At 44.2% G+C, this 252,590-nt stretch overlaps 3 protein-coding genes and 1 long non-coding RNA gene across 14 annotated transcripts; 1 reads left to right on the top strand and 3 right to left on the bottom strand.

Annotated features, from left to right (window-relative positions):
* Positions 1 to 13,514: 13,514 nt before the first annotated feature.
* LOC120913214 lies at positions 13,515 to 15,926 on the bottom strand. Its single transcript, XR_005743485.1, has 2 exons — positions 15,282 to 15,926; positions 13,515 to 15,195 (listed from the first exon to the last, which is right to left on the bottom strand). It is a non-coding gene; the product is annotated as an uncharacterized LOC120913214 (long non-coding RNA).
* Positions 15,927 to 22,824: 6,898 nt separating this feature from the next.
* Positions 22,825 to 143,724, bottom strand: GAPVD1 (GTPase activating protein and VPS9 domains 1). Of its 11 annotated transcripts, none has more exons than XM_040322996.1 (27): positions 143,599 to 143,724; positions 108,218 to 108,432; positions 100,289 to 101,132; positions 96,609 to 96,695; positions 88,580 to 88,714; positions 86,535 to 86,718; positions 81,745 to 81,825; positions 75,034 to 75,185; positions 71,124 to 71,253; positions 69,471 to 69,629; positions 69,210 to 69,383; positions 64,428 to 64,568; positions 64,175 to 64,309; positions 63,958 to 64,077; positions 56,124 to 56,273; positions 53,115 to 53,476; positions 52,365 to 52,452; positions 48,224 to 48,301; positions 48,017 to 48,133; positions 44,871 to 44,997; positions 43,787 to 43,896; positions 39,574 to 39,733; positions 37,856 to 38,043; positions 32,618 to 32,831; positions 26,074 to 26,146; positions 25,789 to 25,986; positions 22,825 to 23,216 (listed from the first exon to the last, which is right to left on the bottom strand). In XM_040322996.1, the coding sequence occupies exons 1-27, from the start codon at positions 143,710 to 143,712 to the stop codon at positions 23,076 to 23,078; spliced, it is 4,677 nt and encodes a 1,558-aa protein (XP_040178930.1). In that variant the 5' UTR covers positions 143,713 to 143,724; the 3' UTR covers positions 22,825 to 23,075. The 11 variants fall into 11 exon arrangements, with proteins under 11 accessions (XP_040178930.1, XP_040178935.1, XP_040178933.1 ...); XM_040323001.1 differs by having other exon boundaries at positions 56,124 to 56,204; XM_040322999.1 differs by having other exon boundaries at positions 64,175 to 64,306.
* On the top strand, positions 126,348 to 128,030 carry LOC120913213. Its single transcript, XM_040323009.1, has 3 exons — positions 126,348 to 126,566; positions 127,237 to 127,387; positions 127,470 to 128,030. Exons 1-3 carry the CDS (start codon positions 126,475 to 126,477, stop codon positions 127,968 to 127,970), a joined length of 744 nt encoding a protein of 247 aa, XP_040178943.1. The 5' UTR covers positions 126,348 to 126,474; the 3' UTR covers positions 127,971 to 128,030.
* Positions 128,130 to 129,850, bottom strand: LOC120913212 (putative nuclease HARBI1). The gene is made up of 2 exons (XM_040323008.1): positions 129,318 to 129,850; positions 128,130 to 129,226 (listed from the first exon to the last, which is right to left on the bottom strand). Exons 1-2 carry the CDS (start codon positions 129,641 to 129,643, stop codon positions 128,347 to 128,349), a joined length of 1,206 nt encoding a protein of 401 aa, XP_040178942.1. The 5' UTR covers positions 129,644 to 129,850; the 3' UTR covers positions 128,130 to 128,346.
* Positions 143,725 to 252,590: the final 108,866 nt, after the last annotated feature.

The following is a 252,590-nucleotide window of genomic DNA, read 5'->3' as shown; positions in this document are numbered from 1 at the left end:
ATTGCAACATTCTCATTTTCCCACATTGTGTGTATTATCCACTTGCTTACTGGGCACATAAACCCCCTTCGTTCCCAGGCGAAATCTCAGCGTCCGGCACTGCGTCGCTTTAACTGACAATTGCGCGGTCGTGCGACGTGGCTCCCAAACAAAATTGGCGTCCTTTTTTCCCCACAAATAGAGCTTTCTTTTGGTGGTATTTGATCACCTCTGCGGTTTTTATTTTTTGCGCTATAAACAAAAAAAGAGCAACAATTTAAAAAAAATATATTTTTTTTTACTTGTTGCAATAATAAATATCCCAATTTTTTTTTAAAAAAACTATTTTTTTTCTCAGTTAAGGCCGATACGTATTTTTCGACGTATTTTTGTAAAAAAAAAAAAAAAAAAATCGCAATAAGCGACTGGTTTGCGCAAAAGTTATAGCGCCTACAAAATGGGGAACAGAATTATGATTTTTTTTATTATTTTTTTTTTTACTAGTAATGGCGGCGATCTGCGATTTTTATTGGGACTGGGATATTGCGGCGGACGTATCGGACACTTTTGACACAAATTTGGCGCCATTCACATTTATACAGCGATCAGTGCTATAAAAATGCACGAATTACTGTATAAATGTGACTGGCAGTGAAGGGGTTAACACTAGGGGGTGAGGAAGGGGTTAACTGTGTAGCCTGGGTGTGTTATAACTGTGTGGGGGGAGGGGGGTGACTGGGGGAGGGGACCGATGCTGTGTCTCTATGTACAAGAGACACAGATCGGTCTCCTCTCTCCCTGACAGGACGTGGAGCTCTGTGTTTACACACAGAGCTCCACGTCCCTGCTGTCACCTGCCGTGTCACCGACGATCGCGTGTACCCGGCGGACATCGCGGCCGCCAGGTACACGCATCGGGTCTTCGGCGATGCGTCGGGACAGTTTTTACCCGCTGCGCGCCACCCAGTGGCGCGCGCGGGTAATGCACATAAAAGGCCGTGTTTTAACGGCCACTTGGCACTTGAGAGCCGCGCTGCGGACGTATTTCGTCTATAGCGCGGATCTCAAGTGGTTATACAGCACAGCCATGGCCAAAAGTTTTGAGAATGACACAAATACAACATTTTCACAAAGTCTGCTGCCTCAGTTTTTGAGATGGGAAATTGCATATACTCCAGAATGTTATGAAGAGTGATCAGACAAATTGCAATTAATTGCAAAGTTCCTCTTTGCCATGAAAATTAACTTAATCCCATAAACAAAAGTTCCACTGCATTTGTGAAGAAGGCTTCAGGGTGCCCAAGAAAGTCCAGCAAGCGCCAGGACCGTCTCCTAAAGAGGATTCAGCTGCGGGATCGGAGTTCCACCAGGGCAGAGCTTGCTCAGGAATGGCAGCAGGCAAGTGTAAGCGCATCGGCACGCACAGTGAGGCGAAGACTTTTGGAAGATGGCCTGGTGTCAAGAAGGGCAGCAAAGAAGCCACTTCTCTCCAAAAAAAACATCAGGGACAGATTGATCTTCTGCAGAAAATATGGTGAATGGACTGCTGAGGACTGGGGCAAAGTCATATTCTCCGATGAAGCCTCTTTCCGATTGTTTGGGGCATCAGGAAAAAAGTCTTGTCCGGAGAAGAAAAGGTGAGCGCTACCATCAGTCCTGTGTCATGTCAACAGTAAAGCATCCTGAGACCATTCATGTGTGGGGTTGCTTCTCATCCAAGGGAGTGGGCTCACTCACAATTTTGCCCAAAAACACAGCCATGAATAAAGAATGGTACCAAAACACCCTCCAACAGCAACTTCTTCCAACAATCCAACAACAGTTTGGTGAAGAACAATGCATTTTCCAGCACGATGGAGCACCGTGCCATAAGGCAAAAGTGATAACCAAGTGGCTCGGGGACCAAAACTTTCACATTTTGGGTCCATGGCCTGGAAACTCCCCAGATCTTAATCCCATTGAGAAACTGTGGTCAATCCTCAAAAGGCGGGTGGACTAACAAAAACCCACTAATTCTGACAAACTCCAAGAAGTGATTATGAAAGAATGGGTTTCCATCAGTCAGGAATTGGCCCAGAAGTTGATTGAGAGCATGCCCAGGTCCTGAAAAAGAAGGGCCAACACTGCAAATACTGACTCTTTGCATAAATGTCATGTAATTGTCGATAAAAGCCTTTGAAACGTATGAAGTGCGTGTAATTATATTTCACTACATCACAGAAACAACTGAAACAAAGATCTAAAAGCAGTTTAGCAGCAAACTTTGTGAAAACTAATAATTGTGTCATTCTCAAAACTTTTGGCCACAACTTTAGGTAAAATAAGTATTGAACATGTCACCATTTTCTAGGCAAGTATATTTCTAAAGGTGCTATTGACATGAAATGTTCACCACATGCAATCCATACATACAAAGAAACCAAAACAAATAAGTTCAGAAAGTAAAGTTATGTGCAATAAAATGGAACGACACAGGGAAAAAGTATTGTACACATGAAGAAAAGGGAGGTGCAAAAGTCATGGAAATGCAGGACACCAGCTAAAATCGATCAGTATTTAGAAAGCAATCCTGCCTCTTGTCAGTGCAAATTAATATCAGCTGGTTCAGTCTCAACTGATGGCATTATAACCACTTCAGCCCCGGAGGATTTGGCTGCCCAACGACTGGGGCATTTTTTGCGATTCGGCATTGCGTCGCTTTAACTGACAATTGCGCGGTCATGCGTTGTTGCACCCGAACAAAATTTATGTTCTTTTTTTTTCCACAAATAGAGCTTTCTTTTGAAGGTATTGGATCACCTCTGCAGCTTTTATTTTTTGCGCTATAAACAAAAAAAAGAGTGACAATTTTTAAAAAAAGCAATATTTTTAACTTTTTGCTATAATAAATATCCCCCAAAAATATATATATAAAAAAATATATACTATTTCGCAGTTTAGGCCGATATGTATTCTTCAATAAACGTACATTGATTGGTTTGCACAAAAGTTATAGCGTCTACAAAATAGGGGGTAGTTTTGTAGACGCTGCGATTTTTATCAAGATTGGGATATTATGGCGGACACATAGGACACTTGACGCTATTTTGGGACCATTGTCATTTATACAGTAATCAGTGCTATAAAAATGCATTGATTACTGTATAAATGACACTGGCAGGGACGAGGTAAACTAGGGAGCAAAGAAGGGGTTAGGTGTGTCCTAGGGAGTGATTCTAACTGTTGGGGGCTGGGCTACTAGTGACATGACGCTGATCACTGCTCCCGATGACACTAGGCAGAACAGGGAGATGCCTTGTTTACATAGGCACCCCCTCGCTCTGCCTCTCCATGACACAAACGCTGAACATCGGGTTCGCGGGGCCCACGGTCACGAAGGGGGCGTGCGCGCGCCGCACGGCTTCTTAAAAAGGGGATGTACCTGTCATTCTGCCGACGTATATCGGCGTGCAGCGGTCAAGTGGTTAAAAGGTGCCTCATTACCAAGGTGTCACATAAGAAACATCTCATGATGGGTAAAAGAATTGAGCTCTCTCAAGACCTTTGCAACCTTATTGTTGAAACAATATTGGCCAATATTTCTTTACTGTGTTTTTAAGTGCATTCATCGTGGAAAATAATCCTGTTGTCTGCTTTTGTCTGTCATTAGAGGGATCCAATGCAGCCTTGTTACTAGAGATCGTGTGCACTTTAGCACTTTTAAAAATCCAGGAAAAAAAAACCTGCCGCTTCTATATTCAGCTTCCTCTATAAATTCCTCCGGATTCATCATATAAATAAAACAATTAAATGCATGTATTTTTTGTTTCACATGAAACGATAATAAAATAAAAGGGTGTACTCACTGTTGTGAGATACTGTAGGTCTCTCCACTTTTCTCTGTGCTCTCCTTTCTGGGTGGGAACAGCCCAATGTCCAATCTGCTGAAGGTAGCAGAATACATTCCATGGTACCAGTGAGAATGAATTTTTGATTTTGTGCATAGTGGTCTTCAACTACAAGGTGACTTTCAAATAATCGGGACACTCGTGACTATTGGGTTAAGCAAAACATCTTTTAGAGAACTACTTTTTGCCATGTCAGCAGTGGTATTTCCCATAATTACATGAGTGAATATTTTTATCATTTGATTGGACCATTCACCATTTAATGTATAACTTTACTAAGTAGCCATCGTTGATCACCATGTTGATTTTCTACTCTCGATTTCCTTCCCTTACTTGACATGTCTCCCTGTGTCCATCATGACTATGAGAAAGGTCTGCTCCACCAAGACATTCTCCTATGCTACTTTGGTGACAAACATGGGTTTCTTTGGCTACCACTCAAAGATGAAAAATAGAGCATACTGTTGCAATAAAAATATGAATACCTGTATCGTCTTTGTATCAGAGCATCTTGGCACCTACGCCGTTGTCCCGTTTGCCAATAGTATTGTACTGCAAGGTGAACTGGCTCTTATAAATCAGAGATCTCCAAACAATCTAGCTTATAGTACCCTTTATGAAGTTTGATTGTTCATAAACACAATGAGAAAATGAATAAATACTATTTTGTGAATAATGGTGACATTTCCTATTGGCTCCTGCAGCTGCCATTTTGGTCAATCTTGCCATGTACCATGCTTTCATCGGGCATTAAACTGCATATTCTTTTTTTTTTTTTTTAATCTGTACACGGATTACAGAGCATGTGCAGTACAGTGTACAGTCCTGGCATCTTTCAGAATAGAATAAAGCCATGTGATGAGAAAAAAGGGATTTTTAATACAGCTTACCTGTAAAATCCTTTTCTTGGACTACATCACGGGACACAGAGCGGCATATTCATTACTATGTGGGTTATATGGAGTACCTTCAGGTGATGGACACTGGCAATCTCAAACAGGAAGTGCCCCTCCCTATATAACCCCCTCCCATAGGAGGAGTACCTCAGTTTTGTAGCAAGCAGTATGCCTCCCAAAAATGGTCCCCAAAAGAGGGGTGGGAGCTCTGTGTCCCGTGATGTACTCCAAGAAAAGGATTTTACAGGTAAGCTGTATTAAAAATCCCTTTTTCTTTCTCGTACATCACGGGACACAGAGCGGCATATTCATTACTATGTGGGATGTCCCAAAGCAATGCTTACAATGAGGGGAGGGAGAACATCTTCCCAAGACAAAAGGATTTAATTTAGAGATATACTCAAATCATAATAAATCCAACTTAGTTGAGAAAAAATATTTTTTAAATTTAACTCAAAAGGGAGCCCCCCGGAATCCGAGGGTCTCAAACTGCAGCCTGCAGCACTGCCTGCCCAAAGGCTGTATCAGTATTCCTTCTTACGTCCAACTGGTAGAATTTTGTAAACGTGTGGACAGAAGACCAGGTTGCCGCCTTGCAAACTTGAGCCATAGAGATCTGGTGGTGTGCTGCCCAGGAGGCGCCCATGGCCCTAGTAGAATGAGCCTTTAATGATAACGGAGGAGGCAACCCTTTCAAGCCGTAGGCCTGAGTGATTAACTGTTTAATCCATCTCGAGATGGTGGATTTTGCAGCTGCCTGCCCCTTCTTGGGCCCATCCGGTAAAATGAACAACACATCTGTTTTCCGGATCTTCTCTGTAGATTTAAGATAGGCCTTCATGGCCCTGACAATATCCAAGGTATGCAGCAACCCCTCCTTTCTGGAAGTAGGTTTAGGGAAGAAGGATGGTAATACCAAATCCTGGTTTAGATGAAAACTGGATATAACCTTTGGTAGGAAGGAAGGATGAGGGCGGAGAACGACCTTGTCCTTATGTAAAATAAGATATGGTTCCTTACAGGATAAGGCTGCCAGTTCCGATACTCTTCTGGCGGAAACCATGGCGACCAAAAATACTAACTTCCTTGTCAGTAAAACCAAAGGAATTTCAGCCAACGGCTCAAAAGGTTGTTTCTGTAAACTTGACAGAACAAGATTTAAATCCCACGGACAAAGCGGGGATTTAACTGGAGGATTAATACGTAAGACCCCCTGCATGAAGGTCTTAACCAGCGAGTGGGTGGCCAGCGGCCGCTGAAACCATACTGACAAAGCTGAAATCTGTCCTTTGATTGTGCTTAATGCCAGTCCTCTATCCACTCCTAGCTGGAGAAAACTTAATACTCTATCGATGGTAAACTTCCGAGAAAGCCATAGTTTGGACTCACACCAGCCTACATAGGCCTTCCAGACCCTGTAATAAATCACCCTAGAGACCGGTTTCCTGGCTCTGATTAGGGTAGAGATTACTCTCTGAGACAGACCTCTACCCCTGAGAATCAGGGATTCAGCTTCCAGGCCGTCAAATTTAGATGCCGTAAGGCAGGGTGGAGGATCGGACCTTGCGATAGCAGGTCTGGCCGTAGAGGAAGAGTCCAAGGGTCTCCCACTACCATCTTTAGGATTAGTGAATACCATGCCCTTCTGGGCCATGCTGGAGCTACCAGGATAACTGGTATGTGCTCCACCCTGATCCTGCGCAGCAGGCGGGGTAGTAACTGGAGCGGGGGAAACGCATAAAGAAGTTTGAACTGATGCCAAGGGCAAACTAACGCATCGGTTCCGCAGGCCCTGGGATCCCTTGTGCGGGACATGAACCTGTCTAGCTTCTTGTTCAGTCTCGATGCCATGATATCCACGTCCGGCACTCCCCATTTCTGGCAGAGTGTCTGAAAGACCTGTGGATGCAGAGACCACTCCCCCGGCAACAGAGTCTGGCGACTTAAGAAGTCCGCCTGTAGGTTGTCCACTCCGGGAATGAATATAGCCGATATGCAGGGTACATGGGCTTCTGCCCACAAGAAAATCAAGCTCACTTCTCTCTGAGCGGCTTGACTCTTGGTTCCCCCTTGGTGATTTATGTATGCCACCGCCGTGGCATTGTCCGATTGTATTCTCACCGGGAACCCCTGCAGCTTGGACGTCCAAGCCCTGAGGGCAAGTCGAGCAGCTCTGAGCTCCAAGATATTGATGGGCAACTGCTTCTCTGCCGCTGCCCAAGTGCCCTGGTGAGTGCAACCCTCCAATATTGCTCCCCAGCCAATCAGGCTGGCGTCTGTGGTTACTATTTTCCAGTTCACAGGACTGAAAGTCTTTCCCTTCAGGAGATTCTGAGGGTTTAACCACCAAGATAGACTTTGCCGCACTCTTGGCGAGAGTGGCAAAGGAATTTCTAAGGCCTGAGGCCTCTTGCTCCATGCTGACAGGATGGCTGCCTGCAGGATGCGAGTGTGGCTCTGAGCGTACGGAACCGCCTCGAATGTGGCCACCATCTTGCCTAGTAGTCGCATACATAGACGAATAGTTGGCCTTTTCTTTCTTAGAACTATTTGTATTAGCTCTTTGATGGCCTTGACCTTTAATAGGGGTAGGAACACCTTTTGTTGTTCTGTATCCAATCTCATGCCGAGATATTCCAGCTGCCTTGTGGGCAGGAATGCTGACTTGTCTCGATTTAGGACCCAGCCGAACCTTTCGAGGTACTGAACTGTGAGGGCCACTGCTCGCTCCAGGCCAGGAGACGAGTGGTCTACAACCAAGAGGTCGTCCAGGTAAGCCAAGACCGTGACCCCTTGGGTCCTTAGATTGGCTAGGATTGGGGCTAGGACCTTCGTGAATACCCGGGGGGCCGTAGCCAACCCGAAAGGGAGCGCCATAAATTGGAAATGACGTTGAGCCACCGAGAAGCGTAGAAATACTTGATGTGGCTGAAAAATTGGCACATGAAGGTAAGCATCCTTTATGTCTATGGACGCCATAAAGTCGTCCTTCTGGAGCACAGCGACAGCTGACCGAATAGTTTCCATCCGGAATGGGCGGACCTTTAGGTACGCATTTACTCCCTTTAAGTCCAAAATTGGCCTGACATCGCCGTTGGGCTTTGGGATGATAAACAGGTTGGAGTAGAACCCCAATCCCTGTTCCCGGACTGGTACTTCTACTATCACCTTTTGGCATAGCAGATGATTCAATGCCGCTATCAATGCGGCTTTTTTCACAGGGTCGCCTGGTACTCTTGACTCCTGGTAATGAGGAGGAGGGATTTTTAGAAACTCTAATCTGTAACCTGCGGCCACAGTAGACCGGACCCATTCGTCGGGGATGTTGGCTTCCCAAACCTCTGCAAAGAGGTGAAGCCTTCCCCCCACCCTCATGGGTGGGGGCGCCTCTTCATAAGGCAGACTTAGGGGCTGGCTTAACTGGTTTGCGATACCAAGGTTTCTTGCCGCCAGAGGCCTGTCCCTGCGCTTTGCTGTTAAAGTTTGATCGTACAGGAGGCCGTCGGTACTGCCTGGAATTTGAGGGCCCCGAAGCCGGAGAAAGCTGCCTTTTACGTGTAGGCCCCCGAAACTTCTTTTTGACTGGTAAAAGCGTACTCTTACCACTCGAAATAGTCTGAATGTATTTATCCAGATCTTCTCCGAAGAGTCGCCCTCCATGGAAGGGAAAACCTGCCAGAAGCTTTTTGCACGGGGGCTCGGCCGCCCAGTTTTTTAACCATAAGAGTCTTCTCATATGCACTAAAAATAGTGATAAACGAGACGCCTGCTGAATAGAGTCCTTTATAGCATCCACCGCAAAGCATAGAGCTCTGGGTATATCAGATAGCTCCTCTGCCTGCTGGGCAGGGATGTCCTTAAGCATCTGTTTAGTCTGGTCCTTTAAAGCTTGACAGATTCCGATAGCAGCAACTGCTGGCTGTACCACTGCCCCTGCCGTAGCAAAGGAAGCCTTTAAAAGAGTCTCCAAACGTTTATCAACCGGGTCTTTAAACATTTGAATGTTTTCTACCGGGCAAGTTAGTGATTTATTCACACACGAGATGGCAGCATCCACAGCTGGGAGCGCCCATCTTCTGGCAAACTTCTCTTCCAACGGGTAGATAACAGAAAAATTTTTAGGCGGCAGAAAAATTCTGTCTGGTCGTACCCAATCCTGGAAAATTAATTCCTCCAAAAGAGGATGGACCGGAAAAACTGCGTTGTTCAAGGGCGCCCTTAAGGAGCCCAAAGAGGAAACTACCGGACCCCGGCGCTCCGGTAAAGGCAACTTAAATGCCGAGTGAACCATGTCTGTCAAAGACTGGACCCACAGACTCTCCGCTTGGGAGGCTGAGAATGGTTCTTCAACAGTAGATTCCTCAATTTCTGAACCCTCTGGATTCTCGTCCAGTAGGTCTTCCTGAAACTCTAATTCCTCCGGCGAGAGAATTTCAGCATCTGAGGATACAAATTTAGGCGAAGGGGATCTAGTCCGTTTCTTGCCTGGTAAAGACTTAGCGAACATAGCCGCCAATCTTTCCTCTAGCCCACCCAAAGAGGCAGCTAGCATTTCCTCTGTGACAAACACAGGGTTGGGTGGATCTGGGCCAGCCGCCGCACCAGACCCCCCTATTGGCTCAACCAAGGCGGCCACAACTTGGCTACTAGGTGGGGAGAGTACCGGCATAGCCTGACTCATGTCCTCAGAATCCGAGGGGGAGCCCTTTTGTTTTTTGGCATTTTTTGCCCCTCTTGATCCTGAGCCTTTGGGAGCCATAGTACAATACCGAGGTACCCCTGCATGCAACAACTGACTGTTTGCAGCTAGGAATAGTTAAGAGGTTTAGGGAACAGCAGGATTACTAGTGTCCAAAAACCCCTGGTGAGGCCGAGTATGTTTATTCAAAAAACAAAGGAAAAAAAATCTTTTTTTTTTTTACTATGATATTATGTTCCTTTAAATAGAATGTATATATATATTCTTCTTTTTTTTTTTTTTAAAACATACGGCCCCACCAGATATCCTTTGCGGCCTCCAACCTGCTGCAAAGGGGAATTTTTGGCTGTAGAAAGAAAATAGGCCAAGCCTAGGATGTACTACCCCTTTCCTGCCACCGGGGGTCACCGGAGTGCCGCTCTGCGTCCCCTCTCCTCCAGCATCAGCTCACACTGAGCCATGAATGCAGCCTGTCTGTTCTTAACAGACGCGAAGGCACGCCTCTTCCTGCGCTCTCTCCGCCCCCTCCTCCCGAACGGCGCGAAACCGTCTATTTTGGCGTGCCCGCGCACGCGCGCGCCTGTCAGGAAGGAGAGAGAGACATGGAGACGCGCGCCAGGCGCTACAGAGGCAGGGAGAGAGGATCGAGCCGACGGCTGCAGGGCGGCAAATTTGAACCCCCGGACAGGTAGGCACCTAACAGAGACTCTTAAGGACTCAGTTTTTTGCCCAGAAAGAATTCAAAGATGACCCTATCTGACCAGCAGGGCAGCAGGTAGCCAGCAAAGACTTGCTTGGACAGGGGAACCAGAGATGGGGGGGGAAAATCAGACCATCCTGTCTACACACAGACATAGTGACCAAGGTGCCTATGCAGAGCATACTTAGGCTACTCCCCCTTTTGATCACCCCTGGGGAGCCCGCTGTCGAACCAAGTTCCGCAAGCTCCCCACTTACCTGCTCCATGCCGCAGGACGTTTGCAAGCAAACATAGTCCAATCTTCTCCCATCTCCGTGGGTAGTGTAGTAGACCATCAGGCACTGGGGTCCTAGAAGGAACCGCTGTCCTGGACCTATATAGCACCCCGGCAAGCAGGATACTTTTGGCTTTGGAAAAAAGCTCCAAGTCCTGGGCCCGGGGTCCAGCCCTCCAGAGAGGGCATTATAGGCAAAACCCCATGGATTTTGGGGCCCGGGTACTGTCCACTTCGGCACTGAGGCACTCTGGACAGATCCGGTTAGCCTGCCAAAATCCTAAGGATATGGAGGCAAGCTATTCCGTGACCAACACCTAAGACACTGGCGAAAAAACTGAGGTACTCCTCCTATGGGAGGGGGTTATATAGGGAGGGGCACTTCCTGTTTGAGATTGCCAGTGTCCATCACCTGAAGGTACTCCATATAACCCACATAGTAATGAATATGCCGCTCTGTGTCCCGTGATGTACGAGAAAGAAATATAACTCCATTGCGCAGGATTTAAATGAGCACTGCCTGCCAATTGAGCAAGAATATGACAGACCCAGAAGAAGCGCAAGATGATATGGCACCGGCAGTGACAAAAGTGGAACTTGGAGCTCACATTGGTGGAGAAGAGCAGTACACAAGAGTTAAAGTGGAGTTCCACCCAAAAGTGGAACTTTGGCTCATCTAATTCCTCCCCCCTCTGGTGCCACAATTGGCACCTTTGGGGGGGGGGGGGACAGAATGCCCGTCTATGACAGGTATCATGTCCCACTTCCGAGAGTCCCTGCCGCGGGGCTCCCTCCTTCTCCCCTGGCCAATAGCAGAGAGGAGCGGAGCTTGCGCATGCAAAGTAGGGTTCCCGGCGTGAAGCCAAAAGGCTACACTGCCGTGTTCCCCTACCCGCAATGGCGGCGGAGCACCCGACAGCTGATGTAAACATCAGCTGCGGGTGCCAACATCGCTGGACTCCAGGACAGGTAAGTGTCCATTTATTAAAATGCAGCAGCTGCAGTATGTGTAGCTGCTGGCTTTTAATTTTTTTTTTTTTCAAGGCCGGACCACCACTTTAAGTGCATCATAATGTTTTACACACACACACACACGTTTTACTTCTACTATTCAGACCTGGTCAGATATGGTAAGTGGAGGAGGAATTCACCATCTTGGTCACTAAAAGATAGATCTTTATTTAAAAGAGGAATTCCAGGTGTAACTATGCATATACCTTAGGAAGAATTATGAGCTTCGAGTGTATCCTCACAGGGTGAGACTATGGATACACAAATAGTAGTGTGCCAACGTCCCGATAATATATGTATAGAAAACTAGAAGCTAGAGAAGTGGACTTTAAAAAGGCACACGGGTAGACCATATAAAATAGTTCAGGTTTTTAATTAGAAAGTATTAAAAAAAATATACATAAACATATATAAAATTCATAATATTGAATGACCCCACATCTTCTGATAACACATCCAAAGTAAACAACTATATTGAAAACCCCAATGGTGCAGTGGTTGGATGTCTAATGGTGGCAATCAGATCAGGATGTATACGTGGAGCAGTTTGATCAGAATGAGGCCGTACAAAAAAAACAAACAAAAAAACAAAACTTTATATGGTCTACCCGTGTGCCTTTAAAGTCTACTTCTCTAGCTTTCTATACATATACCTTACCTGGCCGAAGCCCCTGGAAGCTAGAAATCACTGAAGTCTACATTGCTACCCTAGTGGTCTCCACTTGCTTCTGGATCTGTGCCAAGTGGCTGCTCTGCTGCATCCTCAACACAGGAGGATGGCCACTCTCACAGGTGAAATTTAGAGAATGCTTTGCATTTTCTGAATAAATGCAAAGTATTCTCTGATTGGACGAGGTAGGGTGGTGGCATCTCTGAATGGCACCCATGCCAAGTGGTTGACCACCTGGCTTCAGAATACAGCAAAGCAGCCACTCAACATGGGCCCCAAAAGCCAATGGAGATCACTGGAGTCGCAGTATCTGCTTCAGGGATTTTCATCTTTAAGGGGCATCGGCCAGGTATGGTATATGCATGGTTACATTGGTTCAAGCTGTGTGTGGTGGAGACATGTAGGCTGAGGGCGCTCCTTATCGTTTGTTCACCTGGGCTGGTCGGGAGTAGCGGTGATCCTTTCCTCTTTACATTTACTAGCTCTCTGGATTGGTTTCAGAATAAGCCCACGCCCCATGATCTGGGACATAAGGATGTACTTTTACCTCTACTTTGCGTGGCACCAAAAGGAATATAACATGGTATATGCACGGTTACATATGTCCAACCTGGACCAATGTGAGTGAGAAACTTATATAGCGCAACACATGCGAACTGAATCGCCTCTGGGCGCTTAGTATCCTTTCCCTACTGTACTTTTGCTCTCAGAAAAGACGAGTTTTGAGTTTTTTTCTGAAGGCCAGGTGATTCACCTCCAACCGGATGCTGGTTGGAGGAGCGTTCCATAGTCTAGGTCCTTGGATTCCAAATCTTCGTTCTCCTTTGGACTTGTATCTGGCTTTGGGTATCTGGAGTAGATTTTGGTTGGTGGATCGCAGAACGCGATTGGGGTTGTGGCATTTTAATTTTTCGCATAGATATTGGGGGGCATTTCATTGAACACACTTATGTGTCAGACAGTGCCTTAAAAGTGATCCTGTCTTTTACTGGCAACCAATGAAGGGATCTCAGTGAAGGTGAGATTGATTCCCATGTTTTTTTCCCAGTCCCGAGTCGAGCGGCAGTATTTTGAACGACTTGCAGACGAGCGATTTGGTATTTTGGGAGTCCGAGGTAGGGGGCATTTGCATAGTCGAGTCTGGAGTTGATAATTGTACCCACCACGACTGCTATGTCTTCTTTCGGGATAAAGGGAATGAGTCTACGTAGCAAGCACAGCAGATGGTGGGATCCGCTGACTACTGACCCTATTTGTGCATCCATTGATTTAACTACCGTATGTATACGTTTCTGGAATTCCAGGTGAAATGTACTTTCACTACAAGCACACTAAACCCCTCTCTACTGACAGCAAGTAAAAATATAAATAACACATTTTAAATAACGACACATGCAATCCTGTCAGTTTTTTTTTTTATTTCATATGAAGAATTAAAAATGTTTACTTTCTTTACAGCAAAGCACAGCTAGGTCATAGATTTCATGTCAGTATTTAGCGACTCTAGAAATGTTGAAGATTTGTCCTCTCTGAAAAAAGGTTGCCTTGCGAAGGATTCTGGGAGAAAATATAGGTTGAACAGCAGGCATTATTCTGCTATGCCATCTGTAAATGTGTTTCCAAGATAAATACAATAAAATGCTATGAAATATATTTCATCTGGTATGAATATCTAAAATGTAAAGTTGTAAATCCCTGCTGTTTTGTTGGCTTTGGTAAAAGAATGAAATTACAGATAAAGTGCGCCCACTGACTAGACACAGCGGGGGCAGTCATTTTGTGGGACAATATAAGAAAGAGTATTATGTATGAACGGAACTTTCCTTTTGGAGCAGGTTACAGAACAAAAAGGGTGAAGGTTACTGGTGTGGACGAAGGACAGTTGTCCGTTCCAATACATTACCATTACCTCGGTGTAATCACCATGAATATTAGTGCTATGTAACAGCTGCCTCTTGTTGTAGGACAGATGTATCTGAGGCTCTGTCACGTGTGTTGGACATTATCTAGCATGGATTTTACTGGGCCTCCGGCCTCTCTGAAGAAGCATGACAGCAAACATTCATGAAAAGTTATCCAATAGTGAACAATAAATATTAATGAAAGGTTCCCAATAGTTAGCAATAAATAATATTCCAGTTTCCAGTTTCATAGCCCTGAAATAATTATGCATACCACACATACAATATATAAATCACTTTCCTGTGGCAAAATTCAATTAAAATTCTTTATTATTACAGCTACATGTAATTTAAGTAGCCCGTTAATTTTTTTTCTAAATGATACAGTTTAAATATAATTTTGTTGTAGCAAAAGGTTAGCTTCTAAAGTATAGATTACATTATATTACCTATGCACTTTCCATATAACAAGCAACGAAAAATCAGGTCGTCTTTTTTAATAAGATGATTTAGAAGACCAAAGTCTCAACCTAGTTAAGATATTTACAGCAAACCAGTTCAATTCATACTTAAAGAGCTTCAGATAAAAAGCACCAGCAAGAACGGTTGTACACTCAAGAAACCTTTTTTTATTTTATTTTTAAAATTAATAGTTCTACATACAGAACTCTATGTAGTCAAGGGCTGCAGTTAGGAAAGGCAGAGAGACAGGGCGGTGCTATGTCACATGAGTGATCCAGGGGTTCACGTCAGGATCGCCAAGAGGCCACATGAGTGATCCAGGCGCTCACGTCAGGATCGCCAAGAGACCACATGAGTGATCCAGGCGCTCACGTCAGGATCGCCAAGAGACCACATGAGTGATCCAGGCGCTCACGTCAGGATCGCCAAGAGACCACATGAGTGATCCAGGCGCTCACGTCAGGATCGCTAAGAGACCACATGAGTGATCCAGGCGCTCACGTCAGGATCGCCAAGAGACCACATGAGTGATCCAGGCGCTCACGTCAGGATCGCCAAGAGACCACATGAGTGATACAGGCGCTCACTTCAGGATCGCCAAGAGACCACATGAGTGATCCAGGCGCTCACGTCAGGATCGCTAAGAGACCACATGAGTGATCCAGGCGCTCACGTCAGGATCGCTAAGAGATCACATGAGTGATCCAGGCGCTCACCTCAGGATCGCTAAGAGACCACATGAGTGATCCAGGCGCTCACGTCAGGATCGCTAAGAGATCACATGAGTGATCCAGGCGCTCACATCAGGATCGCTAAGAGACCACTTCCTGTTTCTCTGGAGTCGCTTCCTCATCAGCCAGGAGAGCTAAAGGTTGCTCCCTCGCTAGCAAAGGAGATTCAGTAGCATCTGGATTGAGTAGTGATTTCATAGATGTAAGCGGAAGGCTCTCCTTGGGCGACAGAGTGATGTGCACTTAAGTGGCACACTACTACAAGGTTCTTTCACACCGACGCGCTTTTGTAAAATTTATGGGCCCTTTCACTTTGATATGCTTTTGATGCGTTCCCATTGACTTACAATGAAAGGTGGCCTTTCTTGCGCTTTTGAAAAACTGCACCAAAGATGCAGCATGCAGGGCTTTTTTCAAAGTGAAGTGCACCTACAGTTTGAACAGATACATAGGATTTAATGGATAAGTTCACCTTTTACAAAAAAGAATGCAGGAGGTAGGAAAAATGTAATTTTTCTCATTGGAAAGCATTGCACCCACGATCAGTAGATCACAGGTGCAATGCATGGCTCTGGCAGACACTCAGTGTAAGCTGTCTGCCCATACCACATACGGGAAAGCAGTTACACAACGACAGAAACCATTAGGCTGTCACACTGGGGCGGGAGGGGCAGTGGCGGTAAAGCACTGCTATTTTTAGCGGCACTAAAGTGTCGGAATTGCGGCGGTATTCGGCCGAAAGCGGTGCGGTTTTACCCCCCACTAGCGGCCGAAAAAGGGGTTAATACTGCCCGCAATGCGCCACTGCAGCCGCGGTTTCCCATTGCTTTCAACACACTGCTCCTTCACCGCTCCAAAGATGCGGCTAGCAGGTCTATTGGAGCGGTCCTGCTAGTGCACCGCTCCAGTGTGAAATTACACTGGAGAAACAGCAGCCGCTGTTTCAGGTCGGTTCGCAGGCGTTATTTTTAGCGCAATAGCGCCTGCAAACCGCCCCAGTGTTAAAGGGGTCTTAATGAATTACCTATAGTGCACAGTAGTCCACTGCATACTACAAGCCGACAGCCTCAATGGATGCTGGTACCTGTAGTTCACTCATTCACATAACTTTGAATGAATGACGTGGCCAGGGTGGTGGAGCCTTGCATGGACACTTTAATTAAATTGTGACAGAGTTCAGGGAGAAGATACCCGGCTCGCTGTCACTATAGGAGGCGAGTCGGGGGGAGAGGCTGTAGCAGTGGGAACATGTTACACGTTTCACCCCAATATCGGGAAGAACATGTAACATGTTCCCAAAGGTGAACTTATCTTATAATTCGGGAATAGTTTTCATGCCCTGAAAAAGACCAACAAGTGTGAAAGGGGTCTACTGCTGTAATGCTGCAGTTCTTTCTTTGTTTTTCTTATAAGGGCATTACAGTCCTTTATAAAGTGATTTTATGTGCAATTATACAGTAAATATATCAGTGTTCCCCCTAGATATATATATTTTTTTTTAAGAGGAGTGGGAATAAAAATGCAGCCAGGTAGTTTAATAAAATAAAATGAATACATGGCTGGGTGAAATCATTGAAAGTGTTCATGTAATCAGTTTTCAGAAAAAAAAAAAGCTTTTTTAATGCACACAAACACAAATGAATAAATATACTTCTCATTAAATATGAAAGATGAGACTGTCGAGTTAATAAATACCAAATAAATCTAGCCTCAAAGTTGCATCTGCTTGCATAATGAACAAAAACGTATACCTAAAGTTGTAAGTAGGTAACCCAAAAAAAAACAAAAAAAAGGTAAACCAGATAGTCCTAAAATTAATCTTACAAATGCATACCAAGTTTGTGTGTGGGTTCTTTACTTTTATATTATGTGATAGTATTATTCTGTAAGTGACAGGTACTCTTAAAGGGGTTATAACGTTTTTTGTTTATTTTTCAAAATAGGTTCCTTTAACCACTTGCTTACTGGGCACATATACCCCCCTCCTGCCCAGGTGAAATTTCAGCTTCCGGCACTGCGTCGCTTTAACTGATAATTTTGCGGTCGTGCGACGTGGCTCCCAAACAAAATTGACGTTCTTTTTTCCCCACAAGTAGAGCTTTCTTTTGGTGGTATTTGATCACCTCTGCGGTTTTTATTTTTTGCGCTATAAACAAAAAAGCGGCAATTTTGAAAAAAAAATTACAATATTTTTTACTTGTTGCAATAATAAATAGCCCAATTAAAAAAATATATATTTTCTCAGTCTAGGCCGATACGTATTCTTCTACATATTTTTGGCAAAGAAAAACAAAAAAATCGCAATAAGCGACTGGCTTGCGCAAAAGTTATAGCGCCTACAAAATAGGGGACAGAATTATTTTTAATTTTTTTTTACTAGTAATGGCGGCGATCTGCGGTTTTTATTGGGACTGCGACATTATGGCGGACACATCGGACACTTTTGACACCATTCAAATTTATACTGCGATCAGTGCTATAAATATGCACTAATTACTGTATAAATGTGACTGGTATTGAAGGGGTTAACACTAGGGGGGTGAGGAAGGGGTTAACACTAGGGGGTGAGGAAGGGGTTAAATGTGTACCCTGAATAGTGTTCTAACTGTGGGGGGAGGGGACTGACTGGGGGAGGTGACCGATCTGTGTCCCTATGTACAAGGGACACAGATCGGTCTCCTCTCTCCCTGACAGGACGCTGTCTCGGTGTGAGCTGGCAATGAGAGATGATCTCATATGTTTACATTTGAGATCATCTCTCATTGGCCGCACAGATCGCATACCAAACGGCCACTCAGATTGGCCGTTCACGGCGATCTGTGATTGGCTGTGTCCAAGGGACACGGCCAGCACAGAATTTCCCTGCTGCGCGCTCGGGAGCGAGCAAAGGGGCGGACGTCAAATGACGTCCTCCTGGATTTTTAGGTCCGCGTTGAAGCCGTCATTCGGCTATAGCGCGGGCCTCAAGTAGTTAAGCTAGTGTATTGTTGGTTCACTTACCTTCTCCCTCCATTTCCCTTCTAAATGTTTTTTTCTCTTTGTCTGAATTTCTCACTTCCTGTTCCTCCTCAGTAAGCTTGCCCCCATCATCCGAGCTGTTCTGGCTGGGGGTTAGTCAGCGTGCTCACCCCCTCCCTTGGGACTACATCAGGGGGACACTGTGAACGTTCACAGGCATGGAGGCAGGGATGTAGTCCCAAGATGGGGGCGAGCACGCCGGCTAACCCCCAGTCAGAACGGCTCGGATGATGGGGGCAAGCTTACTGAGGAGGAACAGGAAGTGAGAAATTCAGACAAAGAAAAAAAACATTTAGAAGGGAAATGGAAGGAAAAGGTAAGTGAACCAACAATGCACTAGCTTAAAGAAACCTATTTAGAAAATAAACAAACCTTTACAACCCCTTTAATGGAGCCATGAGGGGGCATCATTTTATTTTTTTCCCCTCAGCTCAGGTAGATTTGGGACACAGGCCCAGATTTGCTGCTTTCGTCTCACAGCTCTGAACTTGGAAGTGCTAAGAGAGCTGAACACTTCAGGGTTCGTTAAGCCTAGATGAGATTAGTGAAGAGGCATTTAACACTCTCCATCCTGAGGCCCCCTTTAGCAATCCTGGAATCACAGAGGAGTTGGGCTGGGGACACACAAAGGGCGATCTTTTGGGGAGAAGGTTTCGCAGATGTCGAGCATCATTCCTGGAAAAAGACCCCTCTAGGGAGAACACCGTTTAAAATTTCGTATCCAAAACCTGCAGGCCAAGGTTTCCTGTGATGCCCATAGAGCTGCTGCATAGATAAACATCTGTATATTACATAAACTGCTATGCTGAGAAATATACAGTACATAGAAGGCTGCAGACAGAAAAAAGTCAGAAAGATAATCACCCAAAGGGAACCTGTCAGAATAGAAATATGGGATAGTCCACATTTATAGACGGTAGAGAAGGTACAGACATTCACCCACAAAACCTTTGCATAAAGAAAAATCGAGAGACTCCCATTTCTGAGCTCTCCTCCAAAATACTAATCTGACCATCATGCCGACACTCTTGCTTCAAGCATGTAGATGAGGACCTCTGACTTTACACCGACTTTCTTCATCTGCATTTTTTTTTCTCGATTCAATGACTCAAAGTACCCAGATCAATAGTTAGTTCAGCATAACAGCCAGGCAACTACCATTTTCAAATGGGTGGTCAGCAGCGGCAGTCTTGTACTTCTCTCTCATGTCAGGTTTACTCTACTTAAAACTCCATTTAGCCCAGTAAGCAAATAAAACTCAACCACCTTCCACTCAAAATTGATGACTTAATCCTAAAGTGCAAGTGTGAAGAAGAATTGAAGACATGGCAACCATTCAGAAATTATCTTTCGTTTACCTCAGTGGTTCTCAACCTGGGGGTCGGGACCCCCTTGGGGGTCAAATGATGATTGGCCAGGGGTCACCAAATCCTGGGCTGTTCCTGAAGCCCGCATCACTCTCCCAGCCTTTTTGGAGCCACCCAGCAGGGCTATCCCTGGAGCCCGCAGCCGCCCACTCAGCCTTTTCGCTGGTGCCTATTCAGTTCATGGCATGGCTGGGGGGCAAAGACTAGAGGTCAGCTGACTGGTGAGGAATGTGAAATGGGAGGGGCTGGAGGAGACCCTATCTCCTGATTTCGGCATAGGTGTCACTTCTGCGAGACACCACAAAGTTGGAAACACAGTGAAGCTGGAGACTTAGTGAGTGACACTACCTGCGATTATAGTTGCCATTAAAAGGACTCAGGGAGCGCTAAATGTCCATGGGTTAGTGGCGCAAATGACTTTTCTTGCCTTGGGTGCCGACAACCCACGCTACGAAAATAATTTTACTGTTAGGGGTCCCCACAACTTGGGAAATTTTATCAACGGGTCACGGCACTAGAGGGTTGAGAACCACTGAGTTTACCTGATTATACAAAACGATTAGTTATAACAGATTACTCCTTTGTTGTTTAAATAAAGCCTATGAAGTCATGTAGATCTTTGTGCCATCTAATCAAATGACAAAATAGAACTCTTTCCTACTCTCCCCCCCCCCCCCCCCCAAAAAAAAAAAATTAATTTAAAAGGTGCTTTTGAAAGGGTGTTTTTCTGGACTGCAAGCAAACTTTTGATTGGACAAAACAAAACAGAAATCTCTTGTGAGGATCAAAGCAGGCTGCATATCGAGGCAAAACATACCACTATGAATGATGTGCCCATACTTCCACAGCACAGACAAGTTTACTGAGCTGGCAGCCTGGTTTTGGGCATGACCCCCAAGTACCGTTCACTGCGTGGACCGTTGGCAAGCCATTGCCAGGCACAAATATCAGAACGGGACATGACAGACGTCTGTCAGATGTAATAAAGGAGATGATCAGAGATTGCCACTATAACTAATGCTTCAATTATTGACTACTGGGGTCTGCAAAAGGCCACACAGCAAGCACCAAAGGGCTGCATATGGGCCATAGGTTGGACACCTGGGGTCTAGTGCCTGCTTTGATTCACACATCCTTTGTTATTTGTATTTCTGTTGTCTAGCCACAGGATTACTTTAACCCCTAAACCAGTGGTCATCAACCCTGTCCTCAGGGCCCACTAACAGGCCAGGTTTTCAAGATGATTGAAATACATCACAGGTGATACCATTTGCTGCTCAGTGATTGCAGTATTCTAGTCTGCATCTCCCCAAGGCAATACATAAAACCTGGCCTGTGAGTGGGTCCCGAGGACAGGGTTGGTGACCACTGCCCTAAACAACCACCTGATATAGCGCCATGTGGCAAATGGGGGGGGGGGGGGGTTTAACGCTCATACACTGCACATTTGCATCACTGGGCAGCTAATTTGTAGGTGCTGAGAGCGTGCTCATTGCGTGTCTCCAGCACAAAGACCGAGTGGTCTGGATTACAGATCAGTAGCTGGCAGGACCGGCTTCTGATCATACTGTGACAGTAGTCACGTGTTCACCAATCCTTCCCACCTTCAGGGCATTCAGAACGGCTTAGAGAAATGCCAAGGCAGGTGGCAAAGGGTTAAATATTCTCAAAAATCTAAATTATACTGCATATTATAAGTCCTCGGATATGGTGGCTGCGTAATCTTGCTAGTAACAAACTTTCTATCCTAGAGTGACAATACTTCCCCACTGCACTGTCTGTGGAGAAGCAGCATTGTCACCCCGAAGGGGCAAATTCACACTAAAACGTGGTGCAGGAATCCTGCGTCCGGGGGAACATATCCTGCACTGCAGCAGGTGTCAATACGTTAACGACACCCCAAGCGCAGTACATTTGATCGCACCATATTGTATGGTACAAAAAGTACCATGCAATCCGGTTGCAGCGCCTTTCCAAAAGTGGCGCATGCACTCCTTTTGGCGCAGTGCGATTTCAGCCCATTTGAAATAGTTGGGCTAAAATTGCACAGCACAGGAATGCACGTCGTGTTTCTGTGCAAATCCCAAGGTGATCTGGCCCAAGACAGGAAGCTATAGAAGACTTCTCCCTATCCCCATTATATATGGAGGAGGTGATTGAAGTTCACAGAAAATAGCTGGAAAAGAGAACATTACGTGCAGAAAGTTACAAGGACATGGGATTTCAAGTTTTTCTAAAGCCTAAAAGAACAAAAAAAAGAAGAAAAAAGAAAAGAAAAAAAAAATGAATGCAGCCAGCCACCAGATCTTAGGACTGTTAAAGGGGTTGTAAAGGTTTGTTTTTTATTTTCTAAATAGGTTCCTTTAAGCTAGTGCATTGTTGGTTCACCTTTTCCTTCCATTTCCCTTCTAAATGTTTTTTTTCTGTCTGAATTTCTCACTTCCTGTTTCTCCTCAGTAAGCTTGCCCCCATCATCTGAGCCGTTCTGGCTGGGGGTTAGTCAGCCAGAATAGCTTACTGAGAAGGAACAGGAGGTGAGAAATTCAGACAAAGAAAACAAAACATTTAGAAGGGAAATGGAAGGAAAAGGTAAGTGAACCAACAATGCACTAGCTTAAAAGAACCTACATAGAAAATAAAAAACAAACCTTTACAACCCCTTTAAGCTGCAATGACATTTTTGTCATTGCAGGGTATACTTAGGTATACTTTAAACTGTGCTCTTGCGTAGATGAGGAACATAAATAAATGTAAAGAATACGCCACCTCTCAGGAAGTAGAAACATACGTTTAGATACAAGTTTAAGACTATGGAAAAAATTGATTAGAACGAGGGGGAAAAATATATATATAGTGAAAGGCTTCCCAGCATCCTCTTTTCAACATAAATTCTGAAGTGGGTGGTCTCCACCATTGAGCAGCGAGGCACTTCAACTCCTCTCTAGGCAGCAAAGTGGAATTTTCTACTCCTATAAGTTATTGCCACTAAGCCCCAGAGCTAATTCTAATATGCTATAGTTAAAATCCTGTAACGATATGCGTTTGCTTTCCCCTAAAAAATATTTGCGCATGTGGTCCCTTTTTGTATTGCTAAACCTAAAGACAAAAGAAAAAAAAAATGTAAAAAAAAAAAAAAAAAAAGAAGAAAACTGCAAAATAAACTTTTTTCTTCTGTTTAGTAAATAGTTCATTAAAATGATGCAGCATTAGAAAGGGAAAAGTTAAAGAAAAAAAAAAAAAGAAGAAAATAAGCACATATTTGATTTCTTTTTCCCTCCCAAAAAGGGAACATATCTGGACACCTTTAAATCTTCCCAACCACCAGAGGTTCTGCAAGCTGGGACATAACGATGCACTGCATGCCTCTCCTTCACCAGAAAGACCAGGCCAACTCCACCTTCTGTACAAGTATGATACAAGGAGCAGGGCTCTGCCGCCCTCTGCTGGCAACCAGCAGTCACTGTTTTTTCCATCTGCCTTTTACTTGCGGTCGTCGATGGTTTTAATAAACTCCACTGCAGCTGTGAACTGCATCCACCAGTAGGATTCCTCTCCAGTTAATCGGTTTGAATAGAAATTATTGATGTATTGCACAGTAGATAACAAGCAGGGTGGGTTAGCCTGGAAAAAAGGAAACAGGATATATAGTACTTTTTTTTAGCAACAGAGTATTAAAGGGAAAAGCAACTTAAAGCAGAGGTCCCACAAAAAATAAAACTAAAAGCCAGCAGCTACAACTTCTGCAGCTGCCGACTTAATAAAATGGACACTTACCTGTCCAGCTTGCGCGCGATGTCGGCAGCAGAAGATGAGCAATCGCTCGTCTATGCTTCCCCTGCCACCATCCTCGGTGAGGGAATCAGGAAGTGAAGCCTTGTGGCTTCACTGCCCAGTTTCCTACTGCGCATGTGCGAGTAGCGCAGCGCCTTCCCAGTGGTCCCTGCTGTCTCATGGGACCATTGTGTTTCCCAGAAGGCAGTGGTGGGGGGGAGTGGAGTGACTCACGTGGCAGTCTCTCCTTTGATATGGGTGCAAATACCTGTATTATACAGGTATCTGCACCCCCCACCTCCTCTCCCCCTGAAAGGTGCCAAATGTGACACCGAAGGGGGGAGGGGGGGTGGGGGGAGGGTTCCAAAAAAAGTATTTTTGGGTGGAACTCCGCTTTAAATTTTTTTTTTTTTTTTACGACAGAAGAAATCCTATTGGTCTCTTTTATCATACATGCTTCCCCTGCAGCATGGCTTTATGTCAGGACAATGTGACTCTTCCGTACATGCATGGGACTGAAATCCTGGGCCCACTAAGCTGAAGAGCCAGAAACTGGAATGACCATTGGGATAAAATGGAAGCAACCGTGTCCAATAAAAGTGCAGACGGGGATCGCTTGCAAGGTAAACCTGACATAATTGTGTTAATATGTCGCGTATATTAGCACATTATGGCTAAAAGCTCCTGGGGCCCCCTTTTTTTTCCCCCCAGAGGTTTAATTTCACTTTAGGTGATAATTAGAGAAACGACTCTGCATTTCGTCTTTTAGATAAATCCAATTTATTTTACTTGTCATAAAAAAGAAAAAAAAGACAGTATCCCTCTCCTGTATCTGCTGCGTCTTTCTTAAAAATTTCATTTACAATTTTTATTTTTTTAACCACTTCAGCTCCAGAAGGTTTACCCCCCTTCATGACCAGGCCATTTTTGTGATACGTCAGTTAAAGTAACACAGTGCGACACTGTACCCAAACAAAATGTGTCTCCCCCCCCCCCCCACAGAGCTTATTGGTGGCATTTGATCACCTCTGCAGGTTTTATTTTTTGCGCTATATACAAAAAAAGAAATTTTGAAAAATATTCCCAATAAAAAAAATTAAGAAATTGATTTATTTTCATTCATTTAGGCCAATATGTGTTCTGCTACATTTTTGGTAAAAAAAAATCCCAATATGTGTATATTCATTGGTTTGCGCAAAAGTTATCACATCTACAAACTATGGGATATTTGTATTATCTTTTTTGTTTCCTACTAGTAATGGCGGCAATCAGACTTCCAGAGGGATTGCGATATTGCGGCAGACAAAAAAAAAAAAAAACGGACAATTGATACTTTTTGGGAACCAGTGACACAAATATAGAGATCAGTGCTAAAAATATACACTGTCACTGTATGAATGACACTAGCAGGGAAGGGGTTAACATCAGGGGCAAGCAAAGGGTTTAACCTAGGTTCAGACTAGTGCGATCCACACCCACACCGCAGGTGCCGATCACACACGATGTCTGAGCAATGTGAATTCAGCCATACAGTCAGGGCCGGATTCCAGACAAGGCCAACAAGGCCAGGCCTCGGGGCGGCACTGCGGCTGAGAGGAGAGGACACTTTTACTTTCATATCGGGAGTTCCCCCCTGTCATGCGGATGGTGAGAGGAGAAAAAACAGAGGGAAGAGGAGGTGAGATAGTTCTTGGCAGCAGCAGCCCCCCTCCCGGTTCTCAATGTCATTTTCGGCAGCAGCACCCCCCAATGCTCAATGTCATTTTTTTGGCAGCAACACCCCCCCCCCCGCTTCTCAGTGTCCTGCTGAAAAAGTCCCCCGGCGGATAATGTCCCCCCTGTACTGCGCAGGCGGGGGCGGCATTGAAGGACCTGGCCTTGGGGCGGCAAAGGGAGTAAATCCGGGCCTGCATACAGTTGTATGGCTGAACACGCATTGGATTTGCACAGAAAAAAGTGAATTTTTCCCCCGCACTGGAATCGCATTGCATGGGTGTTCTCATCCATGCGATCCGATTCTTGTACAAATCCACAGTTCGCACTGAGATCTGTGAACAGTTCTGAGGGTGTCATTAACATTATATTGGCACCCGCAGCGTTTCGCACAGCGTCGTGTGAACTGCCTGTAAGAGTGAAGTGATGTGGAGACCGGTGTTGCTGCTTAGCAGGAACACAGGATCAGCACATTCCCCCTTTTACAGAACGGCAGGCCTGCCTTGTTTACATAAGCAAACCGCCTTTCTCCTGAACGATCGGTGGACACTGCGCTCGCTGCTGTGTCCAATCACATGCTAGGTACATGATCTGGCGCAGAGCGGCCGCCCTGCCGCAGTAAATCTACGGTGGGCGGTCCGCAACTGGTTAAACATATTACCTTTCTATGATTTGCGACAGCATGTAAAAAAAAATTGTGGTTGCTTACCTTTATGAGAACAAACACCAGGACGGGGACAAAATCGTCAGCTCCTGGGACGGAGTATTCATTGGCAAGGCTGAGAAGATTCATAATTGTAGAACACATGCGTAGGATGCACTGCACTTTGTCCCTAGGGGTCTTATAAGCACTAATAGTTCGTATCTCAGCTTGAGCAGAAGGCCAGGGAGCTTCCCTCAGGTAAACCTGAAACATACAGGATGTAAAGCATTAGTTTATAAAAAGGTCACTAAATATTTAATACCTCCTAGAAGTCCACTTTGCTATACTGACCTCAGGGATCTGAAGAGCTCTGTGATTGGCAGACACTACCTTAGACAGTCTTTGGATGTGTTCATGTAAAACCCTGTTGAAGGAGAGACAATGTTAGGTATTTGAGACCATAAATAACTAGGTATGCCTGAAAGACAGGCCTAGCTACAGGACATTCCATAATCACTAATCTGGGGGCAGTGTGCGTTCAGAGATTCGCACCAGCGGCTTCGTCCTTATAGACATTGCATTCCAATGGACATGAATAGGATGCAGATGCATGGAATACCTGTGCATTCAGCACAGATGAATGAATTGGCACACCCGTGTGAGCCTCAGTTCACATATAGGTGGTGCAGGAAACGCAGAAAATCCTGTGCGTTTCCCGCACCATGTTCATGCGATCTGCTGCAGATGTCCCTTTTAAATGGACACCCCAAAAACGTTCACAAAACGCAGTGCGATTTCCAGAATTGAATCGCATGGGTGTAAACATTTTGATTCTTTTTTGTGCAGTGATGTTTGGGCACATACAAAATGAATGGGCTCAAATCGCACAGAAAAAAAATCCCATGTGATTTGAACAGGACTGCAGTGCGGTTTCCATTCGAATCCCATGCGGGTCCCTGCACCCCTCCTGTGTGAACCCAGGCTGAATGTGGCCTTAAAAGCAGAGCCAAACCCTCCTTTATCCCTTACAGCCAATTAGTGGACGGCCATCTGATGGCTTGACAGTTTGGCTGAGAGCACAAGTAACTGACAGTTATCGTTCATGGCAAAGCTTGCATGTAGTAAGCCATCCCATAAATTAGAGGAGCAGGTGGACTTCCCTTTATTGGATGACGGCAAAATATTCTGGACTTTTGGAAGTAGAGCAGCTCTATCCTCTCTTTGCTATTAATTGAATGTAACCGTTTTGGGTAGCAGATAAAATCGGTTGCGATTAGTTATGCTTTAAACATGCATTTTATCATTGAGGCTCACATATATGCGAATTGGATGCATTCTAAAACACATCCAATTCACCTTGACATGTGAACTGGCAGCTCTATGGAGCCAGTTCACATATCTGTGGGCCTGTCGTAGTGTGTTTTTTAATGAGTCCTGTGTGTTTTGTTGTCTGGTTCAAGTGTGATTTCAAGTAAAATGGGATTTTTACAGCTTGGTAACATTAGTAACAGCTTACCTGTAAAATGCTTTTCTTTGAGTACATCATGAGACACAGAGCTGGATAGTAATAACTATGTGGGTTATAGGCCACCTTCAGGTGATGGACACTGGCACACCCAAGACAGGAAGTCCCCTCCCCTATATAACCCCTCCCATACTGGGAATACCTCAATTTTTGTAGCAAAGCAATAAGTATCCCAAGAAGAGGGGCGGGAGCTCTGTGTCCCGTGATGTTAAAGGATTTTACAGGTAAGCGGTTATAAAAATCCTATTTTCTTTTTCGCACATCACGGGACACAGAGCTGGATAGTAATAACTATATGGGATATCCCAAAGCAATGCCCCTTGAGGGGAGGGAGACAAAATAAAGCAGGGTGCCAGACGTGAGGACCTATACCGCTGCCTGCAGCACACTGCGCCCAAAGGCGATATCCTCATGCCTTTTAATATCCACTTGATAAAATCTAGTGAATGTATGTCCCAAAGACCAAGTTGCAGCCTTGCAGATCTTAGTCATAGAAGGCTTGATGATGCACCGCCCATGAAGCACTAACTGCTCTGGTAGAATGCGCTCTAAACCAGAAAAATAACTTGTCGAATCCAGATGGAAATAGTAGATTTCGACGCTGCCTGCCCCTTCCTGGGGCCTTTTGGCAGTACAAACAATATATCCGTTTTTTTAATCTGAGCAGTCGCCTTCAGATAGGCTTTAATTGGAAATAATCCAAGGAATGTAATGATTTCTCTTCTGCAGTACGAGGTTCTGGAAATAATGAAGGGAGAACATCTTGGTTCAAATCAAAACTTGACACCACTTTAGGTAGAAAAGTTGGATGAGGACGCAACACTATCTTGTCCTTATGAATAACCAAATATGGCTCTTTACAAGAAAGAGCAGCCAATTCTGATACCCTTCTAGCAGAGGATATAGCCACCGGTCTTTGAAACAATACCGACAAGGCCGAGACCTGACCCTTGATAGTACTCAAGGCCAGCTTAATTTGTATGCCCAACTGTAGAAAGGCAAGAATCCTACTTATGACATACTTTCGAGGATGCCAACCCTTGGATTCGCAACAAGCCACATATGCCTTCCAGACTCTATAATATATGACTCTGGAGGCCAGCTTCCTAGCATTAATCAGGGTAGACAGCACTGAACCTGAAAGCCCCCGTTTCCTTAGAATGCGGGATTCAATAGCCAGACCGTTAAATTTTGCTTTTGTAAGGAAGTGTGGAATATTGGTCCCTGCGAGAGCAGGTCTGGACATAGTGGAAGGGTCCATGGGTCCCCCATAGCCATCCTTACAATCTCCACGTATCAAGAACTTCTGGGCCAGGCTGGAGCTACAAGAACCACCAGCCTTTCTTCCCCCTTGATCCTGCGAAGAAGCCGTGGTAGCAGCTAAACTGGGGGGAACACATAAATCAGTGAGAACTGATCCCAAGGGGTTACCAATGCATCCATCCCGTAAGCGAGTGGATCCCTTGTTTTTGACATGAAGTTGTCCACCTTCTTGTTAAACCTGGATGCAAACAGATCTACGACCGGGGTCCCCCAGGAAACTCTTGCAACTTTCGTTTGTAATTTAAAAAGAATAAATCCGCGCCAATCATCTAAAAGTGATTCATTCAATTAAATTATTAAGCTGCTCCTCTAATAGTAAAAAATAGAATTCTTACTACGAAGTGATAAGTGAAAAAGGAGGGCGCTAGAAAGTGATTATAAAAAACACTCAATTAAATATACTAAAGTGAGAAAAATACAAATCATAAAATTCTCCCAAGTGGATAAACCAGTGATATACAATTAGTGGTAATAAATCTTTAAAATAAATCGCCAAAAAGTATTGCACACATAATATAAGTCCATAAAGAAAGTATACAAAAAATATACAAAGCAAAAAAGATAAAAAAATTGTCCCAATTAAATAAAAATAAATAAAAAAATAATGTGATCAATTTCCAAAATCCATCCACCAACAAAAAAACAAAATCTTGCTGTAAAAGGTTTGTTGTCCAGACAGTGCAAACTTGTTCTTTCACCATACACAAGGATAACACACCCAAAGTGCACAGAAGGGGAATGTGCTTACCAGACTCGGTGGATCTTTTTGATTAGAAAAAGATCTCATGCGCTTATCAGGAGCGTGCCTGCACATTTGGCCATAAACGGGAGATGTGGGTATTAAAATCAATCATTATACTCACAATGTGGAGTTTAAAATCAGGCTTTCAAAGACAGTGCAGCAGAAATCCAGCAACATCAGTGGAACGCGATAGTAGCTTGAATCAACAATCGATGTTAAAGCTGACACGTTTCGGGGGCGTACCTCTTTCTTCAGAGCTTGGTGGTCTGCAGTGCTCCCTCGAGGGACGAGGAATAAAATGCTTACCTGGATGACCCCAATCCTCATAAAAGCTGTTCCAACAAAGGATGGACAGGAAAGGCATGCAGGGCTTTTAAAGAACCCAAGGACGAAACAGGTCTTCCAGCTGGCTCTGTTAAAGGCAACTTAAATGCTAAAACATACAATTTCTGTAAGGGATTGTACTAGCAATTTTTCAGATTGTGAGATTGAAAAGGGCTCCTCTATAATAGAATCTTCAGAAGAAGAATCATCAAAGTGTCCCCCTTCCTTATCCCCTGAGGGCGCTTCAGCCTCTACCGGTCACTGCTGCTCTGTAGGCTGAGAGTCTGGGGTGGGGAAGGGAGACCTACCATGCTTTGTTCCACCCTGGGAAGAAAATGCGATTAGAGACGCAAATCGTTCAACCCCATGAGAGCTGAAGAAAGTACTTCCTCAGTAATATATGCAGGGGCCTGAAGGTTGGAGGTGGCTGCAGCACCTGACAGTCCCAATGATTCACCTTGGTCACTTCCAGAGAGGATGGCACTGCAGAGACATGACCAGGAGAATCTCAGAGCCTGATGGTGATGCCTTTGGAGTCTTTAAGGAATTTGTCCCAGTTTTAGCAGCCTTAGTCCCTGAATTCCTGGAATACATAATCCTAAGCACAAAAGCAGAGGTACTATAAAAAATGAATCAACTGCTGAAGTATTAGTATAGCAAGAAATGCTTCTATCCACTGTTCAGCTTGATGCAAAATAAATGTGTCTCTTGGGAGTGCCTGTATCAATCATTCACGTGCCCCCACCACTGCTGTGTCCTTCCTTCAGCTCCTACCTCCCAAAACAGTGAGCCCCAATCTTTAGCCCATCACGGCGGGCTATGTCATAAAAAACTTTAGGGACCGGGTTCCTCTTAATAAGGTTTCCACTCCCCTGGACCTGTATCGCACTTGGCCAGAAAAACTTTGGTATCTGGTACATAACCAAAGCACTTGTTTCCCAGTTCCAGCTCTCCTAAGAGAAACATTACAGGCAAAACTTTATTTTCCAAGGCCCGGGTACCATTCACTTTGGCCTCAACGGCACTTTGGATGGATCCGGTTGCATAGTTTGCTTGATCCCAGAGGATCCTCCAGCAGAGCTCTTCAAAGCACTTCTTAAACCGTGACCAACACCTTAGACACTAGTGAAAAAACTGAGGTACTCCCTGTATGGGAGGGGACTTCCTGACTTGGGTGTGCCAGTGTATCACCTGAAGGTGGCCTATAACCCATATAGTTATTACTATCCAGCTCTGTGTCCTGTAATGTACGAAGAAAAATTTGCACCTGAACCAGTTAACAAAACCGCACTGGACTCCTTTAAAAAAAAAATAATAATAATCTAGCTGAAAGCGTGGCCAGACACGTTTGAACCCAGACTAAACATGTCGGTCAATGACCATTTCTTGTACGTCCATAATTTCTTAAGATGTTGAAATGATTGAGAAAATGCAATCTTGCATGAGAAGCAGTCATTTTAAAAGACAAGTATGGGAATTGAAATAAGCAAACAATCATACTAACCTAGAAATCAACCCAGCTGCAGCTGTCCCCTGTTGTCTCCAAGACTGAGAACTGAGCGATTAAACGCTGATCACTCATCTCTTGGTCTTCAACCTGAAGAGATGGTAACTGTTCTGCCCCTTTAGCACTTACTGGGGAGCTGGGCTGTGGAGGGGTCGGGAGCCGTGTGCCAATACTTCTATAGCCACGATGCGGGGTCACTCATCTGGAGGCCCCGCCTCCTTGTGTTGTCACCGCCCCATTATACTCATTCACATAGTGTGCGGACCGGGATTTGGGGGCATGTTAAATGAGGCTTCCAGATTCCGATATGCTCCCCACTTACAGACCCGACAACCAATGGCCAGGGTCGTCAGGTAGAGGCACTTGTTCCCATCAAGTTGGGGACAAGGTACCTGGGGGCCCCCCTTCCCCAAAGCACCGATCCCCCACCATGTTGCAGGCACGTGGCTGGTATGGTCCAGGAGGGGGGCACTCTACGTAGTTTTTTTTCCATTTTGGCGAGGGGTTCCTCTTCAAGATCCTTAGCGCACGCACTGCAAGTCGGCTCATCATGACCCGACTCCTGGTGCAACTTCTATTCAAATCAACGGGCTCTCACAGGGAACTATTGAATTTAAATAAAAGCAGAGAAACGCTGCTAAAAGCTAGCGCTGCTAAACATGCATTAACGCCAGTACAAAAAGCTACTAAAAGCAAGTATTTACAGCTGCTTTTTCCTGCCGTTTGTAGTGGATTTGCAGCAATTTTTTTCTAATGCCCTGTGTACACGAGCCCTAACATTTTTCAGCCTTGGAGTGCAGTTAAGAGTTTTAGATGCCATGCTTGCCCCCTGACCTAGTTTGGACGAGTGAACACAGAGACCTAAGTTTGCTTTGAGGACAGAAAGCGGGATCTCCTGTGGCAACTTTTGGATTGCATGAGCAGATGTCTGCTAACCTCCCTCAACCAACTGGGAGTGCCACATATTGTGCATCCAATCAACCACAGGATATATTTGATCATCTTCCGTTTGAACCCAGGCATTGAGTGTTCATTGACAGATATACACTCAAGATAGTGGGCCCATCAGCAGCTTTGACTCCCTTGCCTTTACCCTCCACCCCTCTCCCTGTTTTTTTTTAAATAAAAAATATATTATATATATATATATATATATATATATATATATATATATATATATATATATATATATATATATATATATATTTTTTTTTTTTTGTTGAACCCCCCTCCCGGTTTCTGTTCTGCTGGTGGGAGTGAAGAGTTTAGCCTTGTGTAAACTAGGCACTAAAGCAGCCAGTCATCAAGCACCAGAGCGGTCACATTGCTCTCAGTGGCCAAGCAGAAGAGTTTTGGAAGGCCTGGCTGCTGTTAAAGTAAATCTCTTGTTTTGGCCCTTATAGGCAAAGTGCAGATTTGCATTCAAGCCTTGTTGCCCTCATGGCTATCACTTTCTTCAAATAAACCAACTCACTGATCACGAAGAACATCTGCATCCTGATTGGGACTGAAGGCCAGCTTGAAGATGCGATTCATCACAGTCCTCTCTATCGCAATCTGGGCATCCTGAAGCTGTTCCTCACTGGCATTTTGCCAGATGACATCCTGGGCCATGGTACCATACAGGGACTGCAGGAACTCTTCAACCTGTGCAGTTTTGTCATCAGCAGCTGTCAATTTCTGAAATTCTGAGAAAGAAAAACAAACAACCAGTCAAGCAGCTCAATTTATAGTAATTCCATGTACCACAGGTGCTATACAACCTGGCAGCAAAAACAGCACAGGGAATTTTGAAATATTTAGGACAACCATTACAAAACGTAACTCCAGCAAAAAAGTTAGAGCATACAGAAAGCATCACCCTACATCGATTAATGTAATCATGTTCCTGAACGATCACAAAGAAGCAGCATGCTAGCCTAACCGGTCACTTTTCCTTTTACGGTTTGGTTTTGGGCTGGTTTAAGGATTCTAGCACAAGGATGCATTTCATAGCTTTTGCAGCATCTGCCAAGCAGTGGTCTGCTGCTAAAGCACATCTGCCCATCTACTACCCCGACTGAGTGGCAGCTCTCCCTTACATTTCAGCATGTGGCTATAATAGACAGTAGGGTTGTCTTGATAACACTTTAAGACTGAGTACAAGTACTGAAACTTTTTTCAAGTACTCATCGATACTGATACTTTTTTTTTTAGGTCATGTGACAGTGGCACTAAAATGCAGCACTGATATATATTACATATTACACACACATATATACACATATACACACACACCTTGAGGAGACGTGAAGTACATTGGATACATTTCCTTAATACTATCACACCTAATGGACTAAACACTGATTTGGATTTATATATATGATTTATAATTTTTTGATTGATTAATATCTGGATTTATATTAATTTTTTCCTTTGGGTTTTTATTATTATTTTTTTAATATATATATTTTTTCAATATATATATTTTTTGATTTTTTTCATGTATATTTAATATCTAAAAAATGTTTTTGTATGATATATGTCACTTTTTTTTTAGACTGACACTGGGATTGCTCCTGCAGAATTTTGAGGCTGTGGCCAGCTGGATTAACCCCTTTTTTGTATCTATGGTGTGAAATACTTTAAATTACCTTGTGTGAATTTGATCTGATTAGTAAGCAATTAACCATGTAATCGATTCCATATGTGATGTAATGTGTGAAGTGTTTAAAATCACATGACTTTGATGAAATTGTTAGATATGTTCTGACTTGATCTGAAGAAGGGCGGTAGCATGTAAGCCCGAAACGCACATCCATGTCTGAATACTCTGGTATGTAACCTTTACGAGAAGATTTGAAAAATAAAACAATTTTAAGTGCAGCAAATCTTGAACTTTTTCTCTTATATATATGGTCGGTGGGAAGACCTGTTTGCTGGCACTGGTTATATACCGTGTGCAGTTCTCCCTAGGGGGGCTTTGGTGAGATGTCAGGGGTCTAAACAGGCCCCTGACATCTCCCCTTTGAGACATGGAAAGGAACTGAGAACATAGATTCCCCAGTCCCTTTCTCAGCAGCCTCAGCTGCACTGAACATGAGGAGACAACAGCTCCTCTCCATTCATAAACTGAACATTGTTTACGATGCTCAGTCATAAATGGACAGTCAGGTAAAACCAGAGGAGCCCATGGTTGAACTGGATGGACTTGTGTCTTTTTTCAACCTGGCTAACCAACTATGAAAGAGCACAGAGGAGGACACAGAGGTGAGCCAGAGGAGGATACAGAAGACACTCAGCAATGATCAGTGTGGTGGTGGGGGAAGTTATAATCCCTGATCTCCCTGTGTGGCTTTCAATAAAGCAGTTTAAAGCCACGAAGGGTAGAGGAGGAGAAGTGGCTGAAAGCTGGTGATTACAACTTTCCCTGCACCGATCATCCCAGAGTGTCCATGTATCGGACTAGGCATCAGGAGCATTTGCACGAGTACAAGTACCCCTTCAAATATTAGTATGGGCATCGGGACAACCCTAGTAGACAGTGAGCCAAGATGAGGTTAATAGTTTCTCTTAGGGAACACCAAGCCTTTTCATAGTTCTGGTAGGGCACAGGTACTACAGATTAACAGATTGCAGAAAAAAAAATCCTTGTGATGAAGGATCAGCCATTACTTAATACATCCCCTAGCCAAAGTCTTATCGCACAGCTTCCATTCTGACTCGGGTTAAAATCAAATTGCAACTTTCTTCCTTTCATGCTGCAGGGGAGCCAGCCAGGACAAAGATGACTTAAAGTGGTTAAGCCACTCAATGACATTCCTACAATGTCCCCAGTGTATGTGTTATTTAAAAAAAAAAAAAAAAAAAAGGATCGTCACTCACTTGACTGACCGCCTCTCTCCTCTCTCGATCTGACAGCTACAGCGGGCGGGGCTGAGAAACACCCACTGACATCAGCCAGGAGGAGGAGAGAGGCGGCCCGAAATGTGAGCGCCGCTATGAAATAAGGGACACAGCTTTTGTGCTGTAGGATCTCCCCCCCGCCCCTCCCCCCCAAATACCCAAGCCCATTCCCAATCCAGTGCTTTGCATGAGGTCAATGACTCTCTTCCTCCTCACTGGGCAGACTGATAGCATAGCAGCAGGAGCCATTGGCTTTTTTTGCTGCCAAATTCTGTGATGAGGGAGCAGGGCGGCTTGGGAGCTAGCCCACATGAGTGCCCCCATTAGAAAGAATGCTTTTGATGGTGGCACATGCTGAAGAGAAAGATCCAGCAGTGCAAGCGAGAGACCTGAGAAGAGGAGGATTGGGGCTGCTCTGTACAAAACCATTGCACAGAGCAGGAAAGTATGCAATGTTTATTTCTCATATATTTTATAAAATAACTAATATTTTAAACATTTACTCAGCGGAAAAAAAAACGCGTCTTAAAATGTGCTTTGCGCACAACTTGCTTCAAGCAAAGCATATGCGTTATTGTTCTGAATGAAAAAAAATGAGTGGAACACTGTCTCATAACAAGTTTAAGGTCATATTAGAGAGGACTGCTGGAGTAGAGATTTCGAATTAGATCAATGCACATTATTCAACCTATTTAATAGAATATAACTTGGACTATGCAGAGTGCCAGATCTTCTTGAGGGTTATGATGAACACTCATTGCTATGGAAGAAAATCATAATCTAGGATGTGGTCTTTGCAGGTGGGGAAAAGTAATAATCCCAAATCTCAATATTTACTTTGAAAATTTGTCAATGTGACATCAGTAGTCAGTCATACGTACTGAATGTCATGTTTTGGGGTTCAGCAGAATGCTGCAGAGAGCCAGATAAATACTCAAAAGGCCACATAGAAGGAACATAAGCACAGAATGGTCAGAAACAGAAAAAAAATGTTCTCAAAGAGAAAACCCTAAAACATCTTGGCTCTAAGGACATTAAGATAAAACTGAGCCCTCTTTTCCTGCATAGGGGCGATAGCCATACACATACCCTGCTGCTTAAAGCGGGGGTTCACCTGAATTTTATTTATTTTTTAAAGCCACCAGCTACAAATACAGCAGCTGCTGACTTTAAAAAAATTAACACTTACCTGTCCAAGTCGCCCGCGACGTCGGCTTTCGGCTTCCCCCGCCGCCATCCTCGGTAAGGGAATCGGGAAGTGAAGCGCTGCGGCTTCACTGCCCAGTTCCCTACTGCGCATGCGCAAGTCGCGCTGTGCAATTTCCACTGGTCCCTGTTGTGTTCTGGGAGCCGAGTGTTTCCCAGAACACAACCGGGGGGCGACGCGGAGGGGCCGGACTCCGGCGAGAGTCTATACCCGGAAGTGGTGCAAATACCTGTTTTATACAGGTATCTGCACCCCCTCCCCCCTGAAAGGTGTCAAATGTAACACCGGAGGGGGAGGGTTCCGAAAAGCGGAGGTTCACTTTTGGGTGAACCTCCATGTCATGGACCTTGGAGTAATGGAGTGGTTACTGAGCTATATTGAGACATTTCCATTATGTGATAAGCCTGTTTAAAGTCTTTGTGATTATCAGGTGTGGGGGTCTTCTGTCGGAGACAGCCCGTCTGAAGATGTATGTGTTTATGCTAAGGGACTTTGTATTGTTCTAAAGGTCAGAAGCCTGTCAGCTGTATTGAATTAGCATTCTATTGTCTAAAGCAATGTAACCTCTCAGAGGTAGTAATTAAGTAGACCGGGTTATTGTGTACATTGATTACCCCCTGGGGCTTCTGTCTCAATACACAAGTCTTTCTATCCAAGCTATTGGACCAATCCCTGTTGACTATTTCAAGTCCTCATTTGCATGGTCAAGGAAGACCTGAGTGAAGACTGCATACTTTACAATTGACCAATGGGAAAGCGGTTGTTGGGAGTGGGATGTACCAAATTCTGTATAAAAGTGTGCTGTGTACTTGAAAATAGAGAGTCCTGTTGGAACTTACATACAGCCTGCCTGGTGTTTGTTCTTAATGGGTCCGAATGGCACATAGCTGCAATTCAGATCGCGGAACCTTGGATGACTGGACCATCAGACGTTGCAATCTGCAAGCTGACTCAATGGTAGCAGAGGAGTGTCGGGAGAGCAGGACCTGGGCGAGAAAGGATCTCGTCACACTCCACTTTAAAGTGATTCTAAAGCTTGAGGCTGGGTTCACAATGATACTACACCAGTCATACGACTTTCATCCTACTTTGCATTGCGACATCAGTCCTACATTGGTCCTACATCCATCCGACTTGAACAGGATACTACCTAGCTCCGACTTTGTGATAGTCCGACTTGTCCTTTGACCAATCATAACAATCCCAGTGTGAGATAAATTCCTTTTACTGCTGCTATATTCGCCATGTCGGATGTCAAATGTTGGATGGTAAGGACAAGGATCCTGCTTTGATCCGACTTCAATGATATTCAATGGACTGAAGTAGGATCAAAGTCAGACCAAAGTAGTACAGGGAACATTTTCAAAGTCGGACCGACTTGTCGGACCAGTTAAGACGGCTCCCATAGGGAACCACTAATTTTCACGTCATGCGACATGAGCTCCCAATGTCGGAGCGTGGGTTCACACTGGTGCGACATGACACAAGTACTACTTCGGATCAGACTTTGCCCTGCGACTTGAAGTCAGAGCCGCGTCCAACGTCAATGACCGTTTTTTCTCCTGCCGTGCCCCACAATGAATATTCAATAAAAATGCTGATAATTGTGGTCATCTCTACCTTGAATGAATTCCTGAATCCTCTTCTCTTTGCTTTCCAGTAACAGTCGAACACAAACAGTTGTGAAGTATCGAGTGGAAAGTTCTTTGTCACGCAAAACTCTTTGCAGAAGTCGCTCGAGATGAGCCTGTGTGCTTTGTAATCCTTGGCGACATCTCGTTAAATATGCAATATAAGAGGCTCTTTTCCTGTAACAATCAGCAAAAAGGAAAGAAACTAAGAACAATGTTTTTCAGGTGCATAGGTGTGTCTTGTCTAGAAATACAACGTTATGTTCAGCTGCATACGATCTCATAAGGCCAATCAGCAGAAATCCAGACCAGATATCACAACCCCTGCAGGGGTAGAAATTCTACTACGCTTTCTACCCCTGCAGGGGTTGTGATATCTGGTCTGGATTCCTGCTGATTTTATATCACCAATAACAGTCACTGCCATTGGGAGCCTTTGATTGAGTGAACTAAGGAGGATCGCATAGAGAGACAACACACAGGAGATTTCAGGAAATCATTATTGGGCTGTTTAGCCACATACACTTACGATCTCATTTAGAGATCCATTGCAGCTGGTAAGCAGATGTGAAATTAGAGGTGGAGGTTTCAGCTATTTCCCCCCTTGGCGCGGTCTTCTCTTGGATCTTTCTGTCACTGCCGTTTAAGATTTATCTGGATTTTCACAGAACTGGACTTTATGGACTAATTTTATCAGTTTATGATTACCCACAGTCACGGTGTTCTTTTTGTTGCATGGTGCACTATATGCACAAATTATATGTGTACAAATATTAAGTATTAAGCAGCTTAATTTTTTATTTCTATGCTATTGTTTTATCTGACATTTTTTTGTTGCAGCAGCTTGTTTTACACGATTTATTTATATCATTTTATTCATTACCAGAGACCTGCGCAGTATTCTTTTTTTTATATATGTAAAAGTTTATAACCACTTTAACACCAATTTACATCCATATTTAGGGTGCAGCATGTAACATGGTGCCAATCAGACCACCTCCACCCCCAAAACACCCAACAAGGAAGAAGCTTCCGTGGTGATCCCATGGAGTCATCAGTCATAGTGGGAGGCTGAGTGACATTTTGTCAGTATCCATTTTACCTGAAAGCAACAGTATAACCCAATTGTCTCTAAATATCTGATGCTTTGTCCATAGACAATTAAAACCAGATTTCATAAATAAAAAATTACTAAAAGCTCCCATTTCCAGTAAAAAAGGACAGCCAAGACCATTTTGTTCCTAAGGGAAGGGTCCTGAAATTAAATTTTACCAGTCAATTCAATTGGATTGTCTGGCCAAGACCCCTTTAACACTGAGGGCATATTGCAGGCGCTATAGCATTAAAAATAGCGCCTGGAATCCGCCCTCAAACAGCCGCTCCATTGTCCCCAGTGTGAAAGCCAGAGGGCTTTCACACTGGAGCGTTGCGCTAGCAGGACGGTAAAAAAAAGTCCTGCTAGTGACATCTTTGGAGCGGTGAAGGAGCGGTGTGTTTACCGCTCCTGCCCATTGAAAGCAATATGCCACCGCGGCTATACCGCCCGCAATGCGCTGCCTTTAGCAGGCGGGAAAAATAGCGGCGTTTTACCGCCGACGCTATGGGCAGCTCAGTGTGAAATGGGTTTTAAAATCCAGGTCTATAAGTTTCCTGGGTGGAATGCAACAGACAAAAATCCTTTACAGAATAATTACTAGCCTTCCATACCTATAATCTTCTGCAATGGATGTGAGGATCTTGCTGCATGTTCGGTTGTCAAAGCGGCTTACGCAGCGCATGGTCTCCTGAATCTGAGCCATGAGGTTCTTGTCCTGTAGGTTTATGGCCTCAGCCAGCTGGATTTTCAGGAAGCAAACAATCTCATTGTCTGTGACAAAGACAGGATCATAAAAACCGTTTGTTACATATGCAAGGAAAAAAAACCTGTAGGTTTAAGAGTAAATTAAGAGCCAATGTAAACTCAGCAGTAAAACGCTGTATACATAAGTGAAAGTGCTGGGTCTCTCTCTAAAAATATATATATATATATATATATATATATATATATATATATATATATATATATATATATATATATATATATATATATATATATATATATATATATATATATATATATATATATATATATATATATATATATATATATGGTGATGGGGTACCTCTTGAAGCTCATCAAGAGAATGCCAAGAGTGTGCAAAGCAGTAATCAAAGCAAGAGGTGGCTACTTTGAAGAACCTAGAATATGAAATATATTTTCAGTTGTTTCACACTTTTTTGTTATGTATAATTCCACATGTGTAAATTCATAGTTTTGATGCCTTCAGTGTGAATCTACAATTTTCATAGTCATGAAAATAAAGAAAACCCTTTGAATGAGAAGGTGTGTCCAAACTTTTGGTCTGTACTGTGTGTGTGTATATATATATATATATATATATATATATATATATATATATATATATATATATATATATATATATATACATATATACATATACACACACACACACACATATATATACACACACACACACACACACACACACACACACACACACACACACATACATACATACATACACACATATATATATATATATATATATATATATATATATATATATATATATATATACACATATATACACACACACATACACACACACAGTTCCTGCAACAAAGGACTGCAAATACAATATGCAGTTCTGTCTGTTGGACTACACCATGGTCCCCTGCAAATCAGTTTGTTTAATGATTTGCCTGGAGTTCAACTTTAAATCTGTAGCTTTCATTAAGAAGAGAAGTCTGGTGATGAGGCCATAAAAGATCATTGTGCAGACACTTCCTTTTAGAGGGTGACAATGCTCTGCCCCATCTCCCAACTGTACCCCTGCATGGTCACCCTGTCAGACTCTGCCATCGGAGACAAACAGATGGATAGTGGTGCAACCAGAATAATATCTAAATAAAACAAAAGATCATCAACATAGTCTTTAAGCTTCCAGCTCTGTATGAAAGGAAACGGTCCACTATGTCAGGGCCAGCCTTGTGAGGCAAGTAGAAGCAAATCTCAAAACATGCGGGGAAACAAACAAACAAAAAAAAAAAAAAAAAACAGGTGCCTCTGAGTGTAGACTGTAAGCATTCAATATAGATAGAAGAAGAATAAAACTTAACATTTAGTTAATGGCGAACAGACACCTGCAAGACCATTGTTGAATGCTACATCGGTCGGGGCTGTATACTGATTCTGCAGCTTGTGCAACCTCTTATGAGGGCTGTCCTGGCCAGCAGGATGCGGCTACGGTGGAGTGGAGCCAAACCGAGGGTTGGAGCGCAGCTGTAGCTCGATGGTTAGGAGTTCAGACGCAGTGCTAGCATCACTGGCATGCTCGCGACGCATTTCGGAGAGATGTACACAGTGCGCGCTACTCCGTGTACTACGCAGGCTGATGCGGCATTCAACACTGAACATGTGCCTGTTCACCATTACCTTAAAGTGGTTGTAAACCCTTTACAACCACTTTAACCTACAGGTAAGCCTAGATTAAGGCGTACCTGTAGGTACTTGAAATATCTCCCAGACCTGCACGGTCTAGGAGATATTTGCAAATCGGCGTACAGAGTTAGAAAGGGCACATTCCGAACAGAGAAATTATTATTACGTCCTTTACATCTACCCAGTTGTGGGCGAGCCCGCGACCCGGTCCGAAGCTCCGGGACCGCGAGACCCGCGGACCTGATCGCCGCTGGGGTCCCGCGATCGGTCCCCGGAACTGAACGGGGAGAGCGAAGTGTCCGCCATAATGTCACAGTCACGAAAAAAAATTGCTGATCGCCGCCATTAGTAGTAAAAAATTTTTTTTATAAAAATGCAATAAAACTATCCCCTATTTTATAAACGCTATAAATTTTGCGCAAACCAACCAATAAACGCTTATTGCGATTTTTTTTACCAAAAATATGTAGAAGAATACGTATCCTAAACTGAGGGAAAAAAAATGTTTATATATTTTTGGGGGATATTTATTATAGCAAAAAGTAAAAAATATTGCATGTTTTTCAAAATTGTCGCTCTATTTTTGTTTATAGCGCAAAAAATAAAAACCGCAGAGGTGATCAAATACCACCAAAAGAAAGCTCTATTTGTTAGAAAAAAAGGACGCCAATTTTGTTTGCGAGCCACGTCGCACAACCGCACAATTGTCAGTTAAAACGACGCAGTACCGAATCGCAAAAAGGGGCCTGGTCCTTTACCTGCATTTTGGTCCGGGGCTTAAGTGGTTAATACAAATTTTTACCTGGGGTGCCCAAACTTTCGATCCCCACTGTATATACATTTTCTCTATTTGTGACGTTTATACCGTCTATTTGGAAATTACAGTTTGTCTCCCCGTTTTTGCTTTGTCCAGCATTGCACCTTCTTTGCGTGGCTCGTTTTTCCTCCTCTATTGGGTGTCTGGTTTGGCCACATGCTAACCAAGAAACGTTTTTGTAAGAGCGAGATACCTTTCTTGTCTCTACAATTACTGTTTTCCTGAATTTGCGTCCTGAAGAAGCCCTCAAGGCGAAATGCGTTGATGCATTCGGGTTCTCATCATGTATATGTACACATATGTATGATTTTTAATTATTGTACTGTCCTTGTATCCTATGTTATATATGTGGTTTTCTATTAAACATTTATATATTTTTTACACATCTCTTATGTTTACTGTGCTGCTGAGAGTCCGATTAGGTACCATTCCCCTATTTTTTGCTTTTTCTTACGGATTATTTACGGATGTTGGCAGTGCAAGTGCTATTCTTCTATTTGAATAAGTTGGACATGTATTCTGTTTTGCAACAGCAGAGGAGCAGATCTACGAAAAATCTAAAAAAAAAAAAGAAGAAGAGATTCTACACCAGGGATAAGCAATTAGCAGACCTCCAGATGTTGCCAAACTACAAGTCCCATGAGGCATAGCGAGACTCTGAAAGCATCAAGCATGACACCCAGAGGCAGAGGCATGATGGGACTTGTAGTTTGGCAACAGCTGGAGGTCCGCTAATTGCTTATCCCTGTTCTACACAAACATGAGAACATGCCCACAGTGCCCAATTAGGTTCCCTGTTCCAAGCAACTGTAAACGGCTTTGTCTCTTCTGCATTTATGTTACCCATTTGCTCGTCTAGTAAGCCGCGCACACACAGCTCACTGTACAAATTTGGCAATGCCAAATATGACCAAACTCCTGTGCATGCCACACCCCCCATCAGGCTAATGAAAGCAGCTGGTGATCAAGAGCCGGAAGTCAGCGGGCCGAAGAGGTCAGCGACCAGGCAGGAAGATCAGGGACGTCACATGCAGGAGCCAAGGTGAGTATAGTTCTGGTTTAAAAAGGGAAACCCCAAGGGTGGAGGGTGTTCACACACGCTGTATGTTCAATCACAAATGGCAAGACAGAAGCATGGGTGTTCATGAATTAGAGAGGAAAAAAAAAAAAAACCTTCTGAATTGTGCCCACATGCCTGGTTGCCATCATCGTTCTACAATTCGTACAGCTTGTGAATGAATGAATGACTTGTATAGCGCTACTCATGCGAACTGAATCGCCTCTGGGCGCTTTTTCCAGCCAGTGTCTGCTTGGCTGGTGTGGTCATTTTACCCCGTAGGATCGTGACACGCTTGGGACACACAGTCATACACACAGATATACATATATATCTGTGTGTATGAATGATATACAAATGCTTGTAGCATTTGTCCACATTCAGATGGACTTGTTCTGTAATGCAGAAAGCATTTCTCTGCTTATCCAAACAGCTTCTTCCATACTGTGACGCTGTAAAACAAGCTGACTAATACTAGCTATACCAGGACCTGGATAAATGAGAACCTTCACAGACATACAGTATTGTAAACCTACTCACTTACCTTCTGGGTCAGTATGATCTGGCAGGCCATTACGCGTGGAGTGGGACAGCATTGGAAAAGCAACTGAATCTGCAGAACACAATGCTAATCGCAACTTCTTCTTTGCATCCCTATAACAAGGTAATGATTAGTGAATATCTGGGTCTGTACTGTATAATCCATAGTAAGGACGTTTCATACATATCACACCAACATCAAACTTCCTACTACACAGAGCAACTCCTCTTCAGCTTTGTGGCACATAGAAGAAACACCAAGGCAAGCCAGAGGATTTGATTTTATTTCCTACAAATCCCCCATCAACACAATGTTAATGGGGGGATCCTCCCACAGCTCTTGTGTTCTGCCAGCAGAGAGCCTTCCCAGCCGCCACAGCACAATGACTACTGCTGGTGGCTACAGCCACCTGTAGTAAACGCATGTAAAAAAAACAAAAAAACAACAGGCTGGTTGTATTGACTTGGGTACAACCAGCCTGCCCATAGGTGGATCTAATTTCAGCTGGTCCCTGCTGAAACGGCTAAAATCCAATCCATCTACGGTGGGTTTAACAATGAGCAGCTACTTATCAAAAACAACAACACATGATGATCATTACAAAAAGAAGAGAGCATTTGTCTCTGGTACTACTTCCCAATTTAGTATTTCTTATTTATATAGCAAGGATATGATATCCAGGGCTTTGCGGAGGAGGAAACATATCCAAAAATAAAATAATTAAAAATAGAATTTCTTCATCAATTTAGCCCAATTTGTATTCTGCTACATGTTTTGGGTAAACAAAAATCCCAATAAGGGTATATTAATTAGTTAAGACCAAAAGTTTTAGCATCTACAAATTATGGGATAGATTTATGGATTTTTTTTTTATTGTTTTTACTAGTAATGGCAGTGATTAATGATTTTTAGCGAGACTGCGACTTCTTTCATGTTGTCATTATGGGGTCTAGAATTGAGGAAAATAATGAATTTAGCCCATTTTTGAATAAGGCTGTAACATAACAAAAAAGTGGAAAAAGTGAAGTGCTGTGAATTCTTTCCGGATTGCACTTTATCTGAAGAGACATCAAGGGCTCGTACATACCTATAAGAGAAGGCAGAATCAGGAGGAGGAGCTGTCTGACTGGCAGAATCTGGGAGGTCATCAGATGTCATGTTCGGTAATGCTTCTTCCCTTGAAGGATCATGAAATCTTTCATAACCCGTTACATCTGCAACAAAGCATACACTAATCAAACTGCAGCTAAAATAAATCAAATGTCCATTAATTTCCACAGAGAACAAAAATAAACTACCCATACACAATACACTATTTGATACAACATTGTGATGATTTCAGTAACAAATCTGGAAATTAGGGAGTGCAAGAATGCTGAATTGCGTATGAGTACCAGAGTGCAAGAAAAATCTAGAGCATTCATTACAGATATCTTTCAGTAATTTATAGGCATCGTATATACTCGACTATAAGCTGAACCGAATACAAGCCGAGGCACCTAATTTTACCACAAAAAAATGGGAAAAGTTGACTTGAGTATAAGCCTAGGGTGAGAAATGCAGCAGCTACTGTTAGTGGGAAAAAGAGGGTCAACAATGCCCATCTGCATGCCTCATGTACCTGATCTCCCGGCGCTGTGACATGCAGTCTAGTCGGCGGCCTGCCAGTGTAACAAAGACCTGCCGCCTCCTCGTCCATGACAGAACACCGATCCAGTTTCCCAGCAGTGAGTCAGTGTTCAGCCTATCACGGACGAGGAGAAAGCGGGGCTTTGTTACACTGAATGGCCGCCAACTAGGCTTCATGTCACAGCGCCGGGAGATCAGGTACATGAGGCTGCAGATGGGCACAGTGAGGCAGGGAGACTCGAGTATATGCAGAGGGGGGATTTTTCAGCACAAAAAAAAAATGTGCCGAAAAACCTTGGCTTACACTCAAGTATATATGGTATATAGGTATATTTCTTTTGATGGTAGAACGTTCATTAAAAAATCAACCCAAAAAAAAATAATTAAAAACCTGTGCAGTAATACATCTGGCGTACAAAGAAAGCCATGTAAAGAAAACAAATCTGATCCAATGTGCGCTGCTGTTCATTTTTACACATATTAACATTTGACTTCACTAAATTGTAATACACCCTCCAACATGTATATTGTATAATCCAGATGTGTGCCTCCATCCCAAAATGCAGTGAAACCATTCCAGGTTAGAGTGTTAAGCCTAGTACACACTATAAGTAAATTGGACAAACTATTGTCTGATTTTCCACTAAGGTGTACATCATTAGGTAACCTAAATGTCCAGTATGATTACTGTACACATAACAAAATTGGACGTTGTAGTCACGTACGATAAATATTTTCTAGCTTGCACCATTTTTTTTTGCCTTAACAGTTGGAAATTGGCCATCGAAGGCACTATACAAACAGATAATAGACAGACTGTTCCTCGTTCGGAAATTATCGCACAATGTTCTTATCGTGTGTACGGACCTTTAGAAGACGAGCCGTTACTTAAAGTGGTTCTAAAAGGCAAAAGGTTAATCGTATTGCATTCTATGCATTAAGATAAAAAACCTTCTGTGTGCAGCAGCCTCCCTAATACTTACCTGAGCCCCATCTTGATCCAGCGATGTTGCACAAGACACTCGGCTGTCTGGGGCTCTCCCTCCCGATTGGCCATTGGCTCCCGCTGCTATCAAAGTCAGTGAGCTAGTGAGGAGAGAGAGAGGGCGGGGCAGAGATGTGGCCGTGTCTGAATGTACACAGAGCAGCGGCTTGGCTGCCCACATAGAAAGCCACTTGCGGCGGGGGCAGGAGCGCCGGCAAGTGACCCGAGAAGAGGAGGATCTGGGCTGCTCTGTGCAAAACCAACTGCAGGTAAGTGTAACATGTTTGTTATTTTTAAATAAAAAAACAAGGCTTTAACATCACTTTAAGAACCTGTTTCACATTGAGGCAGTTTTCAGGCATTTTAGCACTAGAAATAGCGCCTGTAAACTGCCTCCCATTCTCTGCAGTGGGTGCTTTCACATCCGGGCGGTGCACTTGCGGGACATTCAGAAAAGTCCTGCAAGCAGCATCTTTGGGGCAGGATGGGAACGTTGTATACAGTGCTCCCAAAACGCCCCTGACTATTTCAATAAATGGTCAGCTCTTCTGAAGCGATTGAAAAGCGGTTCGGAAGCGCAACACAGGAGTTTGTAACCCCTGTCTTTGGGGTTCAAACAACCCCGCTGGCTCGCGAAAAGCGGAGGTTCACCCTAAAAACAAGTATATACCATTCAATCCAGCATACTGCCGACAAGTACAGTATGCTGTTTTTTTTTTTTCGGTTTACATACCGTAGAATAGGTATCCCACCCCCGGGTAGTGAATCCCGAGGGAGCGGGCGTTCCTATTCAGAGACTAAGTGATTGACGTATGACAAAAGCTTCCCCCTCGGCGCATAATGTGCGTCACCAGTTTCCGAAAGAAGCCGAACTACGAGTCGGCTCTATACGGCGCCTGCGCACCGATGTTCGGCTTTTTTCGAAAACTGGTGACGCGCCTTTTGCGCCGGGGGGGAAGCTTTTGTCATACGTCACTTAGTCTCTGAATAGGAACGCCCTCTCCCGCGGGATTCACTACCCGGAAGCCGGGGTATAGGTATTTGCCCTGCATGAGTAGAAATACCTATACTCAGGTATGTAAACCGAAAAAAAAAAAAAAAAAACTAGAACTAGCAGCGCTTTATCGCAAATGCAGCGCCAGTGTGAAAGGGGTCTAAGTGTAAACCTGCAAATAGGCAGATATTTCATTAAGAATGATGGGATAAGATAAAGATGCTATACGTTCTCATTCACACCTGTCTGCTATGTTGTATATAAAATACAAGTTACATTCTGGCAGCCCATTGCTTTAATTCATTTAGAATAGGATGCCAATGCACCGGTGCAAACCAAAAAAAGAAAAATATGAAAACACATACCTGCACTTTTTTGCTTTAGTGTACTACAATGCATGCATAGTAGTGTGTTTGTGTGTTGTGGTGCCATTAAAAACAGATAGTCCCACAAGCACAAACATGCATAGCGTGCATTACCGAAACTCATTTTTGTGAATCTGCATTCAGTTTGACTAAAAGAGCGCAGCCGATACCCGTTTTACTGTCCCCAGTGCGCGGTTATGAATAATTCTGTTTATCCTTACAATAAGCAGGAAGAAAGCCTATGTATGCATGAATTTTACCTGTTCCCTCGTAAGATACAGCATTTCCGTCATTTGTTCTTTTGATAGCATTCCTGTACTTATCGAGAATGTCCTCTGCAGCTTGAGAATGTGGACCCAGCCTGGACCCTGCATCTTCTGAAAAGTAAAAATTATTATTTGTCAACTATTAACAGGACTTAAATACTGACAGTAAAATCTGAGCAGATGAAGATACTAAATCTGTACCTGGCATGGAGAATCTGTCTGGCCCCAGATCATCCTTCTCCTTTTCTTGTTTTTCCTTTTTCCTGAATGGGATAGGAGCTGAAAAAACATGAAAACAGCAACATTATTATTTTCTATTCTTGGCCTTAATAGAGATAGTGGTGACAGTTCAATAATGTACCAATCCAGATTTCTTTTTGTCAAGCCACAAGCTGAGACACTGTCACCTTGCATTTCTAGAGGCCTCTGCATGGGCAATCACTTTGCCCTGCATGAGTACAGAGACCGTGTATCCAAAATATTTATTGGGAGAGTCCAAGTAATTTCTAGGTCAACCATACGCTGTAAAAAAGATACACAGGTGAAACTCGAAAAATTTGAATATCGTGCAAAAGTTAATTTATTTCACTAATGCAACTTAAAAAGTGAAACTAATATATGAGATAGTTCAAGCCGTGATTTGTCATAATTGTGATGATTATGACTTGCAGCTCATGAAAACCCCAAATCCACAATCTCAGAAAATTAGAATATTATATGCAATCAATAAAACAAGGATTGTACATAGAACACTATCGTACACTATTTTTGGTTTGCGCCCCTTTTGCAGCAATTACTGCCTCAATGCGGCGTGGCATGGAAGCGATCAGGCCGTGGCACTGCTGAGGTGTTATGGAAGACCCAGGATGCTTCAATAGCGGCCTTCAGCTCTTCTGCATGGTTCGGTCTCATGTCTTTCTCTTGGCAATGCCCCACAGATTCTCTATGGGGTTCAGGTCAGGCGAGTTTGCTGGCACAGTAATCCCACAGTCATTGAACCAGGTTTTGGTGCTTTTGGCAGTGTGGTCAGGTGCCAAGTCCTGCTGGAAAGTGAAGTCAGCATCCCCATAGAGCTCGCCTGCACAAGGAAGCATGAAGTGCTCCAATATCTCCTGGTAGACGGCTGCGGTGACCCGGGACTTAGGTGACATCCTGCCCGCAGACTGTGGCCGGAAGTGGGTGCAAATACCTGTCTTTAGACAGGTATCCGCACCCCCCTCCCCCTGAAAGGTGTCAAATGTGACACTGGAGGGGGGAGGGATCCAATTAGCGGGAGTTCCACTTTAGGGTGGAGCTCCGCTTTAAGTTGCATTAGTGAAATAAATTAAAGTGGTTGTAAACCCGCTTTTTTTACTTTTGCCTACAGGTAAGCCTATAATAAGGCTTACCTGTAGGTATAAAGAATATCTCCTAAACCTGTACGGTTTAGGAGATATTCCCCTTGCAATGCGCAGGGGGGATCCACGGCTGAAGGGCCGGCCCAGCCCACCCATGCCGGAAAGGAAATCTCCCGCGCGCATGCGCGGGAGTGACGTCATCGCCGCCAATCACAGCGGCGATACCCGGAAGACACTCTTGGCTCGGCGTGGACCAGGTAAGTTCCCTACCTCGTTCCGAGGTAAGTATTTCATAATGAGCTAATATGCGGTGCATACTAGCTCATTATGGCTTTTTTCTTGCAGGTGTAAAAAAAATAAAAATAATTATATGCGGGTTTACAACCGCTTTAAATTTTGCATGATAGTCACATTTTTAGAGTTTCACCTGTACATTGAATACATATAGCAAGTGCTGATTTTTCAGAAATAAAACCTTTATTTTTCAGGTGGAAAATTCCCCAAAAATTGGGATGCTGTGTAAAGTTTACACAATTTGTACACAGATTGCAAATCTTTATTATATTATATCAAGGGCCCTTTCACACGGACATTCCTTTTTTTCTTTTGGTTCCATTCCTTTTTTTTGGATGAAAAACAGACGCAGATTTCAATTTTGACATCTGTTTTCATGTCCGCGAACATCAGTTTTACATTCAGTTTCTCATCCGTTTTTCATCCTTTTTTTTATCTAATCTTCCATGAGACTTTGCTCTTCCCCAGCATGCATTGTGTTTCACATGCTGCTTTGTGGTATATTTGGGTAAAAAACTGATGTCAGCGGATCGGATGTAAATCGGTCATCCGCTGACATCCGTCGACATCTGTTTTACGTCTCTAAAGCCCGGTACACATATGCCAAAAAGTTGGCTGGTTCAGCAGGAACTGGGCGACTTTTGATACATGTATACCACTGTCTTAGCAACAGATGCCGAATTCTGTTTAAAGGTTTGAACAGTAATTTCATCCAATGGCTGCAAGCGCTGACCAGTGTATAAAGCTGGTGGGGGGGGGGGGGGGGGTATAACACCTATTGCCTTAGCCTTTTTAGCCACTAGAACCTCCTCTACACCAGGGGTGTCCAATCTTTTGCCCGTTCTGTGCCACATTGGAAGAGGAATTGTCTTGAGCCACACATAATACACACCAACAATAAGGATAGCTTTCGAAGCAGAAAAAGTGGGGCAGATCACAAGTATACGATCCTTATATAGATAACGTACCCATTTGAGTAATACATTTTTTCTTTTGCAATTTTTCTTTTTTTATTATAAAAATAAAAGAGAGCAACATAAAACTAGTGTAATATTTCTGGTTCGATGGATGTAGTAGCAATTCTCAAGGTGCTCATCAGATGTTTTGGCTCTAACTTTGCTCTTCGTGTGCTTCATCATTGAAAATAGTTGCCAACAAATAGAGGTGCTGCTGAAAACTAATGACATGAATAAGGCACGACTGTGAAGAGTGGGATATTTTACCTTGCCAAGATAAAACTTAAAACCCCAGTTAAGAGACGCTGTAAATTTTTCAAAAATTCTAAATTTTTAAAGGCCAAACTTGGATAGAGTAAGGGAGGGTAAACCTTTGAAATCCCATTGGGGAGATTTAACTTCACTTCCTGTTTTAAAGCCAAACAGGACGCCCCAGCCGATCTTCGATGCCTAATATGAACCGGAGGGAGGAGACGGATAAGCCGAAGTTCCACTTCTCAGTGAAACTCGGCTTTAAAGCAGAGGTTTCCGCGGGTTTTGCATTTTTTTTTTTTTAATCTCCAATGCATGGTAATATAGCTAGCAGGCTACTACTCAACTGCTAGCCGCTCGTACGTCCGTCCGCTTCGTTTTTGCAAAAAAGAATACCTTATAAAAAATAGTCCTGGCCTTTTCCATCTTGCTTGTGGGCATTTTGAATCCCACCAGCAAACACTTCCTGGATTCCTAGTCACATGATGCGCTTTGCAAGTCATGTGACCAGCTTCCCGCGTCACGTGACACTCGAGCTAGCGCCAAAATATGAGCCTAGCTATTTTGGATGGTCTTCTGTGAGTGTTGAAACGTCACTCCCAGGAGACCTTGCGCACAGCTTCCAATTACGCCTCGGCGGGGAAAAGGAGCGACACGCCCACTCCCCGCAGGGAAGAAGACCGGAAGTGAGGCTGAAGACAGGTAAGGGTTCAGATAGGAAAAAAAAAAGACAACGCTAGAGGCATGTTATAAGGATGCAGACATGATTGCTATAAAGTTAAGTTTGAGGGTGAACCTCCGCTTTAAGTAAGCTTATGATTTGTGTTGGGCTGCATTCATAGCCATCTTGTATGTAGAGCACCACAGAAGTGATGGAGATATTAAGCAAAAAATCTAAGAGCATAATATAAAGCGCAACTCCAGAAAAAAATAAAATACTTTCCCTCTGGCTGATCTATGTACAAGGATTATAACAACCTTTGTTGCGGATTCCTACCTTTTGTTATTCTGAAGAAATCCCTGTTTGTTCCTCTGTGCCTCTGTTCTGAGTAGGTCTAATGGGAATGGTTTCATAATCAGCTATGAGACCTGCAGAGCACTAATGAGGAAACCTGCTGGGCCTGCATCCCTTTAGACGTGTTCCTATTGTGAGTATCTCACCAAAAATTACATTTTTGTTGCAAGGGATGCCTGAAATCCGACTTGTATCTTGGGCAGACGTCTGGGAAAATTGGTGAGCCAATCACCCAAGCTGTAAATGATGTTTCTGGGGGGTAAATCCGTACACATTGTGTACAGAAGTACTCCAGGTCGCCATAAAGCAATGCACTTACAGAAAATTACAGCGGCTGCAGATTTGAAAAGGAACGATCATTTTTTAGAACATTCAATTACAATACGACTTGTGTCACAATTGTACACGCTATATTATTTGTTCTTCTTCGTTTGATTTTTTTTTTCCCCACGAAAGTGGAGTTGCCCTTTAAATAACTTCTTCGGTACCTTTTGGCATTGCAGACACAAAGCGCTTCCTCCACCATGGTCTGTTGCGGTCTGAGCGTTCATCATCACTGTCCTTTCTTTCTTCTGGCTGAAAATATTAAAATTAGAGATTTTAAAAGGTACATTTTACAATACTGGTTAGGAACATGATTTGCCTTCCACATATTGAATACCATCCACCTTCAGATAAACACATTTTCATTTAAAGCGGAGGTTCACCCAAAAATCAACTTTCTGCCATTAGATCCAGCATACTGCTGACATCTGCAGTATGCCGTTTTTTTTCTTTTTGTACTTCGTTTTATCAGCCGTTGTTATCCGGCTCCGAGCGGGGATTTCTGCGGGGAATAGGCGTTCCTAAGCCAAGCGGATTTGATTGACGGGCTGCTAAAGCGTGTCACGCCTTCCGAAAATACCCGAAGTGACACTCAGGTGTTTACGGCGCTATACAGCGCCTGCCGTGTAGAGCTGACTGCACAGGCGCCGTAAACACCCGAGTGTCACTCGGGTATTTTCGGAAGGCGTGACGCACTTTAGCAGCCCGTCAATGCCTATACCCGGAAGGAATCCCCGCTCGGAGCCGGATAACAACGGCTGATAAAACGATAAGTACAAAAAAAAAAAAAACAGCATACTGCAGATGTCAGCAGTATGCTGAATCTAATGGCAGAAAGTTGATTTTTGGGTGAGCCTCCGCTTTAAGACATCTGTATAGGAAAAAAAAAACGTTTATCGATGCGGGTGACAAACCTCTCCTCTTGAGGAGTCCTTGCTTGGTGAGGACGATGATGACTGTGAGACATTCATGGCTGCTGTTGCTCCTAAACCTGCAACACCAGGTGGCAGCTCCCTTTCTTCATTTCCTATTCGGCGTGCCCACCCAGGATCACTCATTGGCCGTCGGATAGACGTTGCAATGTCTGAGCTGCGGCTCCGCACCAATCTGTCTGGGCAAGAGTGTCTCTGTCTATAAGCATCAGAGTCCATGGGAACAAAAACGTGGGAACCAAATGTAGGCAACCGGGCCTCATTTCCTCCTGTTGTTCCTTCCTGAATGGGGGGATCTGGAGGTGGATGTGAAGGGCGAGCATAGTGGACTTTTGGCCGCACCACTGAAAAGGGGAAAAATAAACATTAATGAGAGCCAGACTTGCTTTTCTGTATGTAAACTCTAATCAACTTCTCTTATTCCCCCCCCCCCCCCCCCTCAGTCACACACACTAATGAAAGTGTTATATCTGTTCTATAAGTGCAAAGAAATGCCTATTGATCATGCCAGAAATTCAGAAACGCTGCAGCATTAATTCAAGCCATGTTTTCAGCCCTGCTCTGTTCAACTCTGGACTACAGACCACCTTCTCGCAATATGAAAATAATAGAGGGAGGCGTTTTCCAATGCCATAGTGACAATGCAGCTCCTCTACAGAAACACTACAGCGAGTGAGTGCCATCACCTGAGAACAGTGTTACTGGAAGGATTACCAGACTATATTAGAGAAGAAATAAAAAACACAAATTCGGCCACCATATCGAAGGACCAATAAGCTGCAACATGAGATATGGTTTTATCTTGGGTTCAGATACACTACAAGGCTTCATGTACACGAGACGTTTTTACAACCTCTCCTGAATTATTTAAGATGATAGTAACCGCGTTTAAAACTTCTGTTTTGCTGCATTTGCATTAAGAAGTATATATATATATATATATATATATATATATATATATATATATATATATATATATATATATATATATATATATATATATATATATATATATATATATATATATATTATTTCAAATGGAATAAAAATGAAAAAGGCCTGTAAACGAAACACGGCTAAACGTGAGTTACCACATTTACAAGCCGTTACAGGCATTTGGCTTTTTCAAATGCCTCGGAACATCCAACCTAAACGCATTTTTTTTGCGTTCCAAAAAAAAAAAAAGCTTCTAAACTCAACTGTCTATAAAACGACCCTGTGTACTCCGATAAGAGGAGAGTTCAGGGGCAGCTGGAAAAAAAAAACAGCCAACTGCTCCTAAACATCCATTTACCAGCAGCAGTGTACAATGAGGCCTTAGACCCCTTTCACACTGAGTTTTTCAGGTGTTTTAGCGGTAAAAATAGCACCCAAATACCGCCTGAAAAACTCCTGCCCTGCCCTAGGGCTTTCACACTAAAGCGGTGCGCCAGCAGGACCGCTCCAAAAGTCCTTGCGAGTGCTATATAGTGCCCTCTAGTGGCCATCAACCTCTCTTGTTTTTTGGTATATTAGTGATTTATATATACTATCATATACCACATAGTTTATGATTTATATCAATATATATCACATAGTATTGTGATTCAAACATTTGTTTCACACGGTTTAGAGGCGTGATTTATATTTTTCTCACGGTTTGTTTTTTGTATCTATTGTTTACATGGTAATCGCAGCTCTCGGATTAAATAGACTGATTTCATTGCAGTTTTTCTTTCTTGTTTAGTATTTAGCGCAGTTTCTTTCCAATTTTCCATATGGGGTAGAGTGGTAAGACGGAAGCCTTTTTTTTTTTTACTAAGAAAAACCTCCAAGCCCTACTTAAATTTGCAAAAACACATCTGAAGTCTCCCAAAAGCATGTGGGAATATGTGTTATGGTCTTATGAAACGAAGGTTGAACTTTTTAGCCATAAATTCCAAAAGATATGTTTGGCGCAGAAACTCTGCACCTCACCAAAAAAACACCATACCCACTGTGAAGCATGGTGGTGGCAGCATCATGCTGTGGGGCTGTTATTCTTTTAGCTGGAACACGGGCCTCAGTCAAGGTAGAGAGAATAATGAAGTTCCAAATACCAGTCAATATTGGCACAAAACCTTCAGACTTCTGCTAGAAAGCTGAACATGAAGAGGAACTTCATCTTTCAGCATGAAAATGACCCAAAGCATACATCCAAATCAACAACGGAATGACTTCACCAGAAGAAGATTACAGTTTTGGAATGGCCCAGGCAGAGCCCAGACCTGAATGTGATTGAAAATCTTTGGGGTGATCTGAAGAGGGCTGTGCACAGGAGATGTGCTCACAATCCGACAGATTTGTAGTTTTTTTTGTAAAGAAGAGTGGGCAAATATTGCCAAGTCAAGATGGGCCATGCTGATAGACTCAAACCCAAAAAGACGGAGTGCTGTAATAAAATCAAAAGGCGCTTCAACAAAGTATTATTGTAAGGGTGTGCACACTTATGAAACCAGATTTTAGTTATTTTTTACTTCCCTCCACCTAAAAGATTTCGGTTTGTTGTTGAACTGAGTTGTACAGTTTATAAGTCACATTTAAAAAAGGTGGGAAAAGTTTCTGAAAAGATTGATCTTTGTCTAATTTTTTACATCACAGAAACCTGACATTGTAACAGACTTTTTATATCCACTGTACAGATTTACATTGGTCCAGTTTGGACCAACATAGCCACGTATAAAATATCTATACCTGCAATTCAGCTTTAAATTTGAATTATTCTTAAACATTAGTGTTTCGGCTTTTGTGTGAATCCTATTACGTCTCCTTTGCGCCCAGGGGTGCGTTTAGGATCCAGCCTGTGCACATGGTGCCTACAGCCCTGTCGCCACTCCCCACTCATCTATCATATCAACAGATATTGTTTGAGGGCTCTCCTATAAATTGGAGGGTCACATTAGCTTATCTACCCTTTAAGAACAATTGTTTTTCTTTCTAATTTTTACACAAGAACAAAATACAAAGAATTACCTTCATTAGATGCTGGAGCCAATGGGTCAAACATGGCCAACAAAGACTCGGTTTGGGATTGTGCTAAACCATGATGTACGCCTGGAAATAAACAAGGCATATTACTTGTCTTTTTTTGGCTGTGGCCTTCTGGTGCACTTGGTTGAGGAACTAAAATGCAAAAAAAAAAAGAAGGAAAATAATAGTAGTTTAGTACAGGGGCATTCAAGTACAGAAGTTAGCAGAGGGTTACCACTGCCGCCAAAGATGTTTTTTGTGTTTGTTTTTTAGCAGCATTCATCTAAAAAGGAAACCAACAGTTTTAACATTCAATTTTACCAAGTTTTAAGCCCTATATTTTTTACAGAAAAACCTTCATTTAAAAAAAAAAAAAAAAAAAAAAAAATACATGGGCGTATCCCCAAGAAAGCATTTGCAAAGCATTCTAAAACCAAGAACATTTCTAGTCCTGAATACGAACCCCAAATCACTATAACCCCCTTACACTTTGCGATTATTGCTTACATGGCCTTCCATTACTGTCAATCCTGGAGCATAGATCCTATATGCTCTTATAACTGGCAAAACCACAAGGAAAGGAGAGTGTCCTTGTTCCATGGACTACACAGTGGTGTGTATATATGTATGTATGTATGTATGTATGTATGTATGTATGTATGTATGTATGTATGTATGTATGTATGTATGTATATATATATATATATATATATATATATATATATATATATATATATATATATATATATATATACACATACACACACACACATATATACACACATATACAGTACAGACCAAAGTTTGGACACACCTTCTCATTCAAAGAATTTTCTTTATTTTCATGACTATGAAAATTGTAGATTCACACTGAAGGCATCAAAACTATGAATTAACACATGTGGAATTATAGATAACAAAAAAGTGTGAAACAACTGAAAATACATTTCATATTCTAGGTCAGGGATCCTCAAACTACGGCCCTCCAGCTGTTGCAGAACTACAATTCCCATCATGCCTAGTCATGGCTGTAAATGTCAGAGTTTTACAATGCCTCATGGGATGTGTAGTTCCGCAACAACTGGAGGGCTGTAGTTTGAGGATCCCTGTTCTAGGTTCTTCAATGTAGCCACCTTTTGCAGCAGACACATCTCTAGAACTGGTAAGAGGAGACTGTGTAAATCAGGCCTTCATGGTAGAATATCTGCTAGGAAACCACTGCTAAAGAAAGGCAACAAGCAGAAGAGACTTGTTTGGGCTAAAGAACACAAGGGATGGACATTAGACCAGTGGAAATCTGTGCTTTGGTCTGATGAGTCCAAACTTGAGATCTTTGGTTCCAACCCCCGTGTCTTTGTGCGACGCAGAAAAGGTGAACGGATGGACTCTACATGCCTGGTTCTCACCGTGAAGCATGGAGGAGGAGGTGTGATGGTGTGGGGGTGCTTTGCTGGTGACACTGTTGGGGATTTAATCAACATTGAAGGCATACTGAACCAGCATGGCTACCACAGCGTCTTGCAGCGGCATGCTATTCCATCCGGTTTGCGTTTAATTGGACCCAACATTTCTTTTTCAACAGGACAATAACCCCAAACACACCTCCAGGCTATTTGACCAAGAAGGAGAGTGATGGGGTGCTGCGCCAGGTGACTACCTCTTGAAGCTCATCAAGAGAATGCCAAGAGTGTGCCAAGCAGTAATCAAAGCAAAAGGTGGCTACTTTGAAGAACCTAGAATATGAAATATATTTTCAGTTGTTTCACACTTTTTTGTTATGTATAATTCCACATGTGTTAATTCATAGTTTTGATGCCTTCAGTGTGAATCTACAATTTTCATAGTCATGAAAATAAAGAAAACTCTTTGAATGAGAAGGTGTGTCCAAACTTTTGGTCTATACTATATATATATATATATATATATATATATATATATATATATATATATATATATATATATATATATATATATATATATATATATATATATATATATATATATATATATATATATATATATATATATATATATTAGGGCTGTTACTGATTAAAATTTTTGTGTTCGATTAATCGTTTTTTTTTAATCGATTAATCGACTAATTTCGATTAATTAACGCACATACAGATACAACTACTTTTAGCTGATCTCCTTGCATTGCAACTCTGCATTAGCCACTGGTAAATGTGGTATACACAATATACAATCACTCGTCACTAGTTGGTTTCCACAATCCATGACTTCCCCCCCCATACCGCAATATCCACATCTCCCGCCCCCATACTGTAATATCCACATCTTCCCCCCCCCATACTGCAAGAATATACACATCTGCCCCCCATACTGTAATATACACATCTGCCCCCATGCTGCAAGAATATACACATCTGCCCCCATGCTGCAAGAATATACACATCTGCCCCCATGCTGCAAGAATATACACATCTGCCCCCCATACTGTAATATACACATCTGCCCCCATGCTGCAATATACACATCTGCCCCCATGTGTACATTACAGCATGGGGGCAGATGTGTATATTCTTGCAGTATGGGGGCAGATGTGTATATTCTTGCAGTATGGGGGCAGATGTGTATATTAAAGCATGGGGGAAGATGTGTATATTACAGCATCTGCCCCCATGCTGTAATATCCACATCTGCCCCCATGTTTTAATATCCACATCTGCCCCCATGTTTTAATATCCACATCTCCCCCCATGCATTAATATCCACATCTGTCCCCATACTGCAAGAATACACATACACCGGCTCATAAGTATAAATTAAGCATCTGCCCCCATACTCCAGGAATATATACATCTGCCCCCATAATGTTACCACACACAGTATGGTTGTCCACTCTTACCTGACTATACATCAGGCAGGCAGACCCTCCGCAGAGTAGCTGATGGACACGTGCGGTGCGCAAGGGAAGATGATATAAGCAGGCAGGCGAGTGATGATGACGTCAGCGCGCCGCTACTCAGCTGCCGCCGGGTGGACCAAGATGGCCGCGGCTCCGGAGCTAGGCCGAAGCCGCGGCCTTTCCTATGGGCGAGACCGCGGAGCTCACTCCGCGGATCTTCCTCGATCAAATTTTTTTTAATCGATCAAAGAAATTAACGATTAATCGACCGATTAATCGTTTATTTCCGCAGCCCTAATCTCATATATATTATATATATATATTATATATATATATATTATATATATATATATATATATATATATATATATATATATATATATATATATATATATATAATCTATCAAATCAGTACTATAATGGCAGTAAAACTATTTCTGTTTCCCAAAAGAATCCTTTTATACTTTTTATTCAGTGCTGACCTTTATACTTTCAAACAGTGTCTAGCAATAGTACCAAGTTATTTTTATTTTTTTTACATCCTACAATTTGTTTACTTTCTAAGGTCCAAGTAAACAGGCTTTAAAAGGGAACCCTGGGTGGTTAGAGGGGCTTCCTATACTTTCTAGGGGGTAGGAAGTTTTCAGATACAATGACCCCCCCTTTTAATTCCCAGTAGGTGTGAAGACTTTTCAGTAAATTTGATTTAACCACTTCCTTACTGGGCACTTAAACCCCTTCCTGACCAGAGGACTTTTTGCGATTCGGCACTGCGTCGCTTTAACCGACAATTGCGCGGTCGTGCGACGTGGCTCCCAAACAAAATTAACGTCCTTTTCCCCCCACAAATAGAGCTTTCTTTTGTTGGTATTTGATCACCTCTGCGGTTTTTATTTTTTGCGCTATAAACAAAAATAGAGCGACAATTTTGAAAAAAAAAACAAACATTTTTTTACTTGTTGCTTTAATAAATATCTCAATTTTTTTTTTACGTTTTTTTTTTTCCTCAGTCTAGGCCGATACGTATTCTACATATTTTTAGTAAAAAAAAAAATCGCAATAAGCGACTGGTTTGCGCAAAAGTTATAGCGCCTACAAAATAAGGGACAGAATTATTATTATTTTTTTTTTTTTACTAGTAATGGCGGCGAGCTGCGATTTTTATTGGGACTGCGACGTTATGGCGGACACATCGGACACTTTTGACACATTTTTGGCGCCATTCACATTTATACTGCACCAGTGCTATAAATATGCACTAATTACTGTATAAATGTGACTGGCAGGGAAGGGGTTAACACTAGGGGGTGAGGAAGGGGTTAAATGTGTACCCTAATTAGTGTTCCAACTGTGGGGGAAGGGGGGTGACCGATCTGTGTCTCTATGTACAAGAGACACAGATCCGTCTCCTCTCTCCCCTGACAGCACCGCTGTCTGCGAGAGCCGGGAATGAGAGATGATCTCATATGTAAACATATGAGATCATCTCTCATTGGCCGCACAGATCGCCTAGGAAACGGCGGCTCCGATTGGCCGTTCACGGCGATCTGTGACTGGCTGTGTCCAAGGGACACGGCCAGCACAGCAGTTCCCCGCTGCGCGCTCGGGAGCGCGCGCAGGGAACGTGCAAAGGGGCGGCCGTAAAAAGACGGCCTGTTAGAGATTGGGAGCCGCGCTGAGGCCGTACAAAGTCGTACGGCCGTCAGCAAGTGGTTAAAGAGTGTACCAAGATCAACAGCTCAATTGAAACCATCTACAACAGGCATTCTCATCCAGGGTTCCTTGATCTGTGGCTGATGGACCTCTTATTTGATGGTACCTACGTATTTCTGGGGTCAATGTCACTAGGCATTAGCTCAGGCGTGTTCGCAACCGCATGTGCAGAGCCCGCCAGGAAGTTGGCACTGCACAGCGCTAATCACAAGCAGTGAGGCATTTCCCGATCTCTGCAGCTGTGGATCAGGGGAAATGTCTAAGCGATCCGCAGTGCCAACTTCCTGGCGGGCGAACACGCCTGAGCTCATACTTACTAGGCATAGCCAGTAGCACAAAGTCGATTATTATTTTTTAGCCATCTGTAGGGATTGCATTCTGACCACCACTGTAATGCCTGGTATACACCATGAGATTATCGGACGAATGATGGTACTTGCTAGGCTCATATGGAAAATAAAGAGTTTACTAAAGTGATGAAAATTCTCATACAACAGAATAAAAATGCAGAAGTGATGTATTGTGTTGTAGTGTATTTGTATCATATTTTCGAGCGACAACTGTACTGATTAAATTTAAACCGTAAAATCTGGTATGGCATGAGAAAAATGTTCGTGTTTGTCCCATCAGATATCAGATGAACTGCTGTGATCGGCTTTCGAAAGCCATCTACGAACGATCAGATTATCATATGACCGCTTTGAAAGCGGTATTATGCCTACGATTTTATGATCGTGTGTACGGGCCATGAGGGTTGCATTCTTCTCACTGACCACCAGTGTAAGGGGCATTTTTCTTACTGACCACCAATTAGCAGGGGTTCAAGACTTTACAATTAGTTTTAAGGTTCTTCTGAAGTAAAAAGGCTGAAGTATAAAGGTTTGTTTCATCTAACACTCCTGCATAATGAAGAAGGCCTTCTGCATCTGACTTTGATGCACTGGCATTCATTCATTTTGCTTGCTGTCACCAACAAGCCATCACCCAAGAACAGTATATGTGCCAGTCAGTCCAAATATTGCTATAGCTATACACTGTATGTGCTTCTAATTTGGAGGTCATGAATTTAAATGCCACTTTTCAGAAAGGATGACTGCATCCAAATGCCATCATTCCCCAAAACATGGAGATTTTACTAAAGTGGTTCTAAAGCCAAAATGTTTTTTTCCTCGATACATTTCTTGCATTAAAGTGGTTCTAAGGGCTGAATGTATTTTAACCTTCAAGCATTCTATGCATGTAGACAAAAGACCTTCAGTGTTCAGCTCCCTCTTCGGCCCTCCCTTATAGTTAGTTACCTGAGCCCGATCCAGCAATGTGCATGAAAGCGGCTGCTCTCCCGTGTTTCTGCCTCCTCATTGGCTGAGAGGAAGCAGGGGAATCGATTGGCTCCCGATGCGGTCTACCCCAGCCAGTGAGAAGCAGGGGGACAGGGGCTGTGCCACGCTGTGTCTTATGGACAGAGAGAGACACATTTGGAGTGAGCATGCACAAGTTCTCCCATAGCAAGTCACTTGCTATGGGGGCACTCGATAAGGGGGAGGAGCCCAGAACGCCAGAAGGGGACACGAGAAAAGGGGGATCAGGGCTGCTCTGTGCAAAACCACTGCACACAGCAGGTATGTATGACATGTTTGTAAAGGATTTATTTTTAAAAGAAACGTTTTATTTTTTTGCCCTTCCCTTTCCCGGTGTAAACTGATCAGGTGCTGTGCATGGCTTCATCTCTTCTCACTCCCTCCCTTTTCACACAGGGACTCTAGCAGCAAAAGCCATTGGCTTCTGCTGCGGTCAATCAAATGCAGTGAGGAGGTGGTGGGGACGGGGCTAAGCCCCGCAATATTTGTCAATAAAGTGCTGCTCCATAAACACACACAGCTCAGGAGCGGGCATGCACTGTGTGCCCTCATAGAAAGCGGTTTACTATGGGGGCTCATTTGGAGGAACCCGCCATGGCAGAAGCAGGTGCGCAGATCCTGTCAAATTTTGACATGCGGCTACATTCAGCCCTGTCCGTGCAGCCTTTGAATCTACCTCTATTGACTGCCTGCATGCATCAATAAGAAAGGAGGCTTTTTTTATATCACCTAATCCCTTTTATTTCATTTTATGGCACGTTTCTTTATAAGATTGCATTGGGAGTTAGTATTGAGGATCATGCTAATGTAGGTGTAAGTGCCGTACATTTTGACAAAGAAAGCCTGTCTGCATCCACTTCTTTAGCCTGCCCACACGCAGCCTGGGGCAGAGGCAGGCACAATAACAAAAGGGAGCCTGCTGCCAGAACAAGTGTCAGCGACGGTCTGAACGGAGCCTAAAATCGTATGAAAAATACTGCTTTCAAAGCGATGGTATGGTAATCTGATCGTTAGTACACAGCTTTTGAAATCTGATCATGATAATTCATGCCACACCCATGTCCGCACTGCAAAGATAGGCAACAGTGTTTCTTCATAATGCAACTTGTCTTCCAATATAAACACTGAATTAGCCCCCCGTGTTTTACGAGTTGACCTAGGAGGATATAAAACTGACCAAGAAGCAGCAGAGAGATCTTACTAACTAAAATAAGTGGGCCGGATTCAGATACCTGAGCATATCTGTCCGGCCGGCGTAACGTGTGCATTGCCCTAAATGACGTCGCAAGGACGTCATTGGTTTCGACGTGAACGTAAATTACGTCCAGCCGTATTCGAACGACCTACGCAAACAACGTAAAATTTTCCAAATTCGTCGCGGAAACGACAGCCATACTTAACATAGGATACGCCGCACATACCCCTCATATAGCAGGGGTAACTTTACGACGGAAAAAGCCTGAACGCAAACGACCTAAAAAAAAAGCGACGGGCGGTCGTTCGTTTCTGAATCAGCGTAAATCTTAATTTGCATATTCCTTGCGTAAAACATACGGAAGCGCCACCTAGCGGCTAGCGTAAATATGCAGCCTAAGATCCGACGGTGTAAGACACTTACCCCTGGCGGATCTTAGGGATATTTATGCGCAATTGATTCTATGAATCAGTCGCATAGATACGACGGAGCGCAATCAGATACGACGGCGTATCAGGAGATACGCCGTCGTATCTCTTTCGGAATCCGGGCTACTGTGTGTATCACAAGTACGGCTCTCCAAAACGGCAAATACTTAAAATAAATAAAATGTATTTCAATTACGCATTTAGAGGTTTGCCTGGAGCTCTACTTTGAAAAAACTGCCACTATATTCAGAGACATCTCCATCCCACTACTTACTATGAACACAGTCCTCTACTTCAGGACTTGTTACCGAATCCTTTCCTCCGAAGTCAGAACTACATTCCGAACGAACGTCTTCAATCTTGTTGGGTATGTCCTCTGACGTGGCACTGATACCTGAAATAAGGAAAGGTAATTTTGGTTTCTGAAGTCACATGAAAAGTCTGAAGTTGAAAAGATAAGTCAAAGAAAATAAACTAGAACTGATCAGTACCTGACACAACGCTCAGTCCTGGGGTGCTGGGCCTTGAGCTGACCTCTCTCACCTCCGTGTCATCTGATGTACTGCCCAGGCCAGAACAGCTTTCCAGCTCTTGCAGCCTCTCTTCCTGCTTCAAGTCAGGTGCTTCTAAGGAAAAACCACTTATGTCATCAAGGTGTTGCTGCTCTTTATGAACAGTTGTAGCTTAACATACAAGGAACACATGAACGATTCATTAAAATAATAGCTTGGCATTGCATCTCACCAGAATCACTGGGAAGCACCTCTACACTCCATGCTTCACTGGTGGTTTCTGAAATCGTGGAGCCTGTGCATGGGTCAAGCAGTAAAGAGCCAGAGCCTGGGAGACAAAGCAGACTGCCAAGCATGTTCTCTGCAGCTGCACCTAAAAACACAACAATGAAAACACAGGGTCAGTGCAACCTAGGAGCAGCATTTCCATTTTTAATGATCCTGCCAGTAACACACTTACTGTCCTGGGGTGACAACCCTTAAAGTGTTTGTTACACAAAAAAAAGGGGGGTGGGGGTCCTGTTCCTTTAACCATTTCACCCTCGGAAGGATTTACCCCCTTCCTTACTAGAGCACTTTTTGCGATTCAGCACTGCGTCGCTTTAACCGACAATCGCGCTGTCAGGCGACGATGTACCAAAATAAAATTGATGTCCTTTTTTCCCAGAAATAGAGCTTTCTTTTGGTGGCATTTGATCGCCTCTGTGGTTTTTATTTTTTGCGCTATAAACAGAAAAATAGCGACAATTTTGAAAAAAAAAAAAAAAAAATACATATTTCTGTTTAAATTTTGCAATAAGCGTATATGGATTGGTTTGAGTAAACTTTATAGCGCCTACAAAATAGGGGATAGATTTAGGTATTATTATTTTTGTACTAGTAATGGCAGTGATCTACAATTTTTATCAGGACTGCAACATTATGGCCGGCACATCGGACACATTTTTGGGACCATTGAAAATTTTACAGCGCTCTGCGCTATAAAAATGCACTGATTACTGTATAAATGCCACTGGCAGGGTAGGGGTTAAACACTAGAGGGCGGTCAATGGGTTAAGTGTGTCCTAGGGAATGATTCTAACTGAGGGGGGGTGGGCTACCAGTAACATGACAGCGATCACTGCACCCGATCACAGGGAGCAGTAGATCCCTGTCATGTCACTAGGCATAACAGGGAAATGCCTTGTTTACATAATAGGCATCTCCCCGTGTCACGTTCAGGAAGAGAAAATCTAACACTACGTGAACTTTCTAAAAACGTTTGTAAAATTTATGTAGGGAGATTTGATAAGAGGAGCAGTAAAGGAAAATGACTGTTTACAGGGTATAGAGACATAATAGTTAACTGATTCCTTTAAAAAATGATTAAAAATAGATAAAAATCAATCATATAATGTACCTGCAGTTTCGTTTAGTTTTTAAACTAGTTTCATGTTTCTGTGAAGTACAGAGACACACAGAACAAAAACAAACACAGGGCAGTGTTTGTTTTTAAAATGGATCCGATTCTGAGGAGTTTTAGACACACAGTAATCACACCTTCTTGATCATGGACCGCAGTGAGAAGCTCGCATGAGTTTTTTCATAATGAGTCAGACAAGCAGGAAGTGTGAAGATCAGAGAAGGATTACAGCAACTTCAAAGCAAAAACGAACAATGAGTACATGAAACCAGGACTGCAGTAAAGGCAAAAAAAGCAGCTGTAAAAATGTCCAGTGTGGATGAGTCCTTAAAGAAAAAAAAAAAAAATGTTCTACTATGTCATCCAGCATACTAGTGCGAGCTACAGTATGCCTTCATTTTATTAATCTAGTTATTATTAATCACGTAGTTACGTTTCAGACTCCCCGCGAGGAGTAGGCGTTCCTAGGCAGAGGGGAACATGATTGACCGCCGGCTATGGCGCGTCACGCTTCCCGAAAATAGCCGAAATAGGACTTGGCTCTTCACTGCGCCTGCGCAGTCAGCTTCTAGTCTGTGCGCAGGCGCTGTATAGCGCCGCGAAGAGCCGAGTCCTACTCCAGCTATTTTCGGGAAGCGTGACGCGCCATAGCCGGCCGATCATGTTCCCCTCTGCATAGGAACGCCCATTTAAGTCTGAAACTTAACTACGCGATTAAACTGAGTACGGCGCAAAAAATAAAAATAAAGGACTACTGTAGCTCACACTAGTATGCTGGATTTAATGGTAGAAACTGTTTTTTTAGGGTGAATTACCGCTTTAAAGTAGAACTATAGGAAAAACTTTGCTTTTCCACTTTGGATAGAGCAAGGGAGGGTTATAACCCTAGTAAGCTTTATTTTCGTGATCTGTGTCCCATTGGGGAGATCTCCCTTTACTTCCCGTCTCACAGCCAAAACGTGAAAAAAGAAAAATCCATCTAAACCGAGGAAATCCCTAATTGTCCTTAGAAGTAGTGTCCCCCTATCCAGGATATTCCAACATCAAGCACAAGGCTTATCCACACATTTCTCACCTCCATTCATTGGGCCATAGCCTTTAATTGGCGCTCCACTTCTGTACCCTGGCCACAGATTCGCAACCGTATGACAAACATTAAACTCTCAGAGAGAATTCACCATACACTATATGATTCTATGCCCCAATATAAAAAAAATGGTCTCTCTGGGACGTCACGCTTCTGGTTCAGATTTAAATGTTACTAACCATAACCCTTTCTCCCTATACATTGTTTATTGTCAATGATACTTGTATACATTCCTGTACCATCACTGTTATACTTTTTTGTACCTTGACTTTTTCTACAATAAAATCGCTTGTAAACAAAAAAAAGAAGTAGTGTCCCCCATTGGAAGATTTCCCCACTATTCCTGGCCTGTGATTTTCTAGTACTTTCACCGATAACGGTAAACAGGGCTAACAGAGGAGGGCAAATCTCAATAACTGTGGCAGCAATAAAAACCTGACAGGTCTTGTACTCCCTCTGTCCAAAAAAAAAAGGTTTGACTTTACTTATACTTTAAAACAAAATGTTCACTGCAGTGAGTCAGAAGGTCACCACACAAGATGGAAAAGCAACAATCAGCACACATTCCCTACAGGATACAAGCAGTACTTCCTCCAAGAGACGTCTAATCTGTTCACAGTACCAGTAACCTCAGATAATCCTGGCCAAGAACTCTAGCTGTGACGTCATCATGCAGTCTCCAGGTCAAATGCCAAGGACTTCACACTTCCTCATTTAAGCAGCATTTAAAATAACTCAACTAAGGTCATCTTAAAATTTATGAATAAAGATTCCAAATACGAACATTAAAAATCTAGAATAAGGCAAACAAATGATACAATTACACTTTCAATTTGAGGGTTTTGGTTGCCAATGTAAACAAATGATGTAAGCACATACTGAACAAATGTTTGTACATCAGAATAAATATGTTAGCAGCCACTGAATTCGGTATTGCCTGCAGATTACTTGAAAATAACACAACACACCTCCATACATAGCCTCATAGAGCCCGCCCTTCACCTTCTCCCAAAAAAGCAAATCCTCCTCTCTGTGCTCGATCCCTGCTGCTGAACAGATGGGGCCTGGGGAACCGATTTAATTGGGGTCCGTTTCATTAGCATGCATCTAAAAGTATTTAAAAAGTCTTTCTGTCCCCACTGAATAGTAGGGGCTCATGCCTGGTACAGGAGACCGCCTCTAACCCCCAAAAGCAGCCCTGCATGTAGACATGGGGAGGTGGTTCAGTTGTTCCATGAAAAACCATCAGAGTGGCCATGAAGTACTGCGGGCACAAGATGTAAAAAATGTAGCATTTCAAACTGCTGACCTCTTGTGATTTTCAGGTACTACCATCTTTATAGCTTACATAAAATGGCATAAAACAAAAATCCAGAGGGCTGCAGATCTGTGGTGTACAAAACTTGCCAACAAGAGAGTGTTCAGGCGTCAGTGGGGAGGAATGGTGCCCCCCCCCCCCCGTCAACGGTGTCAGTGGGAGGAATGGTGCCCCCCGTCAACGGTGTCAGTGGGAGGAATGGTGCCCCCCCCCCGTCAACAGTGTCAGTGGGAGGAATGGTGCCCCCCCCCCCCGTCAACGGTGTCAGTGGGAGGAATGGTGCCCCCCCCCCGTCAACGGTGTCAGTGGGAGGAATGGTGCCCCCCCTGTCAACGGGGTCAGTGGGAGGAATGGTGCCCCCCCTGTCAACGGGGTCAGTGGGAGGAATGGTGCCCCCCCCGTCAACGGGGTCAGTGGGAGGAATGGTGCCCCCCCCGTCAACGGGGTCAGTGGGAGGAATGGTGCCCCCCCGTCAACGGGGTCAGTGGGAGGAATGGTGCCCCCCCCGTCAACGGGGTCAGTGGGAGGAATGGTGCCCCCCCCGTCAACGGGGTCAGTGGGAGGAATGGTGCCCCCCCCGTCAACGGTGTCAGTGGGAGGAATGGTGCCCCCCCGTCAACGGTGTCAGTGGGAGGAATGGTGCCCCCCCCCCGGTCAACGGTGTCAGTGGGAGGAATGGTGCCCCCCCCTGGTCAACGGTGTCAGTGGGAGGAATGGTGCCCCCCCCCCCATCAACGGTGTCAGTGGGAGGAATGGTGCCCCCCCCCCCCGTCAACGGTGTCAGTGGGAGGAATGGTGTCCCGTCGTTGGCTAAAGGCATAAAAAGGAACTAGCAAAAAGGTGTCAATTGGAGAGATTTTTATGCCATAGAAAATATTTTGGAAAATAAAAACATCCTAGGCCATTGAGGGACACAGGAAGTGTTTAACCTTTGGGTTATATTGCTGCACATGGTATCAGACACTGGCAAACAAACCTTAGGCCAACCAAGAATAACTCCCCCTGTAGTGTGAGGAGTCATTCTTCGCTGGCCTAAGGTTTGTTTGCCAGTGTCCAATCCTCCTGTTGGCGGCAGTATTACCCAAAAGGTTAAACACTTCCTGTGTCCCTATATGGACTAGAAAGAAAATAAAATCTGATTGGTAAAACGGCCTAGAATAAACACTCTCTATGCTTTTAATCATTTTTTTTTTTCCAGTTCACTCACCTGCAATCTCTTGCAGTCGATCTTCGTCAATGTTAGGGTCAAAGTCACTGCCTAAAACATCTGTACTCCACGTCTCACTGACCGTCTCAGAAATATCTCTGTCATCTGTTAACCCCATCATATCTCGAATTTCAAATTTGCGTAGCTTATCATCAAGGTTGTCCTGTGTGGTAGCTGAACACACAAAAAGATGTTTTAATCAACTGTGGCCAGTAGTATTATTGTCGGCACAATTATGAATGAAGATGATCATTTTCTCACCTTGTTCATGCTCCAGCATCTGTAATGCTTCTACTCCATTGCTGCCTGATGGTCCAGCTCCCAGCTCTGACACCGACTCCCCAGTCTCTTCCAGATCCAGAGAAGACACAGAGTTGGATCTGTTCGAGGGACCTGTTGAACACGGATTTTCCTCTTCTGCTTTAGTGACATTTTCAACCAAATCACAAAACATTTGAAAAAGTTCTCTCAAGAGACACTACAGACATGAACAAAAGTATATAAATTGTGAAGTCTGGTAACATATGATTTTGTTTTTAGAGCCATGGAAGTAAAAAAAAAAAAAATCTGAACTCCTAAAAGTATTTAATGAAAGCAATTGAAAGGAAAATGATGACGCTGGCAAAGACAGCCAGCCGATTAAGTGATCGAAGCTAGAATATTTATTACAATACTAATCTGTTTTCAGCACTCCAATTTATAGAGCAACACTTAGGTTCCCACATGTGCGGTGAGAATTTCAGGTCAGTTTTCACAGCGAATTCCCAAAGCAGCTGTTGAGCTGCGAATTCAGATACGGTTCAGATGCAAACTTTAGGAGCGGGCGGCCATCGGCATCTTTAAAAATAGCTGGTCGTCACCTTAATGTATAGGATGCATTAGGGATGAAAAAACCTGAAGGCTCCACTACCGGTTTACATTAGTTGGAATACAGCGCCTGCACCTGATCCGATGGTTGAATCGGCCTCTGCGGGGGGGCCAACATTGTGGGCTCCCTGGAAAGGCAAGAGTCTTTATTAAAAGTCAGCAGCTGCAGTGTTTGTAGCTGCTGGCTTTTATAAAAAAAAATTGTTTACAGCTGGAACTCCGTTATAAGTTGCAATTTTTATTGAAAACCTGTATTGTCTGCAAAGACTTAAAGCGGGGGTTCACCCAAAAATAAATTTTTAACATTACATTCAGCCGAGTTGTCCTAATGACAATCGGCTGTTTTTTTTCCCCGTACATATTTTATTTCACCGCCGCTTCCGGTTATGTCTTCTGCGGGACTGGGCGTTCCTATCTGATTGACAGGCTTCCGACCGTTGCATACAACGCGTCACGAGTTGCCAAAAGAAGCCGAATGTCGGTGCGGCTCTATATGGCGCCTGCGCACCGACGTTCGGCTTCTTTCGGCAACTCGTGACGCGCAGTATGCGACGGTCGGAAGCCTGTCAATCAGATAGGAACGCCCAGTCCCGCAGAAGACATACCCGGAAGCGGCGGTGAAAATACGGTATGTACAGGGAAAAAAAAAAAGAAAACAGCCGATTGTCATTAGGACAACTCGGCTGAATGTAATGTTAAAAATGTATTTTTTGGGTGAACCTCCACTTTAATAAAAAGATTAAAACATAAACACGGGTGGAACATGTAACATGTTGTTCCAAAAAAGGTGAACTTATTTAAAGATCTTGCATATGAAGAGGAATGCCCTACGTGGAATTTAGATGTCATTACAATCAAAGCAATGGGTGCTTAGTCAATTATGATCTAGGAATCCTTGGAGCAATTCTACGGCTATACTGGAGAGACCCATCAACATTTCTTTCCTTGACCTCAAACAATTTAGTTTTCAAACAAGTGCTGAATGTATACAGAGAATAAATGTTAATCTGTACCAATACTTAAGACAGAGTTCATTTAGTCATTCACCTTCTGAAATGCCTTCAAGGTTGTCACTGCAGAGAGAGAAGCGTAGGGTCTTATCTGGCTTTCCATGAAGTTTATTGTCATCCGCAGGAACATCTGCTTGTCCACCATCCACAAGCTGCATAGTTAGAACCTGCATATGAACATATAAATTGTGCTCAGTACAGAATCACCAAAAGATCAAAAATGAATGAATGAAAGTTGGAAGGATTATAAATCTAAAAACTTCTGACAAGAAGATGCTGCAAAACTTGGTTCAGCTTAAAGCGGTTCTCCACCCTAAAGTGAAGTTGCGCTGATCGGCACCCTCCCCCCCTCCAGTGTCACATTTGACACCTTTCAGGGGGGAGGGGGGTGCAGATACCTGTCTAAAGGTATTTACACCCACTTCCGGCCCGGCATTCACGGGCAAAAGACGGGCATTGCGTCACATCCCGTCGCCCGCCCCCCCCCCCCCCCCCGTTGTGTGCTGGGAACACTCGGCTCCCAGCACACAGCGGGAGCCAATCGGCGGGCGCATGCGCCGTAGGGAACCGGGCAGTGAAGCCGGAGCGCTTCACTTCCTGGTTCCCTCAGCGTGGATGGAGGGGGGAGCAGCAAGGTGACGAGCGATCGCTCGTCCTCTGCTGCGGACGCCGCTGGACTCCAGGACAGGTAAGTGTCCTAATATTAAAAGTCAGCAGCTGCAGTATTTGTAGCTGCTGGCTTTTAATATTTTTTTTTTGGCAGAACATGCGCTTTAAAGTCTGCATTATATAATACACACACACACACACAAACAAACTTATATATATATATACACACACACACACACACACACACACACACACACACAGTTGTGCTCATAGGTTTACATACCCTGGAAGAATGGCAGATGATTTCTTGGCCATTTTTCAGAGAATATGAATAACACAAAAACATTTCTTCCACAGATGGTTAGTGTTTGGCTGAAGCCATTTATTATCAATCAACTGTTTACACTTTTTAAAATCATAATAACAACAAAAACTACCCAAATGACCCTGATCAAAAGTTTACATACCCTGGTGATTTTGGCTTGATAACATGCACACAAGTTGACACAAAGGGGTTTGAATGGCTATTAAAGGTAACCATCCTCACCTGTGATCTGTTTGCTTGTAATTAGTGTGTGTATAAAAGGTCAATGAGTTTCTGGACTCCTGACAGACCCTTCCATCTTTCATCCAGTGCTGCACTGATGTTTCTGGATTCTGAGTCATGGGAAAGCAAAAGAATTGTCAAAGGATCTGCTGGAAAAGGTAGTTGAACTGAATAAAAGAGGAAAGGGATATAAAAAGATATCCAAGGAATTGAGAATGCCAATCAGCAGTGTTCAAACTCTAATCAAGAAGTGGAAAATGAGGGGTTCTGTTGAAACCAAACCACGGTCAGGTAGACCAACTAATATTTCAGCCACAACTGCCAGGAAAATTGTTCGGGATACAAAGAAAACCCACAAATAACTTCAGGTGAAATACAGGACTCTGTGAAAACACGTGGTGTGGCTGTTTCAAGATGCACAATAAGGAAGCATTTGAGGAAAGATGGGCTGCATGGTCGGGTCCGCCAGAAAAAGCCATTACTACGCAAATGCCATAAAGTATCCCACTTACAATACACCAAACAGCACAGAGACAAGCCTCAAACCTTCTGGCACAAAGTCATTTAGAGTGATGAGGCCCAAATTGAGCTTTTTGGCCACAACCATAAATGCTACATTTGGTTAAGGAGTCAACAAGGCCTATGATGAAAGGTCCACCATTCCTACTGTGAAACACGGAGGTGGATCGCTGATGTTTCGGGGATGTGTGAGCTACGCAGGCACAGGAAGTTTGGTCAAAATTGATGGCAAGATGAATGTAGTATGTTATCAAAAAATATTGGAGGAACATTTGCATTCATCAGCCAGGAAGCTGCTCATGGGACGTACTTTGACTTTCCAACATGACAATGATCCAAAACACAAGGCCAAGTCGACCTGTCATTAGCTACAGCAGAATAAAGTGAAGGTTCTGGAGTGGCCATCTCAGTCTCCTGACCTCAATATCATTGAGCCACTCTGGGGAGATCACAAACTTGCAGTTCATGCAAGACAGCCCAGGAACTGGAGGCTTTTAGCCAAGAGGAATGGGCAGCTTTACCACCTGAGAAGATAAAGAGCCTCATCCACAAATACCACAAAAGACTTTAAGTTGTGATTGATGTTAAAAGGGGGCAATACATGTTACACGGCTTATTAAGAATTCCTTGGATATCTTTTTATATCCCCTTCCTGTTTTATACAGTTCAACTACCTTTTCCCGCAGATCCTTTGACAATTATTTTTCTTTCCCCATAACTCAGAATCCAGGAACGTCAGTGCAGCACTGGATGAAAGATGCAAAGGTCTGTCAGGAGTCCAGAAACGGTCACAGGTGAGGATGGTTACCTTTAATAGCCATTCAAACTCCTTTGTGTCAACTTGTGTGCATGTTATCAGGCCAAAATCATGTAAACTTTTGATCAGGGTCATTTGGGTAGTTTCCATTGTCATTATGATTTAAAGAGAGTAAACACAGTTGATTGACAATGAATGGCTTCAGCCAAACAACCATGAGTGAAAGAAAAGTTTGTAATACTCATATTCTCAGAAATATTATATTCTGCCAGGGTATGTAAACTTATGAGCGCAACTGTATCCATCTTTGTCAAAGCCAATATTCCATCAGATATGAAACAATGGCACTATAAGAAAGATGAATTTTAACCACTTGAGACCCGTAGGACGTCAAATGACGTCCTGGACTTTGTGCGGTGATATCTGAATGATGGGTGCAGCTGCAGGCATCATTCAGATATCGCCGTCTTCAGCCGGCGATTCTGTGCACCAGAAGAACGATCAAAGCGTCGGTTCCGCTGCTCGATCGTTCTTCTAGGCAGCGGGAGGGGACGTCCCCCCCCCCCCTCCCGCCGCCATCCAGTGCTTCTCCGGGCTCTCCCGTGCCATCGGGGGCCCGGAGAGCGAATCGGCCGGCGCTCGTTGGTGTACCATAGAGATGACTGGTGACCAGACGGTCACAGTCATCTCTATGACCGTCGGAGGACCGGGCGCGACGTTATGACGTCACGCCCGGGACCCGGAAGTAAACAAAGCCGCAATCGCGGCTGTCGGCATGTAATCGGTGATTTTTTTTCCACCGATTTCATGCTTGTAAGCCTGTAGGAGAGATGTGGGGTCTTATTGACCCCACATCTCTCCATAAAGAGGACCTGTCACAGTGATTCCTATTACAAGGGATGTGTACATTCCTTCTAATAGGAATAAAAGTGATACAAAAAAAAATGTCAAAAAAAGTGTAAAAAAAAAAAATTAAGTAAAAAAAAAATAATAATAATAAAAAAAAAAAAAAAAATGTAAAACGCCCCTGTCCCGGTCGCTCGCGTGCAGAAGCGAACGCGCATGCAAGTCCCGCCCACATATGTAAACACTGTTCAAACCCCACATGTGAGGTATCATCGCGTGCGTTAGAGCGTGTGCAACAATTCTAGCACTAGAACCTCCTCTGTAACTCAAAAATAGTAACCTGTAAAAAAATTTAAAGCGTCGCCTATGGAGATTTTTAAGTACCGAAGTTTGGCGCCATTCCATGAGTGTGCGCAATTTTAAAGCGTGACATGTTAGGTATCTATTTACTCGGCGCAACATCATCTTTCACATTATACAAAAAAATTGGGCTAACTTTACCGTTTTGTTATTTTTTTTCCCTAAAAAAAGTCGTTTGAAAAATTATTGCGCAAATACCGTGCGAGAAAAAAAGTTGCAATGACCGCCATTTTATTCCCTAGGGTGTCTGCTTTTTACATGAAGGAGAGAAGTGCCAAAATAGGCCTGGAAACGAAGTGGTTAAAGTACCTCATTCTCAGACATCATTCCAGGTGTAAGTTGGGGACCTGTCCCCAGGGATATTACAAGAACCTCCTCTGGTTGTATTGAAGGTGTGACATCCTGTGAGGAACTGTCGTGTTCAGGCTCCAACAGGCTGGTTTTGCTCCTACTGCGGGTAACTATTAAGGAAAGGAAAGCAAAAATAAATAAAAAATAAAAAACACAAGATCAGCTCTTCCGCTAAACCGATACCCAGCTAAACAGGAAGCACATTTTTTTGCACACACAGGTATAACTATGACTCTAGTAACAGTATTCTTTCCCTGTTCAATATTCTACACCAAGAAAGGGTTACAGGAAATTGACCAAAAAGAGAACCTGTACTCAAGTGTTAACTTCAAATCAACAGCCCGGCTGTAATGGATAGAATTAAAGGATTGAAGTGCAAAAATGATGTTCCAAGCTCCCCCCTATGATTAAAGGGGTTGTAGAGGTTTGTCTTTTATTTTCTAAATAGGTTCCTTTAAGCTAGTGCATTGTTGGTTCACTTACCTTTTCTTTCCATTTCCCTTCTAAATGCTTTTTTTCTTTGTTTGAATTTCTCACTTCCTGTTTGTCCTCAGTAAGCTTTCCACCATCATCCGAGCGGTGGAAAAAGTCATTTAGAACAGCTTACTAAACACCTTACTGAGGAGAAACAGGAAGTGAGAAATTCAGACAAAGAAAACAAAGAAAAAAAAAAACATTTAGGGCTAGATTCAGGTATGTCGGCCTAATTTTGAGGCGGCGTAGCGTATCGCATATACGCTACACCGCCGTAAGTCAGAGAGGCAAGTGCTGTATTCACAAAGCACTTGCCTCCTAAGTTACGGCGGCGTAGCGTAAATGGGCCGGCCTAAGCGCTCCTAATTCAAATGTGGAACAGGGGGGGCGCGTTTTATGTAAATGACTCGTGACCCGACGTGATTGACGTTTTTTACGAATGGCGCATGCGCCGTCCGTGTACATATCCCAGTGTGCATTGCTCCAAAGTACGCCATAAGGACGTATTGGTTTCGACGTGAACGTAAATTACGTCCAGCCCCATTCACGGACGACTTACGCAAAATTTTCAAATTTCGACGCGGGAACGACGGCCATACTTCACATTGGCTAGGCCAGCTATTTGTTCGACTAACTTTACGCCGGAAAAAGCCTTACGTAAACGACGTAAAAAAAATGCGCCGGGCGCACGTACGTTTCTGAATCGGCGTATCTAGCTCATTTGCATATTCTACGCCAAACTCAACAGAAGCGCCACCTAGCGGCCAGCGTAAATATGCATCCTAAGATACAACGGCGTAGGAGACTTACGCCGCTCGTATCTTAGCCTAATTTAAGCGTATCTGGTTTCGAGAATATGCTTAAATTTACGACGGCGTATCTACTGATACGCCGGCGTAACTGTACCTGAATCTAGCCCTTGGAAGGGAAATGGAAGGAAAAGGTAAGTGAACCAACAATGCACTAGCTTAAAGCAACCTATTTAGAAAATAAAAAACGAACCTTAACAACCCCTTTAAGGAATGTCATTCCTGAAAGCCTAGGATTTTGATCACAGAAATTCTCTACAGCAGCACTTTTAATGAAAGGTAAGCATTCAACCCTTCAATCATTCCGTGTTTGTTTTAAAAAGTTGGTGGAATTAGGGAGGTCTTAGACACAAAGAGTCACCTTTCTCTACACCACATCCATTAAAGTACAGTGATACCTCGGTTCACGAACGCTTCTGTTCACGAACAACTCGGTTCACGAACAGGAAAGTTCATAAAAATATGCTCCGGTTCACGAACTCCGCCTCGGTTCACGAACAGGAGCCGCAGCCATTTTAATGCTATTTCCCGGCTGTCACATGGTCGTGACTTTCTGTAGGAAGACCGTGGAGAGAAGAAGACACACAGAAAGAAGTACTGTGAGTACTCTGCAAACATTTTGAGTGATTTTTTGATTTTTGGTGTGCTTTTTAGCACATACAGTACTGTCCTTGCTGTATTGTACAGTTCACTGAAGGAGATCCCCCTGATGTCCTTATGGAGGGGGACTCTCCCTCCAAACAATAACTGCCTCCCACCTGCCTTCCTCCATGCCAGAAGTCATCTCAAGCAAGGTTAGTGTCCTCTCTTTATACATTACTATACTGTACTAATGTGTATTGTAATTTGTTTCATATTTTTGTGCTTCAAAAACCCCCAAAAAAAGGTCAGCACGGATTAACTGGATTTACATTGAACCCTATGGGAAAATGTGCCTCGGTTCACAACCAATTCGGTTCGCGACCAGAGTCAGTTCACGAATTAAGTTCGTGAACCGAGGTATCACTGTACATGGTTTTATTCCAGTCATAGTATATTGGGATTTTTATGGTGCCTTAACACAATTTTGTTTGTCTACACTAGTATTTGAGTGCTTTTACATTAAAACACAGCCACTGCACACAATGGTAATTTGCTGTATGGTCACATAGGAACTTTATATGCAACTACTGTATGTCTACAGATTGCCAAAGCCTCCCTGTGAATATATAGAACACATTCCACTAACACAGCAAAAAAAATACTATTCCGGGGGGGAAAATGGGTAATTTACTGGAAAAACTGGGGTAGCACAGTGGCTAAGTGGTTAGCTACTAGTACTTCTGCCTGACAATTTGGTTTGAATGACAACTACGGCAATACCTGCATGTAGTTTGTATGTTCTCCTTGTGCGGGTTTCCTCACAAATTGAAAATATATGCTGTTAGGTTATTTGGTTTCTGTATAAGTGAGAGAGTGTGTGTGTGTGTGTGTGCGTGTGTGTGTGTGTGTGTGTGCGTGCGTGTGTGTGTGTGTGCGTGCGTGCGTGTGCGTGGTGTGTGTTATCCTAAAGCGGAGTTAACCCAATTTTTTTTTTTTTATTATTCAAAATCAGCAGCTACAAAAAGTGTAGCCGACTTAAAGAAGTAAACGGGGGGAAAAAAAACCTGCAAGAGAAAGGCATAATGAGCTAGTATGCATAGTATACCAGCTCATTGTGTGGCGCTTACCAAAGTCCTCCTTGTTCCCCGGCGCCGCTATGTCCCCTCGCAGATACTTCCTGTTTTCGCCGCTCCGGCGCTATGATTGGCCAGAGCGGCGATGACGTCACTCCCACTCAGATAATGCCATTCAGAAAAACTGCACTTTAAGCGCGCCTGAGCCGTTGTCTACATCGCGCATGCACCGTAGACATCGGCACCTGTAATTACTGTAAATATCTCCTAAACCATGCAGGTTTGGGAGATATTTCTTGCACCTACAGGTAAGCCTTAATCGTAAACCACTTTAATAATCAGACACTCATCTGTCCCAGAATGCGGGCATATGAAGCCTGGCTCCTCTCCCACTCCTCGCACCGGCATGTTTACTGTGGGTGTCCAGCTGTGACTTCACAGCCGGGCACACACTGTGCATGCACGAGCTACGTGCTGTAAATGGCAGAGCAATCTTCTGGGACCTGTGACCTGTCCCAGAAAATTCCAGGGAGGGGTGAAGAGGTGATCTTCCTTCCGGTGCCGCGGAGCCCCCGGAGGAAGCGGGAGCTGAATGCCTCTAAAAAAAAATTAGGGGGTCACCATCACTTAAAGCGGACGTTGTTTTTTGGTGGAGCTTAAATTGTAAGTTCCTTGAAAGCACTTGTCACCGCTATACAAGCACCTGTAATAAATACAATACTGGACAGTGACTAGAAGCCAGATCGCTTTCAAGCACTCCTGCGTAAATTTGCACTCTGAGTTGCATTAACTTTAATGGAAGGAAGGCGAGACCCTTAGCGCCAGTTCACACCACATGTAGTGCATTAAAAAGAAAGAAGGAAAGTAGATTATATGGGCTCCTATGGAACATTTCACACCAGTGCAGTGCATTCCACTGATTTTCAGTTCCAGAGTTGCTGTTTTTTTCCTGCACAGAACAGCACTGGAACACAATAAAAATAAATAAAAAGTAAAAAAAAAGTGCATGCGGAGTGGACCTGGAGGACTTTTGTGGTGTGAAGTGGCCCTGGTCTCATTAAAAGGGAACCTGTCAAAAACAAAACAAAAAGTGCCCTATGTAATAAATATAAATAACGTTTGTTTGGGGAAAAAACAAAATGTTTAACCCAAGCACTTAGGCTCTGTTCACACCTAGGCGTATATACGCCTGAAGCGCGACCCCGCAGCAGCCCCTAAGACGCTGGAGGGATGATTTTACATTGCCCTCTATGGAGATGGTTCACATCTCCACGCCGAACGCTGTACACCTGCCGCCTGAAAGTCCCGGACCTTTTTTTCAGGCAGCTTTCGGCATGTGGACCTGGGGGTAAGCTGCATTCACAATCGCGGCGTTTTGTCACCGCAAAACGCAGCGTTTTGTCGCCGCAATTAGGTACGCCAAGGTGTGAATGCAGCCTTAAAAAAGGCTCAAAATGTTTTTATTCTCTCAACTTACGCAAGAATAACACAGTAATGGAGGAAACCCACGGAGGCACAGGGAGAACATGCAGGTACTGCTGTGGTTGGGATTTAAACCAACAAACCCTAGTGCTGCCAGGCAGAAGTGCTAACCACTTAGCCACTGTGCTGCCCATTTTGGGGGTTTTATGAAGTATTCAGACCTAAAATTACTTTTTAAAAATGGTGTGCACAAATGGCAAAAAAAAAAAAAAGGGTAAGGCAACAGGATAGGCAAAAATATTAAATCTGTTTCAGATTGCCCTGGATGCTCTATAAATAAATGGAATTGGCACTAGCTCATTAATTTTAGGAATGTGCATTTTAGGCCCCTTTAAGACAGAGCCAAGTGGATCTTCCTGCTCAGTGGGGGGTCTGATCCTACTTCAGCCCATTGAATATCATTGAAGTCGGACGAAAGTCGGATCCTTGTCCTTACCATCCGACTTTTGACATCCGACATGTGTTTACAGCAGCAGTAAAAGGAATTTATCTCACACTGGGATTGTTCTGATTGGTGAAAGAACAAGTCAGACTATCAAAAAGTCGGATAAAAGTAGTATGCTGTTCATGAAAGTCGGATAGATGTCAGACCAATGTAGGACTGATGTCGCAAAGTAGGATGAAAGTTGTATGACTGCCGTGTCGTACCAGTGTGAACCCGGCCTGAAAGGGGCCTTACTATGGTCCTCAGGTTAGACTATCCACCCATATATATATATTTTTTTAAATCAATGCAGGTTAAAGTGGAGTTCCACACATTTTTGTATGTTTGTCTGTGCTGCATGCCCTAATCTCATAGTGTTCAGAATGGACAATTTTTATTTATTTTGTTGCTTGTAAATACCTTTATTTTGTAGTCCTTCATTACTTCCTCCTCCTTATTAGCCTAGGCTATTAAGTCACAAGGCTAATCGCAAGGGTTTCTGGGATAGGCATCATGTTTCCCAGTAGTCCTTGCAAATAAACCTGACTGAAACCTATTACATCGCTTGTGCAGCATTGAGCATGTGCGAGATCTGCAAGGCTGAAATCCAGGAAGTCATACAGTCTGGCTTCATGATGCCCACACTTAAGATGGCCACGGTCTATTTCTAGATTATAAGCTAACTAAATGCTCTAACAACCTAACAAAACGGACCTTAGTTTACAGACTAGCTTTACTAGACTACATTGAGCTTGTGTATTACAGGGGTATTTATATTTAAAAAGTGAAATTGTGGGTGGAACTCCCCTTTAAGATTACACTTACCAGCACTACCCCGATATTGTCACTTGTTACAAAGGTAAGAAATCGCCTTGAGTTACTCATTCATAAGAAAATATAGAGATATATGTACAGACATAAAAAGACAATTTAGCAATGCAAAAAATGTAAAGAAAGTTCAGTCCTTGAAACGAAGGGTGATCACCTAACACAAGCCATACTCTGGATCACCATTTGGTAAACAAGCCCAAGATCCGAACATCAAAAGATTCACAGAAAGCAAAGCAGAACGTGCAAACACCATAACAACGTATGGAAGGCAAAAGTAGTACATGCTGTTGGCTTTTATTCAGCCTTTACTGCAAATCTTACACTCTATGAACCCAGCATATAATACTACATGAAAGCTGATTGGTGAATGACCCCCACTGCAAAAAAGCAACTCAAGTGAGAACATTCAAACAATTTCCAGCACTGTGTACATATATGAAGAACACACGGAAAGAACATGCAAGCGATGAGTAGATGGCTTCTGTGACTGCTGCAATGATGGTTGCTAGAGAAGAGAGAAACTGGATGTGAACCAAGCTTGTCCATTATAAAATATAAAAGATTTCCTGCTTGTCTGATTTTACTGACCACCGTGAAGGGAGGGAGGCTTTACTGCGGTGGTCAGTGACGTGCTCGCCTCCTCCTGGGAACTACATCTGTGCGGCAGGACGCTCTCTACGTGTTAGAGACTTCAAGGAGGTGTGAATTACTAGGTGTGCCGCAATTCATACTGGGAAATGTAGTTCTTACATGAACGAGCGTCGCAAACCAGGAAGTGAATGAGAGAACCGAAACTAGAACACCGGAGGTGATATAGATGAAGGAATTTAATAGGTATTTACTCGTTTTTTAACAGAATCATTACACTATTCTGTCCGTCTACCTTGCAGACATTAATTTTAGAATTTTAGAATCCTTTAAAAGTGTATTTAAGGCAAGCTTAGTCACATCACAGAAGTGTCCCTGCATGAGAAAAGAACATTTAGTTACACACCAAAGGGGGTCACCAGGTTTATATGAGCAGAGAGATTTGACGCAGACGTGTCCCACACGGTCATGGCTGCAAGCTGCTGCCCTGGGGAGTTAGTGAGTCAATGATTACAGAGACAGAATGCAGTTAAATAATTCATACAAGTCATACTTTTTAAAAATCGGGATCATAAAGTAAATTTAACAGAAAACTATTTAATGCATAGTAAAACGATGCTTGCTTGTAGAGCTGCACGATTCTGGCCAAAATGAGAAGACGTTTTTTTTGCTTAAAATAAAGATCACGATTCTCACGCCGTAAAAACTATCACATTATACAAAAAAACTTGGGCTAACTTTACTGGTTAGTTTGATTTTTTTTATTCATTAAAGTAATTCCAAAATATGTATTTGAAAGACCGCTGTGCAAATACAGTATGACATAGAAATATTGCAACAACCACCATTGTATTCTCTAGGGTCTCTACTAAAATTATAATATATATATATATATATATATATATATATATATATATATATATATATATATATATATATATATATATATATATATATATATATATATATATACACATACATACATACATACAGGGAGTGCAGAATTATTAGGCAAGTTGTATTTTTGAGGATTAATTTTATTATTGAACAACAACCATGTTCTCAATGAACCCAAAAAACTCATTAATATCAAAGCTGAATATTTTTGGAAGTAGTTTTTAGTTTGTTTTTAGTTTTAGCTATTTTAGGGGGATATCTGTGTGTGCAGGTGACTATTACTGTGCATAATTATTAGGCAACTTAACAAAAAAAAATATATACCCATTTCAATTATTTATTTTTACCAGTGAAACCAATATAACATCTCAACATTCACAAATATACATTTCTGACATTCAAAAACAAATCCGTGACCAATATAGCCACCTTTCTTTGCAAGGACACTCACAAGCCTGCCATCCATGGATTCTGTCAGTGTTTTGATCTGTTCACCATCAACATTGCAATGTGCAGCAGCAACCACAGCCTCCCAGACACTGTTCAGAGAGGTGTACTGTTTTCCCTCCTTGTAAATCTCACATTTGATGATGGACCACAGGTTCTCAATGGGGTTCAGATCAGGTGAACAAGGAGGCCATGTCATTAGTTTTTCTTCTTTTATACCCTTTCTTGCCAGCCACGCTGTGGAGTACTTGGACGCGTGTGATGGAGCATTGTCCTGCATGAAAATCATGTTTTTCTTGAAGGATGCAGACTTCTTCCTGTACCACTGCTTGAAGAAGGTGTCTTCCAGAAACTGGCAGTAGGACTGGGAGTTGAGCTTGACTCCATCCTCAACCCGAAAAGGCCCCACAAGCTCATCTTTGATGATACCAGCCCAAACCAGTACTCCACCTCCACCTTGCTGGCGTCTGAGTCGGACTGGAGCTCTCTGCCCTTTACCAATCCAGCCACGGGCCCATCCATCTGGCCCATCAAGACTCACTCTCATTTCAGCAATCCATAAAACCTTAGAAAAATCAGTCTTGAGATATTTCTTGGCCCAGTCTTGACGTTTCAGCTTGTGTGTCTTGTTCAGTGGTGGTCATCTTTCAGCCTTTCTTACCTTGGCCATGTCTCTGGGTATTGCACACCTTGTGCTTTTGGGCACTCCAGTGATGTTGCAGCTCTGAAATATGGCCAATCTGGTGGCAAGTGGCATCTTGGCAGCTGCACGCTTGACTTTTCTCAGTTCATGGGCAGTTATTTTGCGCCTTGGTTTTTCCACACGCTTCTTGCGACCCTGTTGACTATTTTGAATGAAACGCTTGATTGTTCGATGATCACGCTTCAGAAGCTTTGCAATTTTAAGAGTGCTGCATCCCTCTGCAAGATATCTCACTATTTTTGACTTTTCAGAGCCTGTCAAGTCCTTCTTTTGACCCATTTTGCCAAAGGAAAGGAAGTTAACTAATAATTATGCACACCTGATATAGGGTGTCGATGTCATTAGACCACACACCTTCTCATTACAGAGATGTACATTACCTAATATGCCTAATTGGTAGTAGGCTTTCGAGCCTATACAGCTTGGAGTAAGACAACATGCATAAAGAGGATGATGTGGTCAAAATACTCATTTGCCTAATAATTCTGCACTCCCTGTGTGTGTGTATGTATATATATATATATATATATATATATATATATATATATATATATATATTTTTGGGGGGGGGGGTCTTAGATAATTTTCTAGCAAAAAACAATAAAACAAAAAGTCAGAAAAAGGTTTAGTGTTTAAGTGGTTAAACTTTCCTCATTTACACACCAAGGGGTAGATTCAGATACATTGGTGTATCTATCGGCAGGCGTAACGTATCTCAGATACGTTACGCCGCTGTAAATTAGGGCGCAAGTTCCGTATTCAGAAAGAACTTGCGCCCTAAGTTAAGGCGGCGTAGCGAATGTGGTCCGGCGTAAGCCCACCTAATTCCACTGCTAAAGAATGTTGTGATATTTGGCAGATTGCCTGGATTTTTTCCCTTCTTTTGATGGCTGTCGGCTTCAGCAGAGCAGAGAGAATTCTCTGCATAGAAAGATCAGAAATACTTTGCCAAGATAGCAACGAAAAAAAAAAAAAAATGCGATAACGATTCTTGACGATTAATCGTGCAGCTCTACTTGCTTGGAAATTTTATTTCACTTCACGTTTGTCATAGAAGCATCCATGATGTTATCCATTTCCTCTTTTTAAATATATAGCAGCTGCGGTGCCGACATCACTGGACTTTAGGACAGGTAAATCTGGCCAATAGAATGAACATTCAAACACTTGACACTCCCAAACAAGTTTGCCAAATGTGGCTTTGGGCGTGGTTTTTAAAGTAGAACTTTATGCAAAAAATAAATAAAAAACACAAACATTGCAGCCTAAAGAAGAAAAATCAGAATACAGTAGAACCTCGGATTGCGAGTAACGCGGTTAACAAATGTTTCGCAATACGAGCACTGTATTTAAAAAAATCCTGACTCTGTTTTGCGAGTGTTGTCTGGCAAAACTAGCAGGAGTCAGACCAAAGCGATGTGCAGTACCGCATTTGGCCTGAGGTGGGGGGTGTTGGAGCTGAGCCGAAATGCCATTGAAATCAATGTGGAACAAATTATTTTTGTTTTCATTGACATGAATGGGGAAACTCGCTTTGATATGCAAGTACTTTGGATTACGCTTGAAATCCGAGGTTCCACTGTATGTGGGAGTGTTGCTCTGTATTGCCATGTCCTCCAATAAGGCCTGGTTCACTTGTGTGGGTGGCTCCCACATCTATTCACAGAAAACACAGCAGATTCACGCACTGGAAATCGCAGCAGCTGCTTCCTGCACTGGGAACAGCACTGTACCTCCGGTTTCTGTGCAGGCTGCGATTTCTAAAACAGAGCGGGGACCTTTTTCCTGCGTTTTCAGGAGGCCCATGGCAGCCATTCAAATGAATAGGTCTCCGTACCCACAAACGTGGCTTGAAGAGCTGAAGTGTGAAACCCCTAAAGGGATTGTACATCAAGTACAAAAACTCAACAGCACATAGGGTGATACAGAGATAGACATGTCTAGAGGTTTAGGCAGTTGGATATAAACACCATGTGTATGGCCCTTTAGGGTTGGAAAATAAAAGAAATGAAAATAAAAAAACAAAAATTTAATTTTTTACAGTTCTGTGCTTGCTTTGACATGCAGTGCCATCCAGAAAGGTGCAATATATGTATAATATCGCACAGCTCTGGAACAAAGTGAAAACATGGTGTTCTGGTGTGAACAAGACACACCAAAAAACGTTTTCTGCGCGTCATTGCAGTTACATATTATATATATATATATATATATATATATATATATATATATATATATATATATATATATATATATATATATATATATATTAGACCTGGGTCGATTTTCTGCGATAAAAAAAAAGAAAAAAAAAAAAGAAACTTGATTCACGATTCTAATTTGAGTTTTTTTGTTTGGACACCGCGCTGGTCCTGAGGAGCTGCGGGCAGAAGTTTTTAGGCGAGGCGAAGCCTCACAGACTAGGCCGAAACCGTGGCCTCGCCTAAAAACTGCTGCCCGCAGCTCCTCAGCACCGATCCTGGTGAAAAAAAAAAAATCTATGTGCCGAAAATCTGAATCGATTTGACCTTGCAACTCGATTCAAATAGATTTTTTCCCCAGCCCTAGCATATATCCAGAAAAAATAAATAAAACAAACACACAGGTAAGGCCCCTTTCACACAGGGCAGACCCGCTTTGCTCAGCGGATCTTTCCATTAATCCGGGTGGATGACAGGTACGTGTCCGCTCAGTTTATGCAGAGCGGACATGGCCTAAACCCGCTCTGCTCTATGAGCCGTTGGGTGTAAACAGACCAGCTGTCCATTTACACCTGACTACCTACCAATCTGATTACACAGAAGAGGATGGATCCTCTTCCTCTTTCATTTGCTTTTAATGGACCGGATCGGAGGCAGGTGGGTGTACAATGGACACAAGTCAGTTTTCACCCACCGGTCCATAGAGAAGAATGAACTCTCAGATCAGGTCCACCTGTAAAATGGACAGCTGATCAGAACAGTCGCGTGAAAGGGTCCTGACTGCACATCGTGTGAATGGGCCCTTTGTGTTATTTCACCAAGAACTGAAGAATACATTTCACAATTTCCTTTTTTACACCAAAAACAGCCGACTCTTGTGTGCAGCAACAGGTACACGTTAATTGGGCATTTCCACAATAATTCAGCCTGTGTGCACTTTCCACTCACCTATAGGCAGTCTATTCTTCCTGCAGGCTGGTGTGGTAGCAGGAGACAACTGAGGGGTGCTATAAGGCGTACTATCATTCTTCCCTGGCTTGGTTTGAGGCACTGTAGCCAAAATGTTTTCCAGGGCCATCCGATCCTCTTCACGTAAATGATCACTAGAGATGACACTGCGCAAGAATCCCAGCTGCAGAAAAAGCAGGATCAGCATTATTACTATCATCTAAATACTGAAAATGCTCACAAATGGAAAAAAAAAAAAAATTAAAAAAAATGTCCCCGATTTGCCAAATCCACAACACATGCTAGATGACTCACTCAGATTTATTGAAAGTGTGCCAGAATACACTAGAAATACGTGACATTCATTTCATAAAAGTAAATTGGTAAGGACAGACTGCTATAACTATCCACCTAATCAACAGAAACCGTTTCGATTTTAGAGCCATTTGCAAATATCTGAAAGTTTTTTTTAAAAGTTAAAAACCATTCATTTGTAAAATCACCAAACTCCCCAGATTAATGTAGGGCAGGCATGTCCAAAGTCCGGCCCGCGGGCCAAATGTATATATATGGGACAGGGAAGGGGAGCGCCTTCAGATTACATACAGGAGAATCTCCTGTTTACTCGACGGCATCTCTCATAGGAAGTCCCGACTCCTGGGCTGCCAACTGTTCTGTCTATCAAAGGAGGCGAGACTTCGTATTAAAGAGGCCGCCGAGTAAACAGGAGATTCTCCTGTATGCAATCTGTTGGCGCTCATCCTGCCCACCTCCCGGTCCCCTCCAAAGCTGCAGATGGGTATCGATCAGGCTGCATTCAGGGCAATGGTGAGGCTGCATTCAGGGCAATGGTGAGGCTGCATTCAGGGCAATGGTGAGGCTGCATTCAGGGCAATGGTGAGGCTGCAGATGGGCACTGATTAGGTTGCATTTATGGGCAACTGGAGACATGGTACAGGAGACGGTCAGAGACTGGGGACATGGTACAGGAGACGGTCAGAGACTGGGGACATGGTACAGGAGACGGTCAGAGACTGGGGACATGGTACAGGACACGGTCAGAGACTGGGGACATGGTACAGGACACGGTCAGAGACTGGGGACATGGTACAGGACACGGTCAGAGACTGGGGACATGGTACAGGACACGGTCAGAGACTGGGGACATGGTACAGGACACGGTCAGAGACTGGAGACATGGTACAGGACACGGTCAGAGACTGGAGACATGGTACAGGACACGGTCAGAGACTGGAGACATGGTACAGGACACGGTCAGAGACTGGGGACATGGTACAGGAGACGGTCAGAGACTGGGGACATGGTACGGGAGACGGTCAGAGACTGAGGACATGGTACAGGAGACGGTCAGAGACTGGGCACATGGTACAGGAGACGGTCAGACTGGGGACATGGTACAGGAGATCAATGCAGCCTAACCCGTGCCCATCATATGCAGCCTGCTAGTACCCAGCAACCTACCAGTGTCCATCATTTGCAGCCTGCCTGTGCCTCACCAGTGCCCAGCAACCTACCAATGCCTGTCATGCAGCCTGACTGTGCCTCACCAGTGCCCAGCAGCCTACCAGTGCCCATGATATTCAGCCTGCCTGACATAAGCAGCCTGTCTGTGCCCAGCAGCCTCACCAGTGTCCCTCATACGCAGCATCCCTGTGCCTGGATCAGAGTGGCAATCTCAGTGTGTCATGGAGCAGGGTTTGATTTTCCTGGGGCCGCAGTAACAATGTCCCGGCATTGAATCAGTGTGCCGTCAATCACAGGAGGTGGGACATTATTACGACCAGACAATTCATCTCTCCCTGACACAGGGAGATCGCCGCTCTGAGAGGAGGGAGGGAGGGGAGGACAGGACATTGAGCTAGGATGACACGCCGCAATGAGCGGCGCCCAACGGCGCGGCCACCTCTACTGCGCATGCGCAATATTTCAGCTGCAATTTTCTGCAATATTTTCCTTTGGGCAATGTGGCGAAAACCCAATTTTCTCGTTTCATTCAACAATCAGAAAAATATTCGGATACTTACCAGAGTGACCAGTTGGCTGTAAGTCATGTAGACAACGGTGCGGCTTAGGCCCTCCAGCAGATCCACTGAGGACAGTGGTGGCGTTTCTACTGCTCGGCCTCCAATCACAACATCCAGAAATGCAGCAACACAGCTCTATGGAGAAAGGAAAGATGAAACATGAAATACACCTGCTTAATGTGAACATCTTAAAACCTTTGAGATTACATTTTGAATTACAATATAATGCTCTATTCTTCCGAGGTAAGAGCAAAAGACAGGATTTCTATGCTCATGCCAACAAGGATAGGAAAGAAACAAATAGGATGGACGGGACTCTGGGGAGAGGTCCACAGCTGAAGAAATAGCACCGGCATCCTATAACCATAAGCTATAGTTCTCCATGGCTCTACAGGTGCTCCCCCCTCATCTTAGCATGTCAAACCTGAGCAAATCTGATCCGGTGAATAAAAGATCTCTGCATGTCTAACAGATTTTTTCATGCTTTAGGGGTCCATAATGATATTGTGATGAAATGCCACTTGACCTGAAAGCAATATTTAAACCCAAAAGCAAACATATTGCAGCTTACCAATCCTTAGATGTGATGGATCTATTGGTTTACTTTTTTAGAATTTCGCCAAATAACAGTCTCGCTACTTTCGGTCAAGTTTTTACCAATACCGGGTACCGATACCTTTGAGCCCATACAAAAATCAATGGGGTCAAATCGTAATGTAAAGAATTGCATGTGATTTGAACAGGAATTCCTACCCTACAACTACCACTGACCCCTGTACACTGCCCTACCCTACTACCACCACCACTGACTCCTGTGAACTGCTCTACCCCTACTACGGACCCCTACTGCTACCACCACCGACACCTGTATGCTGCCCAACCCTACTAACACCTGTGCGCTGCCCTACCTTACCTACCGACAACTGTACGCTGCCCAACCCAACTACTACCGACATCTGTACGCTGCCCTACTACTGACACCTTTCCCATGGAGGAAGCGATTGGCTGTTAGGGCCATGAATTCCTGTTTGTCGTTCCCTTTGTTGTGGTTGAAAAAAAAAAAAAAACACAAGTGCTGTGCTCAGTAGAGGGCGGAGGACGATGGTACCAAGGACGTAAGCTGTGGTCATGTCTGTTTACTTGGGGATATGCGGGAAATAGACTAAGATGCATTATACTGAAATGTGTTGAATGGGTGCTTATTAGCACAGGAGATATGGATTACGCGTAGCGTATAGCCATATTTCCTTAACCACTTGCTTACTGGGCACATATACCCCTCTCCTGCCCAGGTGAAATTTCAGCTTCCGGCACTGCGTCGCTTTAACTAACAATTGCGCAGTCGTGCGACGTGGCTCCCAAACAAAATTGACGTTCTTTTTTCCCCACAAATAGAGCTTTCTTTTGGTGGTATTTGATTGCCTGTGCGGTTTTTATTTTTTTGCGTTATAAACAAAAAAGTGCGTTAATTTTGAAAAAAATACAATATTTTTTACTTTGTTGCTACAATAAATATCCCAATTTAAAAAATAAAATAAAAAACACACATTTTTGTTCTCAGTTTAGGCCGATACGTATTCTTCTACATATTTTTTGTAAAAATAAATAAATAAATAAATCGCAATTAACGACTGGTTTGCCCAAAAGTTATAGCGCCTACAAAATAGGGGACAGAATTATTATTTTTTTTACTAGAAATGGCGGCAATCTGCGATTTTTATTGGGACTGCGACGTTATGGCGGACACATCGGACACTTTTGACACATTTTTGGAGCCATTCACATTTATACTGCGATCAGTGCTATAAATATGCACTAATTACAGTATAAATGTGACTGGCATTGAAGGGGTTAACACTAGGGGGTGAGGAAGGGGTTAAATGTATCCCTGCATTGTGTTCTAACTGTAGGTGGAGGGGGGGTGACCTATCTATGTCCCTATGTACAAGGGACACAGATCGGTCTCCTCTCCAGAGACAGCACCGCTGTCTCTGTGTAAAACGGCAATGAGAGATGATCTCATATGTTTACATATGAGATCATCTCTCATTGGCCGCACAGATCGCATCGCAAACGGCCACTCTGATTGGCCGTTCGCGGCGATCTGTGATTGGCTGTGTCCAAGGGACACGGCCAGCACAGCAGTTCCCCGCTGCGCGCTCTGGAGCACGCGCGGGGAACGCCCAAAGGGGCGGACGTCAATTGACGTCCTGTTGGATTTTGGGATCCGCGCTGTAGCCGTCATTTGACTATAGCGTGGGTCCCAGGAGGTTAACAGTGTACGCTGCCCTAACCCACCAATGGCCCCTATATGCTGCCCTATCCCCTATTAACCCCTGTACATTGCCTTACCCTACTACTGACCTCTACGAGTAAGGCCATTTGTGGCTGAAACATGGCAGCACTGTTGCATTTGTGACTTTTACCCGCGTGTCTAAATAAAACGAAATTTTAGTTTAATCAACCCCACCCATACACTTTAGGGACAAATCACATTTCTTTTAGTCTTGCGTCCCTTTTTTGCATAATAAACATTTGGAATTCCAACACCAGCTTTTTGCTATACACAGTAATCCAGAAGATATAAAATAACCATATACAAGTTGGTTTATGATCCAACGCATGCATGTATAGTATTTCCAATATCCGGCATTCCCTCCCCATCTTTTTTCTTCTTTGGCTTAATAAAGATCTCTTATAGTATCAATTCCTCTATATAGAGGACATTATACTATTTGGCCACAAGATGGCAACCTATGAGAGGCATATAAAAATGTGCTGTAGTGACCCCTACAGCCAGCTTGACAAAGGTGCGCGCTGTGTGTACGTTCCCCTATCGAACCACAGCACATGCACGGAAACGCGTCGCACATTGCTGTCTCCGGTCGATGACGTCATCATTCCCCCCGCAACCATAGCGTCCACAAGCGTGCGCTTCAACGTGCGCTCCGGCGGCTCCTCTGGCACATCTGTGCGTTCACATCCTCACAACCAAGCGCATGGACCCAGCTAGACAACACCAGCAACACAGCCAAATACCAGCGCTGTGACAGAGACCCAAGGACACTCAAATCTATCGGTTGGGCCCTGACGGAATCACAGGACAACAAACCACATGCCTGAAACTTTACAAATACAGTGAGTACTTTTATTTCTATCTCCAATACAAATAAATAGCTGTACAGTCTAACCAATGGCGCCTGCTCCTCTTTGATTGTTTCTTTCATCATATGTACCTGAGTGTCGCTTCAGCTCCTTCTGCATGGCTGCCTGGTTTTAACCACTTGACAACTGGGCACTTAAACACCCTTAATAACCAGACCAATTTTCAGCTTTCGGTGCTCTCACATTTTGAATGACAATAACTCAGTCATACAACACTGTAACCAAATGAAATTTTTGTCCTTTTTTTCCCACAAATAGAGCTTTCTTTTGGTGGTATTTGATCACCTCTGCGGTTTTTATTTTTTCCGCTAATAATGAAAAAAGAACGAAAATTTTTTAAAAAAATGATTTTTTTTTCATTTCTATTATAAAATTTTGCAAAAAATGAATTTTTCTTCATAAATTTGGCCTAAAATGTATACTGCTACATATCTTTGGTAAAAAAAAAAAAAAAAATTTGGATATTATTTAGTCTGGGTGAAAGTTATAGGGTCTACAAGCTATGGTACCAATTACTGAAAATTGATCAATTTGATCACACCCGATGTACTGACAGCCTCTCTCATTTCTTGAGACCCTAACATGCCAGAAAAGTACAAATACCCCCCAAATGACCCCTTTTTGGAAAGAAGACATTCCAAGGTATTTAGAAAGAGGCATGGTGAGTTTTTAGAAGTTGTAATTTTTTCCCACAATTCTTTGCAAAATCAAGATTTTTTTTTTTTTTTTTTTTTTCACAAAATGTTCATATTCGCCGGTTATTTCTCACACACAGCATATGCATAACACTAATTACACCCCAAAACACATTCTGCTATTCCTCCCGAGTATGCCGATACCAAATGTGTGAGACTTTTACACAGCGTGGCCACATACAGAGGCCCAACATGCAGGGAGCACCATCAGGCGTTCTGGAGCACCCAGACCAATTCTGACATTTCTCTCCTACATGGAAAAATCATCATTTATTTGCTAGAAAATTGCATAGAACCCCAAAACATTATATATGCTTTTTTAGCAAAAACCCTAGAGAATACAATGGCGGTCGTTGCAACTTTTTATCGCGCACGTTATTTTCGCAGCAATTGTTCGAATGCGTTTTTTTGGAAATAAAACGGTTTTGTGCTTTTAAAAAAAAAAAAAACATTAAAGTTAGCCCAATGTTTTTGCATAATATGAAAGATGAAGTTACGCCGAGTCAATAGATACCCAACATGTCACCCTTCAATATTGCACACGCTTGTGGAATGGCGCCAAACTTCGCTACTTAAAAATCCCCATAGGCGACGCTTTAAATATTTTTACTGGTTACATCTTTTTAGTTGGAGAAGAGCTCTAGGGCCAAAAGTATTGCTCTTGCTCCAACGTTCGCAGCGATACCTCACATGTGTGGTTTGAACACCGTTTTCATATGTGGGCGGGACTTACGTGTGCGGTCGCTTCTGTATACGAGCACGCAGGAACAGGGGCGCTTTAAAAAAAAAAAATATTTTTATTGTTCATTTCACTTTATTTATTTTAGTTTGATACGTTTTTTCCCCAAAAATAAATGTTTTGATCACTTTTATTCCTATTACAAGGAATGTAAACATCCCTTGTAATAGGAATATAGCATGACAGGTCCTCTTTACAGTGAGATGTGGGGTCAATAAGACCCCACATCTCACCTCTAGGCTGGGAAGCCTGAAAAAAAATAAAAAAAAATAAAACGATCCTGGTTTCGATCGTAGCGGTGAGTCAGAAGAGGCACCAGAGGGAGAAGGGAGGGGAGACGTCCCCTTTCGCCTCCCGTAAGAACGATCAAGAGGCGGAACAGCCGACATGATTGTTCTTACGGTGTAGGGAATCGCCGGCTGAAAAAAATGATATCTGAATGATGTCTGTAGCTGCAGGCATCATTTAGATATCCCTGCACAAAGTCAAGGACGTCATGACGGCCGGCGGGCGGGAAGTGGTTAAAACGCATTTTTTTCCCAGAGTATTTTCTGGGTACTGCAGAGTATTAGCCGGGGTATTGCAGAGTATTGGTGCGGGGGTATTGCAGAGTATTGGTGCGGGGGTATTGCAGAGTATTGGTGCGGGGGTATTGCAGAGTATTGGTGCGGGGGTATTGCAGAGTATTGGTGCGGGGGTATTGCAGAGTATTGGTGCGGGGGTATTGCAGAGTATTGGTGCGGGGGTATTGCAGAGTATTGGTGCGGGGGTATTGCAGAGTATTGGTGCGGGGGTATTGCAGAGTATTGGTGCGGGGGTATTGCAGAGTAATTGCGCAGAGTAATTGTGCAGGGGTATTGCAGAGTATTGCCGGGGAGCAATGCAGAGTATTGCCGGGGAGCAATGCAGAGTATTGCCGGGGAGCAATGCAGAGTATTGCCGGGGAGCAATGCAGAGTATTGCCGGGGAGCAATGCAGAGTATTGCCGGGGAGCAATGCAGAGTATTGCGCAGGGGGTATGCAGAGTATTGCGCAGGGGGGTATGCAGAGTATTGCGCAGGGGGGTATGCAGAGTATTGCGCAGGGGGGTATGCAGAGTATTGCGCAGGGGGTGGTATGCAGAGTATTGCGCAGGGGGGTATGCAGAGTATTTCGCAGGGGGGTATGCAGAGTATTTCGCAGGGGGGTATGCAGAGTATTTCGCAGGGGGGTATGCAGAGTATTGCGAAGGGGGGTATGCAGAGTATTGCGCAGGGGAGGTATGCAGAGTATTGCGCAGGGGGGGTATGCAGAGTATTTCGCAGGGGGGGTATGCAGAGTATTTCGCAGGTGGGGGGTATGCAGAGTATTTCGCAGGTGGGGGGTATGCAGAGTATTTCGTAGGGGGGGTATGCAGAGTATTGCGCAGGGGGATATGCAGAGTATTGCGCAGGGGGGGTATGCAGAGTATTGCGCAGGGGGGGTATGCAGAGTATTGCGCAGGGGGGTATGCAGAGTATTGCGCAGGGGGGTATGCAGAGTATTGCGCAGGGGGGTATGCAGAGTATTGCCGGGGGTATGCAGAGTATTGTAGGGGGGGTATTGCAGAGTGTATTGCACAGTATTGCAGAGTATTGTAGGGGGTATGCAGAGTATTGCAGAGTATTGTAGGGGGTATGCAGAGTATTGTAGGGGGTATGCAGAGTATTGCAGAGTATTGTAGGGGGTATGCAGAGTATTGCAGAGTATTGTAGGGGGTATGCAGAGTATTGTAGGGGGTATGCAGAGTATTGTAGGGGGTATGCAGAGTATTGTAGGGGGTATGCAGAGTATTGCAGAGTATTGTAAGGGGGGGTATTGCAGGGGGTTTCAGGGATGGCTGAGCAGGGATGGATGGATCTGTGACTGCAATAGTCACAGATCCATCCACAGCGCTGCTGACACCCGCGCTCCCCCCTCTCACACTGTACCGCTCGGTACAGAGAGAGGAGGGAGGAACCGGCGTCATCAAAAGACGCCGGTTTGTTTACATGTGATCGCTCCGTCATTGGACGGAGCGATCACATGGTAAACGGCCGCTATCAGCGGCCGTTTACCGCGATTCGTGATCGGCCGGGTCCTCTGGACCCGGCGGTCACGGATGTTCCCGTGTGCGCGTCCCAGGGGACGCGCGGGAGACGGACTCTGGGAGGACGTACATTGACGCCCTCCTAGAGTTAACCACCCGCCCTGTAGACGTATATTGTCTATAGGGCGGTTACCAAGTGGTTAACAGACTGTAAACTCATGTTACAAGCTCACCTAGCTTACAGGACTTTGCACCAAGGACTCTTTTTCTTTACATGTTATACCACATGCGCTTTATTGTACTTAATTGTTTATGATCCAACGCGCCTATGAAGTTTGCACCAAGAAATCCAAGAAAAAAAATAAAAATTATTAATATATATATATATATATATATATATATATATATATATATATATATATATATATATATATGAATCAATGACTTGTATAGCGCTACTCATGCGAACTGAATCGCCTCTGGGCGCTTTTTCCAGCCAGTGTCTGCTTGGCTGGTGCGGTCATTTTACCCCGTAGGATCGTGACACGCTTGGGACACACAGTCATACACACAGATATACATATATATATATATTATATATATATATATATATATATATATATATATATATATATATATATATATATATATATATATATATATATATATATATATATATATATTATACACTGGGCCAATTTGTACAAGATCCAATTTACCTACCAGCATGTCTTTGGAGTGTGGGAGGAAACCCACTATTTATATATTTATATTATTTTTATTTATTTTTATTGGATTTTTTTATATATATATAAAAAATCTCACCACACACATACATGCTATAAATCCACTTTGAAAACTTCCATTAATGTTTGTTTAATAGGACCATTAGTAGGTTGGAAATTAACAGCCAGTTTATAAATTGGTGTTATTTTAGTATGTGCATATTAAAAAAAAAAAAAAAAAAAAAAAAAAAAAAAAGTAACATTGAAAACAAACTGCATCCATGAAAAAATAAAATAAAAAAAAAAAGAGCAAAGCAGAAACAGTTTGCCTTGAAACTCTGAATTTTCATACTGATAATTTTGAATATAGAAGGCAGTAGGGGGTGAATTATTTGCCCGACTCATTCATTGGTGTGCAAATTCGAGCCATTGAGGTCTTTGAACATTTTTTATTTTTATCAGAGAAGCCAACAAAGAGCAAGGAAAAGGTACTACGACCTCCAACTGCTGGCTGCAAAGTATAAAAATGATGTGCAATACTTCATATTTAAAAACAAAACAAACTCGTTACAACAGGTACTCCATTCCTGATAAAACAAACCATAGTAAATACAGATCATCCTTCAGGCTCATTACTCGCTGCCTGTATAAGACTTACTTTATCAAACTTGCTGAGATTGTTCCTGCTGCGCGAATCCACTTCCTCAAATCCGGTCATTGCCAACTGCTGCAAGAGGCGGCCAACCTAGAGCACAGAAGCGGAAGACGACCTGAATGACTGGCTTGTTACAAGAGATCAAAATTCAAACAAGATGCATTCATTCTATTCCCTGCCTCTTGCCAAAAATACATCAATATCCTCTTCTAAATAATCTTCTCTTTGATAGTATAATGAAGACTACGGCTTATACAATTAGGCCTGGATGCTAATGTGGTCAGCCCAATAAAAAGGGTTTTACACTTTCCTCCTTAAAGTGGTAAATCCCTTAATCTGTGATGGGTTTTTCTCTCCCTTGGTCATAAAAAAAATATTCAATACCTCTTAAAATTATCGATCGTTAAAAGATAGAGAAAGCCATTTAAGCAGGACTCAAATATTTTCACACAACCACCATTGTTTGATAGTTGTGTCTAAAAAGGAGGAGTTCACCTTTAACCACTTGCCGACCGCCGCATGTATATGTACGTCCACAGAATGGCACGTACAGGCATATGGGCGTACAGGTACGTCCCCGCCTTTCCTCGGGTCCGATCGGGACCCCCCCCGCTACATGCGGCGGTCGGATTCCCGCGGGGAGCGATCCGGGACGACGGCGCGGCAATTCGTTAATAGCCGCCCCGGAGCTGAAGAACGGGGAGAGCCGTATGTAAACACGGCTTGCCTGTGCTTCACCGTGGTGGCTGCATCGATCGTGTCATCCCTTTTATAGGGAGACACAATCGATGACATCAGACCTACAGCCACACCCCCCTACACTTGTAAACACACACTAGGTGAACCCTAACTCCTACAGCGCCCCCTGTGGTTAACTCCCAAACGGCAACTGTCATTTTCACAATAAACAATGCAATTTAAATGCATTTTTTGCTGTGAAAATGACAATGGTCCCAAAAATGTGTCAAAATTGTCCGAAGTGTCCGCCATAATGTCGCAGTCACGAAAAAAATCGCTGATCGCCGCCATTAGTAGTAAAAAAAAAAAAAAAAAAACCTATCCCCTATTTTGTAAACGCTATAAATTTTGCGCAAACCAATCGATAAACGCTTATTGCGATTTTTTTTACCAAAAATAGGTAGAAGAATACGTATCGGCTTAGACCGAGGAAAAAAAATATATATATATATATATATATATATGTTTTTGGGGGAAATTTATTACAGCAAAAAGTAAAAAATATTGCATTTTTTTCAAAATTGTCGCATTATTTTTGTTTATAGTGCAAAAAATAAAAACCGCAGAGGTGATCAAATACCACCAAAAGAAAGATCTATTTGTGGGGAAAAAAGGACGCCAATTTTGTTAGGGAGCCATGTTGCACGACCACGCAATTGTCTGTTAAAGCGACGCAGTGCTGAATTGTAAAAACGCCTTTGGGCATTTAGCAGCATATTGGTCCGGGGCTTAAGTGGTTAACCGACCGTTCTATAGCCGATTGATGGCTACAGTGCGGCCTGCCAGTTCAGGGAGACCTTCATATGAAGTCGCCCTGTGATTAGGTCCGCCGCCCTGCGCACTGTAAACGCAGCGTCTTCCGGACATGGCTGATAACAGATTGAGGTTAAGAACCAAACAGCTCTTTACCACGTTATCAGCTGTGTCCAATCACAGCTGATCACATTGTAAACAGAAGCCGGTTAAGGGCATTCCTTTCCTCACGCTGAAGGGAGAAGAGACACGCTACCTGGTTACTGTAAAAGGGACGTGTACACTAATAATCAGGGCACTAAACTAATCTGTCCTGATTAGCCAGTGCCGTCTCATCAGTGCCTGCCATGAAAAGGTTATTTTCAGTGCAGCTAAAAGGACCAGGCCCCTTTTTGCAAAACGGCACTGCGTCGCTTTAACTGACAATAGCGTGGTCATGCGACGTGACTCTCAAACAAAATTGGCGTCCTTTTTCCCCCACAAATAGCGCTTTCTTTTGGTGGAATTTGATCACCTCTGCGGTTTTTATTTTTTGCGCTATAAACAAAAATAGAGCGACAATTTTGAAAAAAATTCAATGTTTTTTACTTTTTGCCATAATAAATATCCCCAAAAATATATATATATAAAAAAAAAAAATTCCCTCAGTTTAGGCCGATACGTATTCTTCTACCTATTTTTGGTAAATCGTTAATCGATTGGTTTGCGCAAAATGTATAGCGTTTACAAAATAGGGGATAGTTTTATTGCATTTTTATTTTTTTATTTTTTTTTACTACTAATGGCGGCGATCAGCGATTTTTTTCGTGACTGCGACATTATGGCGAACACTTTGGACACATTTTTGGAACCATTGTCATTTTCACAGCAAAAAATGCATTTAAAATGCATTGTTTACTGTGGAAATTACATTTGCAGTTTGGGAGTTAACCACAGGGAGCGCTGAAGGGGTTATGTGTGACCTAATATGTGTTTACAACTGTAGGGGGGTGTGGCTGTAGGTGTGACATCAATTGTGTCCCCCTATAAAAGGGATGACTCGATCGATGACGCGGCCACAGTGAAGAACGGGGAAGCTGTGTTTACATACAGCTCTCCCCGTTTTTCAGCTCCGGGGAGCGATCGCGGGACTCCAGCGGCGATCGGGTCAGCGGGTCCCGCGGTCACGAAGCTTTGGACCGGGTCGCGGGCGCGCCCCCACGACTTGGCTTAAAGTGGAGGTTCACCCGATTTTATCACTTTGGTTTAAATAATAGTCCCCCCGATGTACACGAGTTTGCAGTTAAAATTTTTTTTTTTTAAATTCGATACCTTATTTATCTCTCCTCGACCAGGCACTTCCTGGTTCTAGCAGTGCGGGACTGGGCGTGTCGCGATCAACGCAATGGATTATGGGATCGTTCACGTGTCTCTTCACAATGACAAGACAATATTCCTTTCAGTAGTCAGACGAATTCGAGAGATTTGGAACGTCACATGACTCTGCACCCGGTCATGTGACAAGGGCAGATCCAATTCGCCGCAGCATTCACTGCTTCCCGAAGGAATATACAGGAGGGCTTCAGAGTGCCCGCAATTAAGATGGCAATGTCCATCATAATTTTTTATAAAATATCCTTTTTGGTGAAATCATCCTCCTAGCGACTGCGACTATGGGACTGGTGAGTACAAGTTTATTTGTACTATCAGCGTTACAAAAACGTATTTAAAAGCGGAACTCCCGCTTTAAAGAGCAACGTACATATCCGTTGATGTGCCCAGCCGTGCCATTCTGCCGACGTATATCGTCGTGCAGCAGTCCTTAAGTGGTTAAAAGTACAAGCTGGGGTTAGAAGCTCATTGGTTTCTATGCAGAAGTGAGCTTCATTTTGCACTTCCCAGCTTTAGTAAATAACTGTGTACTTAAAAAGTGGAGTATGTCTGTATATGCGTTATTCTTGAACAGGTAAGAATAGATGTTAGGCGGGGGGAGTGGAAAATTTTAGATGCGGGCTGGAATTCTATTTTAAGTCCCACATTTGTCCTAAATTACTTTACAGCAAAAATGTAACCCAACCCTTTAAAACCCGGACAATGGTTGTACATGTCAGTTTACAATGTGATCTGGGAGATTTGGATTTCACCGACACAAGGGTTTTAAGCGTTATTTGATACAAAAATGGTATATTTATAGCGCTCCCAATGTCCCATACCTGCATGAGGTTGAATCTTGCCACTTCGTTGATGGGTGCGTCGGAGATGATCCCATACTGCTCAGGGTTGACAATTGAGGGACAGATGAAACAAGTCAGCAGTAGATCGGTGCACATAGATCTCACCTCACCAACATCCAATCCTTCCACGCAAGAAAGGGTTTTATACATTTGGGAGACAATCCACCTCAAGCTGTGTGGGAAGCAATAAGTGTTGTGCTTTAAATAACCAATAAACTTATTAACCAGAGTAACCAGCTTAGCTTCATTGGATTCAACCATCTCCTGGACCTTCTGCCTAAAACGGTCACTTCCTTTCTCCCCAAACAGCTTCTCTTGTTGGGCTGGAGAGAACCTCTCAGTCAGCTTGCTTGGATCAGTCTCCAGATGATCCTCATCCTCAACCAACAGCTGCATAATAGGTTCATGTAAAGTTGCCGTTAAGAAGAGTTTAGCTGAGAAAAGTCCTTCGGAAAAAAGTTTGAAGATGATGCTGAAGGCACAAGTCCCTTTCCGAAGCAAACGACGAGGGTTATCGCTTTCCTTTAGTTCAAACTCTATTAAATAGCGTAAAACCTGTAACAGATAGCTCTCATCCTCCTGCATAATGCAGTTGCCATAAAGAGAGGTGAACACGGTGTGTATGACGCTCTGAGCATTTTCTTGGTTGAGTTTCTCTCCAGCCACCAGACATGAAGCAATAAGCCTTGGATTTTCTCGTAGTCGATTGAGAAATTCACCGTATGTGGTCTCCTGATAACCTAGATGTTTGTATCCATCCACAAACTGGGTGTCCTCCAGGAGCTTGGCATGTTGACAGCACTCAGCTGGAGAGGCTTCAGCACTAGAAGAAACAACAAAAAAAAGCATTAAAGCCAACCCAAAAAATGGAAGAACTTACAATATCATGGGTGTTAAGAGTTACCAAAAAAGCAAATGCAAGCAAAATGTTGGCTTAATAAGATTTAAAATTGCAAAAAATCAGACGATATTTTATATGAAGATATCAAATCCATTTCTGCTAGAGCTGCATGATTCCGGCTGAAATGAGAATCACAATTTTTTTGCTTCGAATATGTAATATCGTCTTTCACATTATACAAAAAAAAAAAATTGGGCTAACTTTACTGGGTTTTTTTTTTTTTTTTTTAATTCATTAACCACTTGACCACTTGGCACTTAAACCCCCTTCCTAACCAGATCAAATTTCAGCTTTCGGTGCGCTCACAATTTGAATGACAATTACTCAGTCATACAACATTGTGCACATCTGAAATTTTTGTCCTTTTTTCCCCACAAATAGAGCTTTATTTTGGTGGTATTTGATCACCTCTGGGTTTTTTATTTTTTGCGCTATAAAAGAAAAAACACTGAAAATTCTGTTAAAAAAATCTAGTTTCTGTCATATTAGGGGGTATTGCAGAGTATGGGGGGGTATTGCAGAGTATGGGGGGGGGGGGGGGGTTATTGCAGAGTATGGGGGGGGGGGTTATTGCAGAGTATGGGGGGGGGGGTTATTGCAGAGTATGGGGGGGGGGGGTTATTGCAGAGTATTGCACAGGGAGGGATGGATGGCTGGATCTGTGACTGCATTTGTCACAGATCCAGCCACAGCAGCTGCTGCTGCCACCCGCTCTCCCCCTCTCCTCACACACTGTACCGATCGGTACAGAGGAGATGGAGGAACCGGCGTCATCACATGACGCGGTTTGTTTACACGTGATTGCTCCGTCATTTGACGAAGCGATCACGTGGTAAACGGCCGCTATCAGCGTCAATTTACCGCGATCTGTGATGCGCAGAGTCTTCTAGACCCGGTGCTCACAGATGATTCTGATTCCGGGAGCGCGCCCCAGGGGGATTCTGGGAGGACATCCCAGGGACGTCCTCCCAGAACAACTCCACTGCGCTGTAGACGTGTTTTGTCTATAGCGCGGTGGTAAAGAGGTTAAAGTGTATTTAAAAAAAATAATGATAATGCATTCACACACGATTTTTACTTGTAAGCAACAAATGTCCGAAAAGGTTTGGTCTCTAAATGGTTAAACTTCTTTCATCTACACATTCTTTTCCTTGATAAAAGAATGAAGAGATACTTTGTTTCACTTATTAGTATGTTATAAAACTTGTCAGGCTGCCTGGATTTTTTTTTTACCAGCTGTGAGAACTCTGCACTTGTTAGAGAGAATCGCGACATCCCGTTTTGAAGATCAAGAAGGGAAAAAGATCGCAATTTCGATTCTTAACGATTAATCGTGCAGCTCTAATTTCTGCATTTGTACCTTGATCTTTACATTTCTGCGGCGTTTCCCCTAAAAGGGTGACGCGTGTACCATTTGCCTGGTAGTACGCAGTCACAGAGGAAATCTTTCAAAACCATGAATTTACTCCCTATGGGGAAGATGCTCCATTGACGGTAACCTGTCACCAAACTGAAGTGGTTGTAAATTCTCACTACTGATTCACTGGACCAGAAAGAGCAATGAAGGCAATAGCCTGAAGCCTTATCTGCCGACAGAGAAGCCAGCAAAGCATTTTTTGGGTTTGTGCATGATAAAACATCAGCTGAACCTCCAAGTCAACCCCACGTTCTTCCTTTTACTGAATGCTTTACTTAGATTACAGCAAAGCAGTGACTCACTGCCATATGCCAAGACATTCTGGGAAAAATGGCTCACAGTCACCATCTACTTATAAATTAAAGTGGAAGGTGCACAATTTGCCTGTAATGATGTATGTCCCACGCAGGGCCACTGATAGAAATCATGGGGCCCCGTACAGCCTACCTAATGGGGCCCCCTTTAGCTCCACCCCTGGTCCCTTCTTCAGCCACACCCCTGGCCACGCCCCCGGTCCCTCCCCAGACCCCGCCTTGAAACAAATTGCAGGTTTGTCTACAAGTGATATATATTTTTCTCCAGACAGTTATAAGTTTGAGTATCCAAAAGAAATACTGTTTTCGGATGAGGCTCCAAATAAGAATGCTGCTGAATGCACATGGCAAGTAAAACAATTTTTTTTTTAAGGGAACCTGATCTGTCTTTTCTTTCTGTTATTTATCCGCTGCTCAGAATGACTCCGCAGCGCGCCAGGAGGTGACAGCACTACACAGGACGCGCTGGCAAGCCGGGACTTGAGCCAGCTTGGTATCAGGAGCGGAAGAGGTATTCTTCCGCGCCCGAAATACAAGAAATAGTCCCTCCCCTGCCGCGGCAGCCAAATAAGAATGCTGCTGAATGCACATGGCAAGTAAAAAAAAAAAAAAATGTAAACGTGCCAGTGGTTGTTGGGGCACCCTGTTAAGGGACCCTGATCGGTCTTTTGTTTTTGTTTTCTTTTTCTTACACTTAACTGCTTATCTGTTCAGGTTGCCGGGCCCCCCTGCTGGCCGGGCCCAGTACAACTGGGCCAGTTGTACTGGCCTATCAGCGGCCCTGGTCCCACGGCCTGCAGACTAATGGTTTTTGTAGAAATCTTCTCTCCAGTGATGCCGGTAGTGGGCTGAACTTCCAGGGTTAAGAACTTCAGGTCCAACATTAAAGCGGTTGTAGACTGCTGCACTTTTTTTTTTCTTTTTTTTGCCTTACCTACAAGGCAAAGGCATAATGTGCTAGTGTGCATCACATACTATTACATCATGTCTAACTTACCTCAAAGTGAAGCCTTCCAGCGATGCAATGTCATGCTGGAGACAGCGTCCATTTATACTCAGTCTCCCTTCCGGGTTTGCGGCTCCAGGCAGTCACAGAGCATATGAGCCAGTGACGTAACTAGCTGCTAGTAAATAAATATCTCCTAAACAGTGAATGTTTAGGAGATATTTACACTACATATAGGTAAGCCTTAAAGTGGATGTAAACCCAAGTTGTGAAATTTGAGCTGGGCAGATATCTGCAGTGTTTTCTTATCACTCTTCAAAAGCAATGTCCCATAGCTGTCTCCTGCTCGGTTCTTTGGTTATCAGTAGGGCTGGGCGTTCCCCCCCCAAAAAAAAATCAGCGATTTTTTAATAAAAAAAACTAGATTTACTAATCAAATCAAGTTTTGTTTTTTTTATGGACACCGCGCCGGTCCTGGGGAGCTGCGGGCAGGAGTTTTTAAGCAAGGCCGCGGCTTCAGCCTAGTCCGCGACATCCGGCCTTGCGGACTAAGCCAAAGCCGCGGCCTCGCCTAAAAACTCCTGCCCGCTGGTCCTGGTGGGGAAGCCCTAGTTATCCGCATGAGAACTTCTGACAAGCTCTCCGACACAGGGGATAAAAGCAGCCAGAGTTTTGTATTGGGGAGGATGCTATAAAATAGATTAGCACTGAGCTGAACAATTCAACGAACAGAGCCGAAAGTCTCTACCTATGAGGAGAGGGGGTGTGCTCCTTTCCTCCAATCAGCGGTCCTGCCTGTATTTGCAGACTTCACTGCAGTGCTGACCAGGAAGAGAAAATCCAACAGGAACTTAACTTTCTAAAGAATATATAAAAAGCTGAAGAGAGCAGATCTACATGTAAAACCTATGTAGGGAGATTTGTTTCATCCCTGTGCATAATCTGAGGTTGTTCACTTCACTGGGTATATGGAAGGGTTTACATCCATTTTAAAGAGAAAAGTAAACTTACATCTTTAATATAGGCTTACCTATTGGAAAAACTTAAAGTGGATGTAAATTCTCATATACCCAGTGAAGTGAACAGCCTCAGGTGACACACAGAGATGAAACAAATCTCCCTACATAAGTTGTACCTGTCTGATTGCAAGTTATTTTTACAACATCCTTGTAAAACTCAGATGAAAAGGATATTTCCAGAGTAACAAAAAGCATGGGCAGGGAGCAGCAGGTACACAAGGTTTACAACCACTTTAATCTACTGACTAGTTAGCCGCCTTCTTTTGCTCTGATGAGTACATGTAACCAATCTTTTGCAGGTATGTTTTTCATGCTGAATATGAGTACATCGTCTTTATTGTTTTGTCCTTTGGTTATTTTTTCTTTTCGTATTTTTGTGGTACTTATTTACCTGTCTGACTTGGGATCATCCACTCTTTCCCAGCCCTTTGCACCTGACGGGGTGATTGGGGACACCATCAATTAGTTTGGATTCATATGTATATCTAGCTTAATGATTGCCGCTTCCGTCCCTTTTCTCCTGTTTGTTGGACGGCCAATCGGGCCTGTTGTATTGTATAATACCTGGATGTACAGTTGGACAGTATTGTATGTTTTCTGTCCTATTTGTTGTTATACAACGAAAATGTCTAACAAAATAAATAAAGATTATATATAAAAAAAAAAATAAAAAAAAATGACTAGTGTGTTCTGTGAGCTCCCATGACCGTTTTAAACTGGCAATACATGGATCAAAATTCAGCAAGTTCAACAGGGAACGGCCGAATTTCAAATTAAAGTGGAGGTTCCATCAAAAAAACAATGTTGCTTTAAACTCTAGCTTACGACTAATAAAAAAAACAAAAAAGACTTTTTTTTACTCATCTGGAAATGCCTGTTGCTATGCGGTCCCACGAAATCTGCCTTTGAATCCACCTAGGATTCTGACATCATCTCCCTCTAATGCTCCTGGGAAATGTGTGTCATCATTTCCCAGGATGCAGTGCGCTATCCAATTATCACTCCCCATCCAAGACTTCCAGGAAGTAAGTGCCTGTAGGCTTCACATTGCCCACAAGCAAAATGACAACGGTGTAGATATAGTTTTATAAACTATCTTTTTTGAATATCTATGCGGATCGGCAGCAGATTGTAAAATAAGTGACTGGATTTATATTATAAAAACGCAGGATGAAAGAACATACATTAAAAAAAAATGCTAATTGTGGTTGGAACTCCGCTTTAAGTATGGGCACTGTGGTAGTACAGAAGTCGATATACCGACAGACTTCTGTACAATTGACTCGTTGCATTTTCCCTGCTCAATCAGCACTGCATACTAGTACCACCCTAATCTGTGTATTCTGATGGCAGAAGTCTCCCCACTCTCAGAATTCAATAGCTCAGTGAAAATGAATTCCCCAACCACATATAGTGTGTGGATGGGGGAATAGAGTAAACTTTAACTGGCTCATCTATGAGCTGCCTTAGAGAGCAGTGCCTTGGTAGCATACTGTAAGAGTTAGCGGTGTATGGACAGACAAGAGGGGTGAAATCCATGACAGTGAAACCAGAGCAGACACTAGAGCCGGCCATAGTTGGAATTTGCTGCACAGGCCGAGTTTTAATTCATATTTGGGCAGGCTTGGTTGTACTGAAGTTGATCAATCGATCAACTTCAGTACAACCAGCCTGTTGAGTTTTTTCGTTCAATCACTGCCAGTGGCTATAGCTGGAAGCAGTGGTTATTGTATTCTAAAGGCTGGGAAACCTCCCGCGGTCAAAAAAAAACAATAGCTCTGTGTTGATGGGGGAATCAAGCAATTTTCTATGCTTCACCCCGTGGTTGAAGGAAAGAAAATTGGTTCATCTATATGGCATGCTTAAAATGGTTGTAAAGTATCGTGTTTTTTCACCTTAATGCAGTGTTTCTCAACTCCAGTCCTCAAGGCGCACCAACAGGTCACGTTTTCAGGTTTTCCATTATTTTGCACAGTTGATATGATCAGTTTCACTGACTTAGTAATTACCACAGCCGTTTCATCTGAGGGAAATCCTGAAAACATGACCTGTTGGGGTACCTTGAGGACTGGAGTTGAGAAACACTGCCTTAATGCATCCTTCAGAAACAGACAACCAGGAAGTGTTCAGAACAAAGAAGGATTAAAGCAAAAACTAACAATGAGGACATAAAACCAGGACTGCAGTAAGTTAACCACTTGCTTACTGGGCACATATACCCCCCTCCTGCCCAGGTGAAATTTCAGCTTTCGGCACTGCATCGCTTTAACTAACAATTGCACGGTCGTGCGACGTGGCTCCCAAACAAAATTGACGTCCTTTTTTCCCCACAAGTAGAGCTTTCTTTTGGTGGTATTTGATCGCCTGTGCGGTTTTTATTTTTTGCGCTATAAACAAAAAAGTGAGACAATTTTGAAAAAAATACAATATTTTTTACTTCTTGCTATAATAAATATCCCAATTTAAAAAAAAAAAAAAAAAAAAAAAAATTTTCTCAGTTTAGGCCGATACGTATTCTTCTACATATTTTTGGTAAAAAAAAAAAAAAAATCGCAATAAGCGACTGGTTTGCGCAAAAGTTATAGCGCTTACAAAATAGGGGACAGAATTATTTTTTTTTTAATTATTTTTTTTTACTAGAAATGGCGGCGATCTGCGATTTTTAATGGGACTGCGACGTTATGGCGGACACATCGGACACATTTTTGGCGCCATTCACATTTATACTGCGATCAGTGCTATAAATATGCACTAATTACAGTATAAATGTGACTGGCATTGAAGGGGTTAACACTAGGGGGTGAGGAAGGGGTTAAATGTATCCCTGCTTAGTGTTCTAACTGTAGGTGGAGGGGGTGACTGGGGGGGTGACCGATCTGTGTCTCTATGTACAAGAGACACAGATCGGTCTCCTCTCCAGAGACAGCACCGCTGTCTCTGTGTAAAACGGCAATGAGAGATGATCTCATATGTTTACATATGAGATCCTCTCTCATTGGCCGCACAGATCGCCTCGCGAACGGCCACTCTGATTGGCCGTTCGCGGCGATCTGTAATTGGCTGTGTCCGAGGGACACGGCCAACACAGATTTTCCCCGCAGCGCGCTCTGGAGCGCGCGCGAGGACCGCCCTAAGGGGCGGACGTCAATTGACGGCAGTTTGGAGATTGGGATCCGCACTGTAGCCGTCAATTGACGGCAGGCGGCTCCCAAGTGGTTAAAGGAAGCCATTTAGCTAAAAAAAAAAAAAAAAAAAAAAAATTCCTTTAGTGACCCTTTTTTAAAGTTACTGAAATTTACTTGGCGCGTTACCTCGTTATAATGAGTCTATCCAAGTTAATCCTTTGCTGTTTTGAAATCCAAGACGTTCTGTAGAGCCTCTCTGCAGTTTTTAAAACATCAGCATTCAGCCGCTGGATCAGCTGTTTTTCTGAGTTCACATACAGCTTCTCCTGCTTAAGGTGGCGGGCGAGGGTGTGGATTTCCGGCTTCACCATTTTGGGGCGTTCTAAGGACCAGCGGACCTGCTAAACAAAAAAGGAATAAGTGAGCTAAATATTTGATACTAGCAGATGAAATCTTTACACACCCAACCACAAACAAGAATCTCCGTAGCACGCCGGCCTGACTGTAATCCATCCCTTCCCTTTCGAACGTCTGCCGGCATTGCCAAAATGCTGTGGGCGCGCTCCTACACAATTGGGAGTGTGCACTGATCCAAACATTCTGGTCAGAAGTTGACGGCACGATATCATAGGTCACGATTAGGGATGAGCTCCGGCGTGTTCGCACAGTCCACGTGCAGAGCCTAACCACAGGCAGGGAGACATTTCCCGATCTCTGCAGCCGAGCATCGGGGCAATGTCTCCCGGCCTGTGATTAGCGCAGCGCCGCGCAGACTTCCTGGCAGGCTCTGCATGTGGACTGTGCGAACACGCTGGAGTTCATCGCTAGTCATGATCGACACCTACTTTACCCCAGCACAAGTTCCTTAAGACCACACCTCTATCCCCACAAATCTTACTTCAAATCCCTAGCGATGCACAAGATAAATGGCATTAAGCTATGGAACCCAGTTCACTGGGGCTCAACCCACGCTCCCTCTTAATTTGATGGTTCACCGGCATATACAAAAAAACGGAAATGGAAGAACCCATCTGCATTGCAAATGACCTCTCTTTCAAATTCTCCTCCACATGGCATGCTAGATACAGTTTCAAACCACTGAGGCCTTCCATCGTCTATTCGATCCCTTCACGTCACAGCCCAGTTTCTCATGCCCCCTGACTTTCTTAACCACTTGACATCCGAGCTATAGACGAAAGACGTCCACAGCGCGGCTCTCAAGTGGCGAGTGGATGTCTTTGGACGTCCTCTTGTTTACATTCTCGCGCAGCGGGGAAACACTGTGCCCGGCGCATCGCTAAGAAGGTGATGCGTCTGCCTGGCGGCCTCGATGTCCGCCAGGTACCCGCGATCGGCGGTGACAGAGCAGGGACGTGGAGCTCTGTGTGTAAACACAGAGCTCCCTGTCCTGTCAGGGAGAGAGGAGACCGATCTATGTCCCTTGTACATAGGGACACAGCATCGGTCACCTCCCCCAGTCACCCCACACAGTAAGAACACACCCAGGGAATACATTTAACCCCTTCCTCACCCCCTAGTGTTAATCCCTTCACTGCCAGTCACATTTATACAGTAATCAGTGCATTTTTATAGCGGGGATATACGGAGCGATCCCCGCTGAGCCGACAGAGGCGGCATGGCGACTAGAAATAGGGTCCTGGCGACTTGGCTTGGAAAGGGGGCAAAAGCCGTTGGTATTACAAGTTATTACCACCAGATGTGTAAGCTGGCGCCATCTGGCGGTGGCCGTTGGTATTACAAGTTAAACAGCAATTCTAATGTCATTTTTCACTATTTTCACTGCCATCTTCTTCCCTCTAATTAGAACCCCCAAACATTATATATATTTTTAATCCTAACACCCTAGAGAATAAAATGGCGATCATTGCAATACTTTGTCACGCCGTATTTGCGCAAGCGGTCTTACAAGCGCACTTTTTTGGGAAAAAATTACACTTTTTTTATTAAAAAAATACAACAGTAAAGTTATCCCCATTTTTTTTAATATTATGAAAGATAATGTTACGCAAGTAAATTCATACCCAACATGTCACGCTTCAAAATTGCGTCCGCTCGTGGAATGCCAACAAACTTTTACCCTTTAAAATCTTCATAGGCGACGTTTAAAAAAACTCTACAGGTTGCATGTTTTGAGTTACAGAGGAGGTCTAGGGCTAGAATTATTGCTCTCGCTCTACCAATCGCGGCGATACCTCACATGTGTGGTTTGAACACTGTTTACATATGCGGGCGCTGCTCACGTATGTGTTCGCTTTTGCGCGCAAGCTCCGCGGGACGGGGGCGCGTTTTCTGGCTCCTAACTTTTTTAGCTGGCTCCTAGATTCCAAGCAAATTTGTCAAACCCTGGGATATGCTTTGTTCACATTTCATGTCCGAGATTTACAACCACTTTGAATATACTAACAAATTGAATCCAAAACTACAGCCAGAACTTACTTAGTTACAACAAACCGTTTTTTCCCCTTTTGGGATAAAGGTTTTACAAATAAAAGCTGATCATTGTAAACACCCTGCCAGTGTTGAATGGCTTGTCTCTTCCCTGTAGGGGTGCAACGGATCAAAAAACTCACGGATCGGATCGATCCTCGGATCAGGAGTCACGGATCGGATCATTTTCGGATAAGAAAAAAAAAAAAAAAAGGGTCCGTTTTTTCATTGGTCCAAAAAAAAAAAATTTATATATATATATATATTTTTTTTTTTTGGACCAATTAAAAAAAGGAACCTTTTTTTTTTTTTTTTTTTTTGCTGATCCGAAAAAAGAGCACAATAGCAATTCACAGGGGTGGATTAAAGAGGAAGCAGGTGAGGCTGTTTGGGACTTAAAGTACAATCTTGATGTTTTTACAGCAATATATATATTTTTTTTTTTTTTTTTTTTGCTGTAAAAACATCAAGATTGTACTTTAAGTCCCAAACAGCCTCACCTGCTTCCTCTTTAATCCACCCCTGTGAATTGCTATTGTGCTCTTTTTCCCCCTTTCCCCCCCCTCCTCTCACACCAGTGCTTCACTGCTAACATTCCCATTCAGCTTGCTAGAGCCCAGTGCACAGCGTGACACGCCTCCCCGAGGAGGCGGGGAGGCGTGTCACGCTGGGCTCTGGCAAGCAGACTGGCCGCCGCTCCGGAGCTAGGCCGAAGCCGGGGACTTTCCTAGGCCTAGGCTCCGGAGCGCTCCGCGGATCGCGGGGTGTGCCGATCCGAACGGGGTGGCCCGTTCGGATCACGGATCGGTGACGATCCGTTGCACCCCTACTTCCCTGTAACTGATACATCTGTCAGAGAGATTGTCCTTTTAAAAACCAATAAACCTACTGACCAAATGACAAAAAAGATGGAAAGCCTATAAAAGAAAATTAATGCAGCCATCAACATCGAAGAATTGGTAAGCTGCAATATAATAAAATGTTTGCTTTTGGGTTTCATACTGCTTTACTTTTTTTTTTCTTTTTTTTTTTGAGCTGGAGCTCAAAAACGCTGCGGTAGCGTTTTTGCGCGTTTTTTGAGCGTTCAGCTCTAACACTGGAGCTTCAGAACGCACTGGTCCTGGTTTCGTTTTGCAGCTTAAAAACGGCTCAGCCATCTACAGCTCAAAAATGTCATGGTGGGCATGAGGCCATAGACTAACATGGAGAGGCGTTTTTAAGCTGCAAAAAACGCTCAGAAAAGTGTCTGTAAAAACGTCCAAAAACGTCCATGGAAATGAAGCCCAAGTCATACGGCTTTTAGCACTGACCCTATAACAACCATTCCAGTCAACAGTATTCCGACGGCCTGTTATACAAGCTTACATAAGAGTCAAGGATAACATTAAAACCAAACTGAAAGTCACTGGATTTTTTTTTTTTTTAAACCAATTCATGCTTGTTCAATAATCTGTCTACAATCCTATAAAAAGAAACTCAATTGTACACACACACACACACACACACACACAAGTGCACACTACAATAAAGACGTGTTTTTACTGTAGAACAAAAGTTGTAATGTGTGTCTTTCCCCTACCAGAAGAAGAAATCTTCCTACGAGATCCTGTCTGCGGAGCTGGCAATGCCTTCTTGTAGGAACTCACAAAGAATACTTTGTACGCGGCTCAAAAACTATTTGTGCTCATTTTCTGCAAATTCCAAAAAAAAAGGGGCGGGCCGAGATTAAATGGCCACTAAACCTATAAAGACATACAAATCACTTCCACAAGGAACCGGCATCTTGTGAGGTTCTCAGATGTACAAGATATAAAAACGGAGCACATGTCTGTGGTTTACATATTAAACCAGACGTGTCTATGAAGTAGTAAATCTGACCAAAGCAGTTACTAAACACCGAGCTGTTCCTTCACAAACTTTTACTTCCCTAAGGCGGCTTTCGCACTGAGGCGCTTTTGCGCTAAAAATAGCGCCTGCAAAGTGCCCTGAAAAAGTTTTATCTCCAGTGTGAAAGCCCCGAGGGCATTGCGCTGGAAGGACGCTAAAAAAAGTCAAGTCCTGCCAGCAGCATCTTTGAGGCGCTGTAGGCGCGGTGAATATATCGTTCCTAAAGCTCCCCCGAGGGTCTTGGACTCTGTTGTGCAGGAACTGTCAATTCAGTTTGAAGGACTCAAGCATTCTCCAATTTATTTGGGATTTTGCATGCTTTCAGACACAACGTGGTTTAAGGTTGCACTCTAGTACCAAGCCTATTAGGATATATTCACGGTTTTTGCCCAACCCCTTAAATACATATCCGAGTCCAATCTTGATCCAGCAATGTGCATGAGAGCAGAGGCTGTCTCTGTTCTGTCTCCTGATTGGATCAGAGACAGCAACATGAGCCATTGGTTCCCGCTGCTGTAAAGTGACAAACACATTACACTTACCCAGATCCTCCTCTTCTCGAGTCACTCATCAGTGCTCCTAGCGCCGCCCTCCTGTTGCGTGCCCCCATTATGGCTGCTCTGTGTCCTGTGATGTACGATGAAGAAAATGTAGCTGCTGACTTTTAATACACACCCACCGTCCAGCGATGTGGCCGTCTGAACCCTTGCCTCTCTGCGGCATCGGCGTTGCCAGTGTGGGCCCCCGGCTGTGACAGCTTGTGGCGTCACAGCCGGGTGCGCACTGCCTCCCCATTGGTCGGGCAATCTTCTCGGCCCCCCCCCCAAATGACATGCAAAATGTGGCACCCACCTTGATGAGATACACGCCACAACTTTTTCTCTACAACCTTATGTAGACATAAATTTGGTTTATGTAATGCACACTTATTTTTCAAGGTGAATGTCCCAGAGCTGCCATTCCAATCCTCAATTTCACAAATGAGTTCCCAATTATAATTAAAGCGGAGCTCCACCCTAAAGTGGAACTTGCGCTGATTGGAACCCTCCGGTGTCACATTTGACACCTTTCAGGGGGGAGTGGGGTGCTAGATACTTGTATAAAGACAGGTATTTGCACCCACTTCCGGCCCAGCATTCACAGGCAAAAGACGGGCATTGCATCACATCCCGTCGCCCCCCCCCCGTTGTGTGCAGAGTGACGAGCGATCGCTCGTCCTCTGCTGCGGACGGCGCTGGACTCCAGGACAGGTAAGTGTCCTAATATTAAAAGTCGGCAGCTGCAGTATTTGTAGCTGCTGGCTTTTAATATTTTTTTGTGGCCGGACATCCTCTTTAAGAAGGAAAAAAAAAAAAAGAGAAGACAGAAATGTCAGGAATCTTCTTTCCTACTAAATGATAAACGAGGATAGAGATAACTGCTTTTGAACTTCCACCAAAAAGAAAACAAAATCTCTGCAAGGACAGCTGCCACACTTCTATCTCGAAATGTTTTTTCACCTTCTTACTTTAAAAGTGGTACGAGTCAACTCAGTGTCAAGATTTCAGGGCATTACACAGCAGAATTAAAGCGGAGTTCCAACTACAATTATCATTTTTTTAAATGTATGTCCTTTCATCCTGCGTTTTTATAATATAAATCCGGTCACTTACTATTTTACAATCCGCCGCCGATCCGCATAGATATTCAAAAAAGATAGTTTATAAAACTATGTCTACACCGTTGTCATTTTGCTTGTGGGCATTGTGAAGACTACAAGCACTTACTTCCTGGAAGTCTTGGATGGGGAGTGATAATTGGACAGCGCACTGCATCCTGGGAAATGATGACACACATTTCCCAGGAGCATTAGAGGGAGATGATGTCAGAATCCTAGGTGCTTTCAAAGGCAGATTTCGTGGGACCGCATAGCAACAGGCATTTCCAGATGAGTAAAAAAATATATATATTTTTTTTTTTACTATTTTAGGTCTAATGAGCACAATAATGAAAAAACTTTTTTTGGGATGGAAACTCCACTTTAAAAAAAAAATATTTGTAGACCTTAAAGATAACAACTCATTTTTTATTTAATTTTTTTTAACTACTTTCCATTTATTTTTTTAATCACTTAAACTGCTGAGCAGACTATTTCTGCAACATTCCAGCTTACATCCAGAGTGACTCATCAACAGACAGCAGAATGATGAGGCGGACCATATAAAAAAAAAAAAAAAAAAAATGAAAAAAAAAAAAAAAAAAAAAAAAAAAAAAAGGACAGACCGATGAAATGTGCCATGTCATCATACGTGTCTTCCCTCTTACAATATATAGATCAGAGCGCCGCACTGTCAGCAGCTTCCACATACTTCAAAACGGACTTACAATATGAAATTCACACAGAGGGATACGTCACCCACTAGAGTGGTTTATGTGGAATAGGTTTTAGTAACAGGGGTTGTAAAGACAAAAATATTTTCCTCTTAAATTAAAGTCTGATAGTAGCTGATAAAGTAAAAAGTAATGTTTTGCATTATAACTAGTTTGATACCTGTTGAAATCGAGGTGTTTTATTCACCTCCGTCACTCCTGAATTATTCTCACTGACTTCCTGGTTTGCGGTGCGCATTCATTCTTGCTACATCACGGCCTAATGGGAACTACAGTTCCCATTAGGCTTAGCCTCCATGCCTGTGAGGGATAAGAGAGCATCTTCATGCAGGGCTGTAGTCATAGGGAGGGGGTGAGCACATTCTGCTTTCCACCATGCAAAACGGCTCAGATGCTGGTGGAAAGCAAGAAGAGGAGAGACAGGAAATGGCATTTTCAAACCTGGATTACTGTTTTTTGGAGGTCAAAAGGAAAAAACGAGATAAGTGATATTTAAATGATCTAGCTTACAGCAATCAATCTAATAAAAAACGAACCTTTAGTGTTCCTTTAAGATGATACTTAAACTTGTTCTAAAAACACAAAAGGTTTTTTTTTGGTGTTTTTTTTATCTTAATACTTTATATGCATTAACCACTTCAGTCCCGGGCCTGTTTTTCAGACTCTGTGTTTACAAGTTAAAAACAAGATTTATGCTAGAAAATTACTTTACTTACTAGAACCCCCAAACATACATTTTTTTTTTTAACACCGTAGAGAATAAAATTAGTGGTCGTTGCAATACTTTAACACACCGTATTTGCGCAGCGGTCTTACAAGCGCACTTTTTTTGGGGAAAAAATCCCTTTTTTCAATTAAAAAAATAAGACAACAGTAAAGTAAGCCCAATTTTTTTTTATATTGTGAAAGATAATGTTATGCCGAGTAAATTGATACCCAACATGTCACGCTTCAAAATTGCTCCCGCTCGTGGAATGGTGTCAAACGTTTGCCCTTAAAAAATCTCCATAGGCGACGTTTAAAGAATTCTACAGGTTACATCAGGGCTCAACAAACCCGGGCACGAGGTTGCAATTGTGACTAGAATTCGCGACCTGGCGGGGCACAGCTGGGGTAACCTGTCTCTGTGCGCACCACCCCCTGCGTCGGCCGCTCTGGCCAGTAATTGAGGACGCAGCTTTGCGGCCTTCTGCAGCCCTATGCTTTTTTTCTGGAATCTGGCACCCTCTTGCTGAGTAAACAGGAGATTCTCTTCAAGATAAAATGCAAGGTGCTCTGTGAACAGTGTCGAGTAAGAAACCTTCTGTGTTCAGTAAGCAGCAGTGCAGGCGCTCAGTGCGGGACATGAAAGCTAGTGGAGAGCGCTGGAAATATCTGTAGTAGTCGCTGGTAACAGAGGGTTCCCACACATACATGCTTACACTGGATCTAAGCTGGACCAATGTAACCAAGAAAAAAAGCCATACCTTGAAAATCGCCTTTAGAAATTAGCGCTGCAGGGAAGAATGATGACTTCCCACCCAATTTCCAGGGCAAAAATATTAACTTTTGTTATTAAAAATAAAGCAATTGGCTGCACTGAAATGCTGTACTAAGAGCCGGTTCACACTGGGGCGTAGGGGTGAAACGGATCAAAAAAATCACGGATCGGATCGATCCTCGGATCAGGAGTCACGGATCGGATCATTTTCGGATCAGGTAAAAAAAAAAAAAAAAAACACACACACACACACACACACACACAAAAGTTTTGTCTTTTTACATTTTTATTAATATTTTTTTTTTTTTTTTACTACTAATGGCGGCGATCAGCGATTTTTTTCGTGACCGCGACATTATGGCGGACACAGCGGACAATTTTGGGACCATTACAGTGGGAAAAATGGCAATTACAGTGTTACTGTTTTACTAGTGTGGGGGCAATGTTGGCTATGGCTATTATTAATAGCCAACATTGCCCCCACACTAGTAAAACAGTAACACTGTGTGTATAGCCATTTTTCCCACTGATTACAGTGGGAAAAATGGCTATACACACAGTGTTACTGTTTACTATGGTGGAGGCAATGTTGGCTATGACTATTATTACAGTGGCAAAAATGGTAATTACAGTGTTACTGTTTTACTAGACCGAGTACATCAGTACAGTGAGTTGGCTAATGGCTATTAAGCCATTAGCCAACTCACTGTACTGATGTACTCGGTCCGTCTCCAGGTTACATGCAGAGTCAGCGGCGCAGCGCGCTCTTGCAAAATAGAAAAAATCCACGAGCAGAGGGAGGGGTGATGACGTCAGCGCGCACCGCCGCCGAGTGTACCAAGATGGCCGACCACTCCGGAGCTAGGCCGAAGCCGCAGTCTTTCCTAAGGCCGGGCCGGCGGTGCGTTCCGCGGATCGCATACTGTTCCGATCCGAACAGGTCGACCCGTGCGGATCGGGCACGATCCGTTGCACCCCAGTGAGGCAGCACGACTTCGGGGGCGACTCGGCAAGTTGTCCTGAAGACGACTTCAGAGGCGATTAGCAAAATGACTTCTGTATAGGAGTCAATGCAAATCGCCCCGAGTCTCCCCCGAAGTCGTACATGAACCTTTTTCGGAGTGACTTGTGTCGCTTCTATTAGAACGATTTTGCTGAATAGAATGGGACGCGACTTGTCAGGCGGCTGAGTCGCCTGACGAGTCGCCCCAGTGTGAACCGGCTCTTTAAGCCCATTTTTTCTGCTTTCAACATCAATTTTATTTTCTGCCCAATATATCCCACTCCCTTTCAGATGCCATTGTAACATGAAAACCAATGTTATTCACTTTACCTGTCAGTCATAAAGTTATGGCTGATTGGTGTATACAGAAGGAAATCAAGGCTATCAAATTGGAAAGAATTAAAATAAAAATACGTAGATTAAGTAAAAAGCTGTCCTAGTCACATTGGTTTTTGTATGAACTGCTCACTGTTTGCTCCCTGCAGATGGAACAGCCAAGAACAGAACTTCCTCTATCGGTTTCTAAGCTACCAAATGAATGTACAATATACACCACAACACCGAACATACAGTACAAAGCAGAATATTCCCAACAACAACACAAATGGAAGATTGCAGGAGTCCCAGCAAGGCTAGCAGAGACGCAGACGCCTCCACAACATGTTTAAACTGGTTCACTAATTGACATTAGACGTCGTACTATGGAGAAATATATAATGTAAGCAAAGGAAGAAGACACTGAAGGTTTTATACTTCCCACTCTATTTCAGGTCACACAATGGTGTTTCTTACGTTCCCACACATGCCGATCCCCAAGAAGTCAGAGAGAGGAGGAGGAGGACACGATAATAAGGGCTTTACTGCAACTGAACACAGAAGAAATGTACCATTTCCAGAAGTGAAAACCTCAGTGTGATCTCATCCTTGTACATGCCTACCTAGAATAGTTTGGTGTCTGAAACACAGAAACAAGATCAGGTTCTTCCTCAAGCCTCAAAGTACGGGAAGAAACGCCTTTTGAACATGAATGTCAGGGGAGGGTCCGATCAAGCATCTCCTCTCTACTACCTACAAATGGATTCTCGCAGGGGCCTCTGTCACCCCGTACCCTACTTAGGCCAATGGGAACACAATCTGGGGGACCACACCAAGCCTGGAAGCATGCACAAAACTACTATGGCCCGGATTCACGTAGGAGATACGATGACATATCTCCAGATACACCGTCATATCTCTGAGTCTGAGGCGTCGTATCTTGGCGCCTGATTCAAAGAATCAGATACGCCAACATTTCTCTAAGATACGACCAGCGTAAGTCTCCTACGCCGTCGTATCTTAACTGCATATTTACGCTGGCCGCTAGGGGCGTGTACGCCGATTTACGCCTAGAAATATGCAAATCAGCTAGATACGCCTATTCACGAACGTACGCCCGGCCGACGCAGTACAGATACGCCGTTTACGTAAGGCTTTTTCCGGCATAAAGTTACCCCTGCTCTATGAGGCGTACCAATGTTAGGTATGGAGGTCGGAACAGCGTCGAATTTCTCAAGTTTTACGTTGTTTGCGCAAGTCGTTCGCGAATAGGGCTGGGCGTCATTTACGTTCACGTCGAAAAGCATTGGCGTATTGCGGGTTAATTTGGAGCATGCACACTGGGATACTTTCACAGACGGCGCATGCGCCGTTCGGAGAAAGCGTAATTTACGTGGGGTTACAATACATTTACATAATACACGCCCACATCTTCCACATTTGAATTAGGCGGGCTTACGCCGGCCTATTTACGCTAGACCGCCGCAACTTTGCTTTGAGAATACTGCACTTGCCTGTCAAAGTTGCGTAACGTAAATAGAATAAGTTACGCCCGCACAAAGATGCGCTCTCCTACGTGAATCCGGGCCTATGTCTTTTAGATTCTCAATATTTAATTATTATAATCTATATATAATATTATAATATTTAATAATTTAAGCACCAAGAATCGGGGTATAAGATTATAACCTGTTGGTATCACATCCCGGCCCTCTTGCACGCTATTTACCCTTCAAAGTCAGAGCTATGCTGGAGATGCAAACACAGCTAGGGCGACTTATCACACATTCCGGTCATGTCCCTCTTTGGATAATTTCTGGACAGGGATCCAAGAAATAACTCAGAACTTCACCAATTGCACACTCACTAAAAAGCCTTAGGGCCCTTTCACACGTGCGGACCGTATGTCCGCATTTTCATCCGTCCGTTGCGGATGAAAACGGGACATACATGGGTCCCTATGTGATTACGGGTGTCAGCGGACCCGTAATTTGTCCGCCTCCGCAAAATCGGACGGAAGAAAATACTATTTTTCTTCCGTCTGCCGGATCGGATGAACACGGACATACGATCCGTGTTCATCCGATCCCCCATAGAGGAGAGCGGAGGAAAGACAGGGCGGTCCCTCACTGCCAGCTCAGTGGGGATTTTACGGAGGATCAGTGATCTCTAGGCAATTGCCTTAAAATAGAAATCTAAAAAAAAGGGAGATAAACATGGAGTCTGCCATTGGGGACTTCCTTTTTTAAATGATAGCGGCCTGGTTGTCACCGACTCCAGAACAGCATACAGATACTCAGAGAGGCGTTGGAATCTTTAGACTTGCAAGAGTAGTCAGATGAAGGTAAACTTCAAACAAACTCATAAGTTCTGGCAAGGTGACTCCCACACAGCAAGGCTTCCCTCCATAGACACCCAACAGCAGCATAACTCATAATTGTGACAGTGCCAGGCCCTGTCACTATGGAAATGGATATAGGAATGACACAAGGTTTGTACTAATGCAAAGTGCGGGGCTCCAGTATGTTTATTGGGAGCATTTTTCGTTTTCTCTGGGCTTGTTATCCCAGATCAAAGCCTGGAGCTTGAAGGCTACAAGGTGTCTTGGGTGGAACGAAGCCTTTAATCCTGTGTCCAGGTCTTGCTAGAGACTCGTAGGGCGGGAGTGCAAACTGCATTATAAGCCAGGCCTGACCATAACTCAAGGCTCCCATTCGGGGAGAAAGCCCTGTCAGAAGAAAACTGTGCGCTCCAGACAGGAGAAACCTATGTTCCTGCCAAGAACCAGTACCCCTATCTTGGGGGGGATTCTTTGCCCACAGGACTGTGAGGGTCAGAACAGCTGCATAAGTTGGGGGAGACTGACAAAGCCGAGATGGCTAGCGAGTCCAAGGCCCCTTTCACACGGGGAAGTGGCGGTATAGCGGCGGGCATTTTAGCGCCGTTATACCGTCGTATTTACCGCGATATTTGGCCGTTAGCGGAGTGGTTTTAACCCCTGCAAGCAGCTGAAAAAGGCGGAGGCGCATTGCCGGCGGTATTACCGTGGTTTCGCATTGATTTTAATTAGGGATGTCCCGATACCGATACTAGTATCGGTACCGATACCGAGCATTTCCTGAGTACTTGTACTCGGCTGAAATGCTCCGATGCTTCACCCGATACCTGGGCAGCCAGGTATCGGGTGGTGGGGGGAGTTACAAGTCCTCTCCGTGCTGTCTTCTCCCCCCGTGCCGTCTTCTCCCCCCTCAATTTGTCAAGATGGAGAGCGGAGGTAGGAGCCGCTTAACCCGGCTCCTACCTTTTCCCAATGGACAGAGTCAGTGATCACTGACTCTGTCCATTCACATAACTGGGCCTCGTAACTTGTGTTTACGATGCTTCAGTTTATGAATGGAGAGAAGCTTCTCTCCATTCATTTCAGCTGAGGCTGCAGAAAAAGGGACTGGGGAATCTGTGTCCTTGGTCCCTTTCTCTGTCTTAAAATTGGAGAGGTCAGAGGTCTGTTAAGACCCCTGATATCTCTCCAAAGCCCCCCCAACAGGGCTGATTAAAAAAACGTGTCCCATAGGAAAACATGTAAATGAACTGTAGTGCGTTTCTGCAAAAAGCATAAAAAAATAAACAGGAGGTGTGAACTAGGGTTGTCCCGATACCACTTTTTTGAGACCGAGTACAAGTACCGATACTTTTTTTCAAGTACTCGCCAATACCGATACTTTTTTTTAATGTCATGTGACAGCATTTGTTTTTTTTTTTTACTATTTTTAACTGTTTTTGTTTTGTTTTTAGAGGGGGGGGTAGTGTCAGTGTGTTTTTTTTTTATTATTATTTACATTTTTTTTTAATTATTTATTGCAATTTTTGTTTCTTTTATTCAGCCCTGTTGGAGGGGCTTTGGTGAGATATCAGGGGTCTTAACAGACCTCTGACATCTCGACTTTAAGACAGAGAAAGGGACCAAGGACACAGATTCCCCAGTCCCTTTCTCTGCAGCCTCAGCTGAAATGAATGGAGAGAAGCTTCTCTCCATTCATAAACTGAAGCATCGTAAACACAGATTATGATGCTTCAGTTATGAATGGACAGAGTCAGTGATCACCGACTCCGTCCATTCGAAAAAGGTAGGAGCCGGGTTAAGCGGCTCCTACCTCCGCTCTCCATCCTGACACATTGAGGGGGGACAAGACATCAGCACGGGGGGGGGGGGGGGGGGGGTGGGATATGGGGGACGACAAGACATCAGCGCGGGGGGGGGACAAGACATCAGCGCGGGGGGGGGGGGGCTGGGGGGACTCGACGACAAGAAATCAGCACGGGGGGAGAAGAAAGCACAGAGAAGACTTGTAACTCCCCCCACCACTTGATACCTGACTGCCCAGGTATCGGGTGAAGCATCGGAGCATTTCCCTCGAGTACAAGTACTCGAGGGAAATGCTCGGTATCGGGACATTCCTAGTGTGAACCCAGGCCTGAGATGTTTAGTAACATGATGGGGTTAAAAAAGACAAAAATAAGTACAAAAAGATCAAACAAAAAATCGCTACTGTAAGGGGTTCATTTTTTTACTGTGGGACAGTGAAATATTTACAGTAGAGATTTGCTTTTTTGTACTATAAAAGGCTCATTTTAGTTTTTTTAACCCCATTATGTTACTGGCTGATAAATAGATTACAATAATCAATTAGTTGTTTCGGCCCTATATGAGTCTACCCCTTTTTTACAATTATTACTGATGCAGCAAAACGTTAAGACAAATCTATTTTTATTTAACCACTTGCCGCCCGCCAATGACAGATTGACGGCGGCAAAGTGGTTGTAGAATCCTGACTGGACGTCATATGACGTCCTCAGGATATTGAGCCGCTGCGCGCCCCCGGGGGGCGCGCATCGCGGCGATCGTTGTTGCAGGGTGTCAGTCTGACACCCCGCAACACCGATCTAAGTAAAGTGTCTCTCACGGAGACACTTTACCACGTGATCAGCCGTGTCCAATCATGGCTGATCACGATGTAAACAGCAAAAGGCGGTAATCGGCTTTTCCTCACTCGCGTCTGTTAGACGCTAGTAGAGGAGAGCCGATCGGCTGCTCCTCTGACAGGGGGGGGTTTGTGCTGATCGATTATCAGCACAGCCCCCCCTGAGGATGCCCACTGGACCACCGGGGATGCCCACTGGACCACCAGGGATTCCACTAGATCACCAGGGATTTAAATCAAAGGTATGCCACCCTAGTCCACCAGGGATGACACATAATGGATGCCAATCAGTGCCACAATGGATGCCAATCAGTGCCCACAATGGGCATCACTGATTAGCAGGCATTGTTTGGCATCCATTAGTACAACACATTAGTTAGTGCCCATCTATGCCCATCCATGCAGCCCATCAGTGCCCATCCGTGCCGCCTATCCCTGCCCATCCGTGCCGCCTATCCCTGCCCATCCGTGCCGCCTATCCCTGCCCATCATCAATGCCACCACATCAGTGCCACCTTATCAGTGCCAGTCAGTGCAGTACCATCAGTGCCCATTAGTGAAGGAGAAAACTTACTTATTTACAATGTTATATAACGGAAACAAAATTTTTTTTTTCGAAATTTTTGGTCATTTTTTTTTTTTTTTGCAGAAAATAAAAATCCCAGGAGGTGATCAAATACCACCAAAAGAAATCTCTATTTGTGGGTACAAAATGATAAAAATTTAGTTTGGGTACAGTGTAGCATGACCGCGCAATTGTAATTTAAAGTGCAACAGCACTGAAAGCTAAAAATTGGTCTGGGCGGGAAGGTGTATAAGTGCCCGGTATGGAAGTGGTTAAACACAAGGCAATCAAATTCAGAAAGTTAGCCAGATGAGGACTAGCGAGGAAAGCGTCAGAGGTGAATTGCCAATAAAAAGGGATCACATTTAATCCAACAGAATAGCAGACAACTTTTTAAAACAGTCAGCATTTATTTGTCCCAACACCATTTTAAAATAGCACTGTCTCAGCAGCGCCTGGTGGGGGTTCAATGATAAAATTGCAGGATATCAGTGACAGATTCACTTCAGCACTACGCCAAGAAATGAACGGACCATATCCAGAGCTTGTGATCAGCTATAGAGCCCTCAGGAAGAGCATTCTTCTATAACACGGTACAACACAATGGTATTATGTTGCGTTACCAAAGGAATTTCCCTGACGTCACCCAAAGCCTAATGACAATTCCTGTCACCTCACTGGCCATCTTTAAAGTATAATTAAAGGTGAAACTTTTTTTTCTTTTAAGCTTTGGGTGGAGGGGAGGGAGAAATAGAACACGTGTCTATCTATTGCTGTCTGTGCCCCTGGTAGGAAGATTCACCCTTACCACTTGTTCTGTTAAACGTTATTACCAATCGTGAAACTAAAATTCCCAAACTTTAGGTTGTCACCAGAACAGGGGAATAAAGGGAAAATCTGACAATGGGGACACTAGTTCTGGTGACAATCAGGGATTCCCTCACACGTTGTTTGGGCTAAGGGACAGGAAGTGAAGAGAAATTTCCCCAATGAGAAACAGATGTTAAAAAAAAAGACAAAAAAAAAAAACACACAGGGGTTTTACGCTCCCTTAGGCCCCTTTCACACGGGGCGGATCAGTAATGATCCGCCCCGTGAACCTCCGCTTGCTCAGCGGGGATCGCTCCGTTGATCCCCGATAAGCCGGCGGATGACAGGGCGGTCCCCACACACTGTGCAGGGACCGCCCTGTCTTTTCTCCGCTCTCCCCTATGGGGGGGGATCGGATGAACGCGGACCGTCTGTCCGTGTTCACCCGATCCGATCTGCAGACGGATGGAAAAGTAGGTCTTTCCTCCGTCACACTTTGGCGGATCGGATGTCAACGGGCATGTCACCGCTGACATCCACGGCTCCATAGAGGAGCACAGAGCGCCCGTTCAGGTTGCCCGTGTGAAAGAGCCCTTACTCTTTAGTACCACTTTAAAGCGGGGGTTCACCCAAAAATACATTTTTAACATTACATTCAGCCGAGTTGTCCTAATGACAATCAGCTGTTTTTTTTCCCCCCGTACATACTGTATTTTCACCGCCGCTTCCGGGTATGTCTTCTGCTGGACTGGGCGTTCCTATTCGATTGGCAGGCTTCCGACCGTCGCATACTGCGCGTCACGAGTTGCCGAAAGTCGGTGCAGCTCTATACGGCGCCTGCGCACCGACGTTCGGCTTCCTTCGGCAACTCGTGACGCGCAGTATGCGACGGTCGGAAGCCTGTCAATCAGATAGGAACGCCCAGTCCCGCAGAACACATACCCGGAAGCGGCGGTGAAAATACGGTATGTACGGGGAAAAAAAACAGCCGATTGTCATTAGGACAACTCGGCTGAATGTAATGTTAAAAATTTATTTTTGGGTGAACCCCCGCTTTAACTAGTTCCAGGCTTTGGGCATACTACACAAAACACAAACACCTCATCATTGTAGAAGGGAGGTGTGTAGCATCTCTAGTCCCTCTGCTATGCAAAAGGTATTGCAGCCGTCAAGAAATCCGTCCGAATCATTGTTTATAAACAGCATTTGTTCAGTGTGGATATTGAATGATACAAATTAAACACACTGATACTTTTGTATCATTCCATTCAGTGAACTTAGCTCTGCAAATGATGTCAGTTAAGAAGTAGTATGAGTTTAGGGCTCTTTCACACGTCCGTTCCGTTCGTCCGTTTTTTGGACGTCCGTTAACGGACCTCAATGCTTCCCTATGGGCTAGCGTCCGTTAGCGGATGAGCATCCGCTAACGTCCGTTAGCATCCGTCTGCGTTAAGGTCCGTTTTTTTGGACGGAAGAAAACCCTATTTTTCTTCCGTCCAAAAAACTGACCGGACGAAAAACGGACGTTAACGGATGATCCGTTTATCATCCGTTCCGCTAACGTCCGTTTTTCACCAAAATATGTAAAAAATACAAATTCACCAAACTTTAATATGTATGCAATATGCATACATAACAATAACCTTTCACCCAGGTAGTGTTTTTATTCCCAAGTCACATGTTCCCAGCACATGCTGCCCAGTTCCTGGACATTAGAGCAATTCCCTGTGTGTGATTGTCCTCCTTAATTAATAAAATGGCAAAGGATGTTAGCCAAGAAGAGCTAATACACCTGGTACATGATCGCCCTGCAATATGGGATAAGAGATGTGGAGACTATAGCAACCGATATGTCTCTAACAACAAATGGGAGGAAGTCTTTCAGGCGGTGACACCTAACTGGCAAACACTAAAACAAAATGAAAAATTAGAACGTGGTAAGTAGTTTGTGGGTTATGGGGGGGTGGGTTGTTATCTTGTAGTCCATCCATATGTCAACATCCATATCCACCGGCCACGTCACCTGCCACAAGTTGTGAATTGGCCACTGGCCACGCCACCTGCCACGCCACCTGTCACAAGTTGAGAATTGGCCACTGGCCACGCCACCTGCCACAAGTTGAGAATTGGCCACTGGCTACGCCACCTGCCACGTCACCTGCCACAAATTGAGAATTGGCCACTGGCCAACTGCCACGCCACCTGCCACAAGTTGTGAATTGGCCACTGGCCACGCCACCTGCCACAAGTTGAGAATTGGCCACTGGCCACGCCACCTGCCACGTCACCTGCCACGCCACCTGCCACAAGTTGAGAATTGGCCACTGGCCACGCCACCTGCCACGTCACCTGCCACGCCACCTGCCACAAGTTGAGAATTGGCCACTGGCCACGCCACCTGCCACGTCACCTGCCACGTCACCTGCCACAAGTTGTGAATTGGCCACTGGCCACCAGTTGTGAATTGGCCACCTGCCACGCCACCTATGGGTGTATTTTATTTTCTGTTTCTTCATAGGAGAGAGTATCGTCACCCGCTGGCGCTCATTGAGAGACCGTTATAGGAGAGATTTGAAGGAGGAGACAATGTCCCGCAGTGGAGCTGGAGCCTCCAAGTACAAAAAGGGTGCATTTTTTGAAATGCTGGATTTCCTGCGTAACGTGATGAGCCTAAGAAGGTACCTAGCCACTTTATAACATTATTTGACCAAGTAAACTACAAATAATAAAGTTGATCCACACATATAAATATCTGAATTAAGAGAAATGCATAATGACCTAGTATGCATATCATAGTAGCTCATTATAAATGAATTGATTCCCTGAGATGAAAGTCCCTGTATAGGTCTTCTTTCCCCTCTTACTTTGCTGCCATCACTCCTTGAGTGTCTGGTAGGTATTGGGGGTCATTTACTAATGGCAAATTAACTTTGCACTGCAAGAGCACTTGTAAGTACCGTCACTGTAGATCTCAGGGGTAGATCTGAAATGAGGGGAAGCACTGTTGATTTTATCATCCAATCACGTGGACGTTAAAATACTCTTTTTTACTTTCCTTGCATGTCCCTCTCAGATCTACAGCGACTGGACTTCCAAATGCTCTGATAGTGCACTGGTAGTGCAAAGTGGATTTCCCTTTAGTAAATAACCCCGACTGTGTTTCAGGGGGTGTTGATAGGTAACAGTCAGACAACTTTGTCTATTTTTTATATGCAAATATGTTCAAACTAAGTATTCCAAAAGTGGTATGTAGGGTTGACCACAGCAGTATACACACACATGGATCTATGTATTGTTGAAACAAGTCTGAATTGACCTTTAACCCATCTACCAACCAATATTTTACAGTACAGCCACTAACATCAGTGAAACGGAGGAGGAAACAGATACTGAATTTTCGCAGCCAGATCCCATGGGAGAAACAGGAGTCACAGAAAGTGAGGCAGCTGAAGATGCCACTAGAGCTGCAAGACCGATTCCACCAACCACAAGTGTGCCTGTAAGTATCAAACATAAAATGCCTACTTTTTTAAATATTGTCAAAAGATAATGTGCTAATAGATATTTGTTCCACCCCTCAGATTCGTTCAGTTGGTTCAACTGTGAGAAAGCGTCCACAAAAAAACAAATTAGATAGCGCCATGCTGAGCTTCATGGAGGAGATGAAAGCAAGAAGACCTGACTCCAACGATCCTTTTTTGGACCCTAACAACGAAGACGCTTTATTCCTAAGAAGCCAGTACCACCTGCTACAAAAAATGAATCCGGATCGAAAACTTGATATGCGCCTGGCAATTGGCCAGTATATCGGTACTTGTCTGAAGGCTTCTATGTCAGGAGACCCTGTGCCCCAAGTTATCTCCCCTTCCCAACGCCAATTCTACCCCGATCACCCACCACCAGCTCCCTACACTCACCGATTCCAACCCAGCCCTATACCCCATCATTACCGTGCCCCTGCCTCCACTGCCCAAAATTTTCCAGTCCCACCCCAGGCACCCAACTATGATCCCTCTCCTTCCCAGGGGACTTCACGATCTGATTCCTCCCTTTTCCCCACCCCTTATTATCAAGATCTATAATTTTATTTTTTTTGGAAATTTTTGATACGATACTTTAATAAATTGATTTTTGCCCCTTTTTGTGATGTGTATTTCATTTTTTTTTTATCTTTTACTATAAGTTACAATCTACATGTTGCGTTCATAAAGTTCAAAGAAAAATAGTAGACTGCATGAAAATGATTTTTTTTGGTATTTTATGTGAAAAGAAACAAACTGATATATCATAGGGACATAGGGACATAATGACAATTGAAGCATGAAAGCATACACTTGTAGAAATCTTAAATGTAGAAATTAACTGGCGTTTTCACTATGACAAGTAAGACCATGCAAATTAAAGGGGCGAAACATGTTACTATAAAGGTGCAAATGATAAATTTCCTCGTGACTGTTTTTACACATATTGATACTGCCACGGAACCTCTCCTTCTGGGGACATAAAAAAATTAGTAAAATTGTCACGCATGGTAATAGCTGAATTGTTGGGTCGCAGTCCGGTAAAGCGCACAGATGGTAGGTCTACCTCGTCCTCTTCCTCAACAGAAATCCCTTCCTTCTCGCGGATGACATTGTGGAGGACACAGCAGGCTTGGATTGCCAGTTGGGCATTCTCCACGCTAAGTTGTATAGCGCTATGAAATATGCGCCATTTGCCGCTCAAAATGCCAAAGGTGCATTCAATAAGTCGCCTTGCACGACTCAAGCGGTAGTTGAAAATTTTCTTTGGGGTCGTTAAATTCTGCCTGGCATAAGGCCTTAAAACATGATGAGAAAGTCCAAATGCCTCATCAGCAACTAGAACATGTGGCAAATCTGGTCCTACAGTTGATGGTAGTGGTTGATCTGCTGGGAAATTAAAGTGTCCCTCCAGTATTCTTCTCCCCATTACTGATGATGAAAATATTCTTGCGTCGGCATTCGATCCATAGGCTCCTATATCAACGGCAATAAATTTGTAGTTACTGTCGCAAATTGCCATTAGCACTAGTGAAAAATATTTTTTATAATTGAAAAATTGCGAGCCAGATCCTGGTGGCATCTGGATTCTGACATGTTTCCCATCCAGAGCTCCAACACAATTGGGGAATTGAGTTTTTTTCCAAAAGCCTGTCGCAATTTCCTGCCACATGGTAGCATCAGGAACCGGCATTGCAGAAGAACGAAGCTCCTCCCATATTGCTTCGCAGGTCTCATGCACTATCACTGATATGGTCGATATTCCCAATAAAAAAAAATGGCTTAGTGACGTATAAGACACTCCAGATGCAAGAAACCTAGGAAGAGTAGAAGAGTAGAAGAAATTACGAAAGGAATCCAACATTACACTGGACATAATCAAGCTAAATGGCTGGCTGGCTGGCTTACCTGAGGGTAATGAGAAGTCGCTCCTCTGGAGGCACAGCAAGTCGCATGTCTGTGTTTGTACGGTATAGTCTGGGATGTAATTTTTCAAGTAAATAATCAAACGTTGTGATCGTCATTCTAGTGAAATTAAAAAATTTAGGAGGGTAACGTCGCAAATCTGCATATTGCAGCGCAAAGAAACCCTCACTTGGCCTTTTGAGGAGCATGGGATGTGCCCAGTACCTGCGTCCCCTAGCAGACATCTTCCTGGTCAAGCTTTTTTTTCTCCACACATAGTACATCATGACAAATGATGTCACATTCTGATCATAATTCCCCAAATCCATCGTAATCAGCAAGTACAGTGAAATACAGCAATGGATCAGGAACAAAACAGCCGGCTGTTAACATACAGGAAGAGGAAATCACACTGGGGGAAACAAAGAATCATGGGAAAATTCTTGAAAAGATGATTAATAAAGTTCTAAAACCAAAAAAATAAAAAAAACGGATCAAAAAACGGATCGAAAAAACGGATGAAAAACGGACCAAAAACGGACGTCAACGGACGGAAAACGGAACGGAAACGGATGTAAACGGATGGAAAACGGACGAAAAACTGATGAAAAAACGGATCAACTGAAGGGAAAAAAAATAATGTAAAAACTGAACGGACGTGTGAAAGAGCCCTTAGGGGTTTTTCCTCCATCATACTTACCTAGGTGGATGCAGAATCGGTCTGGTGGTATTAGAAATGGCGGCGATCAGCGATTTTTTTAGTGCAAGAGCAACACTGCGGCGGACAGATCTGACAAGGGAAAAGGGAATAGCCGCTCCAGGTGGAAACCCAGATGAATATCCTCCGTTGCAGGCAACTCAGGTGCAGGCAATGCACTTAGCAAAGCAGGAACAAAGATTGTCTCTGGACAGCCGCACTCTGAACAAGTTGTAGCCTTTATTAAAAAAAAAAAAAAAAAAAAAAAAGGACAGCACTACAAGTCACAGCAACATAAAATAAAACCCGACTACTGACGCGTTTCGCACTGAAACTAGTGCTTAGTCATAGCTAGACAGATCTGACACCTGACATTTTATTTTATTTTTTTTAGAAACCAGCGACACCAATACAGCGATCAGTGCTAAAAATCTTCACTGTTACTGTACTGACACTAGCAGCGAAGGGGTAAACACCAGGGGCAAGCAAAGGGTTAAATGTGTCCACAGGGGATGCTTTCCAACTGTGTGTGTGTTGGACTGAATAGATTAACCATTTGCTGACCAGACGGTCGGCTCGTTCCTGCGAATTGCCGTACTGGTACGTCGGCTTCTTTAAGGCCACCCACGATTGCAGGCATGAGAGCCAGACTGGGGATTTGAGTATGTAAAACACACAAATCCCCCATTCTCACAGGAGAGAGACAGACCGATTGTTAATACTAATCAGGAACAGCGATCTCTCTCCTCCAGTCAGTCCCCTGCCCCCACAGTTAGAAACACACATGCGGGAACACATCTAACCCCTTGATCGCCCCCTAGTGTTAACCCCTCGCCCGCCAGTGACATTTACACAGTAAATCAGAGAATTTTTTTCATAGCACCGATAGCTGTATAAATGTAAATGGTCCAAAAAATGTGTGAAAAGTGTCCTATATGTACACATCAATGTCGCAGTCCAGCAAAAAAAAAAAAAAAAAAAAAAAACACAATATTTTGTAGACACTAACTTGTGCGCAAACCAATCAATCATACGCTTATTACAATTTTTTTTACCAAAAATATGTAGAATAATACATATTGGCCTAAACCGATGAGCAGCATCTTTGGAGCGGTGTGTATGGGAATTGAAATGAATGGGCACCACAGCTATACCGCCTGCAAAGCGCCGCTTTGCATGTGGTTTTAACACTTTTCCGGGCTCTAGCGGCCGAAAAGCACCGCAAGATTGACAGTAAAGAGTAGGTAAAAATAGCGGCGCTATACCGCCAACGCACCCACCACCCCAGTGTATATAAATTGGTTTGTCTAACAGTTATAATGTCTACAAACTATGGGAGATAGAGAGAGAGAGAGATAGAGAGATAGATAGAGAGAGAGAGATAGAGAGAGAGAGAGAGAGATAGAGAGATAGCCAGGACAGTACAAACAACCCCCCAAATGACCAATGAGATTATTCCATCGGGTATGCAGCAGAGCATGGGACACCAGAGTATGTAGAGAGCTCTAGAGTAGCGGGTCTACTTCAGCAATCTCCAGCTTCCAGGGGCCTCTGCCAGGTATGGTATACACCAGGGATCCTCAAACTACGGCCCTCCAGCTGTTGCGGAACTACACATCCCATGGGGCATTGTAAAACTCACACATTCACAGACATGACTGGGCATGATGGGATATGTAGTTCCTGAACAACTGGAGGGCTGTAGTTTGAAGACCCATGGTATACACCAGGGATATGCAATTAGCGGACCTCCAGCTGTTGCAGAACTACAAGTCCCATGAGGCATAGCAAGACTCTGACAGCCACAAGAATGACAACCAAAGGCAGAGGCATGATGGGAGTTGTAGTTTTGCAACAGCTGGAGGTCCGCTAATTGCATATCCCTGGTATACACCATCCAGCAACAGCTTTAATGAAGCCACGCAGCAGCCGGTGGACATGGATAAGGTAAGGATAAGTGGATGGTTGGGGGACCAAGGATCATTTTAAAGCAGGCCTTGTACCTAAACAGAAAGGCACCTATAGTTTGACTTCAGTGGAAACCATGATAACGTTGGCAACCCTGTCATGTAACCATTGCTATAAAAAACAAATACAGTACAGCTCTACATGAACATAGCCAAGACTATGTTGGCAATGCCTTGGCACTGCACTTAAGTGGACACCAGTGCACAGTAGATGTATACTGGTTTCTGGACAAGTAGGGTTGTCCAGATACCGATACCAGTATCGGTACCGATACCGAGTATTTGCGGGAGTACTCGTACTCGCGCAAATACCCCCGATACCTAAATAGAATAACCCCCCCTTTCCCCCCCGCCGCTGCCGCCGCATCGCGCCGCCGCATCGAGGGACATGGCTAGAGGGACATTGCTGCATATGTGAGGGACATGGCTAGAGGGACATGGCTGCATATGTGAGGGACATGGCTAGAGGGACATGGCTGCATATGTGAGGGACATGGCTAGAGGGACATGGCTGCATATGTGAGGGACATGGCTGCATATGTGAGGGACATGGCTAGAGGGACATGGCTAGAGGGACATGGCTGCATATGTGAGGGACATGGCTAGAGGGACATGGCTGCATATGTGAGGGACATGGCTAGAGGAACATGGCTGCATATGTGAGGGACATGGCTAGAGGGACATGGCTGCATATGTGAGGGACATGGCTAGAGGGACATGGCTGCATATGTGAGGGACATGGCTAGAGGGACATGGCTGCATATGTGAGGGACATGGCTAGAGGGACATGGCTGCATATGTGAGGGACATGGCTAGAGGGACATGGCTGCATATGTGAGGGACATGGCTAGAGGGACATGGCTGCATATGTGAGGGACATGGCTAGAGGGACATGGCTGCATATGTGAGGGACATGGCTAGAGGGACATTGCTGCATATGTGAGGGACATGGCTAGAGGGACATTGCTGCATATGTGAGGGACATGGCTAGAGGGACATTGCTGCATATGTGAGGGACATGGCTAGAGGGACATTGCTGCATATGTGAGGGACATGGCTAGAGGGACATTGCTGCATATGTGAGGGACATGGCTAGAGGGACATTGCTGCATATGTGAGGGACATGGCTAGAGGGACATTGCTGCATATGTGAGGGACATGGCTAGAGGGACATTGCTGCATATGTGAGGGACATGGCTAGAGGGACATTGCTGCATATGTGAGGGACATGGCTAGAGGGACATTGCTGCATATGTGAGGGACATGGCTAGAGGGACATGGCTGCATATGTGAGGGACATGGCTAGAGGGACATGGCTGCATATGTGAGGGACATGGCTAGAGGGACATGGCTGCATATGTGAGGGACATGGCTAGAGGGACATGGCTGCATATGTGGGGGACATGGCTGCATTTGGGGACACATTTAAAAAAAGTATCGGTATTCGGTATCGGCGACTACTTGAAAAAAAGTAATCGGTACTTGTACTCGGTCCTAAAAAAGTGGTATCGGGACAACCCTATGGACAAGGGTACATTGTATTTTCACATTCAGCCCAGGTTCACACTGGGTACGATTTGAGATGCGATTTCACATGTCAAATCGCATCTCAAATCGGCGGCATTTGCCGGCAATGGCACTGTCCTAATTGGTGCGACGCTGCATCTGCGGTGCTGCACCGATTTCAAAAAGTAGTTCCTGTACTACTTTTTGCGATTTCGGGCCGCGATTTACATTGAACCCTGCACAGATGTCTCTTAAATCGCGGCCGAAATCGCGGTAAAATAGCGGCAAAATCGCAGCCGCGAAATCGCGGTAAAATCGCTATTTTACCGTGATTTTGGATTCGCAGCAGTGTGAACCTAGCCTCAGAAAACATCCCCTGATTGAAATAATAGACCTGAACAAACCTCATTAGACGAGTAGCCAAAACACTTGTTCACTTCTAGACCAAAAAGATGGGCACCTGGTTTGTATTTTAATTGCACAAAGGACCATTCACACCACATACTGCTGTACTGCTCAATACAGACACAACACAATGACCAGCTGAAATCTTTTGTTTTCGACCGGCCCAGTTCACTTGGCGTAAATGGAATGTTCTGCATTTAAATGCAGTGCCACACATCGGATTGCAGCGCAACACACACATTAACCACTTGACTTCCAGATCAATTCTGCCGTTTCTCACGTGCATGAAAAAAATATATTTTATTTTTTTGCTAGAATATTACTTGGAACCCTCAAACACTATATTCTTGTTTTAAAGCAGGGGGTTCTCCCTAAAACATTTTTTTTTCTTCTAGCATCTCATTCAGCATAGTAGCGTGAGCTACAGTATGCCTTAATAATTTTTTTTGGCGCCGTACTCACTCTGTAATCGCGTAGTAAAGTTTCAGGGGAATGGGCGTTCCTATTCAGAGGGCTCGTGATTGACAGCCGGCTATGGCGCGTCACGCTTCACGGAAATAGCCGATATAGGTGTTTGCTCTTCACGGCGCCTGCGCAGTCAGCTCCGATGTCTGTGCGCAGGCGCCGTATAGCGCCGGGAAGAGCCGAGACCTACTCTGGCTATTTTCGTGAAGCGTGACGCGCCATAGCCGGCCGTCAATCATGAGCCCTCTGCATAGGAACACCCATTCCCCGCGGGGAGTCTGAAATGTTACTACTCGATTAAACAGTGAGTACGGCGCGAAAAAAAATATAAAAGGCATAATGTAGCTCGCGCTACTATGCTGAATGAGATGCTATAAAGTTGTTTTTTAGGGTGAAAGACCACTTTAAGTGGTTGCAAAGGTACAAGGATTTCTACCTTCTTGCATTCCATGCAGGAAGGTAAAAAAAAAAAAAAAAAAACCTGTGTGCAGCAGCCACCCCAGCCCTCCTAATACTTACCTAAGCCCCCTGTTGATCCAATAATGTCCCTGAGCACCTTGGCTTTCCGGGGACTCGCACGCCGGAATGGCTTTAAGCAGCAGCGAGAGCCATTAGCTCTCGCTGCTGTCAATCACAGCCAGTGAGCCAATCCTGAGACAGAGGGGGTGTGCCTGCTTTGGGTACCCAGGAGGGAGGGGCCAGAAATGCCAGTGTGGGACCCGAAAAGAATCCACGCTGCTCTGTGCAAAAGCATTGCACAGAGCAGGCAAATAATAGAATAGGTTTGTTATTATAATACAAAAAAAGGGTTAAGTTACACTTTAAGAAGAGGTCCTGGAGAATAAAATGGTGGTTGTTGGAATCTTTTATGAATGATATTTGTGCAGCGTTTTATCAAACTCAGGACAAAATACACTTTAATGAATCTCGAACATCAAACCATCTTTTTAATAAAATAAAATAATTCGATGTTACGCAGAGTAAACAGACACCAAACATGTCACACTTTAAAATTGCGTACGCCCATGGAACCTAAAAATCTTCACAGGTCCTACTTGAGATCCACGCTATAGCTGAATGACGGCCACAGCGAGGACCTCAATTGCTGGGAGGCCATCAATAAACGTCCTCCCCTTCACGCGCTAAGTGCCCAGTAAGCAAGTGGTTAAAATCCGTTACAGATTACCAGTTTGAAGTTACACAGGAGGTACGGCGCTATAATTATTGCTGTGACCCAGAAAAAAAAAGGAAGGAGAGCAAAGTAGAACTAAAGACAACTTTTTTTTTAACATTTTTGGATAGCGCAAGAAAGGGTTTCTTTGTAGCAAGCTGTCACATTGTGGAGATTTCCATGTATTTTCTGTCCCATAGACAAAATAGGAAATGAAAGCAAATCCCTGGTTGTCACTGGAACTCCCTGCCGCTCGGCTACTACGATTCAGAGCTACCGGGAGAGGCGGAGATCTCCCTCTGACGTCAGCTGGGAGGTCACGTGACCGGCCTGAAGATACCGGAATAAAAAGGATATTAGAGGCATAGATCTAAACAAACACTTATACTGTGTGTTATCGCCGGAAAAGGGAGAGGGGCTGCCAATGGCATTTTGATGTACTACCAATAGTGACAGGAGGGGGGGACAGCTTACACCAAGGGTGCCCAACCTTTTGAAGAGCGAGGGCCACTTAAGCGACTTGGTAACCGGTCACGGGCCACAATGAGCAGAGCGGAGAATGGACGGAATGTCCGTGTCCACTCTGCATGTGCAGAAAGGACACGGACACAGCCCACTATACTGTTTTTTTTTTTTTATCGGATCGGAGGTAGGACACAAGTCGATTTAAGTCTGCCACTCCTTTGAGGTGCATGGAGGGTCGAAATGGGTCGGACTGACCGTGTGAAAGAGGCCCAAGGCTGCTTTCACACTGATGCGCTGCAGTTTTTCCTGCACTGTGGGTGCAAGGCAGTGTACCTTTTGGCTTTCCTGCACTTTGCAATAGATTTCTAATATATTCTGCAGGTTTGGTGCACTTTCAGAAAGCTCACCAAACTCACAGGTAATAACAGAAGTCTATCGCTCAATGCAGGTAACCCGCAGGTGATCTGCTCTGCACCTGCAGATCAGTTTGAAAGCAGCCCAGTAACCACTGCAGAAGAGATATGCCCATATATACACTGTGATTTTGGTAATAAAATGGCCTTCAATAACAGTATTTTATTCCATCCCAGAGCAGGAGGTTGCGGGCCACATCAGAGGGCTCCGTGGGCCACATGTGGCCCCCCGGGCCACTGGTTGGGCACCCCTGGCTTACACAGTCACAGGAGCTGACAGGCAGGGGGGGGGGGGAGATGACAGAGCAGGGCTGCAGATAACGGACGCATGTAAACTGACCATGGTGTCAGGGCTCAACAGCCATGATAAATCGTGGTTAGTTTACAGGGAAGAGGGCAGGAAGTGGCAGGATCAGACAGATGTTTTACAGTTTAGACCAGGGATCCTCAAACTACGGCCCTCCAGCTGTTGTAGAACTACACATCCCATGAGGCATTGTAACACACTGACATTCACAGACATGACTAGGCATGATGGGAATTGTAGTTCCTGAACAACTGGAGGGCCATAGTTTGAAGATGGCAGATGGACTGGAAGCTGGATATCCCTGTAGTATACACCGCTACTCCAGTGATCTCCACTTACTACCACATCCTGTGCAGCGCAGGTGCCCGGCTGCATTCTGAAGACAAGCGGTCAGCCACTTAGTACGGGTAACAGTCAGAGAACACTTTGCATTTTCTCAATGAAATCAATGCCTTTTCAGATTGGCGAGATGGAGCAGTGCCGTCATGCTCTCCACCCCGTCCAATCAATCTTAGAGGTCATTGATTGCATATCAACGCAAGCTTAATCGCAATGCACATGGTGTGAATCCAGCCAAATAGCAAATACCACAGCACATTACTAATATTTCTCAGAACAACACTTGAACATTTAAACAGCAGAGGTGGGCAAACTGTAGCTGCCCGCTGCTGTGGAACTACAAGCCCCATCGTGCCCTGTAACCTCTAGGAGTCATATTTGTGACCGTCAATCTTCCCGTGTCTCATGGGACATGTATTTCCACGATAGCTGGAGGGCCACTGACCAAGAGATTCCCAAAGAGAAAAGGGTTTCCTGAACAGCAGGAACGCATGCTATAAAAGACTTCCACCTAATTGCAGATAATACATTTTGCTCATGTAAAATGTCTGAGTCAACACAAGGTATCCATGTGCATGTTTACAACGTGCATTCACAGCAAAAAAGGCTGATTTCCTAGCCACTGCATGGTGGAAGAAGCACGGTACATCCAAACTTAGTAAATTAAAAATGAGCAGAGAAGATCAGTTCTAAGGCAGGACAGAGGACGCGGGTTTTCATTTGGAAAATTGCCGTGACATAACCAACATTCATTTTCTGTTCCCTACATATTGGGTTAATGGCATAGAGAGTAACGGAATATACACGAGGATTCTTGTATGCTACACCCTTCCTCTGTACTTGGTCTGCTGGTGTATCAGTAAATATGTGAAGATGTACTACAGCGCTACTACTATTAAAATTACTAGGGTTGTCCCGATACCACTTTTTTAAGACCGAGTACAAGTACCGATACTTTTTTTTCCAAGTACTCGCCGATACCGATACTTTTTTTAATCTCATGCGACAGCAGCACATGTGTCAGTAGTTATTTTATTTATCTTTAACAATTTGTTTTTAATTTTTTACAATTTTTTTTTATTTATAACGTGTCAGTGTGTTTTTTCTTTAATTTTTTTATTTTCTACAATAATTTTTTTTATTCTTTTTGTTTTTTGTATTCTTTATTCTTTTTATTTATTTTTTCAGCCCTGTTGGGGGGGGGGCTTTGGTGAGATATTAGGGGTCTTAACAGACCTCTGACATCTCCCCTTTGTGACAGAGAAAGGGACACATGTTCCCCAGTCCCTTTCTCAGCAGCATCAGCTGCGCTGAAAATGAAGGGAGAGAAGACAGCCGCTTCTCTTCATTCATAAACTGAAACATTGTAATACACAGTTTACAATGTTTCAGTTATGTGAATAGACAGAGTCAGTGATCACTGACTCTGTCCATTCGGAGCAGTAAGGAGCCGGATTTACCGGCTTCTACCCCGCTCTCCATCCTGACATTTCCAGGGGGTGGAGGAGGAGTGCTCCGTGCGGAAGGGTAGAGAAACACGGCGGGATACACGGCGGGATGCACGGAGGGAGGGAGACAGACTGCAGCAAAACGGAGGGGGGCTGAAGGAGGACACGGGAAAGTCAGTGGTGATCGTGTGTGGGGGACTTACAAGCACCGATCACCGCTGATTTTAAAGCAGCTGAAATCCGCGCGGGGGAGGGGTGTAGAGAGAAGTGGAGAAATTTAATTTTAAATCTATACAGCGGTGATCAGTGCTTGCAACTTCCCCACGCACTGATCACCGCTGACAGTACTAGTATCGGGTGAAGCATCGGGAGCATTTGCCCGAGTACAAGTACTCGGGTAAATGCTTGGTATCGGTCCCGATACTAGTATCGGTATCGGAACAACCCTAAAAATTATAAAGGAAAAAAAACACAACAAAAATATCCAAATGATATAGCTGCATACAAAAAAAAAAAAAAAAAAGGTGTAGAAAACCAAATATAGTGATATAAAAGAAAGTAATGATGCGCTGATATCAACTTTTGCTGCTGTCAGTGTACAACGTGCTCAAATGATACCAAATATACACACACAAAAAAGGGATCAATAAAGTAGCCAAGATTATGTGCAACGTGAAGCAAATAAAATGACATGAGACCAATATGTGAACAACCCTGAACCCCCCCCCCCCCCCTCATATACACACAAACCAGTTCACAGTAGTAGTTTGAAATGAGAAGGAAATCCTATGGTATGCTGAAGAAGTTCCACAACCGCTTCCTACCAAAGGCTGACACTTTAATGCTTCAGGGCGGCACAGCACAGGCAAACGCCTTAATGCTTCAGGGCGGCACAGCACAGGCAGACGCCTTAATGCTTCAGGGCGGCACAGCACAGGCAGACGCCTCAATGCTTCAGGACGGCACAGCACAGGCAAACGCGTTAATGCTTCAGGGCGGCACAACTCATGAAAAAAAGGAAAAGGGAATATGGTGCAATACTGTGGGTCACAGAGGAAACATGGATAATAGTGATGCAGATACACTCACGGATCCTCTCAAACACTAAGTCACGTGCCGAATGATGCAACGCGTGGGGGAGGAGCCTAGTGACGCAATCAACGGACACCTATCTGTATGAGATCGCCGCACTGAGCGGCATGAGAGGCTGCGTTTAGAGGCGGAGTTTGATGAGAGGATCCGTGAGTGTATCTGCATCACTATTATCCATGTTTCCTCTGTGACCCACAGTATTGCACCATATTCCTTTTTTCTTTTTTTCCATGAGCCGGCGGATGACAGGGTGGTCCCCGATCTATGATGTACCAATGGAAGAAGTCACCCCATTGGTACAGTCTGGTCTGTCTTCCCTCCCTGGTCCACTGTCTATTCCAGCTGTTGCAAAACTACAAGTCCCATCATGCTTTGCCTCTGGGTGTCATGCTTGTGGCTGTCAGAGTCTTGCTATGCCTCATGGGACTTGAAGTTCTGCAACAGCTGGAGGTCCGCTAATTGCCTACCACTGGTCTATTCATTCATCTGTCTTTCCTGGTCTGTATCGCTTGGTCTTCTGTCTTTTCTTGTCCGTTTTTCATGCTCTGTCTTTGGTGTCTGTCCTTCTGTCCTCCCTGGTCTGTCCTGCCTGGTGTGTATTGCCCAGCATGTCTATCTGTGCTATCTGGTCTCTACTACCTAGTCTTCTGTCTTCCCTGGTCTGGCCATCCTGCCTGGCGTTACATACATCTTGCTGGTCCTCTGTCCATCCTCCCTGGTCTGTATTGCCCGGTTTGACTGTCTTGCCTGGTCTTCAGTCCTTCCTGGCCTTATGTCCCTAATGGTCTGTATTCCCTGCCTGATCTTCTGTCTGTATGGCTTTCCTGCCTGGCCTTCTATCAGCCGTCCTCCAGTATGTATGGTAAAGATTGGGGGGGGGGGGGGGGGGGGGTCTCAGTGTATGTTGGACCCCAGAGACAGAAATTGTACAATGACTTCATATGTGACCCCCCCTCCCCCGCCATATATCCCCTCTGCATACAGAACAGGGACAATCCCGGGACACATGACTGGAACCCCCCCCTTCCTAGTGCAGACATGACCCTTAACTCAATGTAAACACAGGACCCTCCCCCCCCATACATTCTATACACACACACACACACACAGGACCCCCCCCCCTCATACATTCTACACAAACAGCCCCCCCCGAACATTCTACACACACAGGACCCCCCCTCATACATTCTACACACACACACACACACACACACACACACAGGACCCCCCCCCCATACATTCTATACACACACACACACACACACACACAGGACCCCCCCCCCCTCATACATTCTACACAAACAGCCCCCCCCGAACATTCTACACACACAGGACCCCCCCTCATACATTCTACACACACACACACACACACAGGACCCCCCCCCCCCATACATTCTATACACACACACACACACAGGACCCCCCTCATACATTCTACACACACACACACACAGGACCCCCCCCCCCCCCCGAACATTCTACACACACACACACACAGGACCCCCCCCCATACATTCTACACACACACACACACAGGACCCCCCCCCCCCCGAACATTCTACACACACACACACACACACAGGACCCCCCCCCCATACATTCTATACACACACACACACAGGACCCCCCTCATACATTCTACACACACACACACACAGGACCCCCCTCATACATTCTACACACACACACACACAGGACCCCCCCCCCCCGAACATTCTACACACACACACACACAGGACCCCCCCATACATTATACACAAACAGGACCCCATCCCCCCCCCCATACATTCCACACACACACAGGACTCCCCCTCATACATTCTACACACATAGGACCCCCCCCCCTCATACAATGTACACACACAGGACTCCCCCTCATACATTCTACACACATAGTACCCCCCTCATACAATGTACACACATAGTACCCCCCCCTCCCATACAATGTACACACATAGGACCCTCCCTCATACAATGTACACACATAGGAACCCCCCTCATACAATGTACACACACAGGACCCCCCCCCTCATACAATGTACACACACAGGACCCCCCCCTCATACAATGTACACACACAGGACCCCCCCCTCATACAATGTACACACACAGGACCCCCCCCTCATACAATGTACACACATAGGCCCCCCCCCCCCCCTCATACAATGTACACACATAGGACCCTCCCTCATACAATGTACACACATAGGACCCCCTCATACAATGTACACACATAGGACCCCCCCCTTCTCATACAATGTACACACACAGGACCCCCCCCCCCTCATACAATGTACACACACAGGACCCCCCCCCTCATACAATGTACACACACACACACACAGGACCCCCCCCCCTCATACAATGTACACACACAGGACCCCCCCCCCTCATACAATGTACACACACAGGACCCCCCCCCCTCATACAATGTACACACACAGGACCCCCCCCTCATACATTCTACACACATAGGCCCCCCCCCCCTCATACAATGTACACACAGGACCCCCCCCTCATACAATGTACACACAGGACCCCCCCCTCATACAATGTACACACATAGTACCCCCCCCCCTCATACAATGTACACACACAGGACCCCCCCCTCATACAATGTACACACACAGGACCCCCCCCTCATACAATGTACACACATAGGACCCCCCCCCCTCATACAATGTACACACATAGTACCCCCCCCTCATACAATGTACACACATAGTACCCCCCCCTCATACAATGTACACACATAGTACCCCCCCCTCATACAATGTACACACATAGTACCCCCCCCTCATACAATGTACACACATAGGACCCCCCCCCCCATACAATGTACACACATAGTCCCCCCCCCCTCATACAATGTACACACATAGTACCCCCCCCTCATACAATGTACACACATAGGAACCCCCCTCATACAATGTACACACATAGGACCCCCCCTCATACAATGTACACACATAGGACCCCCCCCCATACAATGTACACACATAGTACCCCCCCCCCCCCCTCATACAATGTACACACATAGTCCCCCCCCCCCCCATACAATGTACACACATAGTACCCCCCCCCCCCATACAATGTACACACATAGGACCCCCCCCCCCCCATACAATGTACACACATAGGACCCCCCCCCCATACAATGTACACACATAGGACCCCCCCCCCCATACAATGTACACACATAGGACCCCCCCCCCCCCTCATACAATGTACACACATAGGACCCCCCCCCCCCCATACAATGTACACACATAGGACCCCCCCCCCCCATACAATGTACACACATAGGACCCCCCCCCCCATACAATGTACACACATAGGACCCCCCCCCCCCATACAATGTACACACATAGGACCCCCCCCCCATACAATGTACACACATAGGCCCCCCCCCCCCCATACAATGTACACACATAGGACCCCCCCCCATACAATGTACACACATAGGACCCCCCCTCATACAATGTACACACATAGGACCCCCCCTCATACAATGTACACACATAGGACCCCCCCTCATACATTGTACACACATAGGCCCCCCCCCCCCCCATACAATGTACACACATAGGACCCCCCTCATACATTGTACACACATAGGACCCCCCCTCATACAATGTACACACAAACGACCCCCCCTCATACAATGTACACACATAGGACCCCCCCTCATACAATGTACACACATAGGACCCACCCCCCTCATACAATGTACACACATACGACCCCCCCTCATACAATGTACACACATAGTACCCCCCTCATACAATGTACACACATAGGACCCCCCCTCATACAATGTACACACATAGGACCCACCCCCCTCATACAATGTACACACATAGGACCCCCCCCCATACAATGTACACACATAGGACTCTCCTACAGTTCTCAATGACACGACAATCCCCCCTCCACACCCCAATGACCTCCCCCACAATGTGTGGCCCCCGCACAGAACACGGGGGCCCACCTTCCCCCTTTGACTCACACGGATCACTCGGGCCCGATCTCCGCCCTCTGGTTCCGCTGAACTCCTTGTCAGCCGCAACCTCCCAGACGTGACACAGCGCGCATGCGCGGGAGCAGCAGGCTGAGGGAACATGGCGCATGCGCGAGAGTCTGACCACCCAGAACACGTGAGAGCCAGCGAGCGCCCCTCCGAGCATGCGCGGTGCTAGGTGTTCGTCAGAGAAGCCAAATAGCGGATATCCGGACTGATATCGCCCCCCTCCCGGTGACCCGGAAGAGCTGCTGGGCAATGTTTTGGGGTTCACATAAAGGGAAAGCATCACATTTTTGCACCATGAAATGGCCATTGTATGTGCCTTTCGTTTTGTTCAATGCTTACTTTTCAATAAATATTGGCTTAAAGTGTAACCAAAGGCGACATTGTATTTCCCTGACTTTGGATACAGTAAGGAAGGGGTTATTACCCCTGTTAGGTTTATTTTTCCATCTGTGACTCATGGGGGAGATTTCTCATCACTTCCTATCCCATAGCCAAGCAGGAAGTGGGAGAAAATCTCTCCAAAGTGAGGGAATCCCATATTTCTGGTCACTCTTGGATTCCATCCTTGTTGCCCTCCTTGATGTGGGGCCCTGGATCCTCCGAAACAGATTAAGATTTTTAAAAATCTGAAAGGCTTCCATAAGTGCGGGACATGTCTCCCATGCAGGGAGAGCATAGTTGCCAACATTTGAAAAAAATTTCCAGGGACACTTTGTAGCACAGCTATTAATTACCACACTCACTTCCCCGAAGCTCCACCCACTCCGCATAATCTTCGCCTACTTATTAGATTATAGTGTCTACTCAATAAAGAGAGAATTACAGGAAATTGAAACGGGAATGGGTGTTATGAAGGTGACAGGGAGGATGGAGATGACAGGGGAGGGTGGTAGGGGGGTGACAGGGAGGATGGAGATGACAGGGGTGGGTGGTAGGGAGGTGACAGGGAGGATGGAGATGACAGGGGTGGGTGTTAGGGAGGTGACAGGGAGGATGGAGATGACAGGGAGGATGGAGATGACAGGGGAGGGTGGTAGGGGGGTGACAGGGAGGATGGAGATGACAGGGGTGGGTGGTAGGGAGGATGGAGATGACAGGGGAGGGTGGTAGGGGGGTGACAGGGAGGATGGAGATGACAGGGGTGGGTGGTAGGGAGGATGGAGATGACAGGGGTGGGTGGTAGGGAGGTGACAGGGAGGATGGAGATGACAGGGGAGGGTGGTAGGGAGGTGACAGGGAGGATGGAGATGACAGGGGTGGGTGGTAGGTGACAGGGAGGATGGAGATGACAGGGGTGGGTGTTAGGGAGGTGACAAGGAGGATGGAGATGACAGGGGTTGGTGGTAGGGAGGTGACAGGGAGGATGGAGATGACAGGGGTGGGTGGCAGGGAGGTGACAGGGAGGATGGAGATGACAGGGGTGGGTGTTAGGGAGGTGACAGGGAGGATGGAGATGACAGGGGTGGGTGGTAGGGAGGTGACAGGGAGGATGGAGATGACAGGGGAGGGTGGTAGGGAGGTGACAGGGAGGATGGAGATGACGGGGTGGGTGGTAGGGAGGTGACAGGGAGGATGGAGATGACAGGGGAGGGTGGTAGGGGGGTGACAGGGAGGATGGAGATGACAGGGGTAGGTGGTAGGGAGGTGACAGGGAGGATGGAGGTGGTAGGGGGGTGACAGGGAGGATGGAGATGACAGGGGTGGGTGGCAGGGAGGTGACAGGGAGGATGGAGATGACAGGGGTGGTGACAGGGAGGATGGAGATGACAGGGGAGGGTGGTAGGGAGGTGACAGGGAGGATGGAGATGACAAGGGAGGGTGGTAGGGAGGTGACAGGGAGGATGGAGATGACAGGGGTGGGTGGCAGGGAGGTGACAGGGAGGATGGAGATGACAGGGGTGGGTGTTAGGGAGGTGACAGGGAGGATGGAGATGACAGGGGTGGGTGGTAGGGAGGTGACAGGGAGGATGGAGATGACAGGGGAGGGTGGTAGGGAGGTGACAGGGAGGATGGAGATGACGGAGGTGGGTGGTAGGGAGGTGACAGGGAGGATGGAGATGACAGGGGAGGGTGGTAGGGGGGTGACAGGGAGGATGGAGATGACAGGGGTAGGTGGTAGGGAGGTGACAGGGAGGATGGAGGTGGTAGGGGGGTGACAGGGAGGATGGAGATGACAGGGGTGGGTGGCAGGGAGGTGACAGGGAGGATGGAGATGACAGGGGTGGTGGCAGGGAGGTGACAGGGAGGATGGAAATGACAGGGGAGGGTGGTAGGGAGGTGACAGGGAGGATGGAGATGACAGGGGTGGGTGGCAGGGAGGTGACAGGGAGGATGGAGATGACAGGGGAGGGTGGTAGGGAGGTGACAGGGAGGATGGAGATGACAGGGGAGGGTGGTAGGGAGGTGACAGGGAGGATGGAGATGACAGGGGAGGATGGCAGGGAGGTGACAGAGAGGATGGAGATGACAGGGGTGGGTGGCAGGGAGGTGACAGGGAGGATGGAGATGACAGGGGAGGGTGGCAGGGAGGTGACAGGGAGGATGGAGATGACAGGGGTGGGTGGTGGGGAGGAGACAAGGAGGATGGAGATGACAGGGGTGGGTGGCAGGGAGGTGACAGGGAGGATGGAGATGACAGGGGTGGGTGGCAGGGAGGTGACAGGGAGGATGGAGATGACAGGGGTGGGTGGTAGGGAGGTGACAGGGAGGATGGAGATGACAGGGGAGGGTGGTAGGGAGGTGACAGGGAGGATGGAGATGACAGGGGAGGGTGGCAGGGAGGTGACAGGGTGGATGGAGATGACAGGGGTGGTGGCAGGGAGGAGACAAGGAGGATGGAGATGACAGGGGAGGGTGGTAGGGAGGTGACAGGGAGGATGGAGATGGCAGGGGAGGGTGGCAGGGAGGTGACAGAGAGGTTTGGACTGATGAAACTGAACTTCAGTCCTTTTTCATCAGTTTGGACTGATCGTGTGTACAGGGCCTCAGAGTGCCCATGTCAGAAACAATATGTCAGAAGAACAACTAGAGAGCTGCATGTCAGGATCCGGGAACATATTTTAAACATTAAATAGGTATTCAATAAACATAATGGGCCAGATCCACATACAATTGCATCGGCGTAGCGTATCAGAGATACACTACGCCGCCTTACTTTACCTGGCGTATATTCGAATCCTCAGCGAGTTCGCGCCTTAAGTTACGGCGGCGTAGTGTATTTCTGTCGGCGGATTTGAAATTGGGCGGGTTGGGGGGCCGGTTTCATTTAAATGAAGCGCGTCCCCGCGCCGAATGAACTGCGCATGCGTCGTCCCAAAATTTCCCAACGTGCATTGCGCTAAATGACGTCGCTAGGACGTCATTTTTTAAACTTAGATGTGAGTTACGTCCATTGAACTTCGTGAACGTAAATTACGTCCAGCCCTATTCGCGAACGACTTACGCAAACGATGTAAAAAAATCAAATTTCGAAGCAGGAACGACGTCCATACCTTACATTGGCTGCGCCACCTAATAGCAGGAGAAACGTTACGCCGAAAACGACTTACGCAAACAACGTAAAAAACTACCGCCGGGCGCACGTACGTTTGTGAATCGGCGTAACTAGGTAATTTGCATAATCTACGCCGAAAACGACGGGAGCGCCACCTAGCGGCCAGAGTGAGAATGCACCCTAAGATACGACGGCGTAAGAGAATTACGCCAGTCGTATCTTAGGCTAATGTCGGCGTATCTTGCTTTCTGAATACAGAAAGAAGATACGCCAGCGCAGATTTGAATTACCCAGCGTATCTATAGATACGCCGGCGTAAATTCTCTCTGAATCTACCCCACTATTCTTAGCAATTAGTTGACCTGGTTTTCCTATGGTTCAGTAGGTACTTTGGCTCCTTCTAGTGGTCCAAAGCTAATAGTACAATTCTCAGGACATAAAGTATAAAGTATTCTTTTTATACTGTAGCTGACTTTCCTGCTCCTCTCTGATGATTTATTTTATACTTTGTATAATATTTGTTGGTTGTTCTTTTTATCAGTTTGTCCAGTGTAAGATATTTATTCAGTAAGTCTTCTTTCTTCCATGATATGCACTGAGTATAGTTTTTATGAATATTTAACCCCTTTGTGATGGAGGGCAACATAAATCTTAACCACTTGCTTACTGGGCACTTAAACCCCCCTCCTGCCCAAGCCAATTTTCAGGTTTCATCGCTGTCACAATTTGAATGACAATTGCGGGGTCATGCAACAAATGAAACCCAAATGAAATTCTTATATATTTTTTTTTTTACACAGATAGAGCTTTCTTTTGGTGGTATTTAATCATTGCCGGGTTTTTTATTTTTTGCAAAAAATTTTTTTTTCAAAAAACAAACAGTATTATAGTTTGTTATAACATTTTGCAAACAGGTGATTTTTCTCCCTCATTGATGTGCCCTGATGAGGCTCCACTGATGGGCACTGGTGGGCACTGAGAGACCGGGAGCTCAGTGGGCTGAAGAACCACAAAAAGAAGTTGTAGTGAAAGTGAAGGAACTGTGTAACGCTTTGTGTTAGGAACTGTTGCCATAGGAGACAGCATTCCTCCACATGCAGATGTGGCATCTTGCTAAGGCCTTTTCCTGCACGGCTGTTTTCCTATTGAAGTCTGAGGCCCTGTACACACGGTCGGACCGAACCGATGAGAATGGACCGAGGTTCAGTTTCATCGGACCAAACCGATCGTGTGTTTAGGCCATCGGTCTGTTGTCCTTCAGTCCAAAATTTTAAAACATGCTTCAAAATCGAACCGCTGCCCCATCGGACCAAACCGATGGTTAGTACAGAAAAGCATCGGTTCAAAACCCGCGCATGCTCAGAATCAAGTCGAAGCATGCTTGGAAGCATTGAACTTCGTTTTATTCAGCACGTCGTGTGTTTGACGTCACCGCGTTCTGACCCGATCGGATTTTGGACTGACGGTGTGTACACATATCAGGCCGTACAGGCAACTTGAGAGGTGAACCAATGAAAACGGTCCGACGGGCCATTCTCATCGGTTTTGTCCGCCGGTGTCCCGCGATCGGGTCACAGAGCTGAAAAGCGGGGAGAGGTAAGTGTAAACAAACCTCTCCCCGTGCTTCCTAGTGAGCCTGTCAGTGATCGTCTGTTCCCTGTCATAGGGAACAACAATCAGTGACGTCACACGCCCAGCCACGCCCCCCTACGGTAAAAAACAAACATTAGGGAACGCCTAACCCCTTCAGCACCCCTACAGGTTAACCCATTCACTGCCAGTGTCATTTTCACAGTAAGCAGTGCATTTTTATAGCACTGCTTGCTGTAAAAATGACAATGGTCCCAAAATAGTGTCAAAAGTGTCCGAAGTGTCCGCCATAATGTCGCAGTCATGATAAAAATCACTGATCGCCGCCATTACTAGTAAAAAAAACAATTATTAATAAAAATGCCATAAAACTATCCCCTATTTTGTAAACGCTATAACTTTCACGCAAACCGATCAATAAACGCTTATTGCGATTTTTTTTTTTACCAAAAATATGTAGAAGAATTCGTATCGGACTAAATCGAGAGGAAAAAAAAATGTTTTATACATTTTTTGGGGATATTTATTATAGCAAAAAGTAAAAAATATTGATTTTTTTTCAAAATTGTCGCTCTATTTTTGTTTATAGCGCAATAAATAAAAAGCGCAGAGGTGATCAAATACCACCAAAAGAAAGCTCTATTTGTGGGAAAAAAAGGACGTCAATTTTGTTTGGGAGCCACGTCGCACGACCGTGCAATTGTCGGTTAAAGCGACGCAGTGCCGCAAAAAGGGGTCTGGTCCTTTAGCTGCAAAATGGTCCGGGGCTTAAAGGGGTTGTTAAAACACAGTGGACCAACCACTGGCGGCTGGGGAAGTTTTAGGATGGGGGCGCAAGACCCCGCCCTTCCACATTTGGTCCCTCCCACTTCTCAGAAGCCACACCCCGTATATAATCCACCCACTCCGCGCTGCACTAATCACAGGCAGGAAGACATTTCCCGATCTCTGCAGCCGAGCATCGGGATAATGTCTCCCTGCCTGTGATTAGCGCAGCGCGGTGCCGACTTCCTGGTGGGCTCTGCACATGGAGTGTGCGAACACGCCGGAGCTCATCCTTACCAGAGACTGCGGACATACTGCACAAGATTACCAGATACTGCGGACATACTGCACAAGATTACCAGAGACTGCGGACATACTGCACAAGATTACCAGATACTGCGGACATCCTCCACAAGATTACCAGATACTGCGGACATACTGCACTAGATTACCAGATACTGCGGACATACTGCATTAGAATACCAGAGACTGCAGAGTTTTAGGATGGGGGGGCGCAAGACCCCGTCCTTCCACATTTGGCCCCTCCCACTTCTCATAAGCCACACCCCTTATATAATCCACCCATTCCGTCCTCTGTATTCCATTTGCTTCCACTTATAGTGTCAGGAGTATACAGCTCAGCATCACAGCACAGAGTATATAGCCCCAGCATCACAAATCATAAAAAATTACACTGTTAGTAATGAAGGACTCTAAATGGGCACGAGATTACCAGATACTGCGGACATCCTGTACAAGATTACCAGATACTGCAGACATACTGCACAAGATTACCAGATACTGTGGACATACTGCATTAGATTACCAGAGACTGCGGACATACTGCACTAGATTACCAGAGACTGCGGACATACTGCACAAGATTACCAGAGACTGTGGACATACTGCACAAGATTACCAGAGACTGTGGACATACTGCACAAGATTACCAGAGACTGCGGACATACTGCATTAGATTACCAGAGACTGCGGACATACTGCACAAGATTACCAGAGACTGTGGACATACTGCACAAGATTACCAGATACTGCGGACATACTGCATTAGATTACCAGAGACTGCGGACATACTGCACAAGATTACCAGATACTGCGGACATACTTCATTAGATTACCAGAGACTGCGGACATACTGCACAAGATTACCAGAGACTGCGGACATACTGCACAAGATTACCAGAGACTGTGGACATACTGCACAATATTACCAGAGACTGCGGACATACTGCACAAGATTACCAGAGACTGCGGACATACTGCACAAGATTACCAGAGACTGCGGACATACTGCACAAGATTACCCGAGACTGCGGACATACTGCACAAGATTACCCGAGACTGCAGACATACTGCACAAGATTACCCGAGACTGCGGACATACTGCACAAGATTACCAGATACTGCGGACATACTGCACAAGATTACCAGAGACTGCGGACATACTGCACAAGATTACCAGAGACTGTGGTCATACTGCACAAGATTACCAGAGACTGTGGACATACTGCACAAGATTACCAGATACTGCGGACATACTGCATTAGATTACCAGAGACTGCGGACATACTGCATTAGATTACCAGAGACTGCGGACATACTGCACAAGATTACCCGAGACTGCGGACATACTGCACAAGATTACCCGAGACTGCGGACATACTGCACAAGATTACCAGATACTGCGGACATACTGCACAAGATTACCAGATACTGCGGACATACTGCATTAGATTACCAGAGACTGCGGACATACTGCATTAGATTACCAGAGACTGCGGACATACTGCACAAGATTACCCGAGACTGCGGACATACTGCACAAGATTACCCGAGACTGCGGACATACTGCACAAGATTACCAGATACTGCGGACATACTGCACAAGATTACCAGAGACTGCGGACATACTGCACAAGATTACCAGAGACTGCGGACATACTGGGGGAGGGGGGCGTCGCCCGGGCCGCCACTGGACCCACACCAGCAGATGACGTGGGTCCACAAATCAAGTCCAAAGTCGGCGCAGCTCTACCAGAAAATTCTAGAGCGCTTCATGCTTCCTTCTGCTGACCAGCTTCATGGAGATGCTGATATCATTTTCCAGCAGGACTTGGCACCTGCCCACACTGCCAACAGTACCAATACCTGGTTTCATGATCAAGATATCACTGTGCTTGATTGGCTAGTAAACTTGCCTGACCTGAACCCCATAGAGAATCTGTGGGGAATTGTCAAAAGGAAGATGAGAGACACCAGACCCAACAATGCAGATGAGCTGAAGGCCACTATCAACGCAACCTTGGCTTCCATAACACCTCAGCAGTGCCACAGGCTGATCGCCTCCATGCCACTTCACATTGATTCAGTAATTCATGCAAAAGGAACACCGACCAAATATTGGGTGCATACTATACTGTATATGGACACACTTTTCAGTAAGCCAACATTTCTGTATTAAAAATCCTTTATTTTTTTTATTGATCTTATGTAATATTCACATTTTCTGGAGATACTGGCCCGGATTCAGATACATTATCGTATCTATCGGCGGGCGTAGCGTATCTCAGATACACTACGCCGCCGTAACTTAGGGCGCAAGTTCCATATTCATAAAGAACTTGCGCCCTAAGTTACGGCGGCGTAGTGTAAATGTGTCGGCGAAAGCCCGCCTAATTCAAATGTGGATGATGTGGGCGTGTTTTATTTAAATTACTTGTGACCCCACGTAATTGACGTTTCTTACGAACGGCGCATGCGCCGTCCGTGAACGTTTCCAAGTGCGCATGCTCCAAATTACGCCGCAAACTGTCAATGCTTTTGACGTGAACGTAACTTACGTACAGCCCTATTCGCGAACGACTTACGCAAACAACGTAAAATACGACGCTGTCCTTACGTTTCCGACGTCCATACCTAACATGACTTACCCCTGCTTTATGAGGGGTAACTTTACGCCGGAAAAAGCCTTACGTAAACGACGTTCAAAAAATGCGCCGGGCGGACGTACGTTTCTGAATCGGCGTATCTACCTAACTTGCATATTCCTTGCGTAAATCTACAGAAGCGCCACCTAGCGTCCAGCGTAAATATGCAACTAAGATACGACGGCGTAAGAGACTTACGCCGGTCGGATCTTAGGGAAATCTATGCGTAACTGATTCTAAGAATCAGGCGCATAGATACGACCCCGCACACTCAGAGTTACGACGGCGTATCTGGAGATACGTCGTCGTAACTCGTATCTAGCTGTAAGCCATAATCATCAAAATGAAAAGAAAAAAAAGAAATGCTTGAAATATATCACTCTGTGTGTAATGCATTTATATATAAAATATATAAGTTTAAATTTTTTAATTAAATTACTGAAATAAATAAACTTTTTGATGATATTTACATTTTTTGAGATGCACCTGTATGTTATAACTACAGTCCTAGAGGAAATTAAATATAACTCAAATGCAATATTCACAATGGCCACAAGATGGCCCTGTGTAGATAATACACACAATACCAAGTTTACCTGGGAAATCAAAAGATATCACATATGGAAATCCAATAAGGGGATTTTCAGTCCAAAAACCTATTCGGAAGAAAATTTATATGACTGTAGGGTTTTCTGTTAATTGTAACTAAATCAGTAGGTTATTTCTGATATATAAACTGTAGCTAAATAATGTGAATGTATCCATATATGCTATCAAATGCATTTATATAAAGAACTGAGACTCAATTCAATCTCCCAATAAGTCACGAAATGTTGGAACATTATGTTGCATTATTTAAAGAGACTAAGGACTTCTAGAATAATAGTAGGTTACAATAAAGCCACGTACACACGATCCAAAAATCGTACGAAAAATTACGCTTTCGAAACGATCGTACGATAATCGGATCGTTAGTACAGAGCTTCCTAGAGCCGATCAGGACAGTTCATCCGATTTTATTCTATTGGACATGCACAGAATTTTTTTTCGGACGATGCCAGATCGTACGATTTTCATTTAATCAGTACAGCTGTCGTTCGAAAATGCAATACAAATGCATTACAACACATGGACGGAGGATGATTGACCGCCGGCTCTGGCGCGTCACGCTTCTCTGGAAATAGCCGAAATAGGCTTGGTCTTCACGACGCGTGCGCATAGCCTGTGCGCAGGCGCCGTGAAGAGCCGAGACCTACTCTGGCTGTCTTCGGGGAGAGTGACGTGCCAGGGCCGGCCGTCAATCATCCTCCCTCTCCATAGGCACGCCCATTCCCCGCGGGAGCCGAAATCTACGATGGACGACTACGAGGTGAGTACGGGGTTAAAAAAATCGGGACAGGCATACTGTAGCTCGCGCTACAATGCCTGTCTCGATGGTAAAATCAAGTACCAGAGGGTGAACTACCGCTTTAATCCTATGGATCCAAAACAATTCTAACGCGGAAATTTCTCTAACAAGAGAACTACCCCTCCAATGGGGGCTATATTTATCTATTCCCAAAAAAGATTGTTTTGGAGGGATCTCACAGATTATGAACGATCAAATAGTGTTTGGATACAGAGTGCTTTGAAAATCTTTTTTGATATTGGTAATACATTCATTGAGTCGAACTTGTAGGGGGTGTTATGTCCTTCCCATATATTGAAGCCCACACGGGCATTAGAGCAAGTAAACTACCCTTACCGCTGAACATTTAATGAAGAGCTTTATCTCAAACTCCACTGAGGTGCTAGTAGAGAGAGACAAATCGTTTAGTTCTCCTATGTGCACAACCACTCAGAGAACACACTCGACAACTCCTACACTGATTGAAACCTGTAAGGTTTTGGAAGAAACCAATTCTATCAGTTGAGGGGTATTGAAAATGTTAGGAGCTACTCTATCCCTGAGAGAGAGAGCACCCTTTCTCACCACTTGAGGTTTAGTGGGCAGAAGGGAGTTTAACACCAGATCATTCCCCAAAATGTGCCAATGTCTGGAAATCAGCTATTTGATGTTTTTGTGTTGCACAGAGAAGGTGGTAATAAGCGGAACTATCAGGGAGGAAACTCTATTCTTCTGTAAGGACTTGTCTTTTAAGAGAGCCTCCCTATGCATTTGTGTAACTTGATCAAAAGTGATCCTTAGTGACTCAATGGCATAACCCTTTTCAGCAAATCTCTTGGTTAAAGTATCAGCCTATACCAAAAATTCCTCCAAATTAGTGCAGTTACGCCTGAGGCCTTGTACACACGATCAGTCCGAACTGATGAAAACGGACTGATGGTCTGATGGTCTGATGGACTGATGGTCTGATGTACCTACACACCATCAGTTCAAAAACCGATCGAGTCCAACGCGGTGACGTAAAACACAACGACGTGCTGAAAAAAACGAAGTTCAATTCTTCCAAGCATGCGTCGACTTGATTCTGAGCATGCGCGGGTTTTGAACCGATGCTTTTGCGTACTAACCATCGGTTTTGACGGATCGGTCATCAGTTCATCAGTCCGGTTTTAAAGCAAGTTCTAAAACTTTCGTCTGAAGGACAAAAGTCCGATGGGGCATACACACGGTAGGTTTGGACTGATGAAACTGAACTTCAGTCCGTTTTCATCAATTTGGACTGATCGTGTGTACAAGGCCTGAGTCACATATACTGGCTCTTAGGAACTGATCTAAGCCATGGATAAAAATGACAACTATCAACAGGGATGTAGGAGTTTCTATCTGTTGTCCTAAAGTATGTGGAGGTAACAAACTTGTTTCCCTTAACAGAAACTTTCAGATCCAAAAAATATATCTCAGACCGACTGGCCTCATATTTCAAAAAATATCCCCCCTAGTGTTAATATTTAGGGATTCCATAAATTCATCAAAGTCGGGACCACTGCCATCTCACAGGAGGAGGATGTCATCTATATATCTTGCCCATAAGACTAAAGGAGGTCTCTGTTGGGCACAGATGACATCCTCCTCCCACCGGGCCATGAACATTTTTAAAAGGCTAGGGGCATACTTAGCCCCCATTGCTACCCCCTATCCTGTACGAAGAATTGGTTATTGAACCATAAATAATTATGTGAAGCTTAAAACTCAAGTTATTCCATAATGAAAGAAACCCGTTCAGAAGACAAACCAGAGTCACGCTCCAAGTAATATCTCACAGAAAACAAACCCTGATCATGTGGTATAACTGGATATTGCGAGGTGACATCCACTGTCACAAGCCAAATCCCTTTTTTGGGGTATAACCGGACAGTAAATTAATTACATGTCGGGAATCCTTAATGTGAGGCGGCATTATTTAAACCAGGGGCTGTAGGTAAAAATCAATATACCTTCCCACCCGGGATGTAACAGAGTTTTCAAGTCTTGCCACAGATTCACAATTAGATTTAGGTCTGGACTTTGACTGGGCCATTCTAACACATAAATGTGCTTTGATCTAAACCATTTCATTATAACTCCGGCTGTATGTTTAGGGTCGTTGTCCTGCTGGAAGGTAAACTTCTGCCCCAGTCTCAAGTCTTTTGCAGACTCTAACAAGGTTTTCTTCTAAGATTGCCCTGTACTTGGCTCCATCCATTTTCCCATCAACTCTGACCAGTTTCCCTGTCCCTGCTGAAGAAAAGCATACCCACAACATGATGCTGCCACCACCATGTTTCACGGTCGGGATGGTGTGCTCGGGGTGATGTGCAGTGTCATATATTGCATTTTGCTTTTAGGCAAAAAAGCCTTAAGCTCTAATAGGCTTAAAAAAAGGTGGACTCGTGGCGCAGAGCATTGTGCTAAGAGCCCACCCAGGTGTGTTAGAAAAGCAAATTAATATTCTCTTTCCTAACACTAATACACTAATAACCGTCACCTGATTGGCTGAGGGCACCGGCGCTGTGATTGGACGCCTAGCCGAAGACGAGACAAATGGAGGACACAGAAGCCGCCGCCATCACCCGCTGCTCATCTCATGGCTCACCGCCTGACCTGCTGCCTGATCCCCCACCAAGATGAAATAAGTGCCAGGCAGTCAGCGGATGGGTGGGCGAGCAGAGGAGGGCACAGTGACTGTATTTGACGGGCACAGTAGTGGTATTTGATGGACACAGTGGCAGCATTTGACGGGCACAGTGGCTGCGTCGGTTGGACATAGTGGCGGCAACTGACGGGCACAGTGGCTGCAATTGACGGGCACAGTGGCTGCATTTGATGGGCACAGTGGCGGCAATTGATGGGCACAGTAGCGGCATTTGAGGGGCACAGTGGCTGAATTTGACAGGCACAGTGGCTGAATTTTACAGGCACGGTGGCGGCATTTGATGTTTTTTTTTTTTTCAGAATTTTGCACCTCCCCCAAAAAATTTGAGCACAAGCCACCAATGACAAAATGTGGAACATTTCAATGAGTGTTAAAACTTTTTCAAGGCACCGTAGTTCTATCTGCTTAATGAGTACAGCCTGCCAACTAAGTTATATCCAGGTTTGCCGTTTCATCCAGGTTTACCTCTCTGCTACTGCAAAGTCCAAGTTTTAACTTTATTTTCAATGAGATTCTTAAAGTTGCCGCACCTGAAACCATCCTTGGAACGGTTTCCTAATTTTTTCAACATGCCCTACACCAGTAACAGGTCTAATCACCATGCTGATACTGCCAGAACCCAACAGTCAGCCTTCATTTGTTTCTGTGCTGACTGCAACTTCATTTTTAAAGACTCAAGATTGAGTCGCTCTGTAATATTTCCTGGTCTTCATCTTAGCTACCTGCCACTGCACTCTACTCTGATCAATCTTTGGTTCTTTCCAAAGTGAGAACAGCTAGAATTTCATCTTAAACTTTCTTTCCTGTAGGATTTCCTGTCTCTACTGTACGAGGTTTAAGGGCAGGCCTCGGCTTCCCTTCCATTAGAGTTCCAGAAAGTGCTTCCTTCCTTCCCCCTGATTCGCACTCTGAGTCAGTATAGCTTAAAGGGGAGTTCCAGCCATTTGTATGTTTATTAAAAGTCAGCAGCAACAAAAAGTGTAGCTGCTGGCTTTTAATAAACAGACACTTACCTGCTCCAGCGCTCCAGCGACGCGCCGGCCGGGGCTCCGCTCCTCGCCCCCCCTCCCCGGCCGGCGTCTTCATTCTCAGTGTGGGCACCCGGCCGTGACAGCTTTCGGCTTCACGGCCGGGCACCCACTGCGCATGCGCGAGCGGCACTGCGCATGCGCGAGCGGCGCGGCCCGGTGCCGCGCCGTGTAATTGGCCAGGAGATCGCCTAGGACCTGTGACGTGTCCTAGGCGATCGCCTACAGCAGCCCCTTCCTGAAGGCGATTAAGCTTAGTCGCCTACAGGAAGGAGGAAGTGGGACAGGAAGTCCCACTCTTGCTGAAGCCCCCACTCCCCCCCCAAAAAAATTACATGCCAAATGTGGCATGTAAGGGGGAGAGGAGTGGGTTAAGAGGAAGTTCCAAATTTGGGTGGAACTCCTCTTTAAGTGGAGTTTCCATCCCAACATTTTTTTTTCATTATTGTGCTCATTAGACCTAAAAAAGTAAAAAAAAAAAAAAATTTTTTTTTACTCATCTGGAAATGTTGTTATGCGGTCCCACAAAATCTGCCTTTGAAATCACCTAGGATTCTGACATCATCTCTCTCTAATGCTCCTGGGAAATGTGTGTCATCATTTCCCAGGATGCAGTGCACTGTCCAATTATCACTCCCCATCCAAGACTTCCAGGAAGTAAGTGCTTGTAGGCTTCACAATGCCCACAAGCAACATGACAACGGCGTAGACATAGTTTTATAAACTATATTTTTTGAATATCTATGCGGATCGGCGGCGGATTGTAAAATAGTAAGTGACCGGATTTATAGTATAAAAACGCAGGATGAAAGGACATACATTTAAAAAATGCTAATTGTGGTTGGAACTCCGCTTTAGCACTTTGTTTGGTCCACCCCTTTTTTTCTTAGCGACCGCCTGGGGACATCCCATAGATTTCAGAATAAAGTCCTGTTGCCTCCTTCTTGAATAAATGTTGGAAGTAGAATTTTTTTTGTATTCGCCGTAAAATCCCTTTCTTTGTTCTTTCTTTGTTGTTGCCCTGTTGCCATAGTTAAGATGTTCCTCAGGAAGCATACATTCTGTTAGTACTATTTGCTCACAGCTTGCTACTCCTGAGCATATGCTGTAGATTCAGGAGTATCACCACTACTGGGAGCTTTGCCAATTGTCTTCGTGGAGATAGATATAACTCATCAGTTCCGAAGCTGGCTGTATCAGCCCCCCAATAAAACGATGGGCAAAACTGATTAAAAAAATCCCTTTATTTTTTTTTTTTTAGTTTGAGAAAATGCTAATTGACATTCACGTTGGGAGAAAAGATCAATATGAAAATGTTCAACGCAGTGGTGCAGTCACACTCAGTGACACATTTGTCGCCATGTACTGTACCATCTGTTCTGTAGCAGCTTTCTGCTCAGTATCTCTTGTATGAAGGACACCACATGAAGGGATATCTTCAATAGAAATAAAAAACAATAAAAGTTCTACCATTCCCCTCGGACATCTGAAAATTGTTATTTGTATTGATAATATTTCTCAGTTAGAGATCTCGCCATCTGTTGCAGTGACAAGAATGTCATCAGGTCAGAAATGTCACCAGTAGGGAAGCAGCAATAAAAACCGACAGATTTAAAGAAAAAAAAATTGCCTGCATCTAAATACATAAAATAAAAAAATAAATAAAAATAAAAATTGCTTAGGATTACTAAGAAGTAATTTTAGACACTGCCCCTAGGTGTCATTCAAGTTACGGTAATCACAAATATACAAACTCTGGGCATTGTGCTAGGAAATCCTGAGCCTGAAACGCAACAAAACTGGAAAAATAACTCTGAACAGGAATTCCTCTCGAGGGAAGAGCTGCATGAATAGACACACGTACCACACTGTAAAGAGATAATATTTATACTAATAGGAAAGCCAAATCCCTTTGTTCCATGATACATGTAAATATTTCCAGATCATAGTAAATGTGGAACAGAAAAACTCCAATGCCGCGTACACACGATCATTTTTCGGGTTTTAAAAAACAACGTTTTTCAGGCTCTAGAAAGGACAAAGGGGCAGATCCTCAAAGAAATTACGCGGCATATCTCTTGATACGCTGCGTAATTTCAAATTTTGCGCGTCGTATCTTTGTTTTGGTATCCCCAAAACAAGAAACAACGGTATCTGTGTTAGATCCGACAGTCTTCGTACGCCGTCGGATCTTAGATGCAATTTTTCCGGCGTATAGTTAAAGCTGCTATCTGGTGGCGTACTCAATGTTAAGTATGGCCGTCGTTCCCGCGTCTAATTTTGAAAATTTTACGTCGTTTGCGTAAGTCGTCCGTGAATGGGGCTGGACGCCATTTACGTTCACGTTGAAAACAATGACGTCCTTGCGACGTCATTTAGCGCAATGCACGGCGGGAAATTTTAGGGACGGCACATGCGCAGTTCGTTCACGCCCCCTACCCGCCCAATTTGAAATCCGCCGGGAGAGATACACTACACCGCCATAACTTACGGCGCGAGTTCATTGAGGACTCAAACCAAAGCCAGGTAAGTTACAGTGGCGTAGCGTATCTCACATCTGCGCCGGGCGCAGTGGAGGTACGTGGATCTACCCCAAAGTTTTTTTCAACTTGATCATTAAAACGGTCTTGCCTACACACGATCGTGAAGAAAAAAAATGCTCTAGCAAAGCGCGGTGACGTACAACAACACGTACGACGGCACTATAAAGGGGAAGTTCATTGCGGGTGACACCACCCTTTGGGCTGCTTTAGCTGATTTCATGTTAGCAAAAAACGATTTGCGCTTTTCTATCTGTTACAGCGCGATGAATGTGCTTACTCCATTACGAACGGTAGTTTTAGCAGGACGAGCGCTCCCGTCTCATAACTTGCTTCTGAGCATGCGTGGATTTTTCACGTCGTTAAAGCCCACACACGACCATTTTTTACAACCCGAAAAACGACAACGTTAAAAACGTTGTGAAAAAAATCTAATTTTTTTGGGCCGTTTTTCAGAACCCGAAAAATGCTCTGAAGCCAACACACGATCGTTTTTAATAACATAAAAAAAACGCAATTTTTTAGAACCCGAAAAACGGTCGTGTGTACGTACACATGATCGGAAATTCCGACAAGAAAACTGTGGATTTTTTCTGACGGAATGTTGGCTCAAACTTGTGTTGCATACACACGGTCACACAAATCTTTTCGGAAATTCCGAACATCAAGAACGCGGGGGTCGTACAACACATACGATGAGCCGAGATCAATATAGTTCAATAGGCAGTTCTGCTCTTCTGCTTGATTCTGAGCATGCGTTTTTCACGACAAAATTGCATACAAACAAGTTTTAAAAAACTATTAGGTGGGCACCTCAACGACCGCAACGTACAGGGGTATACAATGTACTATTGACTATACACACACACACACCACAGGTTGAACTGGATAGACTGATGTCCTTTTTCAACCTCACCAACTATGTAATTTTCTGCAATTCTAATTTGTACATGTGAAAAATATTGCTTTATGCCCACTAGATGGGGCTGACTATCATAGGAATAGGTATGCTCCTTAGCCCCATCTAATGGCCATAATGTGGTATTTTCCACATTTAAACATTGGAATTGCATAAAACAGTGATGGCGAACCTTTTTGAGCCCGAGTGCCCAAACCGCGACACAAGAGCAATTTATTTCGTGCAAAGTGCCAACACAGAATTAAACCTGCCAGCGTCTCTGTACAGAGGATGGGACTGATCTAAATGAGCCCTAAGGGACTAGAAATGTAAGATTCTGCCAGATTCGCTCAGACTGCAGGGATCAGGAATGCATTGTGCTCAGAATGCATTGTGCAACATACACTGACCATTACACTCACTTACCTGACCATTACACTCACTTACCTGACCATTACACTCACCTACCTGACCATTACACTCACTTACCTGACCATTACACTCACTTACCTGACCATTACACTCACCTACCTGACCATTACACTCACCTACCTGACCATTACACTCACCTACCTGACCATTACACTCACCTACCTGACCATTACACTCACCTACCTGACCATTACACTCACCTACCTGACCATTACACTCACTTACCTGACCATTACACTCACTTACCTGACCATTACACTCACCTACCTGACCATTACACTCACCTACCTGACCATTACACTCACCTACCTGACCATTACACTCACCTACCTGACCATTACACTCACCTACCTGACCATTACACTCACCTACCTGACCATTACACTCACTTATCTGACCATTACACTCACTTACCTGACCATTACACTCACCTACCTGACCATTACACTCACTTACCTGACCATTACACTCACTTACCTGACCATTACACTCACCTACCTGACCATTACACTCACCTACCTGACCATTACACTCACCTACCTGACCATTACACTCACCTACCTGACCATTACACTCACTTACCTGACCATTACACTCACCTACCTGACCATTACACTCACCTACCTGACCATTACACTCACCTACCTGACCATTACACTCACCTACCTGACCATTACACTCACTTACCTGACCATTACACTCACCTACCTGACCATTACACTCACCTACCTGACCATTACACTCACTTATCTGACCATTACACTCACTTACCTGACCATTACACTCACCTACCTGACCATTACACTCACTTACCTGACCATTACACTCACTTACCTGACCATTACACTCACCTACCTGACCATTACACTCACCTACCTGACCATTACACTCACCTACCTGACCATTACACTCACTTACCTGACCATTACACTCACCTACCTGACCATTACACTCACCTACTTGACACATGCAATGACACCAATAATGAGGCACAATGACACCAATAATGAGGCACAATGTTACCTAAGGACACCAATAATGAGGCACAATGACACCAATGATGACAACAATGATGGGGCACAAGGTTTCCTAATGAAACCAATAATGAGGCACAATGACACCAATAATGAGGCACAATGTTACCTAAGGACACCAATAATGAGGCACAATGACACCAATGATGACAACAATGATGGGGCACAAGGTTTCCTAATGAAACCAATAATGAGGCACAATGACACCAATGATGACAAAAAATGGGGCACAATGTTTCCCAATGACACCAATAATGAGGCACAATGTTCCCTAAGGACACCAATAATGAGGCACAATGATGACAACAATGATGGGGCACAAGGTTTCCTAATGAAACCAATAATGAGGCTGCATAACACCAATGATGGGGCACAATATTTCCCAATGACACCAATGAGGCTGTTCTTTTTGCACAATTGATTGTTTGAGCTAGCACCTGATATCTGAGAGTGGGGCAGGCTTAGGACTAACAAGATAACCACATTAACTCCTGTCTCCCAGTGTCTGACCTTGCTCCAGCAGCTCATTCCCGCCGAAAGGCTCCTCTGATTCCAGCCGCGTGTGCTCCCAGTCACATCACCGCTGATTTGTTTGATGGTGGATGCGGTGTGGATGAGACAGCTTCTTTGATTGGATCAGCGTGCGTGCACACGCACGCACGAACGTCACCCAGGGAGTTTCTTCTTTGTCACTCCCACACGGACATGTCATCAATAGCAGTAGAGAACTGTGGGAGTTGTAGTTTGCGGTGCGGTGGGGACGAATTGATTTTAGTGTGTGTTTATCAATTTTTCATGGCGTGTGGCGTGCCCACCGAAACGGCTTGCCGTGCCGGGAGCGGCACGCGTGCCACGCGTTCGCCATCACTGGCATAAAATGTAGCTAGAGAATACAGTAAAACCTTGGATTGCGAGTATAATTTGTCACATGCTTGTAATCCAAAGCACTTGTATATCAAAGCGAAGTTGTACCTTCATTAAATTTAACCTCTCTTCTCTTTTATACTCAGTTGTGACATGACGCTACTCTTATATCAAAACATCGCTTGTATATCAAGTCAAAATTTATTAAAATGTTTTGCTTGTCTTGCAAAACGCTCTCAAACCAAGTTACTCTCAAACCAAGGTTTTACTGTATTCGATTTTTGCCCCATTCTGACAGAACAAATTTACATCTATCAGTTTTGATAGATAGATAGATTTTTTAAATACACCTCTAATAATAATTGAATTTATTTAGCTTATTAACAAACGGGCAACAAGTCAATGTCTGGCAGCATCCGATTTATTCATTTTCTATTGAACAGAATGGGGCAGATTCATAAAGACTTACGACAGGCGTATCAGTAGATACGCCGTCGTAAGTCCGAATCCGCGCCGTCGCAACTTTAAGCGTATGCTCAAACTGAGATACGCTTAAATGTTGCTAAGATACGGCCGGCGTAAGTCTCCCGTAAGTATCTCGCCCCTAGCTGGCCGCTAGGGGCGTGTACGCTAATTTACGCCTAGAATATGTAAATCAACTAGATACGCCTATTCACGAACGTACGCCCGGCCGTCGCAGTAAAGATACGCCGTTTACGTAAGGGGTTTTCAGGCGTAAAGATAAACCACCAAAAACATGGCGCAGCCAATGTTAAGTATGTACGTCGGAATTTTCAAATTTTACGTCGTTTGCGTAACTCGTCCGTGAATGGGGCTGGCCGTAATTTACGTTCACGTCGAAAGCATGACGATTTGCCGACGTCATTTGGAGCATGCGCACTGGGATACGTCCACGGACGGCGCATGCGCCGTTTGTTAAAACCGTCAAATACGTGGGGTCACTGGTATTTTACATAGAACAGGCCCCCAACCAGCCTATTTTGAATTAGGCGGGCTTAATTACACTGCGCCGCCGTAAGTTAAAGCGCAAGTTCTTTGTGAATACAGGACCTGCTGCTCAAACTTACGGCGGCGTAGTGTATCTGAGATACCGGCCGGCCGAAATCTACCTGAATCTAGCCCAATATTTCTATGATTGCATCAGAGTTCATAAAGTCTCTGCAGATTAAAAAAATCTTAACACACATTACGGGGGAATCAGTCTTATGTCACGTGTCACTGCCTCGGCTTGGTAGTGTTTACAGCTTTCTCAGCCAGTGGTCTTAGCATAAGGCATCATATGTTGGCCGTAGAGAACAATGGCTTGGCAATTTGGTACAAAAAGACAAGGGGCCATATTCTCAAATACTTTACGCCTGCGTATCAGCAGATACACAGACGTAAGTCCGATCCTATGTTTAAGTGTATTCTCAAACTGAGATACACTTAAACATGCCTAAGATACGACGGCCTGCGCCGTTGTATCTTAGGCTGCAATATTTACGCTGACCGCTAGGTGGCGGTCAGCGTAGAATATGCAAATGACTAGTCACGCCGATTCTCTAACGTACGCTTGCCCGCCGTAGTGTTTTAACGTAGTTTCCGTAAGCGATACGCGGCGTAAAGATAAAGATGCCCCCTAGGTGGCGTACTCAATGTTAAGTATGGCCGTCGATCCCGCGTCGAAATTTGAAAATTTAACGTCGTTTGCGTAAGTCATCCGTGAATGGCGCTGGACGCCATTTACATTACAGTCAAAACAAATGACGTCCGTGAGACGTCATTTAGCGCAATGCACGTCGGGTAATTAACCCGACGGAGCATGCGCATTACGATCGGCGCGGGAGCGCGCCTAATTTAAATGATCCACGCCCCCTACCAGGATCATTTGAATTAGGAGGGCTTGCGCGGGTGGACTTTACGCGACGCCGCCGCAAGTTTACAGGTAAGTGGTTTGGGAATCAGGCACTTGCCACTTAAACTTGCGGCGGCGTAAACGTAAAGGACATACGTTCCGCCGCCTCAGATATTTAAGAATATGCCCCATGGAGATCATTTTTCTCCAGTACTTACTTCATGAAGCCTCACACACTGTGGTTCCAGGTCCTGTATCTAGGAGGGCTCAGTTTTACGCATCCCAAGATAGGGACCCAGACGATCAGTAAGGTACATCAAGAGCCAGGTCGCCCTACCTATAGATCTTCCATCACTAGTCACCACCGTTCCTTCTTTCTAGCTTACTGCTCTACTTACTTCATAACCCAAGTGTTAAACTTGTAGTTGTACACTTTGTTCCCCAGTTCACCAATACACTGTAAAAACACACTCTCTCTTCCTCAAATAAATCAGACCAAACATAGCTACTTAACCAGAACTTCTCTTACTGAAATATCCTGGTCATACACACAGTTTACGAGCAGTTTCCATAGGAACACAGTTAGTGCAAGATCAAGAAAATAACATAACATTCTCATTATCCCTTGCTATAAGTGCTGTGCTGTGCTGTGCTTTTGATGTCCATATCTGCGTCATTACATTCCATCTTACATCTACACAGAACATCCTTGCTGCTCACTTCCCATAGACAGACTATTAAGACTGACCCCCTCCAAGCAGTGGCGTCACTAGGGTTGGTGTCACCCGGTGCGGTAAAACATGGTGTCACCCCCCCCCCCCCTGTCTACGCTGCCCAGCACCAAGCAGGCAGCGCACGGGCACGGGGCGCACCCCAAACCAGCCCCTGTAAATGATAGTTATGAGCAGTATAGTGGCAGGTTAGGGTAGTATAGAGTGGTATAGTGGCAGGTTGGTGTAGTGGGGTGGTATAGGACAGGTTAAGGCGGTATAGGGCATGTTGGGGTGATATAGGGTAGTTTGGGGTGGTATAGGGCAAGTTAGGGTTGCATAGGGCAGGTTGGGGTGGTATAGGGCAAGTTAGGGTGGTACAGGGCAGGTTGGGGTGGTATAGTGCAAGTTAGGGTGGCATAGGGCAAGTTATGGTGGCATAGGGCAGATTGGGGTGGTATAGTGCAAGTTAGGGTGGCATAGGGCAAGTTATGGTGGCATAGGGCAGATTGGGGTGGTACAGGGCAAGTTAGGGTGGCACAGGGCAAGTTGGGGTGGTATGGGAAAGTTTGGGGTGGTACAGGGCAGGTTGGGGTGGTACAGGGCAGTCTGTGGTGGCACAGGGCAGGCTGGGTGGTACAGGGCAGGCTGGGGTGGTACAGGGCTGTTTGGGGGGGTACAGGGCAGGCTGGGGGGGTATAGGGCTGTTTGGGGTGGTACAGGGCAGGCTGGGCATGTCAGCTAAAAAAAAAAAAAAAAAAACATGGTGTCACCCTCTAGCGGGTGTCACCCGGGTGCTGATCGCACCCCCCACACCCCCCTAGCAACGCCTCTGCCTCCAAGGAGCGGGTATTTTGAAGCTCTCATATAAAATATTTCATATGTGTAATGTAGTGCTACCCCCGGAGGAGCCGCTGGTTAGATTGGGACGGCGTGTTATGTTACCTCTATGATGTGTCTAGGGATGATGATGAGAGTAATGATGTCCAGACAACTGGGTGACATTTTCTGTGCTTTTATTACTGGTCCAACATGACCAACTGTCAATTTAAGATAGATTGAGAAAGGTTGGTGAAAGGAGAACTTGCAGATTCAGGCTTGGATAACAGAAGCAGTCCTGCATCCAATGATAACTCTCACTTTGTCGCCACTCCCGCCGGAGTGGGTATAGTGCCCCTCACAGGCCTGGCAGCCGGGGCGTCACTCTGAACTTTTGAGAAGGAACAAGTCTCTGCCACCGACTTGGCCCAAATAGAATTATGATTAGCAAGGGACCTCTGCCACAGGCCCAGTACTCAGGAACATGGACAGTAGAGCGAATCCTCTCAGTCAATAATTTGCCTGAATCTCCCTCAGGTAGATTTCTTATATTCGGGGTCACCGACCAACAGTTTGCAGCATACAACCTGTTCGTGTCCAGTGACCCAGATTCCCGATGGATCGTCTGAGCCCTGTTGGATCATCTGCCTCCGGGTTCACCTCAGACCGACTCCTCATCGAACAGCATAACTCGCTTGGGATCCTCCTCTTGAAGTATGGGGACCCAGCAAATCACTGGGGCCCCTTTGCAGCATTAGTTGCTCCGGGCCATGAGGGCCCAGAGTCAGGAACTCCGAGTAGCACGTGCGCCCCGGCCTGGTAGGCCATATCGCCCGGGGTCCGTGATGTGCACACACCCTAAAGGTGGGTGCCGCACCTGGAACCAGGAACGCCCAAAAATGGCGTCTGTCACAGAAATACCCTCCCCCAGCATGCCCCACGAGGGAAACACTACTCTGATTGGCTGCTGGAGAAAGGCGCCTCCGCCTGGACCCCCTTGTCGCCACCTGCCATCCAAAGATGAAACTGTATCTTTGAAGTACAGAATAACCCACAGGACAGTCCAGGGATGGCAGCGACAGCCCAATTTAAATAGATCAACATGGATGGGAGCAATGTAACTCTCTCATCCCCCATTGAAATTTGACATAGCACCTGTACTGAAAGTACACAGGCGTGACAGTAACGCAAGAGTAAAAGGTACTAGTTTAGCAGTCTCCCTGAATGCTCCCCTATGGCACAACCCTCAACTTGGTGAAATAGCTAAGGTCCCAGATGGGGCATGCTGGGCAACCTATGGTGTTAAATATGCTCATCAATTATTCCGGGGTGGGATTTTAGGTCTTTTATAGATTTGAAGATGGAATATGGAATACCAAATACATTCTTATTGCGATACCTCCAGCTACGTCACAGTAGAGAGCTGATATACCGTCCCTCACGGAGGAATCATGGTCTGAGGCCATGTCTACTATGGTACCCTTGATGATATCGCCTAGAGACAAACTATTACAGTTCAACTATCTGCATAGGATATACTATACCCCCCCCCCCCCCAACGCCTGCATAAAATGGGGAGAAGAGAGACACCGGACTGCCCTTGGTTGCATACGGCGGCGGGAGACTTCTTTCATATGGTGTGGCAGTGCCCCCAGGTAGAAAAGTACTGGAAGGCGATCCTGTCATATCTGTAGGATACTCTGGATCTGCCAAACATCTACTCCCCAGCCAGATGCCTCTTGGGTGATCTGGAGGAGATGACAAATTCCAAAAAGACCCTTTTGAGGGTGGTCTTCTGTTATGCCAAGAAAGCACTGGCTCTTTATTGGAAGAACCCGAACCCCCCATCTTTACAAGCCTGGATAAAATTTGTTAATTATGCTCTGCCACTGTACAAACTGACCTACGCTGCTAATAACAGGATCACAGGGGAGTACCCTTGTTGTATTGTACATATAATGTGACAGGTTTTTCTCTGTTCTTTCGATTTTTTACATAACTGAGTACATAGGTGACACGTGATTCAGGATGTATAATTTTGCAACCATGTTTATTACTGTATTGACAGATAGCAATGAAAGTTTGTTAGGAGGTATGTCTTCAACTCAGGTTTTCATGTGTTTTGTTTGAAGTTTTAGGCTCCATGCACACTGAAGCTGATAAACTGCAGTTTATTGGCGTTTTGGCTTTTTTTTTTTTAAAGCCCATAAACTGCACTCTATGTTAGCATGCACACATGGACGTTTTTTAGTGTTAACTACTTGCCGACCAGCCGCCAGTTATACGGCGGCAGGTCGGCTCCCCTGTGCGAGAGCCCGTAGCTATATGTCACCTCGCGAAGAGGCCACTAGGGGCACGTGCGCGCCCCCCGCTTGTCCCTGATCCGCCGCGCGTGCCCGGCGGCTGGTGCGATCACCCGCGATCGCTCGTTACAGAGCGAGGACCGGCACCTGTCAGGGGGAGAAATGCCTGACCGTCTGTTCATACAACGTATGAACAGCGATCAGTAATTTCCCCTAGTGAGTCCACCCCCCCTATAGTTAGAACACACCCAGGGAACATACTTAACCCCTTCCCTGCCCCTAGTGTTAACCCCTTCTATGCCAGTGGCATTTTTATAGTAATCAGTGCATTTTTATAGCACTGATCGCTATAAAAATGCCAATGGTCCCAAAAATCTGTCAAAAGTGTCCGAAGTGTCCGCCATAATGTTGCAGTACCAAAAAAAAATTCTGTACAGCTGAAGTTTTCCAACATCCTTAAACCTTTCTGGCTACTTCTGCAGCTGATACCCGATAATAATTGGTGTATTGTCTAAACAAGGCAGAAATGTATCTCCCGTCTGTGACAACACCCACAGTTTTCCCTGACTTCCTGTCACAATATATATATATATATATATATATATATATATATATATATATATATATATATATATATATATATATATATATATATATATATATATATATATATATATATATATATATATATTTATAATTATGATTGCACTTTTTTTTTTTTTTTATCAAAATGTATTGGCCCACTTAGATCTAAATGTTCAAGTAAAATCTTAGTAAAAATGATCTTAATGATATATCAGTGACCTATCAGTGACTTCTGATCAGTAAAGTCACAGTTATCTGTATGTTCCATTTAAATACATTTTCTCTCTTTGTCCTCCTGTAACCTCTTTTCTCTGTCCCATGTGGTAAAAACAGGGAAGGCCGGAAATGTTTGTATTAATTGCTTTTTAACAACTATGGAAGGAAAAGTGTAATGGAAATCACAGCGTATTCCAATGTCTTCCTGAAATGTTAACAGTAGTATAGAAAAAAGGCCTTCAACTAACGTTCCAATTCAGTGGGAAGAAACAGAGTTCACCATGCTTAAATACCGTAATATAAATAAATATTGGCCATTTTAATGTTTGAGTATAAACTTTACAACACATGTTTTTAATATAATTTGTAGCTTCTACTCGTTTTTGTTCATCAGAGAGTAAAGAATCTATAAGCAGTGCAAGAGAATGCACGAGGAGGACTTAATTTGGGGGGCATTTGTTCGATAAGCCAGTAAAAATAATATGTGTTCACAGGGCTTTTTTTCTCAGAAAATAGGTGCAGGAGCTCAACTACGACCCCCCAAACTCCCCCCCCCCATATACACCCTCCAAACCGCATCAAATGGTGTGGTCAAATTTCACTAACAGTGGAAGGGTCTTAAAGGTGCATTAAATACCAGGAGTGCATTACGTACAGAGTGCTGTGTTAATCACAGAGTGCAGAGTTAAGGGGTGCTCTGCATACACAGTGCAGGGTTTGGGGTGCACCAGAGGCTCTAATAGGCTTCAAAATAGAGTGGGCTTGTGGCGCAGAGCATTGCGCCAGAAGCCCCCCCAGGTGTTACAACAGTGAATTAATTTTTGCTATTAAAACACTTGCTTACTGGGCACATAAACCCCCTTCGTTCCCAGGCGAAATTTCAGCTTACGGCACTGCATCGATTTAACTGACATTTGCGCGGTCGTGCGACGTGGCTCCCAAACAAAATTGATGTCCTTTTTTCCCCACAAATAGAGCTTTATTTTGGTGGTATTTGATCACCTCTGGGGTTTTTATTTTTTGCGCTATAAACAAAAAAAGAGCGACAATTTAAAAAATATATATATATGTTTTACTTGTTGCTATAATAAATATCCCAATTTTTTTTCTCAGTCTAGGCCGATACGTATTTTTCGACATATTTTTGTAAAAAAAAAAAAAAAAAAATCGCAATAAGCGACTGGTTTGCGCAAAAGTTATAGCGCCTACAAAATAGGGGACAGAATTATGATTTTTTTTTATTATTTTTTTTTTTACTAGTAAGCCACACCCCTAACAGTAAGAATCACTCCCTAGTACTGACTTAACCCCTTCAACACCACCTAGTGGTTAACCCCTTCACTGCCAGTGTCATTTTTACAGTAATCGGTGCATTTCTATATCACTGATTGCTGTAAAAATGACAATGGTCCCAAAAATGTGTCAAAAGTGTTCGATGTGTCCGCCATAAAGTTGCAGTCACAATAAAAATCGCAGATAGCCTCCATTACTAGTAAAAAAAAATATTAATAAAAATGCCATAAAACTATCCCCTATTTTGTAGATGCTATAACTTTTGCGCAAACCAATCAATAAATGCTTATTGCGATTTTTTTTGCCAAAAATATGTAGAAGAATACGTATTGGCTTAAACTGAGGAACATTTTTTTATATATATATATATATATATATATATATATATATATATATATATATATTTTTTTTTGGGGATATTTATTATAGCAAAAAGTAAAAAATATTGTTTTTTTTTCAAAATTGTCGCTCTATTTTTGTTTAAAGCGCAAAAAATAAAAACCGCAGAGGTGATCAAATACCACCAAAAAGAAAGCTCTATTTGTGGGGAAAAAGGACGTCAATTTTGTTTGGGAGTTACGTCGCACGACCGAGCAATTGTCAGTTAAAGCGACGCAGTGCTGAATCGCAAAAAGTGGCCTGGTCTTTGGCCAGCAAAATGGTCTGAAACGGTTAATGAGGCTTACAACAGCCATGTGCCAGTGTATTATAATGCTGTTTTAGAGAGAGGATAAGGAAAGCTGACAAACTACAAAGGAAGGATTACTTAGGAAACAGTTTTTATTTCTGATTGCTAGCTCTTTGGGCAATCAGCCACCTCTGTGCTGTCTTTATTTTATTTATTGTTATTGGGAGCCTTTTGTCTTTAATTTCAGTATGTGGTTGATTTGAGGGGTCTGGTCACTTTTCACTGCTGTACTTTAACCACTTAAGCCCCAGGCCTTTAGGCAGCTAAATGCCCAGGCCAGGTTTTGAGATTCGGCACTGTGTCGCTTTAACAGACAATTGCGCGGTCGTGCGACGTGGCTCCCAAACAAAATTGGCGTCCTTTTTTTCCCCACAAATAGAGCTTTCTTTTGGTGGTATTTGATCACCTCTGTGATTTTAATTTTTTGCGCTATAAACAAATAGAGCAACAATTTTGAAAAAAATGCAATATTTTTTACTTTTTGCTATAATAAATATCCCCCAAAAACATATATAAAATTTATTTTTTCCTCAGTTTAGGCCGATACGTATTCTTCTACCTATTTTTGGTAAAAAAAAATCGCAATAAGCGTTTATCGATTGGTTTGCGCAAAATTTATAGCGTTTACAAAATAGGGGATAGTTTTATTGCATTTTTATTATTTTTTTTTTTTTTACTACTAATGGCGGCGATCAGCGATTTTTTTCGTGACTGCGACATTATGGCGGACACTTCGGACAATTTTGACACATTTTTGGGACCATTGTCATTTTTACAGCAAAAAATGCATTTAAATTGCATTGTTTATTGTGAAAATGACAGTTGCAGTTTGGGAGTTAACCACAGGGGGCGCTGTAGGAATAAGGGTTCACCTAGTGTGTGTTTACAACTGATGGGGGGTGTGGCTGTAGGTCTGACATCATCAATCGAGTCTCCCTATAAAAGGGATCACTCGATCGATGCAGCCGCCACAGTGAAGCACGGGGAAGCCGTGTTTACATACGGCTCTCCCCGTTCTTCAGCTCCAGGGAGCGATCGCGATGGGGCGGCCTTTAAACGAATAGCCGCGCCGTCGTCCCGAATCGCTCCCCGCGGGTTATCGACCGCCGCATGTACCGGGGAGGGTCCCGATCGGACCCCCGGCCCGCGGAAAGGCAGGGACGTACATGTACGCCCATATGCCTGTACGTGCCATTCTGTGGACGTACATGTACATGCGGCCGGCGTTAACCGGTTAAATAATGTAGCATACTGCTTTTTGGGGGGAAAAAAAACAAAACAAACAAAAAGAAGTTGGCTTCTCTTTCAGATGAGTATTATTTTAGGGTTTTAATTTCTTTTGGGGTATAATGGTATTTTTACGTCATACTTACCTGTAAAATTATTTTCTTTGAGTACATCATGGGACACAGAGTTAGGCTGATATTCATTACCTGCTGGGTTATACTTCATCATCAGATGAATGGACACTGATAGACCAAAGGTCTTCAGACAGGAAGTGATTCCCTATATAGCCCCTCCCATACAGTAAGCACATCAGTTTTGTAGCAAGCACTGAATCCTCAAAAAAGAGGGGAGGGATCTCTGTGTCCCATGATGTACTCAGAGAAAAGGATTTTTACAGGTAAGTATGATGTAAAAATCTCATTTTCTTTTTCATACATCATGGAACACAGAATCAGGCTAATATTCATTACCTGCTGGGACGTCCCAGAGCATAAGCCTTGAGAGGAGGGAGACACCCAGCCAAACAATAGCCATCAGAACTTTATACGGAAGCTCGCAGTACACTGCTGCTAAAAGCCGAATCCTCGGCTGCCCGAACATCCACTTGATAATATTTTGTGAACGAATGCACTGAAGACCCAGTAGCAGCCTTACAAATCTGAGCCACAGATACCTGATGGCGAAAAGCCCAGGAGGTTCCTGCACCCCTGGTAGAATGAGCTCTCACCCTAAAGGGAGGAGCTTTATGTTTCAGACCATAGGCCTGAATGACCAATTGATGGACCCAATTGGCAATGGAAGCTTTGTAAGCTGCCTGCCCCTTCTTGGGTCCTTTTGGTAAAACAAAAAAGGAGTCTGATCATCGGATCGCTGCAGATCTAGACAAATACACATTGACTGCCCGGACAACGTTCAAAGAATGCAGTCGTCTATCTTTGTAATTGGCGAATGGCGCCGTAATGCGTTCCACGACAGGCTTCTGACGGTCGCATACAGTGCGTTACGATTTTCCAAAAGTAGCCGAACGTCGGTGCGCAGGCGCCGTATAGAGCCGCACCGACGTTCGGCTTCTTTCGGCTACTCGTGACGCGATGTATGCGACCGTCGGAAGCCTGTCAATCAAATAGGAACGCCCAGTCCTGAAGACCATACCCGGAAGCGGCGGAGAAGATATATCTCTAAAACGGTAAGTACTGCTTCGATTTAAAAAAAAAACACCCGATTCCCCTTCATAAAATGAGCATCAATCTAATGTTAAAAATTGTTTTTCGGGTGAACTCCCGCTTTAACAACTAATGGTAAGAAAAAAACATGAACAAGAATGAACTAGTTATTTTTTTTGTCCAACAATGTAATGTGCTTTGTGGTTCTCCTGCCAAAAAGATGGTGAAATGCATCACAATCTGTTCCAAGTAAAAAACTAGCATTTTCCAGATGATATCTAACCTATGCGCCATGAGGCCCCATACTCACGACCAAACATGTCTGCTGAAACTGGCCCGCAGGCCAGTTTCAGCAGACATGTTTGGTCGTGTGTAGGTGCGAGCGGGCCGAATTCCAGCAAACATTTGCCCGCCGGGCCTTTTCCCAGCAGACAAATATTCCTGGACTTGTTTTAAAACAGCCCGCTGGAATTCAGCCCGCTCGGACATGTACGGTCGTCAGTACAGACCTACCGTACATGTCCAGGCGCCCGCCGTCCCTCGCATGCGTCGAATGACTTCGACGCATGCGTGGAAGCATTTTAAAGGCGGGCCGCCCACGTCGCCGCGTCATTGTCGCGGCGACACCGCGTCATCGACGCGGCGACACCGCGGACACGCCCCGCGTATTGTTTACGCGCGGACTTCTGTACGATGGTGTGTACAACCATCGTACAGAAGCCCTCTGGCAGACATGTATGGTGAAAACGGTCCGACGGACCGCTTTCACCATACATGTTTGTCCGTGTGTACCCGGCCTAATACTCATCTGGCGTTGTCCATCATTAATTTAAGGAAACAGATTATAACAGTAATTGCTGCCCCAGGCAAAAAAGGAGCATTAACTGGAAATATGATTTGGTGGCAGCTTATCAAGAATAATAAAGGTGGGAAAGAGGAAATACCGTTAAATACACAATGGCATACGCTACATCAGTTTGTATTCCGTAGCAGCGGTAATATGCTGCATTTATAGAAGGGCTTACCATTCAAGTTACAAAAGAGGTTTATTCCAATAAAATTCTGAAGGGGCACAGACCTTGTCTGGTTTGCTTGCAATCAGACTGGAAGAAATCCACTTATTGGTCCAGGTCACTTCTAGTCTGTTCACACTGTTGTCAATCAAGCCCTGATGAAGGCAACACCATTGGACCCCTGAAACGTGTTTGCTGATTTTTATTGGAAGTTGTTTCTGGACCCATTAGCACCAGTGTGGCTCTATAATGTCCACTTTTTTTTAAATAACAAACATTTTATAATTACCTGCTCTGTGCAATGGTTTTGCACAGAGCAGTCCCAGTCCCTGCTGGTGGTCCTGGCTCTTCCCCCCTGCCAAGTGCCCCAAATAACAAGCAACTTGCTATGAGGGCACTTAAGCAGGCTTGCTCCTGACCAGTGCTCATGTAAATGGACATGGTCCATTCACACACACACAGTTAGCCAGATTTAGGTACGTTTACGCCGGCGTATCAGTAGATACGCCGTCATAACTCTGAATCTACACCGTCGTAAATTTAAGCGTATTCTGGAAACCAGATACGCTTAAATTAGGCTAACATACGAGCGGCGTAAGTCTCCTACGCCGTCGTATCTTAGGGTGCATATTTACGCTGGCCGCTAGGTGGCGCTTCCGTTGAGTTCGGCGTAGAATATGCAAATGACTAGATACGCCGATTCACGAACGTACGTGCGCCCGTCGCAATTAGTTACGCCGTTTATGTTAGAGATACGCCGGCGTAAAGATAAAGCTGCTCCCTAGGTGGCGCAGCCCATGCAAGGTATGGATGTCGGAACAGGCCTATCTTTTTACGTCATTTGCGTAAGTCGTACGCAAATCGGGCTGGACGTAATTTACGTTCATGTCGAAACGGCGTACTTTGGAGCAATGAACACTGGGATATGTCCACGGACGGCGCATTCACCGTTCGTAAAAACCATCAATCACGTCGGGTCACGAGTCATTTACATAAAATACGCCCCTCTCATCCTCATTTGAATTAGGCGCGCTTACGCCGGCCCATTCACGCTACGCCGCCGTAACTTAGGAGGCAAGTGCTTTGTGAATACAGCACTTGTCTCTATAACTTACGAGGGCGTAGCGTAAATACGATACGCTACGCCGGCTAAAAGATACGGCGCACTACCTGAATCCGGCTAATTGTCACGTACCTGGTGGTTTGAGCCCGAATTGCAGAGGGAGGCCTTCCTTACGGCTCCTACTTGCGGACCCGTGGTAAGGTAACAGAAGGCATAGGAGTGAGGAGTGTTACGAGTGCCTGGCAGGATCAACAGTGGAGGAAGTCATACCAGACATCCAGGAATCCCTTGCAGGAGATTGGAGACAGGAACAGGAGGGTACACTGGAACTGAAGTGCTGAACTGGAACCAGGAACTGGAACAGCTGACAGGTTACAGGCAGGAATCGGAGTACTGGACTGGAACCAGGAACAGGCAGCTAGCAAGTTAGTAGGCTGGAACCAGAGTACTGGACTGGAACCAGGAACATACAACTGGCAGGTTAGCAGGCTGGAACCGGAGTACTGGACTGGAACCAGGAACAGACTGGGGTACACTGAGAGTAGTCAGGCAGTCCGGGTCAGAAATCAGGCGGACAGCAGAGGAACCAGAGGAACAAGCAGGAGAGTCATCAAAAGCAGGCCAGTGGTCAGGTGCAGGCGGATAGCTGGATAGTCAAAGATAGTATAGCTGGGTATTCACAGGTAAGTCTCAGATCAGGTTAAGTCACACGAAACGCTATAGAGCAGACAGAGAAGTTGCATATGACAGACAGGTTTAAATAGCCCACCTGGTGCCAACAGGGGTGCGCGCGCGTGCCCGTGCCCACGCGCAATGGTGCCTGTGGACGTGCGCCAGTGAGCCTGGAACGCTATTGCTGGCAGGATCTTCCTGACACAAAGCATGTCTTGGCCCCGCTCCCCGCTCTCTCCTCATTGGCTCACTGGCTGTAATTGATAGCAGCAGGAGCCAATGGCTCTCACTGCTGTGTGAGCCAATAAGGCGGGAAAAATCCAGGAGAACTGCTGCTCTCATGCACATCGCTGGATCGAGATGCTGCTTGGGTAAGTATAAGGGGGGCTTGGGGGAGCTGCACCAAGAAGGTTTTTTACCATAATGCATAGAACCATTTTAGGATAGCAATAGCAGTGAAAGAACCCCACAGATCCAGTGCTATTTTAGCAATATTCCTTGGACAGAATTAAAATGATCAGTTTTTAATTGGTGGGTGAATGTAAACAAATTTGTGTATATTCGAGATGTAGCGCCGGGAGTTTAGTCAGGGAGCTCCTCACAAATTTACTTGCCAAAAGTAGTTATCTTGGTCGATTGATAAGGATCTATTGATTTCTCCCTAAGCTTGGCCTTATTGCACTTTTCACTTCTACCACTAGGTGGCCCGGAACTTGGTGGTACTAGATATGAGAAGGAAAACCTAAGGTCAGGTTATGGGTATGTGGGTGTCCCAGCCAATGGGCAGGGGTTTTCTTTAATTCCTTGGCCTGCTGGGAGAGCCTATATATTTGGGTGAGGTCAGGTGATCTGTGTTCTTTGCCACCTGGACAGCTGTCTGGGTGGACGTGTGTCGCCTGCCCCAGGCTGCTGGGCCAGAGATTGGGCTTATCCCCGGGGCATCTGGCTGCCAGCTGTGAGGCCTATCCAGAAGTAAGAGGGCAGCGCATGGTTGGGACTGCGGCTTGCAGTCCAACCAGAAGTGATGGTTCTGCCGGCCGGAGAACTTGTCAGTGGTCGGAGGTAGAAGGGAAGCTGTCGCCATGAAGGGACCAATCGTCTTTATCAAGGATCAAGTCAGGGACCCAACCTGGCGGGGGACATTCCCATTCTAGTGTGTACCAGGCTTAACTCTCACATGCTGTTGCATGTTGTTCCTTTCCTAAACTTGATGACTGGGCTCCACAGGAGTTATGGGGCCCCTTACACAGCTTCAGGCATGGGCCCCCTGGAGAAGAGAACCGGGGGGGGGGGGGGTGCTGCCGCCTGAAATTGAGAAGCTGGGAGGCTGCCACGAATTGAGAAGCGGGGGGGGGGGGGCCTTTACAAATAGATAAGAAATAAAGAAAAATATATATAAAAAAGAGGGGTAGCCATCCGGGGCCCTGGGGACCTCTGGCTGGGCCCTTTAATAAAAAGAAAAAAATATATATATTTAAATGTATTTATTTTTAAAAAGGGGGGTTTCCATCTGGGGCCCTGGGGACCTCTGGGCCCTTTAATAAAATACATATATATATATATATATATATATATATATATATATATATATATATATATATATATATATATATATATACACACACATTTTTTTTAAAGAAATTACAAAAAAAGGGGGGTTGCCATCCGGGACCTCTGGGCCCTTTAATAAAAAAAAGAAACCTCTGGGCCCTTTAATAAAAAATAAATAAATAAAAAAATATAAAAAAAATAAAAATAAACATTTATATAAAAAAAAGGGGGGTTGCCATCCAGGGCCCTGGGGACCTCTGGGCCCTTTAATAAAAAATAAATAAAAAAAAGGGGGTTTGCCACATGGGGCCCTGGGGACCTCTGAGCCCTTTAATAATATATATATATATATATATATATATATATATATATATATATATATATATATATATATATATATATATATATATATATATATATATATATACAAATAATATTAAAAAAAAAAAAAAATTATAAAAAAAGGGGGGTTGCCATCCGGGGCCCTCTGGGCCCTTTAATAATAATAATAATAATAATAATAATAATAATATACTGTATATATATAAAAATAAAATAAAATATATAAAAAATACATATTTTTTTTATAAAAAATGGGGGTTGTCATCCAGGGCCCTGGGGATCTCCGGGCCCCTGGGGACCTCCGGACCCCTAAAAAAAAAAAATTGGCCCTTTAATAAAAAATAAAATAAAAATATATTAAAAAAAATATATATTTTTTTATAAAAAATAAATAAAAAAAAGGGGGGTTGCCATCTGGGGCCCTGTGAGCCTCTGGGCCCCTGGGAACCTACGGACCCCTAAAAAAGGGGGTTGCCATCCGGGCCCCTGGGGACCTCCGGGCCCCTTACAGGTGTACTGCCTGTACCCCCCTGATGGCGGCCCTGACTCCCGCTTATCTAAACTGTTATCGATGTGATTACATACTTTTACAATGTAAAAGGTCAGAAGTCCATATCCATACCTATAAATACCGGACAAAAATCAGAAGTCTATGTCCACCCATAAACATTAAAATGGGACAATCTCCCTTATTGGTTGTCCTATTTGCTGAGATTAGTGGTCCTGTAGCGCATGCCCAGTGAATGTTCTTTCAAGCCATTACTGTCAGTTCAACTGGTTGCACATGCAATTGTTCAAATTATGGAATTTATTGTGTTTTTGTAAAAAAAAAAAGAAATATGCCCCATTTTTTTTTTTCAATAAAAGAGGTGGCTGAGTGGAACCATTAAAACTGTCCTTAGTGACAATGTTGTTTTTGGTTACCCACGCAGTAGCACTATGCGATTGTTTGAACAAACATTATTTTTTTTCTACCCTGGGACTTTTATTGACTCTGCCATTAATGTATGTAATTATGAACATAAAAAAGAACCTTGTGCTATGGAATAATAGTCAAATAAACGGTGTAATAAAGCTGCTCCCCTGAAAAGTACAAAGTGCTAACTTGAACTAGTAGAATGTGTAAATGTGGGGAGGGGGCGCTATAATTCTAATCTTCCTTACCTACAACAATAATAAAGTGCAAAGTGCTAATTGTTCATAAAAGTGCGTGTGTGTGTGTTAACTAATGTTCACTAACCTTTTCCTTCGATTTCCCTTCTAAATGTTTTTTTTTCTTTGTCTGAATTTCTCACTTCCTGTTTCTCCTCAGTAAGCTTGCCCCCATCATCCGAGAAGTTTTGGCTGAGGGTTAGTCAGCGTGCTCGCCCCCTCCTTTGGGACTACATCCCTGCGGGGAGACGCTGTGTTTGCATATCCTCCAATCGTGTTCAAAGCGTCTCCCCACAGGGCCGTCTTAACAGCATCATGGGCCCCTGGGCAAAGTAATGTTCTGGGGCCCCTACAATGGAGATAGTGCAGGTAAATAGACATCAAGTAGGTAGGAGGCAGACAAGTGGAGCTCCGCATTAAAGCGGGGGTTCACCCTAAAAAAAAATTCTAACATTGCATGGAGCCGACCTATGAGACCGACAATATGCTGTTGTTTTTTTTTTTTCTTTTCTTGCGTACATACCATTTTAGGCCTATTTTCACCCCCGGCTTCCCCGCGGGAGTGGGCGTTCCTAATCACAGGCTGTGATTGACGTGCTTCCGACCGGCGCATACTGCGCGTCACGAGTTGCCAAAAGAAGCCGAACGTCGGTGGGTGCGCAGGCGCCGTATAGAGCCGCACCGACGTTCGGCTTCTTCCGGCAACTCGTGACGCGCAGTATGCGCCGGTCGGAAGGACGTCAATCACAGCCTGTGATTAGGAACGCCCACTCCCGCGGGAAAGCCGGGGGTGAAAATAGCCCTAAAATGGTATGTACGCAAGAAAAAAAAAAACAACAACAGCATATTGTCGGTCTCATAGGTCGGCTCCATGCAATGTTAGAATTTTTTTTTAGGGTGAACCCCCACTTTAACTACATGAACAATCATTCTGTACATCAAAGAAACAGTGCGGGAAAAACGACATACATAAAAGTAACAAAGCTGTCCTGTGCTTATAATATATCTGCTAGATTGATGCCACCCCAGCACCCTGACCCCTCTACACCCCAGATATCCCCCCAGCACTCTGACCCCTCTACACCCCAGATATCCCCCCAGCACTCTGACCCCTCTACACCCCAGATATCCCCCCAGCACTCTGACCCCTCTACACCCCAGATATCACCACCAGCACTCTGACCCCTCTACACCCCAGATATCCCCCCAGCACTCTGACCTCTCTACACCCCAGATATCCCCCCAGCACCCTGACCCCTCTACACCCCAGATATCCCCCCAGCACTCTGACCCCTCTACACCCCAGATATCCCCCCAGCACTCTGACCCCTCTACACCCCAGATATCCCCCCAGCACTCTGACCCCTCTACACCCCAGATATCCCCCCAGCACTCTGACCCCTCTACACTCCAGATATCCCCCCATCACTCTGACCCCTCTACACCATAGATATTCCCCCATCACTCTGACCCCTCTACACTCCAGATATCCCCCCATCACTCTGACCCCTCTACACCCCAGATATCCCCCCATCACTCTGACCCCTCTACACCCCAGATATCCCCCATCACTCTGACCCCTCTACACCCCAGATATCCCCCATCACTCTGACCCCTCTACACTCCAGATATCCCTCCATCACTCTAAGCCCTCTACACCCCAGATATCCCCCATCACTCTGACCCCTCTACACCCCAGATATCCCCCCATCACTCTGACCCCTCTACACCCTAAATATCCCCCCATCACTCTGACCCCTCTACACCCCAGATATCCCCCATCACTCTGACCCCTCTACACCCCAGATATCCCCCCATCACTCTGACCCCTCTACACCCTAAATATCCCCCCATCACTCTGACCCCTCTACACCCTAGATATATCCCATTACTCTGACCCCTCTACTTCCCAGATATCCCCCCAGCGCTCTGACCCCTCTACACCATAGATATTCCCCCCCAGCACTCTAACCCCTCTACACCCGTCACTAACGGACTTCTGATCATGTCCCAATAATCAGAGATTTTCAGCTGCAAGGGCAACGCTGTAAATTACTTGAATTTTCATTTTTTTTTTTAAGTGGGCCACCAAGCCCTAAAATAATTCCTGTGAAAAATGTAATATACTCCCACTGAAAGTAAAAAAGGAAAAAATGTGATGATAATTGCAGCTGCTGTACACAAAGTGCTCTTCATTTGGATGAATAAAATAAAATAATTACAGCGCTCGCAATAGTGCATGAATCATTCCAATAAAATAACAATAGAAATAAAAATCCAATGGAGATCTCCCCCAGCGTGGTAGTCACAAGTTGGTAAATGTACCAAAAATAAAAAGAAGGAACTAATGAAGCACAGTAAAGCCGTGTACACACGATCGCTTTGTCTGATGAAAAAATACCGATGGACTGTTTTCATCGGACAAATCGATCATGTGTGGGCCCCATCGGTCTTTTTTCCATCGGTGTAAAAAAATAGAACGTTTTTAATTTTTCTTATGGATAAAAAAACGATAAGAAATTCCGATCGTCTGTGTGGAACTCCATTGGAAAAAAATCCACGCATGCTCAGAATCAAGTCGACGCATGCTCGGAAGCATTGAACTTCATTTTTCTCGGCTCGTCGTTGTGTTTTGCATCACCGCGTTTTGGAACAAAACCATCGGATTTGACTCCATCAGAAATCCGATCGTGTGTACACGGCATAAGGCTGGTATTTATTGCGCAAATACAGGTTGGTACTTACAGGACAGAGATGTAAAATAAGTATATAACAATGCAGGGATAAAATCCAGGAAACACTGCATCCAGCGTCTGTTCCACCGAAACCAGAAGAGACGTCTTTTGGACTTGGCACAGGAAATTACGTCAACACGTTTCACCCTCCCACAAGGCGTCATCAAGGATCTAATTTCCGGTTAATAGGACCGAGTTTATATACAAGAGGAGGAGTCGCCTCCCTCTCGCTTAGCCAATCAAAATAATCATGGTGGCCATTTTCCATTGGTTTGGATAAACATTCACTGATAATCAACACTGGTGACCATTTTCCGTTAATTAGAAATTCCCATCGATTCAAAGAACGTCAATCCACAAACATACATCTTACATTGAAATGTTGCAATTACTTGCTATTCAGAAGAAGAAAGAAAAATATCAAAATAATAAATGCAAAATAAAAGTAAAAATAAAATAATAAAAGTACAATTTTTTAATAAAGATAAAAATTTAAATAAAAGTAAAAATAAAAATAAAAAAAGAATAAAATATAAATAAATATAAAATATAAATAAATATATATATATATATATATATATATATATATATATATATATATATATATATATATATATATATAAATAAAAAACAAACGAGGTAAGAAAAATAACAATTAGAAAAATTTTAATTCCTTGAAGTAACAATAATATGAGTATAACAAAAAAAATTAGAACACCAAAAAATGTAGATATATATCTATAAATATAGAATTTCTGACTATATACATTTTTTTCCTACATTTAAAAGAAAACAATTCAAATCCAACTCTATATTTAATACAGATGGACTCATCGTCCCCAACTGATGGATCCACTGGGTTTCATTCTGGGATATGGTCCTCTTTTAATTCCCTCCAGTTGGCCTCAACTTTATCTATACCACAGAACGTCACACAACTTGGATCCAACCCATGCTGGAGTCTAAAGTTGTTGGACAAACTGTGGTGTCTGTAGCCTTTTTTAATACTATTCACATGTTCTCTGAGTCCGACCCCCCCAACTTTCTAGCGGTTCTACCCACATATTGTAGCCCACAAGGGCAAGCTAAAAGGTATGCGACATGTGTGGTTCCACAAGTGATGAACTTTTTTATCTTGTGGGACTCACAAGACGTGAAGTGTGTGGTCCTCCTTGTCCTAAATTTGGAAGTCTTACACATCACACAGCTCCCACAACTAAAGAATCCCACTTGATCCAAAAATGTACAAACTTTCTTGGGTGAATCCACTACATTGGGAGCTAGTTTTAAACACATGTAGGGGGCTTGGTGTAAATAAACTGTGGTCTATCGGGTAATATTTTCTTTAATTTAGTGCTTGATGACGCCTTGTGGGAGGGCAAAACACATTGATGTAATTTTGTACCGAGTCCAAAAGACGTCACTTCCGGTTTCGGTGGGACGCATGCTGGATGCAGCGTTTTCTGGATTTTATCCCTGCATTGTTATATTTTTATCAATAAATACCAGCCTTACTGTGCTTCACTATTAGTTCATTCTTTTTATTCTTGGTGCATTTACCAACTTGTGACTACCAAGGTGGGGGAGATCTCCATTGGACCTTCTAAGAACCTGGACAGGAGAGGTGGCAGGGGGTGGAATTTAGTGGAACCGATCTGTATTTTCCTCTTGCAGCAGCTGAAAGTAGGCTTCTCCTCCTCCTCCCTTTTGTCAACACTCAGCTGCTACAGGAGGAAAATATAAGGGATCGGTACTAATATATGCCACCCCTCGTTTCCCTCTTACTCTTCCTTCTGTTGCCCGGGTCCCCTATGTGCTCCCTTGCTTCCCCTTCATCCTATTGTTTCAGGATGGAGAGTGGTGAAGAGGTCTGTACATATTTTAAATGCATATGTGTTGGAGCTTTGGGGTGCACACCCTAATGCAATAAGCTGTGCACACCTATGCTTATGACCCCTAGACTGAAAAGCTAATGATCCATTCTATCTGGTGAGTGGGGACAAAGAAGGGGTATGTACCACACCACAGAGTGGAAGTTTTGGAGCACCTAAGCACTTTTATTGGGGACATTTTACAATATTTCAATATGATTATTTGATTGCTTTTTATTTCTATTGTTATCTTATTGGAATTATTCATGCGCTGTAATTATTTTATTTTATTCTGAAATAATTTCTGTCTGGTGTGAACTCGCTGGAAAACGCTGTTACCTTTGAGTGATTTGCCTGAAGATCAAAAGTAACATGGAACTTTGGGGTACACCACTAACAACAGTAGACTCTGTTCATTGTATTAACCACAGACCTTAACGTATACAAGTTATTACTCCATTTCCAGGTTTTCTGCCTCCGATGTAGAGCAGAGCAGGTTTGAAATTAATGACTACCAAATACCTCAGCCATTCTCAACCGGTGTTCTGTGGAACCATATGGTTCCTTCAGACAGAGGTTGCCAGTGGTTCATTGAGCAGTGGCTGTTTGACCTCCCATTTAATGTTGTCTGCATAGTTCAGGGGCCAATTCCACTTGGGAGAACCTGTAGCCTGCCACTTATAACCCTTTTAGCTGTCTATATGGGTGGCTTTTGTACCACCACTGTAATTCTTCCTGCTGCCCACTGCCTTTTTCCTTCTGTACCCAGTTGCTTTCCCCTAAACTTGGAAATTATTTTAAGGGTTCCTTTGTGATTAAAACATTGAGAAAAGCTACTCTTATGCCACGTACACAACATCAAACCGTGGATTTTTTTCAGACGGATTGTTCGCTCAAACTTGTCTTGCATACACACGGTCACAAAAATGTTATCGGAAATTCCGAACGTCAAGAACGCGTTCACGTACAACACTACGACAAGCCAAGAAAAATGAAGTTCAATGATTCCAAGCATGCACCGAATTGATTCCGAGCATGCGTAGGATTTTTGTGCGTTGGAATTGGCTACAGACGATTGGAATTTCCGACAAGAACTTTTGTTGTCGGAAAAAATTGAGAACTAGCTCTTAAAGGAGTTGTAAAGGCACATTTTTTTTTTGCTGAAATTACTGTTTACAGGGTATAGAGATATAATAGTTAACTGATTTCTTTTAAAAATTATTAAAAATAGATAAAAATCAATCATATAATGTACCTGCAGTTTAACTTTCGTTTTTAATCTAGTTTCATGTTTCTGTGAAGTACAGAGACACACAGACACTGCCCTGTGTTTGTTTTTAAAATGAATCTGATTGGTTATGAGGGGTTTTAGACACACAGGGCCAGATCCACAAAGAAGTTACGTCGGCGCATCTATTTTTTTTACGTTGTTTACGTAAGGCTTTTTTCGGCGTAACGTTACCCCTGCTCTATGAGGCGTAAGCAATGTTAAGTATGGACGTCGGGCCAGCATCGAATTTTCCGTTGTTTACGTAAAACGTTCGCAAATAGGGCTTTGCGTAAATTACATTCACGTCGAAAGCATTGACTATTTGCAACGTGATTTCTCCGTGGGGTCAAGTTGAATTGACATAAAACACGCCCACATCTTTGTCATTTGAATTCCGCGCCCTTACGCGGACACATTTACGCTACGCCGCCGTAACTTTAGACGCAAGTGCTTTGTGAATACAGCACTTGCCTCTCAAAGTCGCAGCGGCGTAGCGTAACTACGATACGCTACGCCTGCTTAAAATTACGCCAATCTACGTGGATCTGGCCCACAGTAATCACACCTCCTTGATCAGGGACCACAAAGAGAATCTCCCATGAGTTTTTTCATAAGGAAACAGACAAGCAGGAAGTGTGGAGATCAGAGAAGGATTACAGCAACTTCAAAGCAAAAACGAACAATGAGGACATGAAACCAGGATTGCAGTAAGGTAAAGGAAAGTCAAAAAAAATTTCCTTTAGTGACCCTTTAAACATTTGTTGTCGGAAATTCCGACCGTGTGTACGCGGCATTAGTTGTTCTGCTTATGGGAGAATCTCTACATTTAGGTTTACTATGTTTGTACTGAGGATCCCTACTCATAACTCAAACTCACTTACTGCCAAATATAGTACAGCAACATACAGCAAGTGAGAAAAACTAGTAGTACATTTGCATTTGAAATATAACCTGCTATGAATTTGTCAGTGGCATATGACCCAGCCTGCTATGAATATGTTCAGTAATATATGTTAACCTATGTAATTAGTTATAACACCATGCAAACCCTGGTGACAACAAGGAATGTTTTCCTAAGAAGTGTCACCTAACTCTTCTAATGATCTCTCCAGTTCTCTAGGTACATAAAGGAACATCTAATTTTAACTGTCTCTCTAAATACATCCATAACATGAGCAAGCATTTGGCTGTCAACTTTTGGTAATGGACCAAATTGGCTGACCAGGTCAGGGATAGTGGTTAGACGTGGGGCCAAGAACTCAGGCTGCCCACCATAATACAGTCATTTTGATGATTGATAATCCCTGCCATATACTTTGGCAAGACAAAATAAGCCATAACAGATTATACCTAAATCTATTTCAACATATCCTTCACATATTTTATTGATATTATTACAGTACAGTAAAACCTTGGATTGCGAGCATAATTTGTTACGGAAGCATGCTTGTAATCCAAAGCACTTGTTTATCAAAGCAAATTTTCCCATAAGAAATAATGGAAACTCAAATGATTCGTTCCACAACCATTTATTTATAAGTCCTTCAGTCTATAGTCCATATAAAAAGATAGCAATGTGATAAGTTGTGTAACCATAAAATGTTAATCCACAAATGGAATCCTCCCCAAGGGGATTAGAAGGAAAATCCAGCAGGAGCTACAGAGTATAAAAGAGAAGAGAGGCGCCTCTAAGTGTAGCAATATGGTTACATTTAATGAAGTTACAACATTTATCAACTCACATGGTTGATGATTAAAGCGGATGTGCGCTCAAAAAAAAATATTAAAAGCCAGCAGCTACAAATACTGCAGCTGCTGACTTTTAATATTAGGACACTTACCTGTCCTGGAGTCCAGCGCTGTCCGCAGCAGAGGACGAGCGATCGCTCGTCACCCTGCTGCTCCCCCCTCCATCCACGGTGAGGGAACCAGGAAGTGAAGCGCTCTGGCTTCACTGCCCGGTTCCCTATGGCGCATGCGCGAGTCGCGCTGCGCCCGCCGATTGGCTCCCGCTGTGTGCTGGGAGCCGAGTGTTCCAAGCACACAACGGGGGACGGACGGGATGTCAGAAAAAAAACGTCTTTTGCCCGTGACGTGTGGCCGGAAGTGGGTGCAAATACCTGTCTGTAGACAGGTACCTGTACCCCCCTCCCCCTGAAAGGTGTCAAATGTGACACTGGAGGGGGGAGGGTGCCGATCTGCGCGACTTCACTTTAGGGTGGAGATCCGCTTTAAAAACAGGCACATCTAAGTATGTAGGCACCTGGGTTAAAGCGATCCTCATAGACCATCCTCCTCACTGCCGGCTCTCACCGCTGTCAGTCTGCAATCATGACCGGGAAGACTACCCTGCAGTAGAGCGATCTGAAAGCGAGGCTTGAACCACTCGTGGAAGAAAAGACATCAATGGTGGTGCGGAGGATGGTTTATGTGGACAGCTTTACTCCGGATGCCTGCATACTTAGATGTGTCTGTTTTAATCATCAACCACGTGAGTTTTTAAATGTTGTAACTTTGTTAAATGTAACCATATTGCTACACTTAGAGGCTCCTCTCTTCTCTTTTACACTCAGTTGTGACATGACGCTACTCTTATATCAAGACATCGCTTGTATATCAAGTCAAAATGTATTAAAAAATGTTGCTTGTCTTACAAAAAGCTCTCAAACCAAGTTACTCTCAAACCAAGGTTTTACTGTATACCCAATTTACAGCCCATATACCCACTCTATTACTAACCTTGTATTCTGGCCTTCCTTCATTAGGGGGATTAACATTGTATGGAATTTCATAATTTATTCTTAGTTTGGACCTCCTCTTAAAAAAAAAAAAAATTGCTATCACATTGATTTTGACAGCTGTGTGTTCTGGTCGCAATTAAATAATTCCAGAGGTTGAGGTTATAGAAACTGACATTGGTGAATTCCTTTACTGGAAATTTTACCCCATATACTTTCATATGGGTGATGATTTTATCATAAACTGTAAAGCAGAAAGTAAACAGCTAGGAGAGACTAAAAATCGCCATTTCCACGAAAGGACCATATATATACATAGTTACATGGTTAGTCAGGTTGAAAAAAGATACAAGTCCATCTAGTTCAACCATAAAGTAAATAAAATAAAAAATATCGTACAATCCAATATACCCATTTCTATACCCAAAGAAGGTGAAAAACCCCATCAGAGCATGCTCCAATTTGCTAAAGCAGGGGAAAAAAATTCCTTCCTGATCCCCCGAGAGGCAATCAGATTTTCCCCGGATCAACTTTACCTATAAATGTTAGTACCCAGTTATATTATGTACATTTAGGAACGTATCCAGGCGTTTCTTAAAACAATCTACTGAGCTGGCCAGAACCACCTCTGGAGGGAGTCTATTCCACATTTTCACAGCTCTTAGGCCTTGTACACACGACTGTTTTCCTCGACAGAATCCATCAAGATACTTGGTGGCAGAGCTTTTTTGCCAAGGAAAACGGTTGTGTGTATGTTTTTCATCGAGAAAACTGTCGAGGAACTCGACGAGAAAAAAGAGAACAAGTTCTCTTTTTCCTCGCCGGGAGTCTCAATTTCCTCGTCCTGTTTCTCGTTGGGCTGGTTTTCGACAAGAAACACGTTAGAAACCCGCGCATGCTCAGAATAAAGTATGAGATGGGGGAGCACCTTTGGTAAAAGTAGGGTTTGTAGTGAAGATAGCACATTTGTCACGCTGTAACAGACTGAAAAATGTAACCAAACTTTTACTTAACACGTAGTAACATGAGATTAGCAAAAGCAGCCCCAAGGGTTATGCCAGTGGAATCGAACTTCCCCTGCCGCCGTACGTGTTGTACGTCACCGCGTTTGAGAATGACGAGATTTTGTCTTGACAGTGTGTACGCAAAGAAAGCTTGTCAAGTTTCTCGACAAGCCTAACAAGGAACTCGTCGAGGAAAACTATGTTTCATTTACGACGAGTTCCTCGGTCGTGTGTACGAGGCCTAACTGTGAAGAAACCTTTCCGTATTTGGAGATGAAATCTCTTTTCCTCTAGATGTAAAGAGTGCCCCCTTGTCCTCTGTGATGACTGTAATGTGAATAACTCAACACCAAATTCTCTATATGGACCCCTTATATATTTGTAAATGTTGATCATATCCCTCCTTAAAGCGGTGGTTCACCCTCCTTCACATCATTAGACCATTACATTCGGCATCGTAGCGCGAGCTACGGTATGCCGGTCTTAAATTTTTAATCCCCGTACTCACTGTGCTATCGATGATTGAAGAATCCGACTCCCGCGGGGAATGGGCGTGCCTATGGAGAGGGAGGATGATTGACGGCCGGCTCTGGCACGTCACGCTCCCCGAAGACAGCCGGAGTAGGTCTCGGCTATTCACGGCGCCTGCGTACAGGCTATGCGCAGGCGCCGTGAATAGCCAAGCCTATTTCGGCTATATCCGGAGAAGCGTGACGTGCCAGGGCCGGCCGTCAATCACCTCCTCTCACCATAGGAACGCCCATTCCCCGGATTCTTCAATCATCGATAGCACAGTGAGTACGGGGATAAAAAATGTAAGACCGGCATACCGTAGCTCGCGCTACGATGCCGAATGTAATGGTCTAATAAAAAAAAACATTTTTTTTTTTTTAACAGGGTGAACCCCCGCTTTAAAGTGGAGTTCCACCCATAAATATAACATTACATCAGTAGTTTTAAAAAAATGTCATTAGTCCTTTACGATTTTTTTTTTTTTTTTTTTAGATGCCTTCAAAGTGTTGTTGCTAGGCAGAATAGTTAATCTTCCCACTTCCTGCACCTAGGTGCTTAAGCTTCCTAACCTACACCGCACAGACTCCTGGGAATGTAGTGGGTGTAACTTTTCAGGAGTCTGTGCACTCCCCAGTCTCAAAGAATCATGTGACTTGGACAGCACAGGTGCTGAAACCTGATCTGACACTGCTTGTGCAGCACTACGCATGTGCAAGGCTGAAATCCAGGAAGTCATACAGTCTGGCTTTATGATGCCCACACTTAAGATGGCCCCAGTCAATTTCTATTTTATAAAGTGTCTAAATGCTGTAACAACCTAACAAAACGGACCTTAGTTTACAGGCCAACTTTACTAGAATACATTAAGCTTGTGTATTACAGGGGTATTTATATTTAAAAAGTGAAATTGTGGCCGGAACTCCGCTTTAATCTCCTCTTCTCAAATGAGAATAAATTCAGTTCCTCTAATCTTTCCTCATAGCTGAGCTCCTCCATGCCTCTTATCAGTTTGGTTGCCCTTCTCTGCACTTTCTCCAGTTCCCCGATATCCTTTTTGAGAACTGGTGCCCAAAACTGAACTGCATATTTCAAATGAGGTCTTACTAATGATTTGTACAGGGGGGCAAAATTATATCTCTCTCTGGAGTCTCTATACCTCTCTTATACAAGAAAGGACATATGGAGGCATGTACTATATAATTATTAGCTTACACCTACTTCTCCAGCACTGCTTAGCTCTTTGTGGAATAATAAGTCAATGAGCCGTGCCATATTACACAACCACCTTAGTGACGTCAGTCACACACCTCAAGCTTCCAGAGCTTGCTACATGTTCATCACCCCTGAACAAATAGAGTTGTGTAAGTTACATGCAATCTGTAATGCTGGCTTTCTGCATGACTGAATTAATGCCCAGTTATGTTACGAGCTACAAACGTACAAAGAGTGTTAACATGCCAAGATGTAATCACACATTCTTTTGTAACCACATAGAACAGCCAAGCTTTTAGAACTAATTTGGATGATAGGAATATTATTGATTGTTGATTGGCCATGTTCAGTGCCGGCCCAAGACATTGTGCTGCCTGGGACCAAGAATGAGATGCTGCCCCCCCCCCCCCCCCCCCCAGAACAAAAATCACGCCAACCATAAGGCCCCCACATTCATTATTTTATATCATGATGACTAAAGGGGACCCGTCATGGCTCTATACATGTATAAAGGAGTATAAAGAGGACCTGTCATTGCTCTATACATGTATATAGAGGACCTGTCATTACTCTTTACATGTAAAGGAATATCAAGAGGACCTGTCATGGCTCTATAAATGTATAAAGGAGTATAACGAGGGCCTGTCATGGCTCTATAGATGTATAAAGAGAACCTGTCATGGCTCTATACATGTATAAAGAGGACCTGTCATGGCTCTATACATGTATAAAGAGGACCTGTCATGGCTCTATACATGTATTTAGAGGACCTGTCGAGACTCTTTACATGTAAAGGAATATAAAGAGGACCTGTCATGGCTCTATACATGTATAAAGGAGTATAACGAGGACCTGTCATGGCTCTATAGATGTATAAAGAGGGCCTGTCATGGCTCTATACATGCATATAGGCATATAAAAAGGACCTGCCATGGCTCTATACATGTATCCAGGAGTATAAAGGGACCTGTGAATTGCCGGCAGCCACAATGTCTTTTGCGCAAAATAATCAATGTACGCTAATTGTGGGGTTTTTTTTGTATCAAAAATATGTAGAAGAATACATATTGGCCTAAACTGAAGAAAATTGTTTATTTTTCAAAATTTTGGGGATATTTATTATAGCAAAAAGTTAAAAAAATATATATATTTATAGCACAAAAAATAAAAAAAAGGACATCAATTTTATTTGGGTAGCAGAGCTGGCGGAACGGGCTGGCGGGCATCAGTATGCTGCCCCCCTAAAAGTGCTGCCTGGTACCCATGGTACCACCTGGTCCCATCATAGGGCCGGCCTGAGCATGTTGCTTGTAAGATTGGTAAATCCAACAATGACAAATTAAATTACGGTAGTTAGACCCATTGGATACCTCATTCTTTATCTTTTTTTAAGTCAATAGCTTTCGTACTAGCCAGAACAACATATGCACAGAATGAGAAAAAAGGGGGAAGGAACAAACCTTGGGGACTTTTAGGTGTAAATTAAAAAAAATCAATACAATTGATACAATTTAATAAATGTTATTACAACAATAAAACATGATAAAAAAAATCCCTGTATTATCATTTGTTATATTAAAGGCATATACAGACACTGAAGAAAATGGTAGTAGATGTGGCACTGTTCTAGAATTCAATTAATGAATACATTTGTCATATTAAAATATTAATATAAAATGTTGATACCATTAACCACTTAGGACCCGGACCAAAATGCAGGTAAAGGACCTGGCCAGTTTTTGCGATTCGGCACTGCGCCGCTTTAACTGACAATTGCGCGGTCGTGCGACGTGGCTCCCAAACAAAATTGGCGTCCTTTTTTTCCCACAAATAGAGCTTTCTTTTTGTGGTATTTGATCACCTGTGCGGTTTTTATTTTTTGCGCTATAAACAAAAACAGAGCGACAATTTTGAAAAAAATGCAATATTTTTTGCTATAATAAATATCCCCCAAAAATATATATAAAAAAATATTTTTCCTCCAGTTTAGGCCGATACGTATTCTTCTACCTATTTTTGTTAAAAAACAAATTTGCAATAAGCGTTTGATTGGTTTGCGCAAAATTTATAGCGTTTACAAAATAGGGGATAGTTTTATTGCATTTTTATTATTATTATTTTTTTTTTACTACTAATGGCGGTGATTAGCGATTTTTTTCGTGATTGCGTCATTATGGCGGACACATCGGACAATTTTTAAACATTTTTGGGACCATTCTCATTTTCACAGCAAAAAATGCTATAAAAATGCACTGATGAAGTCACATGTTGACGATACGCGTCGGGATTGGAGGGCTTGACACACTCCAGCATCCGACCACTGGACATACGAGTTTGCCACTCGTCGGATTGATGCAGCAATTTCGATTTTAAATGTGAGTTTTTAAGTGCTTTTAAAATAAACTTTTCACGTCTGACTGGGCTACGCTGTGGTTGTCTATTCCACTTCCCCCCATGTAAGACTGCCACATCTGAGTGTCCGGACTGAGCCACAGATAGAGGGGAAGTGTTGGAGGCACAGATTTATTGCGAGTCCGCACTCGTGGAGGAAGGTCTTTTATGTTATATTGCTCATGTGAGTGCATTACTACCTGGGCATTCCTGGGGGGTTTTTGTTTATTGTTGATGATATCACACGATCAGGCTTGTCCTTCTCTCTTACCCCACATACACTACCGAGATCCTCATACATAACAAGAGCCGATTCGTGAACCATTGGGGACACGGGACTCCTAACCCTGGAGAATCAGTAAGGGAGAGGAAGGAGGGACTGACGAGCTCGGCGTTCGTGGATAAGAGCCCCAGTTTTTTCACCCACATGTAAGTGCATCTCCACTGGTTTAGATCAGAAGACATTGCTACCCCTCTCTGTGACGTTATCACACCATTTGGTTTCTACCCTTTTTACTTTTTCATGTAATACACTTTATGGAGACCCGTATGTGATATCCAACAACGGACCACACCCATCAGGATCAGGCTGATTTAATCCAGCTTGCCAGATTAGAGGTGAGCTGCTGGTATCACTAGAGGTGCATATATGAGATCTTGGTTACGGCTCACTCTCTATCTTTCACCCTTTTTGGATACACGGCCTCCTTCTTCTGAAATACTTTGACCCTTATTTTTATTTTTATATTTATTTTTATTTCTATTTTTATATTTTATTTTTATTGTTGTGTTTTTCAACATTTTTCACTTCACAACGTTATTGATTGGATTAAGTATTGATGAACTGCACCCCTACATGGTTGGATTTTGTTGTACCTGGACCTCTTCAGCACTGTGCCCTCGATTAAGGACTATTCAACAATATTGTTTACTGGTATATTAGTGTCACTCCCCTTTTTTGGACTTTCCCCACCCATTTTTTGTACTTGTATATGTATGTGGTTATATGCACACACACATTAATTTGTATAACACTTTACAGCGCAAATATTTCACTTGTTACAATAAAAATGCACTGTTTACTGTGAAAATGACAATTGCAGTTTGGGAGTTAACCACTAGGGGGCGCTGAAGGGGTTAAGTGTGACCTCATATGTGTTTCTAACTGTAGGGGGTGGGGCTGGATGTGTGACATCATTGATCGTCTTTCCCTATATCAAGGAACAGACGATCAATGACAGCGCCACAGTGAAGAACGGGGAAACTGTGTTTACACACAGCTCTCCCCATTCTTCAGCTCCGGGGACCGATCGCGGGACTCCGGCGGCGATCGGTCACGGAGCTTCGGACCGGTGCGCGGGAGCGCGCCCGTGACCCACGGCTGGGCACTTAAAGAGGACGTACAGGTACGTGCTTGTGCCCAGCCGTGCCATTCTGCCGACGTATATGTGCAGGAGGCGGTCCTTAAGTGGTTAAAGTGCATGCGTGCCTGTGTGCAATGGTGGAAAGTGCCCAATGTTGCAATAAATAATTTGTGCAAATAAACAAAGTGCAAATAGTGCAATCAAATTTAGACCACTGATGTGATCATATACAAGTCCATATGGCAAATAATCACAGAAAATATTCCCACTACTGCTGAGTGATATGATGCGTGCTGGGTGCCTTGTGAAAGATAACACTCTTCCTTCAATAGGTGAACACTGCAATCCATGTCCCTGCAAAGCCCGCACTCACCGGATTTTTCACCCCCTATGGGGTATTTAAGCCTTCAGTGTGTGCCACTGTGTAGCACTGTGGCGATCAAATAACGTCCCTTGTTCCGCTGGTGTTAGTCCAGTATGGATCATGTACAAGAAAAAGAAGCCCCAAATAGTGTCTTATTGTTTACAAACACATTTATTGTTAAAACTTAAAATGGGTACGCACAATTTTCGAGTTAAAAAAGGCATGAAAGCAGAAGGCCAGACTTCTAACTGCTCGCATTTCATGCCTTTTTTAACCCAAAAATTGTGCGTACCCATTTTAAGTTTCAACAATAAATGTGTTTGTAAACAATAAGACACTATTTGGGGCTTCTTTTTCATGAGCCATACTGGACTAACACCAGCGGAACAAGGGACGTTATTCGATCGCCACAGTGCCAAATCACCGATTGAACTATCTTGCTTTGCATGTAATGAGTCTATTTCATATATTAGTTTCACCTTTTAAAGCGGGGGGTTCCAACCACAAGCCCACAAGCACTTCCTGGAAGTCTTGGATGGGGAGTGATAATTGGGTAGCGCACTGCATCCTGGGAAATGATGACACACATTTCCCAGGAGCATTAGAGGGAGATGATGTCAGAATCCTATGTGATTTTTTTTTTATTTTTTTTATTTTTTTTTTAGGTCTAATGAGCACAATAATGAAAACAAAATTTGGGATGGAAACTCCACTTTAAGTTGTATTAGTGAAATAAATAAACTTTTGCATGAAATTCTAATTTTTCGAGTTTCACCTGAACACTGTCACTTTACTAATGACACTGGCTGGGAAGGGGTTAACATCTAGGGAGATCAAGGGGTTATATGTGTTCATAACTATATGTAATGTGCTTAACATAGTCTTCATCATAAGTGATGCATTTGCAACATCATTGAACTCAACTCTTGAATCCTCTTTGATTCCTCCTCTAGTTTCATATTTGTTGGCCAACAATTCTTTGCTGGTTGTATCCTGGCCCAGGCCTAGGGCAGCACTTTGCAGGGGGCAGCACGGAAAGAGTCCCCGCCCTCTTGCACTGCCCGTTTAACTCACCAGCTGCAACCGCGTGCACTTGATGGATGGTTGTTTAGCAGCCCCATTCACTTGAAAGGGTTGCTTTCAATGGCGGTATCACCAGAAGCAGTATGGCCACTTTGTGGGGGCTCTAAACTAATTTGCTTCTCAGCCCAGTACGCCCCATAAGACTGGCGCTACACTAACAGTGTAGTGCAAGAGGGCAGGGACTCTTTCCGTGCTGCCCCCTGCAAAGTGCTGCCCTAGGCCTGGGCCAGGATACAACCTTGGGACAGGCAAAGCCTAGGATTTAGGTGAAGAGATCCAAGGAAGTCAACCACATTATTCATTCAACTGAGGGACTATTACTAGTGCACTTTTTCAATGTACAGTGTTCCAAGCAAAACTTAAAGCGGGGGTTCACCCAACAAATTTTTAACATTACATTCAGCCGAGTTGTCATAATGACAATCGGCTGTTTTTTTTTATTTTATCCCCGTACATACCGTATTTTCACCGCCGCTTCCGGGTATGTCTTCTGCGGGACTGGGCGTTCCTAATTGATTAACAGGCTTCCGACCGTTGCATACAGCGCGTCACGAGTTGCCGAAAGAAGCCGGAATGCGAGTCGGCTCTATACGGCGCCTGCGCACAGACGTTCGGCTTCTTTCGGCAACTCGTGACGCGCAGTAAGCGACAGTCGGAAGCGTGTCAATCAATTAGGCACACCCAGTCCCGCAGAAGACATATCCGGAAGCGGCGGTGAAAATACGGTATGTACGTTGATAAAATTAAAAAAAAACAGCCGATTGTCATTAGGACAACTCGGCTGAATGTAATGTTAAAAAATGTTTTTTTGGGTGAACCTCCGCTTTAAAAAGATTTGAGTGCCACAGGCTAGTTCAAGTCCTGACTGCCCAATCGAACAAGTAGGTGCAGCTGCCCAGGGCTTTACACATGCCCTACACAGCATCGTGGCTGCAGCAAAAATAAAATGGCATGTAGAATTTGGTGGGTGATACCGCCATTGAAAGCAACCCTTTCAAGTGAATGGGGCTGCTAAACAACCATCCATCAAGTGCACGCGGTTGCAGCTGGTGAGTTAAACGGGCGGTGAGGAGGTGTCAAGTCACCTTCTTACCGCCTGCCAGATGCCTCTAATAAGCAATCCACAGTGAATCGCCTTACAAAGCAACTGCTATTCAGTTAATCCTTCTACTTTTTGTAACCTGAAGGTGTCACTGTTGCTGTTCTTGATAGCTGGTTAGGCAATATAGTGAGAATGAAGGCATGTGTCACATACTGTATAGCACAGAGGAAGATAAATCTGAGCATTTTAAAATGATGCTTTAATACACAATACATACACTTTAGAAAGATCAAGCCTGTGGACTTAAGTGTTTCTAAGCCCAAGAGCAAAAATGCCATATTTTGTAGCTAGCTTGTCTTTGGATGTGGTGGCTGCGTTAGTCTTATTTTCTAGAATCCTGTCCATTATTTTAACCACTTAAGGACCCATTGACGCCGATATACATCGGCACAATGGCACAGCTGGGCACAATCACGTACCTGTACGTGTCTCTTTAAGCCCAGCTCGTGACCCGGTCCGAAGCTCCGTGACCGCACCCGCGGAACCCGCGGACCCGATCGCCGCCGGAGTCCGGCGATCGGTCACCGGAGCTGAAGAACAGGGAGAGGTGTTTGTAAACACACCTTCCCCGTTCTTCATTGTGGCAATGTCAGTGATCGTCTGTTCCCTGATATAGGGAAAGACGATCACTGATGTCACACGTCCAGCCCCGCCCCCTACAGTTAGAAACACATATGAGGTCACACTTAACCCCTACAGTGCCCCCTAGTGGTTAACTCCTAAACTGCAATTGTCATTTCCACAGTAATCAATGCATTTTTATAGCACTTTTCGCTGTGAAAATGACAATGGTCCCAAAAATATGTCAAAATTGTCTAACGCTATAAATGTTGCGCAAACCAATCGATAAACGCTTATTGCGATTTTTTTTACCAAAAGAAGGTAGAAGACTACGTATCGGCCTATACGGAATTTTTTTTTATTTTATATCGTTTTTGGGGATATTTATTATAGCAAAAAGTAAAAAATATTGAAAATATTTTCAAAATTGTCGCTCTATTTTTGTTTATAGCGCAAAAAATAAAAACCGCAGAGGTGATCAAATACCACCAAAAGAAAGCTCTATTTGTGGGGAAAAAAGGACGCCAATTTTGTTTGGGAGCCACGTCGCAGGACCGCGCAATTGTCAGTTAAAGTGACGCAGTGCCGAATCGCAAAAAGGGGCAAGGTCCTTAACCTGCATAATAATGGTCCGGGTCGTAGGAGGTTAAACTGGTTTCTTGCTAGTAACATGCTTCCTATCCTAATGTCACAATGCTCACACACTGTACTGTATCAATGGAGGAGCAGCGTTGTCACCCTAGGAAAAGAAGTGTCTTATAACTACTGAACACCCTCTTTCTCCTTATCTTCATACAGTGCCTTGAAAAAGTATTTATACCCCTTGATATTTAAAAATGTTCCACATTTTGTTATTACAGCTGCAAGTCTTTTTGGGGATGTCTCTACCAGCTTGGCACATCTAGAGAGGGACATTTTTGCCCATTCTTCTTTGCAAAATAGCTCAAGCTCTGTCAGATTGGATGGAGAGCATCTGTGAACAGCAATTTTCAAGTCTTGCCACAGATTCTCAATGGGATTTAGGTCTGGACTGTGACTGGTCCATTCTAACACATGAATAGGCTTTGATCTAAACCATTCCATTGTAGCTCTGGCTGTATGTTTAGGGTTGTTGTCCTGCTGGAAGGTGAACCTCCGCCCAGTCTCAAGTCTTTTGCAGACTCTAATAGGTTTTCTTCTAAGATTATCCTGTATTTGGCTCCATACATCTTCCTATCAACTCTGACCAGCTTCCCTGTTCCTGCTGAAGAAAAGCATCCCCACAACATGATGCTGCCACCACCATGTTTCACAGTGGGGATGGTGTGTTCAGGGTGATGTGCAGTGTTTTTAGGTCAAAAAGTAAAATTTTGGTCTCATCTGACCAGAGCACCTTCTTCCACATGTTTTCTGTGTCTCCCACATGGCTTCTCGCAAACTGGACTTCTTATGACTTTTTTTCAACATTGGTTTTCTTCTTGCCACTCTTCCATAAAGGACAGATTTGTGTAGTGTACGACTAATGGTTGTCCTGTGGACAGATTCTACCACCTGAGCTGTGGATCTCTGCAGCTCCTCCAGAGTTACCATGGGCCTCTTGGCTGCTTCTCTAATGAATGCTCTCCTTGCCTGGCCTGTCAGTTTAGGTCAGGGGTGTCCAAACTTCTTTCAAAGAGGGCCAGATTTGATGAAGTAAACATGCGTGAGGGCCGACCATTTTGCACCCCCCTTGCCCTGAATTCAGCACCCCCCTTGCCCTGAATGCAGCACCCCCCTTGCCCTGAACGCAGCACCCCCCTTGCCCTGAATACAGCACCCCCCTTGCCCTGAATGCAGACTCACTATTGCAGCCTGATTCATGGACATCTACAGCCTTGGAGGCGACAGGGATGGGGCGGGACGAGCACCGACAAACATACAGGAGAATTTCCGTTTTTATCGGCTGCCTCTTTAATCGAAAGTCCCGCCTCCTGTGATGGACAGAAAAGTCATCCAGCGGCAGTGCAGGAGACGGGACTTCCTGTCGCTGTGTAAACAGGAAATACTCCCGTATGCACGGCGCTCGTCCCACCTCCTCCAAGGCAGCCAGCATGTATTTCCTTTGTGGCCCCTGGCGCTTGGGGATTCGTTGGGGGCCACCAAAGACATACATGTCAAAATGACCAGGCGGGCCACCCAAAACCGGAAACGCGGGCCGCGATTGGCCCGCGGGCCAGACTTTGGACATGCCTGGTTTAGGTGGACGGTCATGTTTTGGTAGGTTTGTAGTTGTACCATACTCTTTCTATTTTGGGATGATGGATTGAAAAGAACTCCATGAGATGTTCAAAGCTTGGGATATATTTTTATAACCAAACCTTGCTCTAAAATTCTCCACAACGTTCTTCCTTGGCCTTCATGATGCTGTTTGTTCACCAAGCTTCTCCAACAAACCTCTGAGGGCTTCACAGAACAGCTGCATTTATACTGAGATTAAATTACACACAGGTGGACTCTATTTACTAATTAGGTGACTTCTAAAGGAAATTATTTCCACTTGATTTTAGTTAGGGGTATCAGAGTAACAGTTTCCACTACTGCGAGTTGTTGTGCGACTTGACACATGTGAAGTCACATGACAAGTCAAAATCCACATATTTCTCCCCTGCGATTACCTGGGTTGCTCATAAGGCTACAATACGGGGGAAACTTATTCAAATAGCGGCTAGGGCGAAGCGGAACAGAGAACGAACGATCAAGCAGTTGGAAACACATTTAGAGGGACTACTAGAAGAACAGCGTAAAAACCCTCAGATTGATATTAGACATAAAATAGACAATGCTAGATTGGCACTCAACCTCAGTTTGACTACACAAGCTGAAAAACATATAAGTTGGTCGAAACATAGGTTCTATACTATGGGGGATAAGCCGACCACAATGCTGGCCAGAAAACTTGTCCCCCGGCCATTTTCACCAACATTGCCAAAGTTGAGACTATCTACAGGTCATACGACCCAAAACCCCGAGAAAATAATTAGCGAATTTTATAAATTTTACACTAAGTTATATAACTCACCAAAAACATTGGATCGTTCCAAGGAAGAGGCATTCTTCAACGACTTGCAGTTGCCAAAATTGACACCAGCACATACGGACCTGATGGATGGAGCCTTTACGGAACCTGAAATCCGAGCCGCAATCAAATCTACTCACCCTACTAAGGCACCGGGGCCGGATGGCTTCCCGGGCCACTATTATAGAAAATATTCAGATGTCTTAGCGCCCCACCTTTGCTCTTATTTTAACGCCTTAAGAAGAGGTAATAAACTCCCCTGCCATGAGAACGCTGCTTATATACATATGATTCCAAAACCGGGGAAGGATCATGGGGACTGTGCCAACTACCGCCCGATTTCTCTTATCAATACAGACTTAAAGATCCTCACCAAAATTCTGGCCCAAAGACTAAATACAATAATTCAAAGCTATATTCACCCTGACCAGGCGGGTTTCATCCCTAATAGGCAGGCTTCTGATCAAACCCGTCGGTTAATTAATCTTATATCCGCGATCCAATCTGATTGGGACAATGGAGGAGTCAGGAGGGGGATGTTGCTATCATTAGATATCCGGAAAGCATTCGATTCCATCTCATGGGACTATTTGTTTAATGTTTTAGAACGTTTTGGCTTTGGACAGTGCTTTTTGGATCTCCTTCGTACATTATATGACTCCCCGAGTGCTTCACTGGTGCTTAAGGGATATTCTTCCCAACCTCTGATGATCAAGCGTGGTACGAGACAGGGTTGTCCACTGTCACCGTTGCTATTCGCGTTGGCGATCGAACCGTTAGCGATCAAAATACGTGCCAGTGTGGACATTCGGGGCATCAACTGTTGCGACTATGAACATAAATGTTTGCTTTTCGCGTACGATTTATTGCTGACCTTGTCTTCACCGATCACCTCCCTCCCCAATTTACTTGCCATTTTACAACCATTCTCTGACATTTCGGGATTAGAAATCAACCACAGTAAATCCAGGGCTCTGAACCTATCGTTACCTAGTAATATCCAGGCTACACTTGAACAGTGTTTCCAATTTCGATGGGAACCGGACGCTCTCCCCTATTTAGGCATACATTTGACCTCCTCCATTAGTCAGCTATACAAAAGAAATTATCCAGGCCTTTTTAAACGATTGACGGACGATTTGGCAAGGTGGCAGTTGCACCCCCCATCGTGGCTTGGCAGATTACACTCGATAAAGATGAACGTTCTACCTCGATTATTGTACTTTTACCGCACATTACCTATATCATTGCCCAGTAATGACCTTAAGCAGTTTCAACGTAGAGTCTTACAGTTTATTTGGGGGGACAAGAGACCTAGGGTGAACAGGGTAACTCTATACGCACCAAAACGAAAAGGTGGACTCGGGTTACCAGATTTGCTGAAATATTTTTACGCTGCACAGGTAGCACAATTGTCGAGATTCCATTCCCAGAGGGCACAAGCTATCTGGATGACCATGGAATCTTATTCATGTCACCCCAGTCCAATCTCCCACCTTATGTGGCTCCCAACTAAGGAGAGGCCGGCCATCCTATGCCCTACTTTGTCATTATCTTTAGATATATGGGACAGACTCTCCAGAACTCATAAATTTAGGTCACCTCATACCCCAATGGCACCATTGTTGCTGAACAAGGCCTTCACCCCGGGTCTCACCCCTCAAGCATTTAACTGGTGGACTAATAAAGGCCTTCTGCGGATAGCTGATTTGTGCGATCATAGGGGTATGCTGACCGAGAGGGCCATGATCGACAAATACCACATGCCCCCAACTGAAGGTTACAGGTTCACCCAACTCACCCATTTCATACAGACTTTGGCCCGTAGGGGCGATCTATCTACCCTTACGTCCATGGAACAATTATGTAGGCAATACGACAAGCTTAAAGGCCACATATCTGTTATATATTCTATATTATCACACGTAGCGGCCAAATTGAACTACATGGTCCAGTGGGAAACCGATTTGCAGGAAACCATTGATCTAGAGGACTAATGTGAAATGGCGGAGTTGGCTTCCCGTTCTCTCATCAACACCTCTATCATAGAGGCCAACTATAAGGTCTTGCTGCGCTGGTACATGGTGCCAGCTAGACTGGCAACCTTCGTGCCAGGAGCTACGCCTTACTGCTTTAGGGGATGTGGCCAACTAGGAACTATTTATCATATCTGGTGGACGTGTCCCATGGTCAGGAGGTTCTGGATCAGGGTGTATAATTTTGTTTACTCCCTCACCCGGATAAACTTGCCCAAATTGGCGAAGCAGGCGCTGCTGGGGAGTGGGGGGGTTGAGGCCTCTAAATCCAGCAGACGACTACTAACATTTATTTTTATTTCGGCTAAAATCACCATTGCCAGAAATTGGAGGTCGGCGGCTCTCCCATTTGAACAGCTTAAGGGCAAATTATCCTGGCTGATGTTAAATGAGAGGCTGTCAGCCCTGACACAAGATAAAATGAAATTCTTTCATCAGGTGTGGGATCCTTGGATTCGATACCTCACTAATGACGCCAGTGTGTGTGGGACTTAGTTACAAGTTTCAGTTCTGTGGTTTGGAAATGCCGATCCGTGGCTCCCCCCCCTCTCCCCCCTCTTCCTTTTTCTTTCCCCTTTCTCCCTCTCTCTTTCCTTTCTATCCCATTCTCTCTTCTTGACTTCTCTGTCTCGGCTACCTTGATATATCTTTATTGGTATGACCGGATTAAGCCCATGTAGGGTTTCTTAGGCTTTGATATCCTCTTTCCTGGCTTATCCACATTGTACGATCGTTGTCGGTCAATGATTCGAAGCTGAGGGAAATATTTGTTCATAGGTAATCTATGCATTCTCTATTGGATTTTGTATTTTGTTTTTTTTTCTTTGTTTTTTCTTTGCTTATCCTTTGATGTTTTCCTGGTATTCCAACTGGGAACTTAGGGCATTGGATCCCTCGGTATTAGAATTCCATATGCTGTTATGACTGTACAATGACCAGATATGGTTTTTTCTTTTTTTGAATGTCTATACCATTTTATCCTTTCTAATAAAAAACATTGAAACAAAATCCACATATTTCAACTGTCCCTGTTGTAATTGTTGCGACTCAAGTCGCAGCGACTCCAAAAAAAGGTTCTTAGACTACTTTGTTACCACTTAGGTACGACTTGTTCTCACATGGTTTTCACTGGTCGCATGACATCGCATGACATCGCATGAAAAATCGCATTGCAAAGTCACGTTGCAACTGAGGCTAAAGGCGACTGAATACAAATGCACGCCACACTTTTCACATATTTATTTGTAAACAAATGTTAAAACCCATTTATAATTTTTCTTCCACTTATTATGTGCCACTTTGTGTTGGTCTATCACATAAAATCCCAATAAAAGACATTTGCGTTTTTGGCTGTAACATAAAATGTGGAAAATTTCAAGGCGTATGAATACTTTTTCAAGGCACTGTATGAGGGAAGTGTTCTGTAGCTTACAGAACAAATTGTGAACAATGCTAATTGCTTCTGGGCAAGATCAACACTTTTGCACCTATCAAACCGATATAGTAAAACATTTTCAATGGTATATTTAGGAGACCAACAGGGAGCAAATAATAAGTACCTATACAAATATATAATAGATACATAAATAAATAAAATACATTTATTGTTAGGCTTTACATACACTTAAAGTGCTTGTAAACCCTTTACAACCACTTTATGTTACAGGTAAGTCTATAATAAGGCTTACCTGTAGCTACCCAGGATATCGCCTAAACCTGCACGTTACCGGCGGCTCCTGCGCGCACGTCATCGCGGATCACAGTGCCGGAGCCCACGATACCCGGAAGTCACTCCGGGAGAGATGTCGCCAGCCGGAGTGGGGTACGAGGACTGCTGCGGGGGCTTCGATGTAAGGTAAGTAATACATAATGAGATGGCAGAGGCATAACTAGAACCTTCAGGGCCCCAGTGCAAGAAACCATGAAGCCCCCCCCCCCGACTCCTGGCTGAGGCCCTTCCCATGGATCCCGAGGCCCTTTACTCCTGTCGCAGGGCCCTTTATTGCAGTCCCATAGTGGGACCCTTTCACATGTTTTGCAGTGGCCCTTCCTGCTGTCTTGGGGCCACCCCACGGTGGGAGAATGCCAGGGCCCAGTCATAAGAGCAGGGCTGTCTTATCGAGAGGGCACACCTGGGCACTGCCCAGGGGCCCCAGCTGCATGGGGGGCCCCTGCACTTTCCCCAAAGCAGCTGGTCCTTGAGCCCATGATGGCACTGAGAGTGATAGATACACAGGGGAGGCAGTCTGCCTCCTACCTACTTGATGTCTGTTTACCTGCACTGTCATCGTTGTAGGGGCCCCAGAGCATTTCTTTGCCCAGGGGCCCATGATACTATTAAGAGGGCCCTGCATAAGAGTGACCTTTCCTACCCGGGCCTGGCAGTTCCACCACTAGTATCAGTAGTTTCCATGTTTGTTGTTTTATCTAGGGGGGCAGCGGGACCTATGTCAGTCATAGTAGGTGGTCGGGTGTAAGTAATACTTTGTTGACACTCATGGGCTCCTCTGCCCCTCCCCCTTCTTCTAGTTCGGCCCTCTCTGGATCCCTTTTCCCCATGACAGGTCCTCTGCCTCTCCCACTGACTGGTGTATGGCTCAGGAACAGTAAGGCAGGGCCGGCTCAGTGACAGGGGGTGGCACATGGCACAGGGTTACAATCACCATACAATCACCATATCAGTCTGGCTCATGAGTGCTCACGTCATGTTGTCACTGTCCAGGGGGGGAAAGGTGGGCTGCTGTCTGATTCTCTCCAGCACTACCGCACTGTTATATCTCACTCTCCGCTCCCCCCCCTCCGATGCCCCCTCATACTGTGCTGGGTACTATAGATTTCGGCCCAGGGGAGCCACATAGGCTTCCTGGAGCTTGGGGCCGGGTCACAATTGAGACCCCTGAGACCCCTATAGCTACGCCCCTGTGAGATGGTATGCTATGCCAGGGTTTGACAAATTTGCTTGGAACCTAAGAGCCAGCTAAAAAAGTTAGGAGCCAGAAAACGTGCCCCGTCCCGCCGAGCTCGCGCACAGAAGCGAACACATACGTGAGTAGCGCCCGCATATGTAAACAGTATTCAAACCATACATTTGAGGTATCGCCGCGATTGGTAGAGCGAGAGCAATAATTCTAGTCCCAGACCTCCTCTGTAACTCAAAACATGCAACCTGTAGAATTTTTTAAACGTCGCCTATGGAGATTTTAAAGGGTAAAAGTTTGTCGCCATTCCATGAGCGGACGCTATTTTGAAGCGTGACATGTTGGGTATCAATTTACTCGGCGTAACATTGTCTTTCACAATATCAAAAAAAATGGGCTAACTTTACTGTTGTCTTATTTTTAAAAATAAAAAAAGTGTATTTTTTCCCCAAAAAAGTGCGCTTGTAGGAGCGCTGCGCAAATACGGTATGACAGAAAGTATTGAAACGACCGCCATTTTATTCTCTAGAGTGTTAGAATAAAAAATATATATAATGTTTGGGGGTTCTAATTAGAAGGAAAGAGATGGCAGTGAAAACACAGTGAAAAACACATTAGAATTGCTGTTTTACTTGTCATGCCAAAGGCCATCACAAGATGGCGCCAGATCACAGAAGGAAGCTTAGGCCTGCGGAAGGCCGCAAAGCCGCGGCCTCAATTATTGGCCGGCACGGGCCCCACCGCAATCGCGCGGCGGGGTCGCACGGAGACACAGGATGGGGTATCCTGTGTCACCGTGCGCCCCCACCTCCCCCGCAGCGTGATCGCATCGGGCCGTGCCGGTAATTAAGGCTGTGGCTTTGCGGCCTTCTGAAGGCTTAAGCCTCCCCAGGCGCCAGGTCGCTATTTCTTGTCGCAATTGCGACCGGGCGCCTGGATTTTGTCAAACCCTGTGCTATGCATACAATACTAGCCCATTTTGCCTTTATCTTGCAGGCTTTTTTTAATAGAGTTTACAACCACTTCATTACTTGCCTATTGTCATATGACATCCTCAGGAGGGAGCGCCCATCCTGGGTGGGCGTCATATGACTTCCTGGGCTTCCCGGCCGTCTAGGGGACCCGTGTGCCCGTTGTGTCGCTCGTGACCCAGATGCGTGAGCCCGGCAGCTGCGATGTCCGTGAACACAACAGGGCCGTGGATCTGTGTGTGTAAACACACAGATCCATGTCCTGTCAGAGGAGAGGAGACCGATGGTGTGTTCCCAGTACAGAGGAACACAGATCGGGCTCCTCCCCTTGTGAGTCCCCGCCCCCCACAGTTATAATCACTCTCTAGGACACACATTTAATAGCCCCCTAGTGTTAACCCCTTTCCTGCCAGTCAGATTTACACAGTGAAAATCCCCTATATTGAAGTGGTTAAATCCCTGCATGATCCCAGGGTGACTAAAGGATTTTGCGCTGCTAATTTACGACAGGAAATTTTTGTAATATCGAAAAACCTGCATCGATCAATCAAATAATATTAAGCTGCTGTGTGTGGTGGATGCCATTTTTCCCACATTGCCAGGGATGAGCAGCAGTGCAATGTTCCCAGTGTCATGGGCGCACGGTCTGAATTAAATTCACAGCTCCACTTCCTGCAGCTTGTACATTAATGGCCTTGCAGGATGCGTGACTAACTCTACTCGGCAGCCTCTTATATTTAGCTGTCCAGCAGTCATAAATCAGCACATGAAATTCCAGCACAGCTCGAAAGCTAACACCTTGTGTTTCCCTTCTAATAATCCTATTTACATTTCCAAACCGATCAGTTAACTGCTCTATATATATATTTTTATATATTTTTTTAAATGTACAAAACAAGCTCAATTAAAAGCAAAGAGGATTTGCCCAAAATGTTAGACTAAAGCTACATTTATATATTGTAGAGTGAACTGCGCTAACTTGTTAAAAAAATATATAAATCACCACTTCTCTGTCCCTATGTTATTAAAACAATTGAGTGTACAAATCATGTGAAGTTTGTGGTATCAATATGGTAATTACCGTATATACTCGAGTATAAGCTGACTCGAATATAAGCCAAGGCACCTAATACCACAAAAACTGAGAAAACGTATTGACTCGAGTATAAGCCTAGGGTGTCCATCTGCATACCTCACTGTGCCTCACTGTGTGCATGTGCATGCCAAACTGTGTCCATGCCTCACTGTGCCCATCCCTCACTGTGCCCATGCCTCACTGTGCCCATACCTCATTGTGCCCATACCTCAATGTGCCCATCCCTCACTGTGTCCACGCCTCACTGTGCCCATGCCTCACTGTGCCCATCCCTCACTGTGCCCATCCCTCACTGTGCCCATGCCTCACTGTGCCCATGCCTCACTGTGCCCATGCCTCACTGTGTCCATGCCTCACTGTGTCCATGCCTCACTGTGCCTCACTGTGTCCATGCCTCACTGTGTCCATGACTAGAGAGAGACTTGTAAAGCACAACACATGCGAACTGAATCGCCTCTGGGCGCTGTATCCATTTCATGGGTAAGGAACCCCTTGACCTCAGAAGAGATGGGTTTTAATCTTTTTCCTGAAGGCCAAGTGGTCCGACTCCAGTCGGATGGTGGTTGGTAGTGCATTCCACAGGCGAGGTCCCTGGACTGCAAATCTTCGATCGAGAAGGTTTTGATTGGTGGATCGCAGAATGCGATTGGGGTTATGGGCTTTTATTTTTTGCATAGATATTGGGGGGCGTTTCCTTGAATACACTTGTATTAGGCGTTTAACATTGAAAACGTCAACTTATGACGAAACGCGTCTGAGCGGCGTACAGTGACGTCACCACGTTAGATGTGAAGGAGGCAGGGCTCCTATAGTGCCGGCCGGCATCTTTTTACATGCTTTTACAAGTTTATATTTGCAAGTACAATTTTTTTTTTAAATAAACGGGTTAAAAACGGTATTTGGTCTGTTTTTTGTCATTTATGATCCACGGACCACATTTGTGAAGGAGTTAGCAATCCCACGTTTGGACGATTCATTCCTGGGGCATCTGGATCTTGCGCTTTAACCCACGGATGGAGACCATACCTCTTTAATGCTGTTTATACCTGTCACTCTGGTAAGCGGCTTTCCATGTGGTGGTGGTTCTCACGGATGTTAAAACGTTCACTGTGGTGCTGTTTGTCTCGAATGTAGACACTAACGAGATTTATCATATATTGGAACATTATTCACATGATAGGTTTATATGTCTGTTTTTGCTTTATGCTTATTATCTATCTAGCCTGATTGCTAATCAATTATTGTTGGCACAGTTTTTCTTCTTTTTTATTTCTTCTTTTTTATATGGAAGGGGTGCCCGGCTTTAAAAAATTGGTGTTTCTCAGCCGTAGGTCCCCCAGACAGAAAACTTTGCACACTTGTAGAGGAGAACTGGGGCTACATGTGTGCCAAGTTTGTGTGCCAAGTTTTGGGTCCAGAGGACCTACGGTCGGCCGGTACTGGGTCCCCAAAGTTACCAGAGAAATTACCGTTTAACATGGGAGTCTATGGAAGGGGTTGCCCGGTTTTTGAAAAATCGGTGCTCCCCCCCGGCCGTAGGTCCCCCAGACAGAAAACTTTGCACACTTGTAGAGGAGAACTGGGGCTACATGTGTGCAGGTGCAAAAAGGTGACCCGAGTATAAGCCGAGGGGGCATTTACAGGACAAAAAAATACCGTATTTATCGCGGTATAACGCGCTCTGGCGTATACCGCGCACCCCCAAAGTGGCCCCCAATCCTGTGGGAAAAAAAGATTTTTTGTTGTTTTGTACTTACAGTTTTGATGTCTTGCGCGGCGTCCATCTGCGGCCTCGTCGGGTCCGGCGTCCTTCTGCGGCCTCGTCGGGTGTCCTCTTCGGCGGGTCCGGCGTCCGTCTTCGGCGGGTCGGGCGTCCATCTTCGGCGGGTCCGGTGTCCATCTTCGGCGGGTCCGGTGTCCATCTTCGGCGGGTCCGGTGTCCATCTTCGGCGGGTCCGGTGTCCATCTTCGGCGGGTCCGGCGTCCTTCGGCGGCGTCCTCCCGCTCGTTTCCCGCCACGACTTTGAATACTGCGCCCGCATATAGCGATCGCAGTACACTCGTGAATCTTCGGGCAGGCTCGGGCGCCTCTCGCACTGACGTCCTGTACGCTCAGGACGTCAAGACGTCAGTACGAGAGGCGCCGAGAGGCGCCGAGACTGGCCGAAGATTCACGAGTGTACTGCGCTCGCTATATGCGGGCGCAGTATTCAAACTCATGGCGGGAAAGCGGGTATCGGCGTATATCGCGCACCCACGATTTTGCCCTGATTTTCAGGGCAAAATAGTGCGCGGTATACGCCGATAAATACGGTATGCTAAAAACTCTCGAGTATATACGGTATGTACCAAATTCTTACTACAATTTATAAAGTGCAAAAAGTGCACTTTTTTTGCACTTTATAAATAGAATTTGGTACATAATTGCTGTTAATGGCATGTATAATCTGATTGGCATTCTATAGATAATTGCAGATACCATATTTATAGAGCACAAAGTTCACATGATTTGTACACTCAATTGTTTTAATAACATAGGGACAGAGGAGTGGTGATTTAAATATTTATTTAACAAGTTAGCGCAATTCACTCTACAATATATAATTTATATCCAACCTATAGGGTTGCATGTTTTATTTAATTGCAGCAAACATAATAAAGACACAGGGCCAGATTCACAGAGGAAATACGCCGGCGTATCTACTGATACGCCGGCGTATTTTCAAATTTGCCGCGTCGTAGCGTTGTTTTGAATCCTCAAAACAAGTTACGACGGCTTTAGGCTTCGATCCGACAGGCTTTGTACGCCTTCGGATCGTAGGTGTAATTCTCCGGCGGCCGCTGGGTGGAGTTTGCGTCGTTTTCCTGCGTCGGGTATGCAAATTAGATGTTTAGGGCGATCCATAAAGGTACGCGCGTTCATTGCATTCGCTTACGTCGTCGCTAGTCGGCTTTTACCGTCGCAAAATTACGAGTCCTCTTTAGGTGGTGTAAAATTACACCATCCATGTTAAAGTATGGCCGTCGTTCCCGCGTCGAATTTTGAATTTTTTTTTTTGCGTAAGATGTCCGGGAATACGAGACGACGTAACGCACGTCGCCGTTCAAAAAATATGTCGGGGCGCCGTAATTTTGCGCAAAGCACGGCGGGAAATTTCCTAACGGAGCATGCGCAGAACGTTTGGCGCGGGAGCGCGCCGAATTTAAATGGTACACGCCCCATTTGAATTAGACCGGCTTGCGCCGGACGGCTTTACGCTACGCCGCCGCAAGTTTACACGCAAGTGCTTTGTGAATCAAGCACTTACGCTGAAAACTTGCGGCGGTGTAACGTAAACGGGATACGTTACGCCGCCGGAAAAGTACCTGAATCTGGCCCACAGTTAATAGTATCTTGGCACCGGTAACACACAATTTTAAATTTTAAAGCTACATTTACCACATTGCTGGAACCAATAAATAGTAGTAGAAAGTCTGAACTAATTTGTTAAAATGCTGCTCCAAGATCCCTCCAGTGCTGACCTCTTGTCTATATGCATTTATTATTATTATTATTATTATTATTATTATTATTATTATTATTATAATAATACAGGATTTATACACTCACTGGCCACTTTATTAGGTACACCTTGCTAGTACCGGGTTGGACCTCTTTTTGCCTTCAGAACTGCCTTAATTCTTCATGGCGTACATAAAATTAGGTGTTGGAAACATTCCTCAGAGATGTTGCTCCATAGTGACATGCTAATATCACACAGTTGCTGCAGATTTGTCGGCTGCACATTAACTACTTGCCGACCAGCCGCCGTAGTTATACGGCGGCAGGTAGGCTCCCCTGCGCGAGGTCACGTAGCTCTACGTCACCTCGCGAATCAGCCACTAGGGGCGCGTGCGTAACGAGCGAAAACCGGGAGCTGTGTGTGTAAACACACAGCTCCCGGTCCTGTCAGGGGGAGAAATGCCTGATCGTCTGTTCATACAATGTATGAACAGCAATCAATAATTTCCCCTAGTCAGTCCTACCCCCCCCCCCCTTCAGTTTGACCACACCTAGGGAACATAATTAACCCCTTCCTCGCCCCCTAGTGTTAAACCCCTTCCCTGCCAGTGGCATTTTTATAGTAATCAATGCATTTTTAAAGCACTGATCGCTATAAAAATGCCAATGGTCCCAAAAATGTGTCAAAAGTGTCCCAAGTGTCCGTCATAAGACCGCAGTACCAATAAAAATTGCTGATCATCTCCATTACTAGTAAAAAAAAAAATATTAATAAAAATGCCATAAAACTATGCCCTATTTTGTAGACGCTATAACTTTTGCGCAAAGCAATCAAAAAACGCTTATTGCGATTTTTTTTTACAAAAAATATGTAGAAGAATACGTATCGGCCTAAACTGAGGAAAAAAATATATTTTTTATATATTTTTGGGGATATTTATTACAGCAAAAAGTAAAAAATATTCTTTTTTTTTTCAAAATTGTCGCTCTATTTTTGTTTATAGCGCAAAAAATAAAAACCGCAGAGGTGATCAAATACCACCAAAAGAAAGCTCTATTTGTGGGAAAAAAAGGACTCTTTTGTTTGGGAGCCATGTCGCACGACCGCACAATTGTCAGTTAAAGCTTTGCAGTGCCGATTCACAAAAAGTGGCCCGGTCATTGACCAGCAATATGGTCCAGGACTGAAGTGGTTAATGATGCGAATATCTCCCATTTCACCACATCCCAAAGGTGATCTATTGGATTGGGATTTGGTGATAGTGAAGGCCATTGGAATACAGTGACCTCATTGTCATGTTCAAGAAACCAGTGGTGAGAAGATTGGAGCTTTGTGACATGGTGACATTATCCTGCTGGAAGGAGCCATCAGAAGATGGGTACACTGTAGTCATAAAGGGATGGACATGGTCAATAAGAATACTGATGCCGCGTACACACAACCATTTTCATGACGAGAAAAATGCTATTTTTTTAATTGGTCGTTAAAAACTATTGTGGGTAGGCTCCAGAGCATTTTTCTCTACGAGAAAAATGGCCAATAAAAATGTGGAACCTGTTCTATTTTTTCTCGTCGTTTTTCACGTCATCGTTCGCGTGTAGGCTTTAACGACGGGGAAAAAAACGTGCATGCTCAGAAGCAGGTTATGAGATGGGGAATTTGCATAATAAGCCCAAAGGGTGACGCCATTAGAATGGAACTTCCCCTTTATAGTGCCGTCGTACGTGTTGTACGTCACCTCGCATTTTTTATCACGATCATGTGTATGCAAGGCAGGCTTGAGAGGAATCATGTCAAGAAAAATGTTGTTTTTTTTCCATGACATGAAAAACAGTTGTGTGTACATGTAAATAATACTCAATTGGTACTAAGCGGCCCAAAGTGTGCCAAGAAAATATCCCCCACACCATTACACCACCAGTCTGAACCATTACAATGCAGGATGAATCCATGCTTTCTTTTTTTTCTATTTTTTTATTTATACAGTCCAGCAAAAGACAAGACCAACATAAGAAAAAATAGTACAAACAACTTGGTACATAAAGTACATTATGACATGTCACGACATTGTGCCTTCCCCCTTTGAGAAGGGGGAGGGGTCTAAGAATGTTGAGCGGGTATATCTCCAGAGATCTTGGCATAGCAAACCGTTCTGGCTAAAACTTCGCCTGACTTATTGCATCACAAATTCCACTGTCCAAAAGGAGAGTGGCCGTTGGCATGGTCGTTGAGCAGAGATACTTTCCCCATGGGTCTGTAGATATATAGACATCTGTAGAGTACAGATCTTAGAAGTCAGAGGCAGAGGGGTGGGGGTGGGGGCGTAGGGGAATGCAGGGTGGGGGTGGGGTCCATGAACATGGATTCACAGAGCGTCCGGGGTTTGGCCTGGTGGGGCCTGAATGGGGACATTCTTTGCACAGCAGCGAGGCAGAAGGAGGAATGTCTCGAGCTTTAGGCGTCTGTGTTGTTTCCCAGTAGGACCTGACCCTCATCTGAGAACACAAATAGGTTCCACAGAGTCCAGGTTTTGGAATATTTTTCTCGTTGATGTCTGGCCGTGAGTATGAGGTCTAAATGAGGTTCTAAAAAATTTTCGCCCATTTTTCTCGTCGAAAAAAATGCTCTGGAGCCTACACACGACCGTTTTCCACTACCAATTTTTAAAATGGCATTTTTCTCGTCATGAAAACGGTCCTGTGTATGCGGCATTAGGCTTTTGACTATTTTCTTGAGCCCTTCCTTCTCTGAGCTGGTCACTCAGATGTCGGCTAATTGCCAGCTCTTATCTCTCCACAGTGACTCACCTGTTGATGACTCTGCTCGTCAGTCCTGCCTACTTAAGCCGTCCAGCTCACTAAATCTCTGCCTTCGCCTTGGTCAACATCACAGAGACTATCTTCTGCGTTCCTGTTGAAGACTTGCTTGGCTGACGCTCCTTCTGTCTCCAGATCCTGCTTGCTGTTCTACTGCGTTTATCTCTGGCTCTATGACATTTGGCTTGGCTGACTATCCGATCCGGTCCCTGAACTGTCGCTATGTTTTGTCTACACTTACTTTGTTTATCTTTTTATTATTATTAAACAAGTGTGATTTAACTGTACTTCTGTCTCGGTCTGATTCATGGTTTCTAACACACATGTACGAATTGGTAAGCTACGATATAATAAAATGTTTGCTTTTGGGTTTAATACTGCTTTTAATCTCTCACAGTGCTTTCTAGCTCCCATAGTGACCCACAGGGTTTCCGGGCCCTCTGAGAGCCTTCAGCCTCCACAATGTCCTTTAACCTCCCACAACAACCCTCAGCTTTCTGCAGAGCCTCCAGCCCTCCATAGTGCCCCCAAACTCCCACAGTGCTTTCCAGTTCCTGCTAGAAACCTCACACAATACAAAATCAGTTCCACTTCACAACTACTTACCCCAGTGTGACACCCAGAGTCTTCCAGCTGTTAAATACATGCCTTGTATTCCCATATTTTTATTGCATGAGTATATACCGGTACTTTATTCTTTACTCTTGGGGCATCAACAGGTTTTGGAAGAATTTACCAAGCTGTGATTAATTTTTTTTTTCACATTCAGTGCTACACTTTTACTTCCAATCACTTTAGAATTCTAGTCACATTCTTGTGTAGCAGCTCACTTTATATTTTTTGTTTAGGAATTAGCGTATTAATTATCTCTATCCACATGTGATTTCAAAAAGGTTGGTAACAACTGGCATAAATTTTAAGTTTAAGAATCGTGAATATGTACTATCTATATTATGAGATTGGCGCACCTTAATAAGAAAATACACAAGTGAGTTATTTCAGCTGATAATGAACAAGCGAGGCTGATGCTCCAAGAGAGCTGACAGCCAAAAGATTGGAATTGGAAAGCATTTTGTTTATGTCATTTCCCTTTTAATTAGGAAAATTGAATTGCAGATGAATGAGGTTTGGTTTTCCTAACACACAGAGCGCCTGGATACATATCTAACTTAGAGATCAGAACATAACAGATACAAAGCTCTGAGAATCAGCCACAAGGTAACATAATGTGCACAAAATTTAAGGTGGGAAAAAAAACAAATATAATAAATTATCTATAAAATGTAATTTTAGTAATGTGCATAACATTTGATTTGTATTCAATTTGGAGATACTTTGCAGGGGTCTCCAAACTCTGTCCCTCTACGCTCTCTATGTTGCAGATAGAGAAAGGAGCTGTGTGTTAGTGAGCGTCCTGACTCTCCTGTAGTCCAAGGGAAGGGACGAGCACGACACTCAACACCAGGGAGAAAGCATTGCATTACTGTGTGGAGTTACAGACAGAAGAACAGGAAGTGAGAATTTCTCAGAAGAAATAAGGACATTTAAAAGCAAAATCGAAGGATGAGGTAAGTGAAGGAGGACTGCACTAAGGTAAAGGAAGCTATTTAGGAAGAAAAAAAATTGTACCTTTACAACCCCTTTAAGGATCTATAGTGGGATACTGTGAGTTAAACTGGAAGATCTACAGTAGGACACTGTGCAAATTTGTTGCGATTGCTACAAGATACAGATTGCTGCATTGAGCTTAAAGGTCCTTGTTCTGTATTGCTGTCGGCCTAGTTCTAGTTTTGTCTGCGGAGTTTGCTTTAATTGCTATTGCATTTGCCTAAGGGTGTTCCTCAACCCTCTCTCCCCACCGTTCCTGGTAAGAAATAAAACTCTCTTTGTTAATTTTTTTTTAAAAAGTGACTGGCGCCCAATCTTTTCACCTTGCATTACACCCACTATGCCTAGTAACCTGCACCCTGAGGTGGAATGTCAGTTATGCCTGGCTCTGGGGATCACCATCAGGCCCTTGGAAGTCGTAGAGATTTTCAGTTTCAGTGTATTAATTATATATATATATATATATATTTTTTCTGTTGGTTGAACTAGACAGACTTGTTTAGATAGATGTGACTTTTTTCCACCTGACAAACTATGTAACTATGTTGCTCTTCATCATTTTTGAACAAGAAGCCATGGCTTCCAGTTACCCACTCTAGTGGCTGGGGCAGAGCCAAGCACCTGTCTCAGCACTAAAAACAGGGAACAAAGTTTATCCTTGGCCATAGGTCATGCCATACCTGTTCTGGTAGTGCTGCAAATTTCTGTTGCAGTGGCAAGAGCATGCCACCAAGCCTGTTATAACCTTTAATTATATCCAATTTGTATTTTTTTTTTTTGCAGAGACTCTTTCACATCCTATTGAAAACCTAAGGGCATGATCTTTGCTACCTTGACCTAGTTTATTATTTTTCTATCTTGCTCTGCCATTGAGAAGGGCTCTTTGTCTTTCTTATGCCCCGTACACACGATCGGAAATTTCGACAGTAAAAGTCCGATTTGTGAGCTTTTGAACGCAAATTCCGACCGTGTGTATGCTCCATCGGACATTTGCTGTCGAAATTTTCGCCAGCAAAAGATTGAGAGCTGGTTCTCAAATTTTTAGACTGGAAAAAGTTCACATCAAAATCACATCAATATTTAGTAGAGCCTCCTTTAGCAGAAATAACAGCCCGTGGACACTTCCTATAGCCTGTAATGAGTGTCTGGATTCTGGATGAATGTATTTTGGACCATTCCTCCTTACAAAACATCTCTAGTTCAGTTAGGTTTGATGGTTGGACAGCCCTCTTCAAATCACCCCACAGATGTTCAATGATATTCAGGTCTGGGGACTGGGACGGCCATTCCAGAACATTGTACTTGTTGCTCTGCATAAATGCCAGAGTAGATTTTGAGCCGTGTTTTGAGTCGTTGTCTTTGTAACGGAATGGCCCGTGACACCCAGAGACCTTTGAAGGATGTGGGGTACTCCTGTGCCAGCGTCACTAATGGCTCTTGGATCTAGGGTCATCCTATGCCCATTTTGGGCATAGGATGACTGAGAAATTATATCATAAATTACATGAGATGGGACATTACTGATAATTCATGTATTGCAGGAGATCTTGAAATATTATGTCAGCTTTGCTTTGCTAGCACCGGGGGATTTTCACCTACCACCAGTGGATGGGACTTCAGTCTCCACTGGTATACCCCAGGGATGGGGGGCAGTTGGCCCAGAACCCCAACGGCATGATGGACTGAGCCCAGTCACCCTGCCTTCTCTCCAGCGGCTGAAAGGACTCCAGGGAGAAGGGCCAGTCCAGGCCTCTCCCCAGCGGCAGGCATGTTCTCTGAGAGAGGCAGAGGTTGGCTGGGTGAGTAATGCCCTGTTTGGAGCAATTTATTTGGGGTACGGTATGGATACCAGCATTGGAGGACTGGAACTACTGACTAACTTCGGAGTCAACCCGTTTGGGGTTCCCTCCTGTGTTAGTCTCCCACCGAAAGGGGAGAGATGTAACGGAATGGCCCGTGACACCCAGAGACCTTTGAAGGATTTTTCGGTACTCCTGTGCCAGCGTCACTAATGACTCTTGGGTCTAGGGTCATCCTATGCCCCTTTTGGGCATAGGATGACTGAGAAATTATATCATAAATTACATGAGATGGGCCATTACTGATAATTCATGTATTGCAGGAGATCTTGAAATATTACAAGTTGTTAAAGTCTGACTCCAACAGGTCAATGGAATGTTTTCATTCAATGTGGGGACACATGCTTTTGAGGTGTTAATTGAGTCCGCTCCTAGACATTCCATTGTGTGATGCTAATACTGTTTTGTGTCTATTGTGCTAGTTGAGTCTGTAAAGGTCAGATGTCTAGCCTTGAGGTGTTAATTGGGTCTGGCTTCTGAGAGACCTTTGGGGATGCTGATGACACTATTGATAGTATTGATGATAATATGTGATGTGAATAGCAGGTGAAAGTCATAATGTCTGACTTCGCAGGTGTAGTAATTAGGTCATGTTAATTATGTCAGACCGGTGCCAAAACATCTGATATAGGAATGTGTATTATGCAGGTGAATGGCTTATTGACGGAGCCAGAGTGTCTGGATAATGAGTAGTAATTAACTCACCTGAATGTCATTATCTAAAAGAATGTGTGGGTGGAGTGTGTCTTTGTCCCTGTGATTAACTGTAACATGCTTGTAACTGCATAAAAAGACAGAGTTTTACCATTAAAAGATGCATTCATTTTGGAACCAGTACCAGAGCTTGTGTTGTCTCGGTTATTCTGGGAAATTAAATTTCGGACTGTCGGATAAGCTGTCGTGGGGCGATGGAATGGAATATCGTAAACGGTGGTGACCGTTACAAGTGGTGGCACAGCAGTGGGATGGTTCCATCGCCAGAAGAACAGCTACAAGGACACAGGACAATGGATGCTCAGTATGCACGGCTGAAGCTCTCTTACCTCAAAGACTTACTGGAGACCTGGGGCAGACCGGCCAGCAACCGTAAGAAAAGGGACATTATCACAGAACTTGTCGAAATGGATAGAGCTGAGAGGCCCAGCATAACAGACAGGACACCCGTGGAAGAAAGTTTTGATCGGCTGTTAAACCACTTTCTTTCATGGGTTCAGTAATGAAAAAATACAAGAAAGATATCCAATAACCAAATTAGGATGTGTCTCTTTGCAGCATATGAAAAAAACGAATTTCCTAAAGAAAGGCTGTGTCTGATAAAGATGTTCCAAACCGACGCTGGCTTTTCACCTAATGAGGCATCGACAGGGATAGGATGCTTCCTATCGGTCAAAAGGAAGTTTTTGACCGTTCCCAACATCCTTCTCCTTTGCCTCTCCAATATTTTATGTGGCCTGCCACTTCTGGCCACATAAAAATTGGCCACAAAACTGTGCCTGTGGTCTTCCATTTCCTTGCTATGTTCCTCACAGTGGACACTGACCCCTTATATCTCTGCGATATAAACTATAATGTAAAACAATATTGAGAGTTGTTTTGGATGCACCTTTCTATGAAGTTCAAGGCTTAATGAGCTCACCAAACCAATTGTGTGTTCCAATTAATCAGTGCTAAGTAGTTACAGGTATTCAAATCAACAAAATGACAAGGGTGCCCAAATTTATGCACCTGTCTAATTTCATTTTTATGCATATTGCACATTTTCTGTTAATCCAATAAACATAATTTCACTACTGAAATATTACTGTGTCCTTCAGTTATTTGATAGATCAAAATGAAATTGCTGATCCAAACACCCAAATATTTATAAATGACAATAAATGGAACTTGTCAGGGGTTCCTAAACTTTTTCATACAACTGTAATCCCTGAGGACAATCCTCATCAGATAGCTTGAACTCACCAATACTGTTTGAATCCACAGAGTTGCTTTATTCCGAACATCAGGTTACAGCAGATGACAGAATACAACAGATGAATAGATTGTGGTATTTATGCGGTCAAAAGATGATATTGTCTGTAGCTTACTATGCAGAATACAGGTGTCCTGCTACATGTGGCCTGTTAGCTGCATCCATGACACAGGAAGTACAATCTCAGCAAGAAGGGTGGAGCATTACATACAAAGGACGTGTGTCATAACATCAGGGAAAAGACATGGAGAAAACAAGTGCATTACCACAAAAGGTCACTAGATGGCAGCATGTGAACTAAATATAAACGTCCATAGAAAAATGGTTCAGGGAAACTATCTAAATAAATTCTATGCCCCATTGGGGTGGCACAGGCATATTTTGAGATCAACGTTTAGAAGCAGAAAAAAAAAAAACATTCTCATTCGCGTTTCTAATTGGAGCTCACTTGCAGAAAAAAAGTAAAACTCTCCTAAACTCATCTAAACTTTGTACAAAAAATGCTCTATATGAACGTTTTTTACTCCAAAGAGAACAGACTTTTTTAAGCCCGGCGTGCATGGAGCCTTATGCCGCTTACACACGATCGGAATTTCGACAAGAAAAGTTTGACGTTCGCTTTTGGTCGGAAATTCCGACTGTGTGCCGGACATTTTATGTTGGAATTTCTGACAGCAAAAATTTGAGAGCTGGTTCTCAAATTTTCGGACGGGAAAGGTTCTTGTCGGAAATTCCGATCGTCTGTATGCAATTCCGCACACAAAAATCCTACGCATGCTCGGAATCATTGAACTTTTCTCAGCTCGTCGTAGTGTTGTACGTCACCTCGTTCTTGACGTTCGGAATTTCTGACAACATTTGTGTGACCGTGTGTATGCAACACAAGTTTGAGCCAACATTCCGTCTGAAAAAAATCCACGGTTTTATTGTCGGAAATTCCAATCGTGTGGACTCGGCATAAAAGTGTTTGTAAATCTAAAACAAAATATAAACAAAGCATATCCTTATACTGTATACTGTGGGCCAGATTCTCAGAGGAGATACGACGGCGTATCTCCAGATACGCCGCCGTATCGCTGAGTCTGGCCGGTCGTATCTATGCGCCTGATTCATAGAATCAGTTACGCATAGATTTCTATTAGGTCCGTCCGGCGTAAGTCTCTTACGCCGTCGGATCTTAACTGCATATTTACACTGGCCGCTAGGGGCGTGTACGCTGATTTACGCCTAGAATATGTAAATCAGCTAGATACGCAAATTCACGAACATACGCCTGGCCAACGCACTACATTTACGCCGTTTACATTAGGCTTTTCCCGGCGTAAAGTTACCCCTGCTATATGAGGCGTATATGCGGCGCACCAATGTTAAGTATGGACGTCGTTCCCGCGTCGAATTTTGAAAAATGTACGTTGTTTGCGGAAGTCGTCCGTGAATGGGGCTGGACATCATTTACGTTCACGTCAAAACCAATGACGTCCTTGCGGCATACTTTGGAGCAATGCACACAGGGAAATTCCACAGACGGCACATGTGCCGTTCGTGAAAAACGGCAATCACGTCGGGTCAGGGTTGATTTACATAACACACGCCCACCTCTTCACAATTTGTATTAGGCGGGCTTACGCTGGCCTAGTTACGCTACGCCGCCGCAACTTTCTTTTAAGAATATGACACTTGCCTGTAAAAGTTGCGGTGGTGTAACGTAAATAGGATACGTTACGCCCGCACAAAGAAACACCATTCTACGTGAATCTACCCCTGTGTACTTTCCTCCATCTGAAGCACTGAGTGTCAGTTCTTTCTGCTGCCTCATTCCGCAGTTATCTACATGATTCGCATCTGACAGGTTTTCCAGACACCAAGAGATAAAAAAGTGATGAAGGAGGAGAGCTCCAGCACACAGCCTGAAACTGATATCTTCAGCTGTGCATGTTCTCCCTGTACTGCGAGGAGGGAGTGTGTCCTAGTCACTTCACTAAGTATATGTCAGGGTCTTCAATATCCAGTTTAACTTTGTCCACACTGCAGAAGGATAATACAGCAGCAACAAAGGAAGATGTTCCACAGTTATCAGCTACAGTCCAGGTTACACTACATATAGCGGTGAAGAACGAGCCACCCTCTAAAAGGAAGTCAGCTTGCAGCAGCAAAAGGAACAAGCAATTTGGAAATTCGGAGGAGGCTGAGAGCAATGGAAGGTATTTTTGAGTTAAGAATACATACTTGAATAGTTTTTAAATCAGAGATTAGTGTCACTTTCATTTTAGGAAATCAAACGTACCTTAAAATGTGGGTTTTTGTGCTTGCTTCATGGGTTCTTTGGAAGTTTCTACCCATAATCACACTTTGCATCAATACGGGTGACACATCCACTTTGCGGCAGGCAGATTTACTGTCAGTTCTAAAGTTCGCCTGCTCGGTGGGATCGTTTTTACAGTTTCCATGGATACAGAGTAATCTAGTTTGTCACTAGTTCAGTCTATCTAGTGGCATCCACTAAAGTCACCAGTCATCCAGACTTTAGGAGGGCTTAACCCTTATAACGCTAGCTTTTACCACAAACTTAGACAATACTGTTTCTGTGATATATGCTGGATGGGAAAAGCGAGACATTCACCTGCAATGTTACATTTCCTTGTTTCCAGGGTGGACGGTATTTTGTGGCATTCATGAATTTTTACACTATCTAGGATGTGGAGGCGGACGTTCTCTCCGTCACACTGCCGTGATTGACTCATGATGTTGAGGCTTGAAGCGCAAGCCGCTTCGCATTTCCAGAAATGAAACCGGCAGGAAATTAATCAATTATCGTTCATTTATTATAAAAGCGCAGTGACTACAAGTTGGAATATACCCCAGTGGAAGTCCAATAGGACGAAACACGTAGGGTTTCTATGCTTGCTGTCTATACTGCGCACTACTCTGTGATCACTGTAACGGAATGACCCGTGACACCCAAAGACTTTGTGAGGATGGAGGATACTCCTGTGTCAGCGTCACTGATAACTCTTGGGTCTGAGTCCACTCTGTGCCCTTTGGGCATGGAGTGGCAAGGGAATCATAATTCATGTATTACATGAGATAGGACCTCAATAATAGTTCATATTGCAGGATCTTGAGAAATTGCAAGATGTTGGCCCAACCAGTCAATAGTGACTCATTTCTAGTGACATGCTAATTGCATCAGGGCCTGGGAGACAGTCCATTGTCCTTGTGTAAAGGTGTTGTAACGGACAGGTGTTAATCCCAGGTCTGCTCCCAGACCTATAATTATGCATGCTAAAAACTGTTTATGTGTGATAACACTGTCTACAACCTATTGATGCTCAGAGGTGTCAAGCTGTGTGCGGAGACGGAGTGGGTGAAGGTGTTTTGCTGTTATGCTGTTGATTAAGGAATGTTTAGTAATTAGCCTTAGTGTATGATTAGGGGGGTGGAGATCTCATTGTTGCTTTAATGCCTGGTACTGTATAAAAAGCTGAGAAGAAACCATTAAAGTATCATTACATTTGGAACAAGTACAGAGCTGCGTGTCTCGTCTTGATTCTGGGAAAATGGGATGCCTGCTGGTCTGTCTGTGTGTCAGATGAGCTGTTGTCGTGGATGAAAGGTCGTAAACGGTGGTGACCGTTACAATCACTTTTTATCTGTACCCATCGCCAGATGATTGTACCTTTATCTCTTTTTTTAAATACATTTTTTTTGGTCATTTTTGATCTACGCCATGTGGAGGCTTCTCTTTCTCTTCTCCATTTTTTATACCCATCACATTCACCTATGATCCAGTCCCATGGAGGGGTGTTGCTGTTCCCTGTGGACGCCATCTAGCTGAAGGAGATTTGGAAGCGTGCATCATTTGCCTGGCTATCACCGGGAGGAGCAATTGGATGTCACCCCAGAACGATCGTTCGAGGAAGCCTTGACACAGATACTCTTGCCCTTATTGGTGTGTGAGTCCGCACCTTACGGTAAGAGTAAGAATTTTTTCCATTTTTTTTTTCGATTTCTGGTGTAAACATTTTTTTCAGGTGGAACCTCCACTTTAACACGTCCTTTCACCTATCTCCTCATGACTAAGCTCAGGTGTTGAGAGAAGGCCTCGGCTTTGACCACATGTCTTAGGCCCAAACACAAGCTGTAGGCCTTCCCCCAGCTGAGCTCCTCACTCAACCTTGCATGGACGATAATAGAGAGCTCTGAGTTCCAGCCACACTTACTCATCACTCATTCAAAACTCCCTCCCATTTGCCTTTGGACCAATTACTATTCATAGGGCAGCCCCTTTCTCCAGCTGGTTTGTAGAGTATGTTGACATAGGCATCTCCACAAACAAAGGGGAATTACTATCAGAGACTTTCATAGACTCAAGTGTAACAGATTACATTCCTGCGGGGGGGGGGGGGGGGCGGGGTTGGGGCATCTTGTTCTCCTCCAAGACAGCTTCAGCTTGTCTGACTGGAACCAGAGAATGGTCAAAATTCAGATATTATATTCTTTGCAACAAACCCCCACTGTCACAATATAAAAACGGTTCAAGAATGGTTTGAAGAAAAAAACGAGTTTGAGGTGTTGACTTGACCTTTAAATTCTCCAGATCTCAGTCCAATCGAGCATCTGTGGGATGTGCTGAAAAAAGTCCAATCCATATAGGCCCCACTCACAACTTACCGGACTTCAATGATCTACCATCAGAGGTCTAGTGACGTCCATGCCTCAACAGGTCAGGGCTATTTTAGCAACAAAAGGGGGGCCTATACTTATCAGCGTGATCTGTAGATTACACTGCTTTCCCTGGTTCTTGAGGGGGTACAAAATAATGGTTGGTAGAAACCAAGATGGTGGGGCATTAGCCTGCAGAACCTCTTTGTTGTTGCTGATCATCTGGGAATCCGTTGGAATTACACAGCACCATTGGAATGTTTAGAAAAGATCTGGCTCCAGTCTTACAGATCATACATACTACACCCCGCAGACACATTCAAGTCTTGTTGCTCTGCACATGACACTAATAAAAGAGAAGGACTTTAAAGAAGTTAGGTTTCTGATTATCACAGGTATGCTACAGCAGAAGTCAAGCAGCTGAACTTGCTAACAGTTTCCAGACTGTGGGTTCTATATTTAAAGCCACCGTGTACTTGTCAACATTCTGATTGAATTTCCAAGGACCCCAGCGGACTTTTTCCAATCCAGGGGGGACCAAGATACACTACAATCCCAGATTTTCTAGCATTGACATTGATATTAATACATGAATATCTTGGATTGATGGGTGAGCAAGGCACCACATCCCTTGTTAATGTATATCCAAAAATAGTCATATAGATAGGACGTTTTTAATTCTACATACATATAACTGCTTGCAGTAAATATAATACATAGAAAAAGGAAGTTTGGGATTTTAAATGAAGCAGTTGAAATGCGGAGGTGAGAGTTAAATTTCATATATCTATACATATAGATTGCATAAGAGATAGGCATGATGGATAAAAAAGTATGTATAAATGAACACAAAAACATAATGAATACATAATGGTTAGTACAGAACAATTGTATATAAAACAGTAATATGGCCTACAAGTGCCAAGGGTCGGCATGCCCAATAACTGTGTCTGTAATCACATGATGTGTACATATATTGAATTATATATTGATGACATCGTTAAACATGTTACATGGTGGATGGATAACAAGGAATATCTGGTATAGCTGTGGCATCAGGTAGAGCGCAACGCATTTTGTGGATGCGACACAGATTCCTATAGAATATATAAATATGGTAAACCACACTCTATATAGAGGGAAAAAAAAGATAGATTGTACTATCTATGTGTGCACCCGCCGCGTTACTGGGAACACGATGCGCGTGCCCGGTGGCCGCGATGGCCGCCGGGCACCCGCGATTGCCCAGTAACTGAGTAGGACCGTGGATCTGTGTGTGTAAACACAGATATCCACATCCTGTCAGGGAGAGGAGACCGATGTACATAGGGACACAGATCGGTCACCTCCCCAGTCAGTCCCCTGCCCCTACAGTTACAATCACTCACTAGGCTACACATTTAACCCCTTCCTCGCCCCCTAGTGTTAACCCCTTCCCTGCCAGTCACATGTATACAGTAATTAGTGCAAATTTATAGCACTGTTCACTGTATAAATGTGAATGGTCCCAAAAATGTGTCAAAAGTGTCCGATGAGTCTGCCATAATGTCGCAGTCACAATAAAAAATCGCAGATCGCCGCCTTTAGTAGTAAAAAAATAAAATAAAAAAAAAATAATAATTATGTCCCCTATTTTGTAGGCGCTATAACTTTTGCTCAAACCAGTCACTATACGCTTATTTCGTTTTTTTTTTTTTACCAAAAATATGTAGAAGAATACGTATCGGCTTAAACTGAGATTTTTTTTTATTTTTTTTATAAAATGGGATATTTATTATAGCAAAAAGTAAAAAATATATTTTTTTTTCAAAATTGTCGCTCTTTTTTTGTATATAGCACAAAAAATAAAAACCGCAGAGGTGATCAAATACCACCAAAAGAAAGCTCTATTTGTGGGGAAAAAAGGACGTAAATTTTGTTTGGAAAACACGTCGCACGACCGCGCAATTGTCAGTTAAAGCGACGCAGTGCCAGAAGCTGAAATTTCGCCTGGGCAGGAAGGGGGTATATGTGCACAGTAAGCAAGTGGTTAATAAACTGTCTGTTCTGGTATTTATGTTATTGATCTAATAATTATTTGTTTTTTATATTTTGGTTAATAAAAAGGCTGCTATGGCCAATTAAGTTGTGGTGTGGTTTGTATACTGGAAGGGTGGGTTTTTGGTATAGCAGTTAACAAGCCATATTTAATACTATAGTCATGTGAATGCTTTTTAGCCTTATACTATAAAAGTTGAATTAACTCTTCAAAATGTACAGATTTGACTTCAGTAGAATTAAGTTTGTTTGGTTGCAAATAAGATTTAGAACTCTTGTATTGAAAAAAACAACATATCTTTAAAACATCTTGATTCATTCTAAGGAGGAATTATTGCAGACATTATGAACACCTGGGCCAACTAGCCTGTAACGGGCCTCAGGACCTCAGATGTGGACATTGGCCAGAGTATTTTCAGTGGATGAAAGTAACCCAAATAGCTTCAGGTCTGGTCTTACTCCTTGGGTGGATTGGTCTCTGCTTGAGAGCTTAGTTCCAGTATCAACCAAAGGAGAGTAGAGCGGGCTCTTTGTCCAATGACCACCAATGTGATAGGGGCATTTACACTTACCACTGATGGTGCCAGTGGTGTATATAGGTTTTGTGATGCCCTAGGCCTGACTAAACTCGTGCAGCCTCTAATAATTTAAATATGACCCACCCCTTCCTGTCAAGACCACACCCCTTCCTATTTAAGACCCGCTCATTCATCTGTAAACCACATCACTTCCCCTTTAGGCTCCACCAACACAGTGGCTGGTGTGAATGGACCCAAAGCTCCTGGTTGAGAGGATTTTTCTTGCTTCAAGAAGGTTTCCCATACCTATGCAAGTCTATTGGCAAAATCTGCATGAAGCACAGGTAACTGCAGGTCAGAAGGAGGTCAAGTGCACCTGTTAATTAATTCTGAATGATCACTGAAACATCTTAAACTGATGTAAGAATGATTGCCAGTGCTAAGTGATAACAAAGGCACTTCCAGTGATGGAAGTCCTCATATTCACCTGCTGAAACACCCCTAATTCACACTGGGCTAGCAGATAGAGATGGGCTAAATCAGGGGTGCCCAACCAGTGGCCCGGGGGCCACATGTGGCCCGCTGAGCCCTCTGATGTGGTCCACAACCTCCTGCTCTGGGATGGCTGGTTGGCAAGCCCAGATTGCTGACCTGCCATCCAAGAGCATCAGTGTTGTAAATGAAGCCGGGGGTAGAGGAACCAAGCGGCTTTTTAGAAAGTTCACCACACCTGCAGGATATAATAGACGTCTATGGCAAAGTGCAGCTAACCGGCGGGAAAACCATACACTGCGCCACAATAGACCGCAGACCATCAGTGTAAAAGCAGCCTTAGGCCCCTTTCACAAGATCGGTCCGACCCAATCAGACCCTCCATTCACCTCTATGGAGCGACAGATGTAAACACCTGCCTACCTCCAATCCGATCTGCTAAAAAACAAAAACAGAAGTGTATCTGGTCCCTTCTATCTGATTAGATCGGAGAGCCCTTAGAGTAGATTGGGCTGTGTCTTTGTCTGCTTTGCATATGCAGACTGGACACAGACCTGTCATCTGCCCACTCCGCTCATTGTGGCCCGAGACTGGTTACTAAGTCGCTTAAGTGGCCCTCTGCCTTCAAAAGGTTGGGCACCCCTGCGCTAAATCCATATTTGTGGATTATTGGAAATACAATGCTGATCTAATCACACAGGTACCGCTTTTGGATATTGGTGCCACTTATCCCAGGAGGAGCAGCAAGGCAGAGGGCAAGAACTGGAGCAGATCAGAAGCTATGAGTAAACACTGAAGTCAGTGTGAAATGCGTCAGCTGTCCTAGGTTTCGCTGTGTGACTTGTAGTGCCTGTTTCCATTTTTTTCCATTAAAGTTACGTTGGATTGGAGTGCGGCTGTCCTGATCATCTTTTGTTCTTATGGAGCAGATCAGAAGTAGGCAGACTTCAGTCCTGAATGCCAGGAACGGCCCTGCATGCCGCCTGCCCTGGATCAGAAACATGCGTTGCCAGGGTGCAGGCGGGCCATCCGCCAGCACCATAGCAACAAATGATGCTGTATGTTCTGGTCCTAGAGTGTCATTGGTTGCCATGGTTCAGGTTGCTGGCCATCCACACCATGGCAACTCATGATGCTGATCTAGGAAAAACTAGGGTCCCGTGATCACCGCATGCCAAATGGCACCTTGGTTGGGAAACTCTGGTCTAATGATCATGTGTGTTGCCAGCATTTAAGAGGTTAAACAAAGTACTAATTTTACCTTGATGGCTACATAAAAGTAGTAGAAGATACAGATAATTTATGTTATAAAGAAGACTGCAGTAAGCCACATCACTATGGTGATCTGCACAGCAGGATTAAAATAAAAGCAGGCTTTTAAAACAAACCTCTCTGTACAGGTTGAAAAGGAATAAATGTGTTTAATTTATCTTGCTGCCCACATGTGGTTAGCAGAGTATAGCTGTCTACAGCCTGTCCATATGTAGCAAGGAGATAGAATGTGTAACGACAGAGAGGCACCATCCCCAGGGCTCGCATTTCCTAGTCTCCGTGTTTCGCTGCTCTATGGGATCCACTCTCTTTGCTTCCTATTAACCTTGCCACAAGATCTGTGTTATCAGGCTAATGTGTTTCTTATACTTTGTCAGAAAAAAAATACTCTCTATGAATAAGTGCTGGTTAGCGTGAAACGTGTAAGAGCTTTTCCATCTGTCCCACTTTTTATGCAATAAAGGTAACTTAAGCCTCGTACACACGATCAGTCCATCCGATGAGAACGGTCTGAAGGACCGTTGTCATCGGTTAACCGATGAAGCTGACTGATGGTCCGCGCAGATAAAGGCACATTGAGGAAGATTTCTGCCAGATCCATGCATCAAATCAAGAGAGCAGCTGCTAAAACACCATTACAAACAGATATTTGAAGTTGCTGGTGCCTCTGGAGTCCCACGGACGTCAAGGTGTAGAGTCCTCCAGAGTTTTGCAACTGTGCATAGACCTTCCATTCAGCCACCACTAACCAATGCTCACAAGCAGAAACGGCTGCATTGGACAGAAAAATACATGAAGGCTAATTTACAGACAGTCCTGTTCACTAATGAGTGCCGTGCAACCCTGGATGGTCCAGATGGATGGAGTAGTGGATGGTTGGTGGACAGCCAACCTGTTCCAACAAGGCTGCGACGTCAGCAAGGCGGTGGTGGCGTCATGTTTTGGGCCGGAATCCTGGGAAGAGAGCTGGTCGGCCCCTTTAGGGTCCCCGAAGGTGTAAGATGACCTCTGCAAAGTATGTGGAGTTCCTGACTGACCACTTCCTTCCCTGGTACAGAAGGAAGAACTATGCTTTCCGTAATAAAATCATCTTTGTGCATGACAATGCACCATCTCATGCTGCAAAGAATATCTCTGCATCAATGGCTGCTATGGGGATAAAAGGAGAGAAAGTCATGGTGTGGCCTCCATCCTCCCCTGACCTCAATCCTATTGAAAACCTTTGGAGCATCCTCAAGCAAAATATCTATGAGGAAGGGAGGTAGTTTTCACCCAAACAGCAGCTCTGGGAGGCAGGGTCGATCCTAGGGTCACAGGCGTCTGGGTGCAGAAATAATTCTGGTACCCCCACATGGGCATGGTCATTTTACTAACTCCTCCCCTTTACAAGTGTTTCTATGGCAACAACTCAACCACAGAAATGCTCCCCCACAAAGTCTTCATTACCCTGGGATCCTTACATGATCTCTTAACAATAAACAAAATACAGGAAGAGAAGCAGAGTACTATATTGGGACCTGGAGGGGGGCCTCTTTGATGGACACAGAGAGGGCTTCTGTTAGAGAGTCTGTTAGAAAGACCCCCAGACATACTACAGACATGATACAGGAGTTGGTCAGAGACCGCAGACATGATACAGGAGATGATCAGAGACTGCAGACATAGTACAGGAGATGATCAGAGACTGCAGACAGTGCAGAAGATGAAACATATAAGTGTAGTGCTAAATAGTGACTGAATAATACAGAAACTGAGTAACTGAAATGAAACATAGAAATCACCAGATGAGTGGTGTGTGATCCTGATGTGCAGGAATGCATTCCTCACACTGGGAGTCTGGGATCCGACACTGTCTCTACCAACTCCATTTGGAATGCCTCCCCCTCCCATCTCTATCTCGGGCTGCAGAGAGAACTGAGGTGAGTCACAGTGTTCAGTGTGCTGGAGGATGGCATCCCCAGCATCCCTTTACACATGCTCTGGGCTGCCCTTGCCCTAGATGTTTTATGGCATGATAGATTGCATAGTCTCTGATAATCTTCTGTACTACAAAGCAAAATAAATCTGCGCTATCTAGATAGTAAGCAGCTACAAAAACCACTAGACAAATGGAAAGTACCAAACAAAACATATAAGTGTAGTGCTAAATAGTGACTGAATAATACAGAAACTGAGTAACTGAAATGAAACATAGAAATCACCAGATGAGTGGTGTGTGATCAAAAACCAATAAAGGCAAATGTGAAAGTCCAAAAAGTCATGTGTAAACTGGGTAAAACTTGAATGGTGAATTCCACTAAGTGAATGATTCTTGAGTAGGAAGAAACCGTACCCCAGACGAAGCAAGATATTGCGAAACGCGTTGGAAGACTCCACTACTGCCATGCACATTTGATCAAGTGTCTTATTTTCTACTTTTCATGTAAGTGTTTCCATCTAATATTAAACACTCCCTGCCTACAGTATTACACTATGTGCGTTTTTTTCTAACTCTTTTCCAAACACATCGGCCTTTGGTTTGACCGGCCATAGTTTACCATCTCCAAGCATTATACATCCTCTCCATTTGATTGGTGGATTGTTGCCGTTGAAGATTTGACCCTGGATTGATACATCCATTTACTATATCAAGCTCTGTTGACCCTCTGAGCGTATGCTTTTCAGGTTTTAACATCTCTGGTAAGCCTTTGTGGATTCGGTGGTGGTCCTTTCACAAGTGTGTGTCACGTTTTAGTGTGGGAATATCGTACGGTTTCTTCCTACTCAAGAATCATTCACTTAGTGGAATTCACCATTTAAGTTTTACCCAGTTTACACATGACTTTTTGGACTTTCACATTTGCCTTTATTGGTTTTTGATCACACACCACTCATCTGGTGATTTCTATGTTTCATTTCAGTTACTCAGTTTCTGTATTATTCAGTCACTATTTAGCACTACACTTATATGTTTTGTTTGGTACTTTCCATTTGTCTAGCGTTTTTTGTAGCTGCTTACTATCTAGATAGCGCGGATTTATTTTGCTTTGTAGTACAGAAGATGATCAGAGACTATGCAATCTATCATGCCATAAAACATCTAGGGCAGGGGCAACCCAGAGCATGTGTAAAGGGATGCTGGGGATGCCATCCTCCAGCACACTGAACACTGTGACTCACCTCAGTTCTCTCTGCAGCCCGAGATAGAGATGGGAGGGGGAGGCATTCCAAATGGAGTTGGTAGAGACAGTGCGGGATCCCAGACTCCCAGTGTGAGGAATGCATTCCTGCACATCAGCACTAAGCAGCCACTGAAAACTAGACCTCTCGTGTCAGGAAGAGGGGCGAGGGGCAACTTGAAATGGCCTGGAGGGCCAGATTCGGCCCGCGGGCCTTGTGTTTGACACCTGTGGCCTAGAGTATTCCTTATGAAGCTCCAGTTCATTTGTAGAAGAAAATTCATCTAATCCAGTGGTTCTTAACCTTTCAAATGCCGTGACCCCTTAATAAAATTTCCCAAGTTGTGGGGACCCCTAACAGTAAAATTATTTTCGTAGTGTGGGTTGTCAGCACCCAAGACAAGTAATTTGCGCCCCTAATAAGTAATTTGCTGGGGGGATCTGCTGATCTGAGAACTGTAGTGGGGACTTTTAATGGGGACTATATTCACAGTTAGTGTTACTCACTGTGTCTCCGACTTTGTGATGTCTCGTAGCAGTGACACCTCTACTGAAATCAGGAGATAGGGTCTCCTCCAGCCCCTCCCACTTCACATTTCTCACCAGTCAGCTGACCTCTAGTCTCTGTCACCCAGCCATGCCGTGAACTGAATGGGCGCGCAAAAAGGCTGGGGGAGAGGTGCCGGCTTCAGGAACAGCCCAGGATTTACAGCCCAGGATTTGGTGACCCCTGGCAAATTGTAATTCGACCCCCAAGGGGGTCCCGACCCCCAGGTTGAGAACCACTGATCTAATCCATGGTAACATGTAGACATTGCTTTTGTTGGGCCTTTTATAGAAACAGTGGCCCAGATTCTGAAAGGGCTTACGATGGCGCAACGCCATGTGCGCCGTCGTAAGTCCTAATCTGGGCCGTCGTATCTATGCGACTGATTCTTAGAATCAGTTACGCATAGATAACCATTAGATCCGACAGGCGTAAGGCTCTTACGCTGTCCGATCTTAAATGCAATTTTTTTTTCGCCGCTAGGTGTCGCCTCCGTCGTTTTCCCGATCGAGTATGCAAATTAGCAAAATACGCGAATTCCCGAACGTACGCGCGGCCGACGCAGTGAAGATACAACGTTTACGTTAGGCTTGTCCCGGCGTAAAGTAGCCCCTGGGTATATGAGGCGCAATCAATGTTAAGCATGGCCGTCGTTCCCGCATCGAAATTTAAAAATTTACGTTGTTTGCGTAAGTCGTACGTGAATGGGGCTGGACGCCATTTATGTTCACGTCGAAACCAATGACGTCCTTGCGACGTCATTTAGCGCAATGCACGTCGGGAAATTTTAAGGACGGCGCATGCGCAGTACGTTCGGCGTGGGAACGCGCCTAATTTAAATGATAATTTTGCGCCGGGGGATTTACGCTACGCCGCCGCAACTTTACAGGCAAGTGCTTTGTGAATCAAGCACTTGCCCGTAAAACTTGCGGCGGCGTAACGTAAATGAGATACGTTACGCCACCGCAGAGATGCGGCGATCTACGAGAATCTGCCCCAATGTTCTTTGTAATTGTTGAGGTTCATTGTAAAAGGCCATAGGTTTTAAGCATGAAACTTCAAACCTAAATCCCACAAAGACAGGTGTCACTGTGACAAAAGGTATAACATGTAAATTAAGTCCTGTGTGTTCCTCTTGTGTGATGGTTAAAGTTCAAGGCATTTAATCCCCTAATTATTTTTGATGTGCTTCATTTGCTTCAGTATGTGCAATTTTGTTGAGTTCTTAAGTTTGACAAGTCTACAAAGTGAAGTTGTATAGCTACCATAGTGAAGATTGTGTGTTGCTATATTTATGTCATCAAAAGATGAACAGGTTATTATCATTACAGTTCAATTCGTTTGCCATTCAATAATAGATTTTCAGTTTGTGTCTCTCTGTAATATTTGTCTGCTCTATTCATTGCCTTAGTGACCAGTAACTAATTTCTTATTAAACTTCTTCCGGAGTCATCAGGCCAGCTGAAGATCACGCTATTATGTACAGTATACTGATTGGATAAGATTGTGTTTTTGTTTAAATAAATAGAAGAAATAAAATGTGGTATAATTGCTGCGTACACACGATTGGAATTTCCGACAAGAAAAGTTTGATGGGAGCTTTTGGTCGGAAATTCTGACCGTGTGTAGGCCCCATCAGACATTTTCTGTTGGAATTTCCAACAAAAAAAATTTGAGAGTTAGTTCTCAAATTTTCCGACGGGAAAAGTTATTGTCGGAAAATCCGATCGCCTGTATGCAATTCCGACGCGCAAAAAAACATGCATGCTCGGAATCAATTTGACGCATGCTCGGAATCATTGAACTGAACTTCATTTTTTTTCGGCTCGTTGTAGTGTTGTATATCACCGCGTTCTTGACGGTCGGAATTTTGTGTGACCGTGTGTATGCAACTCAAGTTTGAGCCAAAATTCAGTCGGAAAAAAATCTTTTCACTGTAAGTGACATGGACATCAGCAGGTGTAGCCAATGTCTCAATGTCTTAACGCGGTTGTAAACCCGCATATACAAATTTGTTTTTTACACCTGCAAGGCAAAAGCCATAATGAGCTAGTATGCACTGCATACTAGCTCATTATGAAATACTTACCTCGGAACGAGGAGAAGAGAACTTACCTGGTCCACGCCGAGCGAGATGTCATCTTGACTCGGCGTGTCTTCCGGGTATCGCCGCTCCAGCGCTGTGATTGGCTGGAGCGGTGATGTCGTCACTCCCGCGCATGTGCGTGCGAGATTTCATTCCGGCAAGGGCCCGCGGCGGCCGGCCCTTTAGCCGAGGATCCCCCCCACGCATTGCGAGGGGAATATCTCCTAAACCGTACAGGTTTAGGAGATATTCTTTATACCTACAGGTAAGCCTTATTATAGGCTTACCTGTAGGTAAAAGTCAAAAAGTGGGGTTTACAACCACTTTAAGCCCCAATTTCATCTGTGGCAATAGTCATCTACTCCATGTCAACAAGTACACATTGATTTTGTGGGATCATTTATAGGAACGTGTAACGGGAGTCACTTTTGGGCACAGATTGAGCCAGAAAATAATGGACATGCAGAATGTCTTGGACTGCTTTAACATGGGTCTGTAATTCACAATATATTCCAGGATATCTGTAAAGACTATTTACCGGTTGTTGATTCTGAACTCAACAGGTTAATTGAAAGAGTGACTCATTCATAATGTGGGGACACATACTGTTAGATGCTAATGCCATCGACTGCAGCCTACCTGTCTGTCTGTTGTGGTGTAAATGAATCTAGGATGGCTTCTAAGGATCTTTCATTGTGGTAATTAAGTCTGCTACCGTGATACATGTGTATTGTAAGTTAACAGACAGCCTAAAGGTCAGGCGTCTGAGTCATCAAATGTAGTTAATTAGCTAATGTAAATTAGGTCAGGACCCGGAGACATGGTGTCTGCTAAAAGATGTATTAAGGATGATGTGTATTGGGGGGGGGGGGTCGTTGGGAGCCATTTTGTGATGTTGTGGGTGGAGTTGGGTCATTGTTCATTTGGTTACTGCAGTATCCTAAACTGTATATAAAGAGCCTGTATTTCTCAATAAATGGTCACCCTTGTTGAACCTCAAACAGAGCTGTGTGTCTGGTTAATGGGGGAATTCTTAAGGGTCGTGTTCGCTGAATTGTGGAGTGTCGGTAGCTGCCTTGTGTTCGGGAATGGAATATCCTAAATGGCTGTAACCCCTGTCCCATTAGGGGGGCCGTTACAGAATTCTTTTTTATTTGTTATTGGAATTGATCATAATAATTGCCATAACTTCTCTGAGCAAAATCTCCATTTTGCAATAGAGAAGGAGACTTTAATCCCAAACCCCACAATAAACGCGCAATGTCTCACAGGTGTCATTGTGACATACCTATAAACTGTATATGAAGCCTCTATTCCTCTGTGTGCACTTCTTGTGTGGGGGTCACATTTCAAATCTTTTAAACCCATTATTGTTGTTTAAGGTTGATACTTCCCTAAGTATTTGCAATGTTGTTGATACAGTATATGAATCGTTTATGAAGTGAAGTCGTATAGCTACCATTGAAGAGATTGTGTGTTGTTATATTTAAGTCATCAGAAGATGAACAGATTATTATAATTACAGTTTAAAGATGACTAGTCTGTTCTTAACAGAGTTTGAGGTTGTGTCTCTCTCTATAACACGCCCTATTCATGTTTTTAGTAACCAGTAAATACGTTTTTCAGTCCCTTGCTGTAGTTGGCAAGCTGAAGCTCAAGCCAACCCAGATATTGATAAAGTAATAGGGCTAGATTCAGATAGCCCGCCATAACTTTGTGTGGGCGTAGCGTATCTCAGATACGCTACGCCGCCGTAACTTAGTGAGGCAGGTTCTGTATTCACAAAGAACCTGCGCCCTAAGTTTTGGCGGCATAGCGTAAATCTGCCGGCGTAAGCGCGCCTAATTCAAATTCTTGAAGAGGTGGGCGTGTTTTATGTAAATAAAACATGACCCCACGTAAATGACGTTTCTAACTAACGGCGCATGCGCCGTCCGTGAACGTATCCCAGTGCGCATGCTCCAAATTAACCCGCAAAAATTCAATGCTTTCGACGTGAACGTAAATTACGCACAGCCCTATTCGCGAACGACTTACGCAAATGACGTAATCAACGTAAAATTCGACGCGGTCCCGACGTCCATACTTAACATTGGCTATGCCTCATATAGCAGGCATAACTTTACGTCGGAAAAAGCCTTACGCAAACGACGTAAAAAAATCCGCCGGGCGCACGTACGTTTCTGAATCGGCGTATCTAGCTCATTTGCATATTCTACGCTGAAATCAACGGAAGCGCCACCTAGCGGCCAGCATAAATATGCACCCTAAGATACGACGGCGTAGGAGACTTACGCCGGTCGTATCTTAGCAACATTTAAGCGTATCTCAATTTGAGCATACGCTTAAAGTTGCGACGGCGCAGATTCGGACTTACGACGGCGTATCTACTGATACGCCTGTCGTAAGTGTTACTGAATCTAGCCCATAGGGTTCAATTAATAAAGGAGTAGAACATTTAGTTTATTGGGATTTTATGTGATAGAGCACCACAAAGTGGCACATAATTGTGAAGTGAAAATGATAGATGGTTTTCAATTTTTTTTTTAAAGAAATATGTAAAAGGTGCATTTGTATTGAGCTCCCCTGTAGCCCCCAATATGCTGTAGAACCATATTTTACTGCAATTACAGCTGCAAGTCTCCCAAGACCCACATCTGCCGCATACAGCCACCCAGTGAGATGAAGTAGAAGGCTCAGCTTTTTGTGGTTATTAGACATGTGCACACTGAAATATTTTGTTTCGGAATTTCAGTTTCGTCCAAATTTTTATTTATTTAGTTACTCCCGAAATTCGTTTTTATTTATTTTGTTTGGTTAAATAATACATTCGTCCGAAAATCTGAATTAATGTAGAATCTTTCAATTGAAAGCTTATGGTGTCTGTCGGATGTTCTAAGAAGAATCAACGAATCAGCTAAACTGTACGACGCCGCAATCATACATTTCCGGTCGAATGCTCCGCCCACAAGCTATAGAAGAATTCTAATGTTGTATGACACTAGTAATAATTATATTTATAAATTATTATTACTAGTCAACCAACATTAGAATTCTTCTATAGCCTATGGGCTGAGCATTTGACCGTTAATGTACGATTGTGGCAATCATATGTTTTTAGTTGCTTTGTCGAATCTTTTCATGTCTCTATAATGTCGAATCTTTTCTCTCTATGTCGAATAATCTTGGACTAATATAGTTAGGTTAGGCACGTTCAACTGGAGGTCCGATATACACAGATTGCTATTGTCACAGCCATATCTGTATCGAACTGTAACGAAAATATATATATTTTTTTTATTTCAGATCTTTTGGATTTTGGATTCTGCAAGTTTGTTATCGCTTGTTAAAACAAGTGCGAAAATCCCAGAAATTCAGATGAAAATGCATTCGGACGAAAACAAATGCACATGTCTAATGGTTATGTGCAGAGAGTTGACATCAAGTCAGAATTTATTAAAAAATGTTACTTGTCTTGTAAAACACTCTCAAACCAAGTTACTCTCAAACTAAGGTTTTACGGTATACATTTTCTAAAATAGGTTTTAGATGCACACCCCAGCCCTATGAAATAGTTTGGATATTGGTTGGATTAAACGATTCCTTTACAGCTTACGGAAGAATGACGAGCCTTGTTCAATATTTTTTTTCTGGATGTTTATTTTAAACATTGACATCTTATATGCTTCATCATGTTGCCAGATGTTGCAGTTCAGCCTAACAGGCAAACTTTTGCCAATCATAATCATAAACAGGGTTAAATAGCAGAAGCACTGTTAAGATTTATAATCCCCTTTGTTGATCTATTTATGCATCACTTTATTTTTAGTATTACAATATGGCACCCTTCTGTATATGGAGAAACACATACAAGGGACTGTTTTACAATGTGTTTTCGGTTAAAAAAAAAAGCTGAAAAACCTGTGTTTTTTTTTCTTACTTTTTAAGTAATCCTTTTACGATCACACCAATAACGTATAGGAAATCTTTGATCTTCTTTACTGTAAAGAACAAACTCAGACTTTGCAGGAAAATTATTAGTGCGACTCTGCAAATAAAATGTCAGAAGAGTATTTACCGAGACCGAGATGCCAAGAGCGGCTCACCTTTGCGACCCTGCGCACTCCACCCCCTGGAGGTGAGACAGCGGAGAAGGGCGCAAAGAGGCACCGGTTACCAGCAACAGGCTGAGAGTTGATAGCAGATCAGGAGGTGCAGGTCAGCGAGCTCAGTAGGTAGGATGTAACCGGAACAGGCCGTGGGTCAGGTACCATAGAAGCTTCAGACAACTGAGGACAGGTTTAAGGCTGAGACTGTAAGCAGGTCCGGGATGCAAGCCAGAGGTCAGGGATTGGAGAAGGTTAACAAGGTCCGAGTACAAGCCAGAGGTCAGGGGTTGGAGATAGCAGCAGATCCAGTGAGACAAGCCGGGGATCGGGTACAGGAGAGAGCAGAGTAGCCGGGTCAATCCGGGTCACATTGAGTTCAAGCACAGGTACAGGAAGGTTCAAACAAGCAGGAGCTGACAACAAACCAGCAACCCATCATGAGACTGGGGCTGGTTTAAGTAGGCAGGACTGGTCTCCGATTGATGCGCGTGGAAGTGCTTGTGCGCGCATTCGCGCACCCGTGCACACGCCGTCCCGCAGAACAGCGCATGCACGCGCGCCATTCGCGCACAGGCATGCGCCGTATCGCTACTCGGCAGTTAGAGATGCCAATCCTCTGACATAAAAGCCCAGAAATCAGTAGTTGTTATTTGGTAGAGAAGGCAATATAAGAAGTAAGTATATTGTCACATACGGTACATACTTTTTAGTGGCTAAAAATATTTTAAAAAAGCTTGTCTGTTATTGTACCTGCAGAAGCAGTTTTGAAGCTTTAAAGCCTTGAAAGCTTGTGTCTTTTTTTTGGCAGACTGCTGCGGAAGGACCACAGAGTGGATATGGAGGTCAGGTCCACTGGAGCTCAAACAGGGATCCCACAGGAAGCTTGAGCCCAAGATTCCCCAGGGCTCGGAGTCTAAGATCCAGCTGGTATTCACCAGAGCCTCTAGTGGTGAGGATGGCCTTAGCTGCAACTGAATCCAGGTCGTGGCCCCCAGGGTCCCCTAGTTCACGCTCTGTAGGGAGAGAGGGGAAGCAGCCATTTAGGACACAAGAGATAGTGAAGGGTTAAGCCAAGGTCGGGGCGACAAGCAGACAAGGATAAACAAGGGACAGGCCAAGGGCCAGGGTCACAGGCAAACAAAAGTAGTCGGGGACAAGCCAAGATTGGTTATGTTATATTACATTATATTATTTGACATTTATATTTTATTACAGACTTACCTTTATCGCATTTGCTTCTGATGAGTGGAAGTTATCCACGAAATGTGCGTAGAGCTATATATCGATGTATTGTTACAGCTACCATGCATCTACTATGAGAATGACAAATAAGAATATTCGCCAGCACACCATGGATCGTAAATAACATCCAAATATTTTTAATACAAAGAAGGCATTACAAAAAGTGCAAAGTTTCGGGTAGTTTATGCTAAATAGTGGGTGTGTGTTAAAGGGGCATGGCTCAAGGGTGTGTGGCCAAGTCTGAGCTGCGATGAATAAGAGATGGAGGGAGAAAGAGATAGGAAGGGAGGGAGGGAGAAAAGAAAGAGGGAGGGAGGGAGAAAAGAAAGAGGGATAGAGGGACAGCAGGCCCAGATCCTACACCACAGTGGAAATATGTGTATGCCAGAAAGTTTAACAATCAGCAGATAAAGATATTCCAAACACCTGGTGTTAGCGCTTAAGTCATCCCGGCACCAAGGTTGTTATGGTGTCAGGATGATTGAAGTGCATTATTTCTATTATTACATTGTAATATAAATTGAAATAGTTTAACTGACCATAATGCAGAATCAGTGGGAGCCCTAAACGTGTTACTTGTCACGTCGCCTGCCACCAGATGCCATCCCCAGCAGATTCCCTTCTTACTTCAGGCATCCCCAGCGGAATCCATCCTTACCTCAGGAGTCCCCAGCGGAGTGCCTCCTTACATCAGGCATCCCCAGCAGAGTGCCTTCTTACATCAGGCGTCCCCAGTGGATTGCCTCCTTATATCAGGCGTCCCCAGTGGTGTGCCTCCTTACATCAGGCGTCACCAGTGGAGTGCTTCCTTACATCAGGTGTCCTCAGGCAGCGGAGTCCCTCCTTACATCAGGTGTCCCCAGGCAGCGGAGTCCCTCCTTACATCAGGTGTCCCCAGGCAGCGGAGTCCCTCCTTACATCAGGTGTCCCCAGGCAGCAGAGTCCCTCCTTACATCAGGTGTCCCCAGGCAGCGGAGTCCCTCCTTACATCAGGTGTCCCCAGGTAGCGGAGTCCCTCCTTACATCAGGTGTCCCAAGGCAGCGGAGTCCCTCCTTACATCAGGTGTCCCCAGGCAGCGGAGTCCCTCCTTACATCAGGTGTCCCCAGTGCAGTAGAGTGCCTTAGCTCTGCCTCTCACAGACCGGTGTTGTGCCAACATCCATTTCCCCAGAAAACCTGTTTCCTTTGGCTCTCGGCTGAGATCGGAACTCCAGCCCTCTGCACTGCAGCTCCTCCCACTCTCTCTCACAATGTCCCGTCTACACACCCCAAACTGTACAAAGGTAGCACTACTAAGTGAAAAATAGAGAACCCCGCGCTATGAAAAGGTTAAAAATAATTGTGCTAAATGAATATAATGAAATAAAAGCTGCTCCCCTCCCCTCGCCTTTGAGGGGAGCAGCTTTTATTTCATTATATTCATTTAGCACAATTATTTTTAGCCTATTCATAGCGCGGGGTTCTTTATTTTTCACATAGTAGTGTTTGTATTAGCAGTAACAATGGTGTATACGATCAGTACATCTAATGAAGCATATTTAAAAAAAAAAATATATATATATATATATAATTTGGAAGAAAGGAGTAACCGCTCAGGTGTGATAGATGAACCTCCTCACTGAGTCCAAAACCACGGGTGTTGGTAATGCAAATGATAATGCAGAAATACGAAAAAAGGTTTGGACAACCGCACTCCAAAAAATGTTCCTTTTATTGTAAAAACAAATCACAAAAATACATGCCACAGCAAAAAACAAAACAGATAAAAGCTGACGCGTTTCACACTGTAACTCAGTGCTTAATCATAGCTATGATTAAGCACCGAGGTATAGTGTGAAATGCGTCAGGTTTATCTGTTTTTTTGCTGTGGCATGTATTTTTGTGATTTGTTTTTACAATAAAAGTAAAATTTTTTGGAGTGCGGCTGTCCAAGCCTTTTTTTTTTTTTCATATGTCTGCATTATCATTTGCATTGCCAACACCCGTGTTTTTACAATAAAAGGAAATTTTTTTGGAGTGCGGCTGTCCAAACCTTTTTTTCGTATTTCTGCATATATTTTATTTGTTTACAATTTTTTAGGAGCCCCATTAGGGTGCTTTGGCAAAATATAAGGGCTCCAAACAGGGGGAATCTGGGCCACATAGAGTGATTAGGGTGTGCCTAGGCACACCTGGCACACCCCTATGAATGAAGCTAATTTTCAAAGCTAAGAAAGGGCATTATTCAAAGAATCTGCTCTCTGGTAGCCTTCACAATAAGTAATGCTCACTGGAGGTACATCACATCCACAGTTAAACATGCTGAGGCTGCAGGGGTCTCACCAGACTGCATCCACAATGATGTCACTGTAGTACTGGGCCAGTAGGATAGAAGGCATGGCCATGGAGCCCAATAAGTATCATAATCAATAATCTAAAGAGTTCCTCCATTTAATAAAGTTGCCCCATGCCTCCTTATGTTTTCCAGATATTGGAATATGTTCCAGCTAATTAATTTAACCTGGCTACATCAAATATTTGAGTTCTAAGAACATGTCAGAATTCCCCTGGGCAAGACAAAGTACATTCTGGAACATACGAAGATTTGTTAAAGGTAAACTCAGTAGAGATTCCTTAGAGTGAAGGAGGCCTTGGGGCATTAGGCCTTCCAGGAATAAGCAAGGTCCCTTCCACATTCATAGCCCAGCTTTGTTCTGTAAGGGAATATTATTTTACTCTTGTGGATTCCTAGGGAGTAATATAGTCCAGATGAGTTCTTCCCAGATGTTCAGCATAAAGATGTGATAACAGGAGCCATCGCTTCATTCACATTGGTTATATCTGAAGACATTCACTGTGGACCAACAGTGCATTATGGGCAAACCAGGGCAACAAAGGTCAATCATAGAGTCAGTATTGTTCTGAAAAGACAAAAACTGGCCCCTAATTTACAAGGCAAAGTGTAGTCATTTAATATAAGCCCCAAAAAAAGTGGCTCAATAAAAACAATTGATATTGAGAACCTCTAGCGCAGTGGTTCTCAACCTTCTAGTGCCATGACCCCTTGATAACATTTTCCAAGTTGTGGGGACCCCTAACATTAGCGTGGGTTGTCAGCACCCAAGGCAAGACAAGTAATTTGCGCCCCTAACCCATGGATACTTAGCGCTCCCTGAGTCCCCTCCACTTGTACGGTATTAAAACCCCTTATAGTGCTCACTGTGTCTCTGCAGCAGTGACACCTATGCCAAAATCAGGAGATAGGGTCTCCTCCAGCCCCTCCCACTTCACATTCCTCACCAGCCAGCTGACATCTAGTCTCTGCCCCCCAGTGATACCGTGAACTGAATGGGTGGCTGCGAAGAGGCTGAGTGGGCCACCACAAGCTCCAGGGACAGCCCTGATGGGTAGCCATGAAAAGGCTGGGAGAGCGGTGCGGGATTCAGGTGACCCCTGGCAAATTGTCATTCGACCCCCAAGTTGAGAACCACTGCTCTAGCAGAAATTTTGCTATTTCTGATGTCCCGGACAGTGATAACAATTCCTTTAGACATGACGATATTTTCCACTTTTGGAGTTAGTCCAATGCTTCCCTTAATATTGAGCAGATCAGATTGCATGACGGTTACCTGCAAGGTTCATGACCAGTTCCAGTGTTCATAGGACCTTTGCCACTTTAACCCCTCTCTTCTCTATTCTGCTACTTACCACCTCTATGACAAAATCTCTCCCCTGTCCTGACCACCTCTGTCTACAACAGTTTACTCTCATCCACACTGGACACACTTGCTACGCCAACTACATATAGAATCATTTCCCGGTCGCAGTAGTGTATCTAGGTTTTGTGCTGCCCTAGGCCTGACTAAACTTGTGCACCCCCCCCCCCCCCAATGGTGGTCATTCTTTATTAAAGTGTGTAGCGCCCCTTTACTTTCAGAAAGCACGCTATGTTAAATTTAGTGGGGAATGAGAGAGTTATGTTGCTCTCATTCTTGATTTTTGTCAAATTTGGCTGTCGCCAAATCTGGATTGTTCTGTGGGTCAGCCTGTGTTCCAGGGATGCAGTTTCATCTCTGGGCGGCAGGTGGCGCCAGAGGAGTCCAGGCGGAGCCGCTTCTTCCCAGCAGCCAATTAGAGGAGTTTTCCCTCGCGGGGCATGCTGGGGAGGGGTATTTCTGTGGCGAAGGCTGTTGTTCTGGGTTCTTTGCGGGTTCCTGGTACCGGGTGCGGCACCCACCTTTAGGGTGTGCGCATATCACGGGCCCCACCACTATGGCCTTCCTGGCCTGGGGTCGCGTGCTACGCGGAGTTCCTGACTCTGGGCCCTCCTGGCCTGGAGCGACTGATGCTACCAAGGGGCCCCAGTGACTTACTGGGTCCCCGCTTCTTTTGAGAAGATCCCAGGCTGTATTCTGTTCGGTGGGGGATCGGCTTGAGGAGAACCCGGAGGCAGGTGATCCAAAAGGGCTTGAACAAACCATTGGGGATCCGGTGACCGGGCATTGACAGGTACACTCACACTGTCAACCGGTGACCCCAAAGTGATTTGCTGGGAGGATTCGCTCTACTATTCAATTTAATCTTCCACTAGGCCTGTGGCAGAGGTCTCTACATTTAATCAGAGCCAAGTCTGTGGCAGAGACTTGTTCCTCCCAGAACCTTCGAGTGACTCTCTGGCTGCCAGGCCTGTTGCAGGGGTCTGTCCAGGGGCACTTCACCCACTCCGACTAGAGTGGCGACATACTGATGTAACTACAGAAGGCAGGACTGCTTTCTTTATCTCAGGAGAGGTAAAGAATGCCAGCATTCACTGTATCCCCGAAGAAGACCCTGTCGGCTTCACAGTGCCCACAGGTAAAATGGAAACGTCCATCGGATGAAAATATAAAAGATCCTTTGCACGATTACAGCGATTACGCCGGCTAAAGGAGTGGGACACCCGGGCAGTGTGGTAGTACAGGTAAGCCCTGACGATTGATGCAAAAAAAAAAAAAAAATGACATCCCGCGGAACCCCCGCTTTAATGCAGAAAAGTGTTGGGGAAGAACTGACATTCTTAGATGACTACATGCTATGATATTCATAATAGAATCCTTTTTGCTACACAAACCCATTCTCAATTCCCCTAAATACACTTTTCTGTTTGACTTCCTTAGCTTCAGGTGTGAAGTGTAACTCCTAGTCAAAATAGTTTTTATTTAAAATTATCTATCGTTTTGGATAGGATGGAAATTGGTTAAAACCTCAGATTTTTTTTAATTGCTTATGAATATTGCTTGGAGTATTAAAACCATGTATAAAAAGAGAAAATTACAAAAAAATAAATCTTTATTAAATTTGCTGTTCTACTTGTAGCCAAAAAGACCACTTTAACTTAAAAGTACTTCAAACAAGAAAGGTAACACCTTAAAATATTATGCAGGTCATATTATTGCATAAAAATGTTCTCAAGAGGAGTGTCAAATTGAAGTGAACACACCTATCTGTATCAAAAGTATGTTCCTGGACGGTCATAGACTAGTAAATATAATAGAACATTTCTCTGAAGAAATCTTATAGAAACTTTGGCTGTTTCTTAAAGTGGGTGTTCACCCGAAAAACTAATTTTTAACATTAGATTGAGGCTAATTTTGGGAAGCACAATCGGTAGCCGAACGTCGGTGCGCAGGCGCCGTATAGAGCCGCACCGACGTTCGGCTTCTTTCAGCAACTCGTGACGTGCTGTATGCGACAGTCGGAAGGCTGTCAATCAAATAGGAACGCCCAGTCCCGCAGACCATACCCGGAAGCGGCGGAGAACATCTACCTCTAAAACGGTAAGTACTGCATTGATTTAAAAAAAAAACACCCGATTCTGCTTCCCACAATTAGCCTCAATCTAATGTTACATTTTTTTTTTAGGGTGAACCCCCGCTTTAACGGGGTTGTATGGGTTCAGTTTAAAAAAAACGAAAAAACAAACAAACATGTCATACTTACCTCCACTGTGCAGTTCGTTTTGCCTATAGCGGCCCCGATCGTCCTCTTCTGGGGTCCCACGGTGGCTCTTGCGGCTCCTCCCTGCAAGAGCTAACTCCCTCTGGGAAGCGTTCTTCCCAGGGGGTTACCTTGCGGGCGCGCTCCCGTGTGATACACTCAGTGGCCATAGCCGCCAAGTATATGACTCGGCCCCGCCCCGGCACGTCATTGATTTGATTGACAGCACTGGGAGCCAATGGCTGCGCTGCTATAAATCTAACCAACAAACAACCAAAAGAGCCATTTAGATAGCGCCGTGGGAACGAGCCCACATAAGTTCGGGGCTCAGGTAAGTAAAACAGGGGCTCGGGGGGCCGGAGAGTTCTAGGTATTTATTCACCATAATGGATAGGATGCATTGAGGTAAAAAAACACAAAGCTTTACAACCACTTTAAAGCCTCATACACACAGTACGAAAATCAGAAGGGGATTGTCTTTTAACGGACTTTTGTCCGAAACTCTTAGGCCCCGTACACACGACCAGTTTCCTCGGCAGAATTCAGCTTCCGACCGAGTTTCTGGCTGAATTCTGCCGAGAAACCCGGCCGTGTGTACACTTTCGGCCGAGGAAGCCGACGAGGAGCTCGGCGAGGAAATAGAGAACATGTTCTCTATTTCCTCGTTGTTCTATGGGAGCTCTCGCCCCGCCGAGCTCCTCGGCGGCTTCAGTGCTGAACTGGCCGAGGAACTCGATGTGTTTGGCACGTCGAGTTCCTCGGCCGTGTGTACGAGGCCTCACCGTTAGCACGCTCCTTTTGACAATTGTTTTCCAATTTTCCGATAACAAAGGTTGGATGACAGGCTAGTAAATTTTTGTCAAACGACAGCTCCAAGTCAGATTTTCGGATAGTCAGTGAACAAATCCGTCACACAAAAGTCGAAAGTACAAACACGCTTGCTCATAATCAATGCTCACCATACACGAAATTAGCAGAAGGGGCCCAAAGGGTGTCGCTCAAGAGCTGAAATTCCTCATAGTATGTTACTATGTTCGTGTTTGTGGCACAACAATTTGTGTAACATTAGTATGAAGACAAGATCCCGGGACACACCCTTTTGACCAAAATCAGACGCTCGGTTGGCCAACAATCGAACTGCGTGTAAGGCCCCATACACACGAGAGGATTTATCCGCAGATACGGTCCAGCGGACCGTTTCCACGGATAAATCCTCTCAAAGATTTCCGCTGATTTCGATGGGATGGAGTGTACACACCATCGCATTGAAATCCGCGCGGAAATCCTCTGCCGATGACGTGTCGCGCCGTCGCCGCGATTATGACGCGGCGACGGGCGCGACGCTGTCATATAAGGAATTCCACGCATGCGTCAAATCATTACGACGCGTGCGGGGAATCCCTTTGGACGAATGGATCCGGTAAGTCTGTACAGACGAGCGGATCCATCCGTTGGAATGGATTCCAGCAGATGGATATGTTGTGCAGCACAACAAATATCCGATCTGCTGGAATCCATCCCAGAGGAGATTTCTCCGCGGAAACAGATCCGCTGGCGTGTACACACCATAGGATCTATCCGCAGAAACCCATTTGCTGGGATTTATCTGCGGATGGATTCTATCGTGTGTACGGGGCCTAAGAGGCTTTAGTTGTAGTATTCAGAAACACACAAACAGCAAAAAGAAGGTTGGTTTTAATATTACATTTTTTGGCTTATGGGAAAACAATATCTTTGCTCCTTGTATCATTAGTACATAGCTGTAAGCATATTGTCAATTTTGAATATCCCAAAGAAGGATTAAATATAAATGTCTCTCCTCCAAAATTGCAATCACAGATGTGTATAGCAAAATTTCTCACGGGTTGGAATTGGCAGATGTGGACCCATGGCCATATAATCTGCTAAACTCGAAATCCCATGGGGCACAAGCCATCACATAATGATGGATCATAAGTAACTTGGATGAAGTGATCTCTTCATGGAGTGAAAACAACCCATGTATACCACGTTTTTACAGCAACATACCCACAAAGTCAAAGTTCATCAATACTTAGGGCCAACACTTTAGAAAAAAATCCAAAATGTCAAAAGTAAGCCACAGGCACCTGTTGGGAGGTCATGGACATTTGAAATCCTTGTATAATGTAATAGAACCACAAAAAATAGACACTAATATACACATATGAACTAGTCTTTGAAGGAATATTTCCCCCGCAGAGTGCACCATCTTTCTATACCCATTAGAGAGCAGATAAGCCCATTTATAATCATGCTCCTGTAACAAGTATAAAAATAGCATAATGTAGGCAGCTAATAATACATTATCTTAAGTAAATTCTGCTAAAAGGAGTGGAGGTTGTAATAAATGAGGTTACCTGGCACTATGAGTGCCCTCGTACAGGAACAGGATGTTCCCCTTGCTGTGCAACGATAAAAGCCACATCAACATCAAATCAGTTATATTAAAGCTGGACTTAAAGCAAATGATAAAACCACAATTTAGTCCAGTTGCGTAATTATTAAACAATCATCAGATATAGCCAGTAATCAGTTATATTTCATTTTGGCTTCCTAAATCTCTCCGTACAACAGAAGTAGGGTCAAATCTTAAAGCCCAGTTTAAGTATAATCTTGATTTACTTATTACAGTATGTAGTCAGGCTGCATAAGTGGAACGGATTATGCTCGTAATCCGAGGTTCAACTGTATATATATTTTTTTCAGATACTCTAGAGACTAAAATGGCTATCATTGCAATACTGTATTTGCGCAGCAGTCTTAAAGCGGGAGTTCACCCAAATGTTTTTTTTTAACATTAGATTGAGGCTCATTTTGTCAAGGGGAATCGGGTAGTTTTTTTTAAAATCGAAGCAGTACTTACCGTTTTAGAGAGCGATCTTCTCCGCCGCTTCCGGGTATGGTCTTCGGGACTGGGCGTTCCTATTTGATTGACAGTCTTCCGACAGGCTTCCGACGGTCGCATACATCGCGTCACGAGTAGCCGAAAGAAGCCGAACGTCGGTGCGGCTCTATATGGCGCATGTGCACCGACGTTCGGCTACTTTCGGAAAATCGTGACGCGATGTATGCGACCGTCGGAAGCCTGTCGATCAAATAGGAACGCCCAGTCCCGCAGCCCATACCCGGAAGCGGCGGAGAAGATCGCTCTCTAAAACGGTAAGTACAGCTTCGATTTAAAAAAAAAAATACCCGATTCCCCTTGACAAAATGAGCCTCAATCTAATGTTAAAAATTAAGTTTTTGGTTGAACCTCCACTTTAAGGCCGTGCACACGGTCGGACTTTCGGCCAACAAACTTCAAAATCAACAAGTTTTCAAATTTGTCCGATCGTATGTACGCTCCATCGGACCAACTTTTTCGGGTTTCATCGGACAAAAAGTTCGGTCTGCAAAAGGACAAACTTTTCGACAACAAAAGTCCGATGGTGCCTAGTCCGACCGTGTGTACAGCAAGCCATCGGACTTTTGTACAAAGTGCAAATACGCATGCTCAGAACCAATGTTAAAATCAACCAACAATAGCAGAAGTTAACCAAAGGGTGGCGTTAAAGAGCAGAAAAGAGCAGAAAAAACACGTGATGTTGGGAAAGTTTTAGAAAAGTTTGCAGAAAAGTCAGAGCGTGTGTATGCTATGGGTGTGACCGGACATCTCCCTTCGGACAAAAATCCAAGGGAAAGTTTGTTTGATGTCCGACCGTGTGTACGAGGCTTAACAAGCGCAATTTTTTTGGGCCTTTTTCCTGTGGGGAAAAACTCAGATGGAGCATAAACACTGTCAGGATTCCTGAGGAAAAGCTCTCATCAGAGTTTTCCCGACGGGAAAACCGATCATCTGTACGGGGGAAAAGTAGAGGGCATTTTCTCCCCGCTGGATTTCCAACTGATCTTTTCCCGTCGGGAATCCTGGTTGTGTGTACTAGGCATTGGATAGAAGAAGGTCCTGGACTGCCGCACTCCTTAAAACGATGTCTTTATTATACAAATAAAATCCAAAAAACAACCAAAGCGATGCAGTCAAAATTAAGTGAACAACAGGAAAAAGGTGGCTGACATGTTTCACATCATGTGATGCTTACTGGTAGCATCACATGCACCTGCACAGATGTTTCCCTTTAGATTTTCTTTTTGACTAGCATGTGATGGTAACACATTTTATTTTAGTTTACCTAACCCGTCCATGACCAGTGGTCAACTAATCCTAAATGACTCGGGACCAGATTTAGCAGTGTCAGTTGTCAGTGTTGGTTAACAATAACCCTATGGCTAATTTGCCTAGCGAAACCATTTTTACAACATTTTGAAGTTTTTAAATGTTTGTTTTAATTCTCAGTGACAGCTGATGGCAAGTTTGTTTGTGAACAAATTTTATGACTTGTGGTCATGATCAGACTTTTTGACGGATATATTTTATCGGACAATCCGACCGTCTGTATGCTCCATCGGACAATTGTTTTTGTTTTTTCCACGGACAAATGTTCGCTGTGAATGCGCTCAAACTTTCTGACAACAAATGTCTAATCGTGTGTATACAAGTCCATCGGACTAAAATCCAAGGAGTCTCAAAACTTTCTAAGAAAAGGGTCAGTTTACTGTCCAGGCTTTGAAGAGGGCCGAACTGTGGTCAGTAAAAGAAAGAAAAGCCCCGTTATTGGTTTTAGTAGCAGGAATAGGACCCTTTTTTTGTATCAGTGGGAGGAATAGTGCCCCATTGCTGGTGTCAATGAGAGGACTGGTGTCCAATCATTGGTGTCAATTGGAGTAGTGCACCAAGGGGAAGATAAAGGCAAGCAAAGGGCCACATCCAGCCCCTGGGCTCTAGTTTTGGAGACCACTGGTTTAGAAGATGACAGAGACCAGAAAAAACAATGTACTTTGGGGGTTAAAGCAGCCTCCTCTATCATTAGGGTTGAAACAGCCTCCTCTAATCAGTAGGGTTGAAACAGCCCTCCTTCATTTGTGCTTTGGAAGCTGTATGAGAATGATTAGCAGAACCAGGGCTGTCTTAATGAAAGACCACCCCTGCATGGGGGGCCCCTGCACTTTCCCCAAAGCAGCTGGCCCTTGAGCCCAAGCTGCCCCGAAATTGGGGGCTCCATGATGGCACTGAGAGTGATGGATACACAGGAGAGGCAGGCTGGCAGCGGTGCACTGTGCTGTGCAGAATGATACCCATTATTTAACAGCCAGCAGGGAGGGGCAAGGCTGGAGTGATGCTCTGACCCCACCCCATGCAGCTTGAATGCTCAGAACTTGAAGGCAACAGGGTAGGAGCTGGAGAGGGAGCTGCTGAGTCGGCAGCACTGAGATCCCACCTGCGGAAGTAGCATTGTGGATGGTGTCATGGTGAGCCCAGCTGTCCAGCACTGTTTGCAATGAAAGGCTTGGACTGCCTGGAGGGATGCTCCCTTCTCCGCCCCTCATTCTGCCTGCTTGATTGGTATAGGTGAGTCCAGTGCTGGAGGTGGGCTGAGAAACAAAAGTTTACATGCACTGTATCTCCACTAGAAAAGGTGGCACTACATGGATGGAGTAATGGTGCTGGGGGATATCAAGGGTGTATGGGGGGAAACAATGCTGAGGGGGGATCTGGGGTATATAGGGGGTAGCAATGCTTGAGGTAGCTTGGGTGGCTATAATGCTAGAGGTATCAGGGATGTAGGGAGGCCACAGTGTAAGGGATATCAGGGATGTAGTGGGGGTCACAATACAAGCGGTATCTTATGGTATATGGTTACAGTGCTGGGGGGAGTATCTAGAGTGTAGAGGGGACAAAGTGCTGGGGGGAAATCTGGGGTGTAGAGGGGTCAGAGTGCGGGAGGGGGAAATCTGGGGTGTAGAGGGGTCAAAGTGCTAGGGGAAAATCTGGGGTGTAGAGGGGTCAGAGTGCTGGGGGGGAAATCTGGGGGGTAGAGGCGTCAGAGTGCTGGGGGAATATCTGGGGTGTAGAGTTTTGTTACTTTATGCATGTAGTATTTTCCCACCGTTTCTTTGCTGCACAGAATGATTGTTCATGTAGTTAATGTGGAGTTCCACTCAAAAGGGGAAGCTCCGCTTGTCTGCCTCCTACCTACTTGATGTCTGTTTACCTGCACTGTCTCCATTGTAGGGGCCCCAGAGCATTACGTTGCCCAGGGGCCCATGATGCTATTAATACAGCCCTGAGAAGAACTCCAACAACTTAGTGAGTTGAGGAGATTTGCTGTTTTCTTACTGAGCTTCTTTAGCCGATGATGTGGAATGGTCATTTCTTTGGTTCTTCATAAATATCAATTATGTTTTTCATTAAAGTTCTTTTTGCTGTCATTATATTGGTCAGTGTTGCTAAAAAAAGGTTTTGGCTTTTGACCTATGAATGTTCTGTGTAATTACTGGACAATAAATCAGATATGTATTGGAAAATATTGATCCCCATTTATTAACTGTTTATACACCGCCGCAAGTTTTCAGCGTAAGTGCCTAATTCACAAAGCACTTACCTGTAAACTTGCGGCAGTGTATCGTAAAGACGTCCGGCGCAAGCCTGCCTAATT

Source organism: Rana temporaria, chromosome 9, assembly GCF_905171775.1.
Source record: "Rana temporaria chromosome 9, aRanTem1.1, whole genome shotgun sequence".
Taxonomy (NCBI): Eukaryota; Metazoa; Chordata; class Amphibia; order Anura; family Ranidae; genus Rana; species Rana temporaria.
This window is presented reverse-complemented; position numbering and strand designations above follow the sequence as displayed.

Coding starts and splice junctions, on each gene's coding strand:
- LOC120913212 (XM_040323008.1), bottom strand. CDS start 129,643: ATGGATTTGGGGAATTATGATCAGAATGTGACATCATTTGTCATGATG. Junction 129,227..129,317: donor CGACTTCTCATTACCCTCAG/GTAAGCCAGCCA, acceptor TACTCTTCCTAG/GTTTCTTGCATCTGGAGTGT.
- GAPVD1 (XM_040322996.1), bottom strand. CDS start 143,712: ATGTTCCCTCAGCCTGCTGCTCCCGCGCATGCGCGCTGTGTCACGTCT. Junction 71,254..75,033: donor GAATGATGTCTGAGAATGAG/GTACTTTAACCA, acceptor GTTCATATGCAG/GTTCTAACTATGCAGCTTGT. Junction 64,569..69,209: donor TCGACTGCAAGAGATTGCAG/GTGAGTGAACTG, acceptor TTGTGTTTTTAG/GTGCAGCTGCAGAGAACATG.
- LOC120913213 (XM_040323009.1), top strand. CDS start 126,475: ATGTCCCGCAGTGGAGCTGGAGCCTCCAAGTACAAAAAGGGTGCATTT. Junction 126,567..127,236: donor AACGTGATGAGCCTAAGAAG/GTACCTAGCCAC, acceptor AATATTTTACAG/TACAGCCACTAACATCAGTG. Junction 127,388..127,469: donor CACCAACCACAAGTGTGCCT/GTAAGTATCAAA, acceptor TCCACCCCTCAG/ATTCGTTCAGTTGGTTCAAC.